The sequence below is a fragment of the Rhinolophus sinicus genome, chromosome 3, assembly GCF_057876585.1.
Source record: "Rhinolophus sinicus isolate RSI-liver-muscle chromosome 3, RSI-T2T, whole genome shotgun sequence".
Lineage (NCBI taxonomy): Eukaryota > Metazoa > Chordata > Mammalia > Chiroptera > Rhinolophidae > Rhinolophus > Rhinolophus sinicus.
The window spans coordinates 64,375,787-64,621,825 of NC_142503.1; the positions used below are offsets into that span (position 1 = coordinate 64,375,787).

The 246,039-nt window shown below is 39.2% G+C and overlaps 2 protein-coding genes and 3 long non-coding RNA genes across 17 annotated transcripts; 1 reads left to right on the plus strand and 4 right to left on the minus strand.

The window, feature by feature from the left end:
- Window positions 1-37,934: 37,934 nt before the first annotated feature.
- LOC141570681 (uncharacterized) lies at window positions 37,935-60,872 on the minus strand. The gene is made up of 3 exons (XR_012494987.2): window positions 60,528-60,872; window positions 39,891-39,988; window positions 37,935-38,319 (listed from the first exon to the last, which is right to left on the minus strand). It is a non-coding gene; the product is annotated as an uncharacterized LOC141570681 (long non-coding RNA).
- A 31-nt stretch (window positions 60,873-60,903) lies between these two features.
- Window positions 60,904-171,564, plus strand: CAST (calpastatin). Of its 9 annotated transcripts, none has more exons than XM_019727906.3 (32): window positions 60,913-61,156; window positions 74,945-75,007; window positions 95,532-95,603; window positions 120,185-120,244; window positions 124,336-124,401; window positions 125,011-125,052; window positions 127,342-127,398; window positions 127,821-127,934; window positions 128,978-129,058; window positions 132,857-132,925; window positions 134,110-134,208; window positions 135,724-135,804; window positions 136,443-136,481; window positions 136,971-137,060; window positions 137,190-137,279; window positions 138,382-138,483; window positions 141,891-141,974; window positions 142,691-142,738; window positions 144,518-144,613; window positions 146,274-146,369; window positions 149,703-149,804; window positions 150,303-150,386; window positions 152,518-152,568; window positions 152,740-152,811; window positions 155,086-155,184; window positions 156,812-156,916; window positions 158,203-158,292; window positions 159,565-159,603; window positions 160,044-160,127; window positions 161,520-161,600; window positions 170,333-170,395; window positions 171,340-171,564. In XM_019727906.3, the coding sequence occupies exons 1-31, from the start codon at window positions 61,082-61,084 to the stop codon at window positions 170,381-170,383; spliced, it is 2,382 nt and encodes a 793-aa protein (XP_019583465.3). In that variant the 5' UTR covers window positions 60,913-61,081; the 3' UTR covers window positions 170,384-170,395; window positions 171,340-171,564. The 9 variants fall into 9 exon arrangements, with proteins under 9 accessions (XP_019583468.3, XP_088652770.1, XP_019583465.3 ...); XM_088796643.1 differs by having other exon boundaries at window positions 149,706-149,804; XM_019727907.3 differs by lacking the exon at window positions 60,913-61,156 and adding an exon at window positions 61,675-61,829.
- LOC109445497 (uncharacterized) lies at window positions 155,188-162,222 on the minus strand. 2 transcript variants are annotated; one of them, XR_012494984.2, is made up of 5 exons: window positions 161,504-162,222; window positions 160,913-160,987; window positions 159,704-159,852; window positions 157,989-158,156; window positions 155,188-156,160 (listed from the first exon to the last, which is right to left on the minus strand). It is a non-coding gene; the product is annotated as an uncharacterized LOC109445497 (long non-coding RNA). The 2 variants fall into 2 exon arrangements; XR_016020701.1 differs by having other exon boundaries at window positions 159,704-160,985.
- On the minus strand, window positions 162,237-170,373 carry LOC148758502 (uncharacterized). 2 transcript variants are annotated; one of them, XR_016020703.1, is made up of 3 exons: window positions 163,572-165,001; window positions 163,062-163,109; window positions 162,237-162,364 (listed from the first exon to the last, which is right to left on the minus strand). It is a non-coding gene; the product is annotated as an uncharacterized LOC148758502 (long non-coding RNA). The 2 variants fall into 2 exon arrangements; XR_016020702.1 differs by adding an exon at window positions 169,488-170,373 and having other exon boundaries at window positions 162,266-163,109; window positions 163,572-163,682.
- Window positions 171,565-173,353: 1,789 nt separating the features above from the next.
- On the minus strand, window positions 173,354-242,815 carry ERAP1 (endoplasmic reticulum aminopeptidase 1). Of its 3 annotated transcripts, none has more exons than XM_074328682.2 (19): window positions 242,658-242,815; window positions 203,117-203,657; window positions 200,785-200,923; window positions 198,085-198,219; window positions 195,314-195,434; window positions 194,455-194,609; window positions 194,008-194,121; window positions 192,664-192,795; window positions 189,382-189,513; window positions 189,166-189,237; window positions 187,712-187,863; window positions 185,755-185,834; window positions 184,999-185,182; window positions 183,584-183,740; window positions 182,727-182,911; window positions 181,028-181,189; window positions 180,400-180,540; window positions 179,510-179,591; window positions 173,354-175,606 (listed from the first exon to the last, which is right to left on the minus strand). In XM_074328682.2, exons 2-19 carry the CDS (start codon window positions 203,641-203,643, stop codon window positions 175,451-175,453), a joined length of 2,826 nt encoding a protein of 941 aa, XP_074184783.1. In that variant the 5' UTR covers window positions 203,644-203,657; window positions 242,658-242,815; the 3' UTR covers window positions 173,354-175,450. The 3 variants fall into 3 exon arrangements, with proteins under 3 accessions (XP_074184783.1, XP_019583474.2, XP_019583473.2); XM_019727915.3 differs by lacking the exon at window positions 242,658-242,815 and adding an exon at window positions 209,059-209,416; XM_019727914.3 differs by lacking the exon at window positions 242,658-242,815 and adding an exon at window positions 209,032-209,414.
- Between the last annotated feature and the right edge of the window lie 3,224 nt (window positions 242,816-246,039).

A 246,039-nucleotide genomic window follows, 5' to 3' on the forward strand; every position in this document is an offset into this window, starting at 1 on the left:
ATAAGGGTTAATGTGATGACTCGCATGACAGTTTCTGTTTAAAGAGAGGGGATTCTTCTCAAAACTCTCAATTCCTTTTTTATTGCAAAGGTGTTTTGAGAAATTCAATGAGCTAGGAAGCTTTCCAGCACAGGGTCTGAAGTTTGACCATATAGGTTTAAATTCCAGGTCTATCAATTTTAAAATAAATCTACCATAGGCACATTTTCTAAGCATTGCCTCAGTTTCCCATTCTGCAACTGCAAGATGGGGATAATAATAGTATTGACATTATAGGGTTCTCTTAAAGATCAAAGGATCATATATACATATTATATAATATATATATTACATATATAAATAAAATATGTATATTATTACTTAGAATGCTTAGAATGGTGTATAGCACATGATAAGCATTCCACAAATATTAATGCCACTATTTGTTTTTTATTTTTATACAATTTTTGCCCAAATTTACTATGAGAACTATGGGCACCAAACAGAAAAATAAAGAGCAAGGCTAAATATCTCAGAGTATAACCGTATTTGAAGATAGGGCCTTTAAAGAGGTAATTAAGTTACGCGTTAGGGGTGTTGTTAGGGTCGGCCCTAATCCGATATGACTGGTGTCCTTATACGAAGAGATCAGGACACAGACAGCACAGACCAAAGGACAACCACATAAGGACTCAGCAAAAAGGCGGCCATCTGCAAGCCAAAGACAGAAGCCTCAGAATGAAACCAGTCCTACTGACACCTTGATCTTGGACTTCTAGCCTTGAGAACTATGAGAAAATTAATTTTTGTTGTTTAAGACACCCAGTCTGTAGTATTTTATTATGGTAGCCTTAGCATACTGATGCAGTATGCTACAGAAGAAGCAATTATTTTATACAGAGTATCTTCTGGACTCCACTCTATCCAATTGGACCTCATGTCCTGATTTACTATTTATCTTATGTATCATTTCAACCATTCAGTCCTGATCTGTCCCCATTTCCACTCTCCCAGATTAGATCTTTATCATGTATTTTTGGATGATTCCCAGTTGATGTCCCTGCCTCCAATTTTTCTAACTCCAGTTCATCCTTTCGGTCAACACAGAATAATCCCTATTTCTCCACTGCTTAATTAACTTCCTATACTTTATAGAATAACGTCCAAACTCCTGTACATGAATTACAATCTGCTTGTCCTTCCAACCGGCCCACTTCCTGTTTCGGGTCCCATCTGCTAAAATTGCTTAGAGCCCTTGTTTTAATATGACCAAGATTTGGGGGGGCGGGAAGTGACTTGGAGGTTGGAGTTATAGAAAAGCAAAATGTGTATAAAATGAAAGCGTTACCACAATCAATGAATTCCACCCAGCATTCTGTTTCTGGTAGAGAAACTAGGGCTAAGAGACAGAACGGCATTCAGAGAGCTACTCCATCATCCAAGTGTCTCGTGAAAATCTACCAAGAGACTAGAAACCATCTATAAGTGAACACACATATTTAAAATCTTTTGGATTTTTGATATTTCGAAGATATAAATAATAGCCACACTATGTTTCTTGAAAAAAATAGAAGGAAATGAAGAACAGGATTTCTCATCTTTAGCATCCAAGGGTTATATAATTAATAATTTCCTTAGACATGAAATGGAGAAATATCTGGGGGTTTTCATCAACAAGACTTTTAGAAACTATTGCAAAACTTTAGCAGTAATTAAATGTCTTTTCAAAAATAATAATAAAAAAATAATAGCTAACATGTATTGAAAATGTCTATGTGTCAGGCACTGTTTTAGGCACTTTACCTGCCCTTCTTCATTTATTTCTCACTAGCTCCCTAGGAAGTAGATACTTTTATTATCCTAATTTACAGATGAAGAAATTGAGACTCTACGAAGCTAATTATCCTGCCCAAGGTCACACAGCTACCAGCACATAGTACCACTAGCTCTTTGAAGGCCAATAAGAAGACAGGTCAGTATATGTCAACTGTAACTGAAAACATACTTTAAATATATTTTTAAAAATTAAACACTTTTTCTCTTTGAAGAAAAAGAAGAACAAGGGCTAGTAACTTCTTGAGAATCACCTTTTATTTTACCCTGTGTCGAGAAATAACTTTTTTATATCTGGTTTTAAACTTCTTTTTATTAAAATGGGTTCTTTAAGGTCCCAGAAAATACTGTTTTCAATGGGCTGTGTCAGACCATAATATGCCATGGCAGGACAGTTTTAAATGTATTAGTTAATAATTTAAAATGATCAAGAAAGAGTATAATATCAAGAAATATTACAATGTAAATGAGTCAAAAATTTACTTTGATTAAATAAGAAATTTTAGTATATCCACAGGTAGAAGAGGAAGACACATCTCCCAGCCTGGGAGTTCAATGTCGGTTAGAATCCAGGTACTTAGCAGAATCAGAGACAAAGTTTTGTTGCAGCAACAGTGTGGTGAGGAAGGCAGCCATCTAGGTAAGTTGGGACTCTTCAAACCCAGTTGGCAGAAGACTACATGATTCATAAAATGAACCATTTCCTGAAGGCACTCACATCCGTGGTAGTTCTGATCAGGACCGAAGTGAAGAATGAAACGCCGTGGCTCCACAGTACAGGCATGCGTCGTTTTATTATGCTTGGCTTTATTGCGCTTCACAGGTGTTCTTTTTTCTTTTCTTTTTTTTTAGAAACGGAAGGCAAGACCTTCCACCAGCATAAAGATTACCACTCGCTTCATTGCGATACTCACTTTATTACAGTGCCTGGAACTGGAACCGCAGTATTTCTGAGGTAGGCCTGTAAGTAGTTCCAATGTAAATTATGTACCTGTACAAGTTAATCAGAAGTTAACTTAGAAAGGGTAGGGAAGAGGAATAATAATAGCTACTATTCATCAGGCATCTATTATGTGTTAGCTAGTCACTCTGTTAAGACCTCTCTATAACTATCCCATCTAAACCCCCAGGGAACGCCTCCACATTCCAGGTTAGGAAATAGAAGATGAATTAGACTACATAACATATTCAAAATGAGGTAGGAAAACTGCCTTCAAACCCAGATTTATTTGGGTTTAAAGCCTGTGGTCTGTCTTTCTACTACTTCAAGCTGCCTCAGCTATTCCTGAACGTAGTCTTGTTTGTTTCTATAATTGCTATGATTATTTAAGCAATAGAGTTTTGTTTTTGGAAAATAAGACCCTCATTCTCAATTCATCACATCAGCTAGAAAGGGTGGGAAAGTAGCTTTTTCCCTTCAAAGGCAAAAATCGACCTATTTAATAGCAATCTATTACAGCTGCTGGAGTCATCATCTCTGTGGCTTGGAAGGTCGATAGCAGGTGCCTAAGGTTTGCAAATCCTATACAATGATGCATTATGTCATTAAAAAGGTAAAGAGCTAGGATTGAAAGTGGTTCACTGGGGAGAACGGACGCAGACTTCCTGACTAGCGAAAGGACAGCCATGCTGATAAGTATAGGAAAGAGCAATAAGAAATATTATTTCTTGATTAGTTGCTACTCATGTAAGTTGGCAAATATTTTGAGTGTCATCTTTGTAAGAGAATTGTTGGGGTACAGAAGGAAAATGATTGTTTCTTTGATGTATAAAAGACATTTGTGTCTTAAGCTGAAAGATGGGGAGAAAGTGGGTAACAAACGAGAATATTAAACATAATTAAGCATGAGCATTAATAAGTGTACTGGCAATTTCAGCTGTGTGAAGATGTTTCAAGACGTTTTAACTTCAAGAAAGTGATGCATTCAAGTCCAGAGGAAACTGCTAATTGAGAAACATTGAAGATACATGAATTCCCAATACTAAACTAAGGTGAGAGTATTCTTTATTATTGTGCATGGTATTTAAATAAGGAATATTCTGAAAGCTCTGCTTCGCTGTTTCAGAAAAGCTTCTATTTTTATGAAAAGTAGTCCTTCTTACAGATAATGATTCATATGGAAGCATATGAAATGTGCCTGCCACAGCACTTGCCACAGGTGTAGCTCAACTTTCTTTTCCTTCTTGAAACTCTAGCTGTTCAGACTTTTATTTCATGATCCAGCCATCACCTGGGTGTAATTACCTGAACTATAATCACTTCAGAGGATATTTTTCATTAACCAAAACCTACACAATTAAAGTAGATGTTGTAACGCATGCTAAATTCATATTTTCTTCATAAAAATAAGATTGTCAGGTCACCAGGTTTCGTCATTTGATAACTATAGTAGTCTACATCTAATTCTTTTAATGAAAATGAGAAAAAAAAAAGGTGTTTTTTACCAACTGGAGGAAATCACAATAAGATGGCCCAAAAAAATGATTTATGTTCAGATCCCAGGAGAGTAATCAATTTACACTCTGAAGCATGAAATCTGATAGCCCTTTTCTCTAATGCAAAACACCATGAACTACAATTTATTAACCATAAAACTACTCATCCATAGTCAAAGCATTTCATTCCATGATTTCTCTATGCAATCTTCAAAGAAAGGTTTGATGTGAGATTGGTCAACTATTTACATCATATAGAGAAAGCCCCACCCACATTTTTTAGCTCTGCATAGAAGGGAGACCTCCCTAAATTGGTAATGAAATTCTGCAGTTCACTTTCATAATTTATTTCATTCAAATGCCTAGTAATTTTTTAGGCCTCCAGAATCATTAATTTTTCTTCCCACATAATTTTTTTTTTCTTTCCTGGGTTATAGACATTTTTCTTTTCCAGCTTTTCAGAGTTACAGCTATCCTTTCTTCCAAAGATATTTTCATTGAGAAAACAATGATTTCATTTACATTACTTAAAAAATAGTAGATTTCTAAATATTGTCAAATTCACTTTCTACTAATCAATGTATATTCAAATGTCTCAACTGATGCTCATATTACAAGGATTGATAGACTAAATCACGAAATGTTTAGTAAGCTTTTCAAAGAGGTTGAAGAATGGTGTTTGGAGCTTATAAATAAGTATTTTTGTAAAAATTTCCAAAGTTTCCATAATTTGAATTTAAATAGAGCTGTGTCGTGTGGAAGACTCTGCTCGCTGCGCCATTTGTCATGCAGGAGACCATGCTTGCTCCGCCATTTGTCATGCGAGGCGGCCTGTGGGGTCTCTGGTCCTGCTCCCCACATAAGAACGCAGGATATGGCTAGGCCAAAAAGGAACACCCACGGAGGAGCCATAGATAGGGGAGTCATACCACTATAGTCTCACTGGCGGCACTATAGTCTCACTGGAGGCTGGAGCCACATGACCTGTAACCTGCTGTCCGCTTTTCTGCCTGCCAACCAAACAACTGACCAACCAATGCAGCCACAGCAGTTATATCAGGGGCTAATTGGCTAACTGGTAACAGCTGACGGCCAACTAGCCACAGATGATGGCCATCTACTACCGGAGCCAGCACCCCTCCACGTGAGGCCGAGAGCCTGGAAACTGCAACCCTGGCTCTGTCCCCACTAGCTGTACTTCAGTTTCAATCTCATTGCATGTTAGAGCTTTCTCTTATTCAAAAACTGGTATGTATAAAAATAGAAAATTTACAGTTTTATCTTCAAAATGTTTAAATCTTGGGAATTTGTTTCCTCTTTCAAAGAAATTATAATACCACTGAGCTTATCTTAAATGCCCTTTCAGCTTTCTCTGAAAGTCATTTTTGCATTTGCCTTTAAATTTATTTCCATTTGGAAACAGAGGTTATCACCTATAGTCTGAGTCTGCATTTATTGACAGTTGGAAAGAAACAATAACAGTTTCTAGAGCAAAAAGTATTAGTCAGAATCTGAGGAGGAAAAGATATTTTGTGTAAGATCAAGTGATTCTTTTAATAGCTTTTCTACCTCAAGGACTAGGAGAATATAATAATTTTTCACGTAATTATGCTTTTCTTTGAGTATGTTCAATCTAGCACAAAAGCCTTGCTAAATAATCAACTCTGACCTCTCTTTTGTAAGGGTCTTTCTTATTACGAGAAAACCAAATTAGTAGTTCTCTATATTCCAGGCCAGTGTTCCTTATAAGAACTGTTCTTTATAGTTACTTTAAAATACGTTTTAGAGTAGAAAACTGAACCAAGGCAGGATTAGTCAAATAAGAATGTTGGATTTTACCTATAATTCAAAGGAGGCTGTTTTATACTGTTCCTGGTGTTCTGGTAACTAATATTAAAAGTCAGACAATTTTATGAATTTTTAAATTTTCTGTTATATTAATTTTTTAAATTTTGTAATTTTTACCAGAGAAAGTTGTATTAATGAACCATCCAGTTCCTTGTTACACAAAGTATGGTCCATGAACCACACTGGAGTCTGGGAGCTGGCTATGCGCAGAATCTCAGACCTACTGAATCAGAATATGCATTTTTAATGAGATCCTGGGGCACTGAATAAGCATATCAATGTTTGAGAAGCATTGGACTAGCTAAAGACTCTTTGTTACAGAGTTTCCCAGTTTATGTGCTGAGGCAGGCTGCTGTGCTGCAAATGATTTGCAGGTGCACTCAAGTAACTACTCCCTCAACCCTGAAAGCAGATGCGTGGGCCTGCCACGGCCAGAACCCACCAGAGCAGTTCCCTACAGTGGCCAAAAGTCCTCGTCCATTAAACCCAGTGTGCCAAACAGATTTTATCATTTTCTCTGTGTGTTACTACATGAAAAAGGTAGAAAAACTCTGCTCTGATGACTTAGATTGAAGGAGGGAAGGTTTTGATGGGAAGGATTAGGGAGGGACAGTAAATAGAAGTAGGAAATCAGAGCTCTTGGGCACAGCAAATCAAAAGTGAGGAAGTCAGGATGAGATTGGAAATTTGCGTCAGGTCTCCGACTCCTTGCAAAGCTAAATAAGTAGAATTTATACAATAACCAAATGATATTGGGAGAATAGTTCCTGGCTCACAGGTTGTTTCCTGCACCCCCCACCCCACCGTTGCTCTTGCTTTAAGATAAACTAGCATAGCCAAAAACATGCTTAAAATTGTTTAGCAGTTAACTTTTAGCAGTTAACAGAAGGATCACTGAATAATGATAGGGTGTAGACCAAATTAGAAAAAAAAAAATTCTTTTAGCCATATTTGTCAAAGCATTTGTCCAGTGCTTTGAAGAGGGTAGCTTAGAAGTTGATATAAGAACTCAATTCTGTAGCCATTGTTATTGTTGTAAATGGCATTATGGTTTAGTTAATTTTTCAGTTAATACTTTAACTCTCATCCCTTAATATGAGTCTCCCTTTCTAAATTAGCAATTTTTTAAAAGGGACAGAATTAAAGAATCCCACAGTCTGAGCTTCTCATAGCACAGCAATGGCTTCAGAATGGTTTGACGCTTGCTTTAGTTTCCTTCTTTCAACCCCATCATCTGTTGCGGAAAACGGCGGGGACCGAGAAACTTAAGCAGCACGCAGAGAGCAGGCAGAGCACAGCTTTATTACTCTGGTGGGCTCAGCAGGATTGTTCCCAAAGACTGAGCACTCACTGGGGTCGGGTGCTTTGTTTTGTAGGGTTAGGCTTCCGGGTTTGGGGGGGATTCGCGCCATTGCTATTGCGGTGCTAAGGGATTGGTTAAAGCTGGCCGGGGTGCCCGGGAGGTCCGTTCCTAACAGCTGAGATCACTCAAAAACTGTTCTGATGGGAAAGCCTCTAACGGCTGTGCTCGCAGGGAAAAACCGCTCCAACACATCCACATTTAAAACAAACAAACAAAAAGCCCCACGACCTTTGAGAATACAAATCCTTTTATGTCACTCTTCTGCTTATACTGATCCAATGACATTGCATAGCTGTCTGGATAATTTAAATTCCTTCACTTGGCACTCACATTCTTTTAAGACTTTTTAAGTCTCAACTTTGCTATCCCACACACATCTGCATTCCCACTGTATCTAACAGCTGTAGTTCCCCCAAAGGTGCAAGGCTTTGTAATGCCTCCGTGTCTTTGCACCTGCTGTTTCTCCTACTATAATACTCTTCCCCTCTTTCAGTCACTTGGTGAAACCACTCTCATCCTTGAAGCTTCAGCTCCAGTGTTACCTCCCATAGAAAGCCCCCTTTCTTCTACCTTTCTCGTGCGGTGTCCCCATGCAACCCTGTGTATGTCTTTATCATGGAATTTCTCACAGGGTATTTATTGTCTGTCATCAGGACCAGCTTCATGGGTATATGACCTGCATAGTGGCACAGAGCCCTGTATTCTGAAGGGCCCACTTTATTTAATATTCTGCTGGCATCATCTTGAAATCCTTAATTTTATATTTGAAGTTGTGTTTTGTTGGTCAAGTTCGATGGCGCATGCACCTGAGCAGAGCAGACACATGCGATATGTGTGCCTGCCTTTCCTTGCTGCTCCATTTACAGAAAACACTTGCATTGCCCCAGGAACACACAATCCCAGCAGACCTACAATGCGTGAGACTTCAGGAAGCCTCAAAACAAGTACAAGATAAGCATGTTACACCTACCCTAAGAGGACAGGCTTTCTATTCCAACTAGAATTTGCTTTGTATGCAGAAATGAGGCCATACTGTTCTAAGAAACAAGAATGAGCAAGGAACCCTATCATCCTTTCCTATTCTTATTACTTCCCCGTATTAGCCAACCACTTACACTGAAAAATACAAGATCTGAAAAAGGCAAAGATAGGGGTAATCCATAGTTCCTTGACTTTCCGTCTTTCTTTATTCCTCAGTAAGCTAAATGTAGAGTATTGGTAGAATGCATGCAGATAAAGAAGTAAAATAAAAAACGTTTGAGTTAGTTTTGTGCAGCATTTCCACCATCTTGGTAAAAACCAAACACTGTGGTTATATAATTTCAGTGATTCTGCATATGAGTTAACTGCTTTCATATTTTAATTTAAAATTGGTACCTCACAATATAAAGACAGATAAAATTCATAGTAATAATTTAACTTTAAAATTTTTCTTTACTTAGGATGATATTAAACACCACATAATAAACACTGTGCCATATCTAGAAAGCCCCCAGAAGAAAGGAAAAAGAAAAAGGTTAACATTTTTATACTGGTAATGACACTTTTACCCTACTTTTTGAACAAGAGGCTCCACATTTTCATTTTGTAACAGACCCTGCAAATTATGTAGCTGACCCTGATTGTAATTTCTGTGCTTGTCTGGGTACCATATTAGATTAGGAGTTTCTTGAAGGCAGGTACCGTGTTTTTCATCTTGCTATCCCTGCTGCTTACATATAGCGGGCTCTCAAAAGATGAATTTCAAATGGAACTTGCAGCTAATTATAATGTTTCCAGAAAAGGGAGACAAAAGAAGCAGCTCGCTTTCCAGAATGTGTCCCTAACAAAGTAAATTTTGTCTTGAATGTGCCAAGAGGGAGTAAGGAGAATGAAACCGATTTTCTGATCAATTGGTGCTGGTTTTGAACACCTTCTAGGTCTGTGTTAGGCTTTGTGGGACATTTACACTTTATCTTATAATCCTTTATGATGCATGGCTACTTACAGAAACAGGATAAAAGGTACAGGCGATTAGTGCTTGCAGGAGACGTGTGTATTGAGACATAAGAGGAGCTGGGAGGTTTGTCTCAGATGCTGAAGTGGACGTTTATCCAGGTAGATAAAAGCATTCCTGTATGGGCAACACAAGTGGCTCAATGCATGACAGGCGGGCCCTAACACATGGGCTGGGCTGAGCCACAAGGCCAAGTAGCGGCCTGGGTCCCCAGATTCCTATCAAATGAGGATTGTTTGGACCGTTTGTATGCATGGACCTGGTAACCAGAGAATCTGGGAATCAGCAGCAGAACTCCAGCCCCAGGGAAGGAATACTGGAGGGCAATGAAGTAAAGGCAGGCTCCCAGAAAAAGAACTCAGAAAAGACCAGAGCAGGAGCCTGACCCACAACCAAGGCCAAGGGTGGGATGGGGCACAAACCAGCAAGGACACTGATGCATTTAGGCACTTAGTTGGTGAGTGACATAGATCCTATGGGCATTAGGAGGTCCAGCTAAGGAGAAGGTGACCTAGAGGTCAAATAAATTATTTCAGGGGAATGGAGAGGAAGATACACAAACCTTACGTAGGAAACTTATAATTCCATTTGACAAACAAGTCAAATACATGTGAAACAAAGTAGAATTGACTTCAGTATAACATATTAAGAGCCAAATAATGGAGTTCATATTTTAAGTAAATGAGAAGTCAAAGTGGGTTTGAGAAGTAAGAAAAGGCTTCCTAGAGGAGGTGATATGAGACCTGGATATTCAAAAAAGGAGAGACTCAGTCCAGCCATAATGAACCCACAGGAAGGTGCAAATGAGGATGGTCTGTATCAAGGGTCTGTGCCTGGAGGTGTGGGATGTGGGAAGAGCCGTGAGGTGGGCTGAATGATGTCCCCCCATATGTCCATATCCTAATCCCCACAGCCTGTGAATATTGCCTTCTATGGCAAAAGGAACTGCACGTGCGATCAAATTATTGAGGTGGGGAGAGTATCCGGGGATATCCAGTGTAATCACAGTGCTGTTTATAAGAGGGACACAGGAAGGGTAAGAGTCAGAGGAGAAGGAGCTAGACAATGGAAGCAGGAATTGGGGTGATGTGCTTTGATATAGGAGGAAGCGACCACAAACCAGTGATTACAGGCAGCCATTAAAGTTGAAAAAGGCAAGGAAGCAGATACTCTCTTTGAGCCTCTATGAGGAAGAACCCTGCCAACATCTAGACCTGAGCCCAGTCAGACTGGTTTTGGACTTCTGACTTCAGGACTGTAAGAATAAGTGGTGGTTTTAAGCCATTAAGTGTGTGCTGACTTGTTACAGCAGTGCTAGGAAACGAATGGAGGCACTAAGCAGCATGGACCACACTGCAGAGCTCTTTGTGATCTGTGTGGCTGGGCCAATGAAAACCAAATGTAGCCACGCACATGACAGAACTCGATGTGAGGTGTTTTCTTCTTCCGTGTTCCGTGTGGATCACTGTGGGATGTTTCCAGATAAGCCCTGGAGAGGGGAGGTTGCACCCATTCAGCCCACTGCAGCGTGTCCAGGCCCGTGGGTACCAGCAGGTTTTAGGTAAGTCCAGGGGCCACCAGGTTGGTTTGGGGTGAGACCTCTCTTCCTGGCTTGCTGATAGCTGCCTTGTCACTGTGTCCTCACATGGCCTTTCCTCTGTACATGCATGTGGAAAGGGAGGTTTCTGCTGTCTCTTCCTCTTCTTACGTGGAACCAGTCCCATGGGATCGGGGCCCCACCCTTATGATCTCACTGAACTGTAATTACCTCTTTAAAAAGCCTGTCTCCAAATACAGTCCCATTAGGTGTTAGGGCTTCCATGTGAATGTAGGGAGGACAGAATTCAGTCCTTACCAGATGGTGACAATCAGGATGGCACCATCTTCACGGTCAGGGTGCATGGCTTTGTATTTATCATTGTTAGAAAGACTATATCAGGAAGCATCCTGAAAAGTACTTCCAGAACACCTTTTAATTTTTGGTCCTTTTCAAGACTTTCCTAATGTCACCATCTTCCCAGGAATTTGCCCATCTGCCCTGAGAAGGAGAAGGAGACCAGGGTGGATACTGTCACTGTCACCATTTCCTCACTCACCTATGTGAAACGTTAATTACAGAAAGTACACTAGAGAAAATATTATCTTTTTGTAAAAACCATGCAGCTGGAGGCCTGCTGTCAGGATGTAATTATACAAACTGGAGTTGGTTTCAAGCAGGATACAAAGGTTACCATCCCAGCTACATAAAGTGCCTAGGGAGCTCCTCTAATTACCACGGACGAGAGAGTTAGTCTTATATTTCTTTCAAATAACGTCAGCAGCAGCAGTGACAGCCTGCACCCTCCAACATCACATTCTTTCATTAGTTTGCTCTGACTCATCTTCCTCATAGCCTACCACCCAATAAACCTTTCATCAAACGATTTATCTTTCCATGTACTGAGTAGCACTAAAGCCACTGCCTTCTTTCTTCTTTATTTTCTACCAAATAATTATCAAGTGTTTCTTCTGTGCAAGGACATTCGTATATGCTATTTTATTCAGGACTCACTGTAGCCATTTTAAGGAGACATCATCCCTCTATAAATAGGAGAAGTGAGGATCAAAGCAGTTCTGCAGTTAGGCACCAGGATTGAGTCATGCTGGTGGGCATCTGGAGAGATGGAAGAGGAAGGGAAGAGGAAGGAGGAGAGGGGAGAGAAATCTGCCATAAAGTTAGCTGAGCCCCATCTCCGGATCAATTCACATCCCCAGAGGTCTATGCCCAGAGACTAATTTTATGGAATTCATTGTAATAGGAACTTGAACAACCTGCTTGATGAGAATTAATTGGACTTGCTCTCCAGACATAGCAAAACTATAGTGCAATTCTATAAATAAGCTCTGGTTTCTGTGCCTAATGAGAGCTTACAGTCAGCTTCAAGGAAAATATATTCTGTCTTTGCTGCTGATTTCCTTTTGTTACAAATACAAGAGAAATGAACTTTTTTTTTTTTTCCTTTCTCCCATATACTTCTCTCTACCCAAATTAGGACAACTCCCCAAATGTACCCATAGGCCAGCCAGTTCTCTATTCCCAGCCTCCTCCATGGCCAGAACCAAGAAGTTCCCACCCACTCAGGCAATAGGGGGAAACAAACCCATCCTCCAGCTTCCCTTTCTCTAAGCTTACAGCCTTGATTACTTCAGAAAAACATGTAATGGTCTGGCTCTACCGTGTTTTCCCAAAAATAAGGCCTAGCTGGACAATTAGCTCTCATGCATCTTTTGGAGCAAAAATTAATATAAGACCCAATATATTATATTATATTATATTATATTATATTATATTATATTATATTATATTAATTATACTATATTAAAAACACTGTCTTATATTATTGTAAAATAAGACCGGGTCTTATATTAATTTTTGCCACAAAAGACACATTAGAGCTGATGGTCCGGCTAGGGCTTATTGTTGGGGAAACACGGTAGTTTCTTTCTTCCTCTCAGTGGCCTCTATGCTGGGCCGTAGGGGCTGTGGAGGCCACAGAACAAACCAATGACATTGCCCTGCTTCTTAGAGAAAAAGGGAAGATTATCACTGTTATAGACTGAATGTGTCCTCCCAAAACGCCTATGTTGAAACCCTACCTGTGATGGTATTTGGAGGTGACCACATTAGGAAGTGGGACTTTTGAGAGGTAATTAGGATTAGATGGGGTCATGAAGGTGAGGCCCATTATGGGATTTGTACACTTATAATAGTTTTGAGAGCTTGCTTCCCCTCGTTACTATCTGCCATGTGAGGATACAAGAAGTCAACTGTTGCAACCCAGAAGAGGGCCCTCACTGGACCGCGACCATGCTGACTCCCTGATCTTGGACTTCTAGCTTCTAGTACTGTGGGAAATAAATCTCTGTTGTTTATTAGCTACCCAGCCTAGGGCGTTTTTCTTATAGCAGCCCAAGATGATTAAGGCAATCACTGATCCACAACTTTGTGAGACATTTAGCATTATGGTTATGTTTACAGGAAAATTTTAAGGTGTCGAACAAATGCACAATGTAACAACCATTATTTATTTGCTAAAGGCTTATCTTAATTTAGAGGGTTGAAGAAAAGGACAGTTTGGTGGTTAGTGTCCCAATTTGCATTCACTATTGTCCCCAGTGCACAAATCAGTGAAGTTGGTATATTTCCAATCTCTAATTATTTAGGGGGTTAAAGAAATATCCATTTCTGTAAATCAGGCGAAATATGAGTTCAAGCATACATCTAACCAGGTTATAAGGAAATTCATCTGAGGTAATATTGGGGCTGGCTGCCTATTCAGATCTGGTGAAAACGTGAAAGTCTTACTCAGTGTCCAGAAAACACCTGTGTCCTCTGCCTTTCTGAGTTCTCCATTCTTCAATCCATCATGGATACCATTGACGTCTATACTGCCTAAGCCAACAGGGATCTCTTAAATTCTGGTAACTCGAAGTCAGGTCACATAGGAGGTACAGAGAGGTTTGCAGAGGCTGTAAATTCCCTATCTAGAGGTGCATCTCCATCATCACTTAGGACACAGAGGTGGGAGTAGGTACACCCACTGCCCACAGACTTCTGTTCCTTTCTCACCACTGGGAAGTCTTCCTGCCTTCCCTTTCTCTCTTTTCCCTCACAGAGCTTATTCGTTTCCTGCATTTTCCCTTCTCTACCCAAACTATTCTGCATTCTTGCTTCATTGGGCATGGCTTTTTTTTAAAAAAAAAAAAAGACAACTTCAAAGGCCATTGACTTTAGACGGTCAGTTTGAAGTGATTCATATCATTTCTTCTGGTTGTAGTGACTAACCTTGTCTTTGCATTTGGTGAGTGTACATGTAGTGGTTTAACTGGGTTGTATGGGCATTATTGAAGCCATATGCCCAAGATGAAAAAGTGGGCTATGCTTGATGAGCACGGATGGAATGCATTAGTCCCACCAACCAATGTGTCTTTCAGTTTTATTCCCTCCCTTCTGTATACCTGCCATACACACAGTCTAATACAGAAAGGTCTCCCATATACACATTGTACTCCATGGTCCTTCCACCCTGATCAGACTTGTTTGAACCCTGGGTGGGCACTTACCCAAGGCCTGCCAATCACTGATGTGGCCTCAAGCAAGAGCTCTGCCCAGGAAGCAGCCTATACAAACGATGACTGACCAAGCACGGATCACCCCTCTTACCAAGTGTGTGTTCAGAGACAGAGAGAAAATCATTGATAATGGAAAGATCAGCTGAAGCAGAGATAGAAAGTGAAATGACAGGAATGGAGAAACAAAAACAAAGAAAGAACAATAGATTTCTGGTGCTGACATAGTGAGGGGACATAGTTGGTGGCTAGAACTGTGTTCTCAGCTAAAAGATCTTCCAGCTCCTATTTTTCTGAAAGGCCTGGCTGTATGTGGTTGCTGCTTTCCTTCTTTTTTCTGCATATCCTTTCTCTGTACTCTAATCTTATGAGTAAACCTAAGCCTGTCTCTGGTTCTTGCAACTTTGAAGAGGCTCACTTATATTTATTTGAAGAAAAGCTTCCAAGGCTTAAGTATTACTGCAGTTAAAGAGCAGTAAACAATGATTCACTGATTAATAAACATTTCAAAGAGCAGCAAGTGACAGGTGATTTTATTGTGAAGTTTGAAGACTCAGCTATCCTAGAGAGAGAGTCAACAGTGAAAAGATGAAAACTAACTAACGCTTTCTCCCTGCTCCTCCTTCTCTGACTTTTGGTCTCTCTCTGTCTTCCTTCTGCTTTTCTTTTCATGTGCCTACTTCCCATTTATCTTTCTGTGAGGTGACTCTCTTGGCTTCTCTCTGCCCCTTCCCGTTCCTTTCTCTGCTCTCTCCCTTCTGTGTGAATGTTTCTCTCTCATTTCCCTTCAGTGTCTCTCATTCCCTAACTCTTCCGTTCGTCCTCTTTTCCTTCTTTGGTTGCCTCTCCTCCCATCATCCGCCTATTATCTTCTTTACTACCATTCTTTAAGGAAAGGAAATATATTTATTGGAATTAATTGTGCTTATCACATTTTGTGTTTTATATATATATATATATATATATATACACACACACATATATATATATAGAGAGAGAACACATTTTGTGTTATATCTATCTATCTATATATAGATATAGATAGATAGATATTTTTTATTTAATAGCAGGTGACTTGAACATTTCATTTTTGTTTAATGAAAGGAAATACCTAAACAATCTGCTTTTGCATGTGTCCTTCAGCTGATTGTTTTCTCTAATATTCTGTGGCCTTGGCAGAAAATAAAGATTCTCCAAGCCCAGGACTTTGCATAGAAGGTTACCAGGGAAAGAATAGATTCTCTGATCAGTTTATATTTGAAAGAATATTAAAAATCTTCCTGGTGTTTAAATAAAAGAGAAAGGAAAGAGAAAGACACAATCAATTATTTACTAATTTAGATTATTTATTCCCAAAGGTACAGAGCTGTTATTGCAGTGCAAATACTGAGTTTAGTTTCACTATATAGAAGTTATCTCTCTTGGTGGTACCCTGGAGCTGACAATCTTTCTACTACATTAGTTTTGTAATGTTCCCATGTTGCACATTTACTTTGTGAATCTGAAAGTAAAGTTTCAGAATAAATCGTACTCTTCATAGACCAAGTCCAAATCCCTTATCCTAATTCTTACCATCATGTCAAATGATTAAAATCCCCGTTGGCATTTAATTTCAACAGAGAAAGTTATCCAGCATTCGGTAAGCACTATAATGCTGATAATTCCTGATTGTATCTACGAGCATAGTCACCTGCCACCTAGTGTCTTAATAAGAAATTGCAGTAAATGATTCCTTCAGTCTAGTTCTTCCTGGCTCCCTGTGAACTCCTCCTTGGACTCCTAGGGTATAGTTTCAGACTCTTCTGAATGGCAGGCAGCTCTCTCTCTCTCTCTCTCTCTCTCTCTCTCTCTCTCTCTCTCTCTCTCTCTCTCTCTCTCTCTCTCTCTCTCTCTCTCATGATCAGTGAGTTTCTGATAGTAATTTGAAGTACATCTTCACTGAAGAACTTAAGAATCTTTACTATATCCAGGGATAGTCTCAGTTCTTTTCCCAACCAGGTTTCTTTCTTCTTTCATGATTCAGATTTTGTTGATCTGGTTCTATATCCCACACCAGTTCATTTAAGATTTTGCTTTTTTGTAGTATTGTTAACAGGAAAATCTATGTCTCTGTATCAACTATTGCTGTGAACTCACATAAAATTTGGCATCTTTTTTTGCTAAGGAGACTGTACTTCTCTCGAAAGCATTCTACAAAATGTCTTCCTGCTAGTTACTTGTTTTAGGAAAATGGCTTCTCCTTCAATTTCTATGATACTGCAGCTCAAACTGTGTGTGTGTGTGTGTGTGTGTGTGTGTGTGTGTGTGTGTGTGTCCGTGTCCCTTGGCTCTTAGCACCTTTGTCTTCAGCACGATCAGCGTTCCACTTTTTGGAAAGGTTTTATATTGCATTGCTTTTGACATGAAAAGTGAAATTTAACCCTGCTGAAAACAGATCCAATGTTGGACAAAATTATGAATAATAGTAAAGATCAAATATAAAATATTAACCACTATGCTAGATTGCATAAAGTTTCTTTTTAACTTTTTTTTCCCATTTATTCACTCACTGATTCAACTACTGTTTATTGAGCATTTACAATGTGCTAGGCACTGGGAATACAAAGGTGACCAAGACAGACAGGGTTCCAATCTTCAGTATGGTCACCATCTAGTATGATCACTTCATTCCCAGTAATACCTGGATTCTACCATGCTCGGAATACGGAGATGAATAAGACTTGGACCCTTGGTCTTGGTCTTCCAGACCTTTTAGAAATTTGGGACTGGGACAGTAAACACAGGTGCAGATCGTGGTTGTTATGTGTTGAGGAGGAAACGATTCATTGTGATTGAAGATCTGTGGGAAGAGTGCACTAAAGTCATGGAAATGGAACTGAACTTCGTAGAGCTTGAACAGGTTGAATAGGTGAAGGAGGAAAAGAAATTCCAGGTACAGGGAAAAGGGCACACAAGAGGGCTGAAGCAGACGGCTAGAGGTTCCACTGAGAGAATGTGGGCTAGTTTTGTAGGACTGAATCATTGAGTCCATTTGGTGGAACAAGGAATGTGAGATTGATGGGAAATTAGACTACAAGCTATAGAAAGCAGAATGTAGACTACTTAATTTCCATGCATAGAGTTTAGATTTTGTTCTTCAGCAATGGCAATCCATCAAAGATGGGCGATCAAAACGCTATCTTTGTTAGAGCTCATAGGATGGGCTCAGGAAGCAAGAACAGAGAAGGTTGGAAGAGAAAGTATTGTTTAACTGCTGCCTGTCACTTGTCCAGGCAAAGAAGAAGATGGAAACCTGACTTATGTTGGTGCCTGTGGAAATAGAGAAGAGAGATGGGTTTAAGAGAGCCTGGAGGAAAAGAGCTGGCTCCCTCTCTTCTGTGCCAGAGACGGGGAGAGGTGGAATAGGGGAGGAGGCACTGAGGTTGACTCCAAAGCCTCTCACTATTTAGGGGTCAAGCAATGGTGGTGCCACGCACTGAAACAGAATACTGAAGAGAAGGGTAAATGTAAGTTTCCAAAACCCCGAGTATGACATTCCAGGGAAACATTCAGGTAGAGCTGTCCAGGCTTGAGCTAAAATTTTAAGCTCTCCCCCCACCCCCACCCCCCACAGCCCTTTACTGCACACACTGTCTTTCCTTGTCTGTTTGCTGTATACCCTGGAACGTTTCATAACAACTGATCTAAGTAAATGTCAAAAGCCACACTTTTCAGATAAGAAACATGAGAACTCAGAGACATTAAACTTGCCCAAGTTTGCACAGCTAATAAAAGGCAAAACCAGAATTTGAATCCAGTTTTACCTGATTCTAAGCCCTCATGTTTTTAAATATTTTGCTTTCACAGCATCTCCTGCTCTTATAACATTTCCCCCTTATTCCTTGAGAGACGGTCCTGCTTAATTGATTTAATTACATGTATAATAAAGTCATTCTCAGCCTGAAAAGAAAAATTTAGGCCATTCGCTTCATTCTTAGCCAGTATAACAGGAGAAATAACAAGAATACTCGACATGTCTGAAGCTCAAAGACACATAGCTGAGTCCTCCTGGCAGGTGGGGGAGGGGGGGGTGAGTCCAAACAAACAAAACACAGCTTTTTTAGTTGGGCCCTAGAAATGACTATCCCATTCCAAAAGTATTTTGTTAATAAGAAACTGTGACTTCCAGAAGGTTGAATAACCATTATCATAATTTCTGTGCTAAACAGTAGACTGTATAGAGTTTGGGACTCTACTTCTGTTAAATCTCATTACTGTGTTGTGAAAATTTAGTATTTCAAGATCATAATTTCCCCACTTGTTAATACTGTTTGTGGCAACTGTATTTTCAAGAAGCTTTTGGATGTCTTAGACAAAGCTGCCCCTGCTGGTGAGATTTGAAATAATCTCTCAAATATGCAAATATTGGGATAATTACACCATTTCTTTGGGTCAATATCAGAGGGTGTGGGGGCATATACAGATGGTGCCCCAAAAATGTATACACATTTTAAGAAAGGTGTCACTTTGGTCAGCGTTGCTCAAGCAGTAGTTCGCTGTAATCAGAAGTGTCTGGACGTTGATGGTAACCACTTTGAGCACCTCTTGCAATTGTAGAAGTCAAACGTGACTTGTATTCATCTTTTGTTATCGGTATATATTGAGTATTACAATTTTAATACAGTTTTCCTTTCTTAAAATGTGTATACATTGTTTTGACACCCTCTGTATATGCCTAATGGAGTCACAGAGATACCCATAAAGCAGTGGTTCTCAATCCTGACAGTACATTTGAGTTACCTGGAGAGCTTTTTAAAAAAATACTACAGCCCAAGGACCCACCTGAGATTCTAATTTAATAGATCTGGGGTGTGGCCCGAGCATCACTGTGATGCTTATAGGCAGCCAACATGGACAACCACTACCTCAAGGTGAGTGGGACCGAGACATGGGAAAGAGCTTTGGAGGCAGATAAGCCTGAGTTTGAACCCTACTTCGCGACCTACTGGCTTTGTCATTTTGGGCAAATGCTTTAACTTCTCTGGGTCTCAGTTTTTCATCTGTACAATAAGAATAATACCTACTTCATGGCGCTGTCCTGAGGATTAGGGATAAGATGTGCAATAAATGTGGATGGAGTGACTGAGAGCCAGGCGAAGGGCTAAGACAGGAGGAAGGGCCTGGAGTGGGAAGAGAAGCCAGAGCAGAGAGGCAGCAAAGGGGACCCATAAAGCAAACAGGCCTGCCTAAGCCTTACAATGATTCATTTCCTGACTCTCATATTTTCTTGAAATCCAGCTTAAACCAAGAGGTTGGCTCAGAAAGAATGAGAAATGTTTACTGAAGAAGCCCTGTGGTGTGGAAAACCTTGATGCTCCCAGCCACCCTTCTTATTTTCTTTTATGTGGGAAGGTTTACACCATCTGTGCACACCTTGAAACCTAGCTCCTGGGGTGTGATGCTTACTCTAGCACATGATACTACCCTAGTGGTCCCAGTCCGGAAGCAGCAGTAGCATGTGGAAATTTATTAGATATGCAAAACCTCGGGGTCTCTTCCCAGACCTACTGAGATTCTGAGGTCCTGGGGATGGTCCCAGCAATCTGTGTTGTACAAACTCCTCAGACGATTCTGATGAGGCCAAAGTGTGAGAACCACTGTATTAAAGTATCATAGCGGGTGCCCACGGTGAGCAATAAGTAAATACCACAGCACTTTTCATTCCATTCACTGTTGTTAAATAAATTAATTATTCTTGTCTTCCTTGGCTCAATAAATTTAATAAATGAGGAGATATCCAAGTAATTGAATTTTCCCTCAGAAAGAAATAGGAAATCAAACTTTAGACTTCCCTTGTTAAAGCTGTCAGACAACACTTAAAATTACATTGTTACACATGAATACTAGTATATCTACCTGTGTATGAATGTGTGTTTGTGTCTATGTTTAATTATGTATGTATACATTTGTTCAGCTTTGCAAGATTGCCTTTCACAAACACTTTTCTAGGTGTGTTAGGTGCTCTGCGGCTCGCCCAATTAAGTGAGTTCTGGAAGTCAGGTTGGTCTGTCAGTGTTGAGCCTGTTATATGGCTGTGACCGTCTTTATAGCTCACAAGGAGACACCACTGGGGAAGTAAAAGTTTAGATACTGAAGTCAGCTGGGAATGACTTACATCCCATCCCCATGTATAATATAATATAATATATATATATATATATATATTACATATATATTATGTATATTATGTATGTATTACATGTACATATATAATATATATAAGATATGTATGTGTATATATATATATATATATATATATATATATATATATATAATGTGTATATATAATACTACCTTGTATTTTGGGGTAAATTAATTAATCTCTGAGACCCTTGTTTTCTTATCTGTTGAAATGGGCTTAATAATAATACCTGTGCATACCTCTTAGGGTTTTGGAGGAACAGGTTCAATACTCAATGAAAAAATACCTATTGGTATCGTGACTTCCAGAAGTCTCTTCGTTTTTAATGAGATGAAATACTTGGAGCTTTCTGAAGGAAGAAGACATGAGTAGAATCATAGGGCTTTTGTGGAATTTGAGATAAAACATTCAGAGCAGTGCTTTTCAAACCTTAGCATGTCTGCGAGTCACCTGAGGATCTTGTTGAAATGTTGATATTAACCAAGTATATCTGAGGTGCGGTCTGACCACTGCAGGCCCAACAAGCTGCTAGGGGACACTGACGCTGCTTGTCCTGATTTAAAGCACTGAGCTTGTCTTAGAACATGTTACTTAATAAACAGTAGCTATTAGCATTGTGACTTCCAGAGTCTCTTTGCTTTTAATAACAATTTGAAATGCTTAGAGAGTATGTAGCCATTAAGTGGAATCTGTATCTTTCAAAACCAGGAGATGATTACAAGTTCTTAATTGCTTTGTTTAGGGCAAAAACAAGGGAGGGAGTATTTTTTCCTCTTTTTAATGAGATGCTTCAGCCCCTCACCCCTGTCCCCACAGGCTTTTCTTCATGGGCTTCCACTTCCCTTCTACCTGAAATGCCCTCCCTTCTCTTCCCTTAAACATTCAAATAACAACCTGACATCAAGGTCCAGCTCTTTCAGGAGAAATCTAGCTCTCAGCACATGAATGTTCTACTCTACAACATTGGATCCTGTGACCCTAAAGTCATAATACCACATTTTAAGTAAAAACCACCAGCACCAAGGTACTTGACAATGAGTTTTGTCCTTCAATACCATTTTAAGAGACTGGGTTTATCATGCTGCTGCCAGCACTTTGAACAGTTCTGGAACTTGTTTTTTGGAATTGCCTCTGCATTAGTCAGAATGTGTTGCTTGACAAAAATATTTCAAAAGTTCATTAGCTTAATGCTATAAAAGCTTATTTCTCACTCTCCTCATATTTCAGTGCAGGTCAGGGGGCTTTCCTGGAGGCTGTGCTCCAAATAGTGATTCAGGAATTAAGGCACCTTTCACTGTGTGATTCTGCCATCGTAGAATGCTTGACTATCGACTGAGGAGGAAGAAGAAGGACAATTGCTCAGGGGTCTGTGATGACGACTGGACGGGGAGCCTACCTGGTCAAACCCGGTCAGGTGAGCCTCCAGCTAACTGCAAGCAGGATCCAACAAATGTATGTGTCTACACAGAGGGAGCATCAGCCGGGTCCTGACACACATTGAGTCGTTTTGCAGGATGTGCGGGAAAATCGACTGCACTGTGTTGAAGAGCTTGTCAACTAATGTCTGAGGCACGTTGTGTGCAGTGATGCAGAGACACTGCATCCTTCAGCTCTCAGGGTGGCTGGGCAGACAATATGGCAGCTGGAGGAACCCCCAGGGCAGCCACCACTGGTCATAAACAACCTCATACAAATACCATTTTACATTGTGGAAAACAAGAGGAGTCACTGACCAAAAGCCATGTTAACCGACTTGGCCATTACTCTTGGTTCTTCTCCAAAAATCAAATTTACCTCCTAGATAGCTTCCTTGTTATAGAAACTCAAACTGGAGTGCTATATAAACGCTGAAGGTAATTCTAAGAGGGCTTCCAAAATTATATGAATTACTAGTGCTATCTCCAGGATAAATGCTGCATGTCATGAGGGGGCTACTTTGAAAGGGACAACCTTCATTTCTATGTATGATATGGTGTGCTTGTATTATTACATTATGCAAGTAGACTCTATCCAGCCTTGAATAATTATCTTTCACTTCCTCCTCCTCCTGCTCTTTCTCTTTCTCCTGTTTCTTCCTTATTCCAAATATGCTAGAAGCCAGGTATTCTGCCCCTTGTACCCCCCCTCAGTAAGTAGCTTGATGCCAGGACACTGATAGGTGCCTGAAAAAAAATTATTGGTGTGTTTGTTTGCTCTGTAGACATATTGATAAAAGAAAATAGATTTAACCTTTGTCAGGAGATCTTTTAAGATAAAAATATTTTTTTAAAATTTCCTCTCAGAGATAAATATTTAATATTAGATTCATTTATTTGGAAGGATTTCAATCATCTTTAATAATCAGAACTGTATTTTAAAATGTGCCATTCATTTTATGTGCATTATCTTTCTCTCTAAACTGTCTCAAGTGTACAAAAATTTCATAGAACATTTCTTTTAAAAGTATCCAGCACTGACCTTAAATTATTAAATGTTACATATCTTATTGAAACCCTCTGTGTCCTTACTGGAATGCTATCATCTCTCCCTTTGCAGTTACTACCCTAGATTTGGTATTTATTATTCATATGTCTGAATGGTATTATATTGTTCATATATCTTTGACTAGGTCTCCTTTTTCTTTTTGCCTGACCTATGATTCTGAGGTACGTGCTGTTATGTGCATCTCTAATTCATTTGTTTTATCTGCTGTATAGCATTCAGTACCAAGAGAAAATGTACTCATCTATTCTGCTATGCTAATGTACTGTTAGGTTGTTTCCAATTCTTTGCTTTTACAAGAAGAGCTTCAATAAAGTCTTTGTAAATGCTTCCTTGGGCACGTGTGCTAAAGTGTTTCTAGGACAAATGCATAGAAGTGAGATTGGTGGCTTTGTAAGTTTGTGCTTTTAACTTGACGAAGTCACGCCAAATTGTCCTCCAGGGGTGCTGGGCTGGTTTTCACCCCCCACCAACCTCCACGGACAGTCCCTACTGCTTCTTCACTTGGTATCAGGAGACTCAAGCTGGTGGTTGTAAAATACTATCTCATTTTTCTGTTCTTTTAAAATTATTTTATTGAGGTATAAATGACATATCACATTATAGCAGTTTCAAGTATACAACATAATTATTCAATATTTGTATATATTGAGAAATGATCACTACAATAAGTCTAGTTAACATCCCTCACAATATATTGTTACAAAATTTTTTTTCTTCTTATAATGAGGACTTTTAAGATCTATCTTCAGCAACTTTCAAGTATGCAATACCGTATTAACTATAGTTACTATGCTGTATATTATATCCCCATACATTATTTATTTTATAACTGGAAATTTGTACCTTTTCATCCCCTTCACTCATTTTGCCCACCGCCACTCCCTGCCTCTGGCAACAACCAATCTGTTCTCTGTATCTACGAGTTTTGTTTGTTTGGGGGTTTGGGGTTTTTGTTATTTGGGGTTGTTTTTTTTTAGATTACTCATATAAGAGAGATTAGAAGATATTTGTCTTTGTCTGACTTATTTCACTTAGCATAATGCCCTCAAGTTCCATCCATGTTGTCACAAATGGCAGGATTTCATTTTTTTATGGATAAATACTATCTATCTATCTGTCTGTCTAACTATCTAAAACACTTTCTTTATCCATTCATTTATTGTTGAACACTTAGGTTGTTTCCATATTTGGGCTATTATAAATAATGCTGCAATGAACGTGGGAGTGCATATATCTTTTCAAGTTAATGTTTTGTTTTCTTCTGATAAATACCCAGAAGTAGAATTTATGAATCATATGGTAATTCTAGTTTTTAATTTTTTATAATATTTGATTTTTCATTTTCCGTTTCTCTGCTAAATACTTTGTCATATCTTTAAAAGACATTTTTTCTTTTGTGAAGGATATGTTCACATCTTTTGTCCATTTTCCCACTGGGTTCTTTCTTTCTTTCTTTCTTTCTTTCTTTCTTTCTTTTTTTTCATGTATAGGAGTACTTTATGTACTCTGATACAAATTCTTTGTTACTTATGTATTAAAATATCTTCCCCCATTTTATGTCTGATATTTTCACTTTATTTATGGTGTCTTTTCATGTACAGAAGTTTTAAATTTTAAATTCTGAAATCATGAAGAAATTCTTCTGTATTTTTTCCAAAATTCTTAAGTTTTGCTGTATACCTTTGGATCTTTAATGAATCTGGAAACAATTTAACTTCATGTGTATTACCATGAAAAAAATCTAATGTGTGTGTGTTGTGTGTGTGCGGGTGTGTATGTGTCTGCGTGTGTGTGTAAAACTTTTCCACATGGATAGCCAATTATTGTAGGACCATTTATCAATTAGCTCATGTATTTTCTATTGATTTGTAATACCACCACTGTCAAATATCAAATTCCCAAATATGCGTAGGCCTCTTTCTGAACCCTCTATTCTGTTCCACCAGTCCATCCATGTGTCATACCACACTGCCTTAACTATTTTAGTTTTATAGGAAGTCTTGATATCTGATAGAGTGACTCTCCCATCTGAGTCTCCTCTTTCAGAATTATCAAAGCTATTCTTAGCCTTTTTTAAAACATGTATTTTGGAATCAGCTTGTCAGGTCAACAAAAAGCCCACTTGAGGTTATAATTTGAATTGCATTAGAATAGATCGATTTGAAGAAGACTGACAGTTTTACAACATTGCATCTTCCTATCCTTGAACGTGGTTTCACCTCTCTCACTACTCGTGTTTAGGCGTTTTCAAATGTCTTTCAATGAAATGTTATACTTTTTTTCATAATTGCACATCTTTTATTAGTTTTAATACCAGGCACCTATTTTTATTACTACCGTTTAGTTTAATTCCATTTTCTGTTTAAATCCTCACAAGGCTATGAGTTAGATATTTTCATGTTTATTTTATAACTGAGAAAACCAGGATACAAGAAAGATTAAGTATCTGACCAAATTTCCTTGGTAGTAAGTGACAGGGAAGGGATACAAAATAAGTGCCATCTGACCTCAGATCCAGTGCTCTTAACCTTCAGTCCATACTCTGTCTTGTGAGGAGTGTCTTCAGTAACAGCATTTTAAAAAAAAAAAAAAATTTAACTGTGGAATATGGGGGACAGTGTGTTTTTCTAGAACTCATCAGCTCCACGTCAAGTCATGGTTTTCAATCTAGTTGTGGAGGCCCCAGCTCACTGGCCCATGTGGGAATCGAACCGGTGACTTTGGTGTTACGAGCACTGTGCTCTAACTAACTGAGCCAACCGGCCGCCCCAGTGACAGTATTTTTTAATGAAGAAACTTAAGGGTGTTCAAAGGCACAAAGAATCAATAATAATAATAACCATTTATCTCTTGGGGGAAAGCATGAAGAATAGTGCTTCTCAAACTTTAATGTCTACACAAATAATCTGGAGATCCTGTTAGAACGCACATCTTGATCCAATAAGTCTAGAGTAGAGCCCGAGATTCTGCTTTCCCAATGAGCTCCTTCATTTAGGTATTCACAAGTATCTTTCAAAGAAATGTTATACTTTTTTCATAATTGCACATGTTTTGTTAGATTTAATACTATGTATTGTATGTTTTTTATTAATGCTCATGTTACCTACATTTCCTGTTTAATTCCTCACAATCCTACAAGTGAGATATTTTATAACTAAGGAAACTGGATTTAGAAAGATTAAGTAATGTATCCAATGTCGAGGATCGTAAATGACCAGGTAATACCAATACTGATGGTCCCAAGAACTCACTTTGAGAACCACGGCTCTATAATATTCTCTGGAGACTGACCCTGTAATCAACAATGATTAAAGGTGAGAATTCCACCAGATGGCAGCAGAAGCTCATTATTTTATCTCAAGTGAGTTTCTACTTCCCTCTGGATGCAGTATGTGCTATTGGCAGATGCTTGATTTGTTAGATTGTTTGGGGGAAAATGAGTCAGGTTCCCTTCATTCCTGCGGCCCTGTGACATCCTACCTACTATAGCACTTCAGTGTTGACAATGGATTTTCATCAGGAGAATTCAGCTGGGACAGGGTATCATGCCCACAAGCTTCTCCCAAAATGCTTATTTCAAGAGGCTTGTAAACCAGAATGAAAAATTGTTTTCCATGAGTTGCTGTTTCATCATCCTGAGTTCAATTTAGGCACTTAACCAGAAATGGGAGGCATGATTTGAAATATTTGGCAGGTATGAGAGGAGGAAATGATTCATTCACTATGGGAGAGGGGAAAACTGTACAGGCACATAAACCTGAAAGTCCAGAGACTTGGGAAAACCCAAGCAATATGCCTGAGGACCATTAGCTTCATGCCAAAGCTTAGCCCCTTTTGTACTGAGGGATCTCAAGCCATCTTCATACTCAGTTCTTTTTTTTTTTCCACCTACTGAACCTAAAAAATATATATATTTTTTAATCATGAGAAAGCATCCAAGATCTCCTAATGGTCCTACTCTGAGCTTGGTAAGGCGGAAGCACTTCAGCCTCATTAAGAAGGATAATGGACTCTTGAGTTTTCGTTACTCAAAAGCATAAGCCTATGTACTGGGGAGGCCCCAGCATCGCTCTTTAGTGTACTTTGAGCAGGCTGAAATATTTGGTGTCATTTGATAGTCCCCAGAAAGGTTCCACCTCCTCATCTCTCCTTATTCTGCAATAACCATTGAAGTCATCAGCACTCAGCTTCTACATCAGTCTTTCAGATTGCTTCATCGGTGGGGCAGAGGGGCATCACGGAGAATGAAACAAACAGAAGAGGGTAGTTTGAGGCTGTGCCGGCTGACACTTTCACTGATAGAGAACTTGACCTGCTCCGCTGCTTGAGACACCAGACAGGCAGGCCAGGGAGCACGAGAGGGGCCGGCAGGAGTAGAGACCCAGATGATCAGTGGCCCTCTTATTCAAGAGTTGCTACTTCAAGAATTTGCTGGGAAAGAGGAGGACAGAGACCAGGCTCCAGGCTACTGAGGCCCAAAAAATGGAAGTTTACAGAGGTCAGACTTCCCCAGAATCATATGGCTACAAGGTGTGGAGCTGGGCAATGATCCCAAGAATGACATCCAGGCTCCCAGACACTGGGCTATAATATTCAATAGATGTTTATTGAATTAATTTATTTATGAGAGAAGTTGCCCTTTGTAAAAAACAAAACTACGAAAGAAAGAAAACACCAGAAATGAGAAACCAATCCTGTAGATAGGAGACTGGCAGAGAAAATGAGAAGGACTTGCAACCAGTTCTGGACTCCATGGCTCTTTCCTCTGGGTGTGAGGATTCCAGTTCTGTCACCGCAGGGTGTGGTGCCGCAGTGATTAGAGCTCTTAGCCGCACTTCCTGACCTTGCCTTGACCACGCCTTCCGGATGGCTCTCTGCCTTCTTCCTTTGATGCACCGAGACCATAGCCTGAATCATAGGCTAATACACTGGGATAAGTTGCTACCATGAATCATTTCATAAAACAAAGACACACCTTTTGTAAAAACTGAAAACTTCCAAGTTAATTCTTGTTATTTCACCAGTGGTTCTCACCTATCTTTTGGTCACAGACTTAACTGAGAATGTGGTGAAAGCTATAGAACTTCTACCCTGTAAAAGAGCACGCGCACACACACACACACACACACACACACACACACACTCACACTCACACACACCAGAGCACATAATTTAGGGAGGTGCTTGTACCACCCAGATTCCCTAAACTGGAACCCCTGCCTAAGGCGGCCATTATTTGGGATTAAATTGAGACTCATAAAATCCCATTGGTGCCATTTAGTAAGGGATAAGCTAAAATAGAAAGGAATAGAACTTGGAAGTTATTCATCTTAAATTTGTACCATTAACGTCTTTAGGCAATCATAAATAATGATGCTCTTAAAATTCCAAAGAACAAAAAGTATTTTAGTAAGAAAACTTTAACAGTGGTAGAATAGTGTTGAGTAGTTACATCTGGTGAAAAGAGCAAGAAGGGTGTGGAGAACATTTCAGCACAGTGGGACAGGGACAGGGCTCCGCTCCACTCAGGGCAAGGCACTGCTCCTGTACAGCATAGAGCCCTCTCCGGGTGTCAGCTGCTGGGTTGTGTGGAGTTGGGGGTCCTAGCTTGGAATGGTAAGACAGCACAGAGGACACTTTAGTTCCATCACATAATACTGCTAGGTCTAGTCCAGGGTCCTCTCCTAGAGAGGGGAGCAGATTCCCAGGCCGAAGGTGGAAGTTGAACATCTTGGGATATTCTGAGGTCATCTGTCAGAGCTCTGTGCTTCTCGGGGCTTAAAGATAGTATAACAGAGCTTTACTGTCAGATGACTAGAGTGACCAAATATCCTGGTTTGCTTGGCACACTCCTGAAATTTCTGTGTCTCAAGAAACCCCTCGGTCCTGGGCAAACAGGGGCAGTTGGTCAGTTTATTTGAACTCTAGATGGTGACTTGGGCAAGATGCTTCATCTCTCTGAGCTTCAGTTTGCACTTCTGTAAAATAAAACTAACACCCCTGCCTTTCAGGGGGGTTATGAAGATTAGATTAGGGACCACGCAGGTCAATACCCAGTGTTTGGTACAATCAGCGGAATGGCAGTCTTTTACTGTTGTTGTTGTCATCTCATCGTTTACTAGGAGGACAGGCTTTTGGGGTGCCTCAGGGCTACTAAAATATGTGCAGTTCCCTCCTCCCTGTCTCCTAGGCCCTCTAGGGCAGGTTAGGAGGCTCCAAATCCATCAATGGTCAAGAGAACAAGCCCAAAATAGAAATCTGATAGAGGCAAAGCATCTTTAACTCTCCCTTTCCAAATCCTTTTCTTTTCCTCCCACCTCTCTTCTCCTTCAAATTCCCCACAGGCACCTCAAACTCCTGTCTTCCATCTCAAAATTGTCCTCAGGACAGGGATTGCTAACAGTAATCTTTACGTGGTATAAAAGAAAGTCTTGAAAGTGTTGGTATTTCAGATCTCTTGTCTTGAAAAGAAAGGTTTGTTTCCTTTTAAAGGAAATTCATAAGAGTTTGACCCTTTGATGGCTGTATCAGTTAAACTAGGTTCAGCTGCCCATATAGAAAACACAAAATTATAGTCATTTAAGCAAGATGAAAGTTGATTTCGCTCATAAGAGCTATGGAATGGCAGTTTCACAGCCGTCTTGGACCAAGGCATTTTCCATCTTTCTCTGCCTCCATCCTAGTGCTGGCTTCCATCTTGATGGCCTCTTCCTGGTTCTAAAAGGCTATTGGAGCGCCAATCATTATAGGCCATTTAAGGGCAAAAGAAAGGAAACGTAAAGGGGCCGAGAGGATACCTGCTGACTGAGTCAGTTTCCTTTAAGCAGCCTTCACCAAAGTCCTAGACACTTACATTTACATCTCATTGGCCAGAGCTTAATGACATGGACACCACTGGTTGCAAAAGATATTGGGAAATATGCTCTTTTCTGGGTAGATTGTAGCCTTACATAAAATCAGGGTTCAGATACTAAGGAAAAAAGAGAGAATGTATCAAAATGCACTAAATAGGGAGCCTGTAGTGGTGAAATCTTTCATAATTTTCTCTGGTAGCTGGTTGATTAGAATCACTGTACCCACAGGTATCTATGTCCCCCAGCTCTGGTGACCAGTCCAAATTTAGGCACCCCTCAGTGACCAATAAAATAAACAATGAAAGGAATTATGCTAATATTGGGGGGATTTGGGTTCAATTGCTAATCACTGGGTCAGATTTCCAGGGGATGTTCTGTCTCAGGATTTTAAAAACCTACAGTATAAACTTTTCACATAGCTGGGGGTTTAAGGATTGATATAGTCTCTTATGATTCTATTTATATAGCCTCATAGTTATTTCTCAACTGTGTAATGAAATTAACTTCTGAAAACAGCCAGGAACTCTTAAGAACAGAGGCTACTTCTTTTCCAACATTTATTGATCGTGACTGACACTAGGAAATAACGAATGAACAATGAACCTTGGGCTCATGACTTAGAACTGGTAGTATAGTATTGGTATATAGTGGTGGCTGATTGCTGAGGGAAGAATAAATCTTATGGGATGATTTTAACCTGTCCAAAGAGGAGTACGTGCAAATCATTTCAGCTTAGTTGCTTTGTGCAAGCCAGAGCTGGGCTTTCTCAGCTAGCATTATTAATGATATCAGATGAATACAATGCACATAGTACTGAGCCAGAAGTCAAATACATTCTCCCTATTCTTTTTCTCACGTGATTCATTTAATATTCGGGTTTCAATCTCAGACACGTAGGCAAAAATGACATCATCCTTTCAGCTAAAAAGTGATGAGAAATAAGTGCTAAAGTTGGCAAATAAGACAGCTATGATCCATGAAGGAAGCACCACTAGACATGTGAGTCTAATTGACTGGAAAGAGAGTAGGAAACGTCAAGTGCCCTAAAGACCATATACCTAATTAGAGAAAACATTGAAAACAAAGTAAACTAGGAGGTACATTAATTTTAAACTGAAAAACAAGACGGGATAAGCCTTTTCTCAAGGGAAAAAAAAGCAAGATTTGAAATGTATAATCAGTTTCCATTTGCTGACTCGTTCTTTGTGGAGCCCTCTAGAAGGAGATATTATACTGCCAGCAGCAACAGCAGTGGCTAGAGGACATTATTAGCCCTAATGGATAGAGAGCGTTGGTGCTATTTTCTGTATTCAAAGCAATACCTTATTGATATTAAGTGGCAATGCTGTTATTAAATCTGAGTCTGTCTGAATTCAAATCCACACTATTTTCTACATTTAGTTGCCTCATGGAGGTTCAAATTCCTTTCTCTTATGGTTATTTTAGCAGACCTTCTTGGAATAAAAGGAGTGAAATGTTAGATCACAATAATTTTGTTAATTTTTCAATGAAACTGTATGATATATTGTTAACCAGATCTAAGTCATATCCAAGGCATTCTGTACATTTTCTAGACTATAAGTGGACCCATCTACGTGCTATACTGGGAATTTCCACAAATATTTATGGGTACAATGAGGAAATAACCACAACTGATTTAAGAGAATGGCGTCCTGATACCCACCCAATGATGTGTGTGTGTGTGTGTGTGTGTGTGTGTGTGTGTGTGTTTATTTTCTGAGCATACCTTTCTTTGGGAAAGAGGCAGCTCTTTTTAGTCAGGCACAGAAGCATTTCTAGCCACTGACTGACTAAGCACATGACATTGAATAAGATTAAAAGAGTCTGGGAAAATAATATAGAGGTTGTGATTCCAATCTTGTAAATACACACACACACACTAACACATTGTCTAATTTGTTTTATAATATGTGTATGTGCATGTAATGATCTGGAAAGAATTATACGAGAATTATAACAATAGTTACCACTGGATGGAAGGATTACAGTGATTATCCTTTCATCTTTTGGGTGTTTTCCAAATTTCCTAAAATAAATGGGTATTACTAATATAATGCCCCTCCCAAAATAATATTTTTAATGGGCATGGGAATTCCCAAAACATGGCATAAGTGATTGGAGGCCCAGTCACATATCATGAGGCCTTTTAACATTGTACCCTTCTCTTGTTTATGACTGGGGTCATTAATAATAAAGATCTTTGATATCTCTTTGCCATTATTTCATTAACTGAAAAGATAAATTTGTCTGTTCAGTTATCAAAAAAGAAATGGCAAAGTCAAAGGATTTACCATGGGGTTAATCTCTGTGAACCAGCATGATTTAATAAGCAAATATTCTCATCCATTTGTGTGGCTTTGTGTTTGTGTTACTTTTGTGTAAGAATTGTTTCTAGAGATAAGAAATCATGGCATCATTTTGGTTATCTATTTCCATGGCAACACCTGGATTCCGGGAAGAGATCTTGGTGTTTTTGCTATTTGTTGTGTGCAATTTTTGCAGACACATGGTTGTTCTACGTTAGTGAGGTTAATTCCCTGTGAGACTCTCTCATTTGCTGTAAATATTTGAAGCAGAAGTGAGATACAATTTTGTTTCACGGAACTCACATTAATGTTCATAGTTCTGTGAGCAGCACTAAAGAGTACCAGTACTCTGAAACTATCTCATTTTTTCATGACAATTGTCTCTTAAAAGGTTACAAAATAAAAATCTTTTTAGGATTACTAGTTAATGTAGAGTGTGACAGCGATGGTATTTCTAGTTATGGTTCTGTTCTCTCTCTCTCTCTCTCTCTCTGTCTCTCTCTCTGTCTCTCTCTCTCTCTCTCTCTCTCTCACACACACACACACACACACACACACAAAGTGGAATTTTTCCTTAATATTTACTCAAATAGCATAGATCAAAATTTAGTCCAAGAGTCTCTCCTTGTAGCGTTTTCCTGGTTAAATCCTTGAAACTAACAGTAAAATTATATAGAAAACTAAGAGCAGAATTCTGATCTCCTTTTACCACAATCTCTGTGATCTTAGGCAATTTCCCTCACCTCTCTGTGCTTCCAATTTTCCAGTAAAATAATCTAAGCTAATAAAGGGAAGGAAAACCAGTGTGAAAGAAGAGTGGGAGAAAAAAACGAAAATAGCAAAATAGGATTGCCTCTATCCCCACTCCAACACAACTTTTGTTCCCTTTTCCTCCATAAGTACAGGGTTCATAAAAGGAAAGAAAGAATGTGAGAGGTCCCTTGCTGTTGACCAAGCACACATATGAACCCCCAAAGAATTTTCAGGTTATTATTTACTTCAGGTTCAAGCAATGTATTCCCAACCCAAAATCCATACAGTTGGGGGAGATATAAGCTGGTTTAAATACTGGTCCATTAAATTTGTGCCCACTAAGTCCACCCAGACATTCAGGGATATAGTTCCAGATTTTCAGAATAAAGAACAGGCCCTTTTCTTCATCTTCTTTTGCTCTGCCTAGCTTTTTTTAAGAGGAAGAGAAGTTTATTAAAGGATACTGGGGTGCTTACAGAACTCCAAGAGGGCTAGTCTCTGAAGAATAATATCTAATCACATCGTGTTTCTCTGGGGAGCACAAAGCTAGAGGAAAATAACAGCCACAAATCTGATTTTGGTGGCTGAGCAAACTTAGTCACAGGCTGTAATCTGGGAAATCCAGGAAAGACACAGAGAGACCTTAGCCTTGGGAAGACCACTCTAATAGACAGGTGAACTAAGAAGAGTGAATTGAACCCTCCAAATCTATCAGATTCTTGGCCCCATATTAAAATTCCAGGCCCTCAGGGCAAGCTGATTGCCATCTCTTGTCTAGGGCTTTCCGATGTTAGTAAAATGTCCTAAACTGCCCTGGCTGGTAAATGTTAGTAGCTAAACCAGGATTCCAGCCCAGGACCTAGGTTCTTGATGCTCAAAATGTAGTTTGTGGATGAGCAATGTCAGCATCACCAGAGCTTGTTGCTTTATATCTCTTAGCCCGTATTTCTTGACAGATAAGATGAGAGTGATGCCTGTTTCACCTACTTTAGAGGTTAATTGTGAAAGTTCTTTGACAAAGTTTCTACTGTTCTGCAAAAGAACGAGAAAATTCAGGATAGTATAGTGAATTTTCCAAAAAGGAAATATTAGGCTACGTAAAGGACTTTATAAATGAAATGACCTCCTTGCTCCTTTGCTATGATCATGCTTTTTTTCTTTCACGAGTGATGTTCATGGTTTGTGATAACTTTTTCTCTCTCAAATATCGTTATTTGACAAAAATACAAAGCTAGACACTCTATGTTGCTATTCCATTTGTTGTTGTTGTTGTTGTTGTTGTTTTAATTTTACTAGTCTGTGAAATCCCCAAATCTGTGATTCATCAGTGAAATGCTTGGCAAGCTGCAAAAATATGAAAAAGAAACAAACTTGAGGTGTTGCTATTTTCTTAATTAAGTATAGATCACTTCCTGGAAAACTCATGTTTAAAGGGAAGAAGGTTCTGCTTGGTGCCCAGAAATGTAGATGTCTTTACTGTCTCCTGGAGTGTGTGTTTCATGGGAAGGAAGAGAAGGACCCAGGTAGATGATTTGCAATTTGCCCCGCGAGGATGCTACTAGAAGGTGTCAGGGCCCTCTTCAAGTCCCATGCCTCAGGCACCCTGAGTTTCCTGGCCACAAAGTAAACCTGACGCTGAAACTGACCTTTTTGCTATACTTTCACTTTCATTTCACTGGGCACGTGCCTTATCCTAAACAGTGAAGATGAAAAACTGGTTGCTCAGTTGATGGCTATCGGAGAATCTATTGTAGGAGCAGAATACTCCTGTGTTAAAAGTGGGAATAAATATGACCCTTTCTTATACAAACATTCCGATAGGAACTGTGACCGGTTCAGGGCGCAAAACCTTCTGAACTTAATTATCTATTTATCCTTCACCACACAAAAGCCTCATAGGTAATGGTGGGCACTAAACAGTTTTGGCAATTTATCTTCACTTGTTTAAAATGCTCTATAAAAAAGATGGTTAATAACAAATTACTTTAGCAGATCAGGTACTCCTCCATGGCTGAAATGTTTGGAATTCAAAAGGGTGTTTGTCACTCAAACTCTTGTTGCTCGGAAGAGACTTCCTCAAAGATGGCAAGAATCAGTTTTGAGTTTTCTATGAATATATAGCATTAAAATTGTGGATATGAACTGAGTGAGGTTTCTATTTCTGTGTGATAAGTATGTCCTGATAGCACATGAGACATTTAAAAATGAAAGGAAATTTAACAATCACCCAATGAACCTCCTTGTTTTAAGAATCCAGGAGATGCAGCGATGCAGTTGAAATCTTGTCAGCATAGAGTCAGGCAGACAGATCTGCTCCAAGCTTGGCTCTGCCGTTTGCCAGGTGTGAGGACCTCGGATGTCATCCTTCCCCCACCCCCTCCCCAGCTTCCTTAAGGGAGGATAATAATATTCCCAGATAACTAAGTCACAGAGATCTGGGAAGTTAAATGTCTTTCGCAAAGTGACCCAATTATTTTAACCTTCAGAGCCCACATTAGAAAGCAAGTGTGGATGCTGTTTCCCTGTAAAGTTAACCAGTTCACCAAAGAGCTTGTCACTGAAGGGAACAGTCATATGATTACACAACTGCTTTTTATCTCTGCTGGCCCTTCCTAGGGCTGGCGTATGGCTGGGGAAGGAGGTTCCTAATGAACTTGCAGTCTGCACTGCATGCGCCGTCCTGAAAGACCTGGAGGAGTTTTGCATCTGTAACAAATCATACCTCACGTTCATGGGCAGAAGAGGCTGGCAACACCTTTGCTCCTCACAGTCAGTCTTTGGAGGGCACTTCCTCCTCATGAAGGGATACATAACATACGTATGTATGTTATGTGCATACATATACATGTACATACACATACAAACATGTATATTATGTTTGGAGGTGAAGAGTTCACCTCCAAAAGCCTGACACTGGAGGCACTCAGTGAAGTTCATTTCCCTCATCCTCCTTTTTCTTCTTCTGTTTCCTTGAAGATGACAACATTACAGGGAGAATTTTTTTTTCCTTGAAGATGACAACATTACAGGGAGAATTTTTTTTTCCTTGAAGATGATAACATTACAGGGAGAATTAAACAGTTTCCAGCCGAAAGGGAAAACATTAGCATCTCTTTATCGGTTGAGGGTCTTAACAGTCTAAATGGTTTAAACGTCTTACATTTCAGAAACCAATCCTAGTGTAGGGACAGCAAAATGTCACCTTTGGCCTGACAATGTCTCTGGAAGAGCTAAAGAAGATGCAGTAGTGTTCCTCCTGCTCGCTAGCTATTGTTTAATGAGAAAGGAATTTGATAAGTTTTCAATGGGTTAAGATAGGAGGAAAAACTAGCCTATGGACAGTGTTTACAGTAAAAGAAAGAAAGAAGTCCTGTGATGAATGTCACCCAACAGGAGGGTGGGCTTGGGTGGCAGAAGTGAGGGATGCAGCGAGCAGATCCCCTTCAAGCAACAACATGCTCCCAGCTGCAAAGAACGTTTCAGAAGCTGAAACGTTCCTTTCAGAGGGGCCTGCGCTGCAGAGAACTGCTTTAACCTGAGGCCATGCCCTTGTTGGGCAGCCTGTATACGGCCACTGAAGAGGGGGATGGGGTGGTAATAAAAGTCCATCCATTTGGCAACATGTGTGACCACTCAGGTGTCTTTCCAGAGCCCCCCCCGGGTTGGCCAAGGCATTGTCAAGCCTCCATCATAGTTCAGTTTCTCCCACTGCTCAATCCTGCTTCTGTTCACAAGTGTGAATCCCTGATAAGCATTTCATACCACAAGCTTTGTCTCAGCATCTTCTTCAGAGAACCACACCTGCAACAAAAGTGTTACACCTTCCTCAGAAGTACGGGTTGGCACTTTGCCTCTATTTCTCTCCAGCAGTTAACACCGTGCTACACAGTAGAGCTGTTGTAGACCAACCAGGCTGATGTCAAACTCGAACAGACATCTCAACCTTTCCTTCCAACCTCATCCTCCAACATGCCTCCCACGAGCCCTTCACTCAAGCAGCCTGTGTTTGCTTACTTCCCATCTTTAAAATCCAATGTTCTGCTGCCTGACACAGAAGCCGGACCTGTTCGTGTCTGCCCAACCTTGACTAACCCAGGCTGAGCTATGAGTATGTATCACAGCACTTACTTTGTGTTGACTTTGGCAGAGGTGGATTTCTTATGCTATCAAGTGCTACAAAATTTGCAAACACAGAGTTAAACCACAGCCAAGCCCTAGACCAGCTAAGCCTGGGATATTGTGTACCAGGCTGGACGGGATCAACTTCAGAACAACTAGTCAGTGCCAGGCCACTCTGGGCCTATAACCTGGAGAGGCTTGATCTACTATTCCAGATCTCTGTCTTCACAATTACTCATTCATTCAACTAGTTTTTATGGAGCACTGTCCTAGGTACCTTAGATGTATCATCCAATAAAACAACCACGTTCCCTGTCCTCGGAGCTTACTATCCAGGATTAGAGGTAAAAACCCAACAAACAAGCCAATAAACGTAATTGTCTATGCAGGATAGCAACAGAATGCAGTGATGGAGGATAAAGCTGAGACGTGGGAATCTACTTAGCTGACACTTAGATGAAGTGTCATATTGACTTATTTTAAAAGATTTGATTTTTGTATTTCAGCCTTCAACTGATTCTTGTGTTGCTTTGTACTGGTCTTGGCCTACCAATAACCAGTGTTATGGCTGGACCAGCCCCGGTGGTTCTTATTATGATTGCAAGACACCCTTTGGCAATAACTATCAGGCAACTTTAAAAAGATACACGTTTATTAAATTACACAGCATGCCTGGGCCACACAGTGAGATCACAGGTAGAGAGAGAGAGAGAGAGAAAGAGAGAGCATGCGCCTGGGATTCTGCTTTTGTTGGTTTCAACTCAAGGCCTAGGACTTCACAGACTCACTGTTTATTGGTCAAATTAAAACGTAAGAGAGAGATTTAGAGCACAGGAAGAGAAAACAAGTAGGCCAAACGTTTAGTTATTGAAATCAACCCAGATTTCTAAAACAAAGGCGCCTCAGTCCAGGCTGGTGGCTTGTATCTTTATCTAGTCTTGTGGCTGGCAATGTGTTTATTCCAGGTAGCGGTTTTTGAAGTGGATGCCTTTTTGACACGGATGTCTTGGCAATCACAGCTTAAGCAGGCACTTGCACTGCAAAAAAGAAAAGAAAGAAAAAAAAAAAAACAATTGTCAGGACTTACACTACAGGTATATTTTTAAAATATTCTAATTGTACTTGCAGAGTCCTGAACGGAATACATTGCTTCATGGTTCTGTGTTTTTGTACATTTGATATCTCTGCCTAGAATTTATTTATTTACTGTCTGTTCACAGGACCCTTCCTTGCTTATTCTTCATGACTCATTTTAAGCATCTTCTCTTCTTTTATAAATAGCATTTTTTAAATTGAAATGTACTTCATATGACATAAAGTTAACCTTTTTAAAGTGTATACTTTAGTGGTTTTTAGTATATTCACTATGTTTTGCAACCATCACCACTAATTCCAGAACATTTTCATCACCCCAAAAAGAACTCTAATACCTATTAGCAGTTAGTCCCAATTCTCCTCTACTCCATCCCTTGGCAACCACTAATCTGCTTTCTGTCTCTAGGGATTTGCCTATTCTAGGCATTTTATAAAATTGGAATCATCCAATACGTGGCTTATTGTGTCTGGCTTCTTTCATTTAGCATAATATTTTCAAAGTTCATTCATGTTGTAGCATGGATCGGTATTTTATTCCTCTTTATTGCTAAATAATATTCCAATGCGTAGCTGTACCAAATTTTGTTTATTCATCAGCTGATAGACATTTCGGTTGCTTCTACTTTTTTATTGTTATGAATAATGCTGCTTTGAACATTTGGGTACAAGTTTTTCTGTGAACGCCTGTTTTCATTCTCTTGGGTATATACAAGTATTTAAGAGTGGAATTGCTGAGTCATATTGTAATTCTATAATATGCTTAACATTTTGAGGAGCTGCCAAGTTGTTTTCCACAGAGCCTGCACCATTTTACATTCCCAGCAGCAATGTCTAAATATTTCAACTTCTCCACATCTTTGCCAATAGTTGCTGTAGTCCTTTATTTGAAGCATTATTATAGACATTCTAGTGGATACAAAGTACCCTGTTTCCCCAAAAATAAGACCTAGCCAGACCAAGGAGCAAAAATTAATGTAAGACCCGGTATTATATTAAATTATATTAATTATATTATATTATATTATATTATATTATATTATATTATATTATATTATATAAGACCCAGTCTTATTTTACTATAAGACCGGGTCTCATATTAATTTTTGCTCCAAAAGATGCATTAGAGCTGATTGTCCGGCTAGGTCTTATTTTCAGGGAAACACGGTAGTATCTCATCATGGTTTTGCATCTCCCTAATGACTAATAATGTCAAGTACTTTTCATGTATATGTTTTTTGTGGAAATGTCTATTCAAATCCTTTGCCTGGTTTTAAATTGGGTGGTTTATCTTTTTGTAGTTGAGTTGTAATAATTCTTTATCTATTCTGGATGCTAGACCCTTATCAGTTATACGACTTGCAAATATTTTTTCCCATTCTGTAGGATGCCTTTTCACATTCTTAACAGTGTCCTTTGATACACAAAAGTTTTTTATTTTGATGAAGCCCAATTTATCTGTTTTTTTTATTGCTTGTGTTTGAGGTGTCATATGAAAAAAACCATTGCCTCATACCATTGCCAGGTCTCTTATCTTGAAATAGGGAACCAGAGAGCTGGGATTGGAGAGAACAGGAGCAGCTTCATTTCCTGAATGTCAAGGGCGTCTCCCTTCTGAATCACAACAGTAAAAAGCATTAGGTAGTTAGTACTCCTTCTGAAATGAGATATGCAATGCCCAAGAGAGTTCGCATTTTTAACCAATTTCTAATATAGTCTACAGGACTTTAATATTTTAATCTTTTTGAGCTTTTAAATTCATTAAACATCAAGGGTGAAACTAAGCCTACAAAACTATTTCTGATTAAAAACAAATATTTGCATCCTGACTGTTCAGCAATTTGGGGGGATTCAGAAAAACATCAGGCAAGATTTCTTTACTTAAAGAACTCACAATCTAGTTGGAAAGATAAATTTATTGTATAAGGCCAAAGAATCACAGTGTAATTCAGCACTAAACTTTATGATTCAGACTTAAGTATCATAGGGATTTTGAGATTGGTCTTCAAAAGCTTTATGGCTACAGCGAGACTTTCAATACTGAGTAGAATATGACACATTAGGTGGGTGGCTTTCCTAAGAAAAAATATCCCAGGCATGGGAAGGCCATGCGAGCATTGTACCTGGAGATGGATCTTGATGTTTAACAAGCTGAGGAGATTTAAAACTTCTTGACCTGAGGGAGGCATTTGTATTGGGGCATTATGGGAAAATAATAGGAGGTGAAACCAAATTACACAGACTTTGCTATTCTCTTTGTTTCCAAATCCAAACTATCATTTATTTATTTATTTTTTTCTTGAGGGAGAAGAATAAGAAAGCCTGGAAGGGGAAAATGTTGCTATGCACACATTGAAGGAAAACCTAGATACAGTCACTCTCCAAGTAGATTGTGAATTGGGGATGATAGAATCAAAAGATTGAATAGGATCTTGAATGGTTGGACTCCATCTCTCTGGAGTCTGAGGCAGGATAATGTACAAGCAATTATCCTCCTAGACTGATTTAAAGCGGTATTTTAAAGTTTCTAGATATAGAGACTGTAATCTCCTTGGTAATTTTTCAATTCCGAAGAAACTTTCATATCAGAAAATCTTTCCTGTCTTGTACTGAAGTATCTCTCATTGTGACCCAAGCTCCAGGCATTTGTTTCTGTCCTGGTGGAAATCGGGAACAGATGCATTCCATTCCAAGACTGGGCTACTGCCACTCAATAGCCTCTTTCACATATTAAATGACCCTCATCCATGCTTATTTAGAAAATTCCTTCTGCTTCAGGTTATTTGAAAGCTTCTTCAATTGGGCATAATATATAAACTTAGATGGATTAATTCCCTGTGCCTTTTCCTATCGTCAATTCCTTCTCCCTACTGCTTCCTAAAACCCGGGTTTCTCTCAATGACTCATTTTTAACCTTGGTAATGCCAGTTTCTATTTGATCCAGGTATATAGCCATGTAGAAGGAGCAAGAGTTTGTGAGTCAAACAGGCTTAGATTCCCAACTTGATCTCTCTATGACTCAAGTTTCCTTATCGGCAAAAGGATAATTATAATACCACCCTCATTTCTACCTAAAATCTTTAGCTTCAAGAAATTGGGATTTTCATTATTTCACCAAAGCCTATTTTTTTCTATACATACAGAACTATGATAAAGTTTAATTTAAAAGTAGCACCAAAATGGGGGGGTGAGTAAGGATTATCACTTCACCATTTTGAATTATTCATTTTTAAAATATACATTTACATAGTTAAGATTCAAAAACGGTAAAGTAATATACAGTAAAATCTCTTTCTCACCCTGTTCTCCAACAACCCTGTTCCTCCTCTAATAGAGGACTAAGGCCAGTTGTTTTTTACGCATTTTCCATAGATATTTGATTCACATTCAAGCATATACATCTTTTTCTTTTTTTCTCCCCTTTTAGACAAATAGGAGCATTTTCCCTACACTTCTCTGCACTTAGCTTTTTATTGAGTATGAGATCTGACACTTACGTTCGCAAACTCATCCTAGAAAAAGTGCTACACACCTCATTGCTGAATATCACTATGGTCACCTTCAAAGTACTCCCCTTGGGAAGCTATGCACTGATGCAAGTGCCTAGTCCACCCCTCAAAGCAACTTTGGAACTCTTTTTCTGGAATGGCCATCAGAGCTGTCGTCGTATTACCCTTGATGTCCTGAATGTCATCAAAATATCTTCCTTTCAATATTGCCTTTATCTTCAGGTAAAGAAAGAAGTCATTGGAGGCAAGATCAGGTGAGTAGGGAGGGTGTTCCAGTACAGTTGTTTGTTTACTGGCTAAAAACTCTCTCACACAGACAGTGCTGTGTGACCTGGTGCATTGTCGTGATGCAAGAGCCATGAATTATTGGTGAAAAGTTCAGGTCATCTAACTTTTTCACGCAGTCTTTTCAGCACTTCTAAGTAGTAAACTTGGTTAACTATTTGTCCAGTTGGTACAAATTCATAATGAATAATCCCTCTGATATCAAAAAAGGTTAGCAACATTCTTGCAACAAGTTCGTGAACTTGTCAGACTTGGTATACCTTGGAGAGTATTCATAGTACTACAGAAAAAGCTTCCCATTCTTTTTCATGATTGTATGTACCAAAGTTTTTTATTGAATGCCCTATTGATAGAAATTTAGGTTGTTTCCAAAATGTTTTTATTAAAAGAAGTACTTCTATTAAAGACAATGGCCTTGCTCATGGATCATTTTGTTTATGTGCAAATATGTCTATTGCATACACTTCTATAAGTTATTGCTGGGTCAAAGGGTAGGTACATTTGTAGTTTTCATAAATATTGATAATTATTTTATTTCCTTTTCCTTTGCATTCTCACTAATGCAGTTCATTACTGAAATTTTTGATCTTTGCCAGTTCTGAGAGGTAGAAAATGGTAATGAGGTGTATTTGCATTTCTCTTATTATGCAAGGACACTCTTTTATAGGAGTGAACACAGAGTAATCTTAATAAGAAGCTGAATACTTGGCCAATTTACGTCTTAGGTCAGCGCAACATCCATTGTACTAAAACTAATGTAGTTTTATTACTATATTTATTTTACTACATAACATGTATAAGCCTAAATTATATTTCTTTTCTCAGTTAATTTTCATAGCAACCATATAAGGTAAGTTCCATTTCACAATTAAGAGACAAAGGCACAGGGAGGCCAGGTAGCTTGCCAAAGCCTACTCAGCTACTACATTAACTACTCAGATATTTTTAACTCCACGGTGCTTTATATACCAGGGGTGCCAAAAATATGTGTACACATGAATACACATAACTTGTATTCGTCTTTTGTTATTGGGCTATATTGAGTATTAATAGTTTTTTCCTTTCTTAAAATGTGTATACAGTTTTTGGCACCCTCTGTATTAATGCCCCCTTATCCATGGGATATATTCCAAGACCCCCAGTAGATGCTTGAAACCATGAATAGTACCGAACCCTATGTATACTTTTTTTTCCTATATATACAGACCTATGCTAAAGTTTAATTTATAAATTAGGCACAGTAAGAGATTAACAATGACTAATCATAAAATAGAACAATGGTAATATACTGTAATAAAAGTTAGGTGAATCAATGCTGTCTCTCTCTCTCTCTCAAAATAACTTATTATAACCATCCCTTATGTGCAGTAAATGGTGTTACTCATTTCAGGGGTCTCTTGTTGACATGCTTGTGTAGGCTCAATGCTTTCTGGCACAACATATTGCTGTTCATCAGAGCACGTTTTCTGTTCATGTTTTCCATTACAAATTTAATGCATTTGCCATCTTAACTGAGCACTTATGATGCATGATGGCTGAGTTGCACTTTGTGATAAATAAGGGTTACTTGCACACAACACAGTGCATCTGATAAGCAAGATGGCGACTGAGTGACTATGGGTGGGGAGCACATGTATATCTTGTGGATACCCTGGGCAAAGGGATGATTCACGTCCTGGGCAGGATGGACAGCATGGGATGGTGCAAGATTTCATCTCGCTACTCAGAAAGGCACACAGTTTAAAACTTGTGAATTGTTTATTTCTGGATTTTTCATTGACTACTTCAGAGAGCAACTGACCATGTGTAACTGAAACGGCAGAAAGTGCAACTGCGGGTAAGGGCAGGAATACAAATTCATATTCCTTTCTGGAACATGGCTTTCTAGCATTCCAGTATTCCATTTTAAATAATCCCAGTCCATGAGTAAATGAATTCAGCTTCTTGGTACACAGTTTTAGCAAATAACTTCCCCTGGTGAACTACTGTAGGATCAATAACCAAAGGAATTTCAGGACTGCAAAGTGACGTTAAACAGATGCAGACTGGCTTAATGAACCTTGGAGCGTTAGGATAAAGATGTGTTCCCAAAAGAAAACATAAAAATATACCCACAAATGAGCTGATTTTCTCATCTACATCCAAATTTCTATTTTTTATTAATAACTAGTTGACATTCTTTTAGATAAAACAATCTTACCATGTAAGTAAATTTTACTATTTAAGCAAAATGTGATCATATAAGAGACATACAAAATTCTGTCCATCTAAGTAAATTTTATGATTTAAAAGTTGGCCTTATATATAGGGTTCATAATATGAGGAGAAAGGCGACTGGACCCCTGGGCCACCGTTGTCTTTTGTAAGCCTCAATGCAAATTTTAGAAAGGCTTCTCCCCTGGGTGGACCAACTGGAACAATGTGGATAAAGTCTTGGAGAAAGCGTGGGGCTTGGCAAGGGGTGGCTGGAGCCCCTCATCTAGGTGTTTTTAGAGTCTGTACAAGGTGCATAGGTGTAAGCAATGAGATTTCTGGGCCCTACACCTCAGTTGCTCCTCTTCCTTTAGAAAAGCCTTTGACATCCTTCTGAGGATCCCTGAGACCTCCTCAAATACCTTGGGTATTTTGTGCTAGAGAATGCCAGGTTGGGTTTACATAAGGCAACTGAAGTTTCCTCTTTTCTTTTTCTTATGATAAATGGGCTCAAACAACTCTGTTCTGGAATGCCCAGTGAGAATACCATCATCAGTCGAGCTCTTACATGCCCCACAGTGAATATATTCATGGTCATTATCAACACGAAGGAGACTTCCATCTTCCATAGGCCTCTTAAGCTCACCAGTCTCAATATTTTATATCAGCTCCATCTGATTCCAAGGGTTTCTTTCTAAATGAAGCATATGTGTGTTGCAGACAAACCTTTTACCACTGCAGCAGTTCTCTATTCCTCTCAGTTTTATCTCCTTCTCTCTACTGCAGCTCCTAGGGAAATTAGGACCATAAAGGAACAGCCTGTCACTGAGCACTTTGCCCCTTTTCTAGACACACGGGGCCTGAAAAGAGAATAATTCTTTTAAAAATTGGGTAACTTTAAAAAGCAGCGTTTTGACTAGAGACTGCAATACTAAAGACAAAGGGAACTTCACATAAACGCTGTACTATAGTTGGTAAATTTGTTTCTCCTGGGAATATAGATTAAGAATTCTGAGACTATTGTCCACGGAAGGTAGGACTGAACAAATAAATAGTGGCAAATGATAGAATCCCGTTTTCTCACTTTGGGAGTGGAAAGTTAACAGTGGAAAGCAAGAGAGAAAGCTAGAATAAAACTTGTGTTATGGATTAGAGTTGGAGACATCCGTATAAACTCATGTTAAACTTAATATGGATACAGATGGATAGATACAGTAATAATTATAGATATGTTTGTAAACATGGTTTAGTATACATACATATATTTACTAGCTCTGTCCTTTGGGCTCTGTCCTGGAAGTAATAATGCTCCCATACACAGCACCCAGATCTTGATTTCTAATGCTACTTTCCAATTAAAGGAATTAGGACGCCTTGAAGAAATGGTTAATGCTAGTGCTGCAGCAGGGAGTACATTAGATGGGCCTGAAGCATCCGGTAGTGCCAAAAAGTAAGGGAGTGTGCAGAAACAAAATGAGGGTATGGCAAACGGGAATAGGAGCTGACCTTAAAGAGCCCCCAGTGGCCAAAGCTGGAATGATTTGAGCAACAAAATGAATAATATAGTATAAGCTATAAACTAAAGTACAAAATAAATATCTATGTGCCCATACAGAGAGAAATAAGTGATTGAATAAATAAGTAGAGGAAAAGACACAAATAATACATGCAAAAGAACTCCAACTAATTTATGTAAATACCTCCTCCTCACGGAGGTGGAGCTTAACTTTCCACCCCGTGAATGTGAGCTGTATCTAGTGGCTGGCCTCCAAAGAGTATAGACAAGTATAAATATGTAATTTTATAATGGAGGCACCAGATGAACACTACGACAGCCAGGTGATCCAGACTAATATCATCAGTAATAGATCATATTGATAGTATATGCGTCTGACAGGATACTATAAAAATGATCCTTCATTTCTATAGTCCTTCTTTCCCAAAATCCATAACTCCAGACAAGAAAAGCATCATCAGAAAAACCCAAGTAAGGACCATTCTTCAAATACCTGAGCAATATTCCTCAAATGTGTCAAGGTCGTCACAAAGGAGCCTATTGATACATGATGACTAAATGTAATGTGCTGTCCTGGCTGGGATTCTGGAACCGGAAAAGGACATCAGAGAAAAAAACTAAGGAAATTAGAATAAAGTGTAGAGTTTAGTTAATGGTTAACATACCAGTGTTGGTTCACTAGGTATGACAAATGAACCACAGTAATGTGTGACCTTAACAATAGGGGAAACTGGATGCAGGCTATATGGAAACTCTCAATACTATCTTTGCAACTTTTCTGTAAATCTGAAACTATTCTAAAATTTTAATAATGTAAAACATAATCAGCAGTAGATTTTCATACAAATGTATAATTGAATTAGAATTCCTGTAGAGCTGTAAAGAACAGAGCCAAGTAAACACTAAGGTGAGCATTAGTTCTATTTCCTGGGGGCCATCTGGGCAAAGCTTAAGAGCTTTAGATCCACACAGCAGTGTTCAAATGCCAGCTCGGTCACTCACTTACTGTCTAACCTTGAGCAACTTACTTAATCACTCTGAAGCTCAGTTTCCTTATCTGATAGCTGTGGGTAATAAAACTGAATATATACTTCCCAGGGTTATTCTGAAAATTGAATGAGCCAATGTGTATTAAAGCACTTAGCACAGGGCCTCGTGTATGATTATTGTGTAAGTAATGCTGGCTGCAATTATTACATTGCATTTATTATTATTAATTGAAAATTTTAAAACCCTAGAGTATCCTCTGGACAGGGGCAAACCAATTTTGGCTGGACCCCAAATCAGAAGCAGTCTCTTATCCAGTTGGTGAATGTTTTAGATCTGTCCGCATTAGCCAGCATTCCAGAAATTCTCCATAACACAGAATGATGTGCAGCTGAGCAGTATTCTAGGAAAGCCCTAATGCAGACCCACATATCGGACTGAGCTGGAAGTCAGAATTTACCCCGATATATTCATCGCTGAGAATGGGTACTTTTTTCCGTTGCCTCAGGTAAAATGAACTTGATTGAAATACTCGTTTATATTTGTGCTGTGCTGGTTATTTGAAACAATTCCAGCATTTGCTAGGCAACAAAGAAAACAAATTTGGGATGATGCGTTCATGGTAATGAGTACACCAAACCCAAAGTCCTATAGTGTTCCCATCGTGAGGCAATGATGTGCTCACTGGGGCCCCTCAAATCTGGAGGCAACACAGGAAACTGAGTCACACAATGAAATATTCTGGTTGGCAAGTGTATTTTGTTATATTCTTGCCTCTCATGCTATATTCTTGAAATCTGGCTGCTTTCCTCTACCTTTTATTCTTCTCTCACTCACAAATATCATTTTACTGAATTAATTTTATGTATAGAAAGTCCAGTTCTCTCAGAGGAAAACAGATTGCTTCAATGCTTAACTAAACCTGATTAATCCTTTAATGTGTTGTTTCCGTCTGGAATTTACCAAGACAAAGTGGTTCATAGGAATCAACTTGTAGATATGAGTTATTACATTCTTGTGACATTGACGTTTTCATATTATCTTAGTGTTTCTATATATCCTAATTTACTCCTCCCACACAAAGAAGAATCATCTAAATTGTCCTTAGTCTTTGCCCTCAGGTCTTCTCTCTGTACGTCTTTCACCCAGTAATAACTATTTCTTGTAGCATATCTAGAAGGTATTTAGACTGGGCTGATATGCTGAGCAAACCATATTTCTTCACTGGAGAGAAAAAGAAACCGCAGTTGGTCATCGACGTGACTCATCCACCCCTCTACTACCACACCCAAACCACACGATACTGCAAATACTTTGGATAGATTTAACCAAGAAAAGAAAGCCATCGTGCAGAGCGAGAGTTTGTATATCAGTGTAGGCCTAATGTTACCTATCTTTGGTGTTTATTATAATAGTTTCAATCCTTTTTGTTGCAGACCACTTCCCATTATGTAGTTAACAGTGTTGGGTTTATTTTTATTTTTGTTCTCCCCTCTCCCCCCTCCCCCATATTTCTGTTGTTTCAGGCTCAGATTGTCACATGCGGACAATGTGTCCTTTATAAGAGGCTGTTCAATGGTCTGCACCTTGTCGTATGTCCAGATTTCCGTTTTTGAGAAAAAGTGTCTTTGGTTCTAATGCTTGAAGTCATTTTGGGCAGTTGTATGATCTTGATTTTTTAACCCAATGCGTAATTTCTGGAGAGGTGGGAGTTAAGGGACCCAGGGACCATTTGGAGTGTCCTCCCAGCCTGTTCCAGTTCCTCCCTCTCTGGAATAGAACCCCAGAGCCTATCAGGGCTTCAGCACTCCACTCTGGTCCTCCCAACCCATAATTGATTGGACCAGGGCAGGCCTGACTTGAATGACCCAAACAGATTCTCTTCCCTCATTGGGAGGTGGGAACTGGATAAAGAGATTAAGAAGGAGACAGAGAGGGAAATTTTCTAAATGGCAAGAACGGTAACATGAAGCATGCAGACTTTGGATTCATTATGGGAAGTGAGAACCCAGCAAGCCAGCCTGCAGAGAAAGAACATGGCAGGACCTGGAGGAAAGCAGAGATCAGAGATGGAGATAGAGGAGGGCAAGCTTCCTTGCAGCCTTCCAGTTATGAGTTCCAGTCTCAAGTGAGGCCCAGTTGCATTTCAACTCTAGGTATGGGAGGCCCCTTATTTCCTTGTAACTAATCTGCTCTCTTTTTCATTTGAACTAGTACAGTTGTCTTTTTCTGTTACTTACCAACAAAAGAGTCTCAATACATTCAGAATAGAACTAGAAAATCGCTCCTCTCATGATCGCTCATCACATTCACAATTCTCTTGATGGGGAAAGGCAACCCCATTTGTCTGTGGGCTACCATTCAAAATCATTTCTCCCTGTTTGGTTCTCAGAGAAGACAAAGAAAATTTGTCATAAACCTTCCGTTTAGCTGGGTTCATTCTTCTCCCAGCCTTACTCACCCTTCTCCTCAGGAAGCCAGCTGCCTCTCCATGGGGAGGTCTCCCCCCTGGGCCATGCACAAGCCATTCTCTTTTCCCCTTCCTTGCAGTTTTCCATGTTATACTGCCGGGAGAGTCTCACCCCCTGATTATCTAAATCCTGCATATTCTTCAGGGCCCAGCCTAAGCCAACCTACCATGAGGCCAGACCAATCACTCACCCCCACATTTTCCTTTTCCTTTTCTGATATCTTCAAATATTGGTACAATTTATTGACATGGAAAAATGTTCTGGAACCTATGGTAGGTGAAGAAGGCATTTACAAAATAGCATGTCCATTGAAGAGCTACAGATAAAGACAAAGCTGTATCAGTAACTTAATTGTGTGTTGGGATTTGGTGGTAATTTTATTTCAGTGTTATTTTCCCTGTTTATGTTTTCTTAATTATTTTTACAGCAAACAGAATGTAAAATAAATTAATAAAAGGGAAAGTCTAAGCTCCTTGATCTGGCTTTTAAGGACTTCCATAATTCGAGTCCTTCCAAACTTTAGCACAAGTCTATGTGGTCTTGAATTGTTCTCCTCTCATTTATTCAGGTTAGTTTCTATTTCCAAACGTACTGCAGGACATTTGAAGATTCAGATCATACTGTCTTGTTTTTTCTTACTCTTCATCTTTGTTCTTCTAATTCTGATGTAACAGTGAGTTATTACTAACTTATTCTTGATGACCTCTGAGTAAGATCAAGTAAAAGATTATACTCTGTATAAGTGAGCGTGCTCCTTCTTTTTGTATTTTGTTTATTTCTTTAATTAAAGTTTATTGGGATGACAATTATTAGTAAAGCTACACACGTTTCAAGTGTACAAGTCTGTGATACATCATTCTGAAGGATGCAATGGTCAGCCTTCCATTGTTGGTGTCCTTGTGACCTTGTCACCAGCTTTTGTGCTTTTTCTGGGACACTTCAAATATCACGTATTATATTTTGTATGACTTCATTCTAATATAGGCAAGATAAACACATGTCCAAATAATACAGGTCAAATGTGAATCTTAAAATAAGCAAATGGCACATCATCATTCCTTGAGTGGGTTTGGCCAAATGCTATGTACCAGGAGGCCCTATGACACATGGCATTTAAGTGGAAGCTTCACAAAGGAGTCACCTAAACATATATTTTCCACTTTGTAGGTGTGTCATGAGCTCATTATATCCATAGCTAAATTTATAATTGGGTCCTGTGGATTACTCAGTTCACTTTTCTGCATTATGTTTATCCCCCAGAGTTTTAATTGAGTACTATTTAACGCTTTGGCTAAATGATTTTAAACCAATTATCTTTGCTTAAAAATATCCCTGTAACCCATTTGCTTTGATTACCAAACATAACAAAGGAAAATATTACAACCAGAGTTGGAAGAGACCTTAGGGTTGTCTGGACCTTGCATGACCTGAGTCACGTGTCTTCTTAGGACCACCCCAGACAGTGGTCGCCTGACCTCTGCCCAGGTGACTACTGCAGGTAGGAGTGTGTGCTGGTGAAGGGCGTGAGCTTTGAACTCTGTTATTAGGTCAGATTCATAGGTCTGGTATTTAGCTATGAGCTCTTAGGCAACTGACTGCATTTCTCTAAGACTCAGTATCTTTATCAGTAAAATAAACCTACCAATCCATACCTTGCAAGGCTGTTATTTTTAAATACATGTTACAGGGAACTTCTGATTTAATGTACAGACTGGATAGGTGTCTTTCCCCATTCTCTCTCCCCGAATCCCACTAAAAGGAGGGTAAATGAATTTAAAACAAATAGGAAAGTTATAAACTTACAAGGATAAAGAGATAATTACAGATATGAGATACCAACACATTCTTGGCAAATGGAAAATGACAGTGGAGGAGTGGAAACTGACTTTTACAGAATGGAGAAAGCGACAACCTGAGAGCCTGCAGAGGGGCTACTGAAAGAAGTGAGCCAGGTAGAATGCCAGTGTGAAGGGCCAGGATTTGGGGGGGGGGGGCGCATGGGCTGAATAGAGGGAGATGGGTGAACATCTATAGCTTGCAGTTAATAATACCTCAGGCCCTTTCCACCATTCCACACAGCAAGGTAAGTACCCTTTTCCAACCTGAAATGAGACTGGAGACTCAGAAAGAAAAGGATGGTGGAGAGAGGATAAGAAAGTTAGAGCATCGATTCAGGACATGGAACAGAGGGAAGGATATAATCAAATAATGACATTTTAAACAACTTGTAAGAACTGACCAACAGTAGTTCACACACACACACACACCCCTTTTCAACTTGGGTTGTGTTTCCCCAACATTCCTAGGAAGACAGGTTATAATGTTACTTCTCTTTGAGTGGACTAATCCACCTTTTAGGTTATATTTCTCGCGAAGCTTTGGATATTCTTATTTAAGTTGCCTCTCCTTCCCCTCTTCCAAAACTCACTTTCAGAACATATCTGAAGACTCACTTCCTCATTGGTGTTTCCAGTCCAGTCTTTCAGGATAGCGTCACTCAGCAACACACCCATGAATGCTCTGTAGTGTCAAGTTTACATTCCCATCCTCACAAACCTAGTTACTTCTCTCTGTATGTTGAAGTTCCAGCACTTAAGTTAGTATCTTTGTATATTATTTTTCTTTAAATGGTAAAATCGTTGAAGGGAGAGTAATTTCAACAAGTGCTAATAAATGTTACAGTTACAATTTATGGGTTATTTATTTTGTACCCTTTGACTGTGAACCTGGGAAACATATATATACACATATATATATGTTTCCCAGAAAATAAGCACTAGCAGGAGTTTTCAGGATACTTGTAATATAAAATAAGCCTTAATACATCTTTTGGAGCCAAAATTACTATAAGACTTGGTCTTATTTTGGGGGAAACATGCTATACATATATTATATATACATTTGTTAATGGTCACACAAAGCCAGGAATTCATCACAGTTTAGACTGATTGAAGCCTGGCTCTGGGAATCATACTCAATAACAAAGGCCTGTTAAGCCAAGTCTGACTAATAGAGCAGGGACTTTATCCATCTTACTCACGGGCCTAGAAGAGTGTTGGCACATGGTAGGTGCACTATTCATATATTTGTTGCAGGGGAAGTTTGTAGCCCTGTACATGTATGGCTGTGCTATAGGCATAGAGGAAATCATAGGGGAAGAAACCTCTTCTCCCCAATTATGAGGTTGAACCGTCTTAAATAGACTATATTCAAATTTTTTGACCTACCGAGATGGCAATTTCATATAGTTCAATCTTATCATCCAATTGCTAAAAGGATTTAAAGCTGATAGAAGGTTCAGCCTTTTGCTGCTTGATTTGTTTGAAAAACATTTTGTTTTGTTTTGTATTCCATATCAGTGAGGCTTAGACTCCCACTGCAGCCCTTAATTTTTGTTGGGGACAACACATTCTTGTGTTTCTGTCTCCATATATTCCTGACCTTGGAAGCTGTCTGACACTATGGATAATTCATTTTAATAGGTGCACTTACATTTCTCTCATGAAAGGTCACTGGTGCTGAGATTGGGAATGTAGTCTCTCTCTTCCAGGACCCATTTTTTCTCACGTTCTCTTAAACGTGTCTCATTCTTTCTCCTCCATCAACCTGCTCTGTGGCCCAGAACAAACCTCTGTTGCCACCTTGATTTCTGCCTTGATAAGTCAGTCCAGGCCAGTGGATAAGTCTGTTCAAAGAATCATGAGAACTGTCTTCTCATCTTCTGTCCAGAACTAGCAATGAGACCTTGACCCAACTGAGAGAGTGTGAGCTGTTTCCTAATCCATGAGACAGGAATTATATTCCTGTCAGGAATTATATTCACAGATTCATTGTAAGCACTCCAACTGTAAATGCTACTCAAATGCAATGTGATTCTCTAGCGTTGCTCCTAAACTTAGTTATTAGTGGTCATGAACATCAGCCCGACCCTGGTGGACACAGCAAGCTAGATAATAATGATGGTGATATGATAGCAAACAATCACTGAGAACTTTCTCTGTGACTGTTCTAAATGCTGGAATATCCTCATACATGGCATGAGGTTAAGTAACAACGTGATAAGTTAGATGCAATTGCTATCCCTGCCTTGAAGAAACTGAGTTACAGAGAGGTTGAATAAATTACACAGTGAGTAAGTGGCAGAGCGCAGGCTTGAATCCTTGCTTTCAGCCTGTGGTAGAGACATGTAATGCTCCCCAAATATCCATGTGCTTCCTCTCATTTCCCAGACTCCCTGGTAGACTGGGCCCTTGGGAGTTCTGACCACTGGGCTGGAAGTGGGAGTGATGTGGGCAACCTCCAGGCTGAAGTGTAAACGAGTGATCATGAGTTTTCCACACATTCTCCCTTCCCCTGCCTCATCTTCAGGTTGAAATGAGGACGGTATAAGATGGAAACAGCATAAATTACTTGGAAGCAAGCTGCCTTGGGAGCGGCTGAACCTGTAGTGGATTTTGCATGAGAAAGAGACGTATCTTCTTTTTCTTTTTTGGGAGATTCTAGTGATTTTTTTAATTCAATTTGTAAAGAGAGGCCCTTTCATGTGTTCAACCACTGAAGTTTGTTGCTTACTATGGTCTATAGCCTTATCTATCCTGGCTAATATAATACTGCTTGAAGTAAATATATTAGTATATTTTATTTGCATCTAGAAATCATAAATTGTGATTTGGACTTTGATACTCAACATTAATAATCAGACAATTCTCCTCCAACACACATCCTCCTCAAAAACTGCGGTTACTTTACACAATTTGAATAATTCTGTTCTCCACTTTCTCACCCATCAACTAAGATAAACTTTCCATGTATGTAATCTGTCTACCTATATCCTATCTACCTAACTGGTTGTGTGTGTGTGTGTGTGTGTGTGTGTGTGTGTGTGTGAACTACTGTTGGTCAGTTCTTACGAGTTGTTTAAAATGTCATTATTTGATTATATCCTTCCCTCTGTTCCATGTCCTGAATCGATCCTCTAACTTTCTTATCCTCTCTCCACCATCCTTTTCTTTCTGAGTCTCCAGTCTCATTTCAGGTTGGAAAAGGGTACTTACCTTGCTGTGTGGAATGGTGGAAAGGGCCTGAGGTATTATTAACTGCAAGCTATAGATGTTCACCCATCTCCCTCTATTCAGCCCGTGCGCCCCCCCCTCCCCCCAAATCCTGGCCCTTCACACTGGCATTCTACCTGGCTCACTTCTTTCAGTAGCCCCTCTGCAGGCTCTCAGGTTGTCGCTTTCTCCATTCTGTAAAAGTCAGTTTCCACTCCTCCACTGTCATTTTCCATTTGCCAAGAATGTGTTGGTATCTCATATCTGTAATTATCTCTTTATCCTTGTGAGTTTATAACTTTCCCATTTGTTTTAAATTCATTTACCCTTGTTTCAGTGGGATTCAGGGAGAGAAAATGGGTAGACACCTATCCAGTCTGTACATTAAATCAGCAGTTCCCTATAACATGTTTTTAAAAATAACAGCCCTGCAAGGTATGGATTAGTAGGTTTGTTTTACAGATAAAGATACTGAGTCTTAGAGAAATGCAGCCAGTTGCCAAAGAGCTCGCAGCTAAATACCAGACCTATGAATCTGACCTATTAAGAGTCCAAAGCTCACGCCCTTCACCAGCACACACTCCTACCTGCAGTAGTCACCTGGGCAGAGGTCAGGCGACCACTGTCTGGGGTGGTCCTAAGAAGACACGTGACTCAGGTCATGCAAGGTCCAGACAACCCTAAGGTCTCTTCCAACTCTGGTTGTATTAAGTTGGTGCAAAGGTAATTGCGGATTTTGCGTTTTTTGATCTTTTAGACTGTAATTACTTTTGCACCAACCTAATAATATTTGCCTTTGTTATGTTTGGTAATCAAAGCAAATGGGTCACAGGGATATTAACCAAAGATAGCTGATTTAATATCATTCAAAAACAACTTGAATGTAGGCTGATCTTAGTGACTTGCTTTTAAAGAATAAAGCATAGAAAGGGAGACATTGCAACTTTTCAGTGGAGAACCCAGACAAACAGTACCTTCCCCAAGTGATCCAGGTTAACACCACCAGTGATAAATCACTTGGATGTCAGGTACTCCCAATGTGCCGTGATGATAAGGCCACTTACCCTGTGGTATTCTTACCCCAAACTCACAGCCCAGCCAATCGTGAGAGAAAAACATCAGATAAACTCAAATTGAGGAACATTTTACAAATCATTGGACCAGCTCCTCAAACCTGTCAAGGTTGTGAAAAACAAGGAAAGCCTGCAAAACTATCGCAGGCTATTAAGGAGACATGACGCTAGTACGATATCCTGGGTTGGAACCTCAAACAGAAAAAAGGACATTAATGAAATAATCAGTGAAATCCCACTAAGTCTGGAGTTTAGTTAATAGTAATATCACAGTGTGGGTTTCTTTGTTTTGACAAATGCATCACGATTATGTAAGGTGGTAATATCTGGAGAAGCTGAAACGGAAAACTCTCTGTATTATCTGCAACTTTTCTATAAATCTAGAATTATTTTTAAAAAATTATTACAAAAAGTTTTATGTTTGAGAATAATTTTCTGAGAATTATATTGCAATGCTGGGGAAAATTAGAGAGAGCTTTGGGAACAGGAAGGGAGAAATATTCCAGGGGAGGGGAAATAAGCAAAGTCAGAAGCTTGGAAGAGCCAAGTATGTCCCAAGGTCTGAAAGCAGGAGCACATGGCACCATGAAGGCATGAGGCCGCAGATGAGGCTGCCCAGGTCAGATCCTGCAGGTCCTAGGAGACCATATTAAGGGGTCTACATTCCATCTTCTTGGCACCAAGAAGCCATCAAGGGACGAATTGAAGAGGGACGAGTCCCACAGTGCTAGTTAGTTGTTGCACTGCAGATTGTCCTGACTCTGAGAACTGAGCTCTTTTTATAAATCCATACCCTGAAGGATGGAAAGTTGCAAACCGAAGGGAATTACCGAGGAAAGTAGATGACAGCTGAAGGCTCTTAGAGCTTTCTGGCAAGCAGGGAATTTCTTATATCCACCTCCTTGCCTGCCGCCAGACCTATAGAGCAATCTTTTTTGTTTTATTACCACTAGACAAAACTAGAAAATAAAAATGTTATTTTCCTTTTATTTCTAGCCATTCTTAGCAACCACAGTTGTAAAATTATTGTTTCTCTATAGCCATATTAATAGCTTGGCTGCTCTATAAAACAAACTGTTCTTCAATGGCTCCGCTTGAAGGCAAGTCATTATAAAAGGGGGAGAAATTTAATTAAATGAGTAATATTTTCAAACCTAATGTGTTAAATGGCAATTTGGCAGCATGCTTTTGCAATATTTATTCCCGCCTCTGTTCTATTTGCAGAATTTTATGATGTTATATGGCATCGAGAAGTGTAATGGATGTGATAAGCTACCTGAATCCCCTTTAGGAATAAAAGAGCCCTTAGCTCCTGGGAGTACCACCAACAGAGAGCCCTCGTCTTTGAGCTCCCTTTCAGGGTTGCCACAACTTAAGGGAGCCTCTTCCTCCCCTAAGACCATGCTCCCTGTGGCCATTCCTTCCCCTTCCTTTCCTTAAGTGTTGATCCCAAGAGCACTGTCTAATAAATTCCTGAAAAGGAGAGGTGATCTCAGTCCTCTTTGGTCCACGCAAACAAGAAACAGGAAATTGTGTCATGCTGAAGAACAAGGCCTGAAGGTATTTTGCAGGTGTTTTACTATCCGGAGGGACACAGGATGAGATAAAATCGAGGGCCTAGCTATAGATATGTGTGTGACTCAAGTTCTTGTTTGCTAGCAGTGAAAATTTAAAACTACGTCCTCTGCTGCTTACTCTTTCTTCTCCTCTGCCTCTGTCTCTCCATCCTCCCATCTCCATTCTTTCCTCCCTCCCCACACCCCATCTGCTGTTCATGCACAAGCCTAGTGTGATATGAGAAACACAGTGTTTTAGTCCGTTTGGAATGTTATAACCAAATACTATAGACCAGCCAGCTTAGGAACAAAAGAAATGTGTTTCTCTCAGTTCTGGAGGCTGAAAGTCCAAGATCAAGGTGCCAGCACGTTTGAGTTGAGGGCCCTCTTCTGAGTCCCAGACCTCTCCTTGTTTCCGCACCTGGTGGAAGGGGCAAGGAGCTCTCTTGGGTATCTTTTTATAAGGGCTAAGGGTATTAATCTTATTCACAAAAGCTCTGCCCTCATGACCTAATCCCCTCCTAAAGACCCATCTCCTAACGCCATCATGATGGGCATTAGGATTTCAACTTGAATTTGAGGGGACACAAACATTCAGACCATAGCGCATGGCAAGGCTCCTGTTGTCTAACCACATTCTCCAACTGGCTGGCACACCTTTCTCTCCTTTATGCACAGAACATCACCACTGGAGCCATTGCTCTGTATAATTCAATAGTCAGAAGCATGAAGCTCCTACTCAGATACATGCATGTTATTATACAAGGCTGTGAGAGCCTTTGCATATTTTGCTAATTAGTCTTTGTCTATTTACAAGGATTCTTTTTTCCCCTCCTGGGTTACTCAGGAAAATATCACTATGGAGTAGAGCAAACTTGGCTGAAAGTCTCAAGATGGTGGGTAGACAATTAAGTTTCTGTGGAATTGGAGGACACTTAAGATGTCAGCCAGAGGTCTAGGTTGTCTGGGGGTAACTTCCCTTGCAGGGGTATGTGGTGGTGTTGAAAGAAATACCATCCAAAGTGAAGGGGACTAGCCAAACTGTGGGTACCTCAGAAGAACACTCTGCTCAGTTTTATCCACAGGTTGGGTTACCAAAAATCTTTCAGTGGTCAGATCAAATGGACACTCTTCATACATAACCTGACCCAAACTTTGAGTGACATTTTATATTGTGGACCAGCCCTTCTGTTTATACAGCCCCCGCCCTTGGCCTTTGGCACCCCTTCTACTAGCTTCCTTCTTCTCAGGCTCCACTGCCTTCTTCTCCTGTCTTTTTCTCTTTTTTTATGTTTCCTGCTGAAAAGTGATGAGTTCCTGAGCAACTATGGGGATGGAGAGAGAAAATGTGGAGATTACTTAGAGGGGGCTTTCAACTCACTCAAGTCAAACATGGGGGGAGGATGCAGACCCTGAGCTCGCTCACCCCTCAGTCAGAACGAACTCCTTAGGATCCTGCAGCATTCTTAGAGTACCACTGCCCTTATCCCATGGTCACGTGCTGGTGGTTTATTTGTCTGTCTTTCCTACTGGACTGTGAGGTCTTTGAGTGTAGGAGGTACATATAGCAGGCATCCTGCTACTGAGTAAATAAAGGAATAAAATTCTTACAATATTGTGCAAATAAAAATGTAGCAAAAGTAGCCATATATTTAAAACGAGCTTCCCCAAGATGCTCAAATGCTGGTCACGTTATCCAAGTTTCAAATTCCTCTTACTGCAAGACAGAGTGAGAACATCACCCTCATCTTTAACTTCTTTGGAATTTTTCTTTACTTATGAGTATAGTCATCAACACACTGTTGAACCCGCAATTGTTCTGCTTATATGAGTTTTGACTCGTAAGCAAAGCCTGAAGGTTAAGGTCATTCATTATCGCTCACAGATTTTGGTATCAATTATATCATGAGCATAGTGTAGCTGCTTTATAAAAAAGTTGATACATGGATGGATCAGTCCTGAATTGCACTAGCAGCTCCAACCAGGTGGATGAGCACCTTGTATTTGCTGAACTGCCCTCACCCTTTCTTCTGCCCACATCCAACCAGCCAGCCAGCCCACACAAGCCTCCTTTCTCTTCCTATAATCACCTAAACCCATAGAACCCCAAACTCCCAAAGCACATTTGTACTTATTCACATGCTGTATATCTCAATAATACTCAAACGATCATGGGTTAGTTACAAAAGCCATACGACTTCAGCTAAACTATAAGTCCCTGGAGGGCAGGAAATGTGTATTTTAATCTTTATATCGCTCCCTCTCCAATTCCTTTCATGGTGATAATACATGGAAGACTTTCAAGAAATATAAAACTAACTGGTTTAAATTCCATTATAAATATTCCATTAGAAAACACTTCAAACTTTAATGGGAACTATTCTTCTTCTAGAGTTAGACTAATGAACTCAGGGATCTAAAACCTGAATGTAGGTCCTCTAGGCTCCTGAGTAAGAAAATGGTTCCAGTTCCTGGGCCCAAGGTGGGGCAGGGTGGAGCTGCCTATCACCTCACCCATATAGTTTTAGTGTTTGCTTAAATTACTGTAGTTGTTTGGTCACAATCATAAAAACTTTTTTTTTACAGGCTTATGACATTTTCCTCAATTATGCATGTATTAGGGTGGTGTAAAAGCAATTGTGGTTTAAGAGGTGAAAAACGATTGAAAAAACCGCAATTACTTTTGCACCAACCTAATAATTGATGCCACCAATCACTTTTTCATGGAAGGACAATCGTAGACCCCATATTCAGGTTGTTTCATTTTTTTAATGTATGAATTCCTACAGTGTAGCCTGTTTGTTGGAAATACTACATCCCTAAACAGTAAGTAGAAGCCTTGAAGAAGAAATGCATTTAAATCATCCTTCCCTGCTCCCCTCATTAAGAATGAGGCTAGCTAGTCCCTTGATTAAAGGGAAGTCAAGAATCCTTAAAAACGAGGAAAAGCAACAATTCCATTCTGCCAAGCTCCATATAGCTTGACAAATCTTTCCCTATAATCTGGCCTCTCTCTCTCTCTCTCTCTCTCTCTCTCTCTCTCTCTCTCTCTCTCATTTCTCTCTCTCACTGCACAGAACACAACAGTATAGAGAATGGTGACCCCGAGGCCCAAAGTGTCACTGCTCCTGCAGGGTAACAGGTTTTTTTCAGTCAGGTCTAATCACAAACCGGGAGCACCAGCAGGCTGACAGCCTCTTGCAGATGAGCGTTTTCTAGTTAGGTTTGTCACATTTCACTTCCACCCCCAAACCAGGAAGTGCTGTTGTAAGACCAGCCAAAGGCAAAAGCAATCCAGCCTCACAAAGAAATCCCGCCAGGCTCCAGAAAAGCTATAGGGGTTTAAATTTGGTACTGTTCTTCGGTTTGGATTGGGACCGACGGCTTTCTCCCCATAAAACATTATTACACTTTCAAAATTGCCTCCTCCCCTCCCGAAAACAGACAAACCCAAAGTAAAATGACATGACACATACACGAGCGCGCGCACACCCATAAACGTACACACAGACCGATTTGTTTTTGTGATCCGCTTTCTTATCCAGACGGTCCAGTCTTGGGCTAGATTTGAGTTGGTAAATCCTTCTAGCTAAACCACGGCGGACTGCAGAAAAGTTGTCAGCTTCTTGAGATTCTTAGGGAAAAGGGGGGGAACGTAGACGGGCCACGCCCGGGTCCCCGCTCTCCCGCTGCACAACTGCAAGATAAGTCTGGGCAAGTCGGAGGAGGAACCCGGCGACCTCCAACCCCTTCTCTCTCTGACCCATAGAGAACCAAAGAGCCCTGGGGTGGGACGGGGAGGGTCACTGGGTGAGGACACTGGGCCGAGGGTGTTAAGTTTCAGGCCGGGACCCGCTACAGCCAGCAGCGGGCAGGAAGGGGAGGGCCCAGCAGGGCGAGGTGCAGCCCCCGAACGGGCTCGGGGCTGGGTCGGAAAAGCTGCCTCACGGGCGCGCCCGTTGCCCCCTCCGCTCCCTTCCTTTCTTCCTTCCAGCGATCCCCGCCCGGGCCTCCCTTCCAGTCTCCGCTGCGCCCTCCCGGAGGCAGCGCTTGTCGCAGCCTCGCCATGTCCCAGCCGGGCCAGAAGCCTGCCGCCTCCCCGCGGCCCCGGCGCGCTGCAGCGGCCCGCCACACCCAGGAGGTGAGTGGCATTCCTGCCAGAGCCGCAGTGCAGTGCACTGGGAGGACCCCGGCCCCTGAGATGTGGGCCGCCTCCTCTGGGCGCAGCCTGTCTGGCCTGCTGCCCGATTCCCCCACCAAGGCCCGGGAAAAGCTCGGGGCTCAGTGCCCCCGCCCTGGACAGGTGGCTGGAAGTGGCCGGGGATTCCGGGACCTGGACGCAGTGAACTGGGCGTGGCGCGAGCCAGATAGGGGGTGGCCAGTGTTGGGAAAAGTTGGTGGGTGACCTGAGTCAAATATGGGAATGAAAGGGGACTAAAGTTCACTCGGGATCCCCTCCTCCCCCCAAAGTGGGTGGGTGGTTTAACAGGACTGCGGGACCCTGTCTTCCGTGTATAGTCAGGGCTACATACAGGGCGTGGCTGCCTGGAGAAACAACACAGCTTCCCTAACCAGCCCGGAGCTAAATTGGGGGGTGGGGCCAGCCCATTGGGGCGGGGGCCTGCGTCGGGCTCCTCCCAGGTGCCCGCCCACCTGACAGCTGCAGGACTTGCAGAGCCTAGTGCCAGCCAAATCCAGGGCAGGCGGAGTGCGAGCACCGAGCCTACCGCACTGTATCCCGCCAAGTCCTGCGCCACGCGGCTGGGAGCAAACTGGTTATCGCCATGGCATTCGCAAGCTGGTGGTACAAGACGGTAAATAGAAGCGATCGTGCCTGGGCAGGACCGGGAAGGGAATGTGTTCGCTTGGCCTTTTCGGGCGTGCGAACGAGGTATTGTCCCGGGTTTGGCGGGGAAGGGATGGGGACTGGGTGCGACTTTCAGGTTAGGTTCCCTGAGAGGCCGAGACTCACCCTGCAGTGGTATGTGTGAGCGCGCCTGGGCGTGCGCGCGTGTGTGAGCAGATGCGCCACGCTCAGCTCTCGCTCACTAGTTAAATGGAACGGGAGTTGTTGCTGGAGGAGTTTCGCCCCAGGAGGCGGATCCCTGGATGAACTAGGACTCAGCTTAGAAGAGCTCAGAGCTAGTGTGTGTTTTTAACCCACGAGTAAAACTTCAAACTTTTAGAGGAATGTTGTTAGATGTGCATTCTTACAACACAAAGGAGGAAAGGCAGCCTGGATGGGGCGGGGGGGGGGGGGGGGGGGAGGGCAGAGTAAACCTAAAACTCCAAGAAGCAGAAGCAACTAAGATCAAGATCCTTGGGGTGGGAGTGGGCGCTGCTCTGGACTTTATTACTTTGGATGAGGGACAAAGATATTCCATTTGTTTAGTCCTTTCAATTCCAGGGCAACAAATTAGGTGTGATATCTAGTCAATCTGGCACTTGTAATGTTTAGGAATCATGATTTAACACTAGATTGCTTTCCAAAACAATACACAAAAGTTTTGTTGAGAGAGTATCAATATTTATATCTCGTCGATTTATGGGGAGAATTTAAAAAAAAATCTGTCTCAGCATGTGGTACTGTATAAAAGATGTAATCAGACACTCTTTAGAGAGAAAACTTATGTTGGAATCAGGAAACTGTCAGTTATCCACCAGTGACCATTTACTGAGCACCTACTATGTGCCAAGCAAAGTACTAGTCTCCACGTGCACAGTGGAGAACAACAGAGAGTTCTTGTTCTCAAAGGGCAATGTGTCAACCTTTTTGAACCTGTTTCCACATCTATAAAATGGGGGTGATAATACGAGGTCTGACAATGAAGTTCGGGAACTCATCCTAGAAAAAGTGCTACATACCTCATTGCTGAATATCACTACCATCATCTTTGAAGTACTCCCCTTTGGGAAGCTACACACTGACACCAGCGCCTAGTCCACCCTTCAAAGTAATTTTGGAACTCTTTTTCTGGAATGGCCATCAGAGCTGTCGTTGTATTACCCTTGATGTCCTGAATGTCATCAAAATGTCTTCCTTTCAATATTGCCTTTATCTTTGGGAAAAGAAAGAAGTCACTGGGGGCCAGATCAGGTGAGTAGGGAGGGTGTTCCAATACAGTTATTTGTTTACTGGTTAAAAACTCCCTCACAGACAGTGCTTTGTGAACTGGTGCATTGTCATGATTCAAGAGCCATGAATTGTTGGCAAAAAGTTCAGGTCTTCTAAGTTTTTCACGCAGCCTTTTCGTCACTTCCAGGTAGGAAACTTGGTTAACTGTTTGTCCAGTTGGTACAAACTCATAATGAATAATCTGTCTGATATCAGAAAAGGTTAGCAATATCGTTGCAAGAAGTTCTCGAACTTAATTGTCAGACCCCCTAGGCACCACATAAGGGACTAATTAAATTAATGAATCAAAGTACCATACACAAATGCCTTTAGTGTTTGGGAATTCCGCTTTCCCTTGAGATATTTCTTCATGAATGTTTCCCATTATGTTTTCTGGGCTTTTAAAATATAGCATCTTATGTGCTAAAAGCTAAAGTTTGCTTTGAGTCATTATTGTTCTGAGGTACTTATCAAAATGCACCACATGAATTATCAGCAAATATGGATGGCAGTCGTTCAGAGTTGATATCAGACTTCTTCCAAATTCATGATTATCTAAAGGAAATTAGGCTGGACTCTTTGGATGAAAGTAGTTTAAAATCTACGCTTTTAACTCTGTTACATTTAGGCGTAGTCTGACATTTTTGCTAAAACCTCCCTTAGAATCTAGTTTTGGAACTATAGTATTATAGAAATATTTTGCTAGTGGGAAACTCCTAGAAGTAGTAACATGCCTCTGTATGACCAAACTTTGACTTTTCCTAAAACAGTGCTGTGCAGTACAATTGACGCTTCCTAAAACAGTGCTGTGCAGTACAATTGATTCTTTCCAAAACAGTGCTGTGCAGTACAATTATAGAGAGCCACATATGCAATTTCAAATTTTCTAGTAGGCACATTAACAAAAGCAAAAAGAAACAGATAAAATTAATGTCAATAATATAATTTATTTAACGCACTACATCTTAAACTTTATTATTTCAATATGTAATCAATGTCCAAATCATTCATTTTATATCTTGTTTTTCATATTAATTTTTCAAAATCCAGTTCACACTTGCCACATTTCAAGTGTTCACTAGACATGAATAACTAATGGCTACCGTATTGGAGAGCACAGCTGTAGACATAGATTTGTAACCATTTTTGTTTGGTGTGAGGGGGTGATGGCAGACCATTCTGAGAATGTAGTGAAGGACCATTTTTCCACAATAAAACACATAAAAGCCAACCAATAAATCCCGTAAAGGTTCATGGACCAATTTATAACATGTACACATACATGATATATGTGCAAATATATGTATATTTATATGTGTGTTTTATATATATATGTGTGTATATATATATATAATACTGAGGGTGCCAAAAAATGTATACACATTTGTATACAAATGTATGCACATACAAAGAAAACTTTTAAAATTTAATACTCAATATATACCGATAAAAGATGAATACAAGTCACGTTTGACTTATGCAATTACAAGAAGTGCTCAAACTGGTTACCATCAGTGTCCAGAAACTTCGAATTACAGCAAACTACTGCTTGAGCAACGTTGACCAAAGTGTCCACTTGTATACATTTTTTTGCACCCCAGGTATATCATGCTTTTGGTAAATTCTATAACTAAAATATCTTTAGTGGTATCCTTAAAATACTGAAAAAGACTGTGAATGACCTAAATAAAATTTTAGGCAGAATGAAATAAAATAATTACAAGATATATCTGTGATATGTTTAAGGAAATGCTCCATAAAGCTAGTCAGTGAAACATTACAGTGTATGTTTTCACATTGAATACCATCAATATCATTGATCTTCTGAAGAATTATGTGAGTATATTAAAAAAAAAAAAAAAAAAGGTTGTTTTTAAAGGTAGATTTGAAGAACATCTTATGAACATCATAATGATGAAGCATACTGGAGAGTAAATTTGGTTTACACCAGTAATTGCATTCCTGAGTCATAAGTTGTCTCCATTAGGCCATGTTAATTAAAGGTGTTTCTTAGCCTAATTAGACCGATGGGCCCAGTGGCAGCATGATCAAGGAGCCCAGTCGTTTGGGAGACCCATCATTGCAGCCAGTCTGGAAAGAGTGTCACAAGTCTTCCATGGCAGGACAGACCACTTGGCTGCAGAGATGTTTAGGAGTAAGGAATGCAAATTATAGTGTTTGCAAAAAGGGCACAAGCTTTAGGGTGTTGGGAGAATGGAGGTCAGATGCTATCATCTTTTGGTTGGCAGTTTCTGAATTGGTTTGCTTCCTATTGCGGATGAGACTTTCAAACTAAGAGTGACATCTGATGATATTGCTCTTTAATCAGTTTTGATACTTCCCAGAAAGTTAATTATATTCTTCTAAAAGTGCTTTTTAACCAATGATATAGATTGCTGGGGGTGGAAACAGTGGGTGGTTATTTGAGATTCCAAGGTGAATGGTTGGGTAATTAATTTGAGTAGGTTGTCTCAGTGCAATACAGGACTTCTCTAAGCAGTCTATCTTTATTTTTTCTGTGAGTCTTTTTTGTTATTGTGGTCAAATACACATAACATAGAATTTACCCTTTTTAAGTGTAAAGTTCAGTGCAATTAAGTACATTCATAGCCTTGTGAAACCATCACCACCATCTACCTTCAGAACTTTTTTTATCTTGAAAACTGAAACTCTATGCCCCTTAAACAATACATCCCCATTTGATTTACATATATGCACTCAAATATATAGTATTGTATTCGAGTATCTGTATTCCTTACCATTTCCCTTTTTTTCATTCTATTGTAAGAAAATTTAACGTGACACCTACCCTCTTAACAAATTTTTAAGTGTACAGTACATTATTGTTGACTATAGTTACATTGTTATACAGCAGATCTCTAGAGCTTATTCATCTTGTTTGACTGAAACTTTATGCCCTTTGATTAGTAACTCCCCATTTCCCTCTCACCCCTCCCCTGGGAACCACCATTCTACTTTCCATCCTTATGATTTTAACTACTTTAGGCACCTCATGTAAGTACCGTGTTTCCCCAAAAATAAGACCCAGCTGGACCATCAACTCTAATGTGTCTTCTGGAGCAAAATTTAATATAAGACCCGGTCTTATATTACATTATATTATATTATATTATATTATATTATATTATATTAAGACCCAATCTTATATTAAAATAAGACTGGATCTTATATTAATTTTTCCTCCAAAAGATGCATTCGAGCTGATGGTCCAGCTAGGTCTTATTTTGGGAGAAACACGGTAGAATCATACAGTATTTGTCTTTTTGTGACAAGCTTATTTCACTTAACATAATATCCTCAAGATTCATCCATGTTATAGCATATGTCAGAATTGCCTTCCTTTTTAAGGCTCAATAATAGTCCATTGTGTGTGTGTATATCGCATTTTGCTTATCCATTCATCTGTCAATGGACACTTGGGTTGCTTCAATTTTAGCTATTTTTTGAGGAGCCACCTTACTATTTTCCAAAGTGGTTGTACCATTTTATATTCCCACCACCAATACACAAGGTTTCCAGTTTCTTCCAATGTTTGCCAACACTTGGCCCACTGCCTTTTGACCTTTAAGGTTTCTGATGAGAACTCTCCAATCTTATTGAGTGTCCCTTGTATGAGACAAGTCATTTTTTTCTTACTGCTTTCAAGATTCTCTCTCTCTTTGTTTTTCACCAGTTTGATGATAATATGCCTCCTTGTGGATTTTTTTGAGTTCATCCTACTTGAACTTTGTTGAGCTTCTTGGATGTTTATATTCATGTCTTTCATCAAATTTGGGAAGTTTTAGGCCATTATTTCTTCAAATCTATCTGCCTTTTTTTCCTCTCTCTTCTCCTCTCCTTGTGTGACTCCCACAAGTTGTTCCTCAGGTCCCTTAGGCTCTATTCACTTTTCTCTTACCATTTATCTTTCTGTTCCTCAGACTCAATAATTTCAATTGTCCTATTTTAAAGTTACTATGTTTCTTCCGCTAGCTCAAATCTGCCTTTGAAATCCCTCTAGTGAATTTTTCATTTCAGTTATTGTATTTCTCTGCCCTAGAATTTATTTTTGGTTTCTTTTTAGGTTATCGATCTCTTTATTGACATTTTCATTTTTTTATACAGCATTTTCTTGTCTTTCTGTACTCACTGATTTTTTTTCTTAAATAAATGAACTCTACCACTCACACTAGCCTTCTCCATGAGTTTGGGGTTCCTAGTATTGAAACCAAGAAAAATGACAAGGGTATTGCTTTTGGATGACTCTAGGGAGATACATAATCGTGAGACAAGAGGATTCTAAATTTTTCAAAATTTTTTGTCACAGAAAAAGGGAGAATAATATACGAATGAACTTCTCACATACCCATCATTTGTCTTCAATAATTATCAACATTGTAACATTGTGCCAATCTTGCCTTCACACACCTTACAAAGTATTTTAAAGTGTGGGAATTGCATATTTAAATGTCATCCCTCTGACCAACTTTGTGTAGATTGTTTGGAAAGTGAATTCTGTATATTTACTATCTTAGATGTAATATGGAAATATGAGACTAATATAATACACAATCATGAGATAGACAAAGTACTAAACATAAACTTACCAGATGAACCTGGTTCCTTTGTACTTATCAAAAGTAAAAAAATAAATCTCTGCTCTAATATTTATAGGCTTAGAAAATGAAACCTTTAAACTTTTGCCTACTTCTCATATTCATTTTACTATCTCATAATTCACCACAATCGGGTTGGTGCCAGAGAAAAAGAAGGGAATGGAATAACTTTTATTGTATTCTTAAAACGAACCAGGCAATGGGCCAGGCTCCTCATTAACATCATAAGCTCGTTTCATAAATATGCCAGCCCCTGGGGTAGGTACCATTAGTTCCATTTTACAAAGGAAAAAAAAACCCAGAAAATCTAAATTATTTTTCTAAGGTCACATACAAGTAGACTTTCAGATCCCTACGCTTTCTGTCCTATTAGAGTTTGTCAGGGAATGGAATGCAGGGAGTTGGTTACCCAGGTAATAGAAGAAGCCAACTAGAGTGAGTGAGGCAACTCGGAGATTAGAAATTGCAGGGAGCTGCTACCATTCCTAGGCCGGAAAGATGGAGGGAGGAGCTGGATCACCTTGTGGAAGCTGGACCCGCCATTGGCCTATACTCTACTGCAGAGAGGCAGAAAGGAGGGGGAATTACCCCCCACCACCACCACCTCATCTCCTGCCAGTGCCTCCCACTGGTCCAACCCAGCCTGAGGCCCTCCATCAAGGGAGCCAGCAAATGTCGGTGTTATACCAACAGAGCAGGCTGAGGACAAGAGTTCACCTGAGGCTGACAGGCCCAGATCTGTGCCATGACGACTGTTTTAAAGCAAAACCAACTTTACATCTTAATTCTTCTGCTTGTTTGCTGAACAATTTTGTTTTAGCAAAAAAATATATACAAGAATCGATTTTAAGAGATATGGCAGGAAATACTAACTTGCACATCGTCTCTTAATTTTTCAGGCTATTTTTTCAGCTTTTTTACCTTTTATCTAGTTGACTGACCTGAAAAGAGCAAAAGTGCTTCACAGGGAATGTTTAGAGAGGTTTGTGGAAATGTAGTCATTCAGTCAAGAATTATTTGTCACACCCTTACCACAGGACTAGAAAAAAAAAAATCTAATTTACCATGTGGTCGGGAAGGCAAAATACATGTTTCTAAACTAATCAGTAAACAAGAGAGTCTTCAATCAAGAGCTAATTTGTTGTAGTAAGAAAAGAGAGACTTATGTGCAGATGTGCCGCTATGATTTGCCACGCATAAGGCAGGCTCAGAATCAGTCAGGAAATGCTGGTGTGAACACAGGGCCCTGTGCTTCCTCATTGAGCAATCAGTTTCCCCAAGAAGCCAGGAGCTGCCCCAGCCTGCCTGACCAGGGGAAGGCCCCATGGTGCCCACAAATCATCATAGTGGGATGATCTGAGGAGCAGAAACCTCTACTTTCAGTCATGGTGCCCGCAGATCTCCGCCCCCAACCAGTGGTTTCCCATCCTAGCTGCATATTAGTATCAGCTGGGGAATTTTCGAAAAATATCTACAGCCCAGGCCCTGCCCCAGACAAACTAACTCCAAATCTCTGGGCTCTGGCGTGAGTGTTTCCAGAAGTGCCCTAGGGGCTTGTGGCCTTCACGGAAGGATGGGACCCTCTGCTGACCGAAGGCTTTCTCATCCTCAGGAGACCCTGAAAAAGCCTGTCTCAGTCGATGCAGTGGTCGTGCAGCAAGACCTGAGCTGTGTGCCCTGGTCAAGTCCAGAGGGCACCGAGATAACCTTTTATTGCTTAATGATTTTGCTACAGCTGTTGCTAGACATGCAAATATTGAGCTCTATGGCCTTCTCTAAGTTGAAGAGGGAGAATTTTCGAGTTGTTTTAAATAATATTTACTCTTTTTTTTCAAGCAACTTTACTTGGATAAACTTCACAAACCATAAATTCATCCGGTTAAAACATACAATTCAGTATTTGTTAATATAGTCACAGGGTGGTTCAAGCATCACCTCAAGTTAATTTTAGAATTGTTTTTGTTTTAATCAAAGACAGTTCAGAAGCACACTAGCATTGGGTTCTTTCATAGCTGGGCTTGGACTTGGAGAAGTTCAGTTGTTTCTGCTGTCTTTTGCGTGTGTAAACGTTTGTTTGATTTTTATCTTATTCTGTGCAAGGTATACCCTGGTCTGTGCTGTATCAGGGTGTATCTGAGTAACAATAAGGGTATCCAAGTGCTGGAAGGTCCTTCCTTACATGGGTGAGAGCACAGGCTCCAGGCCTTATTGGTCCTAGCTGTTGTTGATTTCCTGACAGGTTTATGGGTTGGCTATGTGTGGGGACAGAGCCCCAGAAAGTAGTTTCCAGGCTCTCAGCCTCACATAGACAGGTGCTGGCTCAGGTAGTAAATGGCCATCAACTGTGATTGCATGGCCATCAGCTGTGGCTAGTTGGCCGTCAGCTGTAACCAGTGAGCCATTGGCCACTAATATAACTGCTGTGGCTACGCTAGCAGAAAGAGAAAAAATGGGGGCTAGCAAGAAGATGGCGGCTGAGCTAACAAGAGCGGATTGCAGAGAGGCGGATGCCGCCAGCGAGAATATAGTGGTATGACTCCCCCATCTATGGCTCCGTGGTTGTTCCTTTTTGGCCTCACCATATCCTGCGTTCTCTTGTGGGGAGCGGGAGCAGAGACCCCGCATGACACTATGGTAGAAGATTTCAAGCATATAAATGTTATCTCCTAGAATGAGGACAAGGATAGCTGTACTTGCCAAATATGTGGTGATGTCAGGGGCTGGCAATAGTGTGGAAAATCATTGCTTTTTGAGGGATGAGAAAAGCCCTTTATCTGATTTGTTTCCCTGCCTCTGAACTCCTTCCTGTCGCACATACCGGGCTCCAGGTCGTTTCCCGTCCTCTGTGGCCTTATCTTCCCAATGAAATTTTTACTGCTTTAGGGCTGGCCTCCTGCTCTTCCTGTCTTTGGCCTTGTCTCCAGCTGCTAATACAGGTTGAAATTTATAAGTGTTGTGGGTCTTATTAATTTTCTATAGAAAGGTTTGGTGTTTTTTTTGTTTTGTTTTGTTTTCTTTGTTGTTGTTTTTTTCAGTCGTTTTCATTTTAGAGTATTGGGCTGAGACTTTCTTGATATGAATCTCAAGATCTCAACTAGCTTTTAACTAGATCTAACATAGCCCAGTCTGGCCATAGACTATAATCCTGATATATGGTGTGACCATGGATAGCCTCACCTTTGATATGCTCAATTTCTTTCGCCAAAGAACCAGGTGACAGTGTACCCTTAAAGTTGCCACGGGGACACTCTAAGGTGGCCATGTAGGGCAGATGCCTAGTACGTGGATTAGCACAGAGGCTTAGAACACGTTAGTTCCTTTTTCCTCCTATAGAAAAGTCCTCTGATTTATCGGGTTTGGGGTTCAGTTCTCTTTCTTAACCTTTCTCTCTTTCCCTTCTTATGCTTCTCACCTCTCTCCATCCCACCAGCTACCCGTAGCAGTAGTAGACAGAGTTTTCTCTCTTTGCCCTTAGAAAGTCCTGGCTTCAGGTTCCTAAGCCAGATCAAATTTGACATAAATCCTTCCTAAATATTTCATTTCACCAGCTCAATTATGTTGAAAGTGCCCAATTATTCCATGGATTAAAAAATCAGGCACTTTGAATCTCTCTTAGTGAAAAGATAACAGATTTTACCTCATTAATAGACTGCTGAATATTGAGTAAGCCCCAAGAAATGGTCAGAGCAATGGTTTCTTCATAAAATTACTATTTACTGGAAAGTGAATGGCTTTAGTAATTCTTGTTAATTCTCTTAAAATGATGGTGGTGTTGAAGTTATATGGGAAAAAGTTCTCAATTTAAGGAGATACTTGGTAAAATGTTTAGGGGTACAGTTTCAAGATATCTGCAATTTACTTTCAAATGCAGGTACATATACAAATATAGATAGATCTATCTAACGTCTATGAAAATATGACAACAATGTTAATTGTCCAATCTAAGTGGTGGGAATATGGCATTCATTGTATTTATTCTTTCAACTTTTCTGTAGAGTAGAAAAATTTTATAACAAAAAGCTGGACTAAAAAAAAACAAACTAACTGGAAAAATATAATCCATACAGTTCCTAAAAAATGTTGCCCTTTGATTTATAAGCAACATTTATTTGTGCCATATTTTTTTGTATATTATAAAAAAACTTTCTATTGAGAGCAAATATTTCTTTTGAAATCACAAAATACCAATTCTTATAATACATAATTTTATAATTGATCATTATAATTCAACATTTTAAAAAGTATATATATATATGTCATATATATATATATATATATATATCCCTCCCAAACTATTATTTGGAACCTACATAATTTTTTTGTTTAACTTTTTTTATTAGTTTTAGATGCACAAAATAATGTAATAGTTAGACATTTATCATTTATATCCCTTACACAGTGTCAACCCCCTCCCCCATCCACTATCCCTCTGACATCGCACACAGCCATTACATTTCCACTGTCTCTATTCCTAATGCTGTACTCTGCTTCTTGAAACGACATATATATATATATGTATATGTATATGTATATGTATATGTATGTATATGTGTATGTATATGTATGTATATGTATATGTATGTGTGTGTGTGTATATATATATATATATATATATATATATATATATGTATATATAATTGTAGTTGACATTTATTATTGTTCAGCTTTAGCTTCAGGTGTGCAGTGCAGCGATCAGGCCTCTACATCATCCCTGAGGTGGTCTCCCTAGCGAGACAAGTGTCCATCGGACACCCTACAAAATCTTTACAACATTATTGATTACATTCCCCAAATTGACTTTCATAACCCCATGGCCATCTTGTGATTACTGAATGTGCACTTTCTAATCCCCTCACCTTCCCCCTTATCCCTGCCGCCCATCTAGCAACCCTTAGTTTTTCCTCTGTCTCTGAGACTGTTTCTGATTAGTTCATTCATTTATTCTTTTCTTTAGATTCCACATATAAGTGAGATCATATGGTATTTGTCTTTCTCTGTCTGACTTATTTCACTTAACATAATGTTCTCTAAGTCTATCCATATTGTTGCAAATGGTAAGATTTCTTTCTTCTTTATGGCTGCATAATATTCCATTGTATAAATGTATGGAACCTACATAATTTTGAGGGATTTTGAGTAATTCAGTGGAAGCAAGTGACTGCTGATGTTGGTTAGTCTGAAGGACTGCAATTTTGGAACACCACCAGGAAACAACTTTTAAAAAATTTTTAAAGAAAAATATCTGTATACCAATATTTTTGAGAGCAAAGGCTGTACATTTACTGTAGGGTAATAAATCATAATATATATTTGCCCCATGAGCAGGAAGCAGAGTGAGACCCTGTAGAGAACATGGAACCTTATACCAGACAAGAGCAAATTGCCTTTTTCAGTTTCTCATTTGTAAAGTGGAATAATAACACCTCCTGACAAGTCAATGAGGCACCGTAAACGTATGCTCAAACAGTGAATATTGATTGTTGTGTTGTTACCCATAGCTAACCTCACAAAAATACGGAATTGGAGATAATAAATGAATGTGATATCATGGTTCAAAATATACAAGTTCTGGAAGGAGACAGATTAGCTAAATCTCTGTCATTGTAGATCTGTCCCTCTCAAATTTTATCTCCAAATGTTGTGTAGTTCTTCCCGCATGTCTGACCTTTAGGAATCTTTTGCTCACCAATTATTCTAAAACTTATAATTCCCATCTTGCTCTGATACATATGTGGGTTTTTTTTAAAAGATTCGTTAACTATTCTCAACGGTGGACAAACAAACCCTTGCCTGGGACATGAGGTAAAACATGCCCTGTAGAGGGCTTCATTCAGCACCCTGGTGCAGCCTCCCTGCTCTGCTGTGGATTGCGTCCACTAATTCATGAGAATCTTTCATTTGGGGAAGAATTTTTCCATTTGTGAAAGTGATTTCTTCCTAATTTTTTATACAAAGAATTAACTGAAACATCTGTTGATAGGATTAAAGGGGAATATTATCATATTTCATTTATCATATTCTAGTGACAAACAACAGATTTTAAGGCAGAAAACCTGTTTTGTAAACTTTTCCCATTTACTAGGTGTATGTACTTGTGAAAAGCATACCAGATGACGCTTATTCTTAGTTTTTTGCATCCGCAAAATCACATGAACCTCTTTTATTGTCAAATAATAATGTACATGGAAGTGCCTTATGAGTAATAAAGAATGATATAAATTATTATTACTACTATTACTATTATTGCCATTCTTCTTAACTCGAATACTTTCATTGATCTACAAATCCAGGTTATGATTCTGCTCTAGGGAACGTGATGGGATTTCACATTTCAGTTTAACTGAAGGTGATTGGGATTGAACCCAATGATGAGCTTTTATTTTCGTATATTTGGGGTCCCTTTTCCCACTTTCCTGCATATCCTGCAAAAAAATAATAATAATAATTGTTGTATCCTGTTTTAAGGAGCATGAAATTTCCTTTTTGTATTTTACAAGCAAACTAATAAACTTTATGACTTATTTTGTCTTATCATCAAAACAAATGAGCATGTAAGTTACTTGAAACTTTTTTGTAGCATCTAAAAATACTAGCATTCATCCCCAGCGTCCTAGTGGGAAAGATAATTCTGTTTGTGGACATAATGAAATTCTAAAGTCATAGTAAATAGAAGTTGTAGGTATGGTTGTTCCACCTCAGGGTTTATCTTTCTGCCTTGGTGAGTACTCAGCACTGGAGGGAAGTCTCAAGAGCCATTGGAAGTGATGGTTGACTTGTACGCCGTGGTCCTCCCTCTTGCCCATGCTGAACTGAGGCTTACGTATGGCTTTAGGCTCAATGTGGTCCTCAGACATCTCATCTCCATGAGGGACCAGACGTCTCCCACACTGGCAATTTGGGCTTTAAAATTCCATGAGACATTTCATAGGAGATGAGATGCCGCCGGTGGTAGCGCTATCAGATCTGTGTCTGGTTAATTACAGACTGACTTTCTATATCCCAAATGAATGTCTATAGTTTCCCTTGAGTTTTGAAAGCCACCCACATTGGTGTAGACTTATCAACATTCTCAGGAGGAAGATTAAAGGGGTCCTTGTTTTTGACACTCTATATATTTAGCCCTTTGGGATTAAAGTCACTATGATATCATTTTGTATCACCTCCCTCTATTAAATATTATCTTTTTTCTTTTTAATAGCATGCCAATGATAAAAACAGTGGATCACCGTCCAGATCAGGAGACAAGAAAGGATCAGATGAGGTAATTTCTACAATACGGGGTTTTCATTTTCTGTTGCTTTTCAATTGTGAATTCTGTCTTCAAACAAATAATGAGGTAGCAAACAGCTCCTACTGGAATATTGACAAATTTAGTTTTAACTCAGATTTGATTCAAGAGTACGAGTGGAAATCATTAAAAATAAATAAATAAATAAATAAATAAATAAATAAATAAATAAATAAATAAATAATAAAACGCACCTGGAAAAGGAACCTTCAGAAATGGAACTCAGTTATTTAGGAAGTTTTCCCTATAGGGATTGGTGAATCTTAAATGTTTTGTTGTTGAACATGGAAGGTTGATAAGGAGAAACCAAACACTGCAGGGAAAAGGAAATCTTTTTTCATGAGAGTGCCCTGTGACAGGAGGACAGCAATGGCCTAGATTATCCTGTCATTCAGGTTCATAAACAAAAGGAAGAGAGAAAGAACTATTTTTATTTGGATTGATTCTGTGCCAATAGTAAAACCAAATCTCCCGACTTTGAGATGGGTTTTCTGAGAGCCTGTGAATTTCTCCTTTCACCGAATGACGCGCCATTATGTCCACTGTCAACACTGGCCTCCCTCTCCGTGGAAGGGTCGTGTGAAAGTGTTGTCCTTCAAAAGGGTACTGGACTTGCCTCCCTTTGGCTGCTTTTTACCTTCTAAAATTTCAGTATGTATGTTCATTTTCATTCAATAGAAATTGTGTCATTTCCAACTTGTAAAAAATAGCCAGGTCCTGAAAGGTATGAGGAAATTTAGAAACAAAGCATAAAGTGATCGTTTTACTTTTCTCTGTATTATCAACGTGTTTTCAGAAATTTAGCTCCTCTTCCTCCTTATTTTCTACACTTCTGAACTCTATTTCAATATATTCCATGTTGTAAGGAGTCTATTATGGGTAATAGCTGCCAGGGATTCTGCAATAACATTTGCTTCTCTGCTTTCTACTACCGTTTCCATTACCAATACCCATGAAAATATAATTTAGATTATTTCTCACGAAGAAATATGTAGTGAATTTTTTTACCTATGGAAGGCAAATGTTTCTTTGAAAAGCAAAAGTTAACTTTTGTTAAGATTGTATCCTGTTTCTTGGTTGAATTATTAAAAACTAAATTTCCATATGAGAAACCACATTTTTCTTTTCTACAAGCATGAAAATCTACGTATCATTCAACCCTACCCTTTAAATGTATTCCCAGAGAAGTTATCTATCAAATAATTTCCTGTTTGAAAACTATAGTATTTCTTTATTCTCCAGATCAGGGAAGAGTGTTTATAGATGTTCTTCTTTATTAATATTAACCAAGATTAAACTATTTGCACATGAAAGGAAATTTTTTCAAATACGTCAGGTGGATAGTAGGCTAGTTCTTATAGGCTCATGCTCACTAATTATGTTATTATGTGGAAGCTTAAATATTACGTCTCGAGTGTACAGGCATTGTTGGTTTAGACCGCCACTGCTAGCACAGTGTTAGGACTTTTTATAATATCGAGACTATAAAGTACTTGACTATTTCCATATTTATCAAGGGCTTGGGAAAACTGATAAGGAGCCCTGTTACAAATGCAGCCAGGGAAAAAGTTGAGGTTTCCGTATCAGTGGAGATAAACTGTACTTTCAGTTTGAAACTGAAAGGCTGAACTTCTACCTAAAGAAGAGGAAAAGGAACTTTTCACATCTTTATCAGCAGTTCAAGCAATTCCAACATTGTTTCATAATACTTTTGAGAAATTCAGGTTTACAGCCCCTGTGCTTGTGCCAAAGCCCGGACATCGTGGCCTGTTCTGCTCTGTCCCAGCCAACGGAAGCGGAGGGGACAGAAGCTTTTCCTTGCTCCCATGGTGTAAATCACTGTAAAGATTCATATAGTCTGAGACTGAAGATTGTTTATTCTCTCACCACATTCTGCCCACATATATATCTGATAGGGTGGACAAGTCTGGGGGTGGGATGATTTGGTAGTCAAGGTATATTTCCAATCTGGTCTAGGAGGAAATACTCCAAACTGGACCTAGGAGGAAATATTCCAATCTGGTCTAGGAGACTTTCTAAGGAGTCTCTAAGTCTTTATGTCATATCTCTGATTCATTATATAATGTGCAAATAAGTCATTGATGAGATATTGTGGCCCTGGAGACAATTCAAGGAAATCATCCTGCACTAGGCGTTCTTCTAGCCTTTGTGTTCACAATTATAAAACCATGTACAATCTGGATTTGTTACCTGCTCTGCCTCCCATCCATGGCTTCTCTTTTCTTCTCAAGATTACCAGGAAAAGATTTCCCGAAACTGATTGCTTCTCCCAGGTATTTTCTTACCTACTGCTTTGTTGAACGAGAAGTGAGATTAGGAAGCTTAGTTTGGGTTTTGGTGCTCCATTTCCAAACTAGCATGTACCTCCAAAGGTTAAATAATGCGTTGTCCCCAAGCATATGCAAACATACCTGTTAGGCTTCCAAGGACAGTCCCAGGCCTTTGAAACAAAGTCAGTTTGAAAATTTGCTTTCTATGCTCAGGGATACTCCTTGGCATTTTTTTTCTTTGCCGTTTATTACTGAGCTGCATTTCATTTAGAGTTGCAAGAAAAAGGGTACTGAGGAGGACTTTGGGAAGTCATAACCAGGAGAGAAACGATTCGGGTTAGGTAAGAAGCACTATTACATTGTCATACGAGTATGTACAGGTATCTGGGGGTGAATGCGGCTATGTGAATTTCAGAGCGATTTCTCTCCTGCGAGATCACAAATAGTTCTTACTTGTTTGGAATATGACCCTTAGGTAGCCATTAAGTGATACTAACATGTCTGAGGCAATTTTAAAATTCCATTTTTCATGTTGCTTTTGCAATGCAAATGCTTGGTGGAGTTGAGTAAGTGTCTCTGAGAATGCGTTTGTCTGTTTATACCAATCATTTTGAATTTAAGGTTTTCTCAGGTGTAGAGGAATTATAAGACCCAACGTTGTAAAGACTAACAAGCCAAAGATAAAATGACTACAGAGCAGAAAAATGAAAACATTTAACATCCGTTCCTTTAAATACAGTGGAACAAGGAATTCTTTCAAAACCTGCCATCAAATCTATTTAAAGTATTTAACTGACACGTCTGGCCACCCTGGGGGAGTGTGAGCATTTTCGCAACATATTTCAGGGAAGTCCTGAGGAATGGAATTTAAAGCATAAGACAGGCATCATCTCACAGAGTCAATTTTAAGAACTCAAATTTAATACTAGATATATTTTTATGGGTAAAGAATGGGAGATATAAATAGAATAGAAATTCTGCCTTAAAGGAAAAGGTATTTGATCTATTTTTTTTTCAGCATGATTGTATTGTTGGCATTCTTTTCCTCAGTATTTACCTTACCTTCTTCTAAAATGCATAAATTAAGTATTGAATGACGCCAGCTCTTTTTTTACATTTTTTCCTCTTAATGAAATTAGTCCTTTTTAATCACAAAAGTAATGGGTACTTATGGGGGGGAAAAACAACAACAACAACAACAAAAAAAAACTATTACCCAGAGTCTTACCACTTAGTTATAACTACTACTATAAAATCTTGTGTGTATTCTCAAATGTGATAATATTGTGTTCGTACTTATTACATATACTGTTTTAATAACTTTTGAATGATCGTACAGCTAAAATATAGTCATTGAAGAAAACCTAATAAGCACTGAAGACTTTAAAAAAAAAATATCATCTGGAATTCTAGCTCCTAGAGAGATGGCCACTACTTACATGTTGGTATATTTCTTTACACCTTTTTTTCTTATGTTTAAGCTGAGATAACAAAGGGACATCACTAACAAGGCCTAGAATGAAAATCATAAATAATGTGCTTCATGAAAGATCAATCTTTGCCATTTAATAGAAGAGTGATGGTGTGTGACTTTTAAATATGTAGAAAATCATTATTCTAGTAATCTTATCATTTAATATAGCATTTAATCTGGCCATTATTTTGTGCTGTGTTTTTGAAGGAGAAAAACATAAGTCTTCTGGGACAAGCAAGTTATTTAGCAGTTGTTAGCAAATTTTGGATGTTATGAGCAAACTCTGGATGACTATACATCATTTTAAGGGATTATGGGTCATGACAAGAGTCCATATTAATTGTGGGAGGTGATTGTGGCGGCACAAGCTTATGCCCAGGGCCAAGAAAGAGGCAAAGCTGAAGAGGTACACAAAAGGCAGTTCCACCAGGCTTACTTCGAGATTCAGACTCTAGCAGCCAACCCAGAATTCAGCTGGGTGTCTGATTCGGGAGGTTAAACTGACTAAGGGAAGTACCGAAATTCTTTTGGACTGCAGTCTCCCCATTTCTTTTAGTACTACTCGTAAATTTTGATTTAATGCTTCACTGAATAGAACAATTTTAAAAAACTTTCTCAGGAAGGGTGTACAGATGGTGATTTTCTGAGTCTGTGTGGAGCTAAGCATGTTTTTCTGCTTGCTTCACACACACAAAAATTGTACAATGTTCTTGGAGAACAGTTCTATTCCCTCTATTCTGTACCTGTTGCTTCATGATTTTCTGGCTTTTTGTGCTATAGCGAAGATCCTGGGGAAGCTTAATTTTAATTTATTTTTAGAAAGCTTGTTTTTCCTGTGTTGGTACATATTTTTTCTTTTGTTCTTACAATTTAAAAAAATTATCAGGGTGTACCTATATATGTGTTTATCTTTATTAATTTTTTTCCTGGGATGTCTTGTTTAATTATTGTTCTTATTTCCATTTCTCTTGTTTCTTTTTAAACAGACATGTATTATGAGATTAGATATTCATTGATTATCTGCCTCACAGTTTTCTCTCTTTGACCTTTAATCTTTGCATTCCGGGAGTTTCTGAAGTCTACTCCACACATTTTTATTTCTATCATCTAAATTCTTCTGCTCTTTGAAACTTGAGTACAGGTTTAAATTTTACCTTTTTTATTTTTTGAGTTTATTTGCACCCTTCTCTAATCTCCCTCTTACCTCTCTTTTTTGTCTCACTCTGTTTTCTTTCCATCTCTATCTGCTTTGGATCTATAACCCTCTACTCAAGTTTCATGGAGGTAATGCCACCTTGTTTTCTATTAAGGATGCAATTTTTTTTCTAAAATTTTCTTCTTGTAGTGTATCATTTTGTGAGATCTATCTCTTTTATTCTTCATGAAAATGATGCTCTCTTCCTTCCTCTGAAGTGATTTTTAGTGACCAGGTTTCTTTATTCTGTTTGTTCATTTTTAAGTAGAGCTCTGTCTACCGCTAGAGCTTGTCAACAGTCATGAGTCTGCCATTCTTAACCCTACTCTACCCATGTTTAGTCTACCTGCATCTCCTTTGATCTACAGCTGTTTGGCAGGTGGATGTGCACATTCCTGGTAAAATCCCCAATATCTAACGGGTTTTCCTTCAGTATAGAACATCATCTGTATACACTACGTGGAAAAACTTCATTCCTTAGCATGTACTGCTAATGAGGCTCTTCTTACCTCTGCCCGCAAGAAAACCACTTTACTTAGGACAACTACTCTCCCAGGTTGCAACGTACCACTGCCACACCCTGCCCACAACCCCGTCCTCCCACATCCTGCCCCACTCCACTGAACCCGCTCTGATTTCTGCTTAGTTGGTTTTCAGGTTTTACAATTTTGACTTAGTTAAGAAAGAAGAGACTCGGGCTTAGAAAGAGAGGCACTGATGGGGAATAAAGGTAGGTTGCCTCATGAAGTGGGCTCCTACCCAAGAGGTATGACCACTAGATTTTGTAGATACTTGCATTTCTGAATGAGGAGCCTGAGCATTCAGGGGAGAGGAAAGGTTTTTCAGGGGTGTAGGCCTGCTCTGTTTCAGAGCTCATAATGGTTCACCGATTGTGCTTTTCAATAGAGTTCCATTGGCTTTGTATAGAATGAAGATTTTGTCTAGTTTTGGCAACTGGTTGTCTTGGTGTTTAGGTAAAGTTCTCTTCTGTAAGAAGAGTAGAAACTGCCAGTGAAAGCATTTTATACTAGGAATTCTTGGAATTGTCTCATAACGATACTATTTAGCTTCTTGAATCAAGTCTCTTTTTTCGTTTTCTTTGGGTATATCCTGTGAAATGGGTTTTCATTTTAGGTTCTATTCTGTTTATTAGTTTCAACAGAGGGGCTTGAGGTTTCTGAGTTTGCAGATAATTAATCATCACAAGCATTCCATGTCTACTCTTCTCTGGGATTTCTGTTTGGTTTCTGGTACTTTTGCCTTCTCCCATATGTACGTCATGAAATAAGTTAGGTTACTGCATGCCTTCCTATGAGTGAAACTTGTTTACCTAGGTATTAGAATTATTTTTTTGTGTGGAGCCTGTCAGATAGGTCTTCATGAGGGGCCGTGAATTTAAGTTTAAAACCTTTGATTAAAGCACAAGGCATTATATACCGGGGGTGCCAAAAAAGATGTATACAGGTGGACACTTTGGTCAGCGTTGCTCAGGCAGTAGTTTGCCCTAATCAGAAGTGCCTGGACGCTGATGGTAACCACTTTGAACACCTCTTGTCATTGCAGAAGTCAAACCGGACTTGTATTCATCTTTTGTTATCGGTACATATTGAGTATTATAATTTTAATAGTTTTTTCCTTTCTTAAATGTGTATACATTTTTTTGGCACCCTCTGTAGACATTCAAACAGCCTGTTTATCCTAAGATACATACTCAGGTTGAATTCTGAGAAAGATTCAGGAAATTTACAAAATTCAGGATAAAAACTCTGTGCCATTCTGAGATCACAGTGAGAGCATCTTCTTTCTCATCTGCCATGGAAGTTTTGAAGAGCCACACCCACAACCCAGTTAGTCTGCCACCAACCCATGATGTCCATGGAGACAGCTGCTGAGTGCAGCCTCTGGAGTCCGACTGCCTGGATTTGAATCATAGCTCTGCCACTTCCTAGGTCTGTGTTCCAAGGCATATTACTTTGCCTTCCTGAGGGCACTTTCCTCATCTGTAAAACGGAGATAATAGCTTCTACATGAGTTAATGTGAGAATCAATGAGACCATTTATATGAAGTGTCTAGAACAGTGCCTGGGACATATGGAATGCTCTGTAAATGTTAGCTGATATTATTGTTATTATTATTACTACTGTTTTATTATTATTATTACTAATTATTAGGGCAACTGAGAGAGCTTGCATGGCAAGTAAAGTGAGCCCCTTACTGATTTCTAACCACGGGATGCGACAGGACTACAATTCATTTGTTGATTATATATTGCAGCGCCTTTCCCATTAAGAAAGAAAGTTTGGTAGTTCATTAAGCTTAGCAGTCCTTTTGATTTAAAACAAACTATGTGTAACACCTAGAAACATATGTCAATAGCGATGTTTAGTGTAGAGAACTTCTGTGTCATCATTCAATTAATTGTTTTATCAGAAGCTAAGGATATACCTTTAACATGAATATGAAAACAATGTGCTTTTAAATAAATCTGTGATATACAAAATGTTATATCATTGAATGTGGAATGGCTAATAAAAACAATAAGTGTTTTGCTTCTATAAAATGACATATAAATATATGAACATTACATCATATAATAATATATCCTTTTTTGTAGTACTTTGAATTTCTGAGCCTAATTACCTAACACCTTAGGTCTCACAAAATTTTTGTTACATGTGGGAATCAAATGTTTACAAAATGTCAAAGAAGTTGAATGGAAACGAAATTTTCTGACTTCAGAGTAGATCATAAATCCTAGAACCCGATGGACAGATTGATTAAATATTATTCCTGAAATATCCTGTTTCAAAGTTTATGTTTTAGTTTTCTCTTTGGACTTTATCAGCTCCTCAAAGATAAGGGAATGACTGATTCAATAGGGACAATAACCTGCAATCATGCCCATTGCAAGACACATTTATCATTTAAGGACTGAATAATGTGATTCTTGTCTTAAAGTCAACAGTGTTTTATCATATAACAATGTGCATAATAACTTGTTATAACCTTATAAAAACAGTTCATTTGTGAAAGCAAAACGTCAGGAGAAGTTGACATCACAAAGTTTTTTTTATGTTTTAATCAGCATTAGTACAGAATGCTTAGTAAATGTGTAGAGCAGTGTGCTAGTATCATAAAAAAATTATTTGAAGTTCTCTGTTCTTCATTTTCCAGGATATTAAGGGAGATAATGCAGTTATCTCAAATTTTAACATGCCTAAGAATCACCTAGAGAGAGTATGAAAAATTCAGAGTCCTGGGCCCATCCTTAGAGATTCTGATTTAGCAGATCAAGGTGGGATCAATCAGTATTTTTATCATTTACCGCAGATGACTCTTATGTCAGTCTTCTGAGCACATTTTGAGTAACGCTGAGATAATTCTTACAGAGTGCATAGCAGGGTGTGGCACAGACAAGTGTTTCTTTTTTTGATTTTTTCTTTTTTAGATGACCTCCCCACCCCAGCCCCTGGGCCATCTCTGCCCTGCCATGTTCTGGGGACAGCATAGCTCGGAAGCACATTAAGAGTGCTGCAGGCGCAGGGTCACTGGACCATGTGGGAGGCTTTGGTTGGAGGAAGCAGGTCCTCACTCCATTTCTTCCCACTTCTCCTAGGACCTTACTCATTCAAGCTATTCCCTCTTTCCTTTCACTCTTTATTTTATGACTCCTCTTTCACGTACATATTTGTTCAGTCTTCCTCATCATAAAGGGTTTTAAAATATTTCCCTTGAAACTGCTCGAGCTCCCATTCCATCTTCCTTTCTAACCCTCCATGCCAAAATTCTTGGTTCAAAGTATTGAAGAAAACAGTGTAGAGAGAGAGAAGAGTGAAACCAGAAGCAAAGGTTGATAAATGCCAAGGAGGTGTAGGGGGTAGGAAGGAGAAATCAGTGAACAAGTCAAAGAAGAAGCAATTACAAGGCAGGGGCAGCTTGGATGTTGCAGCATCATCAATGGGAAGGCTGGAAGAGGGTCTAGGCTGAGATTTCCAGATTGACTGGGGGCCCTTGATTGGAGATTGGGTTAGTATAGGAGCTGTTTCTGTTACGATTATGAGGGTGTTGAGTAAGTGGAGATTCTGCATAGATGACTCTTCTCTTTCAGTGTAATCCATGGATTTATATCTGTAATGAATATCAGATAAAGCAAAAAAAATTAAGTTGATATCAGTGTTTATTTATACAAAATGAGGTAAGTGTGACCAAGATGTATCACGTGGTACAGATTTCTGGAATTGTTTGCCAGTTTTTTATAGGTAAAGGGATTCATTTATTAATTGTACAGTAGCAAATAAGAAAGACATTATTTGGAAAGGACTCACGAGTGAATTCTAAACTTATGTTGATCTCAGTTAGGACTCTAGATTTCCTGGTTGGTTATTCACATTATAGGTGGCATCTCTGGGCGTTTTCCTTTGCAATCATGCTTCTGATTCCTAAGTTGCCTAGTTAGAGTTCAAGGAGCAGAATTTTTTGAACTTGACTACATTCCAAAATATATCACTTTGAAATCGGAAAATTGCAAATTCAGTTTTGAAGAATAACATTTCTCTTATAGGAAACTGAAAGGTAAAATGATCAAATATTCACATTCCAAATGATCAAATATTCACATTCCAATTTTGGTTTCACTTAGTACTTGGGATAACAATTGCTTCTCTGAATATAACTTTGTTCATTTTTTTCTGCTTCCTTTCCTACAGCACTGAGTTAGACTCACTAAGATCCATTTGGCTGGATAGAAAGCTGAATGACTAATGAATTTTTTAAGTAACACACTTAAAAGGTAATGAGGGTTCTTACCACCAGCTACACAGACAGAGGACAGGTTGCTGAAATCCTTCTTAGCTATGATATGGTGCTCTCTATCTAGCCTAGTGCTAACCATGTAGTTCAGGGGACACCCAGTGGTTCAAAGGAGGAAATTCTTTGCTGTGGTACAGTTCAAAAGTGATCAAGTATTTCTCGCCTCAGCAGTGATAACACACTGTTGACTTTGTGAATGAGCATATGTTAGGTGTGTGTGTGTATTTTAAGAAAGAGGCTTGATTTTGACTTCTTATGTAAATTTTCTTCAAATATTTTAAAACTTACAAATTATAAGATTGGAAATGTTAGAAATATGATTAGATGTTTCCTTTAATAAAAACACAAATGATATTTAGAAATGTGAGATAAGTGACTGAAAGTCATGAATAAGAAAAACAATTAAACCATTTGACCCAGAAATTTCAATTTTAGGAATTTGTTCCAAGCACTCAATCAAAGATGTGCTTTATGGCTCTGTACAAGTATATTCACCACAAACGAGGGGAGAAACAAATGTACAGCAGTAATACTTGTAAGTTGCTGAATTTATGGTACAGATGTAGTGAGTGAGGCATCTTTAACACCATGTTTGGAACACATTTAATGGTAGAGGAAAATGTTTATGTTAGGTTAAAAGAAAGGAGGACTTACAATTCCATTTATATGACATATTTATAACAGATTATGTATTTTTGTATTTGCATAAAAATAGAAAAATAACTGAAAGAACTTTTCTCAAATGGCAAGATTTTGAGTTACTTACATTTTCTTCTTTCTATTTTTCTCTTTACTCTAAATGTATTTAATCAGAGGGAAAAGAATAGTAAACAGCATAGATGATAAAAGAATAAATGGAAGAGGGTGTTTTAACAATGATCAGAACTAAATCTATGCACTTGTCTGCTAGGACCTTGAAGAGAGACGTGTTTTACATGTGAACTTCTCCTGCTGGGAGACCCTAAGAGATACTGTGAGAGGAAGGCGGCGGCTGCTGCTGCTGCTGCTGCTGCTGCTGCTGCTGCTGCTGCTGCTGCTGCTGCTGCTGCTGCTGCTGCTGCTGCTGCTGGTGTGTGTGTGTGTGTGCATGTTTGAATAGAAGTGCGTCTCTTAGATACAGACAGAGAATGAGTATTTAAGCAGTAAGGCAGCTGAGAGGGTAAGGATTGTTAAATATTTTTAGTTCATGATCTCTTTGGCATCTAATGAAAACTATGATCTTTCCCTCCGAAAAGTACACAACATATGTTAATAAAAAACACCCCAAAAATGTGGCATGCAATTTAAAGAGGCTTAGAGGTACATTCCCACCCCTGAAGGGGCAGTCTTATCAAGTAGATATATTTAGGCGGCATCATGTAATAATATTTTCCCAGTTGGCTTGTTCATGTCTGAAATTCCACCATTAGCAACTTCCTTTGAGTTGAACATTGCTTTCCCTTGGGTCCTTATTTTTACTCGTGGGTATTCCTAGGAAGGATAATGCTAATATTAATTATTAACACCTTAGTGAGAAATAGATTGACAGGAGGAGAAGAGAATTATGTAAATACTGTTGTTAAGAACTAGAGGTCAGCATACCCCCACACACCCCTCTTACAACCACTGCTTTCTTCTGAGGAGGGACTTAAGGAGCAGCTTGGTTAAGTACCCGTCCAAGGTCACCAAGTTATTTAGTAGTGGAGCCCAGAATGGACTCACTTTACAGAGTCTGTGCTTTTAACTAGTATCTGATACTATTCATAAAATCACCAATTTTAAGGATTCTATCTAAGGCCAACTCCATAGACTTTGTTACTACTCTTGTCAATTTTTGTAACTCACTTCTCTAACTCTTTCCTTTTTTCTTCCTTGTGTTGTACCCTGTTTTCATTCAAGAAGACCATAGAGCAAGATTAAATCATTCCAATTCCCAGGAATCTAAAATGTTACAAAGTATAGGGACACTTATTCCCTCTTTGTAGCTAGGAAATGCAGCACGGAGGGAACCTAAGTCACAGCAGAGGCAGAGGCAGGAGAAGATGGCGCTCTCCTAACTCCTCGTCAATGCAGCCACGTCAGAACTAGTGAGCTAGCTTGGATATGATGAATGGGCACTGAGTAATCAGAAAAAAAACAAAAACAAATCATTGAAGTGTGGCTATGCAGTGTGTGTGCTATTAAGGCCATTATGTATGGGACATTTCATTCAATAAGTGAATTTCTATGTGATCTTATGACTTAATGATAAGACTTACTTATTAGGACTTACTTATCAGTGTTTCCTGGGGGCCAGTATTTCCTGTTTATTGCATTGCATTTGTGGTAGCATACATTTATACTTCTTTTGGTAATAAAAGCAACTGGTTCTTATTTATAGATTATTTATAACCACAGTATAAAAGAACATTTGTAAATAAGAGTCACAGCTTTATAATGGCTAGTGTTGGGGAATCTGCATACCCCTTTGAAAGACAATCTTTTTTTAGATACTGTTTTCCAATAAAGCATGTGTTTTCATGTGGAAACAATGTTTCTTGTCATTTTATAGGGTGAATAACAAGTAATGGAATTGATTTGTTAACAAATATGTCAAAACATGCATTTTAATAAGAGTTTTTATCATGAAAACTACTAGATTTCATCAAACCTAAGACACCACGGATCTAAAAATGCACTGATTGGAAAATGCTAAGAAAGAAAAAACAAACAAACAAAAAACTGTCAAACTCTGACCAAAGCTTTCTTTTTTTTTTTTTAATTTATTTTTTAAATTTATTGGGGTGACAATTGTTAGTAAAATTACATAGATTTCAGGTGTACAATTCTGTATTACATCACCAAAGCTTTCTTATACTAATTTTAAGACACATCTGTATGCAAGAGGTATGAAAGAGGAAGGAAAACAGTGACCTCAAATCAATAATACAAAATTCAGTAGTAATCTGAAAATTTATATAGTTAAGGTGCTCTCCATTGTTCAGATAATTTTAAAACTAATTCTACTTTTACATTCAGAGCACAAAAGAGTTTCATCCTCCCCTCAATAGTTTTTTCACTAAAATCAATATTACACAGTTTGATAGCCTTCCCATATTTACCAGACATGAATCTGATTAACTTTTGATAGTTTCAGAAACTTTAATCTCTGTTCAGAGGCTAAATATTTGTTTTGCCTCTAAGGATAACCGAATAATGTATTGTAGTTTCTGAAGTCAGTTCAAGAAACAGGGTTGCAGAAATATCTTGAGCAATTATTTGAGCATGCCGGCTGCCAAGTTGAACCTCTGAAGGTTTCAGTATTCATTTAAGGTGAAAGTTCTTATGTATTTGTATGCTCAGAAATCTCATCACTTACAACATCCGGTCTGTTACTAATATTTGATCATTGCTGCCTGGAGAATCCCCTGGCCTGCCCTCTCCGGAGGGCTCCCCAGGGAATACCTGTGATTACTTTGGTGGAAAAATGGATTATTAGCTCCTTTCCCTTGCACTTTGGGAGGAAGACAATCACTGGATTGGAGGCTGCAGGAACTCTGGCCCAGTTCATGGCCAGGAAATACTCTCACCCCACTCAAGGATATTTCATTGTCTCTGGAAGTCTTTGAGGAATGGGAATCTAAAAACCAACTTGTGCCTTTCTTCTTACCCAACCCCTTACTCTTAAGTGAAATTTGTTGATGTTCTTGGATTGGTGGGTTTATAGTTTTCATCAGATTTGGAAATGTTTTGACCATTATTTCTTAAAATATTTTGTTTCATTTCCTCAGCTTTCTCCTCCTCTTTGGAGGCTGCAGTTATACATATAGTAGCTGCTCAAAGTCCCTCAGCTCACTGATTCTCAGTTCTCTATCATCTATTCCTTTACTCTGTTTCATTTTGGGTAGTTTCTATTGCTACGTCTCTAAGTTCGCTGATCTTTTCTTTTTCAGTGTCTCATCAGTTCTTAATCCCAGTGTATTTTTCATCTCAGATGTTTTATTTCCTATCGTTAAAAGTTTGATTTGGGTGTTTTCTTTTTAAAAAAGTATCTTCTATGTCTCTGCTTGGCGTACTTTTGAAAAGCTTTTTAGTTTGAAACAATTATTGATTCCCAGGACATTGCAGAGATAGTATGGATGGGTCCTATGTACCCTTCATTCAGTTTCCCCATTGGTTACATCTCATGTAACTACAGTGCAATACAAAACGAGGAAGCTGACATGGGTATCACATGGGTATATAAATTCTATGCCCTTTTATTATACGTCTAGATATGTATAGCCAGGACTGCATGCAATCAAGATCCTATACTTTTTAAACATCTTATTTTCCTGCATATGGAAAATAAAGTTGTATTTTTCTGCTTCTATGCATGCCTTGTAATTTTTTATTAGATGCCAAACGGATGTGAATTTCATCTCGTTGGGTGCTTGTTTATTGTTCTTGTTGCCTTCAATTTTCTTAAGTTTTCTTCTGGGACACAGTTAAGTTACCTGGGAACAGTTTGATGTTTTGGGTTACTTTTTAAGCTTTGTTTGGCTAGACCAGAGCAGCCTTCCAAGGAGGGCTGACTCTTCCTTCTGCGTAGTCTACCCAGTGGTTCTGACTGCTGGGAACACGTCCTGTTCAGGGCTGGTGGGCCCCCCAGCGTTTATGCCTGTGCTCCTTCTGGGTGTCCTTTCCCCAGACTCGGGGTTTCCTCCTGGGCAGGCATGTGCAGAGCTCTGGAGCTCTCTCTGCAGCTCTCCTCTCGGGTGCTCTCCCTGGCGGCCCCCTGGCCTGCGGAACTCCCAGCTCCGTTTCCTCAACCCAGAGAAGCCACTAGCTTCTTACTGAGTTCTTCCTCCAGTTCCATGTTCTGGCAGCCTGGAAACTGTCCAGGCAGTAAACTGTGCAATCATAGGGATGCCCCCCTTTGTTTCCCTCTCAGGGAACTCTGTCCTGTCCTGCCTGGTGTCCAGTGTCTGAAAACCACTGTGTCATGTACTTGTCTGGGTTGTTTTTTTTTAGTTGTTTCAGGTAGAAGCACTCCTCTCTTTAGAATCTAAATTCCTTACATAAGAACGTCATTAATATAAAAGGGAAACAAACGTGTACTTGAAAGAAGGATGTGGCCCAGCTTATAAACTTAGGTTCCGTTTACTCTGAAAGACCTCGAGCACAGTTTTAGAGTTGGGTTGTTTAAATTTTTATCAGTCATAAGCCTCGTCACTGACTTACTTCTTTGTTCATATACTAATGTGTTTTACTAGTGCTCTCCAGATATTCTGCTAATGTCTAAATGTGCAGCAGAAACTATTGAAATCACCTCTTTTGCAATATCCTGACCTGACACCCTATATAGTACTTCAGATGAGCCCTTGCAACTCTCAGGAAACACACTGAAGTCGAGTCTATTCCTGCAGACTGTGATGACCTTGCTCCCCACAGACCCGTGTGACAATGTCGGCACCTGTGGGACCCTTCAGAGCAAGGTCCAGAGGGGCCTTCATCTTTGACATCTGATGTAGGACTACAAGGACCTACATACACCCTGGCTCTGGCAGGCCACACTTAGTGGGACGGCCTTTCAGTATTAACCTGCATGTGGTCCCGGCCGCCCTTAGCGAGCATGGATTGAGGAATCGTACTGTCTGTCTGTGGGCTCCCCAGCGCTCACACAGGCCAGGAACAGGATGTGTTCCCTCATTTCAGAATCATTGGGTTCTACTCAGATACTACGCAGAAGGGTAGCATCTCTGTATTGAAAAAAAAGTTGCTTCTACTCTGAAGGCTGCTCTTGTTACCCTAACAAAACTTAAAAGCAAACCTCAAAAGGATCAAACTGTTTCCAAGTAACTTAATGTGTCTGTTATGAGACTCATAGCTGGTACTAAGGAAAAAATATCACTTTTCCCTGTCCAATGAAAAAACAATTCTTTTTTCAATTTACAGAAATAATAAAGGGTAAAAGAAATTCTCAACAGCTACTAAGACACCTCATGAGTTAAAACTAGGCCCACTGGGGTCGCCCTGTCCAAGGCCTTTGGACCTCTCTCTTTAGAGCAGGGATTTCCCACCTGAGGGCCAGAAACCAAAGGTCATCCCTCATCTCATTTCATCCTCACAGTCTCCCTCCGAGATATGGGTAGGGCTGTTCCGCTTTTCAGATGAGAAAATTAGTGTTTAGAAATGTTCATCAATGTGCCCAAGTTTCATAGCTGACATTTGGTGGGGCCAGGATTCTCGCCATATATATCAAAAGTTAGAACCATTATTCTAGAGAATGCAGTACTTTCTTTTTGCAGAGTCATGTGTCTCAGGATGACATGAGGCTTCCGTCAGGGGCCTTTCCCAAGATTTTAGGAGATAGTGACACGGCAACTCTTTGCCTGATTCTTGGAACTCCATTGTTTCTTTGAAAACAGTTTTTAAGAGTTCTGATTCATTCAATAAAATTTTTTATTATCAACTGCAACAGACTCACAAAAAAGGTATGCGATTAGTTCTTTCCATGCCTTTCTGCAACTGCAGATAGAATTGATCTAATCTGGGCATTCTTTATTGAACTTCTCTGTGCGAGCATGAGGTGCCTCTTGTGGGGCTCTTGGCTGGCAGACACTGAACTACTTTGGAGGTGAGAGAGGCTGCTTACAGTAGAAAGTGGGGATTCTCAGTCCATGGAAACAGGCCCAGTGTACACTCAGGAGCCTGTGCCAGAGCAGCAGAGATTACGCTGTGGACCAGCGTGATGTCATAGATCAGACTTGGTGTCCTGGAGTTTGAGTCCAGCAGAGGCAAGTCGGGTGTGGGGGACTGCACTTCTGTCCCTGTCAGTCGTTAGAGCTGAGACCCTGTGACATGCTGAAGTGCAGGGAGGACATGGCTCCATCCCTGCGACTTGACATTTGGGATGAAGGGCAGGCTGTTCCTGACAGTTTCCTTTCTATAAAACTTGAGTTAAAAAGTGCTCATAAATTAGAAGGAATGTGGTTTGTTTGCAAGGAAAAATCTGCTCAATGGCCTAGAAGTCTATAGGTTTATGGGAAAGATAATTTAACTCAGAATTTGAATTATCATAGTATCAGTATCCTCATTTAACATCTTAATCTTTTAGAAACTAGAGCACATCTGTATGTTCGGAGAGTCATAGCCAAATGCGCTGGTTTCGAGAGTTTCTGCTTTCTGTGAGTAGATGAATTAATTCTGTTCTATCTGAGGGTAGATCCAGCCCTGTCACTAGCTACTGAAATGAAGACCTAGCCAGGTGAGGGGTATGTCTAGGCCAGAGTGGGATTTCTAAGGACCAATGGTGATGGTAAGGAAATGGGGGAGTGAGGGTGAAGAAGGCACTTGCAAAAGTAAGCAGGGGGTGACATGAAGCCAGAAGACTGAGAACTTTTCACCTGGAGTCAAGGGAGGACTCGAGAGCTAGATAGCACCCAGAGAAAATCAGGAAGCAGGCCAAAGCTGGAAGAAACTGATGATCTCACACACACCTGGCTGTAGGGCCATCCTAAACGTCTGTCACTACTGACTACATATCTTGATTCAGCATCCTGTTTCATCTCATATGCCTCTGCTCACCATGCTTCACCTGCACTACTTTCTGTTCTGCCAGCTTGCCAAGCTCATTCCTACCTCAGGGCTTTTGCACAGGCTACTCTAGCTACCTAGAATGCCTCCCCTCCCCCATCCCATATTTACGGTTGGTTTATTTGCAGTCAGGTCTCAGTCAAATATCACTTTTGTCTATCCTGTCTGAAGCAACCCTCGGCCAGTCATTCTGTTACATTACGCTGTTTTAGTGTCTTTACAGCACTCATCACTTGCTGAAATAATCTTGTTTTTTGTTGACTTATTTAGAGTCTGAGTCTTCTGACTAGAATGTAAGCACTATAAGATTAGGACCTTTTTCTGTTTCATTGGTCATTACATCCACAGTGCCTAGAATAGCACCAGGCTCATAGCCAAGGTTCAATAAATGTCTGTCCAGTGAGGGAGTGAATGAGTGAAGGAATGCATGAAGTCAGACATAATTGGAGAAAGAGAACCAAGTCTCGTATATCAGCCATACAATCTGTAATTAAATGTTGGTTACTAATCTGAGAATAAGGAGTCCGTGTTTTGGTATACGTGTGTATTTCTAAGTTTTCCATTGTGTTTTAAGTGTCTGACATTGACTAAGGGCTTAATAAATGCTTGTTAGATAAAAATGAAAAGAAAGATCATTTTTAAAATCCTATTCTTGTTTCAATAAATTAAATTGGTCCCTTGTAGACTAGATAATCCAGGTGTCTCACGGGGTGACAGGTCACACCCATAGGAGAGCTGAGTGATCCTCAACTTGCGAGTCACCTTTTGAGTTAAAAGACATTGAATTTATTATTAAATCATTTTTTTATAAGTAAACCTCGAGTTGATATAGAGGTGAAACAAAAAATCAGCATGTGTTTAAATAGTTATTATTTTTAACTTAGTATTTTCATAACTCAGCCAGAAGGCAAGCTTTTCAGTCCTCATGGGCAAGTCCTAGCTGACGTGTTATATTGGCATTCATTGACAGGTGAGCCAAGGGTCAGTGTGTGGGCTTTGAGGTAATGAATGGAACCTGTAGTTAGCACACGATTGGACTGTGCCCTTCCTTGATTAGAGCTGAGACCAAAGGCTAAGAGCTGCAGTGCGGGGTGGCTGGGGCACACTTGACAATGATGTGACCCTTCCGGGCATTAGTCTTCTCCCTGGAAAATGAGGAGGTTGAAAGGGGACCGAGGTTAAAATGAACAATCCCATTTAAAATGAACAACCTCATTGTTAAAATGAACAACCCCACTGGACTTATGTCCCGCCCCAATCCATGTACACACTGTGGGTATCAGAAGCTATTTGTTAATATGCTTTATGCTTTGGAAAGAGACTTGTAATATGGATAAAATTTAGGTCATCTCCTTCTTTCACCGTCTCCCATATCATACCCACATTACTAGCTTTTTGGAATCCTCTTTTATTTCACATTTATCTAGGAGTTTATTTCCCGTAGTTGATGGTAGTGCTTGTATGCCTAGGAAGGACTATTTGTTTAGTCTACAGGTGATGCCCGAGAACCTGGGACTCCTGCAAATTCCTCTGAGGACACTTAGATACCATTTTATAAAATGTGTCCACCTTGCTGTTTCTAGATCACCACCCCGGTGATCTTCCTGAAGTGCTGTGGGAATGGTCAGCCAGTGGACACATAGAGATTATACTTTGAGGACAGAAAACTACATTTTGTCTTTTCTTCTTGCTAAGGCAATATTTACCCCGAAGCAAAAGGCTTCTGCCCAAGCTTTCATGGCAGGCATTTAAAAAGAAAAAAATAAGCAATATAAATGTTGCTAAATATTTCTTCTAAATATTAAAGGTTTAAACCAAATCATTCTCATTTATTTTTAAACATTTTGCTACATAGCCATACAACTCTTTAACGTGTTATATGTCAGCTGGGTAGTGCATCACCATCCCTCCTGCATCTAGTATTTGGAGTACGTTATTCACATTTTATAGATGTATCATAATCTCACCATTTTGTACAATAAAACCTCATAGTTTATATGCTTGTTTCTTTGAATTATAGATAGTCATAAGAGATATAAGGTATTAAAGCCTTATTGAAACAGCACTGTGTAGTTTACATTTCCTTCCTTCCCCCATTTATTGTTCTTTTATCAGTTCAATAGATATATAAGAAAATACAAAAAAGCACAGTGAAGAATATTTTAAAAAATCACTCTTAACTCCGTGATCAGAAAATAACCCATATGAACCTCAAAGATTATACTCTACATGCTATTTTATAATCTTACTTTTCTTTATATAAAATAGGAATAATATGTTTTCATTTAACGAAAGGTTTTTCTCAACATGGTTTTTAATAATCGCATATTTCAGCCTGGAGCTGTCCATTGCATAATGCCCAATTACAGAAGCAAGATAGGTAGGTAAGAGAATAGGATCTGAAGCTGACATCCTGCTGTTTACTAGCTATAAATGACCACATTATGTTCTCATTCCATTCCTCAGTCTCCTCACCTATGTGGGGATAGCAATATTACCAGCTTCATATCGGGTAATGCAAACATGAAATAAGTTATTATACATGATAATTAAAATGCTTAGAGCAATTATAATAATGCTCTCATATGTTCTTTTATTAGAGCATTATTATTCTAGTATTATCTATAATTCCATTATTCTAATAGAATAATTACCTGGCACATGGTAAGCACTCAACGAACATTTTTTACTACCTGTGTTGTTTTCAGCTTTTTGATGTTATAATACTATGGTGAATATCTTTGAAGAGAAAAGGCTTTTGCTCTTCTCATATTATTTCCCAAAGATAAAATTTTAGAAGTAGAATTACATCTTTGATGCTTACTGCTGAATCACCCTCCACAGAGGGGGTACTGATGTATTCTTTACAACATTGGGAGAGAGAAAGCAACCGCTCCACACTGAGTGGCGTTTCCGGGACTGCATTGTGGTGGAAAATGGCAACTGTCCATGTGAGGATTTTTGCAGTTCTCCATAATCATTGAATATTGACCTATTGGGATTTATTCAACCTACTCTTCCTTTTCAATATGGATATACTCTCAGGCAAAGATACAAAAAATTAAAAGATACTCATTTTTTTGTGTGCTTAGTATATTAGTCTGATTTTTGCTTGAGAAGGTATTAGTGAAAATTTGAGTACATTGTTAAGATGTTTTCCCCCACTGAAACAAATATTTTCTATTTTCAAGAAAAATACAACAAGCCATGGGAGCAGTCAACCCTCCAGAACCCATGCTGGCGGAACAGCCCCGGCCACCAAGGTCAGTCATTTCCTGAACATGAAAAGACCCCTGTTCTAAGGTGTGTCATTAGTGGGTGCGGCCTATAAGAAAGGCAAACAGTGTCCATATATCACTGAAAGTTTTTGAACAAAAAAATATCATTTCTGCACTGGGCGTGGAGGGATGCAATTTCTTAATAATGATTTGAATGATTTAAAATCTAGTAAAACCATTTCTGTTATAATTTTTACTGGCATGTAATAATGTGTCCAGTAAATATTATTTTCATAAATATCTATAAATAATATGGGACTTTTGTACATACTGGGGGTAGAAATATAGTCCTCCAACTTCAGAAATTAATTCAAAATACTTTAATGAGCATTAACCACAGCAGGCTCTCTGCTAAGTATGCTATGTAATTATCTTATGTAATACCCTTACAACCTTATAATTATTATTCCTTTGTACCTGAGGAAACTAGGGCTCAGAGAGGTTAAGTAACCTTGACAAAACCACAAAGCCAGTAAGATGCAGGTGGCGTTTAAACCCAGTTTCCTGTTCACACAAGGTTCTCGACATGCTGGACCTCATAAGCTCTGATTGAGTATTCTTTGGTAGTATACTCAAAAGCTTTGCATCTTATAAAAATCACTGAAACGTCACCTTTCAAGAGAAGCAACTGCAAGTTTTTAATATACCAGGGGTGCCAAAAAAAGGTATACACATGACTTTTATTCATCTTTTATTATCGATATATATTGAGTGTTACAATTTTAACACAGTTTTTTCCTTTCTTAAAATGTGTATACATTTGTTTTGGCACCCTCTGTGTACAATAGTTATGTTCAGACCATTTCAATTTGTGTTCTTCCATTATGTTCAAATTATCAAAAACCTTAACCTGTTTCAGGATTGTCTATACAAGTACTTTAACTAAGCATTTTTTTTCTTTAAAACTGGTGGCTCTCCTAAGGAAATCTGTGTACTTTCTCATGTATGTTACTTGCTTGGTGAAAAGTTAATATTTTATTGCCTCCCAGAGTCCTGGCTGCTTTCCAAACCCCCAAAAGTTGTGAAAACTCAGCTGAGAAATGAGAAGAGGCTGGGCACAGAGTTAAATACCATCCTAACGAAAAAAATGTTTTTCCAGACATATACTGTCTTTTATGGTCTTAGGACCTTTACTTAGCTTATCCTTAAATTATGTGTCTAAAAATGAGAAGCCTCATTGGCAAAACGCAACCCAGTGAGATTTAGTGAATCATTTGTAAATTATTTCCAGAATTGTTAGTACCTAAACTCTTGGAACATCTATACATTGTGGAAAATCACATTCAGTTTTTTTCTTGAACTTAGTCAGAAGAACAGTCCCTTTTCCATCTTTTCTTCATGCAGGAAGTTATCTTCCAATCATTCTGAATTGCAATGGTTATAAAGAATTTGGATGTCTCCCCCAAAGCCTGCTGCGTCCCAGAAAGCTGGGAGATGGAGACATTTTAGCCACATGTTTATTGTTTTAGTATTTAATGGCAAGCTTGCCATTCTTTACTTGGCTTCTAAAACATTGTTCTCTCCTACCTCCATTCTTCTCTCTCCTGTTGCTCTTTCTTACTGTGGTTTCCTGACTCACTTTTTCATTCACCAGTTTCCTGAATATTAGTTTTCCCACGGTTTAATTCCTCACTCTTTCTCATATCTTTAACTCTAATGCAGTATTGGAAGAAAGAATATATGTGTGTATATATGTGTGTGTGTCTACTGTATACGTATAGCATACTTATTTATTTCTTCTTTTAATGCCAGATTGAAAGGCCTTTATCTCAGTATCATCATTCCCATGCTTATTTAGAAAAGCTGGGGTAAGTAGCATTTGTGGTCACTGGAAGCCTTTTATTACACAAGTAATGATCATAACACACACAGGCAAAGTAATATTCTCTCAACACAGTCAGAAAACGCATGACAAAATAGTAGATATAAATTGGCTGTGAGAATTAGTCCTGGTTTCTTGATTCCGGACACATTCAACTTGAAAGTTAAAGTGAGTGATAATTTTACAATATCAAGAAAAGCAAGTCTGTCTTAAATATTAAATTTGAAGTTTATGAATAATTAGAGGAGTTACCTTGTGTTGCAGAACTGTTTTATAAGAATTCTTGCAAAATGAGTAATTAGATACGCAAATAATATCACTTCTGCCATGAAGTGCTGGTCTTGGAAGATCGAAAGTTTTTAAGTGGCATAGATATTTCTAACTTAAAAGAATTATTGTAATATGTCTAGTGCTTAAAATTCATTTTTTGATAAATTAGTAGTGAGGACTAGTGAGGTTGCAGAAATTACGTAGGTTCTTATTAAAGCCAATGTGAAAATAGTTGTGATCCATAATCAGTCATGCAATTTTATTGCTGGAGGAATTCTCAGGCAACTTCTGTTTTAATCACTTCCTTATTCAGGTGAGGAAAGCAAGGTTGAACCTACATTAGGAATCTTTCTGTAGAAGACCACAGCTATTAAGAAGATGTGTTGGTTAAGGTTATTAGTTTGATTGGAATCCACTCTGACTAGTTCGAGCCAAAAAAGAATTTCTTAAGGCTAGCGGGTAGCTCGTAGAGAAATCCAGAAGGCTCCTCCAGAAGGAATCTAACTTCACCGCCATAAACAATGCCTCGCCACACTGTGAGAGCTTTTCCTGCTGCCACCACAGCTCAGCACCTATCACATTTAGGACCAGATGGCAGGAACTCTGCCACTGCCAATGTTGAAGACTAACAAGATTTATCATAACACACATTTCCCAGTGGGTCATGGTCTTGTCACACTGCTCACTTCCAATCTCATTCTTTTTTGGCGTATCTGATTGGCTGATACAAGTCACATGCTTCACCCTCTCTACAAGGCAACCTGCGGTTGTGAGTGTTCCGTATTCTACTTTGGAAAGGCACATATTGATTGGCTGGAAAATTATCCATATGTAGTGAGGGTTTGCAAATGTGTGATACCGAGTTAAAATACCCACTGAAGAAAAGAAAACAAGGGAATTACATAATTGAACTGAAGGGACATCATTGATGATAGGCTTTTTAAACTGAAGAAGGTACAGACAGCTTTATTCCCGGCTAGAGGTGAGATCTGTGAAGGAGTAAGCACCTGTCAGAGAAATACTTTGTGATTTTGGTCCTGGTTCTGCCATAAATAGCTGTGGTAATTTGGCAACATAGCTCTTGTCTCAGTTGCTTACTTTTCTCATCTGTCATATGAGTGAGGGGCTAGGTAAAGTCTTTGTGTATTATGGAAAGTATTCCTGCATTCAGTGTCAGCCTCACCCCACAGTGTCCTTGGACCACCTGTGGTTTATGAGATGACTGTGTGTTAAACAGGAAAGCATTTTTATTGTAATAATTATGCATATATTTTAATGTACTTTAAAAAAGTGAAGTAGCACTTCAAACTCATGATCCCATGCATAGTTTTGCTTAAGACAAGGCTAACGTCAAGGTTAAAAGTAAAACTATTTTTTAAAATATTAAGTAAATATAGTATACTAATTGCAGGTTAAAAATATATATTATGGATAATATACAAATAACCAGAGTTTGGGAAACAAGCTCCAGAGCAGTAATTCTCGTATTTTAATGTGCTTATTGAATCCATGGGGTTTTTATTAAAATGAAGATTCTGATTCAGGTAGTCTAGGGTGAGGCTGAGAATCTGCTTTTCTAAGAAGCTCCAAGTTGATGCTGATGCTGCTGGTCTGGCAACCACAACCTGAGGAAGGAGGATGCTGAATTGTGCTGAAAGTGGTTAGTGTAGAGTACCTGTACCTTAGATTACCTAAACCTTATTGGAGAATCTGGTTAACTGCAGATTCTCAGGTTTCGAGCCAACAAATTCTGATTCACCAGCATTGGGTAAGGCCCAGAATTGTATATATTTAGTAGGAGTTTCAGACGCAGATGGTATGGGGACCACACTGGGAGCAAGGATGAGCCTCTGAGCCTCAGGGACTAGATAGCCACAGAATATCAGGGTGCACTGATGCCCTCTGCGTCTCTTAGGAAAGGAGCTACTTCCTGTCTTGCAGGATATGAAGCTTTGGAGGACTTGTTACGTAACACATGAGTACTCATCTGTACTCTTCAGGAGCACAGAAATACTGACCTTCATTGAGGGAGCTATGCTGCCTACCACTGGGGACTGTGAGACGCAGGGCTCATCCCTACTGGGATGTGACCCAAATAAGTCGCCCTGTGCTGTTTTTGTCACAGGAAAAATGCATCATCAGTGAAATCTAGATGAGCCGAGGTTTAGTTAAAAAGAGAAAGAAAGAAAGAAAATACTAATGATTAATAAAAAAGGAATTTTTAAGCTATGTTTTGATCAAGAAGAATTATAAGGACAGGCTCGTCGGTTCAGGGAATTATAAAATATTAGTTGGAAAGGCTCTTACTTCCCCAGCGTTATTTAACAGAAGTAAATGAAACATGAAAATAAATAAGGTGGCTGTGAGGAACATCTTGCAGAAGTCAGAGGGACCCCGCCTGCTTTGACTGCTCGGTGGATGTCAGGTTCAAAGTGGTGCAGATGAGCCCCCCATCTTTTTAGTGCCAGCTGGCCGTCACTTCTGCCTTGGCTGGAAGCAGCAGCGCGTCACTGCTCAGCTGTCACGAGGTGGGTGTGAGGTCTCTGCTCCTCAATCACTGACCACCACCACCTCCTGCACTCACACCCCACGCTCAGCATCCGGAGTCTTTATTGTCGTTGGTTTATGGCCTTGGGAAACATTGGCTTTCCGTATTTCTTTAAAATTTCATTACTCTTTCCTCTCAACTCCATCATTCATTTTATATTTATTCATTGGCATTCTTCTCTAAGAAAGAGTATTTCCTTTCCCCTATTTATTTATTCATTCATTTATTTATAGCAGTGTGGACTCATGAATTCTTATTTTATGCAATGGATTAAAATCCATTTTTGTTTATTGTAAAATTTTTAGTCATAATGAGTAATTCAGTAAAATTCTGACTTAGTTAAATGGCTCTTTTTAAAAAATCCATTATACAATTTGAAATGTTTTCTTGAATCCTTGGTGGTGGGCCTCATTAATTTGCTTTATAATTTGAAAAGAGATATTTGGGGGCGTGTATTTGCAGAGAACACTCACAAAGAGCACCCACGCTTGCTCCCTGATTTTGGTAGAGTCAAAGGGTGACAGCCTAGAGCAGCAGACCTCTGCCATCAGCCTGCAGTGTGGCCTGCCTAACAGGCCCACTTGTTCAGTTAGCCAGCCTCTGGGAAGCCACCTCGTGATGAGTCACCCGGGAGGAGGGCGGGAGCAGCCTGCGTCGCATCCCGGGACCGCCCAGTCGCTCTCTGCGGGCTCTGCTGGACCTTAAACTGAAACCGTGGGGGCCGAGCCCAACCAGGAATGCAAACATCCTGACAACCCAGCTGAAGTCTCTGGGCCGGGAAGCTTGACACAGAGTGAGTACTGATTTCTGCCGCTTCTCTCCAAGGCTGCGTCTGACTCCCAGGAGGGCGGCAGCTGCTTTAGTGCGGGTCCTGTGTGTCCCAGGCTCCTACCTACCCTGCTGTTGGCTCTCCCGGCTTGGACATGCGCTTTTTCTAGTCTCTTGAGTCTGAAGATACATTCCTTTTCAAATGGGTTTTAAGTTAGTGTGCTACTTGTCGACCCCTCCTCCCAGTCGGTGACACTTGCTGGCTCTTCAGCTGGGAATGTGTCTGGTCACCTGACGTGGCAGGGTTACAAAACCAGGCATATACATGACCCGGGAATAATGCTGAAAGAAGAAAAACAGCAGCTATGTCTATATAGTTTGGCACTTTTATCTCTAGGATTATACCGGATCCCCCACTTCCCCGCCTTTTCTGCCGGCCCTGCCCCCTCCACTGTGATGACTGCTGTTTTAGACAATGAGCTCACTCACTGTAACCTCTCCTATGTACCTGATACATGCTGGGTGTGGCATGGCAACTGTTGGAACATGTTTCTGTTCTAGTTCCTTGAACACAACCTGAGACTGTGATCCGATAACATCTCTGAGGGTTACTTATTGTGTCTATCTTTCAAGAATGTAGTGTTTACATAGAGATTTAACAATCTTTTCTATACAGTTAGAGTCCCAGCGGTCCTCAGTGCAAGAGGCAAGTTCTTTATTCCCATTTTATACTTTGAGAAAATTAGGCAGAGAGTTTAGGAAGCTTTTTTAAGGGACAAGACCTTGGGACTTCTGACTAGTCTTCTAGGAATCCAAGTATGAATCAGAGGAACAGTCAAGCTTAATCAGCAACTCCGGAAAGTTCTTGCTGTGTGAGATGCTTTTTAGAGAGAAAACCTCTGCATTGCAGGGGAAGTCAATAAGGAGTGGCACCTACTATCAAAATGGGAAAGTTTGTTTTCTTATCAATAACTATGGAGTGCCTTTTCCTGATGTGTTGATTGTGGGCACTGAATTCAACTTTTCACACTGGTGGTTCAGCATCTGAAAGGATATTTGTTGCTAGGAATGTGGTGGGGAGGGAGTGCTGTCTGGGTTCTAGGAGACAGTATAGGATTAAAACCAAATAGTGACATGTAGCAAAATCATGCCTAACTAGGAAAGGCCACATCTACCGACTGATGGAGAAGGGGTAGGCGGCTGGTAGCACTGAGGGTGGAGTGACAATCCATGTGCACGCAGCAAGGACTCTTGGAGCCTGTTATAAACAAGTGAGTGTTGCAGACTGCACGACAGTGTTGATGAAGCAGCACATTCACGTTGTCTGTGGTTCAGTTCACATGCTTTGAGAGAAGATTCCCAATGCGCTAGAGGAATTGATTACATATCATGTTTCCCCCAAAATAAGACCTAACCGGAAAATAAGCCGTAACATGATTTTTCAGGATGCTCGTAATATAAAATAAGCCCTAATGTGTCTTTTGGAGCAAAAATTAATATAAGACCCGGTCTTATTTTCAGGGAAATACGGTAGGGCTTATTTTATATTACGAGCATCCTGAAAAATCATGCTAGGGCTTATTTTCCAGTTAGGTCTTATTTTCGGGGAAATACAGTAATTGGCTGAGTATTATTCTCTCCCATAATGAAAATTTGAAAGGTATCACATAAAATAACAGTTTGAAAGCATGAAACTAAGAGAGAGAGAGGAGAGAGAGGGAGAGAGAGATTAGGAAAACATGACAAATTAATTTGAACTAACTTCTTAAAATCAGCCAAGTATTTGTGTTCCTATTATTATTTATAATAACAGTTGTATCTTTAAAGCATCACTACTTCTTAGGTGGAACTATTTACTTTTCCCGACATGAACTGTCTAATTGCTAGTCCTGTTTAAATAAACCCACATGTATGTGTGAGTGTGTGTGTGTGTGTGTATATATACACATATATATAAAGATATATATATATATACACAAAGATATATATACAAAGATTTTATATATCTTTGTATCTTCTCTTTCATTATACTTTACAGTGCCCTCATTTTGGGCGCTATATGAATCTGGAATATATGTTTTAGCACCAATGTCTGATCTCATTAAGAGGAACATATTTTATCCTATGGTTTTTCTGATGTATTGAATTAATAATCTGCATACTGGGAAAGTACAGTGGGTCTTCACAAACAATTGCGTTTTATTTTTTCTCTGTGAATAGCTTTTAACGTAAAAATGTCAGCTACCCAATGTTTCTCAACAGGGTACTGTTGGCATTGAGGTTGACAGCTGTTAATTGGGCAGGACTGTCTTGCTCCCACTGAATGCCAAAGCGTGACCAAAAGCACTCTTACACATATTTTAATTCCTTTAGTTGGGTGCTATCTCCCCTGGTTAAGAATGAGCCATAATATTTATATGGAAAGCCATACAAATAATTACTCATTCCCATTGTTTCCAATTCTTAAGGGCACTTTACATTATATCTTAAGACATGCTTGCTTCTGAGCAAGTCCATATATTTGGACATTGGAGGTTCAGATGGAGCTGTGCGTAATCTTACTGCTAGCAAAGTGACATTGTTACTCTTCTCTCTTGTCTACACTAGGCAGTAATAATAAATTATTAGAAAGTGACTGCAATAGGTTCCAGGAAATCTGCGTAATCTGTATTAGAATAGGTTATTAACCATTATAGCTACATTTACTGAAAATTGCTATGTCCTAGGCATACGCTGATCACTTTACATGATGTGATGATAATGCAATGAGATAGATACTCTCATTGTGCCCATTTTATAGATTAATGAAGAGCCTGATCTCTTCACCACCACACTACTGTTCCTTAGGACATATGTAACAATTCTCCATAACATACTTTCCAAAAAACTGAGCTGCAGTGCACAAAAAGTTGTCACACACTACAGTCTCGTTTGGTTACATAGTCTTATTTAGCTCTGGTTACTACTTTTGTTCTTAGAATGCCAGCTTTTTACTAGATTGTGAGCCCCTTGAAGACAGGACCCACATCTTTGTACCCCCATAGCATCTGCCATAGTAGTTGCTCAATAAATACTTATTGAATTGCAAAAGAAGGTTGCTTTTATCTTAATATGAATAGAGCCCTGAGATGCCGTTGCATTAGTACAGAGATTTATCCTGGGTAGGTGGAAAAGGCAAAATTACATTCATTTTTATTCTACTTCATAGGATCTATATGTAGAGTTTTGAAACTTAATATCGGTTTGTACTTTGGCTAAAGGTTAAAGAGTGGATAATCAGAAAAGATCAAGAAGGAACTCTTCTTCATTTCTTGGGGGAGAAAATGGGGGGATTCTACAATGGGCCAGACATGGTGCTAAAGATACAGAAATGAGGTATACGCCATATAACAAATATAAAAACACAATGTGAAAAGTGCTAAATAGCATTGCTGTCAAGGTGCTATATATTATAAGAACACAGTGGAAGGCTGACAGAAGGGGGATGAGGTTATGATTGTGGGCCTGTTTTTCTGGGAATAAAGACTGGGGATATGAGTCCCTTCAAAGAAACAACCAGGAGGCTGGTACAAAGTGGAAAATCCAATGGCCAAGATGGACACAGACCCCAGGGACTGGGATGTTATTCAGGGGGAGTCCACTTAGTCAGAGGTAGGACTCTTATAGTCTAATACACACCCACCTTCCCACACATTAGCTCTCCTCATTCATTATTGTCGTAATCTCTTCCTTCCATACTTGCCCCCAACTCCCAGTTGGGAGACTACCGTCTCCCCCTACACTTGTACGTGGGCTCTTATGTGGGATTGAGAGGCTCCATGGTACATGCTGATTGCAATGGATAAGATGTTGGTAACCGTCAAGGTAAAGTTGACTAGCGTTTCCCAGTGTGTCTTGCCATTGGACTCCTAAGGAATGAAGACATAACTGTGATGTAAGCAAGGCCCTCCTTAATTGCAGAGAATGAGCTTTAACAGTTGGTGTCTCCTTAGAAAAGAGAAGGTTCTTGGTCTGCAAATAGAGAATGCAAGCCAGTAGGGTAATTCCGGACTAATCCACGGCCCTGGGACTCACCCAGTACTGGTCCTGAGGATGTGGTACACACCCTTGGAATTCCCCAAGACAGTATTACATGACGGATAGCATCTGCGTCAAATTCACCTGGGATACTTACTTAAAAATGGAGATTTCCCAAGCCCTACCTCAGACCTCCCCAGTCAGAATCACTGAGGAATCTATGGCTTAAGCTGCTCTCTGGATAAGTCCTTACTACTGTTCAAGTTTGGTAACCACCGTGCTAAGAAGTGAGTAGGACTATACAGAGCCTATCTGTAAGTAGTCTTCTGGCCTTGGAAGTGCAGTGAAATCTTGGTGAGAATTCCAGGTGTCCAGAGGGGTTCAGACTTCTGAATCATACTGAGAGTGCCCCGTGAACTGACTGGTGTTCATGGCCCACTTTTGGAGCCTAAGCAAGAGCCTGGACCACTCCCATTTCACTCAAAGTTGCCATAAGAGATTGAGGCCAGCTTAGTATGCATGCATGTTCTCTAGACTCTGTAACGGATTTGAGGTCCCCTGCACAAGTGAATTAAGTGTAAAGACCTAGACCAGGCCTCAGAGCCTCCGGAGATGCCCAGAATAGAGTTGTTAGGGGAAGGGTGAGAGAACTCTGTTCCTACAGAGAAACCAGGGGCTCAGCTTTCTGCGCGTTGTTTCTGTATTAGCTATACTGAGAGGGTGGCCAGAGAAAGTAACAGAGAATGGAATTATTTGAACCTCTTTCAGATACATATGTTTTGTAAAAATGTATTCCTTATCATGAAAATAAGCAATTGTGTTTATATCCAATAGGGCAAAAAAGAAAACGCTTTTATATAACTCCATGACTGTGGCTAGTCGTCATTAGGCCTTGAATATAAATATTCTCCTGCTAACAATTTATCTAAAATGGTGCCTCACCCACTTTCAGACTTGCATCTTTTCATAATATGTTATTTACAAAGATGTATCAAGTTCACAGGGCTTTGCCTACCGCAGGAAATTGAAACTGGTAGCCAGACTATTTTATCTTCCCATATTCTTAACGTCTCTCTCATACTCACCATCTCTTGATTTGTCTCTATTTATTTAATTTTTCTTTAAATTTTATCCAGTATTTCTGTATGTCTGGAACAGAAGAGCGTTTGTCCATCAGCATTCAGACTTATTTTGTTGGTCTGCACAATGTGTTAAAATGTTTGAAAGCCTTTAGGTGAGGAATGTATGCTCTGCTTTGTTGGAAAGCTCACTACGCCCTCTTCTTACTGGCCTGATACACTCCTTCAATTCACCCAACACGTATTTTCATTTGAGTTTTAGACCCCTGATCTACAGAGATAGACAAATATTAGTTTCTAAAAATGTAATTAATATAGCATTTGAAAATTGCATCCTGTTTTAAAAAAAAAAAAAAAAAACACAAAAAAACCCTTGCAGCTGAGCTGAATAGTGGATGTGTATAACATTAAGAGTTTCTGTAATGGTCCAGAATATCTGCCTATAAAATGACAACAGTGTTGGCATTGGATTGTCTACAGCATACAATTTCTTATAGTGTAAGAAAGGGCGTGGGCTGTCAGCATAATCACAAGTATCCCTGAGTTTTAGGGCCGTAAGACTGAAGAGGACAAATATTCTTGAGGTCCTCCAAGACTCTCTTTAGGGAACACCTAGGGTCTTGTTAGCACTGGCTGGAAAAAAAAACTAGCTGGGAAGTACTTTTGAAAAGTAATTTTGTGAATTTATTCTAATATCTTATGTGGTCTGGTTCCTTTCTTTTGATCAAATGAAAGTATGAGGAGACTGAGTTTGTTGCCAGGAGGAAAGTACCAATAGATAACAATAGATGGTAGCAAATAGTAGTCATTTCATGGACCCACTATAAAGTCATCTTGTTTTAAATTACCTAAACAAGTGATTCTTAATGTCAGGGAGTTTCAGAATCACTTGAGGGGCTTATAGCTTGTTGGTATACAATACTTCCTCTTCCCCCTGCCCTTTCCCCTTTGTTAGTTTCTAAGTCCCTGTGCGTCCATCCCCGTCCCTCCCCACACACTGTCTGTGAATGAGTGTTCCTGGGCCAAGAACTGTCAAGCTAAGGTGTTAGTGCTTAGCCAGTCACATTACCCCATAACATGACATGCACTGATTGTGAAATCACTATGTACATTTTTAGCACAACATGTTTAAATTTAAAGTATGAATTTCTCTATATTTTGCATATAGTTTCAGTGACTAGAATTAATGATCATTTTCCCCCAGCAATGTTATAGAACTAAACTATCTTCAATGTGATATCTTACGCTAACCTTGACTTTTAAGTCAATCAGTCAATTAACTTATCATTAATTGTTTGGAATTTTAGGTACATCATTAAGAAACAATGTACACCCATACTGAATATTAAGAGACCAAAAAGGAAAGGTTAACCTCTTTTGGCTGTTGAATTTGAGGCTTCCCTTGGTTTTAAGAATCTTTTAATTATTGCATTAATGGGTGTTGAATTATTCTCAGTGTTTTTGTGGTAGGCCAGGATTCCTAGCCCAGCATACTTGTACTAGAATTGTTTTCTTCTCCAGTCCTCTAACAATCGTTTTCTTATACCTCTTCACAATGTTTGAATATGATAAACACTGATCTACATATTTGCAATTAAAATCTTGGCAAAATACACCAATTAATTTCCAATTGATGTGGTAAACTACATCTTCTCAGTGTATGTATAGCTGCTCCACATTCTCCTACAGACCAATGAACTGAAGGTTTGATTACTGTTCAAAATGGAAAGACAACCAATAGGAATCAAATAAAACTTAACAAAGGACGTTCTAGCTAGTTTCGAAAATCTGAAAATAATTTTGAATGCTCTGGGAGAGGGTCCAGCAGCATGTATATAGTTTGGAGAAACTCTCCAGGATCTAGATATGTGAAAATACATAGGAAGAAGAAAAAGAAACCAACCATTTATTAATTTATTGAACAACTATGCTAAGTGACTTACAGAGGATTTCATTTAATCCTCTTAAGAGTTGCATATTTTGCAACTAGGTCAGTGTGTATTAGGACAATTTTATAAATGAGAAGACTAGGGCCCAGTGAGATTAAATAAGTATCCTAGGTCACATGGCAAGATTCTTCTTGATTCTAAAGCTCTTTTCAGTAGACTGGTCTCATAAAACCCTCCACTCAGTAGTTTATATCTAGGCAGTTTAAATAACTGAGAAAGGAATTTGTATTTAAATTCAAAAAAGCCCTAGAAATCAATATTGTGCTCTCTATTGTTCTGCTCGGTATCTTCATACTGTTGGAATTCTCTCTGATGAATAAGGTTTCTTGCTTGTGTGAAAGAGAGTATTGCACACTGATTGGAATTAGCAGATAATAGTTTTAGTGACAGAGTTTCTTTAGACATTTTAACAGACAGCAGAGAAGGGATAAATTAGCTGTCTTTGAAAGGGGTGAAATTTTTTAATAGCAGGATTAAATAGTACATAACTAAAAACTTTCTTGTCGTGTAGGAATACGGAACTTTTGCTTTGATTGAAGGATAAGCAGCACTGTTCATATTTTTACATCAATTTCAAGTGAAACCTACTTTAAAATCAGTTTTTCTATTCCACTGGATTTTTGTCCTAGGGAAAAGTGGGATGAAATACAGTGGAAGATACTATTATTATTCCGATTTTACAGATGAGGAAACTGAGGCACAGAGCAGTTAAGGAATTTGGTCACAGTCACACAACTGGTAGCAGAGCTGGAATTCAAACTCAAGTGATCTGGCTCCACAGCCATTCTCCTAAGTACTGCAGAACACTGCCTCTTTCATCTCTGCAAAGATGAAAGTTGCTGTTAGTATACATTTGTGAATTTGTTATTCTTAAAGGTTTCTGTCTTGGCATAGAATTCACCCCTGATCGTTCACAGAATGTAAAAGAATTTACAAGACTCTACAAGAGTAAAAAGATTTTTTGAAAGTCAAGGAGAGAGAGAGTTTTGTTTGAAACTGGCAGAAGAAGTTTCACAAGGGCAGTTTAATATAAAGAACTGCTGAGACAGCGTGGTAAGAGACATACTGGCAAACGGAGCTGTGCCGGGCAGAGCCCGATAGGGACAGCTGCACCGATGAGAAGGAGTGCTGGGGTTTTATATTTTTCTAAGCAGGATGTAGGGTGTTTGTCAGCTTGCAGGGGGGCTGCCGTTACAATTGTCTTCTCCTGGGAATTGTCCTGTTTCCATCTATGATGGGTGTCAGCTTTGCTGTTGCGGTTGGAAAGTGTTCTTTTCCCATATACGATGGGTGTCAGCTTGCAGGGGGTTGCTGTTGCAATTGGGAACTGTTCTGTTCCTACATATGATGGATGTAAGGTGCTTGTCAGCCTGCAGGTGCAGTGCGAGCCAGGGGATTCAGAGCCAAATGGTTAATGTTTAGCTCATTCCTGTTAGCTCACAAGCTCGCTCCTGTTAACTCTTTACTTGTCTCATCAGTTTCCAGAATGAGATTTCACTTCACTCCACATTTTCATTTTGATTATTTAAAGATCAGCTTGAACACGGAAGCCTTGTTACAATTCCTGTCATATAAGCCTTCTTATTAAGAACATGCTTCACTGAGAAGCTGGCTGCAAGAATGGGCATGTGACAGGGTCCATATCTTAGCTGTCACACGATTGGCTCTATCTCAGTATTTCCTTATAAATTCCCACTCACTTTCTGTTAGAGATATTTTGAGTCTCTCGTCCCTGTAGAGATTATTAGGCTGGCAGTTGGTTTTATAATACAAGGACCGTAGATGTTCTCATGTCCTCTCACTCTGTTAGGTCTACACCTAAGAAATGAATTTGAATGCACTTACGGAAGCTAAGCTGAAAGGCTCTGAGGCGATTGTTCAGCAGAGCTCAGAGGTTTTTATCCTTATACAATAATCATAGCAATAACCATATATGCTTTAGATGAGCTCATAATCTTTTAGGGTTTGTACAAAACTGTGCTGCTACCAAGATGCCTGTTTCTGTATCGACTGGAACCTACACCTAAACAAGCCATGCCTTTGAATCCAAAGAAAATGCCATAAAGGAAAATAATGTTGCCCTTTTTTCTTTAAGAAAGATAACATTTATGTGTAACTTCTCAATGCAGAGTGGTCACCACAGAGCTGCTCTTCCATTCAGAGACTGAGGAAAACCTTTGAGGCTGTTAGTATTCCTAAAATAATGAAAATCACTGCTGTTAATCACTTATCTCGTGCCAGACACGGAGCCACACACTTTATAACCATGACCACATTTAATCCTCACTACTGTCTGATGGGCTTAATCACTTTTATACCCAGTCAACAAATTAAAATAGTCAAATTTGGAAACGTTAAGCAGCTTGCCTGAAGTAACACTGTCAGAATTAGATCCCGGGTCTCGGGGACGCCAGAGGCTAAACTCCTGTGTTTCCCATTTGAACATGTATCATTGGGTACATTACTTAATCAGCTTCACATAATTGCAGCATATAATATCAGAGTTGCAGAACTCCGGAATTCTCAAGCCTGACAATTTATAGATGAGGAAACTGTTCCAGAGAGGTTAAGACCAAGGTCACATACATGGTCAGGGGCCATCTTCATTGTTCATTATGTAGCCTCTGTTATGCTGAAATTGCTGGACTCACAGGCTTAAGTAAATCTAGCCAGACAAACTTTTTTAGGGGAGAACTGGAAGAGGAAAGTAGGCGGTCCTTTCCAGGTCTAACTTCTCTACTTTGCTCGTCTACCATGTCATGCATAGTTGGAATCATTTCATGCATCTGAAAAGTAATCAGGGTCCCTAGAGACAGGAACATAACTTCTGAAAAATAGCTGCTTTTCTATTCTTTGATGACTAATCCAGGCTGTGTGGCTTGCTCTATTCCTTGCCCACAAATAATTATAATTACAAGGGGAAAAAAAAAACCAACAACACTGAAGTACTGACTGGATTTTGCAAAGCAGTAGTTGCCTCGTAGTATCGGAAGTTCAACTTCATGCCTTTTGTGGATGTTTTTCTAAGCACTTGGGATGGTCCAGTGTCAGAGCTCATAACCAACCAGACACTCACAGGGTGTAGCCAAACGTTCCACAGCCTCTCTGGCTTGGATACAAGTCATAGTTCAGCTGTGGCTATTGTCCCGGTTGCCAGGCAACATTTGGATGTTTATTTTGAAGTCTGCCCAGATGTTGCATCAGAGGCCAAAGCTTCATGTGCTCTCCACTTCCCACAGCAAGTAGAGCTTAAGTGTTCTATTTTTATCTTAAGTCTGTGTGTCCCTTTTAACGCTGTATTTCATGCATGCGCAGCATACTCAGCTGGAATAAAATCAATCATCTTCTGTTTCCCCCAGATAATGTTCAGACTGACTCATTTTGCAGTGCTCCACTTCATCTAGTGCGCTGCACTCTGGACTGAGTATCTCTGGTACTTTCCTGTCTCTAAGTCTAGCTCACCTGGAATGAAAACCTTATCTCAATCTGACTCTCCATTTATTTTGAAAATCCAAATATTTTGTTTAAATTTCTAAAAGTAGGGGAGTCAACTTGTTATAGCCCAAAGTGCATGGGCGTTATTGTCATATCTGTTCAAATGCAAGCTCCCACCACTTCTGTACTGTGAGATCTTAGGCAAATTACCTACCTTTCTCATTTATAAAAGGCAGATAGTAATGGCTACCTCCTAGGATTTTATAAAGATATATTGGAATCGCTTGTCAAGTTCCTGGCACATAGAAGATTCTGTAGTCCCCACCTCTCTGTCGATTACACCACAATAAATATTAAATAAATAGTTTCCATCTCCCCTGTGAAGTGATTCCTAACCACCTTCAAACCCGCGTCTCAGAAATAGTCTCCCACTTCTGGTCTCTTATAACATCGTATTGTACCTAAGATCCTATCATAACCGACTTTATTTCCTATTAACATATATGCTGAGGTATAGTTTGTGCCCTAGGTAGATCTGTGGGCACAAAGCCATGTTCTGCCTGACAGAGATGGTTTGACTTCATTCATAGATGATCCATTGTTTATCTTTCAATGGAATTCATGTTTGTTTGTTTTTTGTTTGCTTTTTTTTTTTTAATTTTATTAAATTTATTGGGGTGACATGGATGGATCTTGAGAGTGTAATGCTGAGCGAAATAAGTCAGACAGAAAAAGCAGAGAACCATGTGATTTCACTGATATGTGGTATATAAACCAAAAGCAACAAAAGAACAAGACAAACAAATGAGAAACAGAAACTCATAGACACAGACAATGGTTTGGTGGTTGCCAGAGGGTAAGGGGGGTAGGGGGTGGGGGGTGAGAGATGAGGGTAAGGGGGATCGAATATATGGTGATGGAAGGAATTCATGTTTTTGTTACGACAAATACTGTGCTTTGTTAGGTGACTGAATTGCAGGTCTCTAAAAGCACCATTACGCCATCTTACTAATTGAAGGCATTGCAAGAATGCATGTCATGGTGTGACAGCATAGCAAACAATAGACAAACCTAAACATCTGAATATTCATTTCCTGAACTGAATAATCTATCATTACATAACGAAAACTGTGAACCTGTACTCCCTGAGTCCATAAATGGTGTCTGTGCAGAATGGCAGTGCTTTCCTTAGGAAGCCCCTCATCAGCCCTATGGTTTATTCCAGGTGTCTTACAGGAAACAGCTCAGGGATTTTTTTGTGTACGTGTGTTTTTTAAGTTGTGCAACTCCCAGCTTGGTAACAATAAGGATGTACCTGACTAGATGTTTAAATTGTTTTCCTCACCAGTTTTCTGACTTGTGCTTTGAACAAAAAATTTCTGATTGTTGAGTAAAACTCATAATGTTGCTTTTGAGCCATCTGAGAATACTTTCGTGTTTATGCATGCACAAGTTCACACATTTATTTAACAAATACTTGTTAAGGAACTACTGTGGGCCAGGTTCTGAGAATGTGCAGCAATGGAGACAGGCATGGCCTTGCCCTTCTGGAGTTCAAGTTTGAGTCTGTCTTGTAGATCCTGTGAAGAAAGAATTAAAAAAAAAAAAAAAATCTATGATTTTCTTTCTTTCATTATTTGAGACGTGTTATTAAACAAGTATCTTATTAGGGTTCAGAAACAAATTATTTGTTTTTTTCGTGTGCATCTAGCAGAGCTAGTTTTAAAAGTTAAAAATCAGTTATTGCTTTGTCAGGTTTTCTTAATTAGAAAATGTTTAATATTTATTTTGTGTGTTGTTCATGTTGCCCTAATATTTGGTATCTAATTTGACTCTCACAATAACCCTGTGGACCGCATGCTATTCCCATTGTGGGAAACAAGGCTTAGCAGGTGTAATCGACTTGCTTGTGGACTCATGGACACTAAGAAGCCATCAGACTGAAACTAAAGTCTCTGATTATTAATTATATTCTGAGTCTAGCATTAAGAAAATGAGGTACTAGAATTATACTTCATTCTTTGATTAAATGAAATTTTTAATTGATGATTAGGAAACGGAAACAAAGATTGGAGTCAGCAGTGATTTTTGAGCTGTTCTCTGCTCCAATACACTCAGGGCTCTGTGAGGCCCAGAAATGGCCCCTGCCCCTTGGTCAATTTATAGCTTCATTGATAAGACATGACATACACTTTGAAAAGAGCTCAGTAGGCCTCCAATGAGGCATATATGATTGAAGTGTTCAAGGGAAAAGTAAAAACGTATATAAGAGTTGAGAAGTTAATATGAGCTAAAGCAGGTACAGGAATTGTATCTTGAGCTAAATCTTTACAGGGAGGGATAGGTGGGACCTGAACAAGGAAAAGGCTTTGTAGGCAATAGGAATGGCAAGATGAAAGGCTCAAAGGTGGAAAGAGGCTTGATGGTGATGGTGGTGATAACACTACCTAGCACTTGCCTGGCATGTATCACTTGCTGAGCACTGTTGTAATTGGTTCATGTAAGTTAACTTACGCTTAAAACAACCCTATGAAGTAAGAAATGGTACTATTCCCATTTTACAGATGAGGACACTGAGGCACAAAGGGAGGTTAAGTAACTCACTCGAGATTCCACATGAATTCAGTGTCAGCTGGAATTCCACCAAACAGTCTTGAGTCCAGAATCCCATCTCACAGTGAGTTATGCTGCCTAATGAGGTGCCTATGGGACAGAAAGGACACCACCCTGGTTGGAAGAGATATGTGGTATGAGCCATAGCGTGAGAGGTAGTGGAATAAGTAGGTTAAGTCAAATAATGGAGAGTCTAAATTTCAGGCAGAAGACATTGGACCTTACCTACGTGGGACACAGTGGGAAATCATGGAAAGTTTAGTATTTCATCTGAGTGAGAACATGGTACACATTTATTTCAGATAAATTAGTCAGGCAGCCATAGACAGAAAAGACTGGGAGCTAGAGATGGGCGCTGGAGAAGGGTGGGAGAGAACCAGCCATGGAAACTATTACAAGGGCCTTGACGTAATACAGGTGTGGGAATATGTGATGAGACCAGGAGTGTGGGTAGCAAAAGAAATGAAAGGATAAGGATGGTGGTAATGACTGGAACCAGCATTGCACCTGCTGCAGGTGGTTCAGAGCCAGATGAGTCCCCTACATTTCATCATTTGACCCATATAGCAACTCCAGAGTCAAGTGGTATTACCCCCATTTTACAGATAAGGGAATGGGGGCTTCAGGAGGTTGATTAGTGTGGATTCCTAAGTACTGGGGCACGGATTTGAGCCTGTCTGCCTTGGCTTCCTCATTTTAAAGTAAAATAATGTTGCTGGTGATAAAGCAGGGCCACTGATAAGGTATAGAGAATTGTTCACATTAAACATGACAGTTAGAGTCATGGGGAGAAATCAGGTTCTGAGCTAGTAATGATATAAGAGGAGAGGGTTTGTGACTGAATATTAACACAGAGAAAAATAGAGCCAGTGGAAGAGGCTTCCAGAAGGAAATAGGTCAGAAGACTAGGGAGGGAGCCTGCAGCTCCTAGTGTCACAGCAGCCATGGGGGAGAGGATGGTCTGTGATTCAGAATGAAACTGCTGATGGATTATCAGGTGGAAAAGAAGAGTACATGTGTGCAGCTGGCGTTCCTAGTAACCCTCAACAAACACAGGCGGATGGGGTGGGTGAAGGGTGATGCTATAGTGCTGCAGGTGGGAGGATATAGGAATGCTGCCGGTGAGGAGAAGGGAAAACAAGCAAGGTCTGGGCTGAGGTGAAACAGTTCTGACTCATCTCATCAGCTGGCCCATTCTCTGTGCACATTCTGAACCAAGCCAGCCAGTGACAAGCCCAGACATCAAGGTGAGGCTGTGTGACTGAAGGGGAGGTGAGGGAGTGTGGATTGCCGTGACCCAGCTGGAAGTGCCCTGAAAGAAGCTGGGAGTCTTCTGGGAGCTCAGGCAAGTGAGAGGACTCTATTAGGCGGAAGACAGAGAAGTAAGGAGCTGAATCTAGCTTTCGTCAGCCAGATTTAATGGCAGCAGAATGGGTGAGTCAGCCCTCTAGGATCCCACCCCTTCTAAGGAGCCATTAATTCTCCCAACATCGCCGTTCGCCAGGACCTGTGGGTGAGCTCACAACTCTCGCCACTCACATCCAGCATCACAGGATGGATGAGGATGGTCCTAGGTCTTGTATCTTTTCTTGTGCAGCCTCACTAGACACTGTATGAACAAGAAAAAGCCCTGGATAGAGCCCTGCTGTGAGTAAGAGAAGGGATCAGCAGATCAGTGTACCCAACAGACTGCTCTTTTAAAGGGACTTCATCCAGTGGCAGAGACAATTCATGACATAATTGTGTGATTACCTGCCTATATATGGTACTGTGAGTAAGTGATCAGGGAACTGGAGAAGGAGGAGAATATCCTCCCACTAAGGGCCAAATGCAGTTCAGAAGTTACAATGCCAGGGCTGGGAGCTAGTAAGATACACCTGAAAGGAAGGGCGTGTGGGATTTGGATATTGGGGAAGAGAAGCATCCCAACCAGTAGCACTTGTGTGAAAACAATGTCAAGGGAGAGAGAAATGAGATGAGCTCTGAGCAGGAATCGGCTGGCTGCCCGGGGCAGCTGTTCTGAATTGGGTGGTGGGTGGGATTGGAGCCTAGGGGTCTTTAAAGGCAAGAGAAAGGACTTCCGTGTGATACAGTGGGCAGCAGGATTTCCATCGCTGGTTCTACTTTAGAGGGAGACGTGGCATGAGGGTGACATGCGGGAAGATTAATCTGGCCAGAACAGGTAAGAGCTAGAAGGCTGTATAGTCTAGGAGACCTTTGCAAAATATATGTGAAAAAGGAAAGCAGTTTGCATTTTCCAAGGGTCTTAAACGCATGCCATCTTTTCCTCATATCGCTAATTATTTACTGCAGTAAACTTCCAAAATTATTACTATAGCAATTAACATATTTAAAGAGATTTTGTTGAATAATGCCAGAAAATAAGATGATATATTGGATAAGTACGGGATTAAATATTATTTTTTTCTAGGCTGCAGTTACTCTCTTATCAATATTGGTTTATTTTTAATGCAACTTGACAATACAACAAGATTATTTGAGGTGGGCCTGAAACTTAGAACATTTGTTTTGTCACACAGAATTCTATTCTCCTCACACCTCTGTTAGAATACTTTTGTACTGTAAACCTGCTTAACTGGTGTCTATTTATCTCAGTGGACTACAGACTCTTTCAAGGCTGTGATGGTCTTATCATTGTGTATCCTCACCCCTTGGCTCATTGCTTTTTAAATAGCAATTGTTGAATGGGTGGGTGGAACATGATTATAAAAGGTATTTTTTTCTCTGCTTTGTTACTCTGAGTTATGCCTTAGTTCAGGTTTAGAAATGACTAATAATACTCTGATGTTAAGAGACTTGCATGGGTCATTTGGAAAGCAAAGTATTGTTATAGCTGCAACTCGGTCTGATCTGCAGCACTAATTCTAATGGAGATTTTTTTTGTACGAATCATTACTGATGGCTGTGTTTTAAAATTGGCTGCCTCTTGATGTTCACAGGACCGGCTAAATGGTAGGTCGTGCAGCACAGTCACTCAGGTAGCCGAGGTCCCAGCCTCAGCACACACAGCAACGAGTCCTCCCTGACTTTTGCCTGGGTGATGCTCCTTATCCTTCATTCGCCACATCAACTTCACTTCCTCAGCGTCACCTGTCCTGACCTGACTCTGGCTGCCTAATCTGTGTTCTTGTGGGACCATTTCTGGAGCTTACCACAGTAACCATTGAAATGATTATTCTATTCATGTTATCTCCAGTGAGGCTAGAACTGTCACACAAATAGGGGCCTATCTATTGGTTTCACCAGTGTTCCCATTGAAACAGGAGGGCTACCGAGTCCGGGGTTTATGCAGCCTACGCCACTCAGCCAATAGACGGATGCAGGAGTTGGGTCATAGAATAAGCGTTTATTATCAGAGCACCGGTGGTCTGAGAAGGCAGAGGGTTAACACCTCTAAAAACTGCCTTAACATTCTCAGACCGCCTTAGGGTATTTAAGGGAAAGTCTGGGTGTTCCTCCAGAGGCTATGTGAGGGTCCAGGGGTCTGCATGGAGCCTTCTTTCTGGCAACATGGCTCTCTGGTGGAGTCAGCAACCCAGGAGCAATGATGGGAGTAGCCTGGTAGACCATTGAGATTGTGATCAATAAGCCTAAGGGTATTAATCATAAGTTTCAGGGTAATTTTCTAAAACAGGGAACTGGGTAGGACAGGACATTCCAAGCTCAAGCCACAGGTGGATGATCTGTTGTTAAGCTCTGTTGTTAGGTAGGTCAAGGAAAGGTGAGGTCAGCAAGGCCTCTCCTACAGGGGTCCCACACCATCACCTGACGTAGTACCTGGCACAAACTAAGTTTGAATTAATTCTTCAAAAATTTGTAATTGTGTTATTTATATCCATAATTAGAAATTCAAAAAGTACAGAAGATTTAAAATGAAGGTACATTCAGTCCCTCACTAGAGATAACAAATATTAAAAGTTCCTTGTCTTTACGAATAGGAGAAAAATTGAATAAACTACAGTTGGCTGGAGTTGAATGGGTTCACAATGGGGTAGGATTATTTCCCTTTATTTCCAGACCCCATGAATAGCTTTCCTATTTCAGTTTCACAATGTTAGTGCCTTAGTGATGGTGGAATCTGGACTGAGGTGAAACAGTTCTGACTTTCATGGAGGAATCTATGCTGAGAGTAGATAAGTCCAAGGCCTTCGGCTGAATTCCCATGATAACGTGCTCCATGCTTATTAATATAATTCCTTATACATTGTACTGTTCTTGGTGGGCCTTTGACAGTCTTCTTTCTAGGAACAAAGGATCACCTCCAGCTATTGCTTAATAAAATAGTAAGGCAGATTGGAAACCCCAAGGCTATGTGATTTGGGGAATGTTTTAGTCAATTTGGATGTTTAGAAAATACATTAGTGTTCACTAGAAGATTTGCAGCTTCAAAAGCACTTTCATGTGAAGTGTTTGGTCTTTGGTAGTTTTATATGGTTGAGGGAAATCATTGAAGGAGTGGGATGTAGCAAATCAGAACTTCTTGCGTTTGAATGGGAATTTGTACAACCAATTCTAATTGTGGAAAGAATAGTGTACATATGAGTACATTAATCCCCACAAATTAAAACACTCTCCAGAAAAAAATGAACATTCATATTTGTCCATTAATTTGATGGGGCAGGGGAGGGGGGACCTACCTTGGTACATCTTCCAGTTCTTTGTTGTAAAGACAATGTGAGACAGACCACGTCATGCCCTGCTACAGGACCAGGATGTGTGTGTGCGTGCTCAGTTGGTGCCTAAGGGTGCTCAGGAATTGTTAAATTCATATGATTATGTTGAAAAATCAGTATACTGAAGCTTTGGGCTTTTATCTGTAAATTGTGGTAATTTAGCTCAAATCACTACCATGTTTTCCATTACATGAGGTCTGTGGGGAAGGTGATTTTGCTCACGGGCCATGGAATACAGTGGGTTCACCTTGGAGTATGTGGGGTTTGGGAAAGCGGAGTCCAACGGGAATGGATGGGCTTATCCTACCCTGGGTCTCTGCCTCTGACACAGCTCAGGGTCAGGCATCAGAGACTGGATACCGGGTATTATTGTCAGGGCAGCAGCTGTTTCCTGACAGCCAGTTACTTAACAAGGAAGCTTGTGCCAGATGGAATCCCTGGGCTCTAAAACTAACGGACTCAAATGTTAAGGAGGTTTAATGAGCCTGGGTTGGAATTCACAAAGACAGTAATTGTCTATTTAATATTAACCAGTGTAATATAAGTTAAGTGCTAGAGTAGGTACTTAGTCCCATGCAAGTATCACACACACATCCCACTGCTTGGGGGCACATTCCACTACCCTCTTGTGTCCCTGGCAAAGGTGTTTCTCAAACACTTCAGTTACCATTCATCCCCCTTGCCCTCCAGGGAGGAACCTAGATGAGACAGATATGCAGTCTGTCTCCCACATCTCTTCCTTACTTGACACTGAATGGACAATTCTAATCGACCTCATTCTGTTTCCCAGAGCTATGTCCCATTCCTTCTAAATCTTGTAAAACTAATAATTTAAGGAGCACCTACACTGTTCCATTTTATACACATTATTTTAAATACAACCCCGCAAAATAGATATTATAGACCCCATTTTTATATACTTGGGAAACTGAGACTCAAAGTTACAGAGCTAGTAATTGGCTGAGCTGGCATTTGAACAAAAGTCTGTCAAGTTTCCGAGTTCTTTCTAAAAATAACACAAACAATAAAGATAATATTTACTGAACACTTATCTACCAGGCAGTAATAAACTTACAAGGTAGCTGTTATCTACTAAAGAAAAATTGAGAAAAGGAAAGGTCAGAAAATTTAAGTAACTTGCCCAAGATTATTTAGTAAGTAGCACAACCAAAAGTTGAACCCATTTGATCTGGTCTCAAAGGCTTCTACCACCCTTGGCAAACACCACCTACTGGACCTTTGTGGGAGTGGTACTCTAGACAAGGTGAAACCAAGGTAAAGAGGTAAGAACGAGTATGGTTAATAGGAGCTGAAGGATGAAGTAGGTTGTAGATGAACTAGAATCAGACTTTCTATTTCTTTCCTTCTTAGGTATCTACTTCCTCGGCTTCACCCAGCAAGTCTTCCAGTATGAATCCCACAGAAACCAAGGTATGAAGAGTCTCCCGGGGCCAACTTGCACGAATGCCTTTAAATTGATTAATGTAAAGCAAAACAAATGTAGACTAGTAATTGACAGATGAGTTATATGTCCTAGAAAGCTTAGGTTATAGAAGTACACATTTTCTTTCTAATTTGTGGGGGTCTTTGGAAACTCAGCTTTCCTTTCAATATTCACCTCAAACAGCATCTATACATTTCTACATTATTTTAGAATATCTAGAAAAGTGTAGTCACCCAGAGTTTTTTTGGTCCTAGACTTGACTGAGTTTTTTATTTGTAAGATAATCTAAGTGCATTTGTCTGGATCTAAATAGGAGTATAAATTCTTCTTACTAAAATTATTTTATTATTCTAGTCCTCTAAAACTAAATATAAGAAATGAAAAAAGTTATACTAAGTGAACATAGAATGAAGTGAAACAGATACTGGTTATTTCATATACTTTCTAAAGTTTCTTTTTGAAATTTGAGTCATGGGGGGCACCATCTTACTCCATCTTAATGATAAACCTTTGTTCAGCTCTATTTGAGATTTATTCTAATAATTAGTTCTTGGAATTTCAGGAAAAAATATAAAACAATGTTCTCCAATGGGATTTTCATATAGAGTAAGCCAAGTTCTGGAGTTGGCTGAAGCTGTCTTAAACCCTCTCCCTTGGTTACCATGTCTCAAGCTCTATTTCTTGGGAGTATTCTGGGCTGGAGGATTAAAGAGGCGGCATTTTCAAGATATTCTCAACTAATTTTTATGAGCCAATATTCTTTAGTGCCTTTAAGATATACCTCAGCTCCATTATTATTAAGTTGCCCTTGTTTAAAATCACCGACACACATTTATTTTCTGTCTTCCATATTACTTTGCTATCCCAGTGGGATTCTATGCCATAATTTAGTACCATTGAGGGATCCTATGGCCTAATCTTGAACTCTTTTTAAAGGACATCGCAAATATCTTGAAACATGCTGTCTGAATCTAAGCTCTTATAAATGTCATCTAGCATTTATTTTAATTTTTAATCTAAAATTGTTATCTTGTATTTCACATTTACATTATTTCCTTAATTGTTTTCAAAATGTACAGTATCGGATCTATAATTAATCTATTAGCTGTCACTGCTTATTTATGCCAAGCTTAATCTTAAAAATTAAAAAATATATATGATCTCAATCTTAAAATCTTAAAACTGTAGTAGAAGCATCTACCAAAAAAACATTTCTCATTGACCTTAGAGTTCATGAAAACTAAAGAAAGGAGAGCCAAAAATACAAGATTTCCTTTTTATTATTTTGGTTCGCATTTTACCCATTGCCTGATTCTAAGCCACCTCCCCTGACTCTCGGCTTGAAATCCAATGGTTATTTTAAGTTTTCCAGAGCAAGTGTCAGCAAACTTTTCAGCCATCGCTAAGTATTAATCATGAGAATTCCTGGCAGTCTTATGGAAGTGGAGGAAGGGAAAAGAGAGAGGAAAGTAGAAGAAGAGAGAAGAGAAGGAGAGACAAAAATAAGATGCCCGTGCTGAAGTATCACCAGTGGCTGACTCAGGACCACTTTTGGTCTCAGTTCTCTTTCCTTAATGGATTTCAGTTACACTGTTCTCGTTAATAATCTTATCTCATGTGCTTCTGATGTTTGGCTCATAACGTTTTTACTAAACTCTTAGAGATTTCTATGAACTAGATAAGCGTATTTTTCCAAATATTTTGAGCTTTTAGAGAAAAGATGTTAAATTCATGATAACACCTATACCAAAGCCTTGTCATGTTCTACGCCTTTCAAATGAAATTCACTCTAGTTCTGAAAGGTGGTGATATGTCTAGATCTAAGTTCTCTCTCTTATGCCCCTGGCATATTAGAATTGGTAGTCACATGGCTGTGTGTGAGATGGAAAGTCAAATCACTTCTAATCAAATCATCAGGATGAAATCCCTGAGATTTCATGTTTCCCCAAAAGTAAGACCTAGCCGGGCAATCAGCTTTAATGCGTCTTTGGGAGCAAAAATTAATATAAGAACTGGTATTATATTATATTTATTATACTATTATATTACATTATATTATATTATATTATACCCGGTCTTATAGTAAAATAAGACGAGGTCTTATGTTAATTTTTGCTTTAAAAGACGCATTGGAGCTGATTGTCCGGCTAGGTCTTATTTTCGAGGAAACACGGTATGTCGCATGGACTGCTTGGAATTCTAGTTCCATACCAGCTGTGATGTTGAAAAACTCTTTGCTTTGATTTCCTTATCTGTAAGGTTTGGAGGAGAATGATAATAGTACTATGTTTCCCTGAAAATAAGACCTAGCCGGACCATCAGCTCTAATGGTTCTTTTGTAGCAAAAATTAATATAAGACCTGGTATTATATTATATTATACTATACTATATTATATAGGACTCGTTCTTATATTAAAATAAGACCGGGTCTTATATTAATTTTTGCTCCAAAAGAGGCATTAGAGCTGATGGTCCGGCTAGGTCTTATTTTCGGGGAAACATGGTACCTATCTCACAAGACTGTGTAAGCAAACAGACATAAAAGGGTGTTGGCCAGTGCCCAGGAGGAGCTGCCTGGTATAGACAGACAATGCCATGATCGAGAATACACAGCCCCAGCTCCACTATGGATATCTTCAGGGAGTTATTTAACTGTGTGTGCCTCAATTTCTCATCCATGAAATGGGGGTGATGATGATGATGATGATGATGATGGTGATGGTGGTGGTGATGATGATACTGTCTCTCAGGATTATTATGAAGACTAACTGAGTTGAAACATGTGAAGTTTAAAACAGTCCCTGGCACTGAGGTGATCAATAAGCATTACATATTATTGTCATCATTGCTATGTTCAGCAGCACCACCACCATCACCAGAAATAAATTTAGGAAATGTATTAGTGATTCCTGATTAAAATGTACATTTCATTGTAAGCTGCTTGCATCTGTGAGTGTACATTCTTAATTGTATTGTAGATTTCTTCCATGCAAAATCTTCATTGCCAAAGTACAAATTAGAAACTATTAATAGATTCAAACCACTACAATAACAGCTTGCTTATTTTCCTTGTTAATCATTTAATAAATTACATTTGCACCAACTCAAAAAAGCATAATAGCGCATATGGAAATTCATTAACTAAGACCTAGTTTGAAAGGATGCAAAGTTTGAAATTTCTTTAAAAACATTTCTTTGATCATGAGCTTTATTTCTTTCCCAAAACCATAAGTGTGTTGGCATAGCACAGGTACATTATGTGAGGAAGGTATGTATCTTCATTAAGGAAGCACAAGACATTAGGAGGATATCTGGCATTAGCCTCTTTAGATAATAGAATAAAAAAGAGAAGTTTATGCGAATACCACCAAACAGATAAAAGGGAAAGAAATGGCAGCAAGCATTAGGCCTGATTTTTAATCTCTTACTTTGAAAAGTTCATAAAACGCTTAATCAAGTCTTATTCCTGTTTTCCTGTCTTCCCTATACCAAAAATGCATGTGTGTACTTAAGGAATTGTCTTTTTTGACACAGGTAACCTTTGGTTGGCCAAAACTTTTTAGAATAGCCCACTAAAGATCTTAAATCATAACCAGGTCTTCAGAAGCATTCCTAGAACTTTAGATTAGAGCTCTAGATTTTTATTGTGCAGTAAAAACCCATACATTATTTACAAAATTGTTAGATTAGGTTGCCAAAGTTTCAGAAAACTTCCTGTCACTATTCCTTTGATCATAACCAAACATGAGAAATGTAGGTGGAAAAATATTGTTCAAGCAGCTTTTACACAGAGAAGGGGAAGGAAAGGGATCTGAAACTAATTTTATTAATGGAAATCCTACAAATTTTCTATCACCAAAAAAAAAAAAGGCAAAAACAACCAAATTGAAATATTTGCTTGAGACTTTAGAATTTAAGCACCTACAATTTCTCGCAGTTATATACATCCACACAGAGTGGACGCAGTAGATCAGTAGAATGAGTCTTGATATAAAATATTAGCTCTATTTATACATGGTACTTATTTGACTGTCAGATAAAATAACACCACACTTGGGGGCTATACTCTTATATTAGGCCATTCCAATCAGCCAACAGATGGAAGGACTGCATCCTCCTAACAAGAAAAAACACAAAACACAGGTGATGTATTTCCTTGTACTAGAGCACATTTCTAATTACTAATAGTCACTTCAGCTTCTCAGCACGTGCTAATTGCAGTTCACAATCCTCTGTAATGCTCAGACCTGTCACAGACTTTCTGCTAGGCTGTCACCCATCGCTCACATCCTGGCATTGAACATAAATTTCACCGCTTTCTGTGCCCTCAATTCTGTCACCATCTCATTGTTTTATACTGTTAGCTGAAACCCGTGATGAGCAGTTCATTCATAGAGATCGATCATGCTAGTGACTTTAAAAGAAGAGGTTTTTAAATTGTATTTTGCTTATGTATTAGCTACAATGTTCATAGTAATAAATCTTTACATATCTTTGATAAAATAGGAAAAAGTAAGACGTAAATTGGTACCTAAATAATAAAAGCAGACTGTTAATTAGTGTGCTTAAGTGTTTATCTAGAGTTATAATTCCAAGCAAATTATGATAATCTTAACTCATAAAGTTTACACTTACAAATACATTAAGATCATCTCTTTTTAGTTTCCTTAGTTGAAGAAACTCTATGATAAACTTTTGCTAATAATGTCCATTCTCCCTTCCTTCCTTCTGCTTTATTTTTTCTGAATTTAGGCTGTTAAAATAGAACCTGAAAAGAAGTCACAGTCAACTAAGGTAAGTTATTTAAGTCAACTAGTGAGTTATTTGGATTCTTGGCAATAATAATGAATAACCAGTTCCTCCATTGGTGGTACTGCATGGTAAAAGGATTTTTGTCCAGTAATTTAATTAATTTTATATTACTCTTTTGAACATGATTTAATAGAGTATATATATAATAATTATAACATTACATTTATAGATTGTTAAAGTTAATGTGTAATATTTTATAAATAAAAACAATACATTTCAGAAGGAATTTTGTTCAAATCTACATTTTTTTATAGGTGAAATAATTGTTTTTAAAAAAGCAACAAGAAAGGGAGAGAGGGCAAAGAGTAATGAGTATTCAGTTACTTTAATGGTGAGATATCAAGAATAACTGTGTTTGTTGAACTCAACACCTAGATAACTTAAAGATGAGATAACTGAAGGAGGCTGGCTGCCTTAATCTTGACAGCCTTATCTTTGTTGATAGAACTAGTTACTCAGGAGACAACTCTAACTTTTCCCTTGGGAACAGCTTCCCTGGATTTCCTGACTCAAGGCTGTCTAGACTAAAAGCCAATCTGTGTCCACATGGAGACAGACCCCAGGCTGTATGAAGGCAGAGCAAATGTTTCTCTTCAGTAGGGTGCCACTCTTTCTCTCTTTCAAGCACGCTTAAGAAAATAGGTGTGGTCAAACAATATGGTGAATGTTTAAATGAAAAAAAAATTATTGCAGTAAAAGACACATTGCCATTAATCCCCCTCAAAATACTTCCCCTTGCTTTGAACACACTTATTCCATCATTATTGCCACTTTCTGAAGTAGTTCTGGAAGTCCTCTTTCGTGAATGTCTTTAGTTGTGCTGTCGTGGCTGCCTCGATGTCCTGAATCATTTTGACTTTGGGGAAGAGCCAGAAGTTGCCTGGTGCCAGATCTAGTGAAAAAGATGGATGAGGACACACTGTCATGTTTTTATTTGACAGAAATTGCAGTATACCAGAAGCAATGTGTGACACGGAGCATTGTCATGATGGAGGATGACTTACGACACACTTTAAAACACACCTTATCTCAACACCCAACTCACACCCAACTGACTGCACAGAACAAGTTGAAACTTGTCAGACACTGTTATTAAGGTTGATACGCCACTTCCAGTATTGAAGATCCCTGCCTTTCCGTTGGATGACACTTGGCAGCAGCATTCACTGTATTTTGTCATCACAATGGGAAAGGCGCCGTGTCACACATCGCTTCTGGTACAGCAATTTCTGTCAAGTAAAAACATTATGGTGTGTCCTTATCTACCTTATTCACCAGATCTGACAACGTGCGACTTCTGGCTCTTCCACAAAGTCAAAATGACCAAGAAAGGTAAATGTTTTGAATCAATTCAGGACATTGAGGCAGCCACGACAGCACAACTCAAGACACTCATGAAAAAGGACTTCCAGAACTGCTTCAGAACGTAATAAGGACAATGGGATAAATGTGTTCTAAGCGAGGGAAGGGGTGGTATTTTGAGGGGGATTGATGGCAGTGTGTCTTTTACTGTAATAAATTTTGTTTTATTTAATCATTCACTGTAGTTTTTGATCATACCTCATACTCAGATTTAGCCACAAGGTTCCCTGTGGGAAAGCATAGAGATGCTGTGGACTGAAGTACTTTAAGTGTAGGCAAGGGTAAGGTCATCTGTGTGAAAGGTGAGGCTTACCTGATTTTGCTAAGGCATCTTGGTGGCCCCTGAGCATGGTAATTCCATAGTCCATTCTAGAGGAAGAATTCAGCAGCCAGGTAGAAGTTGTCTTCTATTTTATCTACCCTATCTCAAGAGAATTGTGTTTCTGGTTTCTTCTCTACTTGTAACGTAGAAAAGACTATGTAAACCATTTAATTGAAGAAATCGCTGTTTTCTTCATCTGTTAAAGGAGGTTAAAAAAATTAATTTCTAGAGTAGGATCCCCTATCAGCAGACTCAGTGATCACCATTTGACATCTCTGTGGATGGACCTGCAGTTACCAAGAGACCCACATGAATTGTGAAAAACAGCCAATAATTTAGAGATACATACCTATTTGAAAAATTATTATAGCTGAAATACTAATTTTTCATTATCCTTCTTTGATAATCGTCGTTATCAGACTGTTGGTAGGATTGTCAGTGACCAGACAATGCACGTCTACTTCTCTAACTGGGCCTTTCCCAAGAGAGGCAGAATGGTCTAATTGGAAATTTTGTTCTTGAGCCTGTTTGGAAATATGGAAACAATGGGCTCCAGTGTAATTGAGATTTTCTTTTGAAATTAACAGCCATCTACGGTTCATGAGAAAAAAACCCAAGAAGTAAAACCAAATGAACACACAGAGGTAAATGGTCATCATTCGGACTTGATACCCGTAAGGTGAAACTGTGTGTGTGTGTGTGTGCGTGTGTGTGTGTGTGTGTGTGTGTGTGTGTGTGATAAAATACTAAACTTCAACATAGAAGACTTAGGTCCTACAAGATTCGCTGGTATTTGTTTTTGGCTAAAATGGTGCCACCATGTGGCAATAGCAGGGTTTGTCTGTCATTCACCCATGATTCTTGCTGAATTAGGGAGAATTCGCGTTATTTTAAAGTTTGAACCAAAAGTGAAATTTTATCAAATCTATATAACACTTATTTAAACTTGTACAACTGAAAACTACATAAAACAACTGTTGCGAACACTTTCTACTCCATTGAGAAAAGTATCTATATTTGCCATTTTGTTAACAGTGTGTGTGTGTTTGTGTGTGTGTGTTTTCAGCCAAAAAGCCTACCCAGACACGCATCCGATACAGGAAGCAAGCATGCTCATAGTGAAAAAGCAGTTTCCCGATCAAGTGAGCAGCCGACATCAGAGAAATCAGCAAAACCAAAGGTAAGTAAGTCAGACTGATAGCTAGGAAACACTAACATTAACGAGCGAGTAAGATACAGGTCCTCTGTCTACATTGACATGTGGAGGTAAGTCTGCAGAGTTATGCTGAATATATCTTGTACTGGAATGATTTGGTGCTATCACTTTACTGGTTTTGCAAATAGCCCTGTGGGAACGTGAGCCTGTGAAAGGCCTAAGAAGAGCACCATCAGATGGGTCCAGGGGATGTTGCATCCAGCCTTTCCTCCCCCAGCAGTACCCTGTCATGGCTGCAAGGCCTCTGGTGTCTCACAGACGAGAAGCTGGGGATTGAGGCTGCCTCCTGGACCCCTCTCCTCATGGGCTGTGGGAACACAGATGCCCTGCGTGATCTGCTATTTACATGGAAGAGTTTTTAGAGTCTTGTTCTAGAAAAGATGAATTTAGAGAGCCAAAAAGTCAGAAATAGATCCCATATTTCTAGAGCTACTGGGGGCCGACTATTAGAAGAATAAACATCTGTGAAAGGAACTTTTCCATTGAGAGCTCTTGGAATACAAGAAGTAGGCCTGCTTCACAATGTACATTATGTCAGAGATTGTAAGTCTGTGTCCCACCACTTAAATGTGTGTTGTGTTCAAATCTGTTTTGTTTGGCTTACAGTATTATTAAAATTATTTTTAATTAGGTGCCAACAATTAAAGTCAGAATATTTCACATAAAATCAAAATTTCTAGCTTCTCTTGAAAAATCAGAATTTGTGACATGTGTGGGCTCACATGGCAAGAATTGACTAGAGCTTTGCACCTGGTGTGTGGGCCCTAATTTGCCACAGTCCCTACCTGGCCCACTTCACTATGTGTTATCTGCACGGACTCTGTAAGCTCCTGAGTCCAGCCTTATGGGATGCCCGGTTGTATCGTGTTCAGTAGAAGGAAGTGACTATTTCTCTACAAGATGCCCATGAGGGTGAACGGGCTCAGTAATGACATTTGAAAAGCATGATCTCAAAAATAGTCATTGAAAAATACTTAGTCCTGTTAATCTTTTATCCCTACCCTTAGACTAAACCACAGGACACAATTTCTGCTGGTGCAAAGAGTGTTGCTGGTGTAGCTGCGGTATCTGGCAAACAGGATGACAAGGTGAGTTCACATAAGCAGATGTAAAGTGTCTATAGGCCTCGATGCTTATCAGGTCTCTTTTATGAGAAATGAATGCTCAGTGTAGACCCATTCTTCTAGAGCTTTAAGTCTGGCTCTCATTAATAATTTAGGGTTCCAGGGCTACCACGCTCAAATAACCTGTCATTTGGTAAAACTGAACGCTATTCACTTGTGAAATTTTGTGAAGGGGATCATGTAGCTAAAGGGTATAGAGTGAGAAAAATACCAAAAACGATTTTAAAATGCATATATTCAATAAACTTATTTAGCACTGCCATGTATAAAGCCTGGTACCAGTACCAAGGAAATTAACATGTGAGTTGATTCAGATTCTGCCTTCAAGACGTATAAGTTTGAAATAAAGCAAATAAAAATGCCTTGAATATTTGAATAAGCATTAATTTCAGCTTTTAACATGAACTCCAGCTATCTTGATACTAGTAAATCACGAATAGCCATGACATTACGTGAATTGCTATGGGAGGTTTTCAAAGGAGACATCATAAGCCCTCTCAGAAGAAAGTATGTATGTGCCCTTTTGAGAAATTATGGGTGAGTCTTCCTAAGCTCCTTTGATGAGCCACTTCAGATACTGGCCTGGAGATGTAAGAGGAGAAGTAGTCTACGTTTCCACCCATAGCAATACAGAGTGAGTCCTCAGTTTGGAGGCCAGGTCTCCCTAGAAATGCTAGTACTTATTTCTCTGGAAGCCATAGTAAGAAACTGAAGCAATAATGGGAAGGTGGAAATGAAAATAGAAAGATGTAGTATATATTTATTTTCCTGCTTCTCAAAATGGGAAAGGTATTCCCCTGCAGGAGAGATGTAAGGAAAGTCATAGAATAAATTATGTCACATCTCCCTGAAACATCAATTTTTCTCAGATTTTGGGGGGAAATGTACATTAGTTTTGTTCAAACGAATGCAAATATCCTGTAGAGTAATGGTAAATTTTATGTAAATGTTTACATGAAAAGACCCAACTTCAAATAATATTTTCTTGCATCAGACCACTTGAGACCCCATCCCCACTTCATCCCAGGGGTACACATTACTCTCTTGTGTTGATGAAATGGTTTGAAAAATGGGTAGATTTAAAATAGAGGATTGGATATGTTAGACTAGATATTAAAATGTAATCAAAAATTGAAATTTCATGCTAGATATAATTTAGCCAGGGTTATCAGTAAAAGCTAAACAATAAAATCAGGAGAGGCTTTTATGGAATTCTGGTGTCTACTGACTTGTGCTGGATTTTATGGCAAATCATTTCACTTTTCTTTGCCTTTGATTTGTCTCCCATAAAGTGGAATTGATCAGATCTGCATTTTTTTAAAAGTATATACCGTGTTTAAAGCCCTGTGTCTGACTTGGCAGGACAGCCAAGCTGCAGGCTGGCCCATATAGGGGTAGGAAGAGGACAATATCCCTGGGGCTGCAACTCAAGCCAGATTAAGACAGGAGCTGTTTGGTGAGGAATGGAGGCATTCTGTCTGATTGCGGGAATCCACAGGGGCTTTGAGTAGATGCAGTTTGAGCGAGGCTAGGATTGCTGGCTTGCAGACACATTAAGATGGAAAAGCATAAAATGTACTCTGGGTATACAGAGTGCATTCTAGTGTTGGGTGAAGTACAGGGAGGTGAGTGGTAGGACTGTTAAGACCAGAAAGACGGGTTGAGGCTTTGCTGTGGAGACTACTAAAGTGAGTGTATACATGTGGTAGTGATTCAACAAGCAGAGGATAAACATTGAAGATTAGAGAAGAGATGGAGTGATGTGATTAAAACCCAGTTACAGAAAGATTAAGTGACCTCAGTGGATGGGATGAAATGGAATAGAGATAGGAAGGTGGAAGGTCGGTCAGGCACTGTTTCAGTAGTCCTGGGGATCCTAATTTATCCTAAATTAGAGCTCAGATAGAACAAGATAGTAGGGAGAAATGGAGGAGGCATTGCAGAGGTAAAATCGTCACGCTTTAGAAAATTATTGGCTGCAGCGGGCAAAAGTAAAGTAAAATCTCATAACCTGGGGCTTCAGAGTATGAATGAACTAGGTTGGTAACTCTAGTTGGTAACCCTACTGAGGGCTTGTACCAGTGCAGGGCTGGCACCCCTGAGAGTGAGTGAATCCTTAAATTGTGAGCCTTGTTCTGGTTACTACTGACAGACGGACAGGAATCACAGGAGGAATTGGCTGAGGAGGAAAAATGGTGTCTGATTTTGGAGAGGCTGAATTTCAGTGTTTTGAGGTATCCCAAGAAAGATGTGTAGCAAGGCAATTAGAATACTGTTTTGGCATACAGGAGAACAGTGGGAGAGAGAGAAGGGGGATGGTAGGACAGAAGGATCATGAATGAATGTCTGCATAAGGTTGTGGTTGAATCATGGAAGTGGGTTCAGTTGCCCAGACTCAGGCTCACAACTTGATGGCCCCCACAGTATCTTTAACACAGCAATCTTAGCGGTCATTCATTTAGCACTTACTTACATATCAAGTACTTACAAAGAGCTTAGTATGTACCAAACACTGGCTTTCACGCTTTATCGAATCCTCACAATCCCTGAGGTAGGTGCAGTCATTGTCCTGCTCTCACACACGTGGGTACTGAGCTGCAGGAGAGCGACCTGCCTTAAGTCTCGTGCAGCCAGTGTGTGTCCGCTAGTATGCAAACCCAGACCGTTGGAGCCTGTTCTCTCCGCCTCCAGATTTCGGGGCCGTGCAACAGGGACAGTGTACTCTGTCAGTATAGGTTTACACCAGTATAATGAATGAAACAATGCCATCATCCTAATTTTGAGGTTAAGAATGATTCATTATGAGGAATAACCTGCGTTCAAAAGGGAAAACAACAACTTTGGGGAAAGACTTTATACTATTTAACTCAGATTAAAACTGGTTGTCTAATTTGTCTTAATCCGGACAACTTCACCCATTTAGTGAAGGCCCTGAAAGTGTTTGGCCTCTGGCTCTAGAAAATGATTTTGGATAGAACCACCAGGGCCGGGCAGAAATGTGTAGGATATATGCCAATGGGGGCAAAGCAGAAGTGCGAGAGGTGGCAGAGAACGGAGGGCACAAAACGCCGAGAAGAACCGGGATTGTGCTGGGTCATGGCTGCTGTGAGAGATGTGAGTCAGGACAGGGGTTCTCACCAGGGTAAAACTTTAGAGAAGATTATGTCTGGGTAAAGGCATGGACGTCACAGACTGGAAAGTTACTGGCAGTTATGGATAGGGCAACCTTAGCAATGATAAGAAGGAAATTCAATTTAGGGAAATAAAGGAAAGAGTTGGTGATGAAAGGCCAAAGGAAAGGATGTGGGGGTCTTGATGTGTGAGAGCAAAGACTGAAATAGCAACAGCTAGAAGTGTCCGCTTATCAAAAGGATTCATGGGTCTTGCAAAGACTGGATGTGAGCCCTGGGAGAGGGAACCGAGAGTGGTAAAGAAAGAGATGACAGTTCTCAATTCAAATCTTGGTTCTGTGTTTTACTGTGTCTTAAGCATTATTTAACCTGTCTCAGCCTTGCTTTCCACATTGCTAATATTATTTATGTTAGTATTATATACTATATTACAGTAGCTAGTATTAATGTTATTTATTAATATTATTTATGCTGTTCTGAAGAATGTAACACATTCCACATAGTGTCTTGCACAGAGCACATGTTCATTATATGATCAATACTAATATTATTATGAATTCATTTTTAAATATATTATCGAATTTTAAAATGTATGTGAAAGAGGTTTTTTCCCTTTCTAAACTCCCACCAGAAAACAGAAAATAAATCATCAACCTCGACTGTACCAGTTGAATCCAAACCGGGTAAACCATCTGGAAAGGTATGAAGATAGCAGTACATTTCTGCATAAGACATTTATTTATAGTCTCTCCATTTATCATGATCTGATTTCCTGAGAGCAAACAGTATGAGGTGGAGGTACCTGAAGGCCTATAACATTTTATATTATAACCCTGTGTTCTGAAAATTCCAGTTATATTCCATGGAGTTTACATTCCAATTTCTCTCCTGCAAAGATACGTTCTTTAAACAGAGGTATCACTAAAGAATGTCAGGTTCTTCTTCATTTTGAAATTTCCAACTGAGTCAGTCTAAAGCTAACAGGCCCCAAATTCTATTACATGGTGATAGAATGAGTTTCTAAAATTGTAAAGGGAATATGATAGTTGCAAAAAAAATAAAATAAACAGTCACTTTTAGTCTGAGTTAAAGTAGTAGACCCTAAAGTTAAAGGCTCTTCCCCAAATTATTATTTTGGCCTTTAAATGCAGGTTTTTCTTCACAATGAATCATTCTTAACCTCAAAAATAGTATGGTGGCATTCTTTTAGTCATTTTACTGATTTAAACCCATATTGACAGAGTAAACTGTCACTTCTTTTAAGTTTAACATTCCTTTCAAGTTATTTCTGTTGTGAACATCTTTAGTCAAGCAAGTAACAACAACAACACACACACACACACACACACAAACACAAACACAAACAAGTGGAACACAGGGCAATCCATTTTTGATATAGATTTTATTTGGAAGAAGTGCTATGGCGAGATTTTGTTGGGGTTCTTTGTATGTATAACTCTGGAAAACTATTGACCAGCAATAAATATAAAGCATGTTCTCCTATTACATATAACAACATGGTCATAATTCTTTGTGTTTTGTTTTGTTTTGTTTTTTAACTGTCAGTACATTGATTGGTCTGGCAGCTTTAATGAACCATACATGTGTTCATGTAGTTAGTGCCTTTAGACTTATTAGAATTATGATTCTTGCCTGAATATGACTTTTTATTTTTCCACCTTAGAATCTGTACTCTGAGACTTTAAAATAATATGGACTATTGGAGCCCAGATTTTTAACTGTTTTGATATTTGAAGAACTTTTGGTGTTTGGTATTTTTCTACACAGAATGGTGGTGTTTAGTTTAAAAAGTAAAAAGTGAAATATGTGTGACAAATAACATTTAAATATCTGCTCTCTCGCTCTTTTTTTTTTTTTTTCCAGTCAGGCATGGATGCTGCTTTGGATGACTTAATAGACACTTTAGGAGAACCTGAAGACACTGAAGCAGATAACACAACATATACTGGACCTGAAGTTTCGGTATGTGATCTTGATATCTGTAAAGATTCATTCTTAATTGGTAGGAGAGAAACATAAGGACACGATGCACAAAATTATATCTAGTGTTCTGTTGCTTAGAGCGAAACAGGATGATGTCAGTATCAATAAAAGCAACTAAAATTAGTGTTGGAGATGGAAATGGTTTATCCTGTGATAGTTATACTATTGCATTGATTCAGCGAACATGTAGTGATTGTCTGTGCTGAGACTAGTGCTGGCAAACAGCCTGTTGGGTCACAAAGACTTTTCTGTCCTTGTAATCTGAGTCCCATGGACTTGACTTATTTTGATTTCTAGATATTTGCCACCTGCAGTTCATCCTTATTCTTAATTCCTAAAAAGCATGACAATTGTATGTTCCTCAATAGTAAAAAATAAATAAATAAATAAAAAACTTGCCATAGTCTGGAAGGAAATATTTGCAACAGACACAGCAAAGGATTTGTGTCCAGAATTTACAAAGAATTTTAAAAAGTGAGAAAAAGACAACCCAATAGAAAATAGGACAAAACTTAGTTGGCCAATAAACAAAATGAAGTCTCCCTAGTAATTAGGAAAATGATATTAAAACGTGGACAGCTATCACTGCGTACTTATCAGATTGGCAAAAGTGTAAAAGTCTGACAACTAACTCAGCACTCATTCATGTTGAAGGGGTGTACAGCTTTCAACCAGCAATTCCACATCTAGGGAGATTCCCCGGAGGGAGACTTGCCTATATGTACAAGGATTTGTAAGAACAGCTGAAACATTTGGAAGTGATTATGTTCAACAGAAGACAAGATAATATAATGGAATACTTCATAGTGGTTAAAATGGATTATTCATGTATCAACATGGATATATTCCAAAAACATAATTATCACAGAATGATATCTAGAGTATGATACCATTTCTATGTCATTTGAAACTATGCAAAATAATGCTGTATGTTGTTTGTGGATACCTACATGTAGAATAATCATTTTAAAATATGCTCAACTTTAAGTGGGTAGAGATGATAAGCTTAAAGTTCAGGATGGTGGCTATCTCTGGTTAACAAGGAAGGGACATGGGGTTAGAAAGAGCTGAATAGGAGACATCACTTTAATTTTCTTTCTTAGAAATTACATACGAAATAACTATAGGTCTGATGGAGTTGGATATTGGGTTATATAGAAATGAATTGTTATTAACTGTACTTTTGTATGAATTGCAAACATTAGACAATGAAAAACTTTTAATGTTTTTTAATATTGGAATGTATTTTAATATTGGAGTCAAATTTAACATATGGTTTGAATATTTTCCAGCATTATATATGGGTTAAACCAGTTAAATAAAGGCAAGTATTTGTGTAAACTTAGAATTTCAAAGTTGTGTAAAGTTTGGCTTCTTAATGCTTTACATTTTATTTCAATACTTCCATAAATTAAGAACGGAATAGTACTTTGCATATAACGTTCTCAGCTAAATAATTATGTAATATCCCTATTTGTGTGATTTTTATTCCAGGATCCAATGAGTTCTATGTACATAGAGGAATTGGGAAAAAGAGAAGTCACAATTCCTCCAAAATATAGGGAACTTCTAGCCGTAAGTTAAATACCCATTTACTTTCACTTTATTGTTTCCTTTTTGGAATATAATCTTTATCACGTCAATATATTCAGTTTTTTAAAATTTAGAAGACAAAATAGGGCATGTGAAATTGTCGTTACTATGGCGTCCACTATATTAGTTTGCTAGGGCTGCCATAGCAAAGTACCACAGACTGGATGGCCTAAACAACAGTAATACATTGTCTCACAGTTCTGGAGGCTAGAAAACTGGGATCAATGTGTGAGCAGGGTTGGTTCCTTCTGAGGACTTTGAGGGAAGGATTTATACCAGGCCTCTCTCCTTGGTTTGTGCATGGCCATCTTCTCCCTATATCTGTTCACGTCGTCCTCCCACTATGTGTATCTCGGGGTCCATATCTGCCCCCTTTTATAAGAACACCAGTTATATTGGATTAGGGCCCATCCTGATGTCCTCATTTAACCTGAATTACCTCTTTAAAGGTGGTGTCTTCAAATACAGTCACATTCTGAGGACTAGGGGTTTAGGACTTAAACAGTATGAATTTTGGGAGGACACAATTCAACCCATAACACTCACTGAGCAATACATTTTGCTGATTGTAAGGATTAATTTTGCCTTCTCAACATTATCAAATGAATGTTTTATTTCAGAAAAAAGAAGGGATCACAGGGCCTCCTCCAGACACTGCGGTGAGTTTACATTAAATGTCTTCTAAGATCCCAATGAACATTTTTTATATTTTTTGTTGGCAGGTAGGGCTGTCAATTCCGTATTTTAGGATTATGGCTGAAGTAATCTCTAAATCAGATGACGTTTCCATCTGTTCAGAGAAAAGGAGTGGACATGCGGTTTGTCTCAGTGCTCATTGGTTTCATATGGAGTTTTTTTTTAGGGGAAGAAGAATGGATCCAAGAAAGTTTTAGGATAAAATAAATGTTAATAAAAATAGAATGAGAATATCCTAACATGTAATACGTTTAGAAGAGGGGAACAGGAAAATAATATTACAAAACCCATTCCCTTCCATACATAGGCTTTCATCTGAGTTATTTTATTAACGTATCTCACTTGGTGGTAAAGGAATTGCCAAAGTACATTCTTCATTTGCTGGGTTTATAATCTGATCTTTCACTTGAATGATTATCATATGTTACCCATCATGGTACCTGTTTCTTTAGAAACCAATGGGACCCGATGATGCCATAGATGCCTTATCATCTGACTTCACCTGCAGTTCTACCGCTGATAGAAAGGAAACGGAGGAAGAGGTATTATTTCCAGTGTTATTAGGGGAACTTGTTAGAGACCCTCTTGAACTGTAAAACAACTAACCTTTTAGTGCTGGTGACTACATTTCCCTCATCTATAAATCTAATCTTTTATAATTTGTTTTTCAGAAAGCTACGGGAGAGGTTTTGAAAGCTCAGTCAGCCATGGCAATCAAAAGTGCTGTTCCACCCCAAGAGAAAAAAAGAAAAGTGAAGGAGGTATAAATAATTACTTTTCTGCAAATAACCACAGTTCACCTGACAACACTTGTTTTCCTGAGGTTGATCTAACTGATTCAAGACAATACCAATAGTGCATTATACATGATAAGGTGCATGTTTTCTCTCGTGGGTCTATGTGGAATGGCAAAGCCAATTGGCAATACTGATCATCTCTAGGCAAGTCTTCTCTGTTTCTGTAAGTGGTTATGGGGGATTTCATTGCAATCTTAGTCATGAAACAAGACCGTCTCACCATTACAATACCCAGAAGAGCAGGACACCAGAGAAATTATACTCTTGGAACATAAAATCTTTAACATGGTTTCCTAAAGGAGTTTGAGCCCTGTGAAATTACTAGAGGGATGTTGTAGCTGCTTCTGCCCCCCTCTTTTAACCAAAGCAACTATGACTTAATTCTCACGAATCCTGAAATGTGGTTCTAGACCTCTGGGCTGGGTGAGAATACATGCTCCACCTGCCAACTATCCAGATAACACAAGGAATAGTTTTTGTCGTAGCCGCTCTGCCTCTGCCCGCTCCTGGCATGGACAGTTTATTTTTATCTGGCTGACTAGAGAAACAGTAAGAGCACCACACCCCTGAGAGTGGGAGTTCCTACAGCGATCAGCCATCCTGCCTGCAGAGAAGAAGGTGGCGGGGCCACCTCAGGTTGCCTTGTTTTCTGGGCTTAGCTGGTTTGCTAAAGGACAGGGTTGTCAGAAGTCATTTTTAGAAAAAGGAAAACAGGATAGCGAAAGTTTACTTCTCGCAGCTTTTAGTTTGATATGAGTATTTAATAATGGCATAATTATTATCATAGTTATACTTCTAGCTTGCTAAGTAAGAGGTACACTGTGCCCCTGAGAGCACTGTTACTGTAGAAACGTGTCTTAGCCCCAGTTTTCACTCACTGGTAAGTTCTTTATTATTTCTCTCTTTTGCTAGGTTTCAAATAAAATTACCTTCCTAAAGTCTTTCCCCCATCCATGATTCATCTTATAAATTTAAATTTTACATTTTACAAAGAAGTGGATGGATTGTTCAGGTTTAGCAGATGTTCTCACTTTTTTTAATGGACTGAATTTTTCCTTTTGAATAGGACACAATGAGCGATCAAGCACTAGATGCTCTTTCAGCTTCTCTGGGCCACCGGAAGTCAGAACCTGAACTTGACCTCAGCTCCATTAAGGAAGTCGATGAGGTACTGACCTTGGAGTTCATATACAAATGTTAGTGTGCAGGTTACAAAAGTAAATGTGTAATGCGTGTTGAGAATTCTTGTACAACTTTCATTTTATTGGAGATTTAAAATGAACTCTTTTTCATTCTGCCTTACTTTTAGGGTCTGGTTAATTTAGATATTTATTGCTGGGGAGTTAGCAACCGAGAAAGATATTTGAGCGTGTGTCTTGTAAACCACCTAGAACTTTAGTATTTAAAATGAACACTAATCTCCTTTGGCAATGCTTAAATGACACCCGACTGAAGAAGATAACACAGAAGCAGTAGCCTGGTGAGAAATAGGTTTGTCTGCTCTTACGGAAGTGGGAAATTTGTATTTTCAAAAGGGTTTCGGGTACATCGCTTAATTAGGAGAGAGGGAGATGACTGTAGGTGGGTGGGGAGACTCTTCTTTTTATAACTATGGGAAAGATGCTGAAAATTTGTCTCAAATTAGACTAAAATGCAGAAACAACTGCTCTGTAACTAAAGCTGCTGCATGTTTAGAGCATGATGCTGGGTAGTTTTTATCCCACCATACTTAACAAGATCTTCTGAGCCAGAGCAAGATTGTATTTGGTGAAGGAGTGTTTTTTTTTTTTTTTTTTTATTAAATTTATTGAGGTGACAGTTGTTAGTAAAATTACATAGATTTCAGGTGTACAATTCTGTATTACATCATCTATAAATCCCGTTGTGTGTTCATCACCCCATGTGATTTCACTGATATGTGGTATATAAACCAAAACAACAAAAGAACAAGACAAACAAATGAGAAAGGAGTGTTTTAATATTATAATTTTTTAAAGAATTTTTCAACCGAGTCCTCTGGGGGAAAAGAGGAAGGAAAGAGGAAAATTGCCCTGGGGACATTCTAGACAAAGTAATGTAGTCGGGGTTGACATAGAAATGCAGCCTGGGGGCCCTGGGGAGCACCGTCCTATCAGCTCAGGAGAGGAGCTGGCAGGGGTCGATGTCACAATGCCCCTGCCTCTGAAGTCACTTCCCGTTCTGAGTCATTAGGGAAGGTGAGTCTCAGGGACTCCCAGCAACGCTCCCTGAGTCTGAGACAGCCCTGGTCCAAAATGGGCCAGTTTCTGTCTTCGACTTTCCTTGAGGGCTCACCGGGCGCAGTGTGGCACAATCTTTGTGAAGGCGAACACGGGGGAGCAGGGGAAGCAGTCCTCGTCCTCCAGGACCAAGTAATGTATTGAGAAGAAAAGAAACTTTGATTAATACACAATTCGAGATACACATCACCGTTCCTTGGAAGAGCCAGATAGAAGCCATGTCTAAAGGGAAGGGTGGTCCTGGCAGAACCCTGGGAAGGGTGGTCCCAAGTTGGGTAGACCATGTTGTGGTGCCACCACCAGAGGGCTACGTGGCAGTGAGCCAGTTGCTCTTTTGCGCAGGCTTTTTACAGATTCTTAGCATGTTTAATGAGACAATCATTTGGGGAGGGAATGTATGAACATAAATCACAGGACAAGAGTAGTCTTACAGTGATTAAAATCAGATAAGTAGAGGTAAAAAAAATAGTTAAATAAGGATAACATTAAGTAGTTTGGGTAACTAGTTTTGGAATGCATGTAAGTGTATTAAATTTCCTCTAGAAAACCTCAGCAGCAGTCAAGTCCTAAAATTTTAATGAAAATAACTATTCCTTTTTCTTTTCTACTCTTTCTATCTCTTTTTCTTTTTTTGTTATGTACAAAGTGTAAATATTCCCTAAGGAGATCTTCCAATCCTCTGGATTCTTAAGATGAGTTTTTACTATCTAATGGTGAATGCATTACTTCCTGGATAGTCTGATGTTGTGATAAGGCTCATAAAGGTCATATCCTACAGGAGTCCACAGCCACTCCAGTACATTCCATACTAGAGAGCTCTGTGAGGAAAAATGACATAACACTGCAGAGAACAGGTCCTTGCCTACTTGTCATTTTTATGAGGCATCATAACATGATAATATTTATAATCACACCACATTAGTCATCTTGTCTATTTCTGTGTGTAGTTAACCTAATCTGGTGCTATTTCAGTTCAGGAGTCATTTTGCTTTCAATGCCTGGAATGCAGGCATTTAAAGAATGTAAAGATCAAGGAAGACTAGAAAGGATCTAGCTGTGCATGTGATGGGAGACGCTCAAGTGGAGTAGAGAGGACAGTTTATCACACAGGTGACCTTTGACTTTCATGAAGGCTGGTTTATAGGTGGAGACCTCACAAATCTATGAATGAGGAAATGGGCTTCTTCCATATGCTGCAGTAGAATATATTAAATGTTAAAATGTTAACATTAAGTGTTAATATATTCTACTGTTAAAAATGTTAAGCAACAAGACAATGTTAAAATTGTCTTGTTAAAAAATAAGACAAAACAAAACATCCCTTATTAAGAGCTGTTATTCTATAAAATAATAAAACTGTAATTCCAGAGCCTAGAAGAATGGCTCAGTAAAGTGCTTCATGTTTTTAAAATTAATCAATTGACTAATCATTCAATGGAGAACTACAACCTTAGGGTTTAGGTGGGAGAAGTGGGTTGAGCTGGAATTTGCTAAGTGACACCCCCCCACCCACCCACCCTCTTTGTGCCCAGGAGCTCCTTGGTTTGTGATTTAAATCCGTGCCTTGATAGAGGTACAAACCGTTATATGTAATGGAAGTTTGCATTACTGACCCATCGTTTAAAATGCAAATGTTACATCCTAGAAGTCAGTGATCTATTTTAGAACTACTGTACATTTTTACTTCTAATGGACTTGGTGGTTTCTGGTTCATTAACCCAGTGAAGTCCTGAGGTTACTGAAGGGAGTCCTTTTAAAACAGGTAAAGCCAGTTATCCAGGATTTGTGATGGGCTGCTTCTCCCATTTCTGAACTGTGGTCAACATTCATGAGAATTGGTGGTTTTCTCCCCCGTAGATAACTGCCTCACTGAGTAAGACAGACAGATGAAGGCTATGACAGTAATAGCGACTAACTTCTGCACTGTGCTTAACTGCCTCAACAGATATTTTATTTATTTTCCTCTGGTGACTATTACAAGTCAGTAGCTAGATAAGGATTACTAGTAGCCCCATTTTAAGCTGAGGAAACCGAGTCAAAGAAAAACTAAGTGGCTTCCCAAGGCTTTAGATCACTTGACAGCAGTGCAGGGACACCTCCCTGGGAGTCCTGTGTTTTTTCTCAGTCACCCCACTTGCTGCCTTCCTCAAAGTTGCTCACCGTGGTCTGTGCTTTGTAGTTTACAAAGCACATACAGACACTTTTATCAGATTTGGTCTTCTCTGCAACACCCATGAAGTACATAAAGTGATATCATCTTATTTTATGTGTTATCCAAATATTTATTTGTCTATTTTTTTTTCTCCACTTTCCTCAGGCAAAAGCCAAAGAAGAGAAACTGAAGAAGTGTGGTGAGGATGACGAAACAGTCCCGTCGGAGTACAGGTTAAAACCAGCCACGGTACGTTGTTAGCCAATGTGCATACCAACAGCAGCACATGCCTCTTGCTTTCCCATCGTGCTTTGTGGTGTCTGTTCTCATGGTGCGAAAGGACACGTCTGTCCCGGTTCATACACTAACTTTGAAACCCTAAACCCTTTCTTCTCTGTTCTCTACAGTTGGACCCTTTAAGGGATGGTTTCCTAAGTTGTGACTGGGTGGTCATTAAAATCCCCATAAATTCAAGTGTTTTTACTATTAACAATGCTTGACATAGATTCTTAACCTTAAAGCAGAAGGAACAATTTGGGAATAATTTCTTTTCTCTAACTGCTATATGGATTAAAGCACAATAGATCTTCTAAGTGGTAGATATAAATGTACAGCTATTTACCAGTATCCTCAGTTAAGGTGGTTTTGTTGGTTTTGGTTTGAGATGAGGATGGTGAACTAACTCCTATAATTATATCTGTAATTTGTCTTTGAAGTAATACACATAAGCACATGATGGAAAAATAGTTGGGATTCTTATATATGCTTATAAATGGAAAGTTTTTCATGTTTAGAAACATCTCAACTCTTTATTCTAATGATTTACAAAAAATAAATCTGAAATAGAAATTCACTCAAATATAAGAAAAAAGCAAGCTCTCCCTTAATATCCTGGAATTCCCCAAGAAAAACATAATGGGACATAAAAGCAAACTTTTCAATTTCATTTTCAATTTTGTTTACAGGATAAAGATGGAAAACCACTATTGCCAGAGCCTGAAGAAAAATCCAAGGTTAGGAAATAAGTATTTTTCTGGATATTTAAAAAAACAACAGAACTGTAAAGTATACAGTGAGATAATTTTGACAGACAGGATTTCACTGTGGAGACTTGGCACGCCAACCTAGCATTAAGAAGAGGGAAACTTCCGATAGCAACACTTGGCTCATACCTCTGACTCCTTTTCACATATTTTAATGATTGTTTTCCTCACGGATTATTGCTAGACTACTATAAATTTCTAGGTGACGTTCATTGAATATTAGGAACTAATGTCAAAAGAGCACTTAAATTAGATGGTTATTACTTAGAGTTTGATTCTAATTACAGCATCAAACACTCTGATTCTATACTGCTATTACTCAGGTTGGTATCAACCAGCATAGTTATCTGTCATGATAATACTAAGTAGCAACATTTATTGATCACTTACTATGTGCCTGACACTGCATTAGATACTTTCAAATGTTACCTGTTTGAGTCCTCACTGAATGAGGAAGGCACTATTATTATTCCCGTTTTACAGGTGATGAAACTGAGATACAAAAGGATTGTATAAATAGCCAAAGGTCACACAACTAGAAAATAGCAAGGCCAGAACTCCAAATTCAAGCTGTCCAACATGGGGGCCCCAGCTTCTGAATCACACGTCAGAATGACATAGATTACTGTTATTAGTCAAAATCTCCACATGCCCTAAATAAATAATACCTCTTCACCTGAAGGAACTTTCTTGCCAAAGCTCCATGTGGTCACAGGAGAGGAGTATATGATCTATTCTTATACTCCAGAGCCACCTCCTCTCTAGGACAGACCAGGCTGTTTCACAGAAAACTTTCTGGAAGGCTTTCCTGTGCCATCTTAAGAATAATCACCAGAAAAATCACTTCTTTCTTCTTCCTGGCTTTCAGCTTTTCTGTGGTACACCCATTCCATTTCCTTCCTTATTTTCAAACCAGAATGCTGGGTTAAATCTTGAAAGTTTCTCAATGTCACTATATATCGTGTTTCCCCGAAAATAAGACCTAGCTGGACCATCAACTCTAATGCGTCTTTTGGAGCAAAAATTAATATAAGACCCAGTCTTATTTAAATATAATATAAGACCGGGTATAATAAAATATAATATAATGTAATGTAATGTAATGTAATGTAATGTAATGTAATGTAATGTAATGTAATGTAATGTAATATAATGTAATATAATATAATAATGGGTCTTATATTAATGTTTGCTCCAAAAGACACATTAGAGCTGATAGTCTGGCTAGGTCTTATTTTCAGGGAAACACAGTAAGCTACACACATTTAATGCTTAATGTTAATATAAGAGCCTGGCTCTAATTTTTAACATTTTAAGATTTTTAAACCTATATTCTAATTCAGCCGGTAATTCAAATTATTAACACAGTCTCTCTTATATTTACTGACTTATTTAGAAGGGAATTCATTAGAAAGCAGAAAAAAAATTGCAAAAAAAAGCTATATATATCTTCATTGGAAAGAACAGGGAATTTTATTTGAACAAAATTACCCTAAAATTGAAGTATCAGGAAAACTTGAAGTAAACCATTCACATTTTTGTGGTACTGAGGTGTTTAATAGTCCTTATTTATTGCATGACCTTTATCTTCCATTGATAAATGAAATGCCCTATATAACTTAGCTTTCATTTTTAGATTCTAAAATATGGCCTAATATGTGTTAACCAGAAAAAATTGTCAGTGAAAACTGTTTTTTTAACAAGTACAAAATAGTCACTTCATAATATACAATGTTTTTTGTATTTCAGCTCCTGAGTGAATCAGAACTTATTGATGAGCTTTCAGAAGATTTTGACCAGAGTAAATGTAAAGAAAAACAATCTAAGCCAACTGAGAAAGCAGAAGTATGTTTCTAAAAATGAAAGTCTCTAGTATTGCTTATTTTCTAATGTTTTTCTATAACCTAAAAAATGTGAGACCCAAAGTATTTTAGCATGAAGTGGTTGATAAGAAAGCCCGTGATGCTGTTGTTTTTTTACATGCAGTTTTTGTCCTGCCTTTTTCTGAATGTGTTTTCTTTCCCCAAGCTGACCCTGTAATTCTTGCAGTTGCAGTCCTGTAATTATTCCTTCAGGAAGGCATTCACACCCATCCTTTCCTTTCTATTCCTGTTTCTATAAGGGTCCTAGTTATAGCTGTCATCACCACTCTCCTCAAGATGGCAATGACCTCTGTCTTCAGTCTCCTTGCAGCCCATCCTATATGTCCACCAGAATTATTCTTTCTCTAGCATGCTTGTAGTCACATCATCCCCCTGCTCCAACCCTCTGGAGCTTCCCATTTCCTACAAAGTAGAAGTTCCCACTAATGTGTTCTGGCCTCAGCTTCCTTTCCTACCAAGGTGCGTCCCCACCTCACTAAACCATGACATTAAGTGTGTGTCTCCATGGCTTTTCTCATGTGGTTCCTTCTGTCTGTAATAACCTAATTCTAGATGAACTAAAATCTGAGTCATCCCTTTAAAGCTCTGCTCAGATGTGGCCTTTGTCTTCTGCTTTTCCCTCCCCAAACCTGACCACCCTTCCAACACTTATTAAGCAGAATACGACGTGCCATGGGTCTGCAGTTCTTTCTTTATATATCCCTGTGAAGGCATTTGTTGCAAACGAGTTTTTAGCTCTGTTGGTCCTTCTTCACATCTTACATATGTACATAGTGTTAAATAGTAAGTTCTTGAAAGAAGAAATACCTTATTAATAATCATCTGCTGAACATCTTACATGTAGGGTAGACTTCCAGAAAGGCCTGAATTTAAAAATAGTTTGAAACTTTACCTTGTGATAAAATAAGATAGTACATTGGTTCTCAAACTTGAGCATGCATCAGAATCCCTTGAGGGTTTGTTAAAACAGAGAATGCTGGGCCCTACCTCCAGAATTTCTGATTTAGTATGTTGGGGTGGGGGCCATACGAATTTGCATTTCTAGCAAGTTCCCTGCTAATGCTGAGGCTGCTGCTCCAGGGACCACACTTCGAGCACTCCTGGGATAGTACTTGTACCCTGCATTTGTACATATCTATTTACAGTACACAAGGTGCTGTTAGATACATAAAAATGATGTATTTATATAAAATATTAGATTGCATTATATAATTGGTATATTGTATTATATGATGAGAAATAAATAACGTAAATAATAGTTGCTAAAAGTTACTGAGTTTACTGTTTCCAGATACTGTACAGAGCACTTCACATTTTATCTCATTAAATCCCTCTGTCAACTCTTGAGATGTAGGTACTATTATTGTTCTCATTTTACAGATGTGGAAACTGAGTCTCAGAGGTTAAGTAACCTACCTAAGGTGAGAGGTAACACAAAGTTGAGCCAACGCATTTTAACGTGCCTTGACTTCTTTACTACTCAAGCCAGCCATCCTTAGGCTTTCGAGAAAATCATACTCATAGCATATAACATAGCAGAGTGTATTGTTGATTCATCGGAGTTCAGTGTTACTAACCCGGTATTTCTAAAAACTCTTCATCGTACCTGCTTCTTTCCGCAGGAATCTCAGGCGAGTGCCCCGGCTCCTGTGGGAGAGGATGTGCCCCGGGCGTCCCTGTGCAGTGTACAGTCAGCACCACCCAAGCCAGCCACCTCGGTGAGGGATCCTCTGGGCATTGAGAAATGTCTTGGGAAAGTAATGTTCTTCCTCCCATGCACTTTCCGCTCTGTGTCACCAGCATGTTATTTTACACTGACAAAATCATAAAACCTTATATAGCTATAGCATCTTCTGTTTGGGGGCTTCCGGGGTATGCTAGAAATTCAGGCTGTATTTAAATTTTTAATTGAATTGCTACAAGCTGTGTTTTCCTTTCACTTGAAATTTTTTCTAGTTCCTCAACTATTGTGGATAATCATGCTTTTTCACATTCCTGCATCTTTCAAGCCTACTGGGAGTTTCACAAACAGCCCAATATGACGTTGAGCTGACTCTCTTGGTGGAATAATCTGAACCAGTATCATCACGATCTCCTCCATTCCCAACTGAAGGGAGGATAGAGTAACTCAATTCCTTTCCCTCTTTCTTCTTCATTTCTTGCCTCTCTCTCCTTTTCTATCTTTTGGATGAAGTATGATATTTAACAAGTTGAATCCTTATTTCCTTTTGAATTCAGTGGGTTTTGTTTCCATCAGTTGATAGACTCTGACTTAGAGAATAACATCACTGGAATATGTTTCATTACTACAGACTTGCTGAATCTGTACTCTAAAGAGCTACCTTTTCCTCGGTGCTTTGCAATATCTTCTCAATACATTTTCACAAGGATACTATAAAATCTGATTATCTCTCTATTATTAGATGAGGGAAATGAACCTTTAGATTGACCTTGAACAATTCACTTAACATTTCAGAGCTTCATCTGAAAGGAAAATACGGTTCCTGCCCTAAGCTACCTCTGAGTCTAGTGTGGACATGGGCCAGACCTCAAGCTGACAGTACCACTTGATCGTTGTCATGTGGGAAACGGACAGAAGGCACATGGGTTCCTCGTTCTTTAGGGAGAATTAGGAAAGGCTTGCGGGTAGAAGGCAGGATCACACTGAGAAGTTGGGTTAGCGCTGGGAAGACCAGTGAGCCGAGGACAGGCTAAGCACGGAGGTGTGAGGTACTTGGTGTACTTGGGACATGTGCATTTCGTTGTTTGAGAAAAGGGGGCCTTGGAGAATGTGTAGGACACGTGTCTTGAGTGCCCTGAAGTGGCTGCTTCCTGCCAGGGATGTCCTTGGTGCTAACTGCAAATCTCCTCAAAGTCCAGAGTCTCACTCCTGACTTAGGTAGGACTTGACCCCTGTTTTTTTTTTTGAGGTTTCAGGGTACTCTCCAAAACTTTTACATTGTGGGAGCCAAGTCATAGGCCATAGGAGAGAGGAGAGAAATTGGGAAGAGACTAATGAAGGAAGCAGGAACAGAGGCAGTAATTGGATTAAAAAAGACTATGGCCAGCATTTCTGGGCAGAACTCTTGTGACCTAAACACATGTCATCCACATTTCGTGCCAAGTGTGACTGCCAAGGTCTTAGAGGGCTCACTTCATTCCTTTCCAACTTTACCCTGACTGTAGAGTCCAGCATTAGATGTTTAGTGGACAGAAAAAAGGGGGAGGGGCGGCTTTTGTTTTTCCATTCTCTTTCCTGGGCCTTTCCTGGGCCTCTGCTCTACCAAGTCTGGTTACCAGGGCTGCCAAGATGCCAGTCACTGAGGTGAGCTGGGATCTTGACACCTTGGGAACCAGAGAGAATAGTTGCAGAGTGTGATAAAGGTCAGAGGACTCAAGAAGGCTTGAGGATTAGTGAGGGAAAGGAAACAGAAACACCAGAGGAAGGAGGGGAATGTGTGCCCTGTGTGGTTCTTGTTGGTACAAAAAGCAAGTTTATTGAGGAAATCCAGAGGCCTGAGTTCTAGTTCTGAATTCGACAACAACATAAACTGCTACAGAAATGCAAGTTTTAGTCCTGAGTCCTATTTCCAGATTCCTTAGTTCTTAAGACTGCTGCTTCTCCTGACTTTTCTCACTTTGTTTCTCTTAATTCTTAAGCCAAAAGGCACCGGTTTGGGAAACAGTGGTTTCCAAAAAGTCTACAGCAGACAGTAGGAGAAAATAGATGTCAGGTGTGCAGGTGTCTGGGATCAGGTAGCAGCTCAGATTGCTTGGGTAAGCCTGGAAGACCACTGCAACTCTTTCAATTTAGATGTCATCCTAAACAAATGGGATACATCAGAGATTTTCGTTGCCCCGGGAATAGAATCTATGCAGTGGCCAACCACTAGATGGTGATAAATCACTTCCCACTTTCCTCATTGGTGATCTTTCCTTCTGCAGTGCAGCTTAGCAGAAAAACAACTTTTCTTACTTGGAATGATGGCTAAGCTATGAATCAGAAAGCCACTTTTACTCTAAAGTTTCAACATATACTCAATATGAGGTGACAGACTTTCATGAGAAGAATAATCTTTGAGATTTTAATTCAGGGGCTCACATATTTTTGACCAAGACCAACAGTAGAAAATGCATTGATATTACAACCCACTACCCACACAATAGAAACAACAGTTTCATAAATGGGACTTATTCTAGTTATGTAAGATGTATTCTGTTTTCTGTTCTAGTCTTTCATTGAAAAAGTCCCGGTTTTGAATTATAAATTGATTTTATGACCCTCTAATATACGGATCATGACCTGTGGTTTGGAAGGAGTTGGGGTCTAGTCCTATCTTTTAGCACAACCATAGTTTCTCCTTTGTTTTCCCTTTACCATTTATGCTCTGTGTTCTTCCAGTTTTCTTTGTAAATGTCAGCATGGACACAGTTCCCTACATCATGAGGTAGCACATTTCATTTTGAATAACTAGACCACAGCTAGATGTTTCACATTGGGCCACTCAGGTTAGTCAGTCCCAGGCAGTCACCTGAATCAGCATGAGGTCACTCCGACCCATAGAAACTGCCTAGAGAACCCAGGCATCTGCCTCAGCAGAAGCTCAGCCCAAGCCGCCTCCTCTCTAGAATGGGCCAGGCTGTTTCACAGAAAACTTTCTGGAAGGCTTTCCCGTGCCATCGCAAGAACAATCACCAGAAAAATTACTCTGTCTTCTTTCCTGGCTTTCAGCTTCTCTGTGATACACCCATTCCATTGCCGCCCCTATTTCCAAACCAGAACGCTCGGTTAGATCTTGTAAGTTTCTCAGTGTCACTATATAAGTTACACACCCTTAATGCGTAGTATAAGAGCCTTGCTCTAATTTTTAACATTTTATGTTTCTTAAACATAGATTCTAATTCAGTTGATAATTCTAATTATTAAAAGATAACACGTGCTGCGTATCTCGGCCTGAAATAAGGATATGCCCTTCTGCATTGTTTGATGTAGTCTTTTCTATAAGAAGGTATTAACCACCTACTCAGTATATCCACTGATGTACTTTTAGAAGGATGCGGTGCCAGATGATGCTGTAGAGGCCTTGGCTGGTAGCCTGGGGAAAAGGGAAGCAGATCCAGAAGATGGAAAGCCTGTGGAGGATAAAGTCAAGGTAATGGCAGCTCAGCTACTTCTAGAAAGTAACAATTATTGGTTGCTTCATTCCCCAAATGACTAACTAATAAGTTAGTCTTTTTTTTTTTTTAATGTTTCCCACAACACATGACCAGCTGGCTTTCTGTTACTGTGCATATCCTACTTAAGAAGCCAAACCTGAGTGAGCATCAGTGTTTGAGCACAGCCGTGGAAGGACGGCACGCACGTATCGGAGTTCTGAGTCACACCTTTCCTATTGCTGAGGACTCACGAGAGAGGTGGCAGCTGTCTCCTAGTCCTCATGCCTGCCTTTGAGCCTAGCAGCTCAATGTTGGCGTCTTAGCCTGCTAAACTAGCAGGCAGTGTTAAAGATGAGGGTGTTGTAGGAACTCTGCAAATACGGTCCTATGTACATTCTAACGATGGGTTTATTTGCCTCACCTTTAGTCATTCAGGTATCTACTCTAAAGAGAAAAGATGTATTAATAATGAAAATGGTATGATTTTTATTTAGGAGAAAGCCAAAGAAGAGGATCGTGAAAAACTTGGTGAAAAAGAAGAAACAATTCCTCCTGAATATAGATTAGAAGAGGTCAAGGTAAACAGGCTGGGGTGTTTTTCTATTTTATTTTCACTCATATTGAACTCCATATACATAAAGAAGGGACATGGAAGCAGACCTGGCATATAAAGATCTTGTTTCTTACTATTTCAAACACCAAATTGTATTAGTCCACTAATAGCCTGTTAGCACACCAGATATGGGGCTAAATATTCCTAAGTGGCCTTTCACTCCTCCCTGAAGTGGAAGAAATCTAATGTCTAAGCTACCTAATTTTTTCCCGTCTAACACATGGTTTGTTACAAGACCAGAAATAAGAAAACTTAGACAACCTCTATGTAGATAGGAAAAGAAAAATGAAGAACAATTGTTGACTATGAGGAAAAATTTCTAATGAGCAACTCTTTAGATATAAATTGAAAAAAAAATAAGAGTGCCTTTTTAACATTGAGTCAAGTGATAATTTGACCCGTTTTCTTTATTTTGAATGTGCACATTGTTCAGAACAAGTGACACAGGGGAGACCTCGTTATGAATCTTGTACTTTTAAGTACAGCCACTTGCACAGGGCAGACACACAGACACAGGGACACTAGAACAAATGTCAGTAGTCTTCATAACATTCCATCACATAAGAGGATGTTCAACTAAACTTCATTCACAATTCAGGAAAATCAAATCAATACTCCTCTTTCCCATCCATGGGCATGAGGCCGTTTGTTTAGCCAAGACTGGAACTATATTGAGCTCTCCCTGATTAAAAGTTTCTTATTCTGCTTGCTTCTGCGTTTCAGAATTCAGTTGAAACCATGACGTTTCGATGAATTTGCACTTATATGCATGCTGCTTTGTGAGGTTTTTAGAGAGGTTTTTAAGGGCCACGTGTTCTGTCACTAGTGACCCCCTCATTTGGTAAAGGCAGGTAACTGTCTTCATAGTAGGGGGTTGATTGCTTTCTCTCTCCTTGTGCTGAATTTTAGTAGCAGTTTTTAAGGCAAGTGGTTGGTTGATTGGCTTTCCCTGACCACTTTACTCCACGGTGGTTTGATCCTCTTCTGGACTTGTTGATCTCACACATTAGTAATTACCTATTGCTTTATAATATTTTACTGGGGGTTGGCTTGATCGCACGTTTAAATCCTATATTGCTGTGTATCAGCTATCCTCATATCTGGCGTCTTCAGTGAGATTCAGCTCCCTGAGGGTAGCCCACAAGTTACCCCTTCCAGACACAGGGTGGTTTTGCTTGGAGTGTAGAGCAGATGTGACTCCAATGGTCCCATGTGTCATGTGGGAAATTTGCTGCTTCCTCCTAACTGAAGAGTAAATAGTCAGAGGCACAAGTAAACCTGTGGAGGAGATGGGAAAGGGGGTAAAGGTAAAGGAGCTTATGCCAGTCCTGGGGAGGCAGGTGATACTCTAAAAATCATTGCCCCTCCTCACATTTTAAATAAAACAAAAACCATCTTGACCAGTTTATTAGAAACATAGATATGTAGGTTGCCTTGTACTTATTTATTTTTGCATATCTGGATAAATGGGATTTACCATTTGTTTATAAATCTTCTTTTACTAAAGAGCCCCAAATACTTTGATTTTTGTCCTGTTAGAGCCATTTGAAGCTTGGCATCATCTGAGTCCTAAGTTTCAGAGCATCCCACCCACGGGCTGAGCTCCCTGAGGGCAAGCACTTTGTCCTAAACTATGTGGTGTTCCCAGTGTGTACTGCAGGGCTGGGCACAGAATTGATGGACGTTAATTGGACGTCTCGCCTGTGAAGTTAACCAGCTTTTTCCAAGCAACTTATACAAAGGCTCACCCCCATACCCCGACTGTCCTGCAAGTGCCCTGCCATAGCACCATGTGCCCCTCTACATTCACTGCTCATATTTTCCTCCCGCACTGGTTTGTGAACATCTAAGGTCACAATGCCCAGTCAGTTTTGTGGCCCCTGTGCCTAGGGAATGCCTGACGTATGTGAGTGCTGTTAACATGAACTAATTAGGGCATATTCTCTGAGGAGAGAATCTGCTACCTGAAATGATGGATCTCATAATGTGCAACGACATCAGGAATCACTTGTTGACTCCTTTTAATGTTTACAAGGGTTCATACTTAGGATAAATGTGAAATGACTCAATGCCATGTTTTTCTCCTCCCTGGATAGGACAAAGATGGAAAACCACTCCTGCCGAAAGAGTCCAAGGAATCCCTTCCAGTAAGCAAGCCAGTTTTCTCTGAGTATATCTTTCTCATTTGGCCCTGTTCGTTAATTCAGGAAGTACATTGCTTTCTTTTTAATGAGTTGACCAGCATATGAACAGTGACATCGTTTTGAAGAGGAGACAAATGAGGTGGTATTTTTTGATACATTTCCTGGTTCTTGCAGCCCTTCAGTGACGATTTCCTTCTCGATGCTTTGTCTGAGGACTTCACTGCTCCCTCACACACTTCATCGTTTGTAAGTCTGAAACTCCTGGTTTCATTTCCTTACTTTCAGGGTGACAGAAATAAATGGAAAGTTGTGACTTATAATCTAACTTGGGAGCTGAGGAAACAAACCCAAAATTAAGGCCCTCAACCCACTGTAGCCATTAAAACTGTGTTGTATCATGAAATATTTTTTCCAACACAGTGAATATTTTCAACCGTGTAACTAATTGAACCAGTGAGCATGTACGCTTTCAAGTACACCTAGGAAAAGAGGATTTAAAATTGTGTATCTAAAATTACTTCTTAGACAACTTTACCAGTTGACAGTCCACAATTTGATCATTTTCCAAATTACCTCTAGGGTAACTGAGCTTCATGTGGAACAGATAGTCCCTCAAAGGGAATTCTGTTACTAGAAAGGTTGGGAAATGTTGGGTAGGGGTAAGCAGGTTTCTCAACTGTAGGATTTCCAGGGCTTTTTATATGTAAACATATACACTGTAAGTCTGCTGGCGTTCCCATACCTTATATAACTCCAGAACCTTTTTTATGGGGTCTGGGTTATTTAATCCTATGTAGTCAGTGGTATGGAAAGTATGTATCAGTTGCAACATGCAACATAGACAGAATAAGTGACAACTAGGAAATACAATGATTCCTTGGAGTTGCCTGAAGTTTTTGCTCTCACATTTGTGCATAATGTTACACATATGTATGCTATGTATACAAGGTGTGATCAAACAATGTGGTAAATGTTTAAAGTTCATCACAGTAAAAGATACATTGCCATTAATCACCCTCAAAATACTCCCCCTCGCTTTGAAACACCCCATCATTCTTGCCACTTTCTGAAGCAGTTCTGGAAGTCCTCTTTCGTGAGTGTCTTTAGTTGCACTGTCGTGGCTGCCTCGATGTCCTGAATCGATTTAAAACATTTACCTTTCATGGTCATTTTCACTTTGGGGAAGAGCCAGGAGTCACACGGTGCCAGAACCAGTGAACAAGATGGATGAGGACACACCATAATGTTTTTGACAGAAATTGCTATACCATAAGCAATGTGTGACATGGAGCATTGTCATGATGGAGGATGAAGTAAAGACACTCATGAAAGAGGACTTCCAGAGCTGTTTCAGAAAGTGGCAAGAATGATGGAATAAGTGTATTTGAAGCGCAGGAGGGGCGGGTATTTTGAGGGGAATTCATGGCAATGTGTCTTTTACTATAATAATTTTTTATTTAAACATTCACTGTATCTTTTAATCACACTTTATTAGTAACAGATTAGAAAATATAATTATCTAATGAGATGTCAGGCTTATGTAAAGAAACCTGCAATAGAAATGAATAGAAAAACAAAAACATGAAGAAATTCCATATACCTAAGACAATTTGACTAAATGTCTCAAAAGAATGACGACAATTATGTCATTTTATAAGTTAATATTTTTATTAAAACATAACCCAAAATTATCTAACATTTATTTGAAAAATAACTGCATAAAATATTTTTAAAATATTGAAAAGCATTTTTCACTCTTTTGGGGGAAGATTAACCTAACTAAATACTAGGCTTTTTTATACAATAATAAGATACGGTTCTGATTCAGAAAGCAAAGCCACATGTTAATGGAAAAAGAACAAGAAATGAACATAAATGACAGATTTAGTATATTTTTAAAATGAGAGAAGAAATTTCAGAAAGATTCTGGAATAATATGCTATTTAACATTAAGGAAAAAAATAAAACTCAAACCTCATACCATATACCAAGTATTAAAGGAATAGTAGTCTATCATTTTATACCTAATATATTATCAGAATTAAAAATATTTAGGTGAGCAAAGCCATGGGAAACAGGCATGCTCCTTCACTGCTTTTAGCAGAATGAATTTCTGCAATTTTTGAGAGGGCAGCATGGTAGAATATAGCTAGCACCATAGAGAGAACCACTTCTAGAACTTTGATTCAGGGCAACCAGTTACAAAGAAAAAAAGCTGAAAAACTGCAAACAACCTAAATGTACAATAAGAAAAGTATAAACAAACCATGAAGCTCTAAGTCATTAGATTATTGAACAACATTTAGAAGAATAAATGGGAATAGAAAATAGGAAATTGTGGAATGGAATAGGAACTAGAATAAAAATTGCATTTCAGATTCGGTGTTACTATGTATCTATTTGGATCAAGAGACTTAATCAGGAAGCTATATTAAGAGTTGTATTTAAATGATGGCTGTGGGCATTTTTTATACAACATATCACTGATCAAAACCTTTTTTTTTTTTTTTTTTACAAAAGCCATTTAAAGACGCTAAACTTTCAGCTGCCATCTCTGAAGTGGTTTCCCCAACCCCAGCTCCAACCACCCACTCTGCAGTTCCACCCCCTGACACTCCGGTAAGCAATGTATTTTGTAAATATTTTCAGAGCTGCAACAACAAGAAAGAAAATAGGATTTCTGCTTAGAGTAAATGGGAGCAGACAAAATTGTTAGGAAGATTGGGCACCTTCTGTTTTAGATATGACTAGTGATTTAGGGAGATGACAGATACTTTCTAAAATGATTAACCAATGTATGTGAAAATATTTCACACATAATCAAGGAGCTTAATATTGTTGCTTTATTAGAATTGAAAGTACAATATGTATATTTGAATTATTAGATTTTTAAAAAAAATTTAGGTTTCCTGATAATTGATTTTCTCCTCCTTTATAGTTTTCTTGACACATGCTGTAAATACTATCTGTTATTTAACCTCAAGTTTATTTTATGGAGTTAATTCAGCACTTGAGCCCCCCGAAACCCCAAAAACTTCACAAATATGTGATGGAATAGCATTGTTTGCTCCCATTCACACCAGTAAAAATTTGTCATTTTCATGCTAGCAATGGAAAAACCTCAACATCAATATTGTTTTAATTATTTACATGTTCTGAGGCAAGACTGTGGAACCAAAGCTTTTCCAGACTTCCTTGATTAATTTTCTGTGCAGTACCAAATGTGAAATTATCAAGGAGACCACGGCACATCAAAAGATAGAGATTGCCCTAAACCAGACCCTCATCTCTTTGGGTTGAGAAGTGCCTCATTTGCTAGATGGAGATGAAGTAGCTTTAGTGAAGTCTGCTATGCTTCCTTTCCTTTTGATGTAGCATCAAAGCTGGTTTAGTGCTGTAGTCTGAGATTCTGAATGAATTTTCATCCTGTTGGGTCAGTCTTGGGAGCATCTGAAAATATCCAGAGGTACAAATGACAAAGCCCAGACCCAGCTGTGTGAGCAGCTCCACCATTAGCAGCTATAATCCTGGGCTCTCATGAAGCACTTAAAACCAGCACAATGCTGTGTGTGTGCACTCGCAGTGATGAAAGTGCCTGTGCAAAGAAAGGAAGAATCATTAATAACCCAGGCTGCTATTTATACTTTAGTTCTTAATCCTCAGGTAAGAGGTTCTGCCTCTTAGTAGACATCTGCAATGAAAAGCTGCTTTGCCTTTCACAAGGATATTTTAAAATGACACCTTTTCCTTCACTTTTCCCATCAGACGGTCTAGTTTTAATTTTTTTTTAGCGCCATCACTAAAACCAGGTATATAGCTTTACTTACATGAATACGCTTGGGAATCAGAGAGTAAACTAAGCTATCATAACTTACGTGAGTTTTCTTTGCTGGGGACATTAGACTGTCACCAGTTACGTTACATACACTGTAAGCATCTTAAGACATATATTTACCAACAAATCAAGCCAGGAACCCCATCTTTATAGAAGGGACCTGTTTTCTTGGAAGAGAGACGCCTGGCGGTGGGGCAAGGGTAGACAGGCACAGAGAAGTGCTGAGAGCGAGAGAGCTGGGAAAAGAGCGCCCACCAAGGGTTGCAGTCCATTGCCTCCCACCCACTCTGCCCATCTCCTGGTGAAAGTCCCAGGAGCGTATGGAAGTCTTAATGGCAGCGTTGGGGCCACACTCCAGTGGCTGACTTGATCTGGCCAACTAGTGACTAATTCAGATTTACGTTTTAACAGAGGGACGACAAAGAACTCGACGATGCCCTGGATGAACTTTCTGACAGGCTAGGACACAGGCAGCCTGATCCAGATGAGGACAAACCAATGAAGGACAAAGTCAAGGTACAAGAAAAAAAGAAGTGAAATTTTAAGATTTCTTTTTTTTTTAATAGCATCGACTACCCTACCTTCCACACAAAAGGAAAAAATACCACTTCTTTGTCTGGACTTAATGAACAGTTGGATAACTTAGGTCTCATTTTTTCCTTTCTGTGGTCTACCTTGCATTTTTTTACTTCCTCAGTGAGGACTATTCTGTCACAGATTAAGGCAAATGTCCTGTTTGTGAGACTAAACCTTGTTAATGATGGAAAAGCACAGCTCTGCTTTAATTTTATTGTCTTCCCACATTAACTTTTCTTGGTTTTATCTGGTAGTAAAGACATCATATATATGATACACGTACATGTGCATTTTTTAGGTTGACATGCTCTGTGCATGTAGTGGCAGAGCTCACCTAGCTGGCAGAGGTTTCCCGAGCAGCCTTCTCTGCCGTCATTACTACTGATGCATGCAAACTCCAAAAGAAAGAGTTGATGAGTTCAGCATTGTCCAGAGGTGTGTCTACAAGGCACAAACTGTGAATTCTACATATCTTATACAACATGTATAAGTACTTATTTATACTTAATGTGCAATATTCAACTATCCATTTGGCTTGGAACCAGGAAGTAACTGACCAGCCAAATCGATATCCCAAAGACAGTGCATTTCAAAGAATCATTAGGTCATGATTCTGTCATTGTCATAGGAATACTGATGTGAACTTAACCTGTATTTGAAAAACAAAATTATAGTGATGCAGAAAAATTAAATGTAAAGCCCCCTTTACCCCTCCCTTAGGGGCGAGTTAGTGTCACTGAATCTGTGACAGAGAGACCAACCATGCCCGTGGAAGTGGGGATGCTGGCAGGTAGGGGCTGCTTACTCCATGACAGGTATTTCCTCACCTGTAACACAAGCAGTCAGCATGTCCATTCAGATTTGCTGTGTCCTGGTCCTTTAGGGTTGCTTAGCAATAGCCAAAGTGGTAACTGTTACGTTTCTGAATGCCAAGATACGCTGACTTGACTTTATATGAAAAGTGAAACTCACAGAAAAAGATATTTTACACCCTTGGGTTTTATCTCCTTACCTGGTTTCTGAGGATAATTATTTAATCGTTCATTTTAAAATGCAGGTAGAAAATTCACAGATGTGGATGGACTTATAGAAGCACATGGGTTTACATTTTTTTTTCATCAACCAGTAGTCTGTTCAAGTCATCCGTTTTGTTCTTCTGCTGCATGTCAGAATGCATTCTCTGAGGGAGGAAAGGAATATTAATCCTATCTGTTCAATGTTTACAGGAGAAGGTTAAAGCCGAACATAGAGATAAGCTGGGAGAAAGAGATGACACTATTCCACCTGAATACAGACACCTCTTGGATAAAGATAAGGTAAATGAAGGCAAATGTCTAGATTGGAAATCGACAACAAAGCTTTTTCAATGCAGACCTCACTTGAAATGAATAGGAGGTACATTTTAACAATTGCATAAATATGTAATGTGACAATTTCTTATGTGTCCCCAATGAGGCAGCTGTCTAGGATTCTGTTTAATCTTTATTTGAGCCCATGTCATTTTATGTCTTATGCTGGGCACAGTGGCATAAAGTGAGTTGAATAATGTCACTCACAGATGCTTAACAAGGATTCCGAGGTACGTACACAGATGAATTCTTTGTGAGAAAAGGCTATAGAAAAGATTTGCAATCGTAACTAAAGCAGTCTCTGTTAAAGGAGAACAGTAAAAGAGCAAGTACTGAAATAATTAATAGGGCAAATAAGGCGCCTCCAAGACCTGGGGTCTCCCTTTCTTCCTTCTCCTACACCACCCCCAGCACTGTTGAGTGAAGGCAGACAAAAACCATATTCCCTATTTCTATATCTAAGTGTACTCTGTCAAAAAGTCATGGCCTTTTGTCTCTAACACAGAAGCCAGTTTCTCTTAGGTCAGACTTGCCTGTACCTCACCCCTTCCTATTTGGCTCCTAGTTGCAAGTCAATTAGATGATGAAGAGCCCTTTCCAGTCCTGTTCATCAGATAAAAACACGGAAGTCCAAATTACATCCTTCATTCTGTACTGCTTCATTTGGCAGGTTTGATGGCTCCCTGGATTAAAGAGTGTTACCAGCGTCAGTGTCCCCTCTTACAGGAATCAATTCTCCTTGCTTTTGTTCAGTATTCCTTAAACCAGCAATTCTGCATCCTTCTGGAAGCCTCCCTGCTTTGATAGTACCACCTGACCCTGCTTGTACTTATAATCCTGACTGAGAAAAACCTAACGTATCTGTAGATGGTTCCAGTGCCTCAAATCCTGAAATATAAGCTAGAGTAAATAGGACATAAAAACACCTTACTTTTTGTAACATTTTAAGTAGAATTATAAGACATGATAGCAGAAAGTTCCTAAATAATTAGTGTTTCTTTCACTGCCAGGGCTAGACACTCACTCTTGCATTTTCCCCAAGGCTTCTGAAATGGTTATAGGATAGTAATTAAGCAAAGCTGGTGGAAAAATAGTGGGAACTCAGGTTTACCAGTTATTGCAAATATATACTCCCTTTTCCCAAGTCATTAGATAATGTAGATGATATAAACACTGACTACACCTAAGTAAACCTTTACAAAGATTTATGTCTAAACAATAGTCTGCTTTGTTTCTTAGGGCAAACCAATGGCACCAACGAAACCCAAGGAACCAAAGGTAAATCTCATAGCTGCATGTTTCTATGAAGACTTTTTTTTTTTTAAATGCTAGCTGCAACTTTAACAATTTAGAAATCTAAAATTTATTGAATGCTTACCCTGTGCATGGTATGATGCCAAGTGCATGTAAAAGTGTATTATTATTTCTCTTTCATTTAATCTTCCCAAGAGAGCCCTTCAAGATAGGCGGTTCCATTTTCCAGATTAGAAGAATTGAGGCTCAGAGAACACTAAGCAACTTGTATTACTATAAAAGAGTAGAAGGAAATAAAGCTGTCAAGATTTTCCTGTTTTAATATTTCCTTTATAATACATTAGTTTGTTAGGAAAAGAATTTTTTAATAAACATCTTTTATTTTCAGTGCTGTGGGAAAATGAGCCCTACAGCATTTTTGCCTTGTGCATCTTTACTGATGGTTATTTCTCTTAATATCTCAGAAACCTGAAGATGACCACGACCCCATTGATGCCCTTTCAGGGGATTTTGACAGCTGTCCTTCAACGACAGAAAACACAGCAAAGGTATGATGCTTTTTCGTATTGACTTTCTTTGAATGGTGTACACATATATAATTTTGACTGTAACATGAATTCAGCGATGCCAAACAGAAGAAAAAATGTAATTCCACTATGCCACAAACACTGCTTTCTATAGTTCTTATCTTTTCCCATATGTATGTTTTATAGTTAAATTCCATATATAATACATCATGTCATAAATGTTTTCCATGTTGCTTCCCCATTACCATCATTGTTGATTGCCACACTATACTATCGTACAATAATGCTTTGTCTGTTCCTTTAAATGAAAGCAGTCCCTAACGACACCCACTTTCTCATGCCCGTGGCCCTGGTGTTTCCTCCCCAGCTGGCTGACTCTCCTACTCAGCCCTCATGTCCCAGTTCCACCATCCACTTTTTCAGGAAGACTTCTCTTACCACTGCTCCCCTCCCTGGCCACGGTTGGAAGCCTCTCCTCTGTGCTTCCCTGCCCTCTGGGTTACCTACAGTCATGTGTGTATTGCACTACTGAGCTGTGTACTTTACACAGTCATGAAGCGTCTTTTACCTCCGTGCTCAGCATTAGCAGAACGCCTGGTATATAGCAGGTGCTCAAAACAATTATTAGTGAATGAAAAAAATAGTGTATAACTTAGCAAGTAAGTGTGTGACATTTTACCTATAAATTACACCCCTCCATAAATCAAGTAGAAGAAACAGTGAAATGAGTGTCCTTCATTGTTATTTTCAGAAGAATTAACACTTACAGCTCTGTTTGCTCTTACCGTGGCTGTTATTAAACATACCTCCCAATCACCGATTTGTCAGTCCTTCCCATATTGGGTGACTTCATTTCCGGTCTGCCTCCGCATCCTAGTTCTCTTGGAAAATCACAAATAATGCCTTTTTGGGAAATGGACTTTCTTTTTAAATATATCTTCCCCCAGCTGTCTGGTGGTGGTCGCCAGTGTTACATTTCTTTTCCATAACACTAAAAACAGTGTCTTATTCTTACTCTGTTGGCACATAAAACCAGTCCTAAGAGGAACAAGCTCTGTTTTGATGAGAAAAATAAGGTCTGGGTGAATCATACATCGTGGAAATTGGCAGAGCATCCGTGTGACCCACATTTTCCTCATCTTTATCCTTTTCACTTCCTACCTGAATCACTTCTGTGTACAATTCACCATTGTTCCAAAAAAATCATGACTAAACCCCCCAGAGTTTTCCATTATTTAATTCCATTATTCCAAAATTTAAATAAAGTATATAATTTTCATGTTGTGGTAGAAAGTAGAACTAAGGCTAATGATATCTCTAGGCTACTAAAAGAATAGATTTGATTGCAGCCGCTCCTTACTTGCGAGATGGATTAATGACAGCAACAGCCTCATTACCTGTTGTTGGCTTTAGGACAAAGACAAGAAGAAGAAGAAGGCTACTTCCGTCTCCAAAGCACCCAAGAATGGGGGAAAAGCAAAGGATTCTGCAAAGGTAAACAGGGCAGTAAATATATTACAAATTAGTTTAGCAGTTGCATGAAGTGGCATTTATCCTTTCAGTCATTTAATTTCTGATTGGTATCTATTTAGCATAACATAATTTAACCATTAAGTGCTATCTATCCCCTAGCCTGTCTTGGTATAGAAATTGAAGTTTTAAAGTTTTTTTGGTTGTTTTTTTAACTAACGGGTACTTTAGAAATATAAATGAACATTCTTAACACAATTGTTGAAACACCACCAGAGTCCTATGCTGCTCTGGAGAGTATTGTACAAAGTCTGGATGAGGCCTCTGTGATTTTATGGTGCCCAGTGTCCCATAAGCTATCTGTGCTGGCCCCATGCTAGGCTGTCTTCCCTTCCCCAGAGCTCATGCTCTTCACACTCCCTTCTAGCCACATGCCCCCAGTGTCTGCAGATAGCCTTGCCTGCTACTTCAAAGAGAAAAATGGAGGTCACTCTGCAGAAAATCCCTAAGGTCTCCTTCCCACTTAGCCACTGACAAACCCTTTTCCCTTCTGTCAGCAATCAATAATGAACTCTCTCCAACATTTCCAATCTCTTCGCCTTAGTTAAAACTTTAGTAGCCCTTCTACTACCCTCTTTCCCTCTATCCCTTCACCTCCTTGAAAGATCCAAGATTTTGCTGCTTCTTCTTCAGCTCTAGCAGCAGTGACATGCCGGTTGCTGTATCGTTAACTCGTCCTTAGTTTACTTGATCTCTCATTAGCACGCTTGTGGGCCTTAGAATTGATGCTGTAATGGATTGAGAGTTTGGGGAATGTTTAAACCTTCACCTCTCCAAAGACTCAGACCACCACTTGCAACTGCACATTTTTACTCGGATAATGCATTGACAGTACAGGTTCATATACTGCATTTCATTAAATCTTAATTGCCACCGATTATAAAATAAACTTACTTTATAAATCATTAAAGAAAAAACTCAATTTTATTATGATACGCAGCATGCTGTTCATTGTAAGAAGCATTGCAAATTGAGACATCTTAAAATTGGGGGTGAGGGGTGGGGTGCACAACCTGAGAATGTGGTTTATATAAATTTTAGAATGTATAAGTAGTATATAGAATTATGGAAGATCTTTGAGTTTCTATGATCAAAAATAGAAACTCATTAGACACCACCTGGGAAGGAGGACTTTTAGTATATAATTTTTCAGGTTGCTGCAGAAAGTAGAACTAAGGCTAATGGGTAGAAGCTACAGGTTCTGATTTCTTAGAATTGGACATTAATGGAAATTGGATTAGAGAGAGAACTTCTGGACCCCTTCCGATTTCTATATCATGATTTAGATGGTTATTACTGTGATCGCCTAACTATAATGAGAAATTAATGGTACAGCTTTAAAAACAATAGTCCAACTCCACCAAAACTCTTTAAAACAAGATAGTTCCAATTCAAGATGGCAACATAGGGGGAGCCTGAACTCACCTCCTGCTGTGGACACACTGAATCTGCAGCTACACGTGGAACAATTTCCTTTGAAAAGAAATCCAGAGTAGCTGAGTGACTCCTACTCATCAGTAAACAAGAAAAAAAACCTCCCATCAAAGCAGGTAGAAGAGGCTGAGACAATCTTGCCATAAACCTTACCCCTAACATGGCAACCCACAATCAGGAGGGAATGCAAAAGCTGGAGCTTCTCCCTGAAGAACTAAGTTTGAAGCCCACATCTGGAACCCCAACTTTTGAGACAAGCCCCCAAAATATTTAGCTTTGAAAGCCAACAAGACTCACATCCACCAGACCCACAATGCTACAGTGAACTGATAAAATGGTTCTTAACGGGCTGGCACGCCTGGACTTAGCCACAGAGCTCAGCATAAAGGCAGTTGATCAAGAGGCTCCCAGACTTTCTGTGAAAAAGGCTTAATGGTTTATCTTGTCAGCTGGAGGGACAGGCATCTAATTTAACACACACCTAGAGATCTGCTGAAATACCAGGGACGGAGGCTGCTGGCTGCCATCTTCGCGCTCTGCTTCACTCCAGCTTGCCGATACTTCCTGGAAAGGAGCTCGTACCCTCCTCTCGTACCCCGATATTTGCAGCTGCTGTTAGGGCAACACCTCTAGCTCTGGTGGCCAGTGGGACTTACGGTTTGCAGTCCCACAGGACTATATACACATCTATTTGCACACTTTAGAAGCCAGACTTTCACACAGCAGCTTTCAATCAGCCTGAACCTAGGTGCTGACTGAGATCCTCCCCGCTCTGGGACACTTACAGATCTCAGCACCTCCTCAACTACTGGGAGCCACGAAAAATAAAATAGTCTTCTTGGACACATCACAAAGGTTTGAGAGACAACCAAGAGCTAGGACAATATGGAATGATAGGCTGCATCTGCTACACAAGGACACTCCTTCAAGCCTGGAAGAGGAGGCAGCTGTTTTATCTAAAGCACAGAATCCAACACCAAGTGTCAAGGAAAATGAAGAAACAGAGTAGTGTGTTTCAAATGAAACAACAAATTAAAGTCACAGGAAAATTCCATAATTTAATGGAGGTAAACGATTTACCTGATAAAGAGTTCAAAATAATGGTCACAAAGATGCTCACTGAACTCCATGAGACCCACAAAGGAGAAGAATGGATGAACACAGAACTTCAACAAAGACATAGGAAACTATAAGAAAGTACCAAATAGACGTCACAGAGCTGAAGAATATAATCACTGAACTGAAATATACACTGGAGAGGTTCAGCAGCACACTAGATGAAGAAGATCAAAAGAAAGGACAGTGGGACTCAACCAGAGCAGCAAAAAGAATGGGGAATAAATGAAGGTAGCTTAAGCAACCTATGGGACAGCAAATAGACCAACATTTGCATTATAAGGGTCCCAGAAGGAGAAGAGAGAAAGGGGCAGAAAACTTGTTTGAAGAAATGATGGCTGAAAACTTCCCTAACCTGGGGGAGGAAACAAGCATCCAGATCCAGAAAGCTCTGAGTTCCAAATAAGATGAACCCACAGAGACCCATACCAAAATATAATAGTAAAATGTTAAAGACAGGAATTTCAAAAGCAGCAAGAGAAAAACAACTTTTTATGTATAAGGGAACACCCATAAAACTGTCAGCAGATTTTTCAGCAGAAACTTTGCAGAGCAGAGGGCACAGTATATTCAAAATGCTGAAAGAAAATAAAACTTCCACTCAAGAATATTCTACCCAGCAAAGCTGTCATTCAGAATTAAAGGAGAGAGATAGTTTCCCAGATAAGCAAAAGCTAAAGGAGTTACAATTAAACTGGCCTTATAAGGAATGTTAAAGGGACTTACTTAAGGTGAAATGAAAGGGTACTAATAACAGGAAAACATGAAAGAACAAATCTCACTGGTAAAAATAAATGTATAGTAAAATTGAGATCAATCACTTATACAACTAGTATGAAAATTAAGAGACAAAAGAGGTAAAAAAATAACTACAGTAAAGGATACACAACATAAAGGGATGTAAAATGTGACATCACAAATATAAAATGTGGAGCTGAGGGTGTAAAAATGTAGGGCTTTCAAATGCATTCAAACTTAAGTTATCAACTTAAAATAGACTGTTATAAATATAACTTGTTATATGTAAACCTCATGGTAACCACACAGCTAAGCTGCATAGAAGATACACAAAAGGTTGAGAAAGAAATCTAAGCATACCACTACAATCATCAAATCACAAAGAAAGCAAGAAAAGGAACAGAGGAACTGCAAAACAACCATAAAATAAACAACAAAATGTCCATAAATATATATCTATCAATAATTGCTTTAAATGTAAATGGACTAAATTCTTCAATCAAAGGACATGGAGTGGCTGAATGGATAAAAAAAACAAGACCCATCTATGTGATGCCTACAAGAGACTCACTTCAGATGTAAGAATACACACAGACTGAAAAGTGAAGGGATGGAAAAAGATATTCCATACAAATGGAAACCAAAAGAAATCTGGGGTAGCTACACTTAGACAAAATAGACTTTAAAACAGACTGTAACTGTGAGTGATGTCAGCATCATGGCCGCATGGGTCATTCTTTTTTCTCTCGCCTTTGATTTACAACTATTTGGACATCCGTAACCAAGCACAGGTGATTTTGCACAGCACACCAGGATACCTGAGGGATCATTCCATCTGTACGTTTGAAAATGGGTGGATTGGACCTTGGAGGAAGCTGCAGAGCCAAGGGAGTGGTGGCATAGGCAGTGGCAATCTTGCTGGCAGAGGAGGTGGTGGGTGAAGGAAGTGAGTGGGAATCTTCCCAGTCATACATGCTGCAGCTGGAGGGACCCATTACTCTCTCTGAGGAGAGACTGCAGTGCCTGGGGAGAGGGAAGGGAAAGGGAAGAAGAGAACTGAAGAGAATGCATTTCTTTCTGTCTGCCCTGATTACAGCAAGAGGTCCGCCAACAAACTTCTGGGGCTCCCCAACTTGAGGATCCCCGTTCGGGACTATGGGCACATCCAAAGCCCATGTGCTAAGCACACATCTCTCTCCACATTGCTGCCAACATTTTCCTTTTTTTAAACCAGCTTGTTTTTACAGGTAGCCTCCCAACTTTAGCAGCAAATCAGCTCTAGTAAGAGAAACCAAAAACTTGTGCTATAGCGCCACCTTCTGGAAAATAAAAGGCTTCTAAGTGCCAACCTGTTGAACAATTAGAATCAAAGCTTGACGTAAATAAGAAAGCCGTTTGCTACTTCAAATGCAATGGCAAAGGCACATTTCATCAAACACTGAAAAAATCACAGTGATACAGTATCACAAAAAAAGCCCCCACAATTTTCCAGCAACCAAACTCAAAGACATGAAATATTACCATCTAACTGAAAGAATTCAAAATAGCTGTTATGAAGAAATTCAACATCCAAGAAAACTCAGGCAATTAAATGAACTCAGGAATACAATTAATGAACAGGAGTACTTTACCAAAGAGACTGAAATTATAAGAACCACCAGAAAAATTCTGGAGTTGAAGAATTCACTAAGTGAGATGAAGAATATATTAGAAAAACATTGGAAATGGAGAAGAGTGAAGAAACATTAAGCAATCTGGAGGACAGAAATCTAGGAATGATTCAGGTGGATGAGGAGAGAGAACAGACTTTTTAAAAGTGGAGAAACCTTTTGAGAGATATCAGACTCCCATTATAAAAGCCAAGTAAGAATAATGGGTATACCAGAAGGTGAAATGGGGGAAGAGGGCATAGAGTTTACTTAAAAATATAATAGTTGAGAACTTCCCAAACCTGGGGAAGGAACTAGACATAAAAGTCCACGAAGCTAGTAGATCTTATTATATCAATGCACAATTCTTTCTCTAAGACATATTATAATGACACTGTCAAAAGTCAGTGATGAATTTGAAAGGCAGCCAGGTAGAACAAGAAAGTAACTTACAAAGGAACCCCATTAAGCTATCAGCAGAAACTCTGTACACCAGGAGAGAGTGGACATATTCAACATATTGAAAAATAAAAATTCCCAGCCAAGAACACTCATCTGGCAAAGTTCGCCTTCAAATATGAAGGAGAAATGCTTTCTGAGAGAGACAAAAGCCAAGGGTGTTCACTACCACTACAACTGCTTTTCAAGAAATGCTGATAGGATTTCAAGCTGAAAAGCAAAAAGAAAAGTATACAAAATTTTGATTACAGTGCTAGACAGTCAGAATTAGTAAACACTAACTCTATTTTAGAATAGTGTGTTAAGCAATTAAAAAGGTTAAAGATAAAGAGCATTAAAAATAACTACAGACAACTACTACAATTTCATAACAAATTTGCATCATGTGTCACGTCAAAAATATAAAAAGGGAAGAGTAAAAATATGGAACCTTTATAAGCAGATTAAGATAAGCTGCTATCAGGAGCAAAAGGACTATTTTATTAGATTTTGTTTTTGTAAACCTTACGGTAACCACAAAGCAGAAATCTAGAGCAGACACCAAATATTAAAAAAAGCGGGGGCAAGGGGGAGGGGTAGGAGAGAATTGGCAAATAAATCACCATCGAAAACTACCACCTTAAGGTAGACAGAAACAGAAGTAAAAGAAACGAAGATACAAAATAACCAGAAGGCAAAAGATAAAATAACAGTAATAAGTCCTTACATATCAATCATCCTAAATGTGAATGGATTGAACTCACCAATCAAAAAGCACAGAATTTCTGAAAGAATATAAAAAGACCCAACTATCTGCTTCCTACAGGAGACTCATTTCGGCTCTCAAGGAAAGTACGGAAGATAATTTTCCAAGCAAACAGAAACCAAAAGAAAGTGGATATAGACATACTTATATCAGACAAAAGATACAGATGCAAAAATTCTCAAGAAAATATTAGCAAATCGAATTCAAGAACACACTAAAAAGATTATGCACCATGACCAAGTGGGATTTATCCCTGGGATGCAAGGACAGTTCAACATATACAAATCAATATCACCTAAATAAAAGATAAATATTACATGATCATTTCAGTAGATGCGGAAAATATCTTTTTGACAAAATACAGCATCCTTTCATGACAAAAACCCTTAAAAGATAGGGTGTAGAAGGAACATACCTCAACATAATTAAGTCCATATACAATAAACCAGGAAGTAACATTATACTCAGGAGAAAAATTGAAAGCTTTCCCTATGAGTATATTGTACATCTGAAACATATAATGATATTAACCAATGTTACCCCAGTAAATTTAATTGTAAAAAATAATTTAAAAAACCAACAACCAGTAAGTTACTGGCATAGAAACAGACACAGATCAATGTAGGAGAACAAAGTGACAAGAAATAAACCCACGCATATAAGGTCAGTTTATGACAAAGGAATCAAGAATATGTAATGGGAGAAAGGACAGTTCTTCAATAAGTATAGTGGTAGGAAAACTGGGCAGCCATGTGCAAAATGAAACTGGACCACTGTCTCACACCATCCACAAAAATGTAACTCAAAATGGATTAAAGACTTGAACATAAGACCAGAAACCATAAAACTCCTAGAAGAAAACATAGCAATAAGCTCTTTGACAGTGTTCTTAGCAGTGATTTTATGTATTTGACACCAGAAGCAAAGGCAACAAAAGCAAAAATAAGTGGGACTACATCAAACTAAAAAGCTTCTGTACAGTGAAGAAAACTATCACCAAATAAAAAGGCAGACTACTAAAAGAGAGAAAATGTTGGCAAATCATGTATCTGATAAGGGTTAATACCAAAATACAAAGAGAACTTACAATTTAATAGCAATAAAACCAAATAATCCAATTGAAAAACGGACAGAGGATCTGAATAGACGTTTTTCCAAAAAGACATACAGATGACCAACAGGTACATGTAAAGGTCTTCAGCATCACTAATCATTAGGGAAACGCAAATCAAAACCGCAATGAGGTATCACCTCATACCTGTTAGAATGGCTACTATGAAAAAGAAAAGAAACCATTTTTGACCAGGTTGTGGAGGAAAGGGAACCCTTGTACAATGTTGGTAGGAATATAAATTGGTGCAGCCAGTTTGGAAAACAGCATGGCAATTCCTCAAAAAAACTAAAAAGAGAACTACCATGTGATCTAGCAATTCAACTTCTGGGTATTTATCCAAAGAAAACGAAAACACTAATTTGAAGAGATATATGCACCCCTGTGTTCATTTCAGTACTATTTACAATAGCCAAGATATAGGAGCAACGCAAGTGTCTGTCAATAAAAATGGAGAAAGAAGAGGTGGTACTACAGTGGAATACTACGCAGCCATAAAGAAGACTGAAATCATGCCTTTTGCAACAACATGGATGGACCTAAAGAGTATTATGCTAAGTGAAATAAATTAGAGAAAGACAACATATGATCTCACTTACATGTGGAATCTATGAAAAACAAGTTCATAGATTAGTGGTTGCCAGAAGCTGTGTGTGGATCAAATGGGTGAATGGGATCAAAAGGTCCAAAAGTCTAGTTATAAAATAAATGATGAATTATTTATAATACTCTATCGTATATTTTAAAGTTGCTAAGACAGTTGATTTTTAAAAGTTCTCATCACAAGAGAAAAATGTCTAACTGTATGGTGACATGTTAACTAAACTTACTGTGATGATCATTTCATAATATATACAAATATCAAATCATTATGTTGTATACCTGAAACTAATATTACATATCAATTATACCTCAATAAAAAATCAAGGTAGTGAAATCCATAAAGGATATAAGAAACCAGATTGATAATTAGTTGCTTATGCCATTAATCTCAAATAGATTTGCTTATTGTTTAATTTCAGTTGTACACAGTACATGATCAACCCATGAACAAAAAACAGCATAATAACCCTATGTGCTGAGTGGATTAGCTGGCCCACAATGTCCCCAAGCACAGAAAAGGATGGATCACCATGGGATAAATGAACAGTACCATCCTGCATTTTTTTTTTTTTTTCTTAAATTACCCTGGTCTTCGAAAAAAGTAAAAATTTAGAATCACTTAAGGTTATTTTTACCTTATAAACTTGAAGAGGAAGAACTCGGTGTTTTGGCTAAATGAAAAAAGGTACTTAGGACCATCTCATTTTCCCCCACTAATTGCCATTTTTTGCCTCTTTAATTCTGAGAAACCCAGTTCCTCATAAGAATCTTCTGGTTGATCAGTTTTGATACATAATCTAGAAAAGAAAGAGCTCATTGATGGTTTTGCTTTCCCTTTTAGGCAAAGGAGGAAACTTCCAAGCCAAAAGCTGATGAAAAAAATACAAGTTAAAGTTCACATTTGGTAAGTTAGGTGTCTGTTGTAAATGAAATCAACCATACCTCCTTCTACCAACCTATGTGTTATAAGTGAGAGCAACTAAATCCACTTTTTGAGTAGTTCACGTTCCCTTTATACAATTGACATGAGACGCACATTGCAAAATCTATAGAGTAATTCCCTGGAAAAGCACTGGAGGGATGATTGTGCTACTGGAATGTTTAAAAACCTTAATCTTATAATTAAGAGCTCTTTAAAATATTAGGCCAGGCTCTTAAAGAAAATGACCATCTAAGTCTAGTTGACTCTTTGAAACCCAAATGCTCATGATTGCAGGTTACTGCAGCAAAGCAAAATCAGCATGTGTGTTACCCCTTATAGTGAAAGGTCCTTATGATATTGATATTACCCAAAGTGACAACACATGGTGGATGGGGAGAAGTACCCCTTAGGGTCTGGTGGAAATTACAGGGTTTTTGGAACAAGGCAAAGGAAAAGATTGACCACTTTTGTTCATCTTAGTTTTAGAAAGTAAAATAGTATGTCTGATTCTACTTTATATGACTGAAAAACTCTTATAGATGAGAACACCTGAGATCTATCTTGAGAGCTGGGCCCAACTTACTAACTTCAGAAAGAAGAGGTCTTATTCTAAGCCGTAAAAGCTTATAACTGCTTGCCAACCAAACTCTAAAGGAAATAAAAATGTAAATTAAATTGGTTAGGCATTCTCACCATGATCCACTTTTATTTCCTGTAAAGAGGGAGGTATACTGATTAAAACTGCTCCAAAGATTTTCCCCCAATTAAAAAATATGTATATTAATAATCCACTCTTACATTTACTGGTAGGAAATTCCTTCTTGTTATACAATGCTTTTGCTAAATGTTACATTTACTATGCCTGTAACCAAAAAAGAAATTCATATCAAGTAGTTCACCGGATTTTTTTTCATTGACTTTTTCAGGGTATCTGCATATAAAATCTTCAGCTGGTAAATGGTGACTTTTGAAGAACAAAAGGCTTTGACAACAGAAATTTTTCCGGGTGGCTAGACAGTGGTATTTGTTGAGTCTTTTGACATCCTAAACATTGGTTTGTTATTCTTTTCCTGGAAAGAAATTGAATTTGTCTGGTTCACCTGTGCTATATTGAACTGAGTATCGATAAACTTTGAATTTTTAAAAATTGCCTTCAGTTGGGAGAGAACTTTATATTTCTAAGAGATGTATCTGATCGTTTCTTAAAGCAATGCACACCAAATAAGGAAAAACCTTTGCAAACTTTTGCACATTCTACACACAGTGCCTGTAAATCTCATTAGTATTTTCGGTTTGCACTTAATTTTTATTGTTATTAGCATTTGGAAAACAGTGCTTTAAACATTCTTCAATGTTCTGATTTCTCCTTACCTCTTTCCTCTTTGGGCTTTTGAACTCTATTTGATGTTTCTTTGGGTTAAGAAGTCAAACATAAAATATTGTCCATTGGGCACATATCTCATCTTGGGCTAATAAATCAACAGTTGACCTGAACAGAACAGGAAGCACCACACCCCTTTTCGGGTTGAACTCTTCCTTGTCAGAGGTTAGGACTTCTGCACCTTATAGCCAGCACACAACACAGAGACGTGAATCACCTCAAAAGAGCAAAATGCAGACTATATGTCACTGCACAGCAAGTTCTAAGAATAAAATCTACTTCTTAGACTACTCATATGGCTTGAAGACTGTTGGTTTACTGTGTTAAGCTGTGCTTTTCATTCTCTCTCTATAAAACCTGAACAGCAATTGTTTGCTTAGAGCCATTGCCACACTTGTCTTTGCACTGTATAGCATCTGGCTTTATGGAAGTTAGGTTTACTAAATATAAAATCCAAAAAAAAAAAAAAAATCTGAAATTTAAAAATTTGCTTTTCCTCCCTACAGCAACTTAAGAACTAGGCCCTGACGTTCTACAACTTTGAATGGTTCCTCAGATCTTTCTGAGTGAATTGTTTATGAATATAGCACTGATGTTGTTGATGGGATTTTGATAAATATTTTATTTCATCTTTTCTTCCTGGTAGTGAATGCAGGAAGTGATATCAGGTACATATCATAAACTCATTTGGAATTTCTTTTTTCAGACAGCACAGCCTTCCTTTGCATGTTCACAAAGGTTTTATTTATTAGGACTTAGATGACTTCACTAAATACAAAGGGTGCCCAAAAAATGTATACACATTTTAAAAAAGGAAAACACTGTATTAAAATTGTAATACTCAATATATACCAATAACAAAAGATGAATACAAGTCATGTGTATACTTTTTTTTTGGCACCCCCAGTGTATCACCAATACTGTCTAATGTGGGCTGGGGTGGGGGACAGGCAAAAATAATAACACTGCATATAATGGGCATCAAATTTTGGTCATACTCTCTAAAAATTCTCTTTAAAATTTATGCACATACCTATGCGATTTCAAACTTCACCCACTTTAAATGCTATGTCTCTGTCCCATCGGAGATGCAGGCATTTTTCTATTTTTCTAAATCTAAGAAATAGAAGTCAGTGTTATGGTAACTAAACAGACCTTTTCAAGGCACTAACAAAAAAATAAAACACATATTTCCTGAGGGATTTTAACTATGTAATTCTTCCATTTGGGGTAGTATACGGTGGGGTTTCTTTTCATTTGTTAAAAGAAAAAAAAGGTGATACCTTTGACATTGACAGATGTGTTTGCAAGGATATGGCTGCAGTATTACTAACTTCCATGCATATATAGAAGTATTTTTCAATGACGTACCAAAATCCACAGATCTAAGAAATGCCTATAGAAGTGAACATTTATTTAAGGTACTCTGAATATGCCTTTTTGTTTATTAGAAATGTCTTCAAGACTTGGTGTTTGCTAGTAATTAATGATGACTTGATTAAGCTATAGGATCTAAATCAGTCCTTTCTAACCAGGAGGAAATAATTCAAAATATCTGCTTACAGGTAAAACACAACTTTATTACCAAAAAGGTTTTTGCACATTGTTGTGGCAATATTGTGTCTATTTAGGAAATGGGTCACTCCAAACGCCGATGAAAATAGGTTCTTCAGGTGACCAAAACTGAAAACCACTATTTCCATGTTTCATTAATCAAGATTAAAATATAATTAAAGAATAATATTTTACATTAACATCTTGGCTTTGTATGTTTTTTAGAAGGAAAAGGCCTGGGGGTGGAAATTACCAGTGATTTCTGTTTTTTTATTTCTTAAATCATTAAATCATGCAATATGTATAAAAATGGAATTGTAAACACATTTATGGCCAGAAAAATTACTATTCCTAATGTATGAGCGCACAATTTCACATTTTTCATATCCTATTTCTTTACCTTGAAAATTCTGCAGTATTTTTTTAAAAACCTATAAAAGACGTCAATTCAAAAACAACACATCATCCTCACTTAGAGTAATATAAGCAAATGTTTTCAGTTTCACAATACATCATTTACTGGAGACTCTGCAATGACTTATTGGCAATAAGGACCAATAATGGTTATTCAGGAATTGTAAACAAGGTCAAATAAAGAGCAGGAAGAAGCAGCGCCACCTACCTAAGGTTCAGTAGCTCTCAGGATCTACTTCAAATGCAAGCTTTCTCCTCTAGACCTGAACTGTACTCTGCTGTTTCAGAAAGGACAGTGTTATCAGTCAGGGTCCCTGAGGAAATAGATGATACACTCAAATGAGGATTCTGGGAGGAGGGTTCTATGAAAGGTTTTTGGTTTTGTTTTTTTAAACGGGCAAGGATGTATGTAAACCACAAGTACAGCCAGGACTAGTAAAAGCCAGGCTCCCACTTCAACCCTCATCCTCAAGGGATGAAAGGAGGAAGCAGTTACTAGAATGCAGAGATGGTGAAGGCTGTGTGGGAAAGAGGGCCACCCCTCCAGGGCTGAGACCTTCGGGGGAGGCCAGCCTGAGGCAACCTGCAAGAGAACTAGGGAAATAAACACCTCACCTCTTCTGTCCTCCTTCCCAGCTCCAGTCTGCCCTCCTGGGAGACTGACCAAAAGCCAGAGGGCAAGGAAGCCTGATGACAGCCCTACAAGTTAGCCCCCAGGCCTGCAGCAAGAAGAAGGTGGAAAGCAGACCAGGCTCATTCTGGGTTAGTCAGTGATCAGGTGGCCATTGTTCAGTAGTTGCCACTATTTGGTGTTCGGAAGACACTGCCAGCACAGCTTGTGAATGACAAACACCTGGGGAGGAGAGGGTTGGAGACTGGGGAGCATGGGGGGGGGGGGGGGGCAGGGGCTTAAGTATAAAATATAAAATGAGAAGAATAGAGAACCATATGACTTCACTCATATGTAGGATAGAAAACTGAAACAACAAAGGAATAAGACAAAACAAAAATTCATCAACACAGATAACAGTTCAGTGGTCACTAGAGGGGGAGGGGGTGGTAGAAGAGGGTAAAGGGGTCAAATATATGGTGATAGAAGGAGAACTGACTCTGGATGGTGAACACACAATGCAATACATAATGTATTACAGACTTGTACACTTGAAAACTATGTAGTTTTGTTGACCACTGTCACCCCAATAAATTTTAATTAAAGGGTATATTACTCATCCATAGTGGGGAACCCACCACTTGGATTTACATTATGGGACATGATAAATGAAACACATGATAGCAATAACCCATCGATGAAAAAATTAACAGCCAGGCTTTTCACAGGACTAGTCACATGAAGAAGGGGTTGAAGGAAACGGAAGTATCACGTTTCCCTGAAAATAAGCCCCAGCTGGATAATCAGCTCTAATGCATATTTTGGAGTAAAAATTAATATAAGACCCGGTCTTATTTTACTATAATACAAGACCCAGTCTTACCTAATATAAGACCGGGTTTTATATTAATTTTTGCTCCAAAAGACACATCAGAGCTGACTGTCTGGCTAGGTCTTATTGTCGGGGAAACACGGTATCTTCAGTAGAAACCAAAACAGCCATCTCTAGTTTGAAAATATTCACATTCCACAAAATTCTGGTTATTATAGATCACAGGAACCGGCACGGAACGAATTGTTATAGCAGTTCAAGCTTTTCATTTTGGAGCCACAGTCTGATTTTATCAAAATTCTTATCCATCCAACGTATATTTTCCTCAATGGTTTCGATTGTCTGTTGGACACAACGGAGCTGAGAGCCATTTTCTTTCAAAGAGCTGAAGAATCCTTTCACCTTGTGGGGAAAAATTGGGTTTTAAATTTTTGCTTTATTACATTACACAAATATAAGTTCAGGCTAGTTAAAAGAAAACTGAAACCAAAATTCCAGTATTTGTCAAAACTATCTAGAAGGCAGCGCCAGGTGTCTGGATACGATTATGTACACAAACTTAAGCTATATGAAATGAGCTCATGCCTCATGATGTCAAGTTTTGTGTTTTTTTCTCTGCAGCTTTTTTATTTATTCACAGTTGCCAGATTCTAAAAGACTTCACTGTTTATCACTTTCTAATTAAGGTTTAATTGAGTGTGTCTATTTAATGTGTATTCTGTTATATACACACAGATGCAAACTTAATTTTTTTTAAACATGATATCTAAAAAGCAGAATGTGCAGAGTATCTTCTTTGCCAAGCAAAACAGTTTCAACCACATAAGTGCAGTCTTTCTCCACAGACTTGGCCTTGTATGTTATTATAGAAACACTGTGGGAAATGGGGTTCTTAGCAAGTTATGGTGACAAAACCCCAAACTTTGCCAAGTTTTTGTTATCCTAATCCACAATTCATGTATTGTTCCCTGCAGATAAAATCCACACAAAGTTCCCCATGGTTTTAAAGAGATAAGAGACTCTTGACTATCTCCTCCAAAATAGCCTTGTTGTTTCATCACTGGGTATCCTAACCCCTTTAAGCTCACATGAGGAATAGGCTGGCTCTGCCACAGCACGGATCACTGTGCTACTCTATTTCACCTTAAAGGGTTCTTAACCTTTTCCCATAAATTTTCACAGCATTAATCCATCAATTTTTGATTTTGTAGACAGGAAGCAAGTCTAGGCCAAGATGTTTTATTTATTCAGCATGGATTCCAGACAGTTAATTCCTTGAAAATCCATGTCATAATATCACACTATGAGTTTGGAAATAATAGAGGGGTAAGAATAGGTTTTTGAAAGATCGAATTCCAATTTCAAATGATGCAAGGTTGTTTTAAACAGTTCAACTGTTCAGTGATCTGGAGGCATGCCCTCCTGCTGTAGCAACCTCGAAAACACTTACTCTGCTTTACTGCCTACCTAAAAAGTAATTTTTAAGCCCTAACATTTTAATTGTTGTAAGTTGTAGGTCAACCTATTTCATACTCTCAGAATTCAAGATACTAAAAATTACTGTGAGCACTCTTCAATAGTCAAACCACATCAATCATTTTACCAGGTAGTCAAATTATTTAATCCTGAAGGAGCCCAACATGATAGTACCACTAAAAGCCAGACTTACAAGAGCTGTGACAAAGCCAGCTTTTAACCCTAGCCCTTAAATCTTCCCAGATGCAAATTCTCTCTCCTATTATCATCTTCCTTGGGAAATGCAGCATCTTATCTGAGTATTTGATTCAAACCTTCCTCCATGAGAACATGTTCTGTGCAATAAGCAGCACGATAGAGACAGAAAATCAGGTTTATCCTAACTTGTTTGAACTTGCACAAATGATTTAACTTCACTGGGACTCAGTCTTCTCATTTGTTAAATGAGGATCGTCTCTATAATGCAGAGCAGTGGTGAGTGGCTGGAGTTATGAAACATGGGTAAAGTGCAGAACCTAAAACCCTGCATGTATCAGGGACTCAGCCTCACCCATTTATTTATTCATGAAGATTTACTCTGGTAAATCTTATTCCTCCCTTTGCCTGCATTACTGTGCTAGAACTGAGGACGAAGCAGTGAAGTAGAAAGTACCCTACCCTCATGGAGCTTACTATAGTCGACCTGGGGAGACAAGCAGTAATCTATTGCTATTATAAATGTACTGCTGTGAAGAAAATAAACCCGGGCTGTGCTAGGAACTTGGGAGGGGGTGGCCTGCTTTAGACAGAGTAGTCTGGGGAAGGTGACACCTGAGCTGGAACCTCTAAAGGATAAAATAAGCTTTTCCAGTGAAAAGTTGGGGAAATAGTAAGCCAGACAGAAAAGGAAAAGTGCAGAGGCTTAGAGACTAAACAGCTGGTGGCCCAGGAGCTGGAGGAGGCTGAGTGGCTGGAGCGTTGAGAGAGAGTGACCAAGGACAGCAAGTGAGAACTGGCCAGAGAGGTGGGCAGGAGACACCTCCTCACGGTGTTGTGCACATGGGAAGGAGAGGTTTGGAATTTATTGCAAGAGCAACAGGCAGGATTTCAAGAAAGGGGTCAGTCGGCTGATTTTCAGTTTTCAATGTGGAAAAATAGTTTGGTTAACGGCAAAGTGTCAGGAGCGGGGCCAGTTAGGAGGCTATCACCACAGGCCAGGCTAAAAGAAAGAAAGGCTCGGATGGGTAAGGGGCAGAGAGAAGCGTGTATATGGTGCATATGCTGGAGATAGAGCCAACAGCATGGGGATGAATTAGACGTCAGGGGAAGGAAGGGCTCGGGATGACTCCTACGTCTTAAACGTCAGTAGGACATTCTCTATTACGACAACATCTCAGGCTGTTGCATTTCCATGCCCTGCCTCAGGGTATTTGCACCTCATGTTTACTATAGGCACACAACACTCTCCTCCGAGACATCTGCATTTCCTTCAGTGTCCATTCAGATGTTTCCTAACCATCCATTCCCTACCCCAGTCACTCTCTATCCTTACCTTACTTTATTCAGGTTTCAACCTGACGTAGGTTGTAATTGTCTGATTCCCTCAGCAGAATTTAAGTTCCATGAGGACAGAAGCTTTGTCTACTCTGTTCATTGTCATAGCCCAGAACCTAAAACTACGCCTGCCATATAGTAAGAATGTAATGCCTTCAATGAATTAATGAGAAAACAAGTGAGTGAATGAAATGTTTTGTGGCTACAAATCTGGTCACCGGACAGCTGTCCAGCTATTCACAGCCTATGGACAGCTCTTCAGTCATCGCATCGACTGCCTCTGCTGTAGACCTCGCTGGGGTTCACGCTTGAGATATTATGTGCATGTTAATTTCACAAGCCTGAGTGAGGCTACTGAAAACTGGACAAAAACTAAGGGATGTGACATTTCTTTTGCATTTTCAAAGCGCTCTCCCTGTATCAAGCTAGACCATGGTATAACCTGACTATACAAAAATTACTGTGAAAATATTAGGTTCTCATCTTTTCTCTAAACGTAACATTTTTTAAACCATGTAAAATTAGTTCTACAACTTTACTATAGAAAACATTATTGTAGAAGGGACACCACAAAACAACTACCCATACATATGTGTACATCAAATTCCTCCGAGTTTAAGGCTTGAACAAAAGTCTGTTTTGGGGGAAAACATGTATGTTCCATGGTTCACTCTTACCAGACAATGAGAATAACTCATATTGTTTTCTCATTCTTCCTTGAGTGCTAGGAAGCTGTGATAAATTTAGGGTACAATTGTAATAAGTTATCCTCAGCATAAATCCTTCATCCAGTTACCTCTTTCTGTCCATTATGAAGCTTTCTGTTCTTTATTATAAGATTTATTTTATATATGGACCTTATAAGTTGCCTGAAATTCTTTCTGAAAGTAGATGGTATATAAATAACAGGAAATCATGAACCTGAATAGGGGAGAACCAAGATTCCAGACCTGCCTCTTTCATAATAGCTATATGATCACTTCTGTCACTTATACTTCTAATGATTGCTTTTTTTTAACATCCTAAATCGGGGATTAAATGTCTAAAGTAATTTTTAAGCCCTAAAATTTTTAATGGCAGGGTTAAGACTTCTTAACATGTTTGGAAAGACACGGTTTTCACTAGTTGGTTTGTAACTGATTTTTGCTTATGTCAACACCACAGCATCCAAAACGAATGTTTACTAAGTGACAAAAGCCTGTTTCTAACTCATCACACCCTTAAAGTATTTTGTCTATCCCATATTTATTATCTAATTATCACTTAGCTTACAAAGAAAGATTTTTTTTTTTTTACCTCTTCAAGCCGTGCTCTTGTGGAGAATTGATTTGTTGTTCCCATTACCATGTAGGCTATGGAAGGGGAGCCAAGGTCAAACCTAGAAATGGAAATTGTCAAAATACATTAGGAAATATTTCTTTCAACATGTATTTTTAAGTGCCTCATGTATGTTAGCGTTTAACTGAAAACTGGTTAGGCATTAAAAACAGACATGATTCCTACCCGCCCAAGGGGTTAAGATCTAGTTGCATAAAGTATATACCAACTGCTGAATAAAAGATGTAGTACCCAAAAGAAAATGATAGAGGTACCGTGTTTCCCCGAAAATAAGACCTAGCTGGACCATCAGCTCTAATGTGTCTCTTGGAGCAAAAATTCATATAAGACCTGGTGGTATTATATTATATTATAGTACATTATATTTATTTATTATATTATATATATTATATATTATATTATATATTATTATATTATATTATAGCCAGTCTCATATTATAGTAAAATAAGACCGGGTCTTGTATGAATTTTTGCTCCAAAAGATGCATTAGAGCTGATGGTCCGGCTAGGTCTTATTTTCGGGGAAACACGGTACTAATGCTGCGTGAATTAGATAAGGACAGATGCAAACAAGCAAAAGTGTTGAGGAGGGAGACTTCAAATAGGTCAGTGGGTGCAGGAAGGGATTATTCCAGATGGAATGAAAATGTGACTATCCAGATGCATTAACTAGCAATGAATTAGAGTTTTATATTTTCTAAGGATATTTTAAGTACCTCTACCTTCTATCTTCAATCAAAAAAAAAAAAAATCCCTTTGGACTATCACTGTTGCTTTACAAACAAAGCAAAACCATAGTAAGGTTAAAGAACTTTTCCAGTCACAGCACAATTTTTGGCACTACTTACTTTTCTACAAGTTTATTCCAGTTTTCCCTCAGAAACTGCCAGGCCAATGGATATCCTACCGGGTTTCTGCCAACAGCTCTAAGAATACCTGGAAACTCTTGAGTTTTTATTATATCTCCCTTAAAACTTTGGTCTAGTAGCCTAGAATGATTAAGAGAAGAAATGTTAGCAACGAACAGACCCTGAAAAAGTTACAAGTGACTTCAATAAAATAATTTGTGAAAGAAAAGAGCCAATTTGCCAGTAACAAAGACAAAAAAAGATAAATAGGTCACCAGAACCCTGAAAAACTCGTTACAGCTACGTAATAGTAAAAACTAACATTTATATAGTGTTTACAACACCCATTCTCATATTCTCTCATTTGCTCTATAAGAGTAAATAAGAAAGGTATATTTAGTATATATTTCTAAATGTGTTATTTTAAAGATATACAATATATACTCCTTTAAACACTTTTCCTAACATCTGCTTCCCCCGAATTATTTATCATACTCATTAGATGTGTGCCCGCTAGCATAAATGTTTCCAGTGGAATAGGCAGTTCTTTGCCAAGAGAACAAAAATAGATGCCTGAAGGATCTAATTTAATTCCTCTTGGCCACAGGAACATGAATGAGTGACTCACCACCGAAGCTTTTCCTCATTTTGGCTAGTACAGAGGGCAAATTCAATTTGTTCTTTCTCAGTACTGGACAAAGATGACTGATATTTCTTATAAAGAAAATCCCATCCTTCAGGAGTCTGGGCCCCCACAGCAAACACTGCCAAGGTCACGTCATTGGGCAGTCTGTGGAAAAGAATATATCCAGTGAGAGTCTGAGATACAGGAACTGTGTGTGGATGCAGAATAGTGACCAATTATGAACTGATATACTGACCCAATGATCAGAGAGAATCACGTCTAGACATGTAAACAAAAATAACATCTTTCCTTCTGTTACATTTTAGGAAAGAGGCAAGAGAAAGTATCTAAAATTAGGCTGTAAGTAGCCTTCTCAAAAATGCAATGTGAAATGCCACTTTTATAAATACGGACATATCTAACATACTTCAATGATGCAGGGCGACTCAACAGGCAGTCACTTTTCAAGCCAAAAGTGAGCAATTCAAACTAGGTTCAAGATGTAGCCCATAGGGCTGGCCCGGTGGCTCAGGCAGTTAGAGCTCCATGCTCCTAACTCCGAAGACTGCCGGTTCAATTCCCACATGGGCCAGTGGGCTCTCAACCACAAGGTTGCTGGTTCAACTCCTTGAGTCCTGCAAGGGATGGAGGGCTCTGCCCCCTGCAACTAAGGTTGAACACGACACCTTGAGCTGAGCTGCCTCCCGGATGGCTCAGTTGGTTGGAGCGCGGGCTCTCAACCACAAGGTTGCCAGTTCAATTCCTCGACTCCCGTAAGGGATGGTGGGCAGCGCCCCCTGCAACTAAGATTGAACACGGCACCTTGAGCTGAGCTGCCGCTGAGCTCCCGGATGGCTGTTGGTTGGAGCGCATCCTCTCAACCACAAGGTTGCCGGTTTGACTCCCGCAAGAGATGGGCTGTGCCCCCTGCAACTAGCAACGGCAACTGGACCTGGAGCTGAGCTGCGCCCTCCACAACTAAGACTGAAAGGACAACAACTTGAAGCTGAACAGCACCCTCCACAACTGAGATTGAAGGGACAACAACTTGACTTGGAAAAAAGGCCTGGAAGTACACATTGTTCCCCAATAAAGTCCTGTCCCTTCCCCAATAAAATCTTTAAAAAAGAAAAAAAGAAAGATGTAGTCCATAAACAAAAGTCCATGGAATCCAATAGGACCACCGTGGGTATTTTTTTTAATGAAAGCATGTATATGAGTACTGTTGGCTTAGTATTTCCTAGAAGGGATTTAAGCCCCAAATATAAAAGGAATTAAGTATAGCAAGAATTACATTACCAGAGGGAGGAAGATACTAGTTTCCTTAGTGTCAGCAATTATTATGCACCCCCTGTCGAGGACTTTGGAGGCCCAAAGAAGCGACTGTGAGATGTACTGCTCAGCTCCTGTCCAGTACAGCTCAATTTGCATAAGGTTTTGAATCCTTAGTTAAACAAAATGGGAATGATTATCCCCATTCTAATTCTCCAGATAGCTGACCTTTGTGCATAGAAGTTCCTTCCCACCATTTCTTTAAAGAAAGCTGAGAGGTATTATAGATAAAGTTTAGAAAGTAATTTATTTTTCCAAAAAGGGCAGCATGGGGAGACTTGTCTGAACTTTTTCTTGCTTTTTTTTCCCTCCCAACATTTAGTACTGATGGAAAATAGAAAAGGTACCCCTGACATGAACAAACTCAGACCTCAAATTTCCATTGGCTTCCTTCCAGTCTCTGAAATAGCCTTCTGCCCTCTGCACACAGGGCTGGTACTTGCGCACACAGGCAAGCAGGAGCAGCTGACTCCGCAGCATTCTCTGGGACACGGAGCCCTCGTCAGTCCAAGTCTGCTTATCAATGAGGTCCCTCAGCAGCCTGATGAGAAAGGCCTGAGGGAAAGTCACATGTGTCACTAGTGCTGTCTCAGGTCCTCGCATGTCTTATATAATCTAATATCCCCTCAGGTGATAGGGAATATTTTTTAAAGCTGAATGCAACTCTTATTTTTAAAACCATGCAGTTCTGTTTATATTTAATTATAGAAGGGGTCAAAGACAAGAAATACTGATGAAAGATTTTAGTATTTATATAACAATCTTTCATAAATAGATCGCTATCGACTTAAAATCAGGATAAACTGCCACTTTTAAAACAAACTGAAAGAGTGTTTATCTGACTAAATTTTGAGGGCACATTATACAATGGGACCTCATGGCATTTTGCCAAAAATCACAATTTTGTGCCTCTTCCTCAAGTACATGAGTCCTAGAAAATCTTAATAGCAACCATCACAACACAGAAGCAAAATGAAATAAGAGTATTTATAAAAGGAAGGGAATAACACATCCATGAAATTAAGTACAGAATCTCATAGTGCCATGCCTATTTTTAGTGCCAAAATAAAACCAAAATCTTTTGGTAGTCAATCCAAACACTGAGGTGATTTTGGTTTACTTTAATACATATCAAGACATACACACAATGGTAAGTACTCTTTCTACACCCACCCACACCAAGAGCAAACTACGTATGCAACTACTCAATTTATTTCAGGCTTTTACCTTGAATTGAGTTTCCACTTCATTCATCTCTCTTTTCTCCATTAACTTATACATAGGTATCAGCTCATTCATACCTTGGAACACGGGCATAATTTCAGTTTCATGTTTCAAGTACAGGGTTAAATCCAAGGCTTTTTCAATCGATAGCTTTCCATTGCTGATCAGGAGACACCATGGTTAGTTTAAAAGAAAACCCAGGAAATCAACATTTTGTTTCAAAAGATATTTTAACAATCTTCCAGCAAACCACTTAATCAGATATAAATACCCCTTATAAATAATGAACTTTATATTAGTATAATTTCTGTCACAACGTAATCTGACATGTTTACACTGTGTTATTATTCTCAAACAATAACAGAGCTAGGGCTAACTTGTGGACAAAATGGAAGCACATCAGTGTCTGTCCCTCTATTAAATGTTGGATAGTACGAACTTCCTGAGTAAGATGGGGATTTTGAATCAACAATTGTTCAGGAAGCCTGGTGAGACAGACTGCCATTCAGTCAACAGTAAGAGCCTCTGGAGTCAACACATCTTCATCGCCACTCCAAAAAGAAACTCAATATAGATATAAACCCTTCATTATAGAGGGCTGGTGTTAAAAGCCTCAGAGGTACAGTATATGCTCATATAAGCAAATACAAACCCTCTAAGATTTAAGCACTAACATGCTACTGAGGGGAGTAGTTTTAGGCATGAAGAAACAACTTAGCTAAGCAGCCCACCTTTATCCCCCATTGCTTTTTGTAACCTCAAGAGGCCCAGAAAAGGAAGAATTCAACATTTAGAGCAGAGGGACACAGAGTATGAGGATAATTATAAAGTATTCCTTCATTAAAAGCCATCGTCATGGGGCAAAAGTTAGATAGAGTTGATGGATGGTGTTCACTCTAAGGTCAGTTAGTTGGACCAAATTGTATGAGCTGTATTCCATCAAGACGCTATGAAGTTCAGGTGGCCACTTGGGGGTGGAGGTTGAGGGTGAATCCCTCCTTTAGTCCAAGAGATGTAATGCAAACAGCTTGGGCCTTGGGCCACTTGGTCTTCTAAGAAGGCTTCAAGATGTTCAAGACTCAGCAGGGTAGAAACCTGATCCCTTACAGTAGAGCCTGAGAAAGATGCAGGACAAGGCTTCAGGGACTAGGCAAGGGGCTTCTACACTTCTGCCTCAGTGTGATCTGACTTGTTAATGAAAAAGATTGAAGTACAGATTTTTTCCTTTACCTTATTCAGCTGACACAGACAGGAGGTTAATCATAGAGCTAAAAGCAACCTTGAATTGTTAGAACTTAGGGGAAAACACTCTTCAACTTCTTATTGGCAATCAATCATTTTCATCTTTAGAAATCAAGAATCTGAGTGATAACAGCTGCTTTCAGAAATAAACGAAGACTCTGAGGAGCTTGTATTACCTGACAAGCTGAAACGCACTGTTAATGAGACTGGCCCGATCATTACTGCTGATTGCTGTGTGTGTTCCTTGTAAAAGGCCAGTCAAAGAATCCCATCCATCATCCTCATAATGCACAATGTAATAGCCGTTCATTCCCACATTAAACTTGATCCATTCTACCTCTTCTGGGAGGATGAGCACATCTAGAGCAAATAAAATAAATCATAGTTCCATTTTCTCTCTCGACTGATGAAAGCTTTTCTGATCAGAGACTGGACCACAAAACTGAAGGCAAGTTGAATACTGAACAATTTTAATACTGAAATGAGTTTCATATTGAACACATTTCTTTCAGAAACCAGTAAACAGCTTCCCAATAGACAAAAGCCAACACTCGTTTGAGACTCCAATTTTGTGAGATTTATGGATCTATAAGAAGAATGCAGCCACATTTCAGGCCATACACATTATATAACTCAGCAATGTTAATAAAGTAATGGAGAATTTTCACTAGTAATCCCTCCCTCGTAGCATTACATAACTCAACTGTTTTAATCTCTATTTGGCAAGATACTGGCTTTCTTTTTTGCAACCAGACAGTATTTTCAAACATATCTTCTTCATGAGAAATTGAACGCCAAAGGTTTCCTGAAGATAAAGATTGACCTGATCCTTTTTGTTTTCACCAAGATAAATAGCAGAAGAAAGTATCTGAATTCTGCACATTTCCATAGTCCTGTCTTGAATTAACCTAGTTATTTCCTCAACAAATTACCCGTTTTTGTCTTCAGCAAAAATTTATGGGCCGAGTTGGATTTGCTGGTGATGAATGTCAATGGAACATGCCACAGGTACCTAAAAAAATGGAAGAAGAGTTGTTCATTTATTGATTCAATTTAACAAGCAGTTACTAAATCACCTATCATGTGCCAGGCACTAGCTAGTGTAAGAAAGAATGGTACGAAAACCATTATAGCCAAGAGATCAAAACATCCCCAGCCCGTTTTCCAGGCACAATTCACCCTTATTGAGCTCCTTGAGCAGAGCTAGGAGCTGGGCTCAAGTGAGCCGTTAGCCTATACAGTGATTGGTTGAGTGGAGCTCAGAGGGCCTAACTTAAAAACCGTGACCACTTATAATGTCACAAACTGACATCATGTGCCTCCTAAATCATATACTAAGAAGAACACATCACGTCTATGGAATTCCTACCAATGCACAACCGAAATCTGATCAGGAAGAAACAGCCAAAAACCCAAACATTCCATAAAGTAAATGGTCTATACTCTTCAAAACTGTCAAGGTCAAGAAAGACAAAGACTGAGGAGCAATTTCAGAGAAAAAGGACTAAAGAAATGTGACAATTAATACAAGGTGATCTGAATATTAAATCCTGAACCAGAATTTGTTTTCTTTGCTATAAAGATATCATTAAGACAACTGGAAAAATCTGAATAAGGTTCGTAGGTTAGATAATAGTGTTGTATCAAGTTCATTTCATAATTTCGATAATTGTGCTATGTTCCTGTAAGTGAATGTTCTTGTATTTTACGAAATACCACACTGAAATATTTTGGGGTAAAAAAGCATCGTACTCCCAACTACTCTCAGTTAAAAATATATGTAGCATATATGTAGAGATATATAGAGTATATTTTTTGAACTCTGATATTTTAGGTTTTATATTTATACCTATACATATATATCTATCTATATATATAGATATATATGTATGTGTGTATATATATATATACACACACATATATATCTATATATATAGAGAGAGAGAGAGAGAAAGAGAGAATGATAAAGCAAATATGGTAAACAACTTATAACTGGGTAAAGAATATATAGGAATTCTTTGCACTCTTCTTGCAACTTCTCCATAAGTCTAAAATTATTTCCAAATAAAAATTTTTTAAATAGTGACCATTCAGGGTCAAGTTGTGATGTCCTTCTACAGTGTTAAGCTGACAAACAGGTTCTAGGCTCTAACTTAGACTTCCAAAAAAGAGAACTGAGTGTCTCCTAATTCCCAGAAATCACCTAAATGTTTATGTCCTTGGCTCCAACCCAAATGCCAGGTACCATTTATAATTTAGCAGCTGTTACTTAGATTAGTTACTGGCTTTAAATCAGCTCCAAACATTACCATCCTATAAAACTATAAAATATGAAAATGTTAAAATAATTATATATCATCAGCTTTACTGAGATGAACCAAGGTTTAGAGCCAGCTTCATCCTCTTGGGAGGTGGTGGTGCGTAAGTCAACTTTATAGGATACATAGATTTAACAGAAATATTTAATTAAATTTACTGGGGTGACAATGGTTAGTAAAATTACATAGGTTTCAAATGTACAATTCTATAATACGTCATCTATGTGTCACATTGTGTGTTCACCACCCAGAGTCAGTTCTCCTTCTATCACCATATATTTGACCCCCTTTACCCTCATGTGCCATCTCCCTCCCCCCTTACCTTCTGGTAACCATTAAACTGTAGTCGGTGTCTATGAGCTTTTGTTTTCGTTTGTCTTGTTCCTTTCTTGCGTTCAGAAAGTTTTATATCCCACATCTGAATGAAGTCATATGGATCTCGACTTTTTCTGACTTAATTTTGCTTAGCATAACAGCAATAAAACTAAGGGCACTATGTAAAAATAAGGTTTTATCCTACTAGGCAGATGTTACCTAGGCAACAAAAGGAGTTTTTCCCCAGAAACATTACCCCGTTTCTGTGGTGTCAGCTCCTTTCAGATAGTGCTCTTGCCGCATGTGCACGTTCCTCCCTCTCACAGTCACGGTTATCAGCGGAAAGCCCTTCTGCAGAGTCCAGGTGTTCATCATGGTTTTCACATCAAGGCCTTCCTGTCGCCAGTGCTGGTTAAACAGAAAAAGCAGATGCATGACCCACTTAGACCGGACCCACTTAGAGAGAACGCAAGCTTTGGCTCAGAGCTACCGGTATCGGTTGACAACCTCCTCGGTGAAGCTCTTCCTCATCCCTTCCTCGGCTCCCAGCCCCATCCTGCTCCCGTCCCCCACTGTCTCCAGCCAAACCATGCTGCCCATTAAAGCACTGACTGTTCACTTTTCATTCTCTACCTCTACATGTGTATGTCTTGAGAAGAGTTGCCATACCTGGTTTTACTGGGCATACTTTGGGCTTGACACCAAGCACAAAGCAAGCATGTGAATGAATGAAAGTAGAGAAGGGAAAGCGGCCCGGTGTTCAACACCTATGTAATTATGCTGGCTCTCCAACAAGCAAGGTGGGAAAAAATGTTCAGTCAAGAGCCTGCACTTCCAAAATGATAACACCCAGATGGCCCACACTCAACAACAGTCAACTCAAAAGAGGATAGTCTTTGATACGAGAAAAGCTTTCAAGAAATATTTAAGAGCTAGTAAAAGGATAAAATATGCTACAGAACAAATCTAGAAACTACTGAATAAAGCTATCTCTAATAACAAAGACTCCAGGAAAATAAAAATATACATAAAATTCTGTTAAATCTCCAGGCTATTCCTTAGCTGCCTATGAAAATATTCAAGTCCAGATAAACAAAGGCTCAGACTGTTTTGTGACTCAGATGTTATTAACTCTTTACAGCTTATTATTTAAAAGCATGAGTTAGACCTAAATTCAAATTCCCGCTCTGAAATTTACTGACCATATGCCTTTGCATTTCATGTTCCCATCTGTAAAAATCAGGATAATAGTACCCACTTACAGGTTTGTTGTGAAGAGTAATGGAGATAACATACACGAGTGCTTAGCACGTGCCTGACACATGGCAAGTGCTCAAGAATGCTCACCGGCATTATTTGTTTTTTCACAAATGAAGAGCTATGGAAGAAATGATCGGCATAGCCTGACCGATACAGCCCTAATCTCCCACAGAAACATGTCATAAATTCACTGCTTTACAGAGAGTGAGGCTGAAGAAATTAGTGTCAGTGAGACGTGTTACCAAAGAAGGCTGTGCAACTCCCCTGTGTAGATAATTTTTAAGAAAAATTGTAAAAGACTGTCAGCCTGGCATAATTTAAATGCAGTCTTACAGAGGGTGAAGGTGATATAATCAAGAACCTCAGAAAGCTTGGCACAGAGCCATCCTTCAAAGGATATGGAGTAAGAGAATGTGCTGAGGGGTGATGTGTACAGATGTAAAAACTTACTGAGGATGAAGATGAAGGTTGACCTCTAGAGCAAAAGCCATCCATCCTTTCTGTGCCATCTGTAGGGCAAATCTAAAAACCAAAAATATACACATCACTCTCAGGTCGGTAAAAAACACTCAAAATTCTTCTGAGAGAGATTAATATCGTGCAGAAAAAAAAGGTGATAATAAACCTGTCAAGCCCAAATGTAGAGATACACGAAAACATACTCACACTTGCCATACTATTCCACAGGTCCTCGTTTTTTGTGTTTTTATAGCTATACTTCTGGAGATACTGCACAATACCACGTTTAAATGCTTCGGCACTGAGATAATCCCTTAGCATATTCAAAATACAAGCTCCCTGAAAGACAATACAAATAAGTGTCAGGTGGAGTTTGGCCTCAATCTAGTCAACCATCGCACTTTATTTTGGAATAATTCTTTTGAAATGCAACTCCAGAAACCATTAAAATGGCTATTTGTGAAACAATTAGAGGCAGAGGATCGAACTTAACTGTTTATGCTCTTAATCTGCCAGGGCCATTACTGTCTATCAATAACCAAATCTTCCTGGCGGGCAAATTAATATCATCTGCCAGCTCCCATTACCACAGGTGAGTGGACAGTGGTGCAGACTTAACCATGAACCTTTAGCCACCATGTGACTTTCTCAGTGCCACTCTGGGGAGGGAGGGGCAGGAGTGGGGAGAGGTGGTACAAGAGGTGGAAGCAGAGGTGAGTACCAGGTAAGGAATGGTGGAGCCCAGGGAGAAGACTGGGAGGGCAAGAGTAACAATGAGAAAGGAAGCAAGAGAATTCCTAGATCTTCTGGATTCCTGCGTTAAGAGCTCTTTTCCCCTCCACTCCCATTACTGTCAACTGTGGCTCACACACTCAAATACCTCCACTGACCAGAGGAGGGACATAAATGAAGAAAGTAGTCCAAAGTTAAGAAAAATGCTCTTTGATGTTTTCCTCCTGCACTTTTTTTCAATACAAGTTTCTAATCTCTAGGAACTTTTCTCTGTCCCTTCTTTTAACATACATCCTTTTTTAAATCATCTTTTTCTAAGAAATTATGATTCCCTCTTCCTAGAAAGCCCTTCCTACTTTTTTTTTTTTTTTTGGGAAAGCCTCAATTTATCCTTTAAAATATAACTTGAAGTCTCCTTTTCTGGGACAATTGCATAAGTCCCCTGAAGGTGGAGGCACTCTCTCTCTCTGGCTCTAGGTGGAGTCACAAGATAGGCAAAGCCTGGATTCCCGAATATCTACATGAAATGCATATGCCTGACAACAGGATTTGTACATTTTATTGAGATATAACTCACACATAACATTAGTTGCAAGTGTACAACATGATTCAATATTTGTATATATTGCAAAATAATCACTACAAGTCTACTTAACAGCTTGTCACAATAAGGACTTTTAAGATCTACTTTCTAGCAACTTTCAAATATGCAATACTTTATTAAGTAGTCATTATGCTGTACATTACATCCCCATGACTTTTTTATAACTAGAAGTTTGTACCTTCTGACTCCCTTCCCCCATTTTGCCCACCTCACATCACCTGCTTCTGGCAACCCCAATCTGTTCTGTGTTGATGAGCTTATTTTTTTTGTTTTTTTTGGTTTTTTTTCTTTGTAACATTCCACATACAAGTGAGATCATATGGCATTTGTCTTTCTCATACTTATTTCACTTAGCATAAATCCCTCACGGCCTATCCATGTCATCGCAAATGGCAAGATTTCATTCTTTTTTATGGCTGAATAATATTCCACTTTATATGTATATACACCACACACCCTTCATCCATTCATTCATCAATGGACATTTAGATTGTTTCCATATCTTGGTTATCGTAAGTAATGCTGCAATAAACATGGAGGGTGCATATATGTTTGAGTTCGTGTTTTCATTTTGTTTGGATAAATATGCACAAGAATTGCTGGTTCATACAGTAGTTCTATTTTTTAATTTTTTGAGGAAACTCATACTGATTTCCATAGAGCATGCACCAATTTACATTCCCACCAGCAGTGCACAAGGGTTCCCTTTTCCTCTAAATCTTTACCAACACTTGTTAGTTCTTGTGTTTTTCATGGTAGCCATTCTGATAGGTGTGAGGTGATATCTTATTATGGTTTTGATCTGCGTTTCCCTGATGATTAGTGACGTTGAAGATCTTTTCATATGTCTACTGGCCATCTGTATGTCCTTTTTGGAAAATATCTATTCAGGTCCTCTGCCCTGTTTTTAATCAGATTAATTTTGTTATTGAGTTGTATTATTCCTTTATATAGTTTGGATATTAACCCCTTAATAGATATATGTTTTGCAAATACTTTTTTCACATTTCATAGGTGGTCTTTTCATTGTTTCTTTCGCTGTAGAGAAGCTTTGTAGGATCTAGTCCCATTTGTTTGTTTTTGCTTTTGTTGCTTGTACTTTCTGTGTCATAGACAAAAAACTGTTGCCAAGACCCACGTCAAAAGGAGCTTTTTCCCTATGTTTTCTGGTAGGAGTTTTATGGTTTCTGATCTTACATTTAAGTCTTCAATCCATTTTGATTTAATTTTTGTCAGTGGTATAAGATAGGGATCCAGTTCCATTCTATTGTATGTCCCATTTTCCCAACACCATTTATTGAAGCGAGTGTCCTTTTCCTATTGTATGTACTTGGAATCATTGTCATAAATTAACCATGTATGTGTGTGTTTATTTCTGGAGTCTTTGTTCCATTGATCTATGTGTCTGTTTATATGTTTTTATCTCCCCTGCTCTACTACAAAAACACCCAAACAAGAAATACTTTTCTGTCTGCTACAAGTGAAACAGCCAAGCACAATGATAAATAACACATTCTCTGCCTCAGAGAGCAGACAATAGAAAGGATGGGAATGGAAGAGTGAGTGGAAAACCTGGACCTGGATCTCATAAAGAAGGAAGGAGCTGTGATTTAGCTCCAGGCTATGTTGCCAGGAGGAAACACAGGCCCATCATAACCAGAATCCACCTTCCCCTCATCCCTGAGAAGCCAGAGATCTGATTATATAAAATCTCCCAGTTATTAAATGTTGGCAACAATTCCCAATTCTGTTATTAAACACATTGTGCAGGACAATATTATACAGTCAAAATGCAAACCGTTCCTGACACAAGGGCAGGAATTTTTGCATAGTACAAAGGCAATGCTCAATCAAGACTTATTTGTTGCATAATAAATAAAAGGTAGAGTTTCTATAGGCCCATAAATTTCATCTTATGACAGCGCAAATAAAGAATTGATTATAATGTGATCTTTAGGATTACAAGCCAAATTGCAAGTTAATACAAGTTAGAACTAAATGAGGGAACTCCAGCCAGCAGGGGTCAGAATAGAAAGCATTCAATCTGGGTTGCTCCTTACGAAGGAAAGCCACCCACAACCCCATCTAGAACCTCTCCACCCCAGGATTTATAAGTTTTGTATGCAAACTGCACCCTTGTAATCCATTTTTACCTTTTCATAAGAAACATCATCAAACATCTCCCGAATCTGAGCAGGATTCTCCACAGGTGTGGACACAGGGTGTGAAGAATTTAATGCATCTACCTCCATGGCATCAAAACACTTGCCAAAGAAATAATCTTCCTATTGAGACAAAAAAAAAAAAAAATTATCACCTATGCTTTACATTTAGAGGAAACATATGAAAGGAAGAAGGTTTGATCTGAGATAACAGGTTTATACTTCAAATTTCTGGTCCAATATATTCTACATTTATAGAATTTACAAAATAAAATTGAATTACTATCTTCTAAAGAGCATCCAAAAAACAATTTTAGATAAACACTTTAGATTTCTCTCATCTTAAATATTTACTTATCACTTTAGAATAAAGAAAATTTCATATTAATTTGAAAACAAAACAATTATGCCTACAGCCAAACAGCAACAATCCAAGAAAGTAAAATGCATAGTGATATCAGCATCTCCAATCATCATCTATACTATTCTAAAGCAAAGAAATTTAGCTTTAAAACCATGTAGTGAAAGAAAAAATAATGGAGGACAAGAAATTAAGCAAGATTAGGGAATACTGCTAACTAGAGCATATTACCCAATGGAATAATATGCTTACATAATCATTTTTAAATATTATGTGGAAACAGGAAAATATTACACTACAATGTAATAATTGAATGTACATTATAACTATGTATAAATCGATTACGCATATAGGAAGATTAAAATTGAAAATAAATATGCACAAATGAAAATTATAATAGGGTAAAGGTCTTGCTTTTTTTTTTTTACATTAAGTTTACATGGATTCTTTAATTTTACTGCATGTGATTTTCACAAGTTAAACACATGACTTTTAAAAATAAACATGTAGAGATTCCAAAGCATTAAATCTATGACCTATGAGTCTAGGTTCATACACAATCAAATGTGCAGTTGCCTTAAGCATAATTCATTTGATTTGACAAGTAGGATTCTATTGAAATAATAGCAATCTGTACCTTATACTTCTTTAGTGAGCAACCTGACGGTTGGGGAAATAATATGGAACAGACAGGCTTTCATTATTTCTATTTCTTTAATATTAAGGGAGGACAAAATTTAACACTAAATTTCTTAACAGTCATATAGATTCACAATCCAGTCTGCAAATGAGCCTTTGTGATATATCTTAAAGTTAATTAGCATTTGAGAACATGATTCATAGCTAAACTCCCAAGGGAGTTATAATATTAATCTATGAATTCTATAATCAAAGACCAGTAAATATGTTCTAGCAAGATTGAAGAAAACAAGAGATTAACCTGAAATGTAAAAAAATAAGTAAATACTTCTTACAACTTTCAGTTCAGGATGAGTCACACTGACAGACACGAACTCCATAAACTTGGCAAATCCCTCATTGAGCCAAAGATCATTCCACCATTCCATAGTGACCAGGTTCCCAAACCACTGAAAGAAAAACAATACTGATTCTTCACATTTCTATGGAGACCAGATTATCCACACCACCATAAATATAAGACCTTCAAAAGGAAGTATTTTATACATGTAATGTCAGTTATATGAACATATTTATATAACTACTACTTTATCAAAGTAAAAAAAATCTTTTCCATATGCATTATAAAACATGGTATCTAATGTTTTAAAGAATTTCTGCTTTACATTTTTTCCTATAGGAAAAATTAGCAACATATGAATAGCCTCATATATATACACCATAACAGCAATACAGATACAGTTTAACTACACTTTATTAAAAGTGTGACTGAGCTTGTGTACCTGGTGGGCGAGTTCATGGGACACAGTCAAGGTGATGCCAAGCTTACTTGACGCAGAAGACTTTTCAGCATCAAATAACAGAGAAGATTCCCTATATGTTGTCAGTCCCCAATTTTCCATAGCACCAGCCTGAAAGTCAGGAATAGCAGCAAGATCTTGGGAAGGAAGCGATACAAATATATTAACAATCTCTAAACTACACATTGCCCAAACACACTAACTTTCAGAATGGATGGATGTAGGGATCAAAAGAAAATCTCAGCTGTCCGTGCAGAATCATGGAATTCTCAATGGAAAGAGCCTTTCACAATGGAGAAAAGGGGCTTAGAGACTCATTCAGAGTCCCTTTGCTACTGTGTGACAAAGTCAGACTTGGGTCTCCAGACTCCATTTCTAACTTTCTGACATGGAGTTTGAAATAATCCACTCTACTTTGCCCAAGAACCCTATACACCTAAAAACCTCAAACAAAATCTTTTTAAAGGGTCTTATAAGAAAGAAAATGCAGATTTTCTTATGCTGCGTAAATTTACTCATTCAAAAAAAATGTACTGAGCATCTATGTTCCTACCAAGTACATGCCAATAATGAAAACATTGCAATGTAATTGGGTTTCTCTTTAAAGTGCGAAAGCAAAATTATTCCCATGCCATGTGCCTCAGGAACTGAACCAAGATCTGTCTTTACTATTATAAGCGTATTGTGTAGATCAGGGGTGAGTATGATGGTTGACACCTGCCAGGGTTTTAAAGACTTGAGAGGCTGCTGAGATAACCACAGGGATACCAATTAGGGGGATATGATCTATGACTGGGGTCATTAAATACCACAAGTTGTAACATCTGTGCAAAATCTCTACCTTGTTTGGGTAAGGGATATGGAATGCTAAAATAATCCTCGTAAAATTCTAGAAGAGTCACCGCAGCATCCAGTGCATAATCTGCCTGATTTATCTTGTCTGGCACAGCGTACACAGAAACCTGAAGAGAAAGGCACAAGCAAGTTATTCAAATACCATAATGGCTTCTCTCCACAACCATAGAGAAGACCCACGGTAACATCTTCATGTTGTGGAATGTGGTTGCCAATATTAAAGAAGGCAATGGAAAGTTCTAGCTCTTGTATTAATGTTGGCTGTTCCTGATCAACTCCCTTCTTGAAAACAACTACAAATGCTGTATAACATATACAAAAATGTCTCCTTAAACGTTTCATGAGATAATGAAAAAGACCACTCAGGCCATAAATGAAGTGACAGCAGGACCCTCAGAAGTCAACGGGGCATTGCAGCCAGCTTTTGCCCTGAGGACACTGGCCCCTATGGAGGGACATGAGCTTTGGTTTTCATGGCCTTGAAAGACTTGGGGATATGCGACAAAGTCCAGAGTCTGCTCAAGGTAGGCAGTGTAATTAGGACATGCACCTCTGCAAAAATACAGCTGAACCCCGAAGGACCACGCCCTTATTGTAAGGGTGAACTGTAAATAACCAACCCCTTCTTCGGTGAGACTGCAAGGGGAAAAAAATCTCGTATTCAAAGCCTGGTACTGTGTGGGGGAGAATGGGAGACCTCCTCAGAGAATTTGTAGCTAAAAGCCAACCTTCATGCTGTTTAGCAACTGGACTCACAATAACCAGGTGGTCCAAAACCCAAAGCCAATAATTTAAAGTAGTTCCCAGGTTGGTCAATGCTCCCAGTCACCTGACAAGAGCAAACACAAATTTTCTGTTAGAATCCACCTTCAACTCAGGTAATATAAGTTCACAGACAAATTCACAATATTCACAAACAAACAAGACAGCGTGAGCAAGAGCCAGCAGAAACACAAACCGCAGACCCAGATACACAAAGACTTCAACCATGACAAGCACTAGATACAGAACATAAAATGTATGCTTAATATGCTTAAAGAAATAAAAGCACTAAAAATATTAGTATGTAAAAGGGGTTCTGGGGCCCAATTCCAATGGGGGAGTTTTGGGGGGAGTGTCATGCAGAGTCTCTGGTCCCGCGGAGGTTCCCCCACATCACCAAGCAATTCTTCAACAATTTAACTCAATTCTGATGCTATCAAACTGGAGACCGCGTCAGATTCCACAGGTTAAAGTTTCAGTCCTATAAGACGGCCCCTGACCCCCACTTCAGGTGCCAGTCGCATCTGGGTGTCACCTGTACTTCTGAATAAGCTGATATAAATTGGAGGTTTAACACCCCCTTGTTTGGGTGTGATTAGCTTGCTAGAGCAGCTCACAGAACTCAGAAAAACAGTTTACTTACTAGATTACAGGTTCACTGTCAAAGGATGTAACTCAGGAATAGCCAAAATGAAAACACACACAGGACAAGATGTGGGGAAGGGTCCAGAGCTTCAGTGCCCTCTCCTAGCACACAACTCTGCCAGCACTTCCACACGTTCACCAGCACAGAAGCCTCCCAGCCTGTCCTTGGGGGGTTTTATGGTGGCATGGACCCAGGCATGATTGATTGAATCATTGACGATTGGTGATTAAACTCGACCTCCAGCTGGAGGTCAAGGGGTGGGATTGCAAGTTCCCTCCAATCACATGGTTGGTTCCTGGCAACCAGCCCCCATCCTTAGGTTAACTAGGGGCTTTCTAAAATCACCTCATTAACATAACAAGAGACACCTTCATCTCTCTCTTAGGAAACTATAAGGGTTTTTTGGAGCTCTGTGCCAGAAGCAGGAAGAAGACCAAATACGTATTTCTCATTATAAATCACAGTATCACAGTATGGAAGAGACATTATGAAAGACAATTGTTCATAAAGGATTCATAAAAGTGGGCAAATCAATGAGGGTGTTTTTGCTGATAGTTTCACTGATGAATTTAGATTGCTCTCTACATCCAAGTCTCAAGCATCACCTCTAACTCCCCAGGTGGAGTTAGAGACAGCTCTACAAGGGTAAGAAGCCCCAGTCCTATAGGAACAAGAGGCAATTCAGCATAGAAACCCTAACTATTCAGGCCTGTGAAAACCAGCACAATTAAATGTGGTATCTTCAAATACAGCGTCCCACCCCTCTCACCAGAAAACATATCTGCATTCAGAGCCACAGGCTACAACTGTATGCTGTGCACTACACAATGATACTCAGACAAGGGTCAAATGCTCCTTAAAACAGGACATTTGTCCCCAGTATTCCAGTATTCCTGGCCCAACGGCTCTCCCCAGAGCCATTTAATACTCCAAGCAGACTGCTCTATCTTCCTTCCTGTGGCTGGAAATTCTCTGCCCAGATACTCAATGATGTTCATTTCCAAACTGCACAGATAGCCAGAAGCAACCTTAGAAACCACTGCAGGATCTAGTCCAATTTATACACTTTAAAGAAGTACAAACAAGTTCCAAAGGGAGCAGGGACAAGGTCAGAAAGCCAATTAGTGGTGGGCCCAGGACCATGACCCAGGCCAGGCCAAGCCTCTCCACATGTTTTTGTTATTAGAAACTCACTGTAAATATGAGCATCTGTGACAACAGGATGACCAACCCTCCTGGTTTGCCTGAGTAGAGGAGGTTCCAGAATGTGGACGTCCAGTTTTAAAACCAGGACAGTCCCAGGCAGACCAGGACGAGCTGGTCACCCAATGTGACAATCACAGGTTCACCTTGACTCCGCTCTTGGTCATCTTGCTGACAGACTTAAAATCAGAAATAATGAAGGCCACGAGGTAGGTGCTCATCTTCACAGTGACATCAAAATGGTCTTCTATGAGTCCTTCAGCAACAGTCACGGACTTCACCTAAAATCAGAATAACTTAAATCAGCAAATAATCCAATTATCCAATACATTGAATACATTTTATAAAGAAACTTCCTAACTACCAGACATAATATTGAAAGTATATGGCATGACATTGGTATGATTATTTTAAAATGTCTCTATCGAATAACTGGTTGTAATTCAGATATTAAGGCCAAACCGTTCTACTTAATTTCTTTTTTTATTGGGATATTATTCATATACCATAAAATTCATCATTTTAAAGTACACTATTCATAGGCTTTTTATTATATTCACAGAGTTGTGCAACCATTACCACTTAACTTCCTTTAAATCCAGATGACTGCAAACTGACTAATATTTGGTTTATGAAGATTGATAACGTGGGTGGGACAAAGCAAAGCTGAGATCGCTGGTTTTGCCAAGATGTAGTCTACTTGCTCTTACATACAGGTATGAGAATTATCTATAAATTCAATGTCAACTATTTTCTACACTGGGCAAGTATGTAACCAAACACAACCTAAAAAGACCTTCTGTTTCCTAAACAACTGAAAGTAACCGGTGCCTGGGCCTGACTCTGCAGACCTCCTCCAAATTCTGACGTGCTTCATTGGAATCAGCTTTTAAGTGCAATCAGGAAGCAGCCTTGATGAACAGGATGGGGGTGACGGAGGTACAGTCTAAGAGGTCTGCTCTCAAAGAACAAAGTCTGGTACCTCAGCTAACAGAAAGCACTGGGCAAGATCTTGGAAAAAGGACCCTCCAAAACTAGCCTGGGGAATTCCATTGTTTACACATGCATTATTCTTGTAATCATTTCCACCTGTTTGTCAGCACCCTGGTCCTTCTTCGTATTACTCACCAGTCAATTACCCTTTGGGGATTTAAACCTTAAACTCTGATAGCCAACCTAGGTTTACACTTGAAGGACCCCAAATTACCTTTTCTTTTTAAAATGCCTTCTACCCACCCCTAACCAAAATTTCCATTCCTGAAGTCGTGCTAATTATTCAGAAAGTAAGCTAATTAAACTAATTCAAATTTAAATGTGATTAACTCCTGCCCCAAACACTTTTAAGTTCCAATGGTATGTTTGCTTTTCTAGCCTCCAAAAAAGATCCTTTGAGAATCCACTGTCCTTCCCCTCAACTCCCTGTCTGCAGCCTGAGTTCAGGCCACTCCTATTCGGCCATGGTGAAGGCTTTCCTGTCTCAAGGGCAAGACCGTATTAGAGATCTTCCTATCCTCAACAAGTGGGTCCTGGGTATCCAAGGATTTAGACTCCAGAATCTCCACGAAGTCTCAGGGGCTCCTGGCTTTCCCCCCACGAGCCTATGAATTTCTCCACCAATCTTGTTTATTCAGTCTCTCCCTGTTCCTTTATTCTTCTAAAGCTGTAATTCTCTAATTAGAGAATTCCAGTCCCAGGCGGCAATAACATAATATTGGGGGAGGGAACTATAATTTGCATGTTCTCTATCTCAAATTTGTATTAGGAAAATGACAATTGCTTCTTACATGTTCATATATAAATGTGGGGAAGAGTGGAGACAAAAGTTCCTGCCTGGCAGAGATTTGCAGAATACTTTTCACAGGGGACAGCCCTCTAGGGGGACCTGTCTGAATCTTGTTTGCGGAAGGGTTCCTTAAGGTATTTAGCAGAGGATATAAATTTTAAAGATTGAGAAGTACTGTACTAGAGGTTCGTCTATGGCGCTCTGGGTCCCTCGATGGGAAGATATTCCACAGGGATGAGGTGGGACATCCTTCAGGACTCCGGGCAAAGCCTCGTCCACCCTGAGTATCATCCACAGTGAGCTTTCTGAACAGATGTCTGCTTCAGGAGTTGGTATGTATCTGATGCAGAATGTCAGCTCAGCTGATGATTTTTCTAAGCTACCAGACTCATAGGATGATGGTATTTACTGAGTAAGTTTCATTCATTTGGCAAAGTCATCTTCTCACCACTTTGAAAAATCAGAGAAAACACTGTCCACATCTGCTTTGAAATTGGAGGATAATGGTTTCTTTAAAGAAAACTGAGCTGCCTATCATTACTTACCTTTAATACCATAATAATCTGAAAAGATCCCTTTTTTCCTTTTACTTTCTGCCCAATTTTGTGCATATGATTACAAATTGTATTGTTAATATCAGTATATATAGAGAAAGAGAAATTATGGAAAATAACTATATACCAGAAATGTAGGCTTATTCAACAAAGCATTGTCTCTAAAATCCTTTTAAAAGATCATATGAGAAAATGAAGACGAAAGTGCTTTGTGAAGGGCACTCTCATTTAGACCTGCCGTGAATTCCTTACAGAAGCCTCCGATCAGCACTGATGACTTGCAGTGTCACTCTTACTGAAATCTTGCATGTTTTGGGGAACAATTCTTTCTATGACTACAAGTAAATTGTTACTTGAAACAAAAGCATAGGTCGGAAATGACAAAGAAAAGTTACCAGTCTGTCACGCAATAAAACAAAACAGGTGACCCGAATGTTAACTGGGTAACACAAGTCAGAGCAAATCAATGGGTTTCTCCTGTGAGTAGATGTACAGGAACTCGGACTCACCAGGGGCATGTTGGAGATGGCAAGGTGCCGTGGCTCCCTTCTGATCTTGATTAAAAAGCTCGCTTTGAAGGCAGGTTCGTCAAAGCAGGGAAAGGCCATTCTGGCTGCGACAGGTTCAAACTGTGTTGATGCAAGGATCCTAAAATTATAGCAAGTGAAATAATAATGCAGCATGAAGCACCAGACTCTAAAATAGGTTTCTGTGTGTGTTCTTTAATTCCTAAAGTTACCCTAAGATTGATGGATTCCACTAGTAAAAAAATATGTGCTGTGACAAAAGCTATCATTAAACTAAGTTAAAAGACAAGTAAAAAGCTGGCAAAATTGATTGAAAATTATTTGACAAAGAGTTAATAGCCTTAACAGATAATGAGCTCTTTAAAATGAGTAAGAATATACCCAGCAACCAAGTGGACTAGAAGGCATAGGTCATAAACAGACAATTTACAAAAGAAGATTCTACAAATAGTCAGGAAAGATATAAAAAGCTGCTCAGCTTCCTCAATAATCAATGTAATGAAAATTAAAAAGAGATATCCATTGGCTTTTTGGCTCTAAAAAAATTGCCAATACACAGGATTATGTAGACGTAAAGAATATGGCAATGGGATATCAAATATTTGTAGACTCTAACTTAGCAATTTTACCCTGTTTCCCCGAAAATAAGACCTTGTTGGACAATCAGCTCTAATGCATCTTTTGGAGCAAAAATTAATATAAGACCGGGTATTACATTATATTGTATTGTATTATATTATATTATATTATATTATAAAAACCCGGTCTTACATTATAGTAAAATAAGACCCGATATTATACTAATTTTTGCTCCAAAAGACCTATTAGAGCTGATGGTCCAGCTAGGTTTTGTTTTCGGGGACACACGGTACTACTAGGCATTTATTCTAAAGAAATTATTTACAAAGATGCTCATCCAAGTGCTGCTGATACTGAAAAGTTGAAAACAACCTAATCTCCAACCACGGGGGATTAGTTAAAAAAAATCAGTGAACATACATTTTAATACAGTCATTAAAATGATACATAGTGATATTCATCTATACAAAACATCTCCTCAACATATGTAAGAATTTCCCTTATAAAACAGAAAATATAACAACTCTATTTACATAAAATATGCATATTCAAAGAGAAGTCTGGAAGGATGCTTTCCTAAAATAGAAGTAATGATTATCTTGAGGAGCTAGCAGGGATAAATTTTACTTTTTTAAAAATTCTTTTTGAGGAAAAATAAATAAAATTCTTTTTGGTAGCATCTGACTTTTTGTGAACCTCAAAAAAAATATGAAATCAGAAAAATAAGTTAGTGTAATCAACTAACATAAAATTTCATTTTAAAATTTAGTATAAAATCTCCCCCCCCAAAATTACCTCCTTAAAAACAGAACTAAAAAAGCAAGGCAAGTGAGGATCCCTAATAAAGTTTTAACTGAGAGAAAAGTATTTCCTCTAATGGGCTGTTGTGGAATGAATTGTGTCCTCCAAAATGATATATTGAAGTTTTTTTTGTTTTTTGTTTTGTTTTTTTTAAGGAGGGCGCAGCTTACAGTGGCCCATGCGGGGATCGAACCGGCAATCTTGGTGGTATTAGCACCACACTTTAACCAACTGAGCTAACCGGTCACGCCGATATATTGAAGTTTTAATCCCTAATATCTATGAATGTGACTTTATTTGGAAATATGGTCTTTGCAGATGTAATTAAGTTAAAATGAGACCATTAGTTTGGGCCCTAACGCAATATAACTGGGGTCCTTATAAGAAGAGGGAAATTTGGACACTGGCCATGTGAAAACAGAGGCAGAGAATGAACTGATGTAGCTACAATGCCAAGAAACAATGGCCCCCACAAGCTAGGAAGAGGCAAGGAAGAATTTCACTCAGACTTGGAGAGAGCATAGGTCTGCTGACACTTGATTTCGGGCTTCTAGCCTCCAGAACTGTCAGAGAATAAATGTCTGTTGTTTGAAGCCACCCAGTTTATGGTATTTTGTTACAGCAGCCCTAAGAAAGTAATATACAGGCTAAGAGAATTAAAAATGTTTACTACATCCCAGAAATTTAACTAAATAAACAAATGGGTATTTACTCTGATAGAGCTGGAAGCAAGAAAACTGATTAAAACAGAATGAAAAACAGATGTAAAAAATCAAGGAAAACAAAAGTATTGCCACTTTTAACTCCACAAAGAAGACACAAAAGCAAAACCAAAGGAAGAATTGAATAATCAAGGGAATTTTAAGACAATTTATCTGAAATAATGTAGCATGGGCAGTACTCGAAGCTTTAAAAAAAAATAGAAAAAAAATACCTCACTTCCCCTTCCTTGGTTCTGTAGGTGCTCTTATAAAATCCATGAAAACTCTCAGAAAGCTTGCCCGCGTACTCAATGACAATTGTGTAAGGGAGCCCAACAACCAGGGGCTCGGGAGCCAGAAGTGCGATCTGCTCGTGAGGCGGGTATTCCAGGACTCTCAGTGGTTCTTCAGACTGCCTCTCTCCAGCTCCCTTCTTGAGGGTGGCCTTAGATATTTGCAGGTGGTTACTATGCAGGATGATGGCACTGGTGCGCTGGCTGGCTGTGATTTCTATTGCAGTGGTTCCCTTGAAAGTCAGAGTGGTGAGATTCGCATGGATCATAAGATCATAATGACGTGGGATGATGTGCTCAGGAAGTCGCATTTTATTCCAAGGAAACGGTGTCCCATCACTAGCTTTTGGAGATGTAGTTTCACTACTCTGACCCCAGGAGCGAGTTGACACAGTTAAGAGAATCAACAGTGAAGAAAGTAGGAATGACATGGTTCCAAGTGGCCATTTGATGGACAGAGACGTCATCTTCTTTGCTCAAACTACCTCAAGAAAAGAAAAGAAAAAAAAAATTAAGTCACTAAAATATTATCAAGACAGCACAATTTCAGAATGTATCCACCCATAATTAGCAGATATAGATACAAACTTTCAAAAGTACTGGATCTTTTCCTGAAAGCAAAATTACCTTCCCTATCTATGTAACTGATTGATAGAAAAAAGAAGTTTATGGTCAGCAACAGTCATTAATACCTAGTAAAACGCATCATCTGGTTTTCAAAATTAAAATTAATTTATCAGTAGGGTTCTTGGTTGAAAGCAACAGAGCAAGCTCTGGCTGAGGATCCTGAGTAGCTCACTAAATAGGTCACAGAGTTGCCAGGACATTTGGGAACCCAGGTTCATTAAAAGGCAAAGATGGATAGCCAGAACCACATCAGAGAACCATCTGACCAGGTGACCCCTCCCCACCCACACTGGACCAGGAGGAAGCCGCCCTACTGCCCTGGGGGTCAGCTGCTGACACTGCTGCAGGTACCACAGTGAGTGCTCCACTGCCCCTGCAACTTTGCATTGCTTGTTTCCAATTCTAAGTCCCGACTCTGAACTCTGATTGTCAGAGCCAAGCTGAGGTACGCACACTACCAGGTAAGGCGGTGCAGAAAGAATCTAGACTTTGAAGCTTCTGTAGTGGGGGACAAGCCTTGCTTCCCACCTATCAAATGTACGAAGTTCCTAAAACACAGAAAACATAGGAAGGAGACTTAGATGCTGAGTAACAAGGCAGGAGGGGAGGCAAGTATCCATAACAGTAACCTTTAATAACATTGGGATTCAAGTATTAGTTTAATATTTATGTAGCCAGGAGTCACTTCAAGAGTTTATGGTGATTTTCACAAGTGTGTGACAAACACAGCCAGTCACCTGGATTCTCTCTTACAATCAATCCAACAAATATGTGTCGAATGCCTGCTGCACAGAAGGCTGTGTCCTGAGCACTGTGTGGGATATAATAATACACAAGACACAAATCCCACAATCAAAGACTTCAAACACTGGAAGGGTAGAAAACATTTATACACAAATAATGAAACACAACAGAGAAAGTGTGGAGTGTTTTAAGAATAATAATAAAAGTGGGTTCTGGGGGAAAATGGAATATTTCTGAAGGGAGAGAGGGACTTTGGCTGCAGTGACTCTGAGATGCCACCACCATGCAAGACCAGCATAGAAGTATGCTCTGCAAGATTAGGTCAGATCTGGAAACGAAGGGAGGGCATTAAAACCACTGCAGGTGGAGCGAGCCAGGGTAAGAGCTCAAGCCAAAAGGGAGAAAGTAGAGGGCTGCTAGGCAACTGACGTGTACAGAAGGGAATCCCAGCAGAACTTGACAGAGAATGACGATTCCCAAGGCAAGGAAGCAAGTGACTCCAAGATTATGCCGAAAGCATGCTGGAGTCATGCTACAGACCATATTTTGTACTTTATTTTAAAGGCCACAGGACCCAGAAGGAATGTGAATTTTAAGTGAGTTGGCAATCCATGCCCTGAGAACCTAGCCTACTTCTCTCTCTCTCTCTTAGACAATAATTCCTCTCTAATGAGTGCCAGGAGTCCCTTCCAGGTTAGCCCTGGTAATTGGCCCTAATTCCCTCAAACTTCTCTAGCTCCTGGACATTTGGATCAGACAAGAAAAGCAGTAATATTGCAACGTGGATCCCTCAAAATGATCGTAATACATGGGATTCTCCCTCCATGTCAGTGGTTCTCAACTCTGGCTACGGACTGACGTCATCTAGGGAACTTTAAAAATAACTGTTGCCTGGAACCCTATCTAGAATAATTAAACTGGGATCTACGGTGATGAGGACAACATGTCAGAATTTTTTTTTTAAACTTCCCAGAAATTCTATTGAAGAGCCAGGTTGAGAAGCTACTAGATAATCCTTGCTAAACCCTGGTCTTATCCCTTGAGCCCTATGTGGGGAGAACTATTAATAGTTCAAGATAATTACTGATGTGCTCTCCCCTACTCCTTCCTTTCCATCCTGCTCCCTTCCCAAACACACAATTAAAGGCACCTTACCTCCCCCCATCCCCATAGAGCAGGTCTGGAGGCTAAACAGAAAGGATAACAACACTACAGAGACACCATAATCCCAGTTCAAAAGACACCACCCAAATACGACAGAAAAAAAATGTGAACAGGAAGAACAGGTTTTCTTTTTATTTGGTGTTTGTTTGTTTTTGTTTTTGTGTCTAGGAAACAACTAAAGCATGCTTCCAGCCACAGAGGATTGGCGCAATTTGGAAAAGAATAAAGATTAAACACCAAAATAGTAGAGTTCCTGCCCCTACCTCCTCAGGCAGAATCCCCCGGCAGGGGAAGAATGATGGATTTCTCTTGAAGTCAGGGGAACAAAAGTAAAGAGAATTTGTATGATGCTTTCATTTGGAATTTCTGACGGCAGCAGCTTAGTGGGTACAGCCCATGCCCCAAGATTGTGGAAAATGGCAGGTTCAAGCACGTGAGGACTCTGGATGCCCATGAGTGTTCTCCAACAGTCAAGAGGAGATCCAAAAATTCCAACTGGTTCTGAGCTGACAGCAAGGCCCATGGGCTGCTGAAGGGGCTGGTAGTGGGACCTCACATCAAAGGCTTTGCAGGATTGAGTCCATGAGGAGAGAGGACCAAAGAGAGCATGGCTGTGTCTCAGGGAGGATGCAGTGCCAGGAAACCAAAATGGAACGTGTAATACAGAGAGCGTAAATGTCAGAATAACTACATGCACACACATACATATATAATTATAGCTATACTATATATATATATAGTATATATATATATATATATATATAGTATATATATAGTATATATATATGGGCTTACAGTCACAAAAGAAAACCTGGCCTTTGAGTTCTTATTCTGCTACGTACTGTGTGACCTTGGGCAGGTAATTTAATTCCAGTTTCATTTTCTTCATGTGTACTATAACAGCTGTCACACAGATGGTTGTGAAGATTAAATGAGTTAAAATATTTTCAATCACTCATTCCACAAATATTTATTGAGGGCCTGTTACGTGCTAGGGGTTTTGCTGACCTCAGCAGTACAGCAAAAGTCCCTGAGCTCAGCCAACTTACAGCCTGTGTGTGTGTGGTGGGTAGGGGGGATTTTTAACAAGTTGACACAAATATGTACACATATATATAGTTAACCGCCGTGATTACCTATGAAGGAAAAAGCACACACACATACTGAGAAAATAACAGGTCATACCAATTTACAGTGCGGCTCTCTGATACTTTTAGCTGAGGTTTAAAGGACAAATTCAAGTAAGCTAAGAAAAGAGGGAGAAGGAGACTCTCCCAGACAGAGGGAACAGCGATCACGTTTGCAGGTTCAGAGGCAGGAGACAGTGCTGGTGATGAAGGCCAATGAACCCAAAGCACAGCACACAGGGGGGAAGACGTGCCTGGAGAGATGAGCAGGGGCCAGACCACTACACAACCTTGTAGGCTTATTAAGGATTTTGGATCCTATCCTAAGTGCAATTGAGAACCCATTGGGTTTTGAGCTAGAAGGTCCTAGGATCCTGTTCACCCTTTAAGAAAATCACCCTGGTTGTTGAGTGGAGCAGGGAGAGCTGAAAGGAGCATGAGTGAAGGCTAAGAGGCTAAGAAAGTAGTCTAGACAAAGTAAGCTAGTAGTTTATACTGGGGTAATGTTAATAGACAGAGGGAGAGGTGGTGGGAGAGGGGAGAGACACACAGACACAGGGAGATGGATGGATTCAACTTCTGAAGTGGAGACGTAAAGAAAAGGATGCATCAGCATTGCTGCCAGGTTTCTAGAATGAACATGTGAGTAGTCAAGTGTTCCCTTTACTGAGGTAGAGAACAGAAGTGAACAGATTTCAAAAGGAGGAGAGGGAATCAGAGGTTCATTTTTCAGTATGTTTGTGATGTCTATGAGATATCCAAGGGGAAATATCAATGAGGCAGTTGAATACAGATTAAGAGCACAGAGATAGGGGTTTAAATGACTTTCCTGTACTTGACTGTACTCGTTTAAAGTTTTAAAAAATATTTTTCTTTGGCACCTGATCTTTTTTTTTTTTTTTTTTTTTTTTTTTTTTTCTCAAAGAACAGAAATTTATTCTCTCACAGTTCTGGAGGCCAGAAGTCTGAAATCAGGTATTGGCAGGGTTGGTTCCTGTAGTTCTAAGGCCGGGATCTGTTCTAGCTTCCAGTGGTTGCTTTGGCACCTGATTTTACCAAAGAATCTTTCACAGTCAATGTTGTCAATGAAAGTGCAGCAGTAACACAGTACCTAACTTTACTTACCGTCAGGAAGAGTTCAAGATACTCTAGAAAATGTACTTAGGCTGCCTTTGGTGATTCTGACTTTGCCCACTGAAACAGGAAGTCAGGGGCAACTGATCCTGGGTTAGCTCACCCTTCTCTTTATTGAGACAGTATGGAATGTGAAATTGACCTTAATTCTTTTTTTAAAAACATGGTATTTTTCTGTTTAGGCCCACCTGAAAATATGCTAGGTACTAGTACATACAACTCCAACTCCTTAGGAATATAGACTCTGGACAATTTTTTAAAGGTATTTTTTAAAATTGACCACATCCTGAGATGAGTTGAGAGCAAATCCTCTGGGCATTTGGTCGAAAACAGAGCATTTGTTACTTTTAGAACCTGAGCTACACAAGGAACCTCCCTGAAAATGGTAAGTGTCTGCTCTTCTCCTTCCTCATGAAATTCACTTGCAGGTCCGCCTGGCGAGTAAGGCACCCGGATAGGAAACATGAATTTGCTCAAACTCGAGAACTTTATCGGAGTAGAACTCAGCTAGAGCCAGAGTGAAGTGAGGACCGACAACTGTTTGGCAAAAAGTACAGGAGAAGCAGGGAGAGAGACGCCGATCCCACCCCGCGATCCCACCCCGTAACCCCTCCCCAGCCCAGTAGTAAACGCAAAGCCACGTTCGTATGTCTGGCAACTATCCGCAAGTTGTCCCCCTTGTCCTAAGCCCGCCACTCACCCACCCCTGCGTCCTGCCCTACGCGGGGTCTGGGGGACTGCGCGGCTGGCAAGAACCCAGCCGCGAGGCGGAGCTCAGAGAGAGGCTACCGCTGTCGGGAAGCAGCGAAGCCGGGGGAGCTCGCGGAGCAGGTGCGCCGGCCCCGCGCCCCCTGCCTTCTCCGGATGGACAAGGGCAGAACCCTCCCCCGCTGCCCTCCCCCTAAGACTTGGGCCCAGTCCCGCGCTGCAGTCCGCTAGTCGTCCTCCCCGCGCCCCGAGCGCTCGGGCCTCCCCGGAGAGCACCGGAAGGAGGCCGGGGTCCGTGTCCTGTTCCAACCACGCAGACCCCTCCCCGCACCGGGGACGGGCAAGCAATACCTGGGGTCTGGGACCCAGCGAGCTCACCCTCGTGCCGCCGCCGCCGCCTGCTTGGTCCTCCCCGGGACCGAAAGTGAAAGTGGAGCCTGGGGAGCGGCAGGCAGGCGCGTGGGGCGTGTGGGTCCGAGTCCTCGCAGGTGGCGCGGGAGCCCCGGGCTGAGACTGGGGAAGGGGAAGCCCGGGAGTGGGGCCACGCGAGGGAGACCGCCGTTCCCAAGGCGTGAATTCACTAGTGAGTGCGGCACTCCAGGGAAGCAGTAGGGCTGAATACAGGGGGGATCGGGTGCAAAGGAGCACCCCTTTCTGAAAGCGGATCATTTTCTCTGCGTGTGTCTTTGAAGGGTTTTTTTTTCTTCATTGGTGGCCTTTGGCGTTGCGGGGGTTGGTGACGAGAGGACCGGGCCGGTACTGCTGGAGGTGACTCAGGCCGGACAGGAGCTCGCTTTTCCATCAAGCATGGTTGAGCTCCACCCTCGTTGGACTTAAGAGGTGTCCATCATTCTCGTCTCTGCAAACGTGCTGAGAGCTGTTGGCCCGCCTCAGACAGAAACAGGAACTCAGAACTACTCTATGTTGCTGCAAAATGCTGAACCCTCTGGGGTTTCCATGAAGAGGATGTATGTTCCCATTACTACCCAGAGGGGGCTTGGACCCAAAGATTTTCTGCTCCACACATTAAAACGTCCCTCTGGGTTTTCCAAATCAAATGACCGTTTCTATGCTCCCTTTAGAACATTAAGACTGGATGAAATGTCCAAAAAAAGCCCATCTTTAAACAATTGAGGCTAAATGAGGTAACAAGCCAAAAACAAACAAAAAATCCCACAAACGTTCATGCTCACCAAATGCCACAAGTTGGTGAGAGTACCGTGGTCCCTCTGGGACCTTTTTCTTACTATACTCAGGCTTTCTCCTCTCAGTTTCCCCTTAGCCTCCTTCTCTTTGAGAACTGGTGTTTCAAGTCACTGAAACAGTAGTTCTAAATTCTTTTGTCTCTAATCTTATGCCTCCTTTTGAAAAATATATTTTTGTTGTGCATATTCTCTCCAGTCAAGGACATTTTGTAATATGAAATTAATACCCTGTCCCCAGGGTTAACCAAGGTGGGATCAAGGGGAATTTTTTTCACTGAAATTCAACAAGAAATAGGACATTGGGATCAAGTAATTTCACAATTGTGACCGGGGGAGGTGGGTGGTGTCAGTGGATAGCTAGAGCCTCCAGAACCTCCAGGTGTCAGTGAGCAATCACAATTTGCTCAGGTGAGAGCTTCTCGACCAGTAAACTCATGCATTTCTTTGCTTTTACATAGTTATATTTTGGAATGTGATGGTTTCCCTTTAATTTCGAATACAGTTTCATTAAAAGTATTTCTTGAAGATCAGGATGGAAGGAGTTGAATGCACAAGATTGGAGGTTGCTATGAATGACAATTGAAGAAGCAGGAACAGGGGAATGCCTTTATATGAACCTGGGCAGAAAGAGCTGAAACATCAATAAGGAGAAGGCTGACACTGCTAAGGCCTCTCAACTGTTCTCTCACAAGCTCTCCCTTGCTCAGACTTTAGACTCAGACTGGCCATGATTCTGTCTTCAGAATCCAAGTGCACTACAAACAAAGCAATAAGACAGAGGATTTGGCGGCAAATCCTATCTAGTTTAAAAGCTCTAGTGCGGATATGAGGGGTGCAGACCTTGGAGTGAGGACTTTAAACTTGAAGGAGTCTCAGCTGTGGAGTCTGTGAGATCAAAACTTAATAGCTACCAAGCTTAGAAATGGTATTAGAGGAAAGCGTGCCAGAAGAAGGGGTACTTACTTTTATCGATTACTTACCAACTGTTAAATACTGTGCTTCGTGCTAGCCATATGCACGTGTGTGTATAATTTAATCTTTTCAGCAATCATGTAATATAGATATTATATTTTATAAGTGAGGAGAGTAAGAGAGGTTGGCAACTTACTCAAAGGCAAAGAGAAAATAAAAAGTGAAAACTAAATTTGAACCCTAGGTAGGTCTATTTGACTCCAAAATGCATGGTTCCCTTCCCCCACCACCACTAAATCACACAACTAGCTTTCTTCTTACTCCCTCACTTTACCTCGTCCCCATTTCACTTGGCACTCCTAGCTTTGCTCTTTTCCAGCCAGTCCTGTAAATTTTGCATCCTGAGAAACCTTCCTGGAGCCTCCAGATTTCCTCTCAGTGGATATTAGGTCATGCTGCTGTAACAAAGCAACTTGAAGATATCAGTAGGTTAAGAATACAAAGCTTTCTTGCTCATTCATGATACACAGCCCTTGTAGATAGATAGGGTACTCTGCCCTGTGCAGCCACTCAAGACTCAGGGTAACAGAGGTTGGTCATCTCATAGGTACATCCACCTGAAACTTTTGGCCTTCTAGATCACCATGGCCGGAAAGAGAAAGTCCAGAGAATTATGCATCAGCTTTTCCTCACCTCAGCGCTGGAATTGGCCAGACTAGATACATGGTCTTTTACAAGGGCAAGGAGAGGTTGATAAACGCTAATAATATTATCTACCACATAGTGTAAGAGGATCAGTTGAGCCCCGCCATTCCCAAGGCTTGTCAGAGCCCTTAGTCCCAGATGTGAGCGATGAGACGGAGGGAGTCCATTTTGGGCTGAAGCCATTTTAGCATGTACAACTTTGGGCTGTTACCGATCAATGATTTTTATATTGAATTCCAGATTTTGATCAAGGGGAGTTCAATTTTGTTCTAATTGATTGAATCAGTTCTGCCTTCATTAGCCTTTAGTTAGTTAATTTCAGCACTTGGCTCATTTCTTCTCTTGCTGCCAAAGCTGCTGCCATTTTGATAATATTACTACAATCCTTTTTTATGTAAAATTTTACCTAGACTCATGATGTAGAAAACACACAAAAGCAGGGCTGCTCTCATTAGGTGGGACAGCCCCACCCATTCAGTCCTTGCCAGTTGCCTCCCAAACCCTCCTCACAACCCCATCCCCCAACTTCCCCAACATACACTGTGGTCCCTGAGACACCTCCATAGGCTCCTGTGGCCCCAGAACTTAATTTTTAAAATGTCCTTAGGAAAACAGATCCTTAGGGCTGGGAGTCAGGGCAGATGCTGAGAAGGCCAGGGAAGCTGCAGAGAAGGACTGCAGATTTAATTCAGTTATCTGGGCCTAACAGCAGAGATTCTAGAGAGACTCAAAGTACTAACCAGCTCCAGCAGCAGGGCAGAAGTTTGAGAACCTTTGGCTCATGTCTATTACCAAGCAAGACTACCAGAAGAGAAAGAGTCTATGACTGAGTGGGTGGATCAGCCAAAAATGTAAAAATGAAACTCCAGTTACATTAATGAGAAATCTGGCCCTTCTGTTTCTGTAACATAGTGTTACCTTTTTTTTTCTTTTTTCTCTTGGCTTCCCAGTCCTAGTGGTAGATTGCTAAACTTTTATAGAATCTGTATGAGCTTAGCAGTCCAATAATTCCCACTCGACAAGATGAAAATAGTGAAATCATAATATTGTACAGTAAAATTTTACATTACTCATTTAATCTCTGTAGTGAACTGCAAAGTAAATAAAAATAAAATACCTGAACTGCTAAAGTTTGTTCTCTGTCTCTCTCTCTCCGTCACTCTCTTTTTCTTTCTCTCTCTCTCATTAGTTACTTATTAATAGATGCAACGAATAAATAGGGGCAAAATAATGTACCAGAATAACTTTGAGAACTTGTTTTTAAAAAAAAAGATTCATTATCTCTGCCCTGAGAAATTCTGATACTGTAGATCTTGATTGATAAATGCCATAGAATTCAAGGGCAATGTAAGTTTTCTTTGAGGAAATAAAAAAGTGTCTTATCACTGCTGCACTGGGGGCAAAGGGTGTTCTCTATACCTTAGCCAGAAAAAGTAGGAGGATTCCTTATCTCACGAGGGCCAGCCCTCAAATGCTGGCAGCATCAATGCTTTGAGTTCTAGAAACCTCTAAGGAATTACTGGAGACAATGCAGATAGAGGAGGGAAGAAACGTGGGCAGAGTCTGAAGTCAGCTATGGTTGTTGACAACTGTCTAAATCATTTACTCACATTCTTATTCTTAACCACTAAGAATTTGAGAATTGCAAGCTTGGAGATCAAAGTATGGATACTTAGTGCAGGGAAAGGCCCAGAGAGGCCATTTTGTTTGTGGTATATGATCTCTGAATCCTCAGTGTGCAAAAGAGACTGCACAGTAAGGAATTAATAAATGTTAACTGTTTAGAGAGTACAAACTCTAAGGAGAAAGATGGCCCACAGATAGAATTAGCCCACCCCCCTCATCCCCCACAGCTGCAGAGGGACAGACAACCAGCATAAACCAGGGCTCGTCATTGGTAAAGCCAGAAGGCAAGGAAGCCCACTGCTGCTATTGGTCAGTCCCAGGGCATGGAGTGGATCTGGGGGGCAAATAGAAGATCTCCAGCACAGACATACTGAATAATAGCAGGTATTGACCAGGAATCTAACGAACTACATAGCAGTAAGGCACTGTGACCACCTCCCAACTCACCTGTTCATTGAAAGCAACACATAATACAAACTTCACTTCACCTTTTGTATCCATGTAATTACAGAGACAGAAAAGAAAAATAAAACAACCAAAAAGGCCAGAGACATTTCAAAATCTAATTTCTATGTTGTGTCAGTCGGACCTCAATCACAGAGAACAGAATCCATTCAAGCTATTTTATCAGAAAAGGATTTATTGCAGGCTATTACATGACTTACAGAATCATTGGGAAGACTGAAAGAACACATGCTAGCGGGAGCTTCCAGGAACAAATCCCAAAGCCACATTGTAGAACCTGGCCCCCAGTGAAGCTGCTGCTTTTGCCATGACCCAGAAGCTATCTGCTACATTGGGCAGCTGCTATCACAGCTGCTGGCTCCAGAACCAGTCATGGATGCTACAGTCTTTCCCAACAAAATCAATATCTCAAGCCCTGCCTCTCTCTCCATTTAACTCAGTTCCAAATTCAAGCTCCCTTCAGTGCTTCTGTTTGGCAGAGCCTAACTCACATCTAGAACCGAGGAGTGAGGGAGTCTGAGAAGTGAAGTATTTCCTTTCCACACTGCATTGGAGTAAGGAATTCTGAAAGGAAATTGGAAGATGTACTGAGTAAGCCAACCACAGTATCTACCACAAATGTTAAACTGTATTGAAGCTGAACAAATAAAAAAGGACTAAAATAATTACTAGGAGGCCTCAAGGAATTTCGAATGCTTTAACGAACAAAAACAGTAATTGTAGAAATCGATTGTAGGTTGAGATTATAAGAGGCCTGGGACACTTGGGAGTGTGATGGAAGTTAAATTTGTGACATAACTACATTGCCAAGCATCATGTTATGATTTGGTATCTTTGAAGTGTCTCTAGGTGATCCTTTCTTTCCATTTGCTTGTTCAGCACTCCTTCCCCTCCTTGTGGTACATGCATACTCACAAGAGTCCGTCTCAGACCCCAATCTCTAGCTACAGTGATTGGTCCAAGCTTTGGCACATGAGCAAAGCCAGGGCAGAGGCCAAGCCCAGGATTATTCTGGCTGAAGTTGTCAGGGAGACCTCTTATTTTCTTTTTCTTTGTGGTCCCAATCCTGTAAGAATACGGCCTTAGAGTTAATGGCCAAATTCCCACTGCGGGGCAATGCCTAAGAAAGTGAAACCAACACCAAAGAGGAAAAAAAAAAAAGATGAGAGGCAGAGCTTGGGAGACTGTTTTTTTGTACGATTTCTGGATTTCACCTGTAGGGCCTGGAGCTGCCTTCTTCCTGCAGTTATATCTTCAATTCCATGAGCCATTCAGCAACATTCGAATAAATCTGCCCTTTTGGACTAAGATCATTCGATTGATTTGGGTATCAGTCATATGCAGTTTTAAGAGTTGTAACAAATCAGTCTCAATTTTATAACCTACTAGTTCCACTAGTCCCCTTGAAGAAAGGTACTGTCCTTTGTTCCCCATGGGAAAAGGGAGATTTTTCTTTTGCTTTGCTTTCCATACATTGTTTGAGGCTAAATTCCAATGAAGCCTAAACTTGAACTACATTTCTAATCAACGAAGTTGATTTAAATAATTTTGATAATGTCCCTCAGTGTCAGATAAGCAGCCTCTCAGAATCACTCCCTTTTTTAAAAGACTCCTGGACCACAGCTGCAGCACAATCACTCTGCAGTCACCAGCTGTGTGATCTGCAGAACCCTAGAAATTTCATTGGCGATGGGGAGGAGTCAAAGAAAAACTGTGAAACCAAAAAGGGACGCTCGCCTGTGACTCCATGGGGCAGGCTTTGTGAGTGTGTGTGTCTGTGTGTGTGACAGAGAGAAGGAAGAAGGATCAACTTTTCCTTCCAATAACACTCAGGTGTGGCTTTTTTTTTTTTTTAACTTGCCTTTAAGCTTCCTCAAAACTCATATTCTATCATTTAGAAGCGAGGAGCAGGTCCTGCCCACACTCAAGGGTAGGGGATCACACAAGGATATGGACACAAGGAGGCATGGCTTGGGGGCCACCTTAGGAGTCTGTCCATCACAGGTACCAAAATATTTTCTCACCATTTCTCACCTTTCCATTTCTAACTATGTTCACTCTCATTACGCCAATCCAGGCCCACACTATTTCTTGTCTAGATATTACAACAGCCTCTAAATTCTCCCCATTTCTATACTTGCCTCCGTATAATGCATTCCAGACAGCAGGCAAACATATCTTCTTAAAATGAACACGAATCTTAGTTTCTCATTCAAGTGTGCAAAAAAAAAAATCACATTTTCTTATTTAAATCTAAATGTTCTATTCTAAGCTCCTGTGTTGCCCGGCTATTCGGATACCCAGTCTCAGTTATTCTTAGCTTTATTCCACCTTTACTCCAGCGCTCAACCAGGTCCCAGGATCTTAAGCACTCCAGTCTTGGGTTCCCACTGATTACCATGGAGATGCTCACTCCCTGAGTTTCAATTCAAGGGATCTACTGCCTCAAGGCTTTGCTGGGACACAGGTAACTTTGGCCTAGGGTCCATCCTTCCTAGGTGCAGCATGTGCCCAGCCTCTCTGAGCTCTTGAGGCCTACCCAAGGACATTACTTCTCTTAACTTACTCCTGTTCATCCAACTCTCAGCTCAAATATCCCTGCTTTGTCTCTCTGAGGGCAAGAGCCGATATAGGTGCCAATCACATCTAACACTCCGAAAAACCAGAGTAGTTCCACGTCTGAGTCCTCTCTGATTTCCTGAGATCACCTCCTAACCCAAGCATGCCTTAGCTCTGCTAGGAGTGGGTTCCCACTTTTTAAGGATTTCCTGAGATCACCTCCTAACCCAAGCATGCCTTAGCTCTGCTCGGAGTGGGTTCCCACTTTTTAAGGATTTCCTGAGATCACGTCCTAACCCAAGCATGCCTTAGTTCTGCTAGGAGTGGGTTCCAACTTTTTAAAGAAAAAAAAAACAAAAAAACAAGTATGAAATATTTGAGAGATATATGACACACCAGTGCCCAGCTAAAGATATCAAATATTATGAATATAATTCAGTTACTGAAGGTGCTCTCTGAGTGTAGTCTACAATGAAATGCCCATTTTTGGCATTCCACTTATTGGCTGTCTTTGATTTCCCACAATTCTGTGGAAATTCTTTTATTGGCTGTCTTGGATTTGTTCTGCCTCTGATTCTAAGCAATGCCATGTTTAGTCTTTCTGTAGCTCTGATACTCTGTCCAAGTTAGCTCCAACAGTAGATTAATATGAGGTCAGACAATTAAGTTTACAAACTCATCCTAGAAAAAGTGCTACACACCTCACTGCTGAATATCACTATCGTCACCTTCAAAGTACTCCCCTTGGGAAACTATGCACTGAAGCCAGCGCCGAGTCCACCCTTCAAAGCAATTTTGGAACTCTTTTTCTAGAATGACCATCACATCTGTCGTCGTATTACCCTTGGTGTCCTGAATGTCATCAAAATGTTTTCCTTTCAATATTTCCTTTATCTTCAGGTAAAAAAGTAGTCATTGGAGGCCAGATCAGGTGAGTAGGGAGGGTGTTCCAATATAGTTATTTGTTTACTGGCTAAAACCTCCCTCACAGACAGTGCTGTGTGAGGTGGTGCATTGTTGTGATGAATTGGCAAAAAGTTCAGGTCGTCTAACTTTTTCACACACCCTTTTCAGCACTTCCAAATAGTAAACTTGGGTCACTATTTGTCCAGTTGGTACAAATTCAGAATGAATAATCCCTTTGATATAAAAAAAGGTTAGCAACATCATTGCGACAAGTTCATGAACTTAATTGTCAGGCCTCAAAGACCTATTTGTTGGGTTCTGAGAGACCCCTTTCTTGACAGACAACTCTTTGGGAGCCCACAGAAGGGTTCTCCCCCCACTAGAATCCAAAATCCAGCTCAGAAATAGTGTTGCTATAGTAAGTCTCTTACTTCCTGAAGAAACAGGGCTATGGCTGGAGTTACTAAAATGGACACATCTGGACTGGTTACCTTTGCTTGAGGAAGTGACCAACCACCTCTTCCTTCCCTACCTTGACCACTGTTAACAGTTGAAGGGGTGATTCAGTGAGGCTGAGCTTGGAGCGGAGTGTGGCAGTAAGTTTTGCTGTTGCCCAAATGTGTTATTAGTTCTAAGTAAGAAAGTTCTATGGGCCACTGTCCTCTGTACCAATGCCTGTCATGACTATGTAATTGCAGATAGTTTTGCCAGCCTTCTGGATTGAGTTAACGTGCTATATTCACACCCAAAGCACAACGTTTAAATGTTCAGCCAAACCCACTTGAATTACGTCAGAAATTAGATTCCTCAGACCCTCCACTGGCAACGAGGTTTGGGTGTTCAAGTGGCTGCCTCTGCTAGAGTTCTTAGTCATGCAAGAATCAGTAACCAAATGTCTCTTCTGCTGGCCCTGGAGTTTTGTCTCCACACATAAATTGGATAATATTTGACTGATTAAAAACTTTTTTTAATTTAATTTTATTGGGGAATATTGGGGGACAGTGTGTTTCTTCAGGGCCCATCAGCTCCAAGTTGTTGTCCTTCAAAATAGTTGTGGAGGGTGCAGCTCAGCTCCAAGTCCAGTCGCCGTAGTTTCAGGGGGCGCAGCCCACCATCCCATGTGGGAGTTGAACCAGCAACCTTGTTGTTGAGAGCTTGCGCTCTAACCAACTGAGCCATCCATCTGCCCCTCTGAAAGCTCAGTGGCAGCTCGTTGTCTTCAATCTAGTTGTGGCGGGCGCCGCTCACTGGCCCATGTGGGAATTGAACTCGCGCTCTAACCAACTGAACCATCCCGCCACCCTGATTAGAAACTCTTAAAGGCTACTTTTGAGGCGTCCTAAGGTCTATAAGTCTATGTAATCTAACCATTGCCTACCCTTACAAATCATCTCATATGTCTCTTCTCTTTGCTAGGTTTCTACCATACTGACCTTCTTTCATTTCCACAAACGTGTTAAACAGCTTTTGCCTCACACATGCTGTTCTCTTACCCTGGAAAAACTTTCCCCTCCTGCCAACAATTGGATTTCAACTTAAATATCACCTTCTCTCACCACCTTAAAAAGCTTTCACGTACTCTTTATTCTTTAACACAGCTCTAATCATAATGTTTTATTCTTTTAAAAATTGTTTGTTTCCTTGGTCTTTGTTCAGTCTCCTCAGCTAGTATGTAAGTTCCATGAGGCCAGAACCTGTGTTTCTTTTTTTTTTTTAGATTTTATTGGGGAAGGGGAACAGGACTTTATTGGGGAACAGTGTGTACTTCCAGGACTTTTGCTTCCAAGTCAAGTTGTTATCCTTTCAATCTTAGTTGTGGAGGGTGCAGCTCAGCTCCAGGTCCAGTTGCCATTGCTAGTTGCAGGGGGCGCTGCCCACCATCCCTTGTGGGAGTCAAGGAATCGAACTGGCAACCTTGTGCTTGAGAGCCCAGGCTCCAACCAACTGAGCCATCCCGGAGGCAGCTCAGCTCAAGGTGCCGTGTTCAATCTTAGTTGCAGGGGGCACTGCCCACCGTCCCTTGTGGGACTCGAGGAGTTGAACCGGCAACCTTGTGGTTGAGAGCCCACTGACCCATGTGGGAATCGAACCAGCAGCCTTCGGAGTTAGGAGCACGGAGCTCCAACCACCTGAGCCACCGGGCCGGCCCCTTTCTTTTTTTCTAAGCATTGCTTTCACTGCATCCCATAAATTTTGATAGGTTGTATTTTTATTTTCTATTTTGTTCAAAATACTTTATTTCTCCTGAGATGTCTTCTTTGACTTACGTGTTATTTAGAGTGTGTTATATGGTCTTCAAATATTTTGAGATTTCCAGCTTTCTGTTATTGATTTCTAGTTTAATTCCACTGTGGTCTGAGCATACTTTTTTATTCTGATATTTATTCTGTAAATGTGGTAAAGTGTGTTTTATGGTCCAGAATGTGACCTTTTTGGCAAATATTCTATGTGAACTGGAGAAGAATGTGGCTTCTGCTGCTGTTGAAGTATTTTATAAATGTCAATTAGATCCAGTTGATGAATGATTATGTATCTTTTCATCATTAAAATCTCAGGTTCTAACAGAGAACTTGGCCTACAGAACGTGTTCCAGAAATGTTTATTGAGTAAGAGGACAGAGAGCAAGCAAGAGGATGAGAACAGATACCGCAATCTCTCCTGTTATACTCCTGATTAAAAGCTTTCTACAGTTCACTATTATCTACACAATACATTTTAACTATCGCTCTTCCTACTCAGCAGTAATATGTCAAAATCATTTACTGTATTTCTTCTGTTGTAACACACCACAATTATTTTATGTGCCACTGTAGAAGGGAAGAAAAACACTGCCAATAAAATTGTGAAATGCCATCAATTTCCAAGATGTTTAAATATGAAAAGTTGTGAGTCACAGAGGTGATGAAATATTGTAGTTAGCTACAAGTCTGCCTTACATGCTGGATGTATTCATAGCTTATTTATCTTTTCATCCCCAGCATTGAGCACAGACTGTGCCATAGAATAAATAGATGCTCAATAACTTCAGTCATCTGATGTGTCACTCACTCCCCACCACTCGCCACCCGGCCACCCTTCATTGCCCAGCCCAGCGATTTTAGTTTCTTTTGAAATGATTTGCTGCACAAAAATCTGATGCTTTTTCACTTTTCTCATGATGTGGCTGTAGGCTGTCAGCTATGTTACCGCTAAATATCTGCCAAGCTCACATGTATGCTCTTGAAGCTGCTGTGATAAATTGGCACCCTCTCCAACTCTCCCGGATCCCTCCACACAACTGCATTGAGCCCAGTAGCACTGCCAGTGCCATTGTAGATGCTGTGGCAAACCAGTGAGGAAGAGAATCTTGGCAGGGAAAACTTTTGGAAGTTTCAAATACTTGCTAATGACTCCTGTCTACTCAGTGGGCTGGCCTTTCCCTAAGCTTTATTTATTTTTTGTTATCTATTTAGGAAAAGCACAAAGAAGTAAGTGACACTCAGGGATCTTCACCCCCATCAGAGAAACCGTATTCCTTTTTAATCCCTTTTATAGAGGACTTCTTTAAAATAAGGACCCTAAGTGAATAGCACGGTGGAGGGAATGTAGCCACTCCGTCCAGCCAACATGGGGATTTTTATAACATGTGAATTGGCTGTGCAATCTCCAGTTGGCCAGCACATCGTTTCTCCAACCATTTTACTGCAGTGCATTCATATATTCCTATTACCACTGGACTCTTGAAAGTATCTGAATTTTTGACCCCTGCCTTGAATGTGTGGTTTTTCTTCTCCAGGAGCCCACCTTCCCACCATGTCTCCTTAATTTTCTTACCCTCATTTTGAGATTAATTGGCCATTAGCGATGGGTTAGTTTTTCTAACTGTAGAGAAAACCATGCCCTGCAGTTGAAATAAACTGGTTATAGAAATGTTTATTAGATACGTTTATTGATGCAGGGTGTAGCTATAAAAATAATCCCCACCTCTATTCCTACAAGGCTCAAATACCCATGGTCTTTATGAGGCAGTATTTGAGAGGCGAGGGGGATAGATAGAATTAAAAAAAAAAAAAAAAAAAAAGTCACAATTGCATTAAGAATTTTGGGATCTGAGACCTCTCTCGAGCCCTAGCTCTAATTCACACCTTCCAAACAGATTTTTCCTGTGTTTTTGCTTGGAATTTAATAAAGCACAGGCAGGGATGATAGTGTTGTATGGAATTGCAAAGACTTGGAGTAGTTCTAATGAATTCTTTAACTCATAAATGTTTATTAAGTAAGAGGATGGAAAGCAAGCAAGAGGAATAGTGTTCTTTTGTCTCCCTTATTAAGTCAATTGGGCATAAAAGACAAGTGATTAAGAAGTTAAAAATAGAACTGAAAACCTTCTCTCTGTTTAAGGAATAAAAATATAAAAATGTTTTCTGGAATTGGCTGCTTTTAATATTTTAATAGTAGCTTCCATTTCACTTTCCCCTCCATCTCACCTTTTCCCCTTCCTCCTACCTCCTGAAAGGTATTCACCCTCCTGAAAACAATTAAAGCTCCCAAATGCTTACCTGAAGAATGCCGAGATCCCTATATTGGTTGAAACCCCATGAGGTTAGTAGAAGTGTAGTGCATTCTGAAACATTGACTATTATTTTTTCTACTGGGCTAATTTAAAGTCAAATTTATTAGGTTTCATACTTATTTTCCAAATGTGACTTTTTAATTCACAGACTAAACTATTTAAAGCTACTGTGATAAATTAGGCCTATTAGAAATGAACCACATCATCTTGTAAATTATTTTAAGTTTGAGCCTGAAATTCTCCCCCATTTATGTAAAAACAAAACTTTTCTATTAAGCACACAAAGAACAGAACCACAAAAAACACAGACACCATCTCTGCTGCCTTTTGTGATGTCTAATCTCAAGCACCTTCTACTTTCTGTCTATTACAAGGTCAAACCTTTAATTTATAGGTCTTCTTAATGAGATATAATTGACATATAACATTGTATACGTTTAAGATGCGTGACATGTTGATTTGATACACTTATATAATGCATATTGCCACTGTAGTGTTTGTCACCTAACATCTCTATCACGTCACATAATTGTTTCTTTTTTTTGTGGTGAGAACATTTAAGATCTAGTAGTGTCTTATCAATTTTCAAGCATTCTTAACTATAATCATGATGCTGTGCATTAGATCCCTAGTATTTACTCATCTTCCAATGCAATTTTGTACACTTTCACCAACATCTCCCCAATTCATCTATGCTGTAGCCCCTGGTAACCGCTATTCTACTTCCATTGCTACTAGTTTGTCTTTTTAGATTCCATATATAAGTGAGATCATACAGTATTTGTCTTTCTCATTTCACTTAGCATACCACATACACACACACACACACACACACACACACACACACACATAGATATATATCTCACATCTTTTTTATCCATTCATCGATTGATGGACACCTAGGTTGCTTCCCTATCTTGACTATTGTAAATAATGCTGCAATGAACATAGGGGTGCATATATCTTTTTGAATTAGTGTTTTCATTTGCTTCAGATAAATGCCCAGGAGTGGAATTGCTGGGTCATATGGTAATTCCATTTTCAATTTTTTGAGGAACCCCCATACTGTTTTCCATAGTGACTGCGCCATTTTAAACTCCCATCAACAGAGCACAAGAGTTCCCACTTCTCCACATCCATGTCAACACTTGTTATCTGTTGACTTTTTGATAGTAGCCATTTTTATAGGTATGAGGTGATAACATCAAACTTTGCTTTTCCTTTGCTTTTGCACAACAAAGGAAACCATCAACAAGACAAAAAGACAACCTACTAAATAGAAGAGATTTGCAAATGACATATCCGTTAAGGGGTTAATATTCAAAATGTATAAGGGACTCATACAATTCAACATCAAAAATGCAAACAATCTGATTAAAAACTGGGCCGTGGATCTCAATACAATTTTTCTAAACAAAGCATACAGATGGCCAACAGACATGTGAAAAGACGCTCAATATTACTAATCATCATGGAAATGCAAACCAGTATTCCTCATGACATTTGAATTCTTCATTTTCATGACTTTAAACAAATGCTACAGTGCCCTAGGGTCCCATGCACACATATATGTCCAGATATTATTGACCTAATAGGAGATTACCCGTTATTTATTATTTTTTGTATACTAAATACAACACAATAGATTTTCAAAATTCAATATGAGCTTATTTACAACATGGCCTCCTATAGCATTAGTATTACTGGCATACTGCCTGTTTCATAGAGAATGCCCTTAATGGGGAAGGAATCGAAAACCTGATTTTCCCCATGGCAACAAATGAACTAGTCATTTCTCTGATACACATTAAGACTTCCTGATTGAATTTTCCCCATCATGGTGATATTTGGAACCATTCTAATCCAGAGACACTAATCATTTTAGATTCCGTGAATACAGATATTATCATCTATATACAAAATTGACTGGCTGACATAACAATCAGCTTAATATTGAATTAAAGTAAACACTAGGGAGCAGAGTTAAGCAATTACAATATGTGGTTTAGTTTTCTTGAGGGCAAACTGCCTTTCAAATTAATGATGATTCACTCTTTTTATTTTTAATGATTTTATATACACTTTTTGAATAAGTAATATATGTCCACAGCAGAAAAGGCAAAGAGTACAAAATGCTACACATGGGAAGGTAGATACCTCTCATCAGTGGGAATGTTATTCACTGTTAGTCGGTGGATCAACCATTTTGGACAGCAAATTGGCATTAGCTGGTAAGGTTGAAAGTTTGGAATTTCTGCTTCTGTTTATGAAAGATTAGGTAAATTGGACAAATTCTCTCATGTACAACAACTAAAAATCTTCCAAGTTTTTATAAGGAAGCCTATCAAAGAGCTAACAAGATGTTCAGGATGGATATTTGGGGTCACTTTGAAACAAATGTTGTAAAAGTAGGAGTCCAGGGCTGCCCAGAGGTGGGGACCCTGGAAAACCCTACCTCACTGTGGTGTGGGAAGGGACCCTAGCGTTTTCAGCCTCTACGGTCTCATCCCAAAGTGGGAACTTAGAGCTTCTCTCGATTCATATTAGTTAGATATAGCCTAGTGGTTCCTTTTCTCTGCCATCAGTCCTTAGAATAGCATTTGTCTGGCCAGGGAAATGTTACTATTGCTTCTTCCAGGCTCCAGGCTTGCGGGGGTAGAAGCAAAACATGGAAAACTAGAGAAAAAGCTAGCCCATGCCCACCCCCTTTCCCATTGCAGACTTCCCTCCTGGAGCAGGATCCAGCTAGGGCTGAGAAGAGGTTTACCATCTTTGCAAAAATGGACAGAATTTGTGAAACGCATTTGTTTCTGAAAATGTGCTGTAGTAGCATATAACTTTGTACATACAAAAGGAGAATGATGCTACAAATATCTTATTTATTTTTAATTACAAATACCTTATTTATTTATTTTAAGGTTTCCTGATATAAATATTCTTTCACACTGCTTGAATTGTTTTCATGATCCTTTTAGGCTGATAAGCTTCTGGACCAATAAAGATTTTGACAGAAGCTAAAATTATTGATTTCATTATTCAATCAGCCAAAGGTGACATTTTTAGGATTTAAGATAAAAGGAGATACTTTGAAAGACTTACGTTTCTGTCATAGAGTCTATTCAAAATGTTGGTTCATTGAAGGCCTACAATACACAGATCACTATTTTAGTGACTGGGAGTATATGAAAATATACAGAATTTGGTCACGTCATTCCTGACCTTATATTGCATAAGAAAATGGCATAAGAATTGATTGACAGAATTTTCTTTTTTACTGGTTCAATCCTCCATGTGCGTATATCTGTCTTTGTATTTGTACATAATGCAAGACTCTTCCAACATTAATATGGCAGTAATAATTCATTGCTGATTGTAGCAAATTTCATGTCAGTTGGAGTAAAGTTATTAATGGGGTAGCACCAAGTAATTAGATATGAAAAACTGAAACTCAAAGTCATTCAAGCTTGACAGAATGAATAAATAGTTGCCTTAAATGGTTAGTATCATTGGATTTCTACGTGCACAATTAAACTGGGATTTCATTTTTTAAAATGGTTTAGATTACTTCACTCTGTCACAAGAATCTCCTCCAATAGTTTTCTTTTGGCCAACATATGTGTGTACTTCGTCAACACGCTTAACTCCTGGGTTTGCAGTTAACAGACTGGGTTTCTCTTCTAGCTCTGCCACTTTCTATCTGTGAGAGTCCATTAAGCTTTCTAGCCTGGGTTTTCTAATCTATAAAATGGAGATAATAACCCCAGCCATAAAGATTGTATAATGTGCATATCATTAATGTTGATTCCTTCTTTCATTTCTTTTTAAAGATTTTTCTTAAAAATATAGCTAACATACAATATTCTATTAGTTTCACGGGTACACCATAGTTATTCAACATTTATATACCTAAAGAATTGATCACCATGATGAGTCCAGCAAGCATATGACATGGTACCATGATATCACTATATTATTGACCAGATTCCCTATGCTGTACACTACATTCCCATGACTTATTTTACACCTAGAAATTTGGACCTCTTATTCAGCTTCACCTCTCCCCCTCCTGTTGAAATTTTTCTATCACAGTTGACAGTCAATATTATTTTTATATTAATTTCAGGTATACAGCATAGTGGTTAGACATTTACATAATTTAAGAAATAATCTCCCCAGTAAGTCTAGTACCCATCTGACAGTATAGATAGTTTTTACAACATTATTGACTATATTCCCCATATTGTTATTTCACATCCCCATGACTATTTTGCAACTACCAGTTTGTACTTCCTAAACCTTTCACCTTTCTCACCCATCCTCCAACCCACTCCCATCTAACAACCATTAGTTTGTTCTCTGTATCTATGAGTCTATTTCTGTTTTGTTTGTTTGTTTACTTCATTCATATGATTCCACATATAAGTGAGATCATATGGTATTTGTCTTTCTCAGTCTGACTTATTTCACTTAGCATAATATCCTCTAGGTCCATCCATGTTGTTGCAAATGGAAAGATTTTATTCTTTTCATGGCAGAGTAATACTCCATTGTATAATATATGTACCACCATTTATTTATCCAATTGTCTATTGATGGGCATTTTGGTTGTTTCCATATCTTGGCTATTGTGAACAGAGCTGCAGAAAACTAGGGGTGCATATATCTTTTCGAATTAGTGTTTTGAACTTCTTTGGATAAATACCCAGGAGTGGAATTGCTGGGTCATAAGACAAGATAGTTTTACCTCCATACTGTTTTTCAAAGTGGTTGCACCAATTTGCAATCCCACCAACAGTACACGAGGGTTCCCTTTTCTCCACATCCTCACCAACACTTGTTTTTTGTTGGTTTATTGATGATGGCCATTCTGACAGGTGTGAGGTGATATCTCATTTTGGTTTTAATTTTAATTTGCATTTCTCTGATGATTAGTGATGTTGAGCATCTTTTCATGTCTATTGGCCATCCGTATGTTCTCTTTGGAGAAATGTCTATTCAGGTGCTCTGTCCATTTGTTAATTGGAATGTTTGGGGGTTTTTCGGTACTGAGCTGTATAACTTCTTTATAAGTTTTGGATATTAACCCCTTATCAGATGTATCATTGGCAACATCCCATTCAGTAGGATGTATTTTTGTTTTGTCAATGGTTTCCTTTGCTGTGTAAAAACTTTGTAGTTTGACATAGTCCCATTAGTTTATTTTTTCTTGTGTTTGCTTTGCCCAAAGAGATATATCAGTAAAAATAGTACTAGGGGTAATGCCTGAGAGTTTACTTTCTATATTTTCTTCTACACCTTTTAGAGTTTTTGGTCTGACACTTAAGTCTATAATCCGTTTTGAGTTTATTCTTGTATATGGCATGAGAAGGTGGTCCAGTTTCATTTTTTGCATGTATCTGTCCAGTGTTCCCAGCAGCATTTATTGAATAGACTGTCTTTATCACAATGTATATTCTTGCTTCCTGTCATAGAGTCAATGGCCATGCAGGCATGGATTTATTTCTGGGCTCTCTATTCTGTTCCATTGATTAATTTGTCAGTTTTTATGCTAATACCATGCTGTTTTGATTACTATGGCCTTGTATTATAATTTGATATCAGGTAACGTGATACCTCCACCTTTGTTCTTTTTTCTCAGGATTGCAGTGTGTACTCAGGGTCTTTTATGGTACCATATAAATTTTAGGATTATTTGTTCTAGTTCTGTAATAATTTCTATTGGCATTTTAATAGGGATTGCATTAAATCTATAGATTGCTTTGGGTAGTATGGAATTTTAACTATATTCATTATTTTTATCCATGAGCATGGTGTATGTTTCCATTTATTTGTATCTACTTGAATTTCTCTCTTCAATGTCTTATAATTTTCTGAGTACAAGTCTTTCATTTTCTTGGTTAAATTTATTCCGAGGTATTTTATTTTATTTTATTTTGATGCCATTGTAAATGGGACTGTTTTCTTAATTTCTCTTTCTGATAGTGCTATTAGTGTATAACAATGCAATTTATTTCTGAATATTAATTTTGTATCCTGTACTTTACTAAATTCATTTATCAGCTCTAATAGTTATTTGGAAGGATATTTGAGGTTTTTCATGTATAGTATTATGTCATGCGCAAATAATGATAGGTTACTTCTTCCTTTCTAATTTAGATGCCTTTTATTTCTTACTTGTCTGACTGCTGTGGCTAGGATTTCCAATAGCATGTTGAATAAAAGTGAGTATCCTTGTGTTGTTCCTGATCTTAATGAGAATAGATTTAGCTTTTCCCATTAAGATGATACTAGCTGTCATATATACCCTTTATTATGTTAAGATATGTTTCCTCTATTCCCACTTTGCTGAGAATTTTTATCACGCTGGAATTTGTCAAATGTTTTTCTGCATCTATTGATATGACCATATGATTTTTATTTTTCATTTTGTTTATGTGGTGTGTCACGTTAATTGATTAGCAGATATTAAACCAACCTTACAAACCAGGAATGAATCCCACTTGAACATGCTGTATGATCTTTTTAATGTATTGCTGAATTTGGTTTGCTTGTATTTTGTTGAGGATTTTTACATCTATGTTCATTAGGGATATCAGCCTATAGTTTTTTTTTTGTTGTTTTTTTTTTAATGTCTTTGTCTAGTTTTTGAATCAGAGTAATGGTGGCCTCATAAAATGAGCTTGGGAGCCTTCCCTCCTCTTGGATATTTTGGAATAGTTTGAGGAGAATAAGTGTTAATTCCTTTTTGAATGTTTAGTAAAATTCACCTGTGAAGCCATCTGGTCCAGGACTTTTGTTTTTTGGGAGCTTGTTGATTGCGGATTCTATTTCATTAGTGGTAATCAGTCTGTTTATATTTTCTGTTTCTTCTTGATTCAGAAGATTGTATGCTTCTAGGAATGTATCCGTTTCTTCCAGATTGTCCAATTTATTGGTGTATAGTTGCTTGAGGTATTTTCTTAAATTTTTTTGTATTTCTTTGGTATCTGTTGTCACTTCTCCTCTTTCATTTCTGATTATATTTATTTGGATCCTCTCTCTTTTATTCTTGATGAGTCTGGTTAAAGGTTTGTCAATTTTGTTTATCCATAAAAAAAAAAAAACACACTTCTTTCTTTCATTGATCTTTTGTATTGTGGTGTTTGTTTGTTTTTAGCCTCTATTTTGTTTATTTCTGCTCTGATCTTTATTATTTCCTTCCTTGTACTTTCTTTGGGCTTTGTTTGCTGTTATTTTCTAGTCCCCATAGGTGTAAAATTACACTGTTTATTTAAGATTTTTCTTGTTTCTCTAGATAGGCCTTCATTGGTATGAATTTCCCCTCTTAGGACTGCTTTCACTGTGTTCCAGATTTGGGTTGTGTTTTCATTTTTGTTTGTCTCAAGGTACATTTTGGTTTCTTCTTTGATCTCATTTTTGACCCATTCATTATTTAGTAGCATGCTATTTAGCCTCCATGTATTTGTGTGTTTTCAGTTTTTTTTCTTGTAATTGATTTCTAGTTTCATACCATTGTGATCAGAGGAGATGTTTGATATGATTTCAATTTTCTTAAATTTATTGAAACTTGTTTTGTAACCTAACATGTGGTCTATCTTGGAAAATGTTCCATGTGCGCTTGAAAAGAATGTATATTTTGCTGCTTTAGGGTTAAGTGCTGTAAAAATATCAATTAAATTCATCTGGCTTAGTGTATCATTTAAGGCTGCTGTTTGCTTGTTGATTTTCGGTCTGGAAGATCTGTCCTTTGATGTCACTGCAGCATTAAAGTCCCCTACTTGTGGGCTGTCGATCTCTGCCTTTACATATGTCAATATTTGTTTTATATATTTAGATGCTCCTATGTTTGGTGTATAGATGTTTACTAGGGTTATGCCCTCTTGTTGGATTGAGTCCTTTATTATGTAATATCCTTCTTTGTCTTTTTCATAGTCTTCATTTTAAACTCTATTTTGTCCGACATACATATTGCTACCCCAACTTTTTTCTCATTTCCATTTGGGTGAAATATCTTTTTCCATCCCTTTACTTTCAGTCTATGTGTGTCTTTTGATCTGAGGTGAATCACTTGTAGACAGCATATGCATGGGTCTTGTTTTCTTATCCATTCAGCTACCCTATGTTTTTTTATTGGAGCACTTCACCCATTTACGTTCAAAGTGATTATTGATAGTTATAATTATTGCCACTGTATTATTCAAAATAAAATCAATCCAAATCAGTGGTAGCTGAAATTTGCTGATATTCTTCAGTAAAGTATATAGAAAATAGACCTGGGAATGTGATCATTGGAAGTGGTTGATGCTGTAAGAAGGAATAATTTTTCTATTTCCCTATTACTAAATCATTGTTGCCTTGTGTTTAACCCATACTGTGTAAATCGTCTAATGGAGATTCACTTCTATTTTTTGTTGTGAAATGCAAATATTGACAGCACAAGAAATTTGAGATAATAATTACCTAGAAATAGGCAGTTTTTCAGACCTACTGAAACAAAATCTGATTCAGGGACTATAACTTTGCATTTTGAAAAAGCACCCCACATGATTCTTATGCACACAACCAGGTTAGTACCCCTAGAATAATGGCTTTTAGTATGTGCTCTACGTTGAACCCTTCCAGAGCTTAAGGAATCCTACACAGCTATTAGGAGTAGTCTGATGGTTGAAAAGTTTGCTTTGATATCAATGGAAAAGGTAACACTGACACTGTCTGTGGCTTGAGGTAAAATTATGACACTGCCTAGTGAGAAAGGCAAAATGCTTCTGTTGACTATCCCAGAAGGCTCAAGAATAATTGGAGTTGCCAAGTAGGTTATGACAAAAGTTGCTTTGGAACTGCTTTGGGGCTTGCTGAGTGATTCTTGACATGTGATAGGGTCCTCAAAGACCTGTCAAGTTCCTTGAGAACAGGACACTGCCCCATTAAATGGTATGAATCCTGAAAAACACAAATGAAAGCCAGATAGAAGCTCAAATGCTGGTCTCAAATGCCAATCCTGTGGACAGAATTTCCTGTCGTATATCTTTGAACAACAACAATAAAATAGAATCCCTAAGTATAGAGAGGTTTATTTGTATGAAATCATGTAAAGGAACATCAGATACTTTTTTATTACTGATTATTTTGTTCTTTAGTATCTCTGTGTGCATAATTTTGAAGTCTAAGTTTATAGTGTTTTTTTCTCACCGTATGACCATGTTTAAATGGTAGTGTGACAGCTAAATTAAGTTGTAGAAACAAGAATAAATCCTTCCAAAAGCCAGCAGTAGCAAGGCTCACAAGTAAGGAAAGCCCATCCTACTTGTTAGCTACCACAAACCTCATTAGCTAGGTTCAGGTCTTTCAAAGGAGTAATTGGGCCTCTGGGAACACACACAGACTTTCCAAGGGACACCCAGGCAGACAGGTGGTTCTCAGGGAATTTGTTTCCAGAACATGATCTGGGAACACTCATGAGGTTTAGACATCGTACAAGATGTCCTTATAACCTTTCACTTTACAAAGACAGGTCAACCTCTCTCCATGGCTAATCTTACTATGATATAATTCCTGGGTTGAGAAAACCCTCACAATGCAAATATAAAGAAAAATGTAAAATATTGTTGTTGGTATTTAGAAAGCAAATGCCTCCAATGACTGGGTAACTAATCCTTTTTTCATTGCAAAATTATTTCCAAATCTTTGCTTTCAACAAAATTGATGGAAGACCTAACTAATAAATAATTAATTCTGACTCATTTTAGCACTAAAGAATTATACATAGATATACATATATCATGGCCAATCCATTCAGAGCCTAGGATGGGACCTGAGGATCTGAAGAAGACTCAGAGGAGTGTTCTACCCTGAAGGAGCTGCCAGTCAAGTGAGTGACTCAGCCACATGAACCAAAAATTTGAATACATTGGACAATACCAAAACAGGGAAAAAGAATGAAAGGCCTTAATAACACAAGTAGTGAGCTACAAACTCTTCCTTTGAAGTTGGAAAGGTTTCACAGAGGAAGCAAAAAAGTTAAGTTTGAGCCCAAAACAGCAACGTGGGAGAACTAAGTAAATCACTCTCCATAACACACACACACACACACACACACACACACACACACACACACACACTCCTATTTACAATGCAATTCTTACATTAACTGTCTGAAATTAGTGCAGACTTTACAGGTTAAGGGCATAGCCTCCTGTGAAACAGCCTTCACTTCAGATATCAGTTACAAGCTTGGGGATTCTCCACCACCCACACTTTTGACCAACTGGCTACAAAGCCAGGTGTTCCCACAATCCCCTGACATTTGATAATTTGTTAGAATGACTCACAGAACTCAGGAAAGCACTACACTTACAATTACAGTTTTATTATAAGACTATAAATCAGGAACAGTCAAATGAAGAGACACATGGGCAACACCTAAGAGGGTCCCAAACATGGAGCTTTCATGTCCTCAGAATATGTTACCATCATTGGTAATGTGTATCTCCAACCAGAAAGTTCGCCTGAGCTTTGGGCAGTTAAGAGTTTTTATTGGAGTTGTATTACATAGGAATGATTGCCTGAATCATGGACCACATGTCTCAAGTTAATCTCCAGTCCCACTGCTCTCTTCAGAGGTCAGGCTGGTAACATGTGACTCAAAGCCCTAAATCTCTAATCACATGATTGGTCGTTTTGGTGTGACCAGCTCCAATCCTGAGTCACCTTATTAGCATAAACTCAGGTGTGGTCCAAGGAGTCTACCATGAATAATGAAGATACCTATTCCTCAGGAAGTTCCAAAGATTTAGAGGTTATTTCCCAGGAAGTAGGGACAAAGACAAGCCAAATTCTTTACAATAAAAATTATTTTTAAAACCCTTTCTTTGTTTTTCATTACCTTTAGGATATATAACAACATAGTCTGCATGTCCCTGCATGATCATTTTTCAGCCATCTTTACCATCTTATTTCCTTCCCACTCCCTGACCAACAGCTACACTAGACTTCTTTCAGCTCCTCAAATACATTAGCCACCTTCCTGCCAAACAGCCATTTCCACACGATATTTTATCATCCCGAAACAATCTCCATCCTCAAATTCCCTTAATAAATCTTACAAATATTCAAATCTTAGCTCAAATATCACTTCCAGAAGTTTCCCTCACCTCGTCAGACTTCCCAGGAAAGGGTTTCAGGTCTTCCTGTTATATGGACTCAAAAGCACTGTTGCTTTCAAAGCACTGTTTACATATGCAATCAAATGCTTAATTGTATTTATTTCTTATCTTATCTATGCTTCTTATCCCTTTCTTATCTCTTCTGCTAGAATGGAAATTCAATAAGACCAGGTACTATATTACCAGGGCCTAGCACAGAACCTTACACATAATACTTGCTTAATAAATAATTGCTGGTTGAAAGAAAAAATGGAATCAACACATGAGTAAATCAGTATTCCTAAGAACCCTATCTTTCCAAGAGTGAAAACTCCCTGATTTCCACTGCCTCAAAACTTCTCAGGTTTATATACAGACTCCGTGACTTATTCACCCCAACAGGGGGCCTGAGACATTATTGCCAAGCTGCTAGAGCCATCTCTTTTCTGCTTTTCAGCCCTGAAGTATACTTTCTCACTCCCCAGGGAGAATGGTGGTCCCCGATGCTGGAGGGCATAGCAACTGCTTCATTTTCACTCTTTCTTCCTTTTTCACAATGAATCACGGTCCACTTCAGAGTCTATAACATCATATAAAATTTAAGAGTGCCATATATGATACTGTAAAAGTCTATAGATAGTAGTTCTGTCTTAGCAGCAAGTGACAAATATGTCAAGATTTTATTTCCCTGACGACTTTAGTGATGTCAACTCATAATCTCTATATATGGGGTGCTTTCAAACACGCTGATATTCCGTTAAAGCAAAATCTCTGCCTGATGGGGTTGAGGCATTGGTCTACTTTGAAAGGTCCCAGGTGATTAAAATGTGGAGTCAGTTGTGACCCACTGGAGTAGCTGCTGCACTTATCACTGTCATGGCTGGGTACATAAATTCACACCTCCCGAGAGCATGTGTCATATCTCCTAATTTCCTAACTGCTTAACCCTGATTAAAATACAAATATGTTATCTGAAAAGGCACAGTGACTAGACAGAAAACCCTTGCGTGGTGGCCCAGTTCATAAAATTCCTTTCTCTTAGGGCATCATTGATAGATGACAGACAGACAGACAGACAAATAGATAGAAGGTTTGCTTTCTTTGTTTACATATTATAACCTTCTTTTCCTGGCCATACATAATTAACGCAGAAGTGGACACTTAGATGGCGCCAGTCCAATAATCTTTCTTTACAATTTGAAGTTTGGGACAGAGTTAGAGCTGGGTGGCAGTGTGCTGGGAATGCTTTTTGTAGCATTTGCCAATGTCATTGGTATACATACATCATGGCCAATTGCAAGCTACCAATGCCATTTCATTTGGTTTGCAAAACTCCTGAAAATGCAACAACAGTCTCTCCCAAGTCCACCATGCCCATGGACATGAGTCACTTTAATGTCAGCCCCTCAGTCGAGATTCAAGCACACTTCTTGTCCCATTTCCTGCATTTCCCAGGGCTAAGGAGTGCAACTCTTAAATTCTCTGAGACAGCCCTTCCATTCAGTTTCCTTCCAATTTTTCTTTTTTTCTTTTTCTTCGTTTTTTTTGCTCAAGCCAATCACAAACAGCTTTTGATATGTGTGATTTAAAAAAAGCATAAAATAATATGGTTACTCATTAATGTAGTAACATTTTAGTTTGAGTAAGTTATCAGATGCTCCAGTCCCTGAGAGAAGTAGAAAAACATATTAGAGGGTAGGCCTGGTCGAAGAGTCCCGTGGGGGAAAGGCTGTGGGAACAGATGATAGGTCAAAGTCATGGTGTGCTGGTCGGGAGACAGAGAAAGAGAGGGTCACAGGTGGGATGGAGGACAATAGAGTGTGAAAACAAACCTTATTTTCAGAACTCTATCCAATGAGGCTTCTACCTCCTTTGGAGAAAACTGCTGAAATGCTTTAAAAGGGCTTGTGAGCTACACATTATGGAACCTACATTTTTTATTTATAAGTACTCATCTTTGATCCTGTAAAGAAGCTAAGATACTGCAGCTTCAGGAATAGGTAAGAGAGGCAGAGGAATCAGGGATGACAAATGGGGTCAGGACAGTGATGTCTGAGCCTCCTCCCAGATAAGCCTGGGCGGGAAGGCACTCTATCGCTCAAAATTTACAAACCTGTCTACAGAACAGTGTATACATTTAATAGGACAAACTACGTGTGTTACTGGGGAAAAAACTGAGCTCTAATGCTGGTTGTATATAATAGAGAGTTAAACTGGGAAGAGAAACATTGATAAAAAATAAGGATGTCAGGGGCCGGCCCGGTAGCTCAGGCGGTTAGAGCTCCATGCTCCTAACCCCGAAGGCTGCCGGTTCGATTCCCACATGGGCCAGTGGGCTCTCAACCACAAGGTTGCCGGTTCAGCTCCTCGAGTCCTGCAAGGGATGGTGGGCAGCGCCCCCTGCAACTAGCAATGGCAACTGGACCTGGAGCTGAGCTGCACCCTCCACAACTAAGATTGAAAGGACAACAACTTGACTTGGAAAAAAGCCCTGAAAGTACACACTGTTCCCCAATAAACTCCTGTTCCCCTTCCCCAATAAAATCTTAAAAAAAAAAAAAAAGGATGTTAGTGTAAAAGTCACACTAATTATAGCGTTTATCCAAACTCATCATTTGGGCTTAGTTACATTGCACATTGGTAAACATATTACCTATAACTTGGTTCTTTTATTTGATTAATTTATCTTTATAGTAGTTAGTCCACGTAGTGTAGGCTGATGTGGCAGGTTGGCTACTTACATTTTTTAAAATTCTCAGTACTATTGCTCATATTCTGCCATTCCCTGTATGAACTTGGAGTACACACTCACATCTTCCAGTCTTTCCTTTCCTCAACTGAAAATGACAATTCCATTAGATCATCCCTAAGAGCCACTTTAGCTCTAAAAGTCTATGAATCTAAATATATTTGCACATGCACATTTTCATGTATGTCCTGAGAACAGAGGGAAAGAAATTACATGAATACGTGACTTTACATCTTTGGAATTTTTTTCTTTGAAGATCCACATGTGAAAAAGATGTTCTTGGTAGTACTAGTCTAGGAAACAATTGGGCATAATTTAATCCCTGGAAGAATCGGTTCTTGATACATATTAGATGCTAAAATAGGAAGGTAATAGAAAGATCGCACTGAGGCTTCTATGAGCATTCTGAGTTGTGAAAAACAGAACCCAATGCAGATCTCTAGGAACTTCAAAGAGGCTCTTAAAGCTGCCCAGTGATTATATATACTTTCCTGGCCCAGTGGTTCTTAAACACTGGTGTTTGTCAGCATCAACTGGGAATCATGGCACATCCAAAGGCTTAGGGTCTGTCCTGCTTCAGCAGCCTGGTCCTCTGTGTTGCTTTATTGTTTTATTTGGTGGTGATAGACACCAAAGGTTGAGAGACACTACCCTGGTCTATTTACCCTTCCTCTCTCCCTGACCAAAGGTTCTGAAAGCTTTCTGCAGATTAGAATGACCCAGGGAGGTTTTAAGACTCCTGACATCCAGGCCAGACTCCATACCAGTTGAATCAGAATCTCCACAAGGGGAAGCCAGGCACCAATACTTTTCAGGAAACTCCCAAGGTGATTCCAATGATTTCCAGTGTGAGAACTGGTGTCCTGTACTGGTTCTCCTTAAACTTCAATGTGCATATGAACTTCCTGGGAATCTTGTTCATGTGAAGATTCTGATTCAGTGAGTCTGGGATGGGGTAGGAGGGTCAGCATTTCTAACAAGCTCCCACGTGATGCCGTGATGCCGTTGCTACTGGGATCACACCTAGAATACTAACTAACCCCCAGCATCTCCTCTCCCATCCAGCCAAAGAGAAAATGAATGCAAGTTAGGAACCTAAAAATAGAGACGCCATGGTAAAAGAATGAGTGATTGATTTGTGAGAGTGCTACTGGTGACATAAAGACATTTTGAACTGGAATAAATGGTGAACTGAAGGTCCTATTTGGAGGCTATAATCAGCTAGTCATTGGAATGGCATAATACGTGTCCAGGAAAATGCCATTTAAAAGTTAAGCCCAAATGAGACAAATCTTTTAAAAAATGTGCTGGATGAACATAACCTGAAAACCAATATTTGTGAATAAGAAGAGTTGAGAGAAATAAGCGGATGCTAAAAGACTCCGTATGAGAACTTTTCCCTGATGAACCCTTCCTGTTATAATAAAGAACTCAAATTCTGGGAGAAGTGCCCTATGAATTCTTTAAGCTTAATTTTGTAATTTCTATGTATTATAACATTGAAATAGAAGTTCCCTCAATCTATTTAAATAAACCCTTACTTTTTTGAACAATAAGAAGAAACTAAACAAGATAGATTTCTTTTAAGTATTGCTGATTTTGAAAAATAGCCCTTCTAATTTCACTTCAACATTGTGTATTTAGTTTAGCAACCTAATGACACAGACAAGACTGACACGTGTGTAAATGGAATCAGACGCAGTTGTACCAAGAGTAATTGCTTCCGTACAGCTTGTGTTGCTCCGCTATCAATTTTCAACTGTCCTTTTAGTGTAAACACCCTATTTAAATATGTCCTGACAATTACTTTTATTACCTGTAGAGTGTAGGCTTCCCAGAATGTGTTCCCTAAAACACCAGGACAGCAAGATCTCCTACCATGCCATTCAAATAACCCTGGGAAATGCTGCATGCATTTCTTTCTCTTAGAGATATACACTGCATGTTGGTATGGGACTAAAGGCTCTGGTAAAAAACAAAAATTCAAAATTAAACTTCTAAAACCCATCTAGGCCACTGCTTTCCCAACCTGGTGGTCCACAGACGCCTCCCCTTTGCCTTCCCCCCACCACACATTAGCATCCCATTGTGCACATTTTGTAAAATGCTGCCCTAGAGACAGAGAAAACTAATCATAGAGGTTGAGGGAAAAAACTTATTGGTGTGCTCAATTTCCTTCACGTTTCTTTCTACTCCCTCAAAACTATCTATGTGAATTTCTTTCACTTTTCTTCTGTTTCCTCAAAAATACCTACTCAAATACATTAATCACATTCCTGAAAATTATTTCCAATAAGAAAGGGTTTCAGGTGATTAAAAGCCCAGGATAATTAAATTAGGCTCTATATTTAATTAATGCTTTATAATAATTAAATAAACTGTTCTTGTAATTGAAGACATGACTTCAGGAGTTGATTATCTGAAAGCAATTTCCTAAGCAATAATTCTGGGTCTGTTGCAGCATCAATTTGAGAAGTGGGTGAACGTGGTTTCCTTAATCAGACTGCACCAGGGCTTGTATCCTGTGTCTCCCTTCACTGATGAAGAATGAGCAGGGACACCAGAATCTATGCATTAATTAGATTGTAATCTAAATACTGAGGCAAATAAAAGTCTAAAGCTCTCTGCAAACTTAGAAGACAGACCCGTGTTTGGCATGTCTACTACCGCAGTTAGCTTGGATGGTTTGTTTGACATATAACGTCAAACATTTTTCTGAGGCTGCTTTTCTTTGGTTTCTTTCTTTTCCCAGCCTGGGTCTTATAGGTTTGTGTCCAGAAAACCTACAGGCATGACACAGCAGACCTACGAGCAGATGCTAATTTTGCTTTATGTATTCCATCCAGGACAGTGAGTACTATCTCTGTTTTCTGGCAATCTGCCTCTTGAAACTTGGAGCTGGAGCGACTACTGTGACAGGCCATTCCAGTACTGAAACAGCAGGCGCACAGCCAACAGGCAGTGAAGAACTAAACTACGTGCCTTGTGCTGGGGCCAGCAGTGCATGATCACTCTGGCTGAAAATGGCAATGAAATATTAATCTTTTCTTAGGACAGCTGAGGAACATAGGAAAAAGGACAGGAGCCAGAGGAAATACAACAGAAATAAAAAAATAGGGGACCGATGCAAGGACACCACTGGTTAGAAACGGTGGTCTGGAGAGCAAGTCGCAAATCCTCTGAACACGTGATAAACTTAGAGTGGTTCTGTCATGTGGAGAGAGAAGCAAAGAGGCTCCTGGCCCTCAAAAGTGTAGCAATGAAGGCATTCATTCATTCATTCACTCATTCATTCATTCATCCAACAAATATTTATCGAATTTTCTCTGTGGGAGAAGCCTAAATTTAATTAACTTCCAAACTCCCACTTCTATTACAATGGGTTAAAGAGATTAGATTTCCTAATTTGCTGCAACAAGTAGTGTTGCTAAATTTTCCTGGCCTCATATAGTCGGGAGCATGAAATCTGGCAGAGATAACAGGTGAATAATAATGCTTTTATGAGAAGGGAATGCCAGCAAAGGATTTGAATGCCGACTGAGGACCAGGTCCCTGTCTCCAACCTCCCCCATCTGTGTGTAGCATAAAGCTCTCTCCCCCACCTCCACATAGGAGATAAACTCTGAAAAAGAAAGATAGAATCTCAGAATTTACTAAGAAAACCCTACTTTGACTACTTTGCTACAAGTGAGTCTCTGTCACTGAGTGGATTTGGGACTCAACATAGAAGTCAGTTATAGAAAAAAAAAATTACAATATATTTTTGTATAGCTAGGTTTGTAGCTTAAGAAAGTTATGTTCTTAGGTTGGTTTTGAAAGAAATATTGAAAAAAATTTCATTCCCAAAATTTTCTAGTTAAAATTTCAGGACGAGATCTAGTATCTCGATTTAACAACAGCAAAATGATATTGTGTTTCCATGAATATAATTTAGTGCTTTTCTGCTTTTGAAAAAATAACTCATTTTAGATGCAAAGTCTCATATTTAAGTCTGACAATTAAAATAGACTTTTCAAAAAGCCATATTACAATCCCATAGTTTTTAATTTAGTTTTACAATGTTCAGATGGTAATGCGAATGATGAATAGATTCATTTTCTCCTGACATGGAATTGTTATTGCCTTAAATTTAATCTTAGTTCTGCACAGGCTGCAGGGACTTTCATGGCTAAACTGTTTTAAATTATCTTATGATTCATTCACCGTGAAAAATGAATGCATTCTACCCACAATAAGGCAGAATGATATGTAGTGGACTGTAGATGACTTTAAATTTGATTTTCTAGAGATAATTTATTAAAACATTTCTCTTAGTTGGTTAAAAATCATGCTCCTTGATTCAGTTTCAGGGCAGGGTTGGGAGACTGGACTGAGCAGGTAGTAAGTGTACTTGTTCATTCATTCAACAAATACAGAGTTAAATAGATAAGGGGTCAAGGCCAGAGGATCTGCTACAACAAAGACAAGCAAATCAGTCTTCCGGTCTAGAAGTTCACCAAGGAAGGAAGAGGCATTGTGTACTCTAAGGACCGGACTATGGCCACTCATTCCAGGGAAGATGATTGTTCTCTGCCCTGGTTGGAAACACCCTGGAGGCAGAAGGTAGAGAACAGGATCTCGAGTGCAGTAGAAATAAAGCAGATGTCTGCAGGGAAATCTGGTTATATGAGGCCAAGACACAGAGGCTAAACTTGCCAATTAGTCTCACACACATTAAGTATCTGTACACTACAGAGTTCAAAAAATTATTCAAAAGTCAGTATCAATGCCTCATATGCTTATCTCTAGTTAGAAGTGTGTTCAGACGGACAAAGGCCAAGAACTGGGAGATATAAAAGGCACCTGTTAGGTAAGAGGGGGCAGCTATGATCAACTTAATTTGGCCCGGTGGACCCCTTTTCCCCTGCAAGGGTTTGGATAGTATGAATTCTATTTATTCATGTTGTAAACTAGGGAACAAACTTAGAAAGGCATAGTTTCTTTTCCACACAGGCCAGTGCAGATATAAATATGGAACTCACAGTCAAATGTGGCTTTGCAATGATTGTTTTCTCCATGTAGTATTTTAAAATTTATTTTGTGAACAGAGTGCCTAAGGTAAAAGGAGACAGTGTTACAACTCTGAAGACCAATCAACCCCAAAGTACTTACAAGTTCCGAGAAAAGATAACTTTCCTGAACCTCAGAAAGGTAAGCAAAGTACTAGACTCTTAATAGTGGTAGCGATTGCATTTGTGCCCAAAGGGGAGGGAGCCTTCACTTATAAAGGACCACAAAAGTTGGGTTTTTGAGGGACATCACCTCACTGGGAGAAATCTGTTCTCACAGCCATTTCTGAGTCCATCCTGTGTTAAATAACCCTGCTCTAACCCTTGACCCTTCAGTCTTGAATACATGTACACGTATCTCTATGTTACCTGAGCTAATTACTTAATCTTCCGAAACTTGACTTTCTTCATCTATGAAATGGGAGTGATAGTATCAACCTCCTAGGTCTGTGGTGAGAACACATGAGATGCTCATGCAAAGTACTCAACGTAGTGGCTGTCCAGTAGGTAGTAAATGTCACTAAAAGGCTGTTGTCACTGATGCAAATTAATACCATGTTTATTATTCAATAGCCACCCCAAGTATGTAAACAGGGGTTGATGAAGTGGTCTACAGCCCACAAGTTTACTTAGATTTATAAACAATTCAGATTAAGCAGATTTATGCATTCACATTATTGAAGGCCAATGTTGTATAAGAACTCTGAGTCCTCTTGGTTTTTATTTTCATCTCTTTGTTCAAGAGACAAATCCAGTATAGGCATTTACAATAACACCATATAGGTGTTCCTGTAAAACTTAACATTTTGCAAAAATTGCACACTAAAAATAACAGGTCTATGGGGAAAAAATAACATTAAGGGCAAAATATTCAAAACCAATACAACTTTGATATCAGTGCCCTAACAAAACCAATTAGACTCCTGAGAAGAAATTCTGCAAGTATGGTTAAATTCTCATGGGCATTTGTCAGAGAATCTCAATCATTCCGACCTTGTGGCCTTTTATCCTGGAATCATGCTTCCTTCCTCTTTTGAAATGCATGTCCTTAAAGATAGGCACTTCCATAGAAACCGGTTTAGGCAAAATTTAAAGTACAATCCAACAACAAATTTCTTTATCATTAATTTCTCTCTTAATGCAGGTTAAATATCTTTAGGCTTCTTCATCTCTACTTGAGACTCGCCAGAGAGCTTAACATAATAGAAAATGTAGTGGGTCTTGAAGCCACGCAACAAGCCACATTTTGCACAAAGGAAAGGTATTTCTGCAGGATGTTTAGCTTTAATCTTAAAGTCTTAATATACTGTGAAGTTTGGTTTTTGTTTCTAATTGTGAGAAAGCTTGGCTCTAATGGTTTTTAAACATTAATGTGCTGGAGAAAATTGTGTATGAACACACACAACTTCTACACTGACCTCATGCTCAATTTACAAAGCACATACGTTGAATGAATTAAACAAGGAGGCCATTAGTCTGAAGTGGTTGTAATACTTTAACAAACCAAAACCTAAGCCTGTAAATACCTCAAGGTTAAGAAACCGAAACAGAGACAACCAATCACAAAGAGCTAATGAGACTTTCCCAAATAGTGCAACCACTTAAGCCAGGGGTGTCCAAACTTTTTTCAACGTTTTTCACCAAGGAGCACATGTGGTAAAATACACAAACAACCGGGACACTCACTCAAGGTGAAGTACATATTGCCTCACCTGGTTTATTTAAGTAAACTAAATATATTTTTGGAATTTGCTGCAGGCCAATTAACAATGGATCATGGGCCGCAGTTGGACATGGGCCGCAGGTTGGACACCCCTGCCTTAAGCTATATAGCCAATCAAGTAATTTCCTTGCTTTGCTCTCACCTCTTCTCTGTAAAAGTCTTTTCCCTAGCTTCGGTTTGTATAGTGTTCCTAACTACTTCCAATGGTTTGATGCTACTCAATTCAGATTGGCTGTTGTGCAAATAAATTCTTAAAATGTTTAATATGCCTCAGTTTATCTTTTAACACATGCACAGATCAGCATTAAAGAAACATACATTGTAGGAGAACAGACTGTATGTTTCATCATTATTATTATAATAACAAATGTAATGACATTACTCACGATTAAGCCTTCTTGTCTGTGGAAGACTGCTTTCAATCAATGATGAGGAAAGTTGAATAAATATCCAATGATATTGAGCTGCAAGAATGTAATTGACAATTCTGTCAAAACTACTTTCACAGGATGCATTGTTATCTCTCACTCTTGAAACAACTGTGGAGGAAAAATCAGCCCAAATAGGTGGGCAGATGCGTGACCAGATCAATACTCCCCATGGGGCTTCCCTAGTGAATCGCACAGTAACACTGATTTTAGGGTAAAGACTTGTTCCTTTCCACGATTCACAGAAACCAGGTACTTGCTAAAAAAAAAAAAAAAAAAAAAAAAAGGGTGATGACATTTTTTTAATGGCTCACCACCAGAGGCAATTGCAGCAGAACTTTGGCTGCCCTTGGATTATTTCCACCTCTTGACCACTTACTCAACAGCTTGAGCCACAAGTAAATCTACTTTCACAGTCAAGTGAATTTGAGTCCCAAAATATCTCCCTCTTGGTATTGCAGAAAAAAAGGGAATAGAAAGATGCAGAGAAAGGGAAATTTCAGTTCTCTGGTAATTAGTGCAAACACATACACACATGTACACACACATGTGTGTTTGTGGTATGTTTTCCTTCTCAAGTATAAACCCAACATATCACTGTGGACTACTTATCTGCTTTTCTGCCCCTGCACATCTCTCACCATCACTGAGCTGGACTCAGAAGTAGGAAAGCAAAGTACTTTTTCAGGTCACTAACCTTTGATGAGTGTCAAAACCAGGGTTAATAGTTAACAGAGATGCACAGTGTAGTTGTTCTAGTTGCTAAAATGTTGAAATATTTCCATATGGTTTTCCTGAGCCCACAAGTCTCTAGACCATTACCTTGGTCCATCTAGTTTCTTGCCTGGAACTTCCACTCCAGCTCACCCCACTGCACTCTAGACTCCTTCACCAACCAGAAACAAAAGGTTTAATGTCTGGCCTAGCAGGACACAATGTCTGGCACATAGAAAACTCTCAATAAATTTTAATGTAATGAACTACAACAATAAAAACGTGATACAAAATCGGTAATACTTGTAATGCAACCCTGTGAAGCAGCTATATTGTCATCATTCCCATTTTACACATGAGGAAGTGGAGCACAGTTAAATTAAGGGTCTTTCCCAAAGTTACACAGCCAAGAAATACAGACGTGAATTTCAAATCCAGGTAGTCTGTCCTCAGACCCTATGTAATTGCTACTCTATACTCTATGCCACTTGCTTTTGAGTTAGAGATAGAACTAAAGCAACAATACAGTATCATTTGCCATCAGTTCAAAATTACCTGAAATTTAAAAGGTGAGAAACCATGTTTTATATTCAGCTTATTTTAATCCTGACAGATACATCTGTATGTTATGTCCATGCCTAGATGGCAGGTCTCTAGGGACGAGGGAAGGTAGGGAGTATAAAAGAAAATAAGTGGGATCAGGGGGTAGATACCAAAAATCATATCCAAAGGATAAAGCCAAGGTGAAGTCCCCAAAATGTGTTCAAAATGGGTCCGATAGCAAGGGAGGGGTGGGAATCTGAAAGAGCAAGAGGAAGGAAGAGCAGGTGGGAGGGGCAAAGAGGCTGAACTGTAGAGTCTACTAACATGCTTTGCTATTAATCCACAATGGGAATAATTTTGTATCTGACCAGTTTGGATACAGCAAACACTGAGCCAACTGGTGCAATTGTATGCCTTCTCTTCACTTTATTGCTCCTAATAATTTTGAACTAATAACTTCATGGTCAGTGACAGCCATTTGATTGGGGATTCGTGCTAAAGAATATTGAGTGTTTCTGAGATATCTCTGAGCCTTAGATTTGGGTGACAGTACTTGTCTTGAATTATAAAGTTAACTAAATTTATGTTGCATAGCAAGGCTCCCCCATGCCAGCATTTCACATGTTATACATGTTGCCTTAATAGATCCCACAGAAAACCCCCTAACTTAGATTAATCATGGTATGTAAATAGTCAATATAGCTAATATCTTATGCCAAGAATAGAAGTCCAGCAAGGGAATAAAAGTGAGAAAACAAAGAATAACAATGTGGAACGAAGCAAGATATTCTCATCATTTTCAAACTTCCCTGCGTCCTTGGTTTACACACAAGTCAAACAATGTCTGCCACAAAAGAATTCCAAGAAGCCTGGCTTTGAAGATTGTTCCTTCAAAACATATTATTGGCTGCTGCACTTTGAAATAAAAAAGGTGAAACTCATGTTAGAACAGAAGCCCTCCTGCCCCCAACTCCTCACCAACCACCATGGGCATCAGACACACTATATTTATCTCTGTACCCTCAGTGACTGGCACAGAGCCTGGCTTATTAGGTATTGGATGTTTGCTGCATTGGGTCTCTGAGCCACACAAGTGCATGTTGAGTTGAAGGAACAGTTCTGTTGGCTAGAGTGCTGCCTCTGGCTTCCAGACTGTTCTGAGATACCAAATTGGCTGAACCAAGAGGGATCTTCTCCTCTCTGGGTAGAGAGTTCCCTGCTCATATGTTTCCAGAACGGGCACAATCTGTGCCTCAATGTCACTCTAGCTGCATGGTAACATGGAAAACACCCTGGGTGGAGCTGAAAGGCTAGAGCCCAAAACTATTTCTTCTATTTGTTTGTATAACGTGCCTGTAGCACAGACGGCTGTCATTCAAGGAGGGAGCCCTTTGGCTGCTGAGTCTCAGTGCTGCTATAATAGCCTAGAGGTCTATGATGATCTTTATGTTTTTGAGTTAAAATTCCTAAAGCATTTCTTTTATTTTCATGTACAAAAAAAGAAGAAAGTTTATAATTAAGGTGTCCCAGGTCGGAAGCTTTAGATAATACTTCCTGTAGAGCTTCTTCACCTTGTTTTCTTTTCTTTGTCCCCCTAAATGTTCCTTCCTCTTCTTGATCTGTATTTTTATTCTTTTCAGACTCATCCACTGTCATGACTTTGTTGACATTTTACGTGATTTTCAACCCTGAACTTCTCATGAATTTCTGCTCACATTTCTAATCACTGAGTTCTATGTGGAAATTCTTAACAGTTCTTCAGGTCGCATATGACCAGGATCTAATCATAGCTGCCACTTTTCTCCACTGCAAAACCCTGAATCAAAGCGGGAAACTTAGAAATCTCATCTCTTTAAAAAAAAAAAAAAAAATCTCATCTTGATCACTTTGCTCCTTTAGTATCACTTCCTCATGTGCCCTCTTCCCCTTTTCAAATTCTTATCATTCTTTAAGGCCCAGTTGCTGTTCCCTCATCTTCTCAAATCCCTCCATGACCTCAGGTATACTATAAATCCTGTCCTTTACATTCCTAAGGCAGAGGCATGGGATTTCTCGTTGTATTCATCTCAGCCTCCCCTCCCCA

Bases quoted from the DNA above. Each gene is read 5' to 3' on its own strand.
- ERAP1 (XM_074328682.2), bottom strand. From the start codon at position 203,643: ATGACGTCTCTGTCCATCAAATGGCCACTTGGAACCATGTCATTCCTA. The intron at 185,835-187,711 runs GTAATGTTTCTG...CCATTTTTTTAG, and splicing joins GCTGACACCACAGAAACGGG to GTACCTGTGGCATGTTCCAT. The intron at 185,183-185,754 runs GTAATTTGTTGA...TATTTGCTCTAG, and splicing joins TTTGCTGAAGACAAAAACGG to ATGTGCTCATCCTCCCAGAA.
- CAST (XM_019727906.3), top strand. From the start codon at position 61,082: ATGTCCCAGCCGGGCCAGAAGCCTGCCGCCTCCCCGCGGCCCCGGCGC. The intron at 159,604-160,043 runs GTAAATCTCATA...TTAATATCTCAG, and splicing joins CGAAACCCAAGGAACCAAAG to AAACCTGAAGATGACCACGA. The intron at 161,601-170,332 runs GTAAACAGGGCA...TTTCCCTTTTAG, and splicing joins AAGCAAAGGATTCTGCAAAG to GCAAAGGAGGAAACTTCCAA.